We start from the raw sequence: 244168 nt of genomic DNA, 5'->3' as shown, positions 1-244168 counted from the left end.
AAACAGATTTGATAGATTGTCAGGCTAGAATTTGAATTAGAAGATAATTATTGAAAGATTTAAAGCCGATCTGTGTTAAAATCCCCAGGGTTCCCTTCAGCTCCTTCAAAACCAAATGTGGGCTTGTTTACTGGTTGATGCAGCTCGCACTTGACATGTGCATGTGACCTGAGCTTTCCTGCAAGTGTTGAGATTATACAAATATATCTTCTAAAAACACAGTAAATAGAAATTAATTTAAGATATTAAGAAGTGTAAACTCTGGGACATGTGGTTGGAAACTGCAAAGAAGCTGTATTAACACCTAGAAAGCTATATAATCTGTAACCATCTTAAACTCAATTGTGTGTGTGTGTGTGTGTGTGTGTGTGTGTGTGTGTGGGTTCAATTCATATTTTTTTCTAAGAAACTTTTTTTTAATTCTTTGTGACTAATTGCTCATTTGATTGCAAACCAAAAAAATCTCTTAAAGATTAAGACCATGACAACATAAACTCTAAATACACTAAAACTACACCAATATGGCATCTATAATCTTTAACGTGGAGAGGTGACTCTGATCCATCAACCCAGAACTGCCTTACCATTTGCTGAAGTCAGACTGAGTGCTGGCTCTCTGTGCTGAGTGCCTGTCTTGCCTCCAGCAAAGACGCACAACGAAGCCAGACCTTCACAAAGCACCAGTCTCCCTCTTCAGCTGTGGCCCAGTCACCCCTGAAACTAGATTCCCTTTTCCATCATGCTTGAAGGAGCAATTTAATTAAAGGCCAGCTCAGAGCAAAGGATACCCATCACCTTATTCTTAATGCGTCCACAGTCAACTACTACAGAAAACAAATAAATCTCATAGTGGACTATGTCGTGGCCACACCAACTGTAAATACACTCCATGAGAACAGATTGTAGTGTAATGACCACAATTTACTCAGTAAATGGGTTGGGTTAAATATTGTTTGGGCTTTATTTTCATGAGAATGGACCTGATGATTGACACTGTTTAATTGAGTCCAGCCTTGGAAATCTGTTTTCTAATTTACCCGCAGTCCAACATGAATGGACTTCATATTTTTGTCCCATCTGGTAATACAGTCCATTCATTTCCCCTCTTAATGGGCTGTCAGCTGTTGACATGTTAACAATGTGAGCCAACCCCACATTTCTGTGGAGACCAGTGAGGGCAAACTGTCAATGTGCATTTCAGTTTCAGCAAGAACAACTCAGAGGTAAAAGATCAAAGTCAAAGTCCTAAAATGAGAATGTGAACATAGTATTAATTTGTTAAATGCAAAACTTGGAACATCCTGATCAAAGCTATTCTACACTTTAAAAACAGACAGCCCCAGGTACATATTTTATTTCTTACACTCCACTTGCTATGAGTTTTGGATACAGAACTCAAATGAATGTTTTTCATATGTTTAACTTATAGTTGCAAATTATCTTGACTGTTGTTTAGGTTGTCATCGTTGATTGAACTAATGTCTAACAAGTAGACATCAGTGCTAAGTTTTACAAAGATAACAACAAGTTGAGCTTTTAATTATCATCGGAATTATCTTTAATTGAAAAACACATTGACTCTGGTCTGCCATGTCAAAGAAGTTTAATACTTACTAAATGTCTTCATTTCATTGCCTAAATTCCTTACATTTCCTAATTGTTTGACCTTTATTGATCCAATGTATTAAGATTGATGACTGTGTGTTCAATAGGAATATATGTGTGTTTAAAGAGACATAAACAAGAAAAATAAAACTTTGTTCCTATGAAAGCCACCTTTAGCCTTTAGCTAATTTGCTAGCTAAGGTGTTGCTGGTTAAGTCAATAAAGAAAATGAAAAAATGTTGTAAATTTACTGTTGTATGAAATATTCATCATTTACAATATTTTTTTTCACTTGGAAGTAACTTGTGACCAGTATCAGCTATTAAATAGGTGAGGGTGTTTGATACTGTTTTCTACTATGTGTAATTAGCCTGCAAAAAAAATATCTTTTCGACCTGAATGTTTTTAAATATTTAAGTAAATGCAAACTTTTCTAATGCCCAAACTTAGGACTCAATAGTAAGTTTTAAAATGTAATGAAATCATAGTGTTGCCTCAATTTATAAATGTATGGCCTGTTAAACTGAAGTGTAAAACTATTGTTACTTTGTAAGTTTTCATTATCTTTTAAAGTTGATAGTATTATTGTTAAAACATGAAAAAGTATCTCGTTATAACATTTTGTGGTGAAAACATGGACTATAAACCATATTTGATGTTGCATGGGGAAACTGTGCATGCTATGGCCAGAGAAATGCCAAATAGGATTAAGTTGTACTTCTTTGGAGAGATCTGGTGAAGCTTGGAGGACATTGATATTGTCAACGTTGCACTCTTAAACCAGACAGGACTATGTCTTTGTGTCTGCAACTTATTTCTTCCAGTCCCAGTGGTGCATAAAGCCTTTATCATTTTAATTTTTATTTTCAGAAGACAGCCATAGGCATAATCACTGTTATTAACTAAAAGCAGTGCACACACTCTGGCAACTCAGACACACACACACACACCGCATCTCACTGCGTGCAGGCAGGTGACGTACCGCGTTGCTCATAACTGTCCCACATTTCTGTGTGTACAACAGTAAACCAGAGTAGAACATTTAATCACTGACAAAACATAACTGAAATGTTTCTGCTTGACGAGAATATTTTCCATAAAAAGGAACAGCAGGTTCGACAGACATACTGTGTCCATTGAAAACAAGTTTAAGCACCATGACACAGTTTAATCTCATTAACAGCAAAGATCTGGGCGACATCTTTTGTCAGCTGAACTCCTCCTCTTGCTGCCTGGACATCCTGCCCACCGGTTTCTTTAAAAAGGTCTCAAAGACTCTAGAGCCAGATCTGTTACAGATAACTTGTCTTTAATTTCCGGCATCTTCCCAGAACTTCTAAAAACAGCTGCTAAAAAGGGACAATCTAAACAAGACACAAATGAGCAACTACAGGCAGATCTCAAATCTTCCTTTTGTAAGTAAGATAATCGAAAAAGCCCTTTTTCGTCAACTACACGACTTTTTACACAAAACAACTGCTACGATGTCTTCAAGTCAGGTTTTAGACAGCACCACAGCACTGAGACTGCTCTGACCAAAGTCATTATTGACATATGTTTGAATACAGATGATGGAAAAATGTCAGTCTTAGTCTTACTGGACCTCAGTGCTGCATTTGATACAGTTGACCACAATATATTGCTTAAACGACTTGAGAACTGGGTGGGCCTCTCTGGTACTGCGCTACACTGGTTAAAATCCTATTTAGAGAATAGAAAGTACTTTGTGTCTTTAGGTAATTTTACATCTGAGCAGACAAGAATTACATGTGGAGTTCCCCAGGGTTCCATCCTGGGGCTTCTTCTTTTTAACATCTACATGCTCCCACTGGCACAGGTCATGAGGAAAAACAAAATTAGTTACCATAGCTACACAGATGACACACAGATATATATTACAATGTCACCAGGAGACCGAGGCCCCGTACAGGCTCTTGGTAAATGCATTGAGGAGATTAATGACTGGATGTGTCTGAACTTTCTTCAGTTAAACAAAAACAAAACGGAGGTGATTGTATTTGGAGCCAAAGAGAAACGATTAAAGGTCACCACCGAGCTTCAGTCTATACACCTAAAACCAAGCAGGCCAGAAATCTGTGTGTATTGATGGACTCAGACCTTAACCTTAAGAAACACATTAAGGGAATTACAAAGTCAGTCTACTATCATTTTAAGAATATATCAAGGGTAAAAGATCTGATGTCTCAGCAGGACCTGGAAAAACTAGTCCATGCTTTCATCTTTAGTCAGCTTGATTACTGTAACAGTATTTTTACAGGTCTACCTAAAAAATCAATTAGACACCTGCAGCTTATTTAGAACTCTGCTGCTCGAGTCCTCACTAAGACCAAGAGAGTGGACCACATCAGCCCAGCTCTGAGGTCTTTACACTGGCTGCCTGTCCGTCAGAAAATAGACTTTAAAGTTCTGCTGCTGGTCTATAAAGTTCTGAATGGTTTAAGACCAAAATTCATCAATGACTTCTTGACCCAGAATGAACCTGCCAGAACCCTCAGGTCATCTGGTTCCAGTTTCTTATCAGTTCCCAGAGTCAGAACCAGACATGGAGAAGCTGCTTTCAGCTTCTATGTTCCACATGTCTGGAACAAACTCCCAGAAAGCCTCAGATCAGCTGAAACCCTCCATTTATTTAAATCCAGGTTAAAGACCCACCAGTTCTCTGCTGCATTTCAGTAGTCTTTTATTTAGAAGTCAAAATCTACATCTGGTTCTTTTAAGCTGGAATCATGTTTTAATATCGTCTTTCCCCACACTGGAATTTTATTTCTTGCATTTCATCTATTTTATTTTAGCATCTTCATTCTGTTTTTATTCCAATAATTGCATTTCTTTTAATCTTTGTTTTTTTTAATGCACTTGTATTGCTTTCTGCACCCTGCTGAAATGTTTTATGTAAAGCACTTTGAATTGTCTTGTACATGAAATGTGCTATACAAATAAATTTGCCTTGCCTTGCCTAAAATGTATTTTACTCCAATATAGGTCGCAACAACATCTGCATACAGTGCATGCTACTTTGATTAATGTTTTTACAATAAACTTATCACAATATAACGTGATACATTTCACGTTTTTAGTATTAACTATCACGTTATAACGTGATAAGGTCCCAACTTTTTTATTTGGAACGACAGCTCTACGCTTCCTTACATTTAGTCCTGATGTTGACACTTAAAATGTCTCTAATCCTGTTCCACTGGTAAGACTGTTTATTTTCACTCAGTTCATCAAAGACAAAAATTAGAGAAGAAATTAACTGGTGTCTTTAATGGTCTTTTTTTACTACTACTAGACATATCACATTTCTAGGTCCTTTTCCCTTCTCCTCCTCGATCAGTTCATTAAAAAAATAGGACATCTCTTTCCACTGTTATGCTGACGACACCCAGCTCTATCTTCCCCTCAAACCCAACGACCAATCCAAACTCACCAACATCCACAACTGCATCGATAAAATAAAGTCCTGGATGGCAGCTAACTTCCTTCAACTTAACAACAGTAAATCAGAAATCATTCTCTTCAGCCCCTCTGACAATATCAGATATCCAACGGTCTTGGCAACCTATCCAGTTCATTTAACCTCATCACTTAAGTTTGACAAAACTCAAGCCATTTCCCACCTTCAAGGACCTTGAAAAGTCATCCATGCTTTCATTTCTACCCGCTTAGAATACTGCAATTCACTATACACTGGCATTACTCAGTCTTCTCTCTACCTATACAAATCGTTTAGAACGCTGCAGCCAGAAACCCGCTAACAAGACAAAACCCCCATCCTGGCCTTTCTCCACTGGCTGCCCATTAAATTCAGAATAGATTTTAAACTGCTTTTGTTTGTTTATAAAGCACTGCATGGACTGGCACCCATTTACATCAAAGATCTTTGAACCCTCACTCCTCCTCCAGATCCCTCAGGTCAACTGACCTGGGGCTGCTAGTGATACCACGCTCAAACTTCAAACTCAGGAGTGACTGTGCCTTTGTGATTGCAGTCCCCAGACTCTGGAATAACGTCCACCCCTTTGTCAGATCTGCCTCTTCCATTGACTCTTTGAAATCCAGGCTCAAAATATAGATTTTTTTCACTTGCCTTTGAATCTTCCTGATTGGACCTCCTTTGTTGCTCCCTCTGTATTTGTTCCCTTGTTTTATGTTGCTGTCTTTGCTTTTAAGTGAAGTTGTTCAGGACTTTGGTCAACGTAAATTGTTTTTAAATATGCTTTATAGATAAACTTGATTGACTTGATTGATTGAATTTTGCACTACAAATTTTTTTAGCTTTGCTAATTTATACAGTATTTATGTTCCCTTTTGGAGCATTGTTCTTACTCTTCTGCTCTTTTCAGCCCAGTCATTACTTGTTTGTGTTCTTGTATGTCTGTTTCAGATAAATGAATAGTTGTTGTTGTGAACAACAAATGAAATTTCTTCTGTCCAATCATTTTTTTCTTCTTCTTCTTTTTCAAATAATGTCCCAATTCCAAACTTCTTCCTAATCTTCCGGATGATGTATAAATGTGAAAAAGTGTTTCCATTACACTTTTACATTACATTTCTATATCAACTCGTCTGAAAAACCACCTCATTAGAGCGCAAAAACTTTTTAGCAATATTTGAGAGTCTTTTTTCTAAATATAGGTGTTTCCATTACTACTTTTACATGTGATATTTAGGTTTGGTGCAGTTCTAGAGGTAATAGAAATGCAGCTAATGAAGTATCTGTTACTTGATGTCTTGGGGATGGGGGTGATGGTTGCTGTTTTAAGGCTGGTTAGGACAAAGGGTTGTGATATGGAGGGGTTGATAATGGTGGTAAGGAACCCTGATAGCTAGGTGGCACATGCAGCACAAGAACTTTTCCAGATTCTCCATCTGGTCCAGCAGCTTTCCTCTGTCACCTGGCACAGAATTCGTTGAACCTCATGTTGCTGAAGAGTGAGTGAGGTGCTGTTATGTACCAAAGGGGGGTGCTTCTCTGTTGGCCTTAAAGCAAGCAAAGAAGATCTTCAGTACCTCTGCCCACGAAGCATCTGCACTAGTGGTGGAGATGCTGGTGCCCTTGTAATTTGTTATATTTTGGATGCCTTGCCACACTTTCCATGAGTAGGAGTATTGTCTGTTTATAATGTGGTTTAAAAAGGCAGTTAACACTGATAGTAGAAGAGAGGGATTGGTTTGGAAGAACACACACACATAAAAAAAAAAAAAAAAAAAAAAAAAAAAGTTTGTACCATTGACTGTGAATGGCCTTCAGGTGTCAGGAACCTTGGATTCAAGTATTTGTTCCACTTCCCTTTTTCAACCATGTTGTTAGTTTTGCCTTTACTTCCTGTGTGAGTGTGTCTGTCTCTCCTCTCTGGCAGGTTCCTCAGGCACAGCTGTCATCCTTCAGCTCATCAGCGCCACCATATATCAACCCCAGTCTTATCACTCAATGCAAGATCATTGTGTTCACCAAACTGGCATATCCAGCCAGGATATATCTTGTACAATCAGTGTTTTACTTTGTTTTCTCTGTTATCTCCATGCTCCCTAAAAACCATGTAAGGGTTACGTTGATTTAGGTAGCATTAGATTATGGTGGAACTTAAATAAAAGAAACTATTCTGTAGTAACAGAAGTTTTTGCAGTTAAAGCAAGATGCAGATTTTCTTAAAAAGAACATGATTCCAGCTTATACAAGAGGAGGAGATTAATCGTGGTCTGAACTTGTACTGCAGTTAGTGACACAAGGAACGTTACAGTGGAAGAGGGAAGAATATTGTTTTTAAAATACCAGCAAATTCTGCAAACACAGTCACATACACACACAGTTCTGACTTGTGTGATAAAGGCTGAGTACTAAAACATTATTATTATTTACATATATATATATATTTTATTTTATCTTTATTTTTAATTTATTTTTTTTTTGTGTTGGTTCCTTCGTTGGATTTGTTAATCTTTCTCCTAGACAGTTGTTTCTAAAAACAGATGTGAGACATATCTCTTTTGCAAGCAAAGTTTCAGCATCTTAAAAAAAAAAAACAAGAAATGGGGGGAAAGTAGCTCATGCAGAACACTGGTGATAGTGATTCACTCTTCAAAATCCTCTATGAGCTATTATACTTGTGTAAGCTGAAAATTTTGCAAAAACCTTGTCCTTGAACCTGAACTTCACTGAAAATCTATAGATATAACTTAAGGAATAATGCTTGCAAAATGGCCCAAAAGTCTCTCATAATTAGAAACTTTTTACAGGAAAAACAGGTAGAAATCCCAATAACCCTTTCAAATTCCAACCTGAGAACAAAATGTTAAAATATATATATATATATATATATATATATATTCCTTTATTATTGTAAGATAATGCCAAAATTATTGTAGTGGAAAAAGTATCCACCAGGTGCAAAAGAGAAGTAACCGATTGTGTACAACTTGGTTTTGAGCTAAGTTTATATGCCATAAAGTGATGCAAAAGGTTTCAGAAACTGTGTTTCAAATATGATACATTCACCATTAAAGGGTAAAGGTGCAGTGTGTAACAAAATCAAATGTTAATGACAGAAAAATTTAATTAAAAAACTGGATCTCTATTGGTGTCTAATCACTTCACTAAAATAACTTATTTATGGCAGAATCATGGCCACCGTTGATTTGTAAATGTGCTGACATTTGAAGTCTTTATTGTGTCCATCTTTACCACTAGGTGTCAGTAATTCTTGCACACTGCACCTTTAAAGGAACTTTTCCTTCAGTCATGGTGAACATCTGTATTTGTTTTTTTTTTTGTTTTTGTATTTTTGATGTTATCACTGTTGGACTCTGATGTCTTATTTGAGCTGATTCAACTTGTGTGTGTGTGTTTTCTTTCTTTTTTTTTTTTGGCGTATAGGTGCCTACGAAAGAACTAAAAGATGAAGTGATTACAAGCTTTGTTAGCTGCCAAAACTAACTGTTAAAAAAACTGACCATGCCAAACTTATCAGGGACATATCACCCTGGCAACCAAGACAATGAAAGAGAAACGTGGTTTTCTGTGTTGCTGATATACATTGTATGGCTCCATTATGTAAAACTGTATTAAAAGTGGGTTACTTAAACTAGTTGTCTTAGTGAAGGAAACTACAAAATCCCTGATTATAACCATGTGCACTCCAGTGGGCTGAATAATGTTTCAGCATTTTAAATTTCATTTGAAGTTTCTGCAAAAGCCCCTCTAACTCCATCTTCCAAAGTGATTGCATGAATCAGCATCATAACCTTTACGAAGGTAGGGTTTATTGCAAGACTGTTTTTGTGAGGTGTCTGATGAACTGGCAGCTCAGTGAAAGTTATTTATAGTAAATGAGGCAAAACAGTCAGAATGACTGATGTGGTCCTCTAAAGCTTCTCTGTATGCTTCATTCCTCTGTTAAAACATGCAGCTACTTTCTGTGAGAGATGTCAGGAGAGAAATAGAATTCCCACTTAACATTTAGCGTGATGCAATAATTGAACTACCTTGTGAATGCACTTCCCATCTCTCATCCTCGTGTATGCACTGTTGCTCATTCACCCCAAACAGGACGGCCAAAGAGCTTGCATTAAACAGGCCTGCTCATCATTTGTCACTGGGCCCAGGGGTAATGAACTGGGTGAATTGGATGTACTCTCTAATTATGGAAAGGACAAAAAGCCAGTCAGGCTCCCTCGTCAAGGTCCCTCTCCTGCAGCACCGTGGAGAGCAGCTCTCACTCATAAATCAGAGGTGCAGTCTAGATCCATAGTGGATTACAGACAAAATAAATGGAGAAATAAAGGCTTGTGTAGACCTCAGAGAATTAACCATATAAAGGCCTACGACAGGTGATAAGTAACAGTGTTATCTTGTATGTAATAACACGCAAACACCTGCTGATCAGCATCCACCATCGTGAGCAACATCATCATCATCATCATCACCATCAAGCTGGCCCTGACAATCAGCCTGTGAGCAGCATAACCTTGGCACTACGAGGACCATTATGATCAATCAAAGTGCTCCTGCAGCTGTCCACATGCTAGGTTGCTTTGATGGCGATTACATTTTAAAATTGTATGACTGTTCACAACCTGATGGTTATGGTGAGCCTACAAAGAACTGAGCCGCCTACACAGCAATGATCTCCGCTGGCCCCTCATGTGCACTCAGTGAAACTTGCTTTCAAAATGGCTGAAGTTAAAGTTCACATAAAACTGGTTATTTTGAGTTTGAACACATTTTTAAGTGCCCCCGCCCCGAGTCAGCGGCTGTTTGAGGAGCAAGATTGCAGGAGCAGATTTTTTAATCAGCTCTCAGCTTGGTTGCTTTTTAACTTGAGCTACTGCATCTAGTGACTTCTCTGTTTCTGGTCCTAAAGCAGTACTTAGAGACTCTTAGAGATTTGATGCCTTCATTTCACATGGGCAGACTAATGTATTATTTATAAAGACCAGCATAACATTCAAACAGAAATAAAAGTATTCACAGAATTTCTAATATGATCCCACATTAAAATAAAAATCCTTCCATTTAAATCATTTTGAGGTACCACACTGTGAATATATTATATGGTAAATTTATTTAGTCCTGTCAAGAGACTGGACTACAAAACCAGCTCTTAGAGAATGAAAGAGCAGGTGTTACAAGTATCATTTTCTTTTAATTGTTTCTGTAGGCTTTTGTTGGCTTCCCAAGAGGCAGTGGTGGATCTAGAAAATGGGGCGGCAAAAGAGGGGCAAGAGGGTGGCATTTACTGGATATACATGGAACACTTTTGATCCGATCTGAGTCCAATCAGAATAAAATGCATCATATAAAAACCTCAGCCTATCCAGCTAGCCTCAATCGAATTTTCAGTCTGAACAAGAGGGGTGGTTTAAGACTTTCCACCATCCGATCATTAAAAAAAAATAACCATGTATACACTTATTCCAATCTTTTCTGTTGTGTATGTTCTTTCAGCACACATTGTGAATGTTAAAAGCATTTTGATTGTATTTAATCTTTCCATCATGTAAACACACAGCTGATCACTTTATCTGGAGTCCATGTAGACATATCAGCTGGAAGCTCTGATCAGATTTATTTCAATCGGTAAGAAGAAATACTTGTCCATGTTTTTCAGGGCCTCAGTTAAAGTTATTATTGTCATTTTGTAAATTCACTTTTTTTATTTTATTGCTATGAAAAGGCTTTTGGACTTACAGGTAATGTGTTTTTGCCCCCCTGTACAAGAGATATTGTAAGCATAAGAAAGGCTTTGAAAGTGGGACTGAATAGCCTGGACAATAGGGAGGTTTCTACTGTGGGAAGTTTTAAGCTGCCTGCATGTTTTTGACCTCAAGGACCTTCCCTGAATATATGACTGTATGTCTAAGAGAAAATAAGTATCTTATTTAGAGCTTTACTTGTTTTTGGTCTATTTTATTTCAGCTGTCACTAGGCATCTGAACATTTTATCCATTAGATAATGATATTTCCACTATAAGTTGATACAGAAATTCAATAAAAAGAAATCCTCAAAATACAGGAAATCCGACATTTAACACTCAAACTTGTGTGCAACCTGAAATGTTCAAGCATAACCTATGATAACGTTGTCATCAATATTGAATTTTATGTTTTAGAAGCTACAACAAGCAGCAACATCATCCTGGTTTCATCCTTTGTTTTCCCTGTTTTTGGTTGTCAGTTAGTTTTATGCTCTGGTTTGCATGAATGTCAGGTTGACTGATGATCCTAAATTGACCATAGGTATGACGGTGAGCATGCATGTTACTCTGTTTCTGTGTTGTGTTTCTGCCTGTGCTGGGTGCTACCTGCCTCACACACCATCGCTGCTTGGACAGATTCCAGCTTCCAGTGACCCTGCAAAGGAAGTGGAAGAATGATTCTGTTGGCTCGTCCTCCTCTTCCTCTTGGCTCCTTGTGTCTCAGTGCTTCCTCTCTTCTCCGTCCTCCTGTCTGTGACCTGGAAATCAATCTCAACAAACCATGCTGAATGACGACTCAGTTTCTAAAATGCAGCTGGAAGAGAGAAGAGTAAGGAGAGAGGAGGAGGAGAACTGGAGGGGCTGTATGCCAAAATGCAGAGGTGAATACCTCAGTTCCAGTCCTCCTTTGTTTCTTTTGTTTCTTAAGCTGTGGATGCCTCTCTTTGTGTATAAATGGGGTTTTTCTGGACTCCTGCAGCTGGAAAATGAGCACCTCTTTTTGTTTTTTTATCAGTTTCTGTGGATAATCTTCAGGTTATTCATCACACATACAGATCCACTAACACTAATCTCACTTACACCTGTCTGCCCACAGTCTCTGAGCTCCATCCCACACAAACTCTCCAAACCTCAACGCTTCTGCGATAAACCTTTTAATGATCTTTCCTCTTTCAGTAGTGTGGATTCTCTTGTCACTATTTGGTATCTGTAACAAATAAATGGGTGTGACACATTTTCCCACATAGTAAGTAATTAAAACTTTTACTACTAACACTATGTACATGTGACAGAAATCACAAGATAGAGCAGTAGGCTGGAACCAAACGCAACGGTCTCCCATCTTGCTTGTCACGGATGTCAGTTAACATGACAAAGCATATTCAAGGCTGTTTCATTTTGAAAAATCACTTTACTCCAGAGTTAACTCAGTTTTTTACCTTGAATTTCAATGATGTGTTTTAAAATATTCTTTACATGCATTCAATATTAAATAAATGACCAAACAAGTGATTGTGTCCCAGTCTGACATTTGTTCCTTCTAAGTATAGAGCTGTGTTTTTGTCCCTAAACATCTAAAACACATCAGTCAGATATTTTAGCCTTTAGCCAACACTGCAATGAACGTTGTAGTTTATGCACTGAACACAGCTTCAGTTTTGCATACAGTATCTCACATAAGTGAGTGCACCCCTCACATTTTCGCAAATACTTTAGTATATCTTTTCATGAGATAACACTATATAAATTAAACTTTGTTATAAAGAACATCAAACTATGGGAACTAAACTTTGATATTCTGTATGTCAAAGTTTAATTTTTATAGTGTTTCTCATATAAAGATATACTAAAATATTTGCAAAAATGTGAAGGGTGTACTCACTTATGTGAGATACTGTACATGTGCAATTTTACTAATTAATCCCAGAACACTTGCAGCCATAATCATGTCAGTGTGTGTTGCAATTCTTCCAGAAACAGTCTGGGATCAAGAGAATATAAACTAATAAATCTCTACATCATGTTACATGTTATTACGTCACATCTTTTGACTGATATTATTGTCATTTAATTCTATGTATAGTAACAAGATGTTACCCTGCCCTGTAGGTTTATCCATTTTTATACCAGAATAATCCAATTCTGGGTCACTGCTGTGGCTGGAGTCTATCCCAGCAGCTAGGAGGTAAACAGTGGGGTACACCCTGGATTGGTCAAAAGTCCATCACAGGGCCATTATAATCTTTTAACCGAAATCATTCAATCAAATGGTGGTAAAGAGGAAGGTATGAAGATTAGATTAAAAAAAAGCAAGAGCTGCAGCAGCCCTGCTGTTCTGAATTTATTCCACATAAATGGTGCATAAAACAAAAAAGCTTCTCCGTGTTTTCTTCTAACTCTAAGGACCAAAACCAAACTTGTTCTAGACAACCCAAGATGCCTTTTCAGTTCATAATGTACCAGAAAATCTGACATGATTTCTGGGTTGATCCATTTAAAGCTTTATAAACCAAGAGGAGCATTTTGAAGTGGACGGACAGGAAGCTGGTGCAGAGACCTCAGAATAACACAGAGGTCATCTACAACTTAAATATGTTTACGGCTGCGTGTTGTAGAATCATTTTTACCTCCTCACTGATTTCAGATTTCAAAGCTTGTGCTGAACCAGCCCACAGCAAATAACTCTGACCTGTTATTAATCAATGAGCACAAGATCCTTGGGTATTACAGGGTGCTGTTTTTAGATAATCCTAGACTCGATGCACAGATCCATGTAAAACTGAAAAGCATCATCATTATCATCACCGTCACCCTGTTCTGCTTCAGATCCCTTTATTATTAACATGATGTTATTTCATTTAGATTCTTCTCCCTGTTTTGGTCTGGCTGGCCCTTCATTCAATCAGTCTATATTTCTTCTTTTGTTAAATGGTTTCCATTTACAGTGTGAGGATGTTTAAATGCATTTATCATACTATATGTGCACATGTCTCTTTGTGTTAATAATATATATTAATTTAATCCTACTGTTTAGCCTAGACTCTGTTTCTGGAAATACGTAACTTCTACTGTGATTAAGAAAGTACCAGATTAGTCTTTTCTCGTGATTTCTACAAACAGAAGTGTAAACTAAACAACAGCCTTCCTCACATGATGTGTTTCATGCAGACCTACTACATGATTTAATGGCCTTTGACCTCAAAAACTGCTTTGGCTTGGTTGTATTTTTTTTCTCCCTGAAGCCATGAGAACTTTGCTTTGAAATATGTTTGGGACATAACTTTCATTATTATTTATGCAGAAATCCTGTTGCTGTTGCTTGAACATAGAGGGCATAAAATGTATCACATTCAAGAGGATTAAACGCAGAGATTAAAGCCGCATATTTTAATTTATAAGCTGTTAAGAGACTGTGTGGCAATAAATATCAACAACTGTCACTTTTTTATCGTGATGCTGTGTTGTGTTCTATTTATACTTGTTTAGGACGTCATACATCTCATACATATTATGCAGCATTTAAACAAGTATACAATCCCACCTGAATAAAAACAATGAAAATGGAGTCTCAATTTGATTTACAGCTTGTATAATTTCAAGTTAAGACTGATGGGGCTGCAACTAACTGTCAAACATAGGCATGAAAAGGCAGATCAAAGCAGTAAATGTAGTACTGTTTGTCATCATATGCATTAAAAAAATAGAAAAGATTAAATTGACTGTACAACGCATTGAATAAAAGACCAACTTGAACAATGGACCATATCAAGAGCTTAAAAGCTTAAACTGATGCTACATCAGAACTCTAGTGCAATAACAGCAGTGATGGAGGAGATAAGGATATCTTATTAAAGAACATGTAAAAATAACTATTTCAAAATATGTTGTGTAAAACAAGAGTATTTAAATGGCAGTGTTATGTAATATGGGACACTTGAAAGTACCATTGATGCTGACACATGGCAGCGCTCATTCTGCATCCTTTAAAGCAGTGTGGCTTCTTAGAGTTTGTGTGTTTGACTGACCTGCCTGCAGTCCAGATCTGTGACACATCATTCAGAGATTAATCAGACAACATCAAGCACACACTGCTGAGCAGCTGAAAACTTGTATTCAGCAGGAACAGAATCAGATTCCCCTTCAAATCTGTAACAATTAAAGGCAGGATGTAACATAGAAGCTCTTTCCCAGCATTTGTAAGTATGTTACTGACATCAAATTATAGCCTTGTTTTTCATTTCTGCTGATCCATGAAGACTTGAAGTGTAATTTTTTTCTCTGTTTTTTTGTTCAATAAATGAAATGAAGAAATTACAGATGTGAGAAGTTTGTGCTGTGTTATATAAAATTTAGAGACGTGATGAAAGTAAAATAATCTATTTGTCCCGAACAGAGAAAATGTGACATTGCCTGAAATGAGTCTTTAAGGGTAAAATAAATAAATAAAAAAATAAAAATGTGTTTAAATTTAGTGTAATTCTAAAGTCAGGGTGGACAAACTTCATTGATGTATCCACTTACCAGTGCCTTCATTTGCTAAAAGAACACGATGAGCTTCAACATTTATACACCAGAACGACTGCAGAGGGATTTTTTCCCTCTATTTTTTACAGTTAATTTCCAATGTTACTGTAACCATTGGTAACATCTACCCACGTGTGTTTCATTCGCTTTGAAAGTTTGCTAAATTTGACATCTTCTGGAACATCTGTGTCAACAAAACGACATTTCCGTATAAAGCAAGAAAACAAATTGATGCTGTTTTCACCACGTTTTGACTAAATATTGGATGTCTGTGTCTGAAAATGTACTTCTAATATCTGTGATAATTCCCAAATTAAAACTTTTGAAACTGATTTTATTTTTCTGTTTTGCTCATCTCCTAATAATTGTCCCTGGACAGTTAAACTGGATGAACATGAGAGCATTAAACAGAGTAGTTTGCTGAAAAGAGGCAGGCGTGTTTTCTACATCGTTAGAAAACATAAGAAAATATAATTACTTCATTAAGAATTCCCGATTTATATCCAGTATCGCTCCTCAGAAAAAAATCCAAAAACTTTTAAACTACATAGTCTTATCAGGTTTCCGCAGGTGGTGTGTTTAATTAAGGCGGCGCTGCCCCCAAAACCCTGAAACTCGGGAGGCATTAAGACCCAGCAGAAGTACAGTAGTGAACATCTGCCGCCGCGGTATCCTCTGTATGAATTGCGCCAGGACTCCAGTTTGAAGACACAGACAGCGGAGAGCAGACTGGCTCTGCGCGGAGAGACTGGATCCGGAATGCGGGAGGATGACTCTGGACCATGAGAGAAAGTGGAGTCAGACGCACTGAGCCGCAGCGATAACACAGCGCGCCGCAAAATGAAGACAGCTATGGTAAATGTCTCTGCTTTGTAGTCCCGTAGACAACTGTTTGTGTTTGCTTCTGGATCAGAAATTTGTTACCTGAAGTGCGCTCCAGTCGCTGCATAATACTGCTCAGGGTACAGTGTCGGATTTAAAAGATTAGGATCTGAACAATGGACATCCAGCTGTGCGCGCTGGTTGGCACTACAACGTGGATCCATTACGGCGCGCTGGCTGTCTGATTGTTCACTGTTCAATGGGAACACCACGATTTCAAATAAAATATATCTCACTGTTTTAGCACTGAGTAATTAGAAAGAAGAAGAAACAGAAACATATCTGTAATCTTACAAATTCAGTAAAAAGATTATTCTGATTTCTCTTTTTAACTTTTACTACTTTGTGCTCTCTGGCATGTGCTCCTGAACGCATCTGAGCATTAGAACGCATGCATACAAGTAAATGTCAATAACAGCCTAACATCTTGTTGCCCTTAAATATGTTAATAAGAGCAAAACCAGCTGAGAATGATGATGATGTCTGTGCCCATGTGGTGGCTTGTCATCCTCTACTAAGCCCTATAGGTGCAGCTAAAACTCGGTTCAGTGCAACAGGGCTAACTTGTCAGCATCTGCTTGTGTCTTTGTGTCAGCGCCATGGAGTAGCTGTGCTTCTCGTGCTCCTCCTGTGTGCCAGCTTGTTCCTTGTGTACAATGGGAGCTTCAACAGTCCTTCTAGGGACACTAATGACACACGCATCCGACAGCATGAACAGCTGCAGCGACCAACTGAAGCCTCCGTCAGTGTGACCAAGCCTCACTTGCCGGTCCTCCAGGGATACAGTGGCATCATTGACCATAAGGTAAGCAGATGTGGCTGTGTGTCTCCCCTATTATTCACTATTCAGGAAACAGACAGAAGAAAAGCTTCTAATGCGTATCTAATTCACTGTAAAGCAGCCACCAAAGCTTTAGAAAGTGCAGCCGCTTTAAAATTCTTTCATCTGAAACCCAGCTCTGCACCACATTCTAACTTTTTCCACCTGAAACACATGAACACACACACCTTTCTTCCTGTCCAGCAGTCTTGAGTTGGTACTGATCTTTAGAGGGAGAGAGAGGCTCCCTTTGTCATTTATCACAATTTTCTCCAGCCGTGTTGCGCCACACTCAGTACCCACCTGTCGTTACTAATAACAGCTTAGTTTACAAATGAAATCCTTGGCTGCAGACTTACACTCTAATTGATAAGCCCAGGAGATCTGTATCGGGTGAACCTTGACGTCATGGTAGGTATATTGACTTCCATCTGTTTACGAAGCCAGGAGAAAGCAATCAATGCGAGTACTAAGGCTCTGCTAGAAAAGCCGACCTAATCACCATGTTAGGGCTTTTTAAGGCAACACTCAGATGAACTGTTGGAAGGTTTGTGTAGATGTTTCCATTATCTCAAGATGATTCATGGAGCTTGCCTGAAATACTCTTGCATCCCTCAGTTATTTTTTTTACCTGTATGATTACCATTGTTGTCCTGTTTCTTTTGTTGTCCTTTCTTTTCTCTCAGTAGCCATTTTCCCTCTTCAGCTGTCATTTTACATCTGTTGGTTGTAATTTTGCATCTTTTTGTCATAATTTTGCCTCCTTTTGCTTTGAAACTTTTTGTATATCTTTGTAGTCATTTAACCCTCTTCAAAAGCCATTTTGGATTTCTCTCTAGTCATTTCTCCTCTTTTCATGGTGATTTAACACCTGTCTGGGGCCATTTTGCATGTTTTTGCTTCAATTTGGCCAGTTTTCATGTCAGTGGTCATTTTGAATGCCTCTGTAAATGTTTCTGCATTCTTTTCAACCTGTAGTCATTTTGCATCTGTATTTTTACATTTTACATCCTTTCTTTTTTTTCTTTTCCTTTCTTTCTCCTAGCTGTAATCAGTTGTCATCTCTCTCATTTGAGCGCCTCTGTAATAATTTTGCAAATCAATTTGTGCCTTTATATCCATTTTACTTCTATCCATTGTGGTTTTGCACAGTCATTTTGCTCCTCTGTGTAATTGTTTGTTTTAAGCCAGTCGTTTTGCATGTCTCTGCAATCATTTGCATTCATTTTGTGTCGTTGGATATCCTTTTTAATTAGTCTCAGTTGTCACCTCATATTGTTTTGTAGTCATCTTATGTCTGCACATTAAAGTTTGTATGTCTCATGTCTTTTTTCTTCTTTGTAGTTATTTAGTCTCTCCAAATATATTTCCTTAAAGTAATTTTTACTTCCCTTCATTACCATTTTGCATCTCTGTTATCATTTGATGGACTTATCAGCAACATCACTTCTCAAACCCCTAAGTTCCCGGGCCCCCGGCCTTGTTTCCAGTTGGCTCTTTCAGTAATCCATCTGTCACAGAGGTGTCAACACACTGTTCCTGAAAGTCAGAAAAAGGGAATTGACTGGTTAATGGCCTTCTTCTAAATTAAACTTCATGGGATCTGAAGAGTCGCTTTATCTTGTGACTAATTAACGGAGGCTGGGGATGGAAGGTAAAACTATTTTCCAGTAAAAGTAAATCTCATTGGTGCAGAAACAACTGTGGGAAGTTAGATGAAAAGTTCATCTGACAGTTTTCTCAGAAGAAACGTTGCTAATCTTTCCGAGTCACTCAGCTCTGCCAGGCATGTTGATAACCATTTCTCTGTGTTCACTTCATATATTACAAGTTGTACATGGGAAACAGGAGCTGTTTCATTAGTTAAAGCCCACTTTTTTCTTCTGTGGCTGTGGTTTATTCTGCATTACAGTGGTTCTGTTTTTATATGAATTGTTGCAGAAGGCAATACACGCAAAACTATTAACTCTGAGACATTGGCTTATTTTGTGTCAACAAGATGACTTTATATTATAGATTTTCTTCTATAGAGCAATAAAACTGGATGTTAATTATTTAAGTATTTGCTTTACTATATGTTCTTTATTGAATAGTCAAAAAAATCTGCAAATATTTAATAAAAAAAAAGCTAATTGGGAATATTTAGTCTGGAAATGTAGAAAAAAATGTACATATTTGTCTACCTATCATAGTGGTAGCTATTAATTAAATTTTTCACAAGTAAATAGCAAGTTTCCGTAAAGATTTGTGGAATTTTTCAATCTGTTTTTTTTTCCAAATGATTTTTCAGCCTCATACAGAAATCTTTACTTCAGTATTTCACACATTCAGCTCCAGCTTTAATCCTATCTATATTCTAGTGGTTTGATAGAGGGCTTTGTTCAAATATCATTCACAGACTCATTTATATTCCTAAGAGCGTGACAACTTATTTTCCGTCTGTTGCCAAACAACCAGTAACGAAAAGAGGAGTGTGCTTTCAGCTCATTTAGTTTCAACCACTGTAAAAGCATAAAACAGTTTTAGCCCAAATGCAGCAACACATCTACTACAGCTTCAAACTTGACACTGCTCATCCTCTGATCCACAGCAATACTTCCATTAAGAGTGAACACCGAACAGCTGTCATGTAATGGACATGGACAGACTTGGAGAGAGGCTATTTCTAAATTCACAACATCCAGATAACTTGGAAAAACCTGAATATTTGGATTGCTTTGGATGATAACTGTACACCTGGTTTTGTTAAATTTAGGTCTGAATCATTTACATCACTTTTTAAAATCTAAGATAATCCAATCTGAGTTTTACCACTAAGCTAAAAGGGCGATTTAAAACATTTTTCATGATATTTGTTGTATTTTAGGTCATTTAGTATCCATCTCTTGTTCTGTGAGCTTCTGCACTGTGAACACAGAAGCTTCTCAGTTCTTCAGAGTGCTGTATGACGGTTAAGAGCTCCAGATTTCAGTGTTTTTGGGCTCATTGTGTGCAGTCCATGCAGCTGTACACATGCCTCTTTTTAGGTTAATTTTCACACCACAACATCATGTGCTCTGCTGATCAATGTTCACATCTTTTCATTGAAACATATTTGTGGGGGGTCATCTCTTAGTGGGTTTTATGTATTACTTGATGTTTGGACTATAGACCTAGTTTGAATCTTTAACAGATCCAGTTGCTTTGTGCTCCAGTGGTCTGAGGGTGTTCAACTTTTTGTCTCTGAATCAGATTTTGTGTCACTGCTACACAGTTGCAGCTTTGTTCACAAATAAATATGAAATGAGTCACTGTTGTCATGTTTGAAGGCAGCACTTTCGACTCTCCCTGATAAGCCAGTATTCAGTGACCATGTGTGTTTTGATTTGATGAGAATTTGTCTGTGATGCATCAGTAAACCCAGCTTTGGATGAGAATTGATTTTCCCGGAGTGAACTGGAGCAGCGGAGTATCATAAGTAAACCACCACTTTATTTTATTTTTCTTCTTTTGGCAATGAGCTTATTGACGTTCGGCGACGGGGGATATCAGTTAGGGTCACGGCTCCACTGGACATCATTTGTGCCTCTTGAAATCTACTGTGTCACCCTTTAGATTCCCTTGCCACAAGCTGCAATCAATACTTTTATGATATGAATACATTCTGCTACTCGGGTACGTGTTAGTACATCATACAGTATGGCCATCAAACACTTCACACTACACTCAGTGCTGTACAAGTTGCAGCCTCCATCAAAGGTTTATTCCTCTGCAGTGCTGAATGATCAGTGTTTGAAAAAAAAATACTCTAGCTTCACCATTTGTCTTGCTCATTTTTGCTTGTTGACGTCTCCACCATATTGATCTTTCCAAAATATCTCCTGGCTGGCATGCAGGGCACAGTGCCAGTCATCCTTTGACCGCCTCACTTTATCTTCTCCGAGAGTATTAAACTCATCACACCCCGAGAAACCTTCTGAAAGCTGCATGTTTTTTGCAGACATTTGACCAGAATTTACCATAACACTTTAAAAATGTGTTTCTCTGTGATTCTTTCCACCATTTTCATCAGGTTATCAGTTTTTTTTTTTGTTTTGTTTTTTTGCATGTTTCAGACTGTACTTTTACTTCTGAATCTGTTAAAATCTTCATACTCTATTTTTAATACAGCATGTTTGATTTCGGTGAAAATGAAGGAAAACTTATTTCCAGTTATGCAGCAGCGCTGGTTAGCCAGGACTGCCGCTGTGGAGGAGAGCAAAGAAATAAGAAGGCAAACTTAGGTTTGAGATGAAAAGGGGAAGAAACTCTTGTAGAGAAAGGCCAAAGAGAATGTGAGAAGAGGACAAAACTGGGGAAGGGTAAGGAAGGAGAGGCTGATAAAAGAGAATACAGGAGCCATGAAAGGTTTAGCCTGAGAGAATGAGACAGGAGTGCGAAGGAGGAGGTAGAAACCGACACAAGAGTAAAAGATAGAGAGAGAAATCCCAAAGGGGCTTCCTTTCTTCCAGCGCTATCCTGCCTTTTATTTTCTCAGTGAGGAGGAGGAGGAGGAGGAGGACGCGAAACCGCTCTTGCATGTCTCTCAGTGGAGATGGGGAGACGAGACCATGCAGCTGCCTTCCTCTGATTGGCTTCATGACTCCGGAATCATGCAGATTCCCGAGTGATAAGTCAGGTGGAGTGGAAGTAATGGAGGAGTGTTGTCAAGCAGGAGGGGCACTTCAATGTGGTGCTGCAGACGAATGAACAAGGCTGACTCTTCCTGCCTCTTGATGATGTTTTCATGTGATTAAAAGCTAAATCTTAGACATGTTTGACTTACAATTTTTCTCTTTTTGTTCCTTTTGTTCCATGGAGAAAGATAAACCAAGGTCCCAAGTTTGTGGCCATTTCTATCAGTAAATTACGCTACAAGACACAACAATGGTCTTTAGAGTAAGTACCGTGGATGTTTTTATAAAGTTACAAAATCACCACACACAAAGGATACATACTTTTACCTTTAATAATCTTGAGGTAAAGGCAAATACTGTAAAAAAAAAAAAAACTATTTTGCTTATGGTGGCCTTTATTTAAAGTAGTTTTTCCAGGTATGTTAGGTTGGCTGGTGATTTCAATTTGATTGTGCGTGTAAGCACAAGTGTGCACTGTAGTTTTTTTTTATGTTTGCTCTGTGATGGACAAACAACCTGTGCATTATGCACCACACACTGGACATGCCCAGTTACAGCTATAGGCATGACCCTAAACAGGTTAAAGTGTGCATAGAGAATGTATAGATGAGAAAGTAGTCTATAATTATGGTTCCTAACCACAAAGGGATATTTTAGATGTTTTGAAGTGGGGTTGTGTTTATAAATATTCATTTAGCTTCAGTACACAACTGTAAGAACTCTCCCATAAATCAGAAATTAATCCTAGAGGGTAAGCCAAGCTAAAAGCTTGGAAGCCATTTAAACCTCAAAAACGTAAAAGTGGTGTAAGCAAAAGTTATATTGTGGATTTCAGGGTGTCACTTTTACATCAGTTGTCTTTATTTGTTACATGACCTTAATTGCAAAACATTCATGTTGTAACAGCCTGCAGCCAAGTGCGACACAATGTAGGCAAAACAGATGGACCCCAGTCCGTGACGCAGTGTAAAAAAATTCATAATATAACATTTGCTTGAACTGCTGTAATATTTTTTCTGTTTTTTTCTGAAAAATATCACAGCACCTGGTTCTCTAAATGCTTGGACCACTGTCTGCTAACAGTAGGACACCATGCTCATTAGTATTTTACATGAGCCCACTTAAAAAAGAAAAAGAAATATCCCATTAAAGACATTTACATATTTACAATGTTCGTTTTGTCACGAGTGGTGCAGTTCTTTCAAAGTTTTCAAAGCAAAGTGTTTTTACCTTTTTTCTCTGCTGGTTACAACTGGGAGGATAAAGCATACTTTTTTGGGACCATTCTTCTGTCTTTTATTCTTAGTGTGTGTCAAAATATGACACTTATATTGCCTATAATACAACTCAATTCCTGACAAGCTGGAGATGTATTTGTGTTTTTGGTATGCCATAGTGACCATTTTAGCTTTAAGCAGAACAGTAAAGGGTTACCTCTCTTACCCCACATCCCTTTTATAAACCATTTTTAAACGATAGCTGCACCCTGCAATGGACTAGCAGCTGTGATAGACTCCAATAACCCTCAACACCCCCACCATCCACCCCATCACCCTTTTGCAAAGCCAATTGGATAGAGCAGGTATAAAATCTGGTATAAAGAGTCTTTCTCCTTAGACAGACTTTCAGCAGTGACACCAAACTGTAAAGAGAGATTTTTTTTCATGCCTTCAAACTAATTGACAGTGAAAATGCAGACAACCCTGATGTGCAGGGACATTTATTTATTTGAAATAAAAAAAAATCTCTGGGTAAAAATGTAGTGGGTACATCTAGTTATAAATGCAGCATAACTTTTCAGCCTCCAGTTAGAAGTAGTACAGCTATCGTGGGGATCCACAAAAAAAAACGTTTATATAATTAGACACATCAAATTAGTAGGGTTCCTTTGAAAAAAATAGTTATTCTTCAGCATTGTAGCTAGTACATGTTCAAAAGCTTAGTATAGCATGTGAGCATTTGCTCGTTATGGAAAAGGCAAAATGTTGTTGAGATAGACAATAATATTGGCAGATTTGCAGCTAATTGGTCAAAATAGAAATATAGCTCTTGATATGAACAGTTTTTGTTTAACATGGAAGCATTTTGGTGTTTAGCTAGTACATCTTAAAAACCCTAGTTTAGATTGTTAGTGTGCTAGCATTTGCTGATCACATATAAAATGAAAAATATTGCTGAGATAGACAGGTATAATGGTAGGTTTGCATTTGATTGATGAAAAATCAAAATAGCTTGCTTTATATGTTGGGTCCTCTTTTTGAGAACCTGTGTTCCTCTTTTTGAGAACAAAAAAATGCATTCGGACAGACTTTCAAATCATCTGATTTTGCTGTACTTTAGCCTCAAATATGTTTATATTGGATTTGTGTGACATTTTACTGCCCGCACTTGCTTTTTATCTACTCACTCAAAGCTGGTGTCATGTTTAATGAAGCAACAGGAAAAAGAGGAGAAGGAAGAGGCAACCACAGCACAGAGAAGCCAGAGTAGGTGGGTGTTTGTGCAAAACTGCAGAAAAAGTGTGGGTGACTCTCATAGCCTCAGATGGGCTTTGCACCCATGGGGGTTGCAAAGCCCATCAAACCTTTCCGTGTGAGAGTGTTCAACATCCACACTTCCTACACAGTTTTGCACACAAGTGTATTAAGACAAAGTGAAGATGAGGAACATGTTTTGGACGGATGGCTTTGATGGCTTGGGGGAAGAAGCTGTTAAGGAGGCTTTCAGTTTTAGATCTGAGTGTCTCATATCTAGTAAATCTAGAAAATGTTGAAATGCGAATATAAATTTACAGACGAACTACAAAAAATACCCATGCTAGAAAATAGAAAATACCCATGTTTTCGTCTTGGTTGTGATGCATGGGAAAGATCTGGATACTCAAGACATAGGTTTCTTTGTGTGTGTGTGTGTGTGTGTGTGTGTGTGTGTGTAGAAGTGGGCTGAATGCCACATCTGTTTTTAGTCCTACACTTTATTTAATTTTTGGTTGGTTCTCCACCAACTCAAAACTGGGCTCCCTATTGATGCTAACATATTTTCTTCAACATGGTAGCATTTTGATGTTTTGCTAGTACATATTCAAAAGCCTAGTTTAGCTTATTAGCAAGGTAGCATATGCAAAAATGCAAAATATAGCTGAGATTTATTTGGTTTATTTGACAGGGACATTGTACATTAATAGATGTTACTGTAACTGTACCAGAGTTACCCAAACGGCTATTACATCTGCAGTCCTTGGACACGGAGAATAAAACAAAGAACAAATAGCAGAATAAAATTTCACACATACCTACAAAATACTGACAGTGACAAATATGACAGACCACAATGCTAAAAAGAAATAATAGAAAATAAATACTAACAGTTACTTAGAAGTATTACATTTTCAATATTATCAAAACACAAGAAAATGGTGATAAGGTCAACACAGGGCACACATACTCAAAATGTTAATGATGGCACTTCTGACTTTCAATAAACCAGTTTTTAATTTATTTTTTTTTTAACATATGATATGAGGCCAGTTCTGTGATGTTCATCGGCACTGAGCTCCAGTCCCGTGCAGCTATTACTAAAAAGGAACAAAGCAATCTCTTCTTGCTGCACCTCTCGTTAGTCAGTTCGAGTTATTTCTAATGTTTTCAAACTGGCTAAATGGAGGAGATGATAGACTGTTAATAATGTACATGTAAATTGTAAATGTTCATATTTTATGATGTTCTCCCAATTGAGGAGATTATGCTTTTGTAAAATTGTCCAGTTATGATATTGTAATGGTTTCTTATCCAATAATTTGATTGTTTGCTTATGCAGACTTCTAATGATTTAAGTGTAGTTATGTTTTCCTGAGATCAAGTTGTTATTCAACATATTCATTGCTGGTATGGGCTTTCTGTGTGGAGTTTGCATGCTCTCCTCGTGTATGTGTGGGCTATCTTCGGGTACTCCTGCTTCCTCCCACCCGTCAAAAGACATGCATGTTAGGTTAATTGGTCTCTGGTGACCTGTCCAGGGTGTACCCTGCCTCTCACCTGTTAAATGCTGGGTTAGGCTTCAGCTCCCTGCGACCCTTAATGGAAGAAGCGGTACAGATAATGAATCATTGCATGCATGTACATGTGGCTGCCTACATTGAAAAGTGTGATTTTATCAATATAGGCCAACAGAAATTTGATATATTGAATTTGACTCGACTGCACACCCTTTTTACCTCTGATTTAAAATATGGAAAAATATGCTCAAATGGTTAATTACAGGGGTTAATCAGCCTTTTAATACTTTTTTGATTGTCAAAACAAAGAAAATGCATATTACCACCACTGAAACAGGAGCAGCATTACTGTTATTAAGTTTCTGAAGATGTGTCTCCAAAGGAACCATAGTAATCTTTATTGTTTTGCTTTTGGGAAAAAAAAACAAGTGATCATCAAAGTTTGTATGTTTTATCCTTTGGGAACAGTGAACCAAATCTCATGTTAATCCATTTGTTAGAGACATACTTCTAGCCTGGCTTTAAAAAAAAAAAAAAAAAGCTGGAGATTTCTGTGCAGCTGCAGAAAATCCCACAGAGATGAAACCAGAAATTTCACAAAGCAGATTCTTCAGCATAAGCCCTGGCCAGAGTCGGTTTTAGACATATTGGGGCTACAAATTCTCTCTGACTTGGTACTTTGTGCTTGAAGGCGTAAGCACAAATCCATCTGTGTCAAGAAGACATGACAATCCTTCTGCCAACCACAGCTACAGTGACAGCTGGAGAACTAAAATGTTTAATATTTATCTCAGACACCCCTATCTAGATTTCTTCTGAGCCGTAGAGCCATTTTCACTCTTCATTAGGGTTTCACAATGCCTCCTTCCAACTGGATGTTAAGACCAAAAAAAAAAAACCCTCTATTAGGCTGTTATGGCTGAGGATACCATTATCTAATGTGAACTAACAGTGAAGTCTGCAGTGATATGTGTGTGTGTGGCAATGTGTGTGGATCTGTGTGTGGTCTGCTTTTCTGCTCTGAAGCATTTTTAAAATGCAGCACAAACTGAGCAAAATGTAAGTGACAGACAACTGCTATTTTTATGCTAAAGAGTCTCAGTTTTGGCTAAAAGGAGGAAAATAGTCATTTGGTTATGCCACACTGGTCACAATCAGAGCACAGTCTTGGACTTCCACTTATCCCTGGTCCATTCTGCTCCTGCCAAACACAACACAGCTTCAGGCTTTTTCCAGCGGAAGCCTGGAAAGCAATTATAGGTGATGGGTGGGAGAGGAGACACTGCCTCATGATAAGCATTCCCTTGATGGGGTAATCTTACACTCTGTGCCTTTTTTTTTTTTTTTTTGGGCATTCTATGATTGGGGAATCACCTGTGAAGTTATACAACATAAAGGGAATGTGGGGGGTCTCAAGGCTCGTATTATGAGCTGAATGGTGATTCAAGTTCCTTCATGTCTTAAGCTTTGGTGCTAATGCTGCAATCTGTGGATCATCCTCCTTATTTGAGGCATGAAGGTTATGAAAAGGTTAAGCTTTGATAAATTAAGTATACCTTTTGGCACATCGTTAAGTGATGGTGGGCTTCCGTTCTCACAACTGAGAGCAAACATAAAATAATGGCTAACGAGAAGCCTAACAAAAATAACCCAGACTCTTTGCTTTTCCATTCTCTGGTTCCGCAGACACACAAGGCCGACTACATTAGTCAGCTGTTTAGGTTTGATTAATGAGCATGCCCTCTACAGTGGGAGAAAGAATGATCAAACTGTTATTTGTATTTTGCTGTAATCTCCTTCTGTGCTCTGGGAGCATAAGTTTTACCGTAACAGTATGCTTTTTGGCAAAACGTAAAGGAGCAGAATTGTATTTTTTTGTGAAGCAAGAAATGACAAAGCAGAAAGCTTTAAATCTAAGTAGCTGCATTCTAGTGTGTGGTAGCGTTTTGCTGATGAGTCATTGCCTGCTTTCAGTCGAAACACTCCCAATTATGGAAACCACTTTGATCGCCGCTTCCCACTGAAGAAACAGCGCCATGGCTGTTTGTCGGAAGCTCTTTGGTCTTGATCTCATTGATGAGTTCACTTGTTACACTTCCAGAGGTGCTGAAGAGTAAGCATTTTTCTTGAGTACACAAAACCACTTCAGCCCTTCTTTTCTGTCCCTTCTAATGTAGGTACTCCACATTCATAGATCTTATGTCTGCATCTGTTATGAGAGCCCAAATCTTTGTTGTGCAACAAAGCTACTACAGACAGTTCAAAGCTGCAAAGGCTAAATTGTACACTTGGCAAAATACAGAAAAAATGTGAATAACGTAAAAGCAGTCTGAGTATGGACATAAGAGCTGAGTCCCTCCAGTCATTTTATGTACTGCAAGTAATTCAGTTAAATTTAGTTCATGATGGTGTGTGTCATTGTCTTCCCAGCACATCAAATACTGGCATTTTGTGAAAGCCTGAGGACAGGAGCAAAAAATCCTATTTCATTTTAGGGGGGACAATAAATTGTAAAATTTCAGAGTAGTTCCTGGAAGGTGTATGAAAACATTGCTCTCCGTCCCTCTCTTACTCCTTTGCACCTTGCCTATCAGTATGTTAAATAATGTTATTAAAACTAATGACAGTAGTTCTAGCATTGTTCTGTATTAGTCCATATTCTATATTTTGTAAACAGGTTTTTCTATGATCAACCAGCTATATCAACGGCATCCAAAGACATGCATGTTAGGTCTCTCTTGTAAATGAGACTATATGTCTCAGAGGGGCTGCCTGTATATATAAAGGTTCTTATTAAACAATAATAAATAATAAAGATACACCTTTATGACTACATCTAACATAATTTCTTTGCACACTGCTCTAATTTCCATAACTCTAAAGTAGCTTTACAAGAAATTAAAGCTCAAGATAAGTTCCAAAACTATAAAGGAAACACCTTCTAGAATAATCGAATAACATTAAATTGCTCTTTAAAAATATACATTTATTGTAGTTTTAAACTAAAGTTGGCTCCCTGTCTTCCTGTGTCCATCTCTGTCCCCAGTCACTGCTGCTATGGTACATACTGGTTTGAGCTTGTTAATGATCATAAGTCAGGCTATTTGCTTAACTTTAAACCAGACGCTATCACAGGTTACAGAAAATGACATCCATTCTTTGAAACACCGCAACTCTTCAACCATTTACACCATCAGCGTAATTCTAACTGCTTCTGAAAGCTGAGAAGCTCAGATTAGTGCTGATATATTGTACATTATGGTACTGAAACGTGCTGCTAGTATACGGCTAGTAAACTAATGTCTTGATGAAAAAACAGAAAGAAGCTGGTATTTGAACAAAAACAGGAGAAATGTCACTTTTCATGGTACAACCTTGTGTTTGTGGTGAGATAAATGACTTAATTGGTTTTACATATTGCTGTGTTTCGTCGTGTCGTGAGACTGTCATGGAGCTGAAACACGGAGCTGCTGGTAGCCCCGCCCGTAGGAAAACAGAATGTGGAACAAACCACTTTAAGGAAAAAGAGGGTCATAATCTTTCAACAATTAAAAAAAACACATTGTACGTTTATAATTTGCACTGCTTGTTTTGTGCTACATTGAAGAAATTATTTGTATAGACAATGATTTTTGGGGGGGACAACTTTATGAACGGGGGTTCACGTCCCCTGTGTCCCCCCCAGGATTTCCGCCTATGCATGCAACAATCCAGACTAGGCAAGTGTCTGGATTGTTGATCCAACAGCATGCGATTGAACATCATTCTGAAATTTTTAGGTCCACTGGGTGAAAATACCAGTATCTGGACATGACAATGAACCATGCTCTGGATGAGGGCCACCGCATGTTCAGCTCTGAGACTGAAAACTTCAGATCATTGTCACAATAATCTGATCTCAGCAGAGCTGAGCCTTCTGATCCCAGTAAGGGATATCCTGACAGTAAACAAGGTAATAAGCTGGTTAGGGTTAGGCTAAGAGAAGAAGACAGGCTGTAGCTGCTGATTCTTGTGGTTGGCTCTAGAGTACCACGTGTTCAAATGCAGGACAATGCCAGGATGTAGGAGGTGGTAAGACTCAGGAAGTCTGGCATTTCTTCTCAGGATGAATACTGGATCTTTAGCAGCTAAAAAGCCAACAGAAGACAATTTTCCTGTAGTGTTAGATGTGTGGTGCAGGTTTTTCTTCCTTTATGTAATAACACAATTGAATACATTTGTGTACATTTGTGTAATTCCTGTCAAATGGAAAGTTTGGCCCAGAAAGTAAATAAAGAACTAGCTGCACTTAATTGTTGTAAATAAGTAAAACTAGATTAGACCCATGAGAAGTTTTATAAGCAAAAGAAATGTGTTACCTTCTGGGACAGAAGGTAACAAGAGATGTACCGATTTTCTTTCTTTTAATTATTGCATGCATATTTAATAAAACTTCAAAAATGTTATTATGAAATACAAAATGAGCAAAGCAGGAGCTCTTTAATGCCTCTCAGGATTGTTTGTGTAGTTCTCTCTGAAAACAAACAGCTTGATGCTTTTTTTTCCCCCAACACGCTCTGTTCTTGTTAAAATGTTGGTTATATAATAACACACCATGTCTTCACATTGGAGGCTTATCAAGATCTGCTTCACAAGCTCAAGAAAATGTATTGTCATTGTACGGCAGTGCAGAAACAACCAAGTGATTTTGCAGGTTCATAAGAATTAAAACCAACAGACAAGATACACTAAAACAGTGTAAAAAATAGTAAAATAATGAATAAAAACAGGTTAAACGTTGACAGTGTTTAAAGTATTTTTGTTGACAGGGGACACGTCTATGGGGACTAAAATGTAATTTATAAAATGTTCTAACTAATGTGGGGTATAGCAATTTATTTTTTCCTTTACTTGACTGTGAGGAAATGAATAATAAACCCTTATAACAAGTCTGTGATTTTTACGTTTTTATATACCAGAGACCATTAAACTGGTTTCAGCATGAAATGGCTGAAAATTAAATCAGTTGTACATGGAGTGTTGTGGATGTGGAGGAACAGCTCATAGTGATTGGAAATCATCTTTTCTGTCATTTCACTGATAGCATGACGTCTCCATCACTGGCAAAGCTGTGGTGTGAGTGCAGCTCTGCAATGAACTTGGACAAGAAAGGAAGTGGTAACTTGAGGCGTGTGAAGCCTGTTTTCACACTCCTTGTCATTCACTGAGGAAAATGTGTGTGTCTGTCGGCTTGTTTGTTCCAGCAAAAGAAAACTTGAAGCATTTCTTTTCATACAGCTATGCAAACATCCGCTGTGAAGCACTGTAGCCTGTAGCCACAGCAACGGACCTCTTACCTGCTCAGCACTCAAGAGTCTGGGCAGATTTGAACTGTACAGAGATTTCAGATAAGCCTCAAAAGTGGCAGGTGGGTCACACTGAACTGACATGTGGGTCAACAGAGGGAGATTCCATCATTGTTGGTAGGACTAAATGATTTGAAAGAGGGTGTAGCTGATATGGCCTTAAAGTCACAGCATTAAGCAAGTCTCATAAAATAATAATGCAGCTGTAATGTCCTGCCTCAGGATATCATGAAAGATGTTAAGACATTTAAAACTAGCAAAATAAAGGTTGGACTGGAAATATTTCTTCTGAATACTTTATTGTATCAGAGGATACCACCCAAGCTGACCATCTTCAACAGGTATAGCTGCACATAGCAGGTAGATACAAATACATTCATTCGATTCTTCTGCATAAACTACATTTATAATAATACATATAATCCTTATGGCACCATGGCCCTCTGGAATAAATAGAGCATTTTCTTATTTAATTTCATGAAGATAACAAATTAAAAACAAAGAGAATCTGTGTTCACTGTGAACCAGCTGAAAGTTTACCTTTGTTAATATTAAATCAGTTAGAGACATTATTTGCTGGTAATATCAATACACACACTAACTGAACTGAAATTATTTTTTCATTAAACATGTGAAACGTCACTTTGAAACATGAACCTTGACTCACACTGCAGATTATTTGTAAAGGCAACAAATTGTGATGAACAAGGTTCAATCAAGTATTTAATTAAGCTGGGCTGACACAAGAGCAAAAGTGCTCCATAAATGCTCATATTTCCTTTGCAATCATGTTTTGGATGTCTTAAAAGGTTTAAACCATCATAGCTGAGCTCACAGGAAAGTTGAGGGACAAAGAAACATCTGATTTTAACATCTGATTATCATTCGGGACCTGAAAAACGACTGAAATAAAGCCAGCTGGCTGCAGCTCATAAAGTTAGCAGATGCAGAGGCTCATTTTGGTGAGGAAAAGAGTGTCTATTTATGAGCTGAAGATGACTCCATTTCCTCTGCTCGTAATCACTGTTAATTTCTCCTTCTATCATCATCTCATCAATAATGCAATCTGATGATGACAGCATCAGATGCTCAGCAAATAACCAAGACGAAAATTATCAACCAAAAGGGCATCAACATTGGTGATAATGTTTCTGCAACTACATTCAGAGATACCAAATTCAGCCACATAGCAGACAGGTGTTCAATTCTAGGCTGTTTTGAACACATTTAAAGTTAATATTGTAGTTTTAACTTCATTTATCTGAAAGCAATTAGTGGCTGTAGTTCTGTTTAAGATTTTACATGAAAACCTGGATTCATTTCAGACCCAATGAATTGTTTTTGGTTAAAAAGTTATTCCTAGCTTCTTTTTTTTTTTTTTTTTTTTTTTTTAGAATATGATGTCCAGTAAAGAAATTTTTTAAACCAATAGCTACAAATTAATTTATATATTTTAATAAATTTAATTTATTAAATTTTATTAAATTTTAATTTAATTTAATAAATTATATCATTTAATCAGCACGTGCCATTTCTTTGTAAAACAAGTACTTTGGAGTATTTTTGCATAGCTACATTGAGTAAAAGCTTTTGAACACACAATTCAGTGCTGCAGCTTTGTAACGCTCACCTCTGCCTCAGCAGCTGATCAGGGCTCATTAAGGGATGAAATGCCCCGGGAGCATCCTCCCATCTGAAATCTGTTAGCATGTGCCTTTGCATTGTTTGTGTCTTTATGAATTCCTGCTAAGCTGAATACACTCAGGATTAGACTAATGAGCTCGCTGTTTGTGGGGGGGATGCTCGTCACCCTGGTTAAGAAAGCAGGATAAAAAGAATAACAGCTTTTCACTGATGTGAATCTGTTCCAGAGTCGCTGCCAGGAATCATTACTTTCTTAGAGAAGATCAGCGATGAGTGAACATATCTCATTTCTAATCACCAGGTTGGCTATTATTGCATCTCAGATATGAATCCATTAAGTAAATGAAAAAGCATTACCTTGGTAATAAACAGTACCATCAAGATTCATTTCATTAGTGTTTCCCTATTAAAAGGGTGTCTATGGGAACTCAAACAAACTCTCCTTTGAGATCCATCTGGCCACACTGGATTATTAATATCACTAAAATATACAATTTTCTTATACAGTGTGAGTGGAAGAGAAGCCTCTTAAACTCCTTACTGTAAGAAAAATTGCATAAAAAAGCTCACTGTTTTTAATTTAAAAGCTAAGAAGTAAAAGTGCTTGTTCTGCAAAAAATAATAGTCTAGGTTACTCATATTAAATACGATACACTAATACATTGATGGATGATGCAAAGCAGCATTTCACTGTTTGGTTTAGTCCAAGGGTTCCCACACTGGAGATCATTCCCCATCCAAAGATTGCAAGGTTGTTTACTATTGATTGATTAGTTTAGAGAAATTCAACAGAAAGACTTGAGGAGCTTAGAGGGAATCCTTCTTTGCTCTGAAGTTTGTATCCACATAAGCAAACTGTGAACTCCAACACAACATCAAGAGAAAGAAATGAGAATAAAAAGTGTACTTACCACCACTGCTGTGATTTCCATATTATGTGCATCAACAGAAACAGATGGTGGTGCTAATTTAACACTGGGGTGCTATAAATGCTAAAACGCTGATGCTGAAAGAAAGATAAAATATGTCATTTTTGTTTGTGTCAACTAATTTTAGGGATGTTTTTTAATAACATGTTTATATTACAACTCACAATAAAGTATTAAAAGTAGTACAGTTGTACTCAGTTGGCAGCTGTAGTTGAGTGAAAGCATTAGACACATACGTGCAAAAGTAGACAGCACAGCTGTCAGACACAGCCCTGTAATGTGATGAAGTAATGCAGCACTGAAAGTGTACCTTCGAGTACCACAGAAGAACCTCCAGATTGCACTGAGAGAAAATGTAACAGACAAGCATGCACAGATACTCTGAAGAATACACTCACGTCTTCTTTCTGCCAGTATAAAATTAGTCGGCTCTTAGGAGATTTTTTCCTTATTGACAAGTGTCTTGACAAGCAGCTGCTGTTTTATAAACAGGCACAAACGTGCACACACACTCTTTTTGGTTTCCATTTCTCATTATCTTCTCTTGCAGCCCATAATAGACACACTCCAAAGAGAACATTTAACACTGAAAATGTTTTCAGAGGGAAGCAGAGCTTCTCCTAACGCAGCAGCTATAATGTAGTCAATGTATTATTGATATCTTCTTTTTGTTTTTCTTGAGCTTGTTGTTATATTGCAAGAATACTAATTGTTCCACTGGGATTAAGCTATTTCTTTTTCTTTTTTCTGTTGTCCAAGATTAACAGCTAGTCTCCAGAATGGTAGAAGCTGTTTTGAAATGTCGTGAAAATTGCCGGTTTGCCCAACAAACTTGTCATCTCAAGTTTCCTGGTTAACAGTTTGTTTGAGTGCCTCCCATCGTCCCTGCTCATGCATATATTCCCCTCCACAGTAAGATTGTGCACCTTTTATCTTTCAGTTTCATTTTCAACTCGCTGTATCTTTTGCAGCGGAGGGGTGGACGTGATGTGAAAATGGAATAGTGGCACACACCTTCCACGCAGATATCTTCAATTCATTCTCTGCAGACTTCTCTTAACAAGATCATTATCTCATTTTTGATTCAGCCCTTTGTTTATCACGCGGTGTGGGACAATTACCATGCCGATCCCTCCCCAACAAATAATCTGAGAGGATTATGGGAACAAAAATCGGCCCAGAGCATGAATAAAATGGTTATGTGTTGAAGGAACTCGTTTGCAAATGTGAAATCTACCCAAATGCAGAATTAACATCAGGTATGTGGATGCACTCAAGAAGGGAAGTCCTCCAGATGTTTTGATGATGTTTTTTGAGGCTTATGGTTTGCACTTGCATAATGACCTCATCAGATATTATCATTTCAAGGCTCCATGAAGTAAGTTAGTGTGCATTTCTAACTTTTCACTCATCAAAGAATGCCCCTGAAATCCCTCCGTGTCTCTGTTGCCCTACATTTCTCAGTCTCCAAAGTGCTTCTGTCTCTGACAGCCACTCCTTTTTCATGCTAGTCTTTTTCATCTATCAGATTGCCTTTCATTCTCCCCCCCTTCTCATCCCGCCTCCATCTGTAACGACTCCCTATTCTTTCTTTTTTTTCTTTCTTCAATCTTTAGCCTCTTTCTCCTCCTAATGTCCCTCTGTCTTTACCTCGTGGTTTTCTCTTCTTCTATCTTCTCTGCTTGTCACCTTCTGCTGCAATTTTAGGGGAAAAAAAGGGAGAGAGGAAGAGACTGTGACCTGGTAAATTACGCCTCATCTTTTCTATTCATGCCAAGGCAATCATTCCTTCAGGGGTGTGTCTGTGTGGTCTTCAGGGAAGCATCTCTCTCCTCTTCTATCTGGGTGGAGGATATAGGGACAATCTGTGGCTGCATCATTGTACAGTTTTCACTAGTGGTTAGTGGGCTGATATGGAGTCAATTAAGGTGGAGCAGTGTGTGTGTTGCAGCAAGGTGCAACCCTCCACACTCCATCTGCCTGCCTTGGTCCTTTTTTTTAGCAGTTCACAGTATTATAAATCCACGGCAGGAGGATGCATTTGTTTTCTTTCAGGGTCACCCTTATGGGAGTAAAAGTGGGGGGTTCATGTTTTATCTGTAAGAAAAAACAAAAAGACAGAACCAAGGTGTAGCCTTGCTCTTGTCACCCTCCTGTCAGGTGGTGAGGAGTTAGGTTTAATGACACAGTCCTGCCTTCAGGGCAGAGTCCAACCCCACGTGAGCTGCAGGACTGTTTCACATGCAAAGACATTTCTGAATAGGGAAGGGAATAGAGTGGGAGGAAAAAATAATAATGAAAATCTGTCCATCTGCTGCAACAAACATTTCAGAATTTACAAACCAACTTTGGATCAGTTTGGAGTTGTTTTTGTCTCCATCTACAACATTAGAATTAGAAGAGAGCATACTGCTGTTCAATCAATTAGGGGTCAGTGGTTTGATTATTGCTCTTAAACTGACAATTAACACATATACATTCATTAACTGTCTCCATTCTCTGCAACTAAATACAGTTTTGTTATTAAAAAGCTGCATTTGGTGTCCCTTCATCACATTTTGGTTTAAAGATAATAAGACGTGTCAGCTGGAAACAGACGAGTCTCCAGTGTTGTGTGCTGTTTTCCCTCATAAAGCAATGCCCACACAAAGTAAGTAGAGCATGAATGAAAGAAAAAAACCTTTCATCATTCATTTCTCAAAAAAAAAGAAAAAAAAACAGGGTTAAAATAAAGGGTTACAAAACAAAACAAAAAACCCCCAAAAAGCAAGCAAATAAAACCTTCAGTCTGGTGGCAAACATACAATTGTGTTATTCTGGAAAAACAACCAGTTACTTCCACTTTTTTGTTTTGTCTGCGAACATCAAGTTAGAGGACAAACAAACTTCAAACCATCAAAAGAACTTTGCAGCGTCGTGAAATCTGATAATCCTTCAAACTAATGGATCTATTTTTCTGCTCGAGTTGTGTTTCATTACACACCCTCAATGATGCAGTGTTTTTTTAGTAGGAAAACTGTCTGCAAGGCTTGATACTAGTTTCAAGTTTCATTGTCATATGCAAGTAACATTGAAACATCATTTCCAAAAATGAAATTCTTGGACTATGAACTTCCTCAGTACTGCATGTAGAAACAAACATTGCATATAAGTAGCACTTAAAAAAATATAAGATAAAGTAAAACTATGTAAAAAGGACAAACGATTATAAATTTAAAAAGTAGCATATAAAACTACATTCTAGTCATGCACTTGTGCATGTAAAATATCCTGAGCAAACTAATGGGCATTTTAGTACTTCAGTATCCTGATGGCTTGCGGGTAAAAGGTGTCCCTGATTCTGCTGGTGTGCGTTTGGATGCTCATGTACTGCCTGCCTGATGGCACGAACGTGAATAGAGTAAAACTGGGATGGCTGGGATCAGAGAGGATCTTTTAGGCCTTTCTCCTACATAGTTGCCTGTAAACATCCTAAATGGCTGACAGTTTAGACCTGCTGATGCTTCTTTGTATCAGTGAAATCCAATGAAACGTTCTTATCTTTTACCAGTGAAAAGCATAAAACATGTTCAAGCTGCAGTAACCAGTAGGTCACAGTATCAACAGTGGTAAAAATGACAGAAAGTTTTGAAGATGAGCTTTGTTGACCATCTTACAATAGCAGCTGATCAGAGATTAGTTCTATTTTATAGCTGACGTGGAGTTATGCAAATGTAGGAAGGAACAAGTCCGAGACCGTTATGTCCTTACACTAAAGGAAGATGAGAGGGAAAAGAAATGCAGACATTGCCGATGGAGTGATTTGTATGGTCCAAAACAAATTAATAAAACAGAGCTCTTACGTAAAGCAAACGTCTTGAACGCCGGAAGTGACGCTGCGATGATCTAATCTTGTAGTAGAAACAAATGATTTGTAGTCAGCTACACACGAGAAATCAGTGGTGGTTCTTTGAGGACAAAAGCTACGTGGATCGTGTTTCATGACGTTTTTGATGACTAAACAAAAGGGGCAAGACATTAGCGGTGTTTCCATTGCCAAAACCTAAATATTGCAATAAAACGCTGGTAATGGAATGACCTACATTTTGAAAAACCTCTTAAATATCTCAAATATCACTAGAAGTATATTGTGAAAATGTTATGGAAACACTTTTTTCGCATTTATACGTCACCAAACATGACGTAGATGGTCACATGACCAGTTCATTTCAAGTTAACATGAAATGAACTGTATGTATGTATGGATGGAGGGGAAAATGGAAATCTTTTTATAAATATTTAAAGAGAAAAATATAACCACCATCTTTGTTAGCAAACAACAGTGAAATGCAGAGTTTTACAAGGAATTAGAAATCTCCATCCTCTTCAAAGTGGAGTCTCTCAGGACAAGATTTTATAAGAATTACGGCTTATGCGTTAAACACCATTCAGTAGAAACACCTGAGAATAACAATTGTACTTTGTTGTCATTTTAGAAACTGTAATGGAAACACAGCTACTGTTCAGTTATCAAAAACTGAACAATGTCTTGCAACAATGTGTTTTGCACTTCTCAGCCACCATAGTTTTGTTCACCAGTCATCAGACGGTGGACATGAGTTGGCTCAGCAATTCTGTCAGCTGAAACTAATTTCCCATAAAGTTGTCTATTGCATTGTTTACACCCTACAGATTTGCCAGCTCTGTCCAGTTTGGGTTCTCTAATACGCCCCCTAGTGGAACCCTCCAGTATCAACCGTAGTACACAAGCAAGTATGTGAACCATAATGTTCACAATGGAGTTTGTTGCCTACTCGAATGCAAGGTTATAAGTTTATTTTCAGGCTATAACCTCAATAGTCATAACGTGCACCTTTTTCACCCAAACACCCAGAAATTTCATATACTCAACAAAGTTCTAGATAATGTTTCCAGGGAAAGGTGTAATATAGAGGTTAGGGTTTTCATTACTGTCTGCCAGTTTACCTACAGCAACAAGGACAAAACATTCACCTATCGAACAACTGGCAAAACTCTTCATCACTCAGCAATTTCAAAAGTCTAGTCTTTGAAGACTGTTGGACAAATAAGTTTAACTGAAACTTTACACACTGATATGCATGTACTTCTCATGCACTTTCAGTGGAATTTAGTTCTGTTTATAAAATTAGTTCTTGGTGCTCTACTAGTTTCCAGACAGTAAAAGTGACTCTTGTCACTATTTTCTGTTTCTTTTCCTGTCTTCCTTCAATAAAACCCTGTTTCTTTGCTGAATTATCCACGGTACGCATTCAAAATAGCGGGTGTGTTGATATCCATTTGCTAGCATGTTACGCAGTGCACAAAGCAAAACTCAGCTCATGCATTGTCCCAAAAAAACAAAGATGGGAAGTGCAGCTTCTCAGCCCTAGGAGGCTACTGAAGAGCGACAGTTCCAGAAATGTACATCATAAATGACACTGTTCCATTAAAAAAAAAAAAGCAAAGTTTTAAGGTTGGAAAGTTACGTAATTGCAATTTCAAATAATGCACCACATGTCAAATTTTTCAGCCACAGAAACCGTGAGCATCAGCTTAAATCAGGATCCAATTGTAGTTATAGCTAGTTTGGCAAAAGATAGTGTACAGAAACACCTTGAGCTCTGAATTGGGTAACAGAACAGAGAATCTGGCAAATAAAAAAAAAAAAAAAAAACTAAAGGCTTACCAGGAGAAATTAATCACATTGTCACAAGTGTGCTTATAAAAGCAATCAACAAAAATAAACACAACAGTGTCCACAAAAACCTAAATCCTTAGACAAACAGCTGTAGCAATGAGTTGCCATTGACTTGATATTACATTTGTGAACCCATGCTGTACAACAAATTGAGAATAAATCACAGCGACTTTTCCAAATCACTCATGTTCACTTAGAAAAAGTAAACTTGATGTGAAAGACATTTTTGTATCAGTGTTTTCTTCAGGATGAAATTCTAAACACTGCTGTTGCAGCATGCTGCTCACAAAACAACAGCTCCTAACAAACAGCATCAGCCTGTTCATTTGACCAAATCAGGTAACCTTCAGTTTGTCCATTGTGTTTATATGAGCTGTTGCTGAAAACTGCATCCCATCAAATCAATGTTTTTTCTCTCATTCATTCTACAGCCCTGCTTTGTTATCTGCCTTTTCACTAATTAAAAACAGCGAGAGATGCTGGTTTACACTTGTTGGACTACTGATCCGCTGCTTGTATTTGTGAGCTGTAAGATGTTAATGTGATTGCACAGCATAATTGTAAAAACGGGTTGCAGATGTGCGTTACATCTGTTTACATGTGACTCAGTTTGGGGTCCTATAAGCTGTTGCTTTCCTCTTCATTGTTAACTTTAATTGTGTACACAGGTGCACACTCATTTTTTTTCTTACTCTCCTAAGAGACGCACACTTGCACTAATGCACTCCCTTTACACTAGTGCATGCTTTGAAGATCAGACCAGTCTCCACTTCTATAAACACTTGGGATAAGCTTTTATATTAACCAGTGCCTCTAACAAGATCACCCGCCAAATCACTTATCCATAAACACTCTCAGCTTTCATCAGTGAGTTTTCGTTAGTCTCCTTTTGAGCCAGTTGTAGTTTTTTTTTTTTTTTTTTTTTCTGAAGTAGATAATTGCCCTTCATCAAAGACGTCTGCCTCTAGGATCCTCACAGAAAACTCTGGCCTAATTAAGACCAGACCATCAGAGCAGCAGGAGCTGTCAACTTGGAGTATGACTACTGACCACTGGATTCCCTAATTGCCTCTATTTCGATATTCACTCCCACCTCCTTTTTCCCCTCCTCTCTTCGTCTTCATTAGTTCTCAGCTTACTTCCCACCTCGGTTCTCCCTAATGACTGGTCAAACGTATATGCCAGACAAACAGCTCCAAACAACCCCTGCTCCATCGACTCTGCCCTGCAGCGCTCAACCTGCCGGAGTGTGTCAATGTGTGTGCGTGTTTGCCTCCGCATAGAAACAGGTTTTATTCTCCTCTAAATGCAGCACCTTTTTTTCTTCAGAAGTGGATTTTTCATTGTCTTTTCTGCTTTTGCCTGCAGATGTTGAAACTCACTCTAATTGGTGACTGCAGTTGAACCATCCTTCATGTCTGCTCGTTTTCTGCTGCTAATTTGCCTTTGGTTTCTACAATTGTTAATGCTCGATTTATTCACTCGCACTATTCCTATAAAATTCACCTCATTAGTCTTGCATTTATCCTTTGATATTGAATCTACCCTTCTAATAATTATTCCATATCATAAATTGTACCATCCTGGTCTCACAGTAAAAAGAGCTTTGACATTTACTTCTTTAGAGGGCATATTTGTTACCCATAACAATGTTTTTTAAATGGACTTTTAACTCAAGCAATGTTACTGATATATATATATATATATATATATATATATATATATATATATATATATATTGGAGGGGGGCTTTCTAATTTTGCTTGTAGTATTAATATATTAATGTAAGATCACTTTTTCTTTTTATGATCAAATATCTTTTATCAGCTTCGGCTGTGTTTCAGTCAGTTGCTGCTAATTAGTAATGCTAAAAGTGCTAATTAGCTAAACTAAGCTTATAAAAATTCTTTCATCAGAATGCTAGCATAGTCGGTATGAGCATTTAGTGGAGCTAGCTTTATCATATTTAAGTTTTTTAGTCTTTTCTAACAGCTCAAATCTTTTGTACATGTTTGTAATATAGAGAATGGCTCTCATTGTTTCATGTAAGAAACAATATATAATATATAATATCTTTTTTGTTGTTGTTTTTTACATAGCAGTCGTACGAGGCTAATTGTAACAATTTTTTCTGTTTAGTATTAGGGAATGTTATGGTGACCTAAACTATATAAATAATAAATAATAATAAATGGTCTGTAATTATATAGCACTTTTACTGTACCTGGAATGATACCCAAAGCACTTTACATCATACATCAAATTCACCCATTCACACACACATTCACACACTGATGGTGGAAGCTGCCATGCAAGGCACTAACCACGACCCATCAGGAGCAATTTGAGGTTCAGTGTCCTGCTCAGGGACACCTTGACATGAGCTTGACAGGCCGAGGATCAAACTGGCAACCCTCAGGCTATAAGACGACCACTCTACCCATTGAGCCACGCCCCCCCTCGCTGTTTCTTGTCTTCCAAGAAACAATCCACAGTCAGCCATCTTTGATGTTTACTGATGAATTTTCTCTGATATTAAAAACTGGGAAGGCTGTGGTTTTGTTGATTGAGTGGTTGTCTTCTAATCAGAAGATCAGTGGTTTGTTCCCAAGCCCCTGCTTGTGTCAAAGTGTCCCTGCAAAACAGTGAACCCATAATTGCCCCTAATATGCTCATGTACAGTAAAGTGGGGTAGCTTTAACAACTAGAAGTTTGCTATAAGTTATGGTGGTTAAAAAATGGAGGAATCTGAGTTTCTGATGCTCGAGATAAGACAGAAACTCAATGTTCAGAGGAAAGATTATGATCTTGATGATCTTGAGGAAATGATTGCATATGAATACAAATTATACAGGTTTTTGATCATCAGTGCAATGAAAGCAAAGGACAAAGACAGCCTGAGACAGCTGGCTTTGCATTTACTGACTTTGCAATGCCTTCCTGAACACCTCCAAAGTCTTAAGACTTTGTAACTTTTACAGAGGGTTTTGTTCTCTCCCATGTGATGCTATAAAATATGACCCATCAGTCTTTAATGAGCCATGGAGGACAAAAACTGCATTCACAACCTATATTAACAGAATGACATTGAATGAATAGAGCTACATGTAAATCAAGGTGAATATTTTCTCCTCTTTTATTCTTTTTAGAAGCTTTCATAAAGATTTTTGCCTCAAAGTGGCATTAAGGTCTGGGTATGGTAAAAGCTTTCTGCCTGAGGAGACTAAACAAAGGCATCAGTGACGAGCCAAAAGGTCAGTCCTGAGGAGGCTGAAAATATGCCTCTCTGTTCTTGCATCTTCGGGTGATACCAGACAGCTAGACAGCATCCTGCTGGGCTGGATGATTCCTGCCTCTAAATGCCTACATTTGCAGGCCATATCCTCTATCTTGCATCCTTGAAGACCCAGCATCTTCTCTCAGCCCCTGCTCGATCCCCCTTCGTGCAGCATTCACACACATAAAATCAATAACAAGACTTGAATGCTATTTCTCTGCTTCAAGGGGGTATGGCATATGTCAGCCATAATGTTTTGTTGCAGTCTAAGTATGTATTTTTCCTCAAGGGACCCAGCTGAGATGGGAAGGGGAGAAAGGGGAATCGGGTGAAGAATTAAGGTTGATTCTCTCTCTCTAAAGACCCATGTGAGTTTTAACCACCAATTATTTTCTGTGTTACCCATGGGCAGTGAATTCCGTGAGCCCTGACCACGAAGCCAATCAGAGCGGCTTTGCTGCGCACTCTTTTTATCCTCAATCACATAGTAATAATATGTGATTATACAAATCCTCTGTGGATTTTATGCCTCCCTGTTGTTAATAATAATAATAATTGCACACTCTTGTACACAGCCTCTAAATGTCACTCAATACAACCAGCCATCTTACTCACGATTAGCCCTGATATGTCTTAATCATTAAAAAAAACACATGTTTAATTGTTAGCTTCAGGTCTATTCTATTCTGTAATCAACAGCAGAATCGTGTGTCATCATTCACTCCCTCTGTTTGGTCTTGAAACATCCACCAGCTTGTGTTCCTTTGCTCTCAAGGATACCGTTTCCCCAGGTGGTCTGGGACTGAGTTTCACCTCCTTTTCATCCCCTCCACTGTCTCTCAAGGTTAATCCACCCAGCTCTAAGAGCCATGTTTTTCTCGGGTCAGAAAATCATGCAGGAAGTCAGGCAATGATGGGTCCTGCAGCTCCATGAAGGACGAGCTCAATGGAAGCAGATAAGGGCTCAGATGCCTACAGATTGAGAAAACGGAGGAAGACAGCCTTGGCTGTCTGGACTGTCACTCCAGCAAGCAGACAAGAGATGTTGGTCGTTGCATTTTGTTGTGTTTATTCATCCCTATAAGTTGAAAACTTTACAAAAAATTAAAAAGTTCATACTCTTAATATGCTGAATCCTCATTTTCAGTTGCTAAAACATTAATGATATATAATTCAGAAGCTGTTTCATATTTGGGTTATTCATTAGTTCATAATCAGTTATGGAGGTAAAATGCCTGAAGCTGATTCAGTGGCTGGATTTGCAAACTGTTTCAAAGCTGCTGCTCTTCATCTATAACACCAACAAGCAAGTGAAAGAGGTCATCACTGTAAAAACAAAGCAAATCAGTCATAAACAGCAGGAACACAAACCCAGTAGCCTACTAAATTTGCAGTTAGTAAGGACATGCTTGAAGTAACATCCTGTAGAACAACAAATGATCACGCGCCTTTCCATGTTAAAGGAAACTCCTTTGTGACACTCAGACAAGTGAAGAGCACTCGGCAGGAAGAGATGTTATTTTCTGAGTCAATCATAAAAGGATGACTCCACTAGAGCAGATACAGAGAGTTCACCATGCGGCACAAACCATTTATTAGCCTCAAGAACAAAAACAGTATTTTTTATTATTATTATTATTTTTTTTTATTATTTTTTTTTTTTGCATAAACAACTTAAAAGCATTTCTGGTAAAGCATTCTTTGGACATATTAAACTGCAATCCAACTCTACTTGGCTTCCAGTAATATCAGGCCATGTATGTTCACTGATGATATCACAGAGGACTGAAAGAGTTGGGTAAGTTTGGATTTGCATGGAAATATATTTCTGCTCTTACAAGCCAAATACAGAAAAGTCTGATTGGACAAAAGCTCCAAGTAAAGATGAATGCTGACCCAAAAACATAGCAAAAGCAGCCCAGGATTTTTTTTTTAAGGTAAACAAATTAAATATTCTGAAGTGGCCACCAACATCTGAGGACAGCAGCAGTAAAGGCCTGGGGAAGGATAAAAAAAAAAAAAAAACATTGTTTGGTGAAATCAACAGACTCCAGGCTGCCATGGCCTGCAAAGGACAGTCAACAAGCCAATAAAAATGCTTGTGCCAACTTGTACGAATACATTTAATAAAAAGAAAGTACTGCAATTTCTTACCATACCTCTGATTTAAATGTGAATCCCCTTAAATTAAAGCTAGGGCTTTACTTTAAGCCTTTATTCATAATATAACTGCAATTTAATTGTTGCAGCACACAAAAATAAAATAGCAAAAACTGTGTCAGTGGCTTAATTTTTTCTAACCTTACTATTTATGCTAGTTTCCTCTGTTCCTCTTCTCTCAGTAAAATAAATAGAAATTAGTCATTATTGTCCCTTGGGGGAAATTTCTTTCCAAAGCCTGCACATGTTCATGACTCATAAGAGATGCACAAATGCACTATTCATATCCTCAACACATAATGTCATATACAATGTTCATAAAATCCTGCCCCGGTGTAAAGTGTTGTTATTCTTTCCTCTTATTTTACTTTGTTTATTGCAAAAAGCCATGCCCATTGTAATCTCAATAGCTACCAAACTTTATTTATCAATTTTCTGGTGACCCTAAATTGTACAATATGATACAAATAAAAGAATATGGCTAATATATATATATATATATATGTATATATATATACACTACCGTTCAAAAGTTTGGAGTCACTTCCCTATTAAATCCCATGGCAAAGTGACCTCAAACTTTTGAACAGTAGTGTATATATATATATGAACCAGAAGTAAGAATAATTTAACATTATTAAAGCAGAAGATCAGTGAATAAACAGTACAGATGAGTATGAAGATTAAACAGAAAGCAATATCAACCCATATCAGGAAAAGGTCTAATGAGTTTTGCACTATAAGGAAGAAAAATAAATAAATATGAAAAGATTATCAGATAATGCAGCTGTCCTGTTTTCTTTTTTCCAAGGTTTAATGAAGAAAAAGTAATAGAACTTCAAAAAAATCTTCTCCCAAATACATACATAATGATGTGACATTATTAGACAAGACTGCACAGTGTAGCGTTACTCTAACTAGCTTCTGCAATTTGGTTCAATGGTTTTAATCAAGGTGGGCTATTTTTTAAAAGGTCACCAGAATTATCTAAAGTCATCGATCAATGAGAGAAGAAAGAAGAAAAAACTAAGTTTAAGCCAAAGAATTTCTACTCATTTTCTCTAATCTACTTAGTTTGTGAATTATTCTAGTAGTTTTCTCTTGTCATAAATAAAGTGCTGATTTAATTTTTAAGGTTTTACAGCACATAGTAAAAATCATCTGGACTGTAAGTGGTCTTAAAAGTGGTTTAATACAACCATAAATGAGCAACAGCACATGATAAATTGTGCTATGTTATTCATTTAACAACACACAGCCAAACTGCGTGAGCTTCGAAACTATATATCTTATCACACCTTTCATATGAACTAGGAAGTTAAGAAGCAGCTGGGTCCTGCTCATCAAATGCATCTGATAAACTGATCATCAGTTAGTGTGAGCACCTCTGTCTAAACAGATGTTTTGTTAGTTTGCCAGTCTGGTAGGTGGTAGGCATGTGAATCTCCACCACTGAGGCAGGTTTGATGCGTGTCTCGATTACCTACCAGCAATACTATACATTTATGATACAGAGAAACTACTTGCTGATACGATATGATTGGGGGAGGGGTAGCTTAGAGTGGGCTTGGGTCTGGAGGACCTGGGTTCAAGTCCCCCTTCTGGCAACTGAGGTAAACTACTGTGGGCCCTTGAGCAGGGCCCTTAACCCCCAACTGCACCCCAGGTGGCAGAATCTGGTCTGGCACTGCTTCTGGTTTAATTAGGATGGCCTCCAAAGCAAAAAAGGAATTTCCCAGCTGGTATTGATGAAGTATCATTTAAAAAAAGATAAAATTAACCTTGTTAACGATGTGATTCTTTGATAATTTGACTTCATACAACGTGATTAGGTTTGATGCAATTCATGGTGGGATTCAAACAGATTTAACACAATACAAAGAATACAAGCCCACATCTAGTTTTAAAATATCATCACAATTATTTTGTCCTCTCTTTTGCCCTGTGAAGGATGTATTTAATACTTGATTATTTTTATAAAGCAAACTAATAAATCCAACTTAGAAAAAAGATGGGATTCAATATGGTACAGAAAGAGATTTTTTTTTTATCCTAATAAACACAAAATCATGAACAAAAATTTTTTCTTTCTGTACATTTGTTTTTAATCTCAAGGCCAACTTAAATTGTAAGAGACAGAGGAAGAGAGAATAAGGTCTCTTATGTTTATAATACATTAATTTAGGCAATTACTTTTTGGCCTTTTAATAAAAATAAATAAATAACATGGACCAGTCACAAACAGTCCTTTTCTCAGGTCTTTTTTACTAATAGTTTTCTCTCTCTGTATAATTAGGATTTTTTCCTTAAAAATAATTAAAAATTTTCTAATTTGCTGCGAGGGATAAAAGGAAGCTTCCCTATAAACAATCTGTCTCTTACATCAACAATGGCTTTGTCAAGTTTTTCTCCTTCAAAATAAGAGTTCCGTGCCGGAATAACTTGGGTGCACTGTGTTGCTCTTTCCAACTTCCTGGTTCCTTAACCAATCATATGCGACTCCCCACGGTTGCCTAACAACAAGGCAGCGTTTGGTATTTTATGTCGGCAAAAGAGCAGCAGTGTGCAGATATGGAAGCCAGTAAAAGAAGCGGACCAGAAATAGTTTCAGAAAAACCTAAAAAGCCTCCGTCCTTGTTCTCCGTCCTTCATAGACTGTATAAAAGAAGCATCCTCTCACAAACCGGCAACCTACGCAAAACTCTCCGAGGGGGAGGGGGGAAGAACGCTCTCCGTGTTTTTCTCTTTCGACTACAGCTCTGATTTGAAACACGAGGTGTCAATGCTACTTATTTTGCCTTTAGCTTACAGAAGCAAACGAATGATGACTTATCATTCATCTGTTGTATAACCTAATTCTAAAACCTAAGGACTGATATGTAAAACCATCAAAATGTACTTTCTTTTTTACTTTACTGTCTTTCCATCCACAAATTATACCCTGGACAGGTCGAAAGCCCATCACAGAACCCCCACAGGGAGACAAGCAATCACTCATGCCAACATTCACTCCTGGGATGAATTTAGAATTTAGACTTAATCTATCATACATGTTTTTGGACTGTGGGAGGAAGTCAGTGTACCTAGTGAGAACCCATACATGCACACGGAGAACATGCAAACTCCACCCAGCTGAGGCTTGAACCAGGAAACTTTATGCTATGAAGAAAGTCAGAGCACAAACGTTTTACTCACTAATAAACGTCTCATAAACATAAAAAGTGTGTGTGTGTGTGTGTGTGTGTGTGTGTATGTAAGAAAAGCATTTAAAAATAGAAGAGATTTCCTATATTTTTTTCATCCCATGTCTGTTTTCACCTCCAGTAATACAAAAGAGCCCAACAGAATCAGAATCCATTATTCAAGCTAGGGTTTGCATTATTGATCACAGCTTTGATCAGGTATAACCAGACACTGATGGGGGGAAAGGGAAAAAATGGAGTTTAAATACTAAAAATCTTTTAATTATGATCAAAGCTATTTTGTTTAGTAAGGAGGAACAAAGTCAGCAATACTGAATATATAAATGATAGATGGGTCTTGAATTGTAAACCATTTATTGCATGAATCATTTAACAGCAACCAATTTTCACTGGGGCTTGTGATGATAAATTGAAATTGGATGAAATTTTAAGCTGAAAAGAATCAGTAAGCATTTTCCTCTAGTTCTGAGGTAAACCACAGTTTACCTCAACTCTATCACCTCAGCCCACACCACCATATTGGATGGGTATGTAATTCCAGTTGAAATGAAAAGCCTAGTCCCAGCCATCCAGTCTATTTATTACTAATAGCCTGGCCAAGCTCCATGACGAGGCTAACCCTAGCCAGCAAGGCCCACTTAAATTTTTAGAGACAGAGGAAGTGGGAATAAGGTCTGCAGAGCCACTTAAAATCTCTTGGGGGAAAAAAATGGGATTCCTGACCTGCTTTACTGGTGTCACAGCGCTACACCCAGATTGACTGTCAAGACACTGGCAGGTGGAAGAGGGAAGGGTAGGGGGAGGAATGGATGGCTTCTGCTGCTGCTGCCAATGTTGATGTAGACCACCAGGACCTCATTAGCTCAACATTTCATCAAACACTACAGCACCAGGGTAGCTTTCTCTGCCTCCATACATCTCTTTCTCTTCTGTCCTCCTTTCCATTCCCTTATTTTTATCACTTTCTTGCTCCTTTTGTGGTGTCCTTTTCTTTCCCACCCCCTTCCCTCTCAGACTCCCTCTCCTTCAGTACCTTCAGGTCTCATTAACCAAACGAGCGTGTACTGCTGCTAATCTGCCACTAAGTCAAAGTCAGAAGATGATAATGATAATGACACATCTCCCCTGCCACCACCACCCCCTCATACATCTACTGTAACTATAATAATTTATTTTTGTTAATGCCAAGAAAATGTAAATTTGTTATGGCAATAAGAATGTAAATAGCTGCCACATCTCTGCTGGGGTGATATTTCAGGGCACATTAAGGGGCTCTGCAGTACTGGTTTACATATCATTGATTTTCGGTGCAGAGGTCTGCGTGCAACCAGGGAAAATCTCAGACATATGCACGCATGCAATGCACATGTGCAGCAGCATCATGCATGGTAACTAAATGTAGAACAGCTCTTCATACATAAATAGGTCCATGATAATGATGTATGTTCACAGCGTGGAGAAAAAGAGGCCACACACTGAATAAACTTTATGTGTACAAACATCAGACTTTCACTGTGGTCTAGAATAAAATAAATAAATGGAACAGCAAAATAAGCTGATATATGAATAACGAATAACTGAATTATTTTAGAAACATGGTCAGAGTAATTATTTCAATGAAAATTAGAAAAAATATACTGTCAAAACACAGTTGCAGCAGTCATCAAGAAACTCTATAGAGCCATATGACCACTAATCAGTGCTGCAGTGGTTCAAACAGCATGAAATGTGCAGCTTGCACAATCTGTCTCAGAAAAACAGACTGGCAATCAGTAAAAATCTCCTGTGACACCACAGACAGTGTGAAGGACACTGCAGAACATCCGCTGCTCTGCACAAAACTTCTGCTGAAACTCTGTTAAGACCATGAACACGATACAGATTAATATCTTTATTTATGGATTCTTTGGCTCAATGAGACCACAATACATTTATCCAGCTCATTATGTTTAAATCTAGTCCTTAAACCTAGGACTAGCACAGTGGATGCAGTGTTAACTGTAAAACATGGAGGTGGGGGTGTGATGATATGGTGCTGCATAGCAACAAAACATGGAAAAACAATGAATTCTTATTCCTAGTGTGGAGCGATACAAAGCACACAGACTAGAGGGTGACATGATGTTCTAAGGAAGACTTAAGTGGAAACTATGACCTGGCAAATTATGACACCTTCCATTAATCCACCTTCAGGGTGTGTTGAAGAGAAATGGCTAGAACTCCAAATACATCCAGGAAAAATCAGCTCAAATAAGATAAATGTGATATAAAACCAAAAATAAATACTACTATGCTTGTTGAATATGAAAGACTACATTTAGACATTTGACTGGTATTATTAAAAAAACAAGGATGCACTGGTGCAACAAAATGTTATCTTGGTGGATTGTTATCGCCTCTTGATCATTTGTCATTACTTCCCTCGGTATACATTCCCTTTGGTTTTGTTTGTTCATTGCAAAATTCTTGTCATCATAATTTGATCTGTTCCTGTGGATGCTGTCTTTGTTGCCAGGTCTTTGCCTGTTTTGTCCTGCATTTAATTTTCATGTCTTTTGTATCTATGGTTTTGTCAGTGGACTCCTGCCTGTGCATGTTTTGCACAGTGTGATCCAGCATGTATTTACTTCCTGTGTTCTGCATTCAGTTCCTCATCCAGTCTTAACCATTTTGATAATTTTGTTATATGGTCTTATGCATAATTGTATATATTCATAAAAACCTTTGTAGAGCTATAAAAATACATTGTACATGTTTTAAAGTGTTGTTTAAAAAGGAACTGATATGCAGTGATCTGTACTTACAAAGGCATGTCTGGCTTTCTCTTTTTTGTAATAATACATTATTTTTTCCTAAACTATTAGTATAACTAATATATTATTGCAAAGTCGTGTTTTTTGTGTGTTGAATACTGAACGGATTCATATTTAAATAAGCATTAGATTGGAGTTTTATGCAACAGAATAATGGTTTAAGAGGTATAAACACACATTCCTCTGTTGTGTGTGAGTGGGAGTAAGATTTAAGGCGAATCCTTTGTAAGACCCTGGGGCTTCTACCACTCGCAAAGCAATATGACAAGTTACATATACCCTGGAGGCTCTGTCGCTACCTGTTTGTCAACAAAACATATTCTGCCTTAACCACACTGAGGAGCTTTTTGGCAAAGTTCCCTAAAAATGTGCTTTTCCATCTGCTTTACATATTACTGTTTAAACTTGGGCTAAACTTAAGAGCATTTTAAATATATATATATATGAAAAAGGTTTGTAGACTTTTAAACAAATATGGTCCAAAACCAAAAAGTAAAACTCTTCTGCTCTTTTGCAGATGCAAGAACAGAAGGATGATCATCATGAGCTCAGACATTTTGAATGACAGCTGTTTTTACCGCATTGCTGTTCTTCCTTTTTCCTCCAATTCAGCCCCTCCGGATGCACTGCCATACCTGTGCCCTGGTCACCAGCTCAGGTCACCTCATTGGAGGCGGTCGGGGTAAAGAGATCGACCAGGCTGAGTGTGTCATCCGTATGAACGATGCTCCCACAGCCAGGGGTTATGCCCATGATGTCGGCCGCCGCACCTCCCTGCGGGTCATAGCTCACTCCAGCATGCAGCGGGTCCTGCGCAGTCGCCACGAGCTGCTCAACGCCAGCCAGGACACAGTGTTCATCTTCTGGGGCCCCAGCAACTACATGAGGCGCGATGGGAAGGGACTGGTGTACAACAACCTGAGGCTGATGAACCAGGTGCTGCCCAAACTAAAAGTCTACATCATCTCCTGGCAGAAAATGCTGCAGTTTGACGAACTCTTCAAGAAGGAGACTGGCAAAGACAGGTGAGCTTGTATAACTATATATAGTCATACTTCATAGTGAAAAGTATGGAACGTACTATGACTGCCAACCTGTGATGCCACAATACAAAATTAGATGAGTAATTTTACTGCCATCATGTGTCCAAGCTGAGTTCTCCATCAGGGCAAATCCAGTGGCCATAAATGCTTAATGAACACCCAGCAGTACACACACACTGTTGAATGAGTCTTTGTTAGAGATGTCAGTGGAGACTGAATATGTTTTCAGCTTAAGACAGATGCCAGAGAAGGAAAATGCCAAGCAGAGGGTTTGGTGTGAACTCAGACAACCAACTCTGAGAATCTGTCCCTACAACTATGGGAAATATTTACAGTGAGCAGGCAGCTTCTGTTTTTCATGCTTTGTGTTATTTGGCATTTACATCTGTGAGGCGCATTTGAGGTCACTTCTGCTCTGTGAATTTTTAAACTAGAAAGAAATTAAGCCTCATAGTACTAATGTTGAAGCTTTTTAATCTGTGAGATAAGTTTAAAGGAATCTATTTGCATGCAAAATGCAATGTACTTTTAAAAAAGAACTATATTTAAACTAATTTAAAAAATGATTAATTTTCTCTGTGAAAGCAGCACTAATACAAGAGTTTCTGGGTAATCAGCTGTGCTGAACTGGCAATCCTGCAAGCCTGTAATTATAATTATGGGTTATGCCATTTCAGTAAAGGCAATTAGGATGGTGTGGGATGATGCTACATTCAACCATTTTATTAACACAGAGTGAGCTGAGCTGGAAAACAGGTGTCTCTGCCACCTTTGTGTTAAACTGACAAGCAACACTGAGCCTCAGCTGCTGATTAAAGGTAAATTAGCTTTTAAAATACATTTATTTTCCACTGTTTCTATTATGCTTTATTGTGATCACTTACAGTCCTACTTGGGTTGATTCAGAGAGAGCTGTGGTGTAATTTGCTGCAATAAAATGTCCAGCATAGTTAGTAATCATTTAGTTACTAAAATGATTGCAGGTTGAATTCCTTTAAGGGCAAATCCTAACCAAAGTACAGCATGAAAAGACATGTGCTGACTTTTTAATAAAAGGTCAAAAAAAGAAACATGGAAACACAGCAACGCAGTTCTGCACACATCTCAGAACTCCCCTCACCTAAAAAACACATATAACACATATAACGCATATACATGTGGTATTGAAACATTTACATGTGATCCACATGTGAAGAATATATGTAATTAAAATGTGCAGACATGTGGCCCACATGTGGTTCATGTGGTAAGCAAGTGATTTTGGAACATGCATTTTTTCATGCGGTCCACATGTGAAGAACATGTGATCCACATGTGCTCCACAGGTGCAAACGTGTCTTTGGAATATTTTCATGCAAACCACATGTAATGAACATGTGATTCACATGTAATGATCATGTAATCCACATGCTCATATGTGGTTCACATCTGGCCACATGTGACATTTATATGGATTTTCAGTAAGAACAGCAATACAGGAGAAACAGGCTTAAAACGATCCACACTCATACCAGGCCTCATCTCTGACATTCATGTTTCCAATACCTGCACAAGCATTTTAGTAAAATTGTACTGAGGAACACCTGAAAGATTCCAGGGCCAAAAGCAAAACTCCTTGATAAATGGGAATAATAGGACACACTTACCATGAAACTCACTCCTATTTAAAGCAGATAAGGAGTAACCTTTAAAGGCCACACATACACCCACACGTTTGAACCTTTTTTGTCTGATAAGGCTTCTGCTCAGGTTGACGATGAGCAAACCTATGCAGGCAACCATGAAATGTCAGCAGTTTCCTTAAACTATGATAAAAATGATAAAGGTGTCATTAGTAACAAACACAACTCGTGTTTCTCTTTACATGCACATCCTCAGGTTGCAGTCAAAAGAAAGTGAGACAGAGCAGCGAAAACAAAACTACTCTTTGCTATGTGGAAAAATAATGAAATGTGTTCTGCTGAAGATGAAAAATGGCAGCAAATGATAGAGACTGATGTTTTCAGATTACTGCATGAAACAAAGGTTTCCACTTTTTTTTAAGGACTGGTTTGACTTGAGCCCTTTTAATTACGCAATTGTTTACATCTTCACCTGCTCAGTTTTGTGGCACCTAACAAAGGAATCACTGCCACCAAACATTGATTTATACATTCCAAAAATGGATGGAAGCCTGCTTTCCTTTTATATTTTTTAGTTTAATATGAAATAAGACATTTGCATTTGAATGGAAAGTTAGCTAAGTGTTGCCACACACTTGAAACCTTTAGATCATAATGAAATTAGTCGCATATATAGGTTAACATTTGGTCAAATCAAAAAAGGCATGCACTATTTTTTTTTTTAAACTCCTCTGGTTCACTGTCCTCTTTCAGAGACTATGAGATTCAAGTTATTTGCAAGCCAAACAGTTTAACATGTATTTAATTTACTGGGGTACAAGATCATAATTCATGTAATTCAACTGTGATGAGATGAAAACACTCACTGAAATGAAAGCTACCTCAAACAGTGTTGGTTCCTCTACATTTCCATATATTTTATAACATATCCTCATTTTTAAGGCTTAAACACTGGTTTAATGCTAATGTCTATATTATTATGTAATATCTGTTCGACATGTTATAATTGTGCAATAGTTGTGTTGTGATTTATTTATTTATTTATTGTGTGTAATGTAGAGCTTGAGCATGTTACAGTTAGGAATGAAAAACACAGATGTGATGCTTTTGGAGAACTTTTGCACTGTGGATAACTGCAGCTATTTCACATTCTGGGTGGAGGATGCTTCATCACCATGAAATGGAGGGATTTTTCTTGAATTTTGTTGAAGCAATGATTGATGCTTGTAGAGTTGCAGCATCGAAAAAGTTGTGCAGTATAACGAACAAGACTTAGAAGAAAAACTGTGTTGAAAAGTTTTGTAATCTAAAGAAAATCTGAACTTTTCAGTGTTGCTATTTTTACCACTGTGGAGTATGAAACAGAGCTGCAACAGACATGCATCAGTCAGACAGTGCCGTGGAAGTCATGCAAAGATAGAGCTGGAAAAAAAAACTGAAGGAACTCGAATAAGTAATTAGAGCTGAAACACCCGCAATCATTGTACTTAGGTTGTACTCACTTTGTAATCATTGTAATCACCTTTAATTATTGTACTCACTCAGGTTGTACTTGTCGAGGATTAGCGTTGCACAATTGATGTTCTTCTGAGTGTGAGTGGGGGAGGGAATTCTGTGTTTTTTCACACAAAACTTACTGTAACACAGAGAGATGAATATTTATGTTTTTCTTGTCTAGTTTAAGCCATGTTCTTAAAAAAAATAATGTGAATGTGGAAAACTATGTAAACATGAGAATCAGCTCAGCTCTCCCTCACAGGGATAAATCTGACGTCCCACTCACTGCTTGCCGCCAGTCCTTTTTAAAAGACAGCCATTGAAGCTAAGAGCTTGACATTTCACACCACATTATTCATCAGCATGCTCATAAACAAGGAAATAAGGAAGACTTCTTAAGAGAGATTAGGGGCATGCCTCCCAACTAAGACACCCATGCATTCACAACAGATTGCTTTATGATGAAATACTGTGCTTTGAAGTTTCTAATTTGCAAAAGGAAAAAGTATGTGTGTGTGTGTGTGTGTGTTTGAGGGACAACGCTGTTGTTATATTAAAGCCTGGAAGCTGTGTTTACATATCACAGCAAATCCACACGTTCCAGACAACCTGGCTCTGGTCTTAATTAAATGAAAATGAGAATGCTGTGCTTCGGCTGCGATAGCATCACTTTGAGTCGACACTGTTGTTTGCTGCATGGACAGACCCCAATAAAGATAAAAGTTGGACAAAATTGCATTGTCACTAGTCATTATACTGTCACTCTGCCAGTCTAGGCTGGTTGATTCAGAGGATCTGGTTTATTTGTTCTGTCATGCAGTTAAGCAAGAGGAGATGACTATTTGTGGGCACATTTGCCCACAAATACAATGTTCGACAAAATAATTGTTTGGGGGAAACTAAACAAGCATGGAGGAGAGAAGAGATGATTTAGCCTGATTTGCAAGAATGGGACAGAAATTATTTGAAATTGTTTAATTAATTCATTCATTCATTCTCTGTACCGCTTCATCCATTAAGGGTCACAGGAAGCTGGAGTCTAACCCTGCTTTTTAACAGATGAGAGGCAGGGTACACCCTGGTCAGTTCACCAGTCCATCACAGGGCCATCACAGAGAGACAAACAACCATTCACACACTCACTCCTAGGGAGAATTTAGAGTGACCAGTTAACCTAACATGCATGTCTTTGGACGGTGGTAGGAGCCGGAGTACCCGGAGAGAACCCACGCATACACGGGGAGAACATGCAAACTCCACACAGAAAGGCCATCGTCCCCAAGCTAAGGCTCGAACCAGCAACCTTCTTGCTGTGAGGTCGAAATGAAATAATATTACTATTTTTAAAATTAATATTGCTTTAATAGTGAATGCGAAGTTGATACTGGGGGCCAAGGCTGTCTTTTGTACGCACAGACCGTGAATTCTAACAGAAGGATAGGGTTTCCATATGCTCAAAATGCAAGATGTAAAACTGTGTATTGTGAGCTTAAAACAAACAAAAAACTTCATTTATAATTAGTTTTAGGATCAAAACAAATCTTTTTTATTGATAAGTTAATTTATGGTAACTTAGATTTTGGTACAATGTAGGACTGCTAATTAGTATACCTTGCATTTTTTAGCATTATTGCAAACACTAAGCTCAAGCTTCTCTGTCCTTTTCTGTGGCTAATTCTCCATGAGATTTCCTCATTAGTCTAACAAAATTAAGCCAGGCAGCAGTGGTTGTAAATGGAAGTAAAGGGAGTACATGCAGTACTTTACAAGATGCCGTTCATCCAACATTTACAATCTCTATAAGCAACATGAAAAATTGGACTAAGTCATGTAAACAACATGTAAACAATTATGGCATAGCAATCAGATAAAGTGCAATACAATAACAATAGGTGGAATAATTTCAAGTTTATGAGTTTGTTAACTACATGGTAGCTTAGCTTGTTAGCAATATTGTGGCAGCTATTTGTTAGCACACTAAAACTACTGTACTTTAGACATGTTTATCACTCGGAAACAAAAAGAAGGCAGTTTAATACAAAGACCAAGTGATCTAATGTTGGTGTGTGATTTGTGTCATTTGCCCTAAACCTAAGTTTCTGCCTGTTTTAGTTTTGTGATATAAGAGTAACTGAGCTTGATAACAGCGGGGTGTTTATACCATGTAACATGTTCATTTCACAGTATTTATCTGTAATGTTAACCTGCTAGTTGGGTTAGGTAATGTATTAACTTTGATTAATTAGGCTGTTAGCATCACTAGCATTTTGTAGGTTAGTGTGTTATGTTAGCAATGCTTTTAAATAAAAAAAAATTGTTTAAAGATAAATCTTGTTATTTACATTTAGATGATGATGTGGTTTTGTCCCTTAACCGAACTTGACATTTTGTTTAAATTAGCTCTGAACATTCTGCAACAACTCTGTCAAGAAGTGTTAGTTGAACTAATAATGTAGTAATAACCTCCAGTTAGTAAATCATTTCTTCACATTTAGGAAATTGGCAGCTTTATAATTGCTAAATTTGAGGTTTCGAAGTTCATTGATATGGAAAATATAAATTAGTTTCTAAATTTTGCCATCAAGTCTGCTATTATTTGTGGTTGTAGACACTGCAGTCTGTTTTGCAAATCACCTTGGAAAACATAGACGATGACGGGCTTATCTGATGGTTTGGTACGTTGACATTGACACATTTTTATTTTTTCGCAGTTGTAGAAACAATGCTCTAAGTTTAGAAAATGCCTTATTGAGATGTTTTTAAAGGTTTGGAAACATTTCTTCCCTCCTTTACAGCTTCCCAGGAAAAACATATTCTACTCCACCATCCCCTAAAAGGAGAAATGTTATAAATGTAAGATCTAAACAGGTCTTGTATTTGAGGATTTTTGCCTAACGTTTATCTCCCCTCACTGCTCTTTCTGTGTGAGAGTGTGTCTGAACACATTTTCAAACAGCCATGCAAACCTTCTCTTTCAAAAGTGTCACCCTCATCAACAGCAGGTGAGCGGTGTTGAGATGCCTGACTGGTTGTTCCTGTCAAGCCTTTTCTTATCAGGGCCCAGATGTTGTTTCCTTGCCTTTCCATGTTTAAGTCTTACCTCCTGCAGAGACCAGTGTTTGTGGGAAAAGATGTAACAACCTTTGGGAAGCAGCTGGGTGATAACGCAGGCCGACAGATAAACAAAACACCTTGTCAAACTCCTCTTAAGCAACAGTTTAATCCTCTGCCTACTCACCTTTCTTTACTTTTAAAAATATAACTTGTAGTGGGAGGGAGGATTTAATTACAGTCTCATTAGCACAAATGGTCAGTGAACTGACAAGGGGCTCGGATTTATGATTCCCAGACTTTGTGTCCCAATCATGATCTTATGACATATTTACTTGCTTATCGAGTTTAGCTGTGTGATACTGAGTAAAATGCCTTCAAAGTTGTGGGACTTAAAGTTTAATAAACTTAAATGATCAGGGGAAATTTTTCTAACACAGCAGAATGAGTCAGCCTTGGCCGGACTCGTGGTTAGGTTATGAAACAACAGGTCCCTAGGCAGCCGGCACAGACATGTAACCCTCCCCCCGAATCTCATTCCTTCTCGAGGAACAAGACACCCACACTGAAATCTAAAATCAACCTCAGATCACACAGCACTCCTGTTTGTTGTTGTTTGTGTCTCTGTATCATTTGTACTTGTCACAGTGTATGTTGCAGGTGTTTGCATCACTGTAGTTATTTCTGTCTGTGGACATTTGTGTCTTTTTCTAGCAAGTTTATATATATTTGTGATTTGCCTGCCACTGCATTGCAAATGGGCTGTGTCTATTTGTATTGATGTACATCAGATTGTGGTGATTTTCTAACAATTCTTTTATTTCCTTAAATTTTGAGTGGTTCATTGGTGTCTTTGTAGATGATTTTTAAGTCACTTTGTAAATGGTAAATGGTCCTTATTTATATAGCGCTTTTACTGTACCTGGGATGTTACCCAAAGCGCTTTACATCATACGTCACATTCACCCATTCATACACACATTCACACACTGATGGCGGAAGCTGCCATGCAAGGCACTCAACCACGACCCATCAGGAGCAATTATATGAGGCCAGATCAGTCTCAATAAGAATGAACTCACGCCAGGTGTTTCACAAATGCACACGCTCTGGTTTGCATTCGTATTTCAGAATCGGAAATGCACACGCTCTGGTTTGCATTCGTATTTCAGAATCGGAAATGCACACAATCTGTTTCACAAATGCACACGCTCTGGTTTGCATTTGTATTTCAGAATCGGAAATGCACACAATCTGTTTCACAAATGCACACGCTCTGGTTTGCATTTGTATTTCAGAATCGGAAATGCACACGCTCTGGTTTGCATTCGTATTTCAGAATCGGAAATGCACACAATCTGTTTCACAAATGCACACGCTGTGGTTCACAAATATAATTTTGAGGCACACTTGTAAGATTATACGAATTGCTGAACGTGCATTTACGAACTGCTTCTCATTTGTGAACATCTCTGCATTCGTGAGAGAATTCTCTGCGGTGGATTTTGAGACTCCCCTGACGCCGCAGTGTAACGAATCTCACCATTGGTTGACTAATCTGTCAATCAAATTTCCGAGTGTGATTGACAGATTCATCAGTCAATCAGTTAATTCGATAACATTACATGATCTACAACGAGGGAATGTAAGATAAATGTGTTACTTACAGGTTGTGATTGTTGCGTCTCCTCCATGTCTGCCCGCTAGTTGGACTTTAACTACCATGCTCAAATAGCAGTATTAGCTCTGCGACAGGTCTAAAAGTGTGGAGAAAATGTAAGTAGCAGTATGATTGGCTGAATGCAAACACACCTGATTGACTGATGAATCTGTCAATCACACTCGGAAATTTGATTGACAGATTAGTTAACCAATGGTGAGATTCGTTACACTGCGGCGTCAGGGGAGTCTCAAAATCCACCGCAGAGAATTCTCTCACGAATGCAGAGATGTTCACAAATGAGAAGCAGTTCGTAAATGCACGTTCAGCAATTCGTATAATCTTACAAGTGTGCCTCAAAATTATATTTGTGAACCACAGCGTGTGCATTTGTGAAACAGATTGTGTGCATTTCCGATTCTGAAATACGAATGCAAACCAGAGCATGTGCATTTCCGATTCTGAAATACGAATGCAAACCAGAGCGTGTGCATTTGTGAAACACCTGGCGTGAGTTCATTCTTATTGAGACTGATCTGGCCTCATACAATTAGGGGTTCGGTGTCTTGCCCGAAGACACCTCGACATGAACTCGACTTGGCCGAGGATCGAGCCGGCAACCCTTGGGTTACAAGACGACTGCTCTACCTTGCTGAGCCACGCCGCCCCCTGTGTGCTCTATGTGGTCATTTTACAACTCATTTTGGACTTTTTGTTACTTGTTAAGTTAAACTGAACAAAAAAGAAAATACTTCCTAGGTTTTTTTTTGTGTATATATATATTGTTTGTTTGTTTGTTTTTTTTAGAGTTTTACATTTCTTTGAGGTTGCTTTATGTATCTTTATTAATTATATGTCACTTTGGAGTTTTGCTGGTAAATTATGTTTTCCATTGATGTCTGTTGTTTATTCATGTTTCCTGTATTGTCATTTTGTATACATTTGCATCTCACTGTGTAACATTTCTGAAATAATTAACCTTCACTTTTGGAGCTCTAACCTTGCACCTGGTTGGTCCATGTGTAATCCCAAAGCCCAAGCGGTCATCACTCACATAGAGAGAATTTAGTTGTCTTCATTCATTCATCATATTTAACCTGGCAATAAGCCAACCCCTGTCAGACAACTTTCAGACTTGCAGACTTTTACACACACACACACACACACACACACACACATATATATATATATATATATATGTCTACCTACAGAGACACCACATGACCACTTAAACGCATGCCAACACACACGTCCTACCTGTTATGATCTTAGTTCTATAAATAAACCTACTGATGGTGAAACACTACAGATGACACTGTTGAATATTTAATTACTAAATAAAGAAATCCATGAAAAGTCACTTCTTTGCATTAAGATTTTATTTCCTTTTTGCACTGAGCTCAGCATATTTTTTTCTCATGAATCTTTGCATGTGATGAGCAGCTTGATGTTGGTGAATAAAATCAAATAATCATTTATGACAGAATATTTTCTATGTATATTTTAGTCATGCATTCTTTTAGAAATATAAAAATACATCAGATACTGATGAATAAACACATCCTCGGGTCACCTGTAATAACCACTGTGAGGAGGAATATCAGCTGTTCAGTCGTGGAGGCAGATGAAACGTACAGCTGTGTTTGATGCAGCTGAAGGATCATTACTGTTTCATCTGCTCACAGCTGAATATTTTTACCCTGTAAACGTGCAAACAAGAACAGCCAGAATGCATTTGTTCACTGAAATATTTATAAACTGGTTTGAATTTCTGATTATTCCAGAAGTGTTTTGGATTACATCAACGAAACTCATCTGCATGACTGAGCTTTGCAGGGGGTACAGCTGTAGCTACAGTACAGACCAGTGGACCAAACAAACAGATACTATCCAGCTGTTTTTTAAGATTCCTTTAATTAGCACATTAAAACAACTGGATGGAAACTTGGAAATAATATTTAAAAAAGTCTGAACGTTTATGTTTTGGTGGAAAATTCAGGCACAGGATATGAATAAAAAGTGACTGCAAACAGGATCTCTGATTACAAGATGACATATGGACTTAGATCTGGATGGATGGATGGATGATGTATGAGCTTTTTAAACCCCACTTAAGTGCTGGTAACCAATGTTTTTTGCATAATGTGCTGTTGGTGTGTCACTTAGACAGCCAAAAAATGGTTTCCATTAAGATGGCAGTGATTTTTGTTTAAAAGTCATTTTCATTTCTTCGTTTTCAAGTTTTTGTCTGCCCAAAACCAACCAGAAAGTGACGTCACTGTTACTTCCAAACTGTTGTCAAACTAATGTCTGAATATAATCCAGACAAGGAAAAAAATAGCACATTATATTTTGCTATTTTATTCACATTTGGAAGGGAACCTAGTTTATTTAAGTCCAAACAGGAATTCTTAAATAATGCATGGAAGTTAGGCTGGGATGTCTTTTCATTTGACAGCAGTCCTGCACAAGAGCTCATATTGATGGGCATTTTCTAATGAAATGTAAATTCTGTTTCATATTTCTTTCATTACAGCACATTAAAAGAAACATTTGATATTTGGTAGAGTGTTTGTGCTAATGTAGAAAACCCTTGAGTTTTATTTCTCTCCTGTTGCTTGTAGGGGTGTTAGGTTAAAAGTATGCAGTTAAGTTAGGAACAAAGAGTTAGTGTCACCTACTGCCTGTCTGCCTTCAAACCAACAGCTAATCGCATAAGAAAGTGTAAAAAAAATGTGGATAAATTTTATTTGGATTGGAACCTAGTTTATAAGTGAGCCATGCTAACACCTCTCTTATGCTCCAGTGTACTTATGGACTGAGCTAAATACAAAAATGTTTAGTTGGACAATATTTCTATGCTGATGTTCAGCAGGAAAGGTTATTTCTAAACTGTTTGTGTCATTGAACTTTTCACTTTAAAATAATTCAGAAATTGCACCAGAGTAGTAAAGAAGGAGAGCCAAGAAAAAGTTTGTTGAATCAAGATAAATAAGTCAGGTGACTGAAGAAACAAAGGCATTTGCTCCAGTCAGCATATCCGTGATATTAAAAAGCCATAGAGACTAGATTCGGCTCTTTTTATTTTAACTTATAGATTTTTATGTACTTTTAGAAGCAGTGTGAGTTTAATGACTGCAGCCTATTTAATCTTTTCAAGTCCAACCAGGAATTCTTAAATAATGCATGGAAGTCAGGCTGGGATGCGTTTTCATTTGACAGCAGTCCTGCAAGAGAGCTCACATTGATGGGCATTTTCTAATGAAATGTAAATACTGTTTCATATTTTTTTCATTACAGCACATCTTTCAAAGTATAATTAATGCTGATTTCTTTGCAGTCTGGTTAAAGACAGAGCACTTTGCAACTGAAGCTTTGTCATTTCAACTATCGGCAGTGCATGCAGACCCAGGCTACTTTTTGATTAAGGGTTTGATTATTTGACAGGATTCATTTGTACCAGTCAATACGTTGGATGGATCTGTTTTTTAATGAAGCTGTGAAGAGTCTTAAATGATCTCTCAATCAGGAAAACTGCTGTGTGGATAAAGATAAATCTTTATTCTGTTGTAAAGTGCCAATGTGAGATTTTCTAATATCTATCCCTGTTCATCACATTCCAAACAAATCAAATAAGCTTCATGTTCTCCCATGTATGACACCTTTCTAAGTAGATTCTTTCCTCTGCAGGAGGATATCAAACTCCTGGCTGAGCACTGGTTGGTTCACTATGACCATCGCCCTGGAGCTTTGCGACAGGATCAATGTGTATGGGATGGTGGCCCCTGACTTCTGCAGGTGAGACTGTGGATGTGAATGTAAATCAGCCAAACCAAGCATGTCCTTTAAGATCATTTTAAGGTAGAGTCGTATATGCAGTCATTTCAAAATTCACGGCAGCATGGGCGGCTGATATATACAGGCAGCTGATAAATATTTCTGTGTAGCAGGAGATGTTTGTGGAATGAGGGTGATCTAGCTTACCTGACTAGTGCTCTGCTACTCAGCCTTCCTTTGTTTCCCACAGCTTTGTCAAACCATTTGTGCTGTTATATTCCACTTGTTTTCTGCTCCATTCATCATTCCCACAACAAGCTTAGCAATATTTCATTCACTGCAGTACAGAATCAACTGATCTAACTACTAAATTCATGCCACAAAGCAGATTATTAGCTGCTGAGGTCAGGCACTGCAAATTCCTGGAAAAGAAAGCAGCATTTCTGTGCAGTATTTAAAATACAGTGGTCCTTTTTTGTGTTTTATATAATCTGACTAACTTGGAATGGAAATGTAGATTTGTGAGCAGCCACCCATGAACTAGTACTAGAATGAAGAATAATACCACATGTATAGCCAAAGGGCAGAAAATGTTTTACTTGTGCAATTGCTCTTTTAAAATATACATTTATATATATATAAATATATGTAAGGGATAATGCCCGACGAGGTGGCCATTATCATAAATTAATGAATGGACAGACTGAGCTAAATTAACTTCTGTTTTATTTTCACTACTTTGCTCTTTTCTTTTTGCTCTGCCTGTTTTTCCTCGTTTTTTTTCTTTTTCTTCTTTTTTTGTCACAGACTTAAAACTTCTCTTGATTTTGATAAACTCGCTCTCTCCTGTTTGGTTACATAAGACACACCTACTTGCTACCTGCAGCAAGACCGAGGGATGGGGGCAGGGAGCATTTATGGGGTGCTGCTCCAGTCTACTGCTGTCATTGCGGGTCAAAGTTGTTGTGTCTTAATGTGATCGTCTGCCATAAACTGATTCAGCCTGTAAACGCTGTGTTGCTCAGTTCGTCTCGGTATTAAACTAACTTAGCATGCGACTGTCAGTATGTCCATATTAACAAAGAAAGTCTGCTTTTGTGAGTGATTTACTGGAATAAATACAGCTGCAGAGGAAGAGGTGCTGTGATTAGAAACGATATTCAGGCAGGTTGTTGCTTCACTATTTAGGCTTCATGTGTTTGACTTGTGCTTGTTTATTTTTAGAATGTAAAGTCCAATTAGTTTATAATTTATGTGTTGATTTACAAAGTTTTATTTCCACTGATGTTCACGACTTTATTTCCCCTTTTTAATTGATTACAATACATTTCAATAAAATGCTGAATCTGCATGAAAGATTTCATTCAAGAGTTATATCATACAAATTACTGGCCAGCTGTTACTGTCTAACCAGTTTCTGGCAAACGATCACTTTATGGCATAACACCGGCACTCGGTGGCGAAGTGTTTGCCTGGCACACCTGTAGGCAAGCGGTGCCTCTGATTTGTTGTTTGGTCGCCTCTGACAGCTGCCACTCTGAGGTGGATCTCTAACCGGCCAATCACCTGAAGACTGGATGTGTGTGCAGCTAAAGTGTCTGGAAGTGCAGTCGCAGCGCCGGAATACTTCCGCATGAAGAAATAAATGATGGCTGTGATGAGGTGCTTGGGGTGGCCAGTAGGATGGCCAGGATTCAGCAGCCACCCCGTCCCTCCGCCATTGTTTATGAAGAGATTCTGAATATTTTTAAAAGAGGCAGACTATCCAAAGACTTTCATGTTATGTCATCGGTTCCTAATTTTTGTGTTCATATGACCAAAACAAAGAAAAATGTTTATACTGGATAAAGACAAAAGAGCTGTCTGTGAGTATCACAAGTAATGTAGCCGAAAAAGACAACAGTCCCAAAAACTACATTTTAATCTCAAAAAATCTTTAAATACTTATTTAAAGCATTTAAATGTTTTTGAGAACATTCATAAAACTGTGACGATGTCTCCATGTCATTTGTTACAATGCAATATGATGACAAAACTCTGTGAAGGTCAGCACAGATTGTGGAAATAATGTCATCCATGACAGCTCAAGGGGAGGGGCGGGGCTAATTTGCATATTTATAGTTTGCAGAATCTGTTGGGAAGAAACAGTGTAGGGTTACTGTACTGTGCAAAAACCTTGATCCAGCCCTCATTTCTTTGCATATTGCCACAGAAAACAGGGAATAGGTTCAGCATATCATTGAAATGTGCAAACATAAATAATATTACAGTATATAAAACATAGTTTGTACATTTCTAACAAGTTTTTAAGTTAATATTTGATCTAAACAGCTTAATTCTTCAGCACATCCTGAAATTTTTTGCATAAGCTTTCATGTAATTTCTTTAAGAAGTCTTTAGGAATAGTTCTTCTTGAAGGACGTTTCAAGTATCTTCTTTGGATGTTGGCTGCCTTTTTTTCTGTTCTCTGTCAAGATGATCCACACTCCTTCAATAAAGTTGAGGTCCAGGCTCTGGGGAGGATTCATCACTCCATCAGATATGTTGCCACTGATTTTCAGTCCAGTTCATGCGTTTCATTTTACATACCTCAGCCTTATCTCCTTGTTTCTCTTCCTTAAAAACAGCTTCTTGACAGCAACTCTTCCATGGAGACCATTTATGATGAGGCTTCAGTAACCAGTAGATGGATCAAATAGAGTCAGAGGCATCTCTTGGGTTATGTGTCAGGTCTTTGTTGGATTATTTCCTGTTTCTTAGTAACATCCTTTTCAGTTAATGTTCATCCGCTGTAGACAGATTCTTGTCCAGTTTTCTCACTGCACACTGAATATGCTGAATGACAATGAGTGAAAAAGTAGCCAATGTGAAAAGCGATATTTGAGCAAAGTCCTTTAGAAATCACAGAGACCTATTACTCAAGACCACTTTAAAAGTTTATATTAAAATTTGGGTGTTTGAAAGCAAAATATAAATAAATTAAGGGTGGTTTAAGACTTTTGCACTGTATTGTAGCATTAATAAAAAAACAATAATGATCAGCAGAGCTGCAAATGAATAAAATAATCCTTCACAAATGCACGGAAAAGAAGCAGTTCCAGTATCACATTTAAAAAGTATGAAAGAAGTGTAGAGAATCATTTCTTTTTCTATCCAAGAATGCAATGTTCACATTTTTCTGGTGGCTTTGCAGCCCCGAGTTTCAGACCACTGTAATGAGAAACACAATGAATACAGCCGACCAAGACCAGGACGGCGGTCCCATGTGAGAGAAGCTCTGAGCGATTTCTGACTCCGTCCTGCTCCTGGCAACCAGCCTCGTTAGCAGAGTTTATTGGTTTGATTTACAGCTCACGTCTCACTTGTCTGAGCTAGCACTTTAATTGGGAGGTTTTATTGAACATGGGGCAAATCTTATTAGATTTTTCAATAAAAAAAAAAACAAACTGTATAATGTTTGTTATATCCTTGAGTCTGTCTCTGATCGATTAAAGAATCATTTTTTATTTGAGTGTAAGGGTAAATTCAGTCTTGACAGTGATTTAGAGTGAATGTCGGCTCATTTTTGTGAGAAATTAATGCGTGATTCTTAGGGATCCTTTTAGTTCTCATGACAACTGAAGTCTGTAGATTTTACTAGATCAAAGAACAAACTCTTCAAAATGTCATGTCAGATGTACTTTGCTGACATGAATCTGATATATGGGTAAAGACAGGACATTAATAACTAACCAGTAAATATAAATGATGCATCAATTGTAATACTAGAGACATCTTTGTATGCCCCTCAGTGCCCCTTCTTTCTCCTGCCCTTCATTTTCTGTTTTAAGATGCAAAGCAAATTGTTCTATTTGAGTTTGAACAGCTACATATGTTCATGTTGATTTTCTCTTTTTAACCCTTGGAACTTCACCAGATCGCTGGTGCCACGATATACATTATCAACAATTTCTCAGAAACAGTTGTGTGTAACTCTATGAAGGGAACTGTGATGGATAGCTTACCTTTTAGATGATCTACATTCCAGGTGACCTTCATTTCCAGGCATTTATATCTTATTCTATGGGTTTACAAAGTGTAGTGTTTATTCTGAGACTCTATGTGGAAAATCCACAGTGAGTGATCCAAGATAATGTAATCATTAATTACATTTTTGTAATAATAAAAAGGAAAAAGATCCCTAACACTGTTTTGTTGCTAAGAAACCTCTATTTTGACCTGGAAATTATGATGAAGCCACTTCCTGTCAAACTTTCAACCAATCGGGTAGCTTAAATTGATGGCAATTACCAACCAGAAGCAGCCAAATCAACAAGCGAGAGGAAAATTCAGTGTCTGTCTACAAAGAACAAAAATAATGGTGCTCTGTGGCTGGAATAAAGCCAAGATGTGGTGCTAAAAATGAGCTGATTGGTTCAATGGCAACATTTTTTTTTTCTCCCGAAAGCCAAGACTTGCAAGAATTATATGCAAATAAGAAAAAGCTTGGTCACTGGTGATCTGTGTGTTATTCCTATAAAGCAATGTTACTAATAAAATTCAGTTTTGTTGTTTTGGTTGGCCTTTATGGTGTTATATCTATTGATTCATTTATTTTACGTTTTAGCTTCATAATCTGACAACTGAAGGTGTCCTGAAAATAATAACTTCTGTATGTTGACTATGCTTAAATTCTGCATGAATTCTTACAAACGGGGGAAAAAAAAAACTAAATATGGTTTGGAATTTTAAGGTTTAAAGCACATTTCTGAATTAGAAAAAAAAAAAGACAAAAAAAGTATTTGGACCTTCAGTTTCCACCTAGATGTAGGAAAATGCTGCAACATCACTATAAGGTATATTTTTCCCTTCGGTTTGAACTTATTTTTACACACTTATCTGTGTGTGTGGCAAGATTTGGTAGTGTGGGAAAAGATGCTGGGAAATGACATAAAGACTCTCCATCAGACACTGTGTGTGGACTGAACAATTACAGCTCTGTGGCTTCGTACCGAAAGTTTCAAGACATTTGGATAAAAACAGCGGAACAAAAGGCCCATCAGTCACTTTCCAAAGAAAATAAAAAGCTGTGGAGAATAATTGCTTCCTGAATCTTTGAGAAAGTGTGATGTGGAGTGCATCGTGTGTTACAGCTGTCAGATAAATTTACATTTTGAACAAAGTACAAACTGAGTATAAACACAGCCAGCAACCATAAAAAAAACTATAAATGTGAAACACAATGCTGAGTATACACACACACACACAGACACAATAGTTTGCCTTCACTTGCTACAGAAGCATTTTTATGACATATGAATACAATTCTCTTGACAGCTTGATCATTTTACTTGCATTTAAAATGTTTTGCAGCCCAAAGTATGTATAATCTAAATTTTGAGGTATATGGATGGGCTGCACTTCCAGAAATGCCTGTAGGCTCATTTTAAGACATCTGTGGGGGAAAAAATATTTATATACAATGAGACAATGATTAGTTTAAGATGGTAAATGACTGTGGTCACAACTGCTGCTGATAAAAATGCTGATATTGAGCGAATGATGAAATGCCTCATGAATAATTCAGAAGAACGTGACATGTTATGACGGATGAGTCATTAAAAATGTTTTAAATTGTTTTAAAATACACAAACATTACATCTTGGTTCATCACTGTCCAATTCAAGTGAAAAGTGAGGAATTATGAGGAAAAGCTGGAACATTAACATTTTCCAGACTAAGAAACAAAGCAGGTTTGGAGTGTGTGCTGGTGTGAGGATGTTTTAATGTGTTTTCAAATGCAAGAAGCAGTATGTTTGACTTTTCCCTGTTTTCAAACTAACCATCCGCCTTGCATTAGGAAATATCTTCCCAGTTTGGTCATGTGCTCATTTGCATCCAACGCCTCAGTATTCATTTTGTGGAAAGTCTGAAACCTGAGTGAATAGAGTCAGATCCAGCATCACATCCAGGAAACAGTTTTTTCAGTCAGCTATTTCTGAATACTACTTTATATTTAATGTATATAAATATAATGCTATATTGAAGAGCTTTTTTAGGTGTATGTGTATGAAATGGTAATATAAAAACCCAACTCATTTAATTATTCAAGCTCAGCTGAAGCTGCTGCTTCCTAAGACAGTTTTCTTTTCTTTTCAATTTAGCTTTTTTATTTCATGCTAAGATACTATTGGCACTTAAAGTTATTAAACCAGCTTAATTGATCCACACAGACCTTGCAAATGACGGACAAGTATATGCAGATCAGCCTCTCTTCTTCACCTTGAAATGAAAAACATTTAATGGTGTCACATGAAACTCAAGTGACTCATTAAAGTGCTTTTAAATGTCAACTGTCTGTCCTCTCTTTGCATCTCTTTGCAGGGAGCCTCAGCACCAGTCAGTCCCTTACCACTACTACGAACCTCGCGGTCCAGATGAGTGCGCCATGTACATTTCACATGAGCGCGGGAGGCGAGGCAGCCACCATCGCTTTATCACAGAGAAGCGGGTGTTTGCCAAGTGGGCACGGACGTTTGACATCCACTTTTATCAGCCGGACTGGAGCCCGCCACCTCTCCCGGCCAACTGGACCCTGGAACGGACAACCCCTCTGGCTCCCCAGAAGACGTGACTGGTGTTGGGGTGAACTGAAGACTTTAGAAACTGAGGAATGGGAACATTTGCACTGAGGGTCAACTGAATCCAGAAAATAAACAATGAAATAAGACAAAAGAAGAAAAAACATTACAGATGTGGACTGAGTCTTGATCCTGCTGGACAGTGTTTAGTTCACTGAGGTGAACCAGTTCAGAGTTGTTTGAAAACCTTGTTAAGTGAGTTACACGTGAAGGCAAGGTTATCATACACTCTTGGTGCATGCATGCAGTGTTTAACTGTGGACTCTGCTAGTCTTTGTGCATATGTGAATGAGTACGCATTATTTCACTGGAGGGATCACAGTGAATACCAGCTTAAATTTGGTTTCACCGTACAAAGGATTCACCGCCAACAGCTCATAGAGATATAACATTAAAATCCCTGAATTTAACAGTGTAGCTCCGGAAGCAGAACAAGATGAATACAAATAACGGTGCACCTTGAGTTAGATTGTGTGAATTATCACTTCAGACACTAGATTTTTCTGTAGTTTTCAAAGATTGTGGGGGTCGAGTCGAATGAGATTCTGTAGACCCCTGTCTCATGCAACAAAGGCTCAATTCCTTTCAAAGCAGTTAAATAAATCACTTCCCCGACTTTCATTTATACCGCTTTTCACATGTTTGCATTGTGAGTTCATCCAAGTCAAACTCTGCAGCATCCAGATGATTGACAGGTGTGTAACAGCTACTGGTTGATTTCATCTTGTGTGTGCACTTCTTTCAGTCCCATACGTGTATGTCATAAGGCTTTGTTGCGCCTGTCAGCAGGTAATAGTGCGATTTATTTAACCACAAGCTGGATTTCCATGTAAAAGCTCAGGCATGTCACACAAGACAAGTAGAAGATGAAGATCGAGAGCAGGGGTGCAGCAGCAGCATTCATCCTACTATATTCATCAGCTTCTTCTGTGAACCTGAACCACCTCACAGGGGAATGACATCATTTCAAGGAATACTGCTTTTTTTTTCTTGTTTAACTGATGAGTATGTGATCTGACACTCTGGCTCTGGACTGTGTTTTATGGGCTACATGTGGACTCCCCCTCTTCTCCGTCCTCATGAATAAAAACCAGGTGTCAGTAAGGAAAGAGTGATAAGACACAAAGTTATCTTAATGATACATCCTGCTGCTATGTCTCTATTGATTTTGCCTGCATCCCTGTAACATTAGTAATGAGAAGACAGGTACTGTGGGTCAGATACATCACAACAGCATGTTTCATGCTACATGACTGCATCTCATACATCATAAATAGCCGCGGCTTGGCTCAGAGTGCTGCTGATGAAGAAATGGGTTTTTCTACTGATGATGACCCATTCTGTATTGAAGTGTTAATTTCTTGACTAAATTTAAACATGATAAGCTGTTCAGGACTGCAGCTGCTGGTATATGGTTGATTAAATGGAAAGAGGAGATCATTTCAGACTGCTTTCTTTTTAAAAGCAGCAATCCGGAAATAAACTGATGTGGTCAGTAATTGTACAGATCTGAGAAAAAAGACGAATCTTCACACCTATTAAAAAGTTGTGGTATTTTTTAGATTCTAGCTTTATAAATAACTTATGTTGTTCAACGTGTTAAAAGTAAAATCATTCTCTTGCTTGCTGAGTATAAGCTGAAAGGATTAATACTTTTCTCATGTCTGTAGCTGGTTAGCACAAACTCAAAGCTGAAATATGAGACCATTTGTACCACTGCCTCTAGACTCTGGGTCATTTTTTGAAAATGTCCAAGATATATTCCAGCACATAAATCTGACAAGATACCAAAATGTCAGACCAATAGAAAAAAAGGATAATTTGATAGCATCTGACACAGTTACAGAATAAATTTGAAAGATAATCTTCTCAGCACAATGTAAAAAGAAATTCAAAATGTCTTTAAACAATGGTTATGATTACATGCACAGCCATCTTCTGATGTTAGACTGGTTACAATCATGACACATTTATCATTTTGTAATTACCTTAATAAGGTTGTTAGTGGAGAAAGAAATTATTGAAATAAGCTATGACCAATACCCCATGTTGCCAGGTTTGATCATGATTAGCAACTTTAGGGCTTTTTTTCCCCTTATTCTTTTGTTTTCACAAATCTGGTTGCTTATTTCTTTCATAAGATCTGGAACTACCAGCTCTAGTAAAGGATTCAGTCCTGAAGAAGAACATGCACTTCTTCAGGTTTGGATAAAATTAAGACTTTGGATTAGTACTGTGATTGTTTTGGTGGATGTAAAGAGGGCATGAGTCTTTACTCTGACTATGCTCTGTAAAATGTAATATTGTCTTATTAATGTCAAATGTAATAATATTTATGTCCATGAACACCTAGGCAATGAGTCAGTTATTCTTCCTGATTAATTTTCTGTTGACGCCTCACTTCAGCTGACATTAGTCTGCACTGGGTCATTAACACGCCATTAAATAAAATGTTTTTTATCAGTGGTCTTGCATTCATTAGGCTCTGCATGTGGCATTAACAGAGAGGTAATAATGAGACGATTACCTCTGCGTTCACTCACAGCAGCAACCTGAAATGGTGTTGAAACAGGTTTGTAAGGAGGATGGGAAACCAGTGAACACCTTCACCCTCGACTCATGACAGCTGCCAATTTTTTACTTCTCAGTCCTGCTCTTTCCATTTGGCGGTGACATCAGGCTGTGTCATACTGAAATAATAATGAAAGACAGGAAGAGCTACAAGGCCCTCTCATTATTCCCAAGAGCTACAAATAGATCCTTCACTGTGTTCAGAACTGGAGCATTTTTTTGTGCTTTTTAATGGCACTGAAATGTCTTTCTGCCTGAAGGTGAGGAACATAGATCAAGGTAACAAAGGGAAATCATGTATAGCCAAGGGAAAGCTCCCCTCGGTTATTAGGCTGCAGATCCTTTACCTGATCAATAAAATGTCCTTCATTTGCATCAAGGATGATTAATGGCTAAATGAAATGGTGCAAATATGATTAAGGCTGAAAAACAGCTGCAAATTTCTCAGTAACTAATATAGTGAGACAAGGGCTGCAAATGAAATCTATTTCCATCTGTTATTTGACCTGAAACATTTTTTTTAAACACAGTTTACAAGCCGTACAAGTCTTAAATTCAAAAGAATACCTTTTAACACGGATTTCAAAATACATGAAAAGTATGACAGAAAGCCAGAAGAGAGGACACGACCTAGAAATATGTCACTATTATTTTCCACTACATCCCATTTTTTACATTTCCTAATTATATTAATTACCTAAATTAACACGACCCAGATAAGTGACACGAATTGTTAAATGGATTAACCAATTAAAAATAAATAATTGACTTAGGTTCATAGACATTTTTGTTACAATAGCTGTAGTTTTGTTAGAGTTTTCTGAATGCCAAGTCAGCATTTACAATTTATCTGATTGATATTAACTGAATGTACATTAACTATAGATGTAGCCTTGGCATTACCCAACAGATTAGCAGAGGTTTTTGAATATTCAGCATTTTTAGAGCAAGAAGTGATGTGAGAGTGGTGATCTAAATGAAAAGTTAAAGACACCAAGCTGGTTAAAGCCCTTGTCAATAACATCAGCCTTGCAAAGGATTAAGCTTTTTCAATGCAATACAATCAAGTAAGTTATAAAATAAAAACACTTTTAAGCTACATGCATACATATATTAAAGTGGCACCACTGGGCTTTAGCAGATTTTCTTGTTTTGCACCTCTTAATGAAGGCCATCTTGCATCCTGTGTTTTCTCTGAGTCCTTTTCAGCCAGTTAAAGTTGGGCCAATGTTGACTCTTGTCTTATCTCTTGCTCTGTCTCTTTGTCTCTTTCTTTTCCTCACTTCCTCCGATAATGCCTTCTTGATATTTAGTTGCTGGCATGTGACATGATGCTTTAAAGCAAAACAAAGATGACATGTGATGCCCTGGGCTGGAAAAAGTGAAGTAAGGTTTCTCAGCCCTGGGATGCTGCAGGGTGACAGTGGTTTCAGGAATGTGCATAATTAATGAGTCATAAGCGCAGTTTTAAGGTCAGAAACTTTCGTAGTGTTGCTTTAAAGCTCTAGATCGACACTGGAATGATGTTAATCATTTCCAAGTTGTGCTCTGAATTTTTTTTCTCAATTAATATACTGAGCTATAAACATGCTAAAGATTTTTGGAATTTACTTAACAGGTGACCTGTCCACAGTGTAACCTGGCTCCCTCTCCCACAGACGGACAGACGGACAGACAGACAGACAGACAGACAGACAGACAGACAGACAGATAGATAGATAGATAGATAGATAGATAGATAGATAGATAGATAGATAGATAGATAGATAGATAGATAGATAGATAGATAGATAGATAGATAGATAGATAGATAGATAGATAGATAGATAGATAGATAGATAGATAGATAGATAGATAGATATCACAAATGTTGTGGGTCAGAGGTGCTCACACCACAAGAGCATGTTTTAGGTTACCTTTCCTCATCTGAAATGAGAACCTGATTATCTTTCCTGCATCATAAACAGCTGAAGCCTGGATCACAGTGCTGCTGGCTTTGTAATGTTGCAAAGATTTGTTTTCATCTTCCAGATATGACCCAGCTGTGAAGGCCTGAGCCCAATTTGCCTGAAGTGGAATGTCAAGTCTTGAAAATATGTTTCAACCTGTGGCTTTTTTGTTGAAGTTGAACTGATGCTTTGCAGAACATCTGAGACCAAATCATTTAATTTGGTCTCAGAAAAATCTAAGAAACAGAAAACTGATTAAAAAAAAAATTTAATAAATAAATAAATAGAAAATTTGAAATTTTCTCCTTCAAATCTTCAAATGCCTTTTATTTGCCAGACTAGCAGTGTGAAATATTGAGACATATAGTCATGTAACAAGAACAAAACACAGGTGAAAAAACAGAAAATACACTGGAACTGGCAAATCTTTCCTTGATGTTCACTTTCCTTAAGATTACTGTGTAACAATAACAAAGATCCATAATTAAAAATTCTTTTGGTTTTAAATGAACCTCAGACTGATCCATTTATATTAATTTGCCATACAAGTACTCACAGGAGAGTCAAATTCCTGCCATGAAAGGAACACGGAGGAATGTTGGGAGGGCAACAAAGTGGAAGAAAGGAGGAAGCAGTAGCTGAGCATTTTGTTTTGTGAGATTTTTGAGGGTGCACATCTGAGAAGAGAAGAATTGTACTTATTGCAACTTTGTGAGGAAGTAAATCATCAAAGAAGCCAAAACATAAGGAGATGAAACTAACTCAGGATAGGTAAGGTAGGAAAAAAGTATAAAGATAATCTTATGGAAATTCCTGGTGATTGATGAACACAGTTCTGTTGGGTGGCACCTAAAGTTTAACCTAGTAATACAGTTGCTGTGTGTTGCTGGACTGTATTTAACAATCAGAGAGGGTTGCTATCTCCAACTTGAGCTCTAGATATAGGTTTTTAGGAACCAAATGTTAAAATTATTCTTTATCTCAGTAAAACAAAATATTTCCAAAGAATAAAAAAGAAAGAAAAGAGAAAAGCCAACACAGCTGGTCAAAAATAACACTAAAGAACCTTTTACATACTCCTTCTAACATTAATCATTAATCGCCATTTGTACATGTATATTTATTTTGTGATTACCAAACAGTATGAATGCGGTTTCGTCCAGGTTTTATGATAATATATGCACTGTTTGTACCGCTTCCATCAGGAAAGCAGTGCAGGAACATTAAAACCACCACAAAAAGACTCAGAGAGACACAGCGAGACAGCTTCTTCCCAAGCTGTGAAAGCAATAGTCCCCCTGTAGATCAATACTACACTACACTACAAAAAACTGTTGTACAGGCATCTAGTATCTTTACTACTGAGTATGGTTTCTTTGGGAGGTGGTGACACAGGTAATGTTTGCTTGCCAGGAGCTTCCGCCATTATTGTGTGCTTTTAAGGAACTTCTACTGGTTTCTATGGTCTGTTGCCAGATTGTTTGTATGCCACTGTAGGTGCCAGCCACAGCTTTGTCCTCTATTCTTTTGTTGGCTCCATGACAACTGAGTCATGGTACATATACTGGTACAAAGTGGTGCTACAGTAAAATGTGCTCCATCCAAAGGATCGGAGTTGTTTAGCTGAGCTGCACAGCACAAAGGTAACACCATAAGCATTTCTTTTTATAATTCTGTTCTGGCCTTTAAGCCACATACTCTGTTTGCTAGTTGCTTTGAAGGCAGAAACAAGCCTGTCAAAAGCATTGTGGTCATTGGAGGATTTACCTTTCTTAAGCTCTAACAGCCCATTTGGCCTCTTTTCTGAGAACTCTGGGGTTAAGGCTGAGATGTATTTGTAGTTATAGAAAAGATTATTTATATTAAAAAGATTATAAAAAGAGATAGATATATATACACACACACACACATACGTGTGTGTGTGTGTATACGTTTTTTTTCCTATGCATGATGTACATGCTTACCTCAGACTTAATAGCAATAGTAACCTAAATTTAACAGTTTGTCAATCAGATCTATGTCACCATCACAAATAGGTGAAGAATGAAAAATGTTAATATCATCAGCAGCCTATTTCAGTTAGATATTTTCATTCATTTCCAATACGTTGTCAGTATTAATGTGGTTTTCTAGTGTCATGTCTAATATTGACGTGATGAAATATTCCAGTCATCAGACAGCCGTGCACACATCTATGAAGATAGATCAGGTTCAGACATCTAGTGAGAGTGAAACAGCAAAGGAAGCAAGGGGACGTCTTTTCTTAATCATTGGTGCTGTTGGAGACACAGGTCTGATCATTTGGGGACCATTAGAAAGGTGAGAGAAATTAACAGGTTCTGAGATAAAAATCCAAACAGGACCAGGAACACAGTAGTTGACAGGTGGTAGACAGGATTTATACTTCGGTGTTACGGCCCCTGGCCTATTGGCCTGAAGATGACCATGAGAGGACTGTTAACCTGGTGCATCATGATTGGCTGGGGGACCGACGTTTGAAGCTCCCTCCTCCTTCGTCTGGATTGGTTGACAAGGGTTCCGGACCCACCTAGCGGACCATACAGATGAACTGCTCGCCCTTAAGTACCTGTGATCACTGTCATTGGAGGCAGCTGTGTGAGAGACATTTTACTGTACCCGATTTCTGCCGGTAGAGTTCTTTATTCCTGTTATAGGACACATTGTTGTGACTTTGTATTCCTTTACATACCCAGAGTGCGTAAATCCATTTTACTCTACTCTTGAGTCCGGCGCACTTTGTTAATAATCCTCCCGATCTAGATTAGAGGGAGGATAACAGTCGGCTATGCAGGCAGGTCTAGGAAAGTTTTGCTGTGGGACTAGGTAGGGGCACAGGCCAGGAAAAGGCATTACACAAATGCCCTTTTTTTTTTTTTTTTTAAGGGCTACATGTTCTGAAATATTGGATCATTACAGGTAAAGTGATCTACTGTAAAGTGAAGAAAAACAGCAAATATTTCTATATTATAATTTTTTATCAGTTTACTTTGGGTGATCCTGCATTGTAGGAATTGTATTACTGCTGCACATAGATTTACTTCTATTTAAAAAAGTGTTTAGCATGGTAATCACTTAAATTGTCTACATGTATGAAAACTAACTTCAATCACCACATCTGGTTGTTTTATGACACATTTCACCATGGAGACAGGTGGTGAGATAATGCTGGATAAATTCTGCATTATGAACTAGAACAATATGATGCAGAACATTTGTAACACCTGGTAAGGGGAAGCGAGGCGGGCAGTGCCCCCCCCCCCCCCCCCCCCCCCCCCCCCCTCGTGTTCACCTGAAAATACAACCTTTAGGCAGAACACCTAGCTAGGCAAGCCAGAGCAAGATGGGACAACTAAATGATCAAGAAAAAGTATTTGTCTCCTGCTTAACACCACGCAATGGCAACGGACTAACCTGCAATGAGTGTGACTAGCTTATACACTAAACTCTCACAAACCACAGCAATAAAAATCCTAACACATGCAATTAATACTAAAAACTAGTTCAGTTTAACAGTAATACAACCACCAGGTATACAGCCATAAACTGGTCCAGCAGGAGAGACACTATAAAAGAAGACAAGACAAGTTAAGACAATTTTCAGCAACAAGTTGTAAATGAAGGTACAGACATTAATGGGAGCATGCATGCATAAACAAACCTCACCAGTAGCGACCAGAGTGAGCGACAGGACTTACAGCAACCAGCCTCTTGGAATACACCAGGACTCTACTCCAGGTTTCCACTAAACGCACTCAGCACAACTATACACACAATAACTGTACATCTGGTTCATACTTTACCAGTTAGCCATCTTGCCACCTCTGCCCTGAGGGGTATTGCACGAAACCAAGATAAGCGATTAAGCCGGGATATGTTGGTTATCCTGGCTGAATTTAGCCCTAAGTCAGTTGCATGAAAGCAGCTCAAACTAATCCCGGCCAAGTTACTGTGGTGATTTATCCGCTGCAGCTAGCCTGCTCCAGACCAGGCTAACTGCTAAGGCTAAGATTAATCCTAGCGAGTCACCTGCATGTCCAACGTCAATTCTATGAGGAATTAATGTGTTTTACAGCATGTCCATGGTCTTCCTAAGTATTAAAATATTACATATACAGTCACTGTACATTTAATCGAAATCTGTTCGTAATTGCAACAGCCTTTTTATATGGATTCGAGTTGTAGTATTATTATTCTATTCTATTCTACAGTCATTTAGCAGATGCTTTTATCCAAAGCGACTTACATTTGAGAGTAAGAACAACACAAGCATGAATTCAAACAAGATGGGACGTCATAATTAAGTGTTAGTCAGACCGCTTTTGAGTCCAGTTGGACCCAGGTGCTGTCGTGTAGTGCTAGTGCAGTGCGTATAATTTTTTTTTTTTTTTTAGTCATTTTATTTAAATACAGGATCACGATTTCATCACACAATATCAACTTGGTCATAAGTGCATGATTTCATCAGGCCAAGTGTTATATTGCTATGCTCATGAGGACTGCTCGTCAAATTGCTGTCAGAGGTTTTATAAATATGTGTTTTATTGCATTAATTGAGATTACAAAACACAGCGGATGAGGTTACAAAGGTGTATTCAAAGAAATCCGTGACAATGTAGAATATTCATGTCCAACTCCCCTTCACCTGTTCCCTCTTCATAATGGCTTGCCTTTGTGCTGGACGAGGAAGCCCGCATCCTCAGAAGAGCATTCAGACGTGAACGAGTCTTCAGGGACAGCTCACATCCCCTGGCCTTTGGAGATGACTATGTCATTGAGAGATACAGATTTCGGTTACTGGATTTCCAGCAGTTTTCTGAGTGTCCGGCGTTTAATCTCAAGATCCAGCTCCATTCCTTGGAGCTTGCTCTTTTTGAGTCAGCTTTTAACATCTGCCAGCTCTATCTCTGTCTCCAGGTGCCCTGAATAAAGCGTTCTGACAGTTTGTGAAGTCTGTAAAGGAAATGTCAATTAGCACAGCAGGATTTGTGCATAACGTAGATGTACTTTAGCCAATACTCACAATGTTACCAGGCCGCTTAGGAGACTGTGCAGCATCCGGGTCCTGCTACACATTTTCTATTAGCACCACATCACTGACTTCATATCCTTCATGGAATAAATAAGCAGGCCAATCCCATAAAACTGACATGCCTCAAGCCTTCTGGACTCCACTGACACAGCCTCCTCATCTGCAGACGTGCATTCTGCAGCTGCAGATGTGCCTTCCTCCTGCCGTATACATGCAGCGAGAGGACTTGGATTAAGATTTCACAGAACATACCAAGCCTGTGATTTCTATACAATGTACTAACCGGATCATCTTCTGGTGGCTCCAAAAGTGTAATTGTGTTCCCAGACACTGCAAGGTTATCCAAAGTCAGACACTATATTATATTTGATTGTGTTCCATGTGCAGTAGAATTGCAGTACGTGATGTACCTTGTATGAAGCGGACAGTTTCTGTGGCTGGGACAGAGTCAGTTCTCCCTGGATCCCCTCCATCTCTGGCCTCCCTTTATTTAAATGGAGTGCCAGTTCCTCTGCTGGAGTCACATCCTGGCTTGGTGGGCCGACCCCTGTGCCAGTTCTATAGGCCTTTTTTTAACTGCTACAATCATACAGACATTGAACATGTCAGCAGACACCTCATCTATTCACCTCATTTGTTCATGGTTATCTACTTTGGAGTCACTTACCAGCCTGCAAAATGTTCTTATATTTAATTTTTTCTTGCTGCCAGGTCCTTTTATGGCCAGACAGGTTAGTCCTTTATGAAGGACAGAAAGATAAAATAGATAAAAACGTTACATGAGGAAAATAGATTAAATGGCACATTGTGGATAATTGTTTGAACCTAATCATACTCTACATTTCCTGAGTAACATGCACCTGCTTGTCACTCTTAAAGTATACAACAGTTAGTGGATTTGAAAAGTAACTCCTGTAATTGTAGCCTAATTATGACAGTTCCAGTGGAGCACTGTTTATTAATTGTACAGTTTTTGACCACTTACGCATTGAGCCGGTCGGCTATTGTCTGCAAGGCTCTCTCGCGTTCTTTACTTATGGCATTGGTATTGCCTCTTTTCCTTATAATATCCTTAACTTCGTCAGAGAACTCCGTCAGGAGCTGTTGTTCAGCGGCCGTGACGTAGGACGCGCGACTTTTATCCATTTCCCCATCAGTGATTCTGTGAGCGATCGCGAGGTCTGCTTCAGTATGCCGTGCACACGCACTTATCCCAACTATCTTCACCTGGCTTAACCTAGCCGCACCTTCTCATCCTGGCTCAGCAAACGTGCAACCAATTAAGCCAGGATAGGCCGCGCAAGCTAGGTCAAGCTGGGCTTGCTTAATTATCCTGGATTTCTTTATTCTGGTTTCGTGCAATACCCCTCTGGTCGTTCTTGGATTAGTTTTTGCTACAAACAAGTAGAGCAGGCTCTTATAGTGCCGGCAGTTGATGCACTGATCAGCAATTGTCCACAGCTGTTAGCTTGCATTTAGGGCCCAGTGGTAGGCCCAGGTAGTAGCCAGGAGAGAGAGAGGTGCTCAGTCCTTGTGCTTACACATACATGCTGCATTTACTGATCCTTACAAAAATATGGTATATAAAGAGTGCCTATGCTTGCAAACCAAGCTCAAATCATTACCCCTCCACCACTTTGCTTGACTACAGAAATGTAGAGCTGCCACCACAACTACAAAAAAAAAAAAAAGAAGAGAAATATGACTTTTTATTTTAAAATCGTGAAACTTATGTTATGATGTGATACATTTTATTGTTAAAAAAAGTGAACCATAAAACGATTAAGTTGTACTTCATGCTGGGGATGAGGAAAACATGAGGAAAAACTTGATGCTTGAATGGGTCTTTTTTTTTAATGAGGAATTATTAAACTATCTGAAGTAGGAACCAGGCAGAGGTAGGAAACAAAGGATGTATCTCAAAGTGCAAAAACATTTAAACATTATTTATCTTTTCATTAAGTCACTTTTCAATTTTTTGTGAACGTAATTTTTCTGAATTGTTTGTCCAAAAAAAAGTTCTAGAACTTGGATCATAAAGTGAATGCCCATATGAAGAAGTAAAAAACAGAACAAAAAAAGACATGCAAAACCATATGTCTTGCATTTGTCAAGTTTATGAAAGCTGAGGGTTCTTCTTTCCTCAACGGCTGCAGGTCTCCGACAACATACTGCAAAAGGTTTTCCAGCTGCGGCTGGAGATGAAGACAACAGAGCTGTTGCTACTGTACAGCATTGTTTAGTTTGGGGTGGTAGAAGATCTGCTTTAGCAACAGCGTGCTTATATATAAAAAGTCAAGTATGTGAGCAATGGTTAATATTTTTCAGAAAAGAAATCTAACAATATCATTCCTGGTTATACTAGACTTTTCATACTTGCTGACAGGAAAGCAGCTGGAAACTCTGCATTTCAGTGAACATTGGACAACTTGTCAGATAATGTCTATAAACAGTGTGTGTTTGTGTGTAAATCCTTAAATTTAGCAAGCTGCCACATAGGTCTAATGTTGCAGCTGCTTCATTTCTAAAGAAAAATCACAGGTCAGTGTTTATGGACTCAGTGGTAAATGAACACACTCCTCCTGGCTTAAACAACCTATGAGAGGTATTTAGATTACCCTGTCCAACTCTTAAGTCTGAAATCTCTCTGACTTTGGAGACAGATGTTCCAATATTGTACTGGTTTCTCTCCAATGAGTCAGGTGTGACAGAAGACAGACACAGATAGACAGAAGATATTTATTAGCATAGGGAAACCATAGCGACAGGAGAGTGGAGCGGCTCAGTGAGAGGCGGACTGTATTCAATTCCATCTGCAGGTACTGAAGTAGAAACAAGAAAAAATAAAGAACATGGAATCCATTTAGGAGTGGGTTTAAGATCAAACAATTCCATCCGAGATGCGGTGGCTTCAAGTTATATTGTCTCTGCTGCAAGCCTCCTGCACACTGACTGTATGTAGAGACTTAAACAGCTGCTCAATCTTTTGAAATACAAGAGTGGAAGAGAAAGGAAACTGCATTTAAAAGCCTCCATGGTCTGTTGGAAATGTTTCCAGTAGGAAAAAAAACTGCACTGAATAAAATGATGTCTTTGTGGAAGCAAAATACAAGCTGAGACTATTTTCAGCAAAGCACACCTTCAAGACTTGGAATAGCAAAAGTAGATCTGACACCTTGAAATAAAAACAGATCTAGTGTCTTTCCACACTGTAATTCTATTCAAGAGTAATTAAAACAAGTTCAAGAAACAAATCAGGCAGTTTAAGATGTAGATTTATTCTTTTGGGTGTTTTATGTTTAAATCAGGGCATCAAAATCCTCCAACTGAGGAAATAAAATTACAAAAGCAAGCAGGAAGAATAAGATTACAGGAAATAAGCAAGCTGGAGAGGAAATAAGTGTTGCATAAATAATGTATTAGAGAAGGTACACATTAGCTGACGCAGCAGCTGCCTTCCGATACATATGGTTTCATTTCCAAGTCCATCCATTTTCCATTTCAGCCGTGAGGAAGATTGGCAGCGGGCAGCGGATGGGCGGGCCCTTGCGCCAGGCAGAAAAGATAAACTACCATCGGTTCAATCCATATTCCTCGAGCATCACTCACCCACATCCCCCCCAAACAACAATGAGCCTAATGCAGAGTGGTTACACAAGGTGAGAAAGGCTATAAGTGGAGAGAAAATCAAATAAAATAAAATAAAAAAAAAAGGAAAACACCTCAAAGCTTAAAGGAGAATTATTTGTGAAGGCCGATGGCTGTCCAGGTTTTCACTTGCTTATTGCTACACTAGACGCAGAATGGCCAGGAGAAAGCTGTCCATCACCCACAATACAATCAGCAGTGAAAACGGCTGGGGAGCTAATGGATGTTTCCACAGGGAGAGCAATTTAGTGAATGGAAAAGTGGATGGGTCCATCACACGAGATGGGATTATGTACGATTGTTATCCTTCATAAGACTGATACGACGGTCAAAAGGTGTAACGTATACGGACAAGGGAGACATTAAATAGTAATCTCTCCACAGCCCACTCACAGGCAATCAGCCTACTCTCATTTTGCCTTCTTTTTCTGACCCAGCAGACATTCTGAGCAGCACTTAAACAAATAGGCTGCTGCTGCTAAAATATGCAGAGCAACATGCTCTCAAAATAAATTAAATTATCTGCAGGCTCAGTTCAGTGCATTTTAAACCAACACAACAACAAAGGAATGGTTTTCCAAAACAGAACATCGGACACAAATAAATATAGAAGTTAGAGTCCTTGCAAAACACATAAAATAGTTGAAAAATGGATGTAAGATGCACATTTGTAACTGAACACAAAATGTTTTCATCCAACAGCAGAGAGCAATCATCTCAACAGCAAAAAGGCACCAAATGTTTCATGTACTTTCCAAGAAACTGCAATAGTTGTTGTTGCAGGCCTCTCCATTAAGTTTGCCTCCCCCCCACCCCCACCCCACCAAAAAAAAAACTAAAATCCCCTCAGTAAAAACTGCAGCTTTCTGTCCTCGTATGTCCAGCAGGGTAAATGCTGAATCCTCAGAAGATGTGTTTGAGATGCTTGACACCGTACGTCTTGAAAAACACCAGCAGGATTAAAGTCCATAGACCCAGGATGAAGCCATCAGGAGGATGCCAGTCTTTCTGCTTTGGTTTCTGTGGGGGGTGAGTGAGTAGAGGTAAGGCGAGGGGAGGTGGGGGGGTGAGGAAGAGGGAAAACAGAAGGGGGGTTGAGGTGAGATTGCAGGTTAGTAATGGTGTGTATATTTCTCCTGTTGAGGCCACTGCTGATTGTTCTGTCATTCACACAGGCAGGCAGGCACAGAATCCCACATACACTCACTTTATCTCTTCAAACACTTTATGTGCACTATCTGCCGTCTCGTACACACAAACACAAAAGTTCACACAGGAAAGCGGGTGGTAGAGCTCATCAGTACACCTCCCCTGTCTTGTGTTTGTCCCATTCACTGCCACATCATCACTTTGTGTATGATTATACTTTTAAATCTCGCTTGTATTAAACATGCATCTCACAAGGAGCACATTTATATGCTAATGTGGCTGCAATATTCTGCAGAGAGATGAGATTTAACCTCTAAAAAAAATTCTAAACTCCACTTGCTGGCGACAAAGCCATAGATGGGCTGTGAGAGATTTCAGTTATCCCTCGCTATACAAGCTTCCAATCGGGAAATCACTAGTCGGCTCAGGCATCCCTCAAAGCCAGAACCTACTGTACACAGGAAACTGTAGGGTGGAACACTGCGCTCAAAAGAGTGCACAGTGCTACTAAGGCTCTTGTTGTGCATCTACAGCCATGATAAAAACTATCAAATATAAAAGATAGTCATCGGGTACAACCTCAGATGAACAGAAAACCCTGATATGATACTGTATCATAATTTAAAATTAAATAAAAAACCAGAAAAAATTAAGAAGTGAGTGAAAAAAAAAATGATTTAATACAGAAATATTTAAATAATAATTTCCTGTATGGCATTATCAGTTTTGTTTGAATTTTGTTGCTTTATTTTATTTAATTTTGTGACCATGCATGTATGCACATCTATCTTAAGATTTTTGGCATACAGATGAGTTCATGGTGACTTAATGACTGCAAGGTGTTCATGTCCTGTAGCTGCAGAACAAGCCCAAATACTTACCCTTCCACCACCATGCTTGACAGCTGGTATGATGTGTTAGTGCAGATATGCTATTTTTGTTTTTCTGTGGTGCTGTGGATTATAAACTAACATCTCTACTTTGGTCTCATCTGTCCAAACAACGCTATGCCAGAAATCTTGTGTGTTGCATAGTTGAAACTTTGCAACGCTAAGGAAGGCCGTCATTTTTTTTTCTTTTAGAGAAAAAATGTTTTTCACTGATAAACCTCTAATAGAAGCCATTCTTGTTCAGTCTTTTTCTAATTGTACCATCACGAACTGATCTTTTAGCATGGTAACTGACATACAGTTTTCAGGTTTTCTCCGATGCGTCCAGGTTGCATTGCATGGTCAGACTTTGAGATAAACTTTACTCTTGGGAAGATTAGCAACTGTTTTAATGTTTTCCATTTGACAGGAATCTTTTTTTTTTTACACATAATAGACACCAATCTGTTTGGAAATGGCCTTGTTGCTGATGACCAGTTAATCATTATGTGTTTGATAAGCATTTCTTGGCTGCTACTTACCTTATTAAATCCGATAGAATCAGTAAGGGTATAAGGGTTTTTCTTAAAAAAAATCGTGACAAGGTGCAACAGCTGCCATTCACCTGAATCTGTATTCATTTAATTTTAAGATTTTATGGACTTTAATTTTTTAATGTCCTAATATATAAAAACCTTATAATTAAAAGGGTTTGTCTTTTTCTTTTTACCATGACTACTTTTTCTGAAGAACATCCATGTCTGCTGCTGCGAAAGCTGACAGAATACTAGAAAAATAGACCCTGCTGTAAAGGTCAAGTCTATCCAGTAACACAGGCACATTACCACCACCACTCAGTTCAACAAAATCCAATAAGCAGAAGACGACTCAGCTAACCACTGGCCAGTAGCAAAACTTATGAGGTACTTAAAAAGAAAAAACAAAGAAAAAAATGGTGGCAAACCCCCACCTAAAAGGTAAAAATACTGTGCACCTAGCAACCAAATACCCAACACTCATGGGAAAGCCGGTGGAATTTTAAACAAACAAAAAACGAACAGAAAATGGGCCACCTGTTATGTCTGGCAACTCTTAAAGTTATTCTAAGTTTATTAAATGTTTTGTATTTAAATACATATATAAACTATAAATTTACTGTTTATTTATTTAATTTGAATCTTTTATTTTGAAAGCATTTTTATCACTGCATCATTTTATTGATCAAATTTCCATCTTTTTCAAGTTCCTTCATTTTTTACTTATTCACTTTTTTATTTGTTGTTAAGATCTAATATTTAGTAGATGTTGTGTTTAAAAGCCTGACTTGAGATTTTAATTTTGTATTTGCAGGCACCTCATTTTGTTCCATGAATTTTTATCCTTTTGGGCGTCTTGTTTTATGTGCAGTTTCACATACATGTGATATGTAAATGTCTGTGATTATCTTATGATTTCATGTCATTTTTTTTTTTTTTTTTTTTTTTTTTTTTTTATATCGTGATATTTTACAAGGTTTGTCAAACAACAAGCAGATTTGGTTTAGTTATTAAATACAAATTATACCAAGAGTGAAATTAATTAAACCAAAATAAATGTTCTGAAAGGGTCCCGGACCACTTTGTAGTGGAATAATTGGGCCCCGGTGTAAAAAAGGTTCAGAACCCCTGCTCTAGACAAGGTGATTAGTCCTACAGAGGAAATGAATATAGACCATATTAGGTAAATGATTTTTCATGTCAAAGATTTTAAGTATAAACTACAAAGATTTATTGATTTTGTTGTGTGTGCTGATGTCAGTAGCATTATAATCCAGTAAAATATCATCATTGTGCTTTACTTTAAATAATAGTAATTCATATGATAAAACTGAATTTTGAGATATTATGTTTAATATTTTAAATCCACCTTGGAAGTACCTCAGTTCAATGTAAAAATCTGATGAAGGGCCATTTGGCATCGTCTTACAAAGCCTTCCCTGGAAAACATGCCTTAGTAGTAGCATACGTTGCTCTTAAGTCTTTATATCACCATGCCATCACATGATTTTGAACAACATGCTGTGGCCAGGCCAGGTTAACACAGCACACTTGATTTTTATTATTATTATTATTTTAAATTATGAGACACACCAAGTGGAAAGACTGTTTTAAATAGATTTGTTAGAATGTCTTTTTTTTTTTGTTTTTGTTTTTTTTTTTTTGCATGGTAATTCCACTAATAAACAACATTATTTCAAATCTCTAAACATTTTGCAGATATGAGCATCACCAATAATCCCTGTATTATAATCAGTGCAGTGAATGAAGCTAATTAAATTATAATGCAGACAGAATATTTCCTTTAATCCTGATGACTCCCTGGTACTATTTAAGTTCTGAAAGAGTCCGGTTGCCTTGCAATTTTACTCAAATAAGTAGTCCCTGAATGTAGCTGAATTTCCTCTTTAAACATGAAGCAAAGACTGCTGAAGTGGCATATGCAGAATGGACTCTATATTTGTGAGTACATATAAATGAAACTGGCACATTCACTTCTCAAGTGTGTGCTGAATAAGTCCAGTGTCTAAAATTACCACCCACCAGGCACCAAATGCCAGTGAAATCTATCTCTGGCAGCTAAAACCACACAATGACTGAGACTGTAACATTTGAACACCTCTGTTATATTCAGTTTTAATTTCCCTGCTCACTACTGAGCAGACTGTCCATTAGCCAATCAAATCACAGCTAAACAATGGCTCTTTCTGAAATAGGCTTTTCAGTTCTCCTGCTACACAAAACAGCCTCATCTCTGCCTGGTGGATGATGAACTTGACCCACATGAATGATAAAGACTTTTCCAAAACTGTTGATGCCCCAATTTATAAAACATGTGGAGCAGGTATTATCATATATTCCTTTCTTGACCTGGTAAAATTAATGTAATTTCTTATTAGTTTAACAACGCTTGGTGAAAGGACAGTTAATTTCAGGAAGTGAACTCCAGTGTACTCATGCCTCTATGTGCAACCTCTGTGCCCTGTGCATCTTCTCAAGGCTGTCCCTTCAATCCCAACTCCATGTTGCGTGACGACATTGCCAATTTCCAATGTAGAGAGGCTGAGGACAGCAGGAAAATTGGATTACGTCTGACTCTAAATTTATTTAACAGCTCAATCAAGTCAAATCAATAGAGTTCCACAGCCATCCAGAATACTAAAAGCAGAAACAGAGGAGCATTGGCAGCTCATGTCAGACCTGAACTCTAAGGCAGGCATAGTGTTGGACAGACTTAGGGCTGCAAGTCCAAGGTTAAGAGCTGCTAATTCAAAAAGGCTTTCCCGTGATGGATGTTAGCTTAAATATTCTGCCTATATTCTCATAATATTTCTGACAATCAACTCAAAATGTCCACAGAATCTGATTAGAAAAGGAGACCGTAAGTTGATTCAGGCTAAGAGACAGGCACTGAGTCACTGAGTGTTTTACACGGATGTGAGAATCCATCTAATAAGGCCTTGGGTTTTGCCATTACGATAAGTGCATCTCTAAGTCAGTAGCAGGTCATTCTCTGACAAAGTGAAAAGCACATAAAGTGATAATAGGATGTTTTCTGAGCCTTTCAGATTTTCATCATCCCTAAGTGGTCCTCAAGCTGCTTTTACAACTTGACTAATAGCTTTGCCAAACTGACCTGGATAGCAAATATTTGTGATGGGACACTCCTGCTTAATAAAGTCTCACTAATGATGGTCATGAGGTTGAAATAACCATTTGTAGGCCTGTGACACTGGGTTTCATCAAGATCAGGGTGAGGATTCAAGAAAAGTTCAGCTTAATTTTAAGAACCCACAGCAGCCTCCATCTATCCATTCAGTCATTTATCTCAGACTTAAATGTTTTCAATAAAACCCCCGGACCAGGACATTTTCAGTGAGGTGGCCAGAACGGATCTGTGATCATTTTTAGGGTGGCATACATGTCTCACTAGAAAATACAGGGTTTAAGGCAACTAAAGCCCACGCCTCAATATTTGGAAAGCTGATAATGGTGGAGAAGGTTATATAATATTTAATGTATTAAAATTGTTCTTATTCATGCAGGAAAAAAAAAACAAAAAAGCTTAAATAATACAAATGTAGATCATTTTTCAGACAGTTGTACTAAGTATTACTACTTTGTTGAGAGGAAATACTCAGCTAAGCTTAAAGCGATCAGCAGCATTATGAGCTCATATCATCTTTAGGAATACGTAGACAGATACATAATGTATTTTTCTTATTATAGTCTGATCAAGTTACATGTACACACAAATATGATACACAAAATCTCCCCTCTGATATTATAGTTTTTCTGTAATTATCTGCAGAGGTGATTCCAGAGTCTGTTGGCACCATAGGGAACATTTCAGAGGGGGCTCCTCCGACCAGGGTTCATAACCCTTTTATTATATTTAATATAAATAACAATAATATGTTAATATTATCATCTTTAAAGATTTTGTTGCTAATGCGTTAAATTCCTTAAATTAAACTTTTGAATGTTCTTTGGCAACTTCCACTATTTCATAGTTTTCAATTTTCATTTAATTAAAACAGGGGCAATATAATTTAACATGGTCCTAAAAAAAGGATATTAAAAGTGCTGAGGCCTGTATTATGACTTTTAAGGATTATATTCACAGCTTAATACAGGAAATAAATAAATACATGCTGTTTTCAGAAGCATAAAGGCCTACTGGACACATATGGAAAACACAATATAAACACCACCTGTACAAACAATAACTTTCATCCATGAACATTAGTAGTGCATCATCTAAATTTCTTGCCTATGAATTCTAACATTATTAACTTGACAGTTTAGTTTAACTGTACATGGCTTTCATTTGATAACTAAAAAATTAGTCTTGTCCAAGTTATCTGTTTCTAATTTCTACCTCAGGAACTCAACAGGAGGACAGACTGAGCTGCTCTGAGCTAAATTTGCTTCTGTATAAGCTGCACTACACACCAGTGTTTTGTTCTCTTCCTGTTTTTCTTCTTTCTTTTGTCAGCTAACTTCTCTTCTTTTTGATAAAACCGCTCCCAGATGTTTATATAGTTAAGACGCAACGCTACTTGCGGCAAGAGCGAAAAGTGAGGGTGGGGTCATTGCTCCAGTTGACCACTGTCAATGCACTATCCACATTGTCGCTGCTCTGTAGGGATTCAAAGAGGGTCGGTCCTTGTGGGCCTAAGCATTTATCTGGCATGACTGTTGGCAAGTTGTGCCTCTGATTATCTGTTGTTTGCTTGCATCTGACAGCTGCCACTTTGAGGTGAACCATGCCAATTATCTGAAGACATGATGTGTGCACAGATAAAGTGCCTGGAAGCGGCATGGCAGCGAAAGAATGGTTCCAGCCACCTCCTCTAACTCTTCTGACAGATGCCAAATTTGCCATCATAAGGGGGTCCTTCAATGAGCCAATCTGCCAAAGTTCAATAGTGTTTTTTTAAGACCTTCCCTACAATCAAACATGGTGATAGCAGCATAATTATGTGGGGAAGTTATTCTGTGACAAAGGTGCTTTAAAACTGCATCTTCAGTAGTGTTTGACAGAAATAAAAAACTCAGAGCTTCAACACAAAAACTGACTTCAGCAAACAGCACAGATAATGAAGCTTAAACTATAAAGGGTTGCTTTTAGCATCTAAATCAGTGGTGTTTTGTGAGAGATTGACAGAAACTACAGTCAACAGCTTTTAGCCTCATTTGTCTGACATCAGAATAACAGACATCAAAGTGGGAGTTTAGTCCAAAAATAGCTCTCAATCAAAAGGTCCTGAAAACATATTATTTCACTCTAAGATGCAGAGTATTTTATGATGACTCACTTTCCTGACAGGGTAAGATTGTGAGGATGGATATGTGTGCACATGCTGCCAGGTCACTGTTCATTGCACGTGACCAAACCACATCCACAGTGTCAACCAAGAAGAGCAGCAGTGTATTATATCTTGATTAAAGATGACAGATTTAAGTTTTGTCCCAACTTTAAATCTGACTTGTTCATATTTAGTCATTACATCTGACACCTTGTTCCGTGTATTTTAACAAATAATGACAAGATAAAATGCAGTTCTGGAAGGCTAGTCTGAGTAGAACATTATTCATTTTCATAGCTTATTTAGGTTGTAAAAAAACTACACAGCAGAGTAAAACCCTAAAAAGCAAGGTTTCACAACTGTCTGCAGTATCTATGCAAAATAAAATAGCAAAATGATTGATTTTTACTGTAGTAAAATAAATAAAAATGTCACTTATGACAACTACAACATACTTTTAATTGGTTTTATTTCCCAAATGCAATCAGTACTGAGGCTTCAGGTTTAAAAGTTCACTAGTTCACAAAGATTCTACGATCCTGTTATAATAAACTTTGTTGGAACGGTCACTGATCACAGCTGACCGACAGTTTCATGCTACTTTCTCATTTAATATGAACTGATCACAGGGTATGGTGAACCAAGGTCTCAAACTATATTATTACAACTAATTCAGCTAATACCTGACACATTCAAATTGGTGTCTGGGCTTTTCTTTTTCTATTTTGTGTTTTTATTGCTCTCAAGTCTTCAAGCCCATAAAACTCTTGAAGATTTCAATCAAAGAAAGAGGGTAATGACTGCCCACAAAACATGTCCTTGCCTTAGCTCTAATCAATGTGGCTGTCTACTCAGATTGCAGATTGGCTGGCATCTAACTCCTATAAATTTAGGGTGCAATATTTTTTCACATCTACAATTCTATTCAGACCCGCATGTTTTGGCAGGTTTCCTAGGCAGGTGGGGCTTCTTAGAGTGTAGAAAAAGTATGAACTCATTATCACCCCCTTCTTTTCTCTTGCTACTGTGCATGAAATCTGCATATCCCTTATGACCTCCTCATGACACTTTTGACCATTTTTCCTCAATTTTCTTTTTTTAGTTTATGTTCATGTCACTCCTCCCTGAGCCGCCACCTTGTCGTGGTGGAGGAGTTTGTGGGTCCTGACAATCCTAGCGGCTATGTTGTCGGGGGCTCATGCCCCTGGTAGGGTCACCCATGGCAAACAGGTGTCTAGGGGAGGGACCAGACGAAGTGTGGCTCAAATCACCCCTATGATGAGGAAAAAACAAGGACTAAGGTTTCCCTTGCCCGGACGTGGGTCATCGGGGCCCCACTCTGGAGCCAGGCCTGGAGGTGGGGCACGGAGGCGAGCGCTTGGTGGCCGGGTCTATGCCCATGGGGCCAGGTTGGGAAAGGGTGACGTGGGCCTCCCCTCCCGTGGGCTCACCACCTGCAGGAGGGGCCATAGGGGTCGGGTGCAGTGTGAGCTGGGCGGCTGCCAGAGGCGGGGACCCTGGGGGTCTGATCCTCGGCTGAAAAAGCTAGCTCTAGGGACGTGGAATGTCACCTCTCTGGCGGGGAAGGAGCCTGAGCTGGTGCGTGAGGTTGATCCAGCTAGATATAGTTGGACTCACCTTGACGCACGACTTGGGCTCTGGAACCACTGTCCTTGAGAGGGGCTGGATCCTCTTCCATTCTGGAGTTGTTCCCGGTGAGAAGCACCGAGCAGGTGTGGGCATGCTCATTGCCCCTTGACTTGGCGCCGGTACGTTGGGGTTTACCCCGGTGGACAAAAGGGTAGCCTCCCTCCGCCTTCGGGTAGGGGGACGGGTCTTGACTGTTGTTTGTGCTTATGCACCAAAGAGCAGTTCAGAGGACGGTCCGTCGGATAGTGGAACCTCGGATTGAGGAGGAGCAGTGTGGTTTTCGTCCCGGTCGTGGAACAGTGGACCAGCTCTACACCCTCTTCAGGGTCTTTGAGGGGGCATGGGAGTTTGCCCAACCAATCTGCATGTGCTTTGTGGACTTGAAGAAGGCATTCAACCCTGTCCCCCAGGGACTCCTGTGGGGGGTACCCAGGGAGTATGGAGAGCCGGACCTGCTTGTACGAGCTGTCCGGTCCCTGTACGACCAGTGTCAGAGCTCGGTCCGCATTGCCAGCAGTAAATCAGAATCGTTTCCAGTGCGGGTTGGACTCCGCCAAGGCTGCCCTTTGTCTCTGATTTTGTTCATAACCTTTATGGACAGAATTTCTAGGTGCAGCCGAGGTGTTGAAGGGATCCGGTTCGGTGGCCTCAGGATTGGGTCTCTGCTCTTTGCGGATGATGTGGTTCTGTTGGCTTCATCGGGCCGTGATCTTCAGCTCTCACTGGCGCGATTTGAGGCCGAGTGTGAAGCGGCTGGGATGAGAATCAGCACCTCCAAGTCCAAGACCCAGCTTAATATGAATTTATTTGTCTTTATGTTCTTTTATGAAAAGCACATTGAATTTACTTTATGTGTAAAATGCATTATACAAATGAACTTGCCTTGACTTTAGAGCTTTCGCTAATTTCTCCATTGCCAGCACACCAGACAAACATATGAAAGCAGAGACTCTGATGATTATAAGCATGGTTGTCTCATCACTGTGGGACAAAAACTCTGAGCTAAAAGCCAAAGGGAAGCAAATAAAAATTGCATTGACTTACATGTCTATGAGTCTGCCTTTTGTTCATGCAAATGATGCATGAAGGTCCTGGTTGTTTCCATGAAGATTGAGGGGATTTTATAGAAAAGTATTCACTCTTCCTATGACATACTATCTTGAGGTTAACTTCTTTCTGCCTCCTCATTGTGTTTCTAAAGTAAATTTGGGGGCTGTCCCTTCATTCTCCAGGCTGACCATTGTAAACATCTGTAAACTGCTCAGGTTCACTATTTTAGCTTCTATTTTTGCACAGTTACACATCAGACATTACTTTACTAATAAAATTAGATGAATTGGGCTGCTATGCTCTGATTTTCACAGAATGCAAGGTGGTTTTCTTTTAGGAGATAAACATTTACATTTTCTACTGTATTCCAGGTGAATTTACTCTGACACAGTAATACATATCTTGGTTCTGATACCTTCTGATACCTCTGTAGTAATCTCACGTCTCAACTTTCTTTTGATTATTCATGCATCCCTTGTAGTTGTGAAAGCATACTTCATTTATTGTGAGTGTGTCATTTCAGACAGCAACCACAAAAAAGGGCCTCATGAAGAAAAGTTTAACTTTGCCTATGAAAAAAAAATGATAAAAGCTGTTATACTCTGTGTCTGTTAGTCAACTCCCTGATGGGGTTGACTTTGAAATTGAAATTTACTTTGAACTGATGCATGTGAGGCATGGTATAGTGGGGCTTTTGTGGTGTCTGGTCTTCCTTTCCCAATGTGGATTTTCTGCAGGTATTCCAACTTCCTCCTATAGTCCAAAATAAAAAATGTGGAGTTCATTGGTAACTCTAAACTGATGTATGTGTAAATGTTAGACTGATTTATGTTTTAAATATCACCTTAAGGATTAGCAAATAAATGTTTATTAAAGTCCTGTTATCCCTCCATTTCTGTGCTTTCTCTCTACTATGCCCATCACATCTTTCTTTTTACCTAAATAAAAAAAAAGAAAAAAATGGACTGACCATGAAAAGATGTCCTTGCAATCTGTCAGATTTGGACTGTGTTTAAAAGAAAGAGTTTGCAAATGTAGCCAAGTGAAAATGTGCCACAGTGATAGACTCCTACCCAAGAAGCCTGAATGCTGTGTTTAAATCAAAGTCATAGTTTCAGGCTGTGCAAACCCATATAAACAGCTCCCCTAAAGGATTTGCTTGTATTGTTTTATACAGCTGATAGGTCACATTAAAGGCTTGAAAAGTTTTTAAATAATTTATTATAATCTGCTGCACTTAACGTTATCTTTTTATTTTCTCATCTCTAAAACCTCCAACTGAAACCTGGTAAATGACAGCAATGGCAAGGGTAGCAAGAGGGACTTACTCCCATTCGCTCACAAGCTTTGAACACTGATAAATTTTGAATTGTTTGTTCTAGTTTAGTTATAACAGCAGCATTTCATCACAAGTATATTTGCCTGGAAGGCTTAAACTTTCTTCCACCCTGTTTTCCAGTCAAACAGACTCAGAGCTGTGACAACAGTGATCACCCACAGAGACTCTGGCAAAATCACATGAATACTGATTTGCCAGTTCAGACTGCCATCACAAGGTTCCTGACTTAAAACATGCAACAAAAATTTACAAATGCTGCAGTTCCTTCTCCTGTTTCACTACAAGAATTATACATAACATGTGAGTTGGGGCAATTTAACCTTCACTGAGGTGACAAAAGCGACAACATAAAAATAAGAAAGAAGCTGAGTGTTATAGGCCTGGAGGACGAGGCAGAGCCTGAACAGGGATGTTTATGAGAGATGACCGGGAGCATGTGGCCATTGGGGGCAGGTGACCTCTGTGACAATGGTAAGCAGAGGTCTGCGTGACTGAGACTCTTCGCAAGTGTTCATCTACTAAATAAATATATATATATATATATATATATATATACATGGGTGTGTGTATGTACTAAAGGCAGCCTCTGGAACCAAGAAGAGCAAAGGGAGATGGATTGAATGTGACAGGAAGCCACATCAGCAGAGGCAGCAGGGAGAGGAGCATATGTCAAGAGGAGAGTGAGGTGACTATGTGATAGAGGGAGGAGGAGATAATTACAGATGTTCACAGATTTAAAATAGTGTTCACATAATATTCACTGTTACAGTGGCACAGTACATAGCTGAAACAAGTTTTCTCAGCCCTTTTTGACAGTTTCATCCAACTGCCACCGTTATTACAGAGTTGCAATTAGTACTGACTGGAATTATTTATTCCATTAGGACTGAATCTATGTGTGTGCTTCTCCTTTTAAAACCTAAAGCAACATGAGCAGTTTCATGTTACATAATTCTGAAGACACACGGCGGATGATTTTAAAAAGAAAATATTCATAAACATTAGAATCAAAGCAAAGAATTTATAACAGAAGCATAATGTTTGAGCTCTCAAATGGTCTTTCATTTAAGTTTTTGATTTTTTAAGAGGCTAAGAAATGTAACGTTTTACTTGAAAAAACTGTCACTACCTCAATTCATACCTCATATCTTAATACATTACCTCATCAAATTTATGTGATTTGATGAGGTAATGATGACAGAACAAGCCAGCTTGTATATATTCACACATGTATTCACAATGAGAAACTTAAATGTCTGTTTCCCAAAAAACAGAAAGAGATTTTTTTTAATCTGAAATTATTAATCAATCTACTGTCAGTCCATTTATGATGAATAAAACTCCCCTTTGGTCCCATACAATGCTTAAGTGGATGTCTCAGTAAAATCGGTACTTGGATGAGCCAAAAACCTCTTCAGCTAAATAAAGATAAAAGTGAAATCACTGTCTTCTGAGACAAAGATGACAACCAAAGATTAGTTTTCAGTTTCAGTCAGTAATGTTAAAACAGTGGATCAAGCCAGAAATCCTGGTATCATTTTTAACTCTAAGCTAAAAAGAATATAGCTACAACAATGGTTCAGCATGATTCAGAAAAACTTGTTTAAGCATTAATTTTCGGTAGTCTTAATTATTCTAATGGAGTTTCTACAGGTCTTGCTAAAAAAAATAAATAAATTCACTAAGATGGCTGCATCTAATCCAGAACACGTCTGCTTGTGTCCTCACTACGACCAAGAAATAGTAACATTTTACTCTGGTTCTTAGATCTTTATACTGGTTTCCTGTGCGCCAAAGAGCTGATCTTATAAATTTTCCTGCTGACACGATATGATCCACCAAGAGCTAAAACTAAAAAACAGGGTTTAGTTTTTTATGCGACTAAAATCTGGACCAAACTACCTGAAAACCTGAAGTCTACTGCAAACTTTAGTTAATTAACTAATTAATTAACAGTCTTACAACTGTTTTATTTGCCACAGCTTTAAAATTAGGTCAGGACATGTTGACCTCTGAAGGGAATGGTAAAGGGACTGTACTTTTATGGCGCTTTTCTAGTCATGTTGACCACTCAAAGCACTTTACACTACATGTCACATTCACCTATTCACGCACATATTTTTACAGCACTTCTACTGTTACATACTAAGTGCTTTGCTCCATCACACACATTCATACTCCGATAGAAACCTCAGGAAGCAACATGGGTTTCAGTGTCTTGCCCAAGGACTCTTTGGCATGCAGTCAGGGGAAGTCTGGAATCAAACCGACTTTAAGGTTGGTAGACGACGGTTCTTCCTCCAGAGCTACATATTTTAGACTTTCTTTTAGAAGCCTAAAAGGAAAATAAGTGCACTTTCCAACAAAATGCACTACTGAGGTACCACCTCAGTATTTCTGTCCAAAATGACCCTCTCAAATCTCCAAATATTTTTGCTTTAGGGCTATATTAGCTTGTAAGGGTGCCTGGATAGTGCATTCACAGATAAAAGATGTCATTTAAATTGTGAAGAAAATTCTCTGTGCAAATTTTCAAGGGTCGAGATTTATGTTAAATTTGCCTGTTTTGTAAAAGCAATGTCCACAATAAAGAAAACCTCTAATTTTCTGAGTTATTTCACTGTTTAAGTTACTGACACAGCCCTTATCATCAGGTTAGAACTTTTAAACAAGCTGGGTTTTACTGCTTTTTCCTCAAACATTAATGCACATTTTCTGTCTACATAAAAGATGAAGAAAACACAGAAAAGTAAAAGTGAGTCAACGGATAAAATAAAAGAAGGTGGGGGGGGGGATCGCTGACCTTAACTGCCAGAACTATTCACATCCCACCATCAAGGACAGGGAGCAACAATCAAGTAGTCTGACACAACTGCACACAGTGTGGTGTATTTAATTCATCACTAAAATCAATTAACAGCTTCTCATCTGATTGATTGGAACTAATTAACATGGCAATGCATGATGCTAATGGTCACGGGGGAAGTTCAAAACACCTTGCCAAATGCTCACACTTCAAGGACAAAACAGCAGCAATTTTATGCTGTGCAGAGCCGGATGAAGGAACAACGGCCGCTGTGCGCCGCCGGAACACTCCACTGTACTGCCTTGACATTTACGCCCCCAGCAAATTCTGAGACAGTCAAAGAAGTGGGTGTATTCATCTCTGGAAGTATGCTTTCACTTTTCTTTTTTTAGACAATATTAATCAGCATCAAAGCAAACTCCAGATATTTTATTAAGCAGACAGATTGGGTTTGGCCTGTGATCCAAATAATCCACGTTTTGTATTGTGTCATTGTTGCAAGCTGAGGGTAGGAGGATTTGGTGAGCAATGGCAGGGAGGCAAAGCATTAATTTTCACTGCTTCCATTTTCAATTCTCTAGAGCCATATGGGGTGGTGTCAAGCTGGCAAAGGAACAAATAACAATTTGACGGCAGAGACCAGAGCTCACAGCAGCAATTCATGGGAGAGTTAAAAAAAAAAAAAAGAGGGTGGGCTTGAGTTATTTCCAGAATTGAACATATTGTGATTAGGTGCTGGCAACAAAATGAGATGTGTGAGGTTGGACAGAGAGGGTGGCAGGACAAAAAGGATTCACCCTGTCCTATCAAGTCATCACATACACACATCCATAAACAAAATAAGTTTTCACACAATGCAGCAAGTCTTATACATCCAATGTCTGTCAATTTGTTTCTTTTTTTGTAACATTAGACACAAAGATTTGCTTTCATTAGTGACAAAACTGCCATCAGCTATATGACACTTTAAGCTATCGGTTTTAAAGACATGAATCTGTCTGTTGTCTGAGGTTTAGTGTCCAAGTCCCTCAGATGAAAGCATCCGATCAACAACAGAAAGAGCGCAACAGCAGCATGAAAACAAATCTGAGAGTGCTACACTCTATATGACAGCTAATCAAATAAAGGGGCTGTCAATGGACTTGATGGGCATTGGTCATTCTGCTGCAGTGCAGATAGACTATGATGAAGGGGAGAAAGATGACTCAGTCTGTCAGAACTCCCATCTCCAACCCAGCAGGAGCACGAGCCGATAATCGAAATCTCTGCCAGGGGTCGCTGGGTTGCTGAGTGTGTCTGTGTGTTGTACGTGTGGGTGTATTTTAAAAAGAAAAAGGAAAAGAACAGAAAGATGAGAGAAAAAAAAAACATCTGAAAATGAAAGGGGAGGGGGGCAAAGAGGGAGTAAGCCAAGATATGAGGGCAGCAGAAGGAGAAAAGCTAATGGAGTGTGTGTGTGTGTGTGTGTGTGTGTGTGTGTGTGTGTGTGTGTGTGTGTGTGTGTGTGTGTGTGTGTGTGTGTGTGAGTGATTGTATGATCATAATTTTCAATCTACAGAAGCAAACAGTTGTTTATAAACTCTAGTATGAACAGCAGGCAGCAGATTCGATGCTACCTAGGGTTTGCTGTGATTGAGGAAGTTCTGACAAAATATCCCAGACAGGCTTCAGGTTTGCAAGAACTGACACGCCAAGTCACATAGCCCAATTTTCCTGCTTTCTGCGTAGTTGCTGGAGGTGATACCTCTTCAGGTCATTAAACAAAGTAGTCTTGTTTCCTGTTTTGGTGCTCGTCAACTAACTGGCATTTGCTGTTTATCTGCTATTCATCATTTTCAGTAATCCAAAACAATTTCCCATAACTTTCACAGTTAAGGAAAATATTGCAAGTTCAATTTCAGCCTCTTGGTGGTAAAACCTCTGGCTTTGTGGATTTATCAATTGAAATCCAGCCCAATTTGAAGCCATCATTTCTTGGAGACAAAACCTTACACATCTTTTAATAACAATGGCTTACTGTATGGAAAATATAAGTCTTCCATGTTAAAAGGACAAGGTGAAACCCATTCTATTTTAAAAACAACAAAAAAAAATATTAAAAAAAGCACAGCTAAAAGAAAAGATCATCAGGAGTGTAGAAATGAAACAGCCTTCTATTACGTCAAAGAAGCCCTACTGAACTTTGGCTAATTCTCTCAGTGAGAGAGCCACTAATGAAGGTTAATAAACCATCCATCTTGCATCCTACTTGTACTCTCAATTCTCTTCAGTAAGTCAGTCTGATGTTGACTCTTGTCGTATCTTGTGCTCTGTCCCTTTCTCTCTTTCTTTTCCTCTTTTGCTCAAATAATCTCCTCTTGTGTTTCTTTGCAGAGTCAGCCAGTGTGAACGGCCAGTGTGTTGATATCCAGTTGCTGGCATGTGATGTGTTGCGTAAATCAAAACTCAGCTGTAACGTGGTGCTCCAGGCTTGAACACAAAGTTTCAAAGAGCAGTTTCACAGCCTTGGGTCACTGCTGGGCAAAACCAGCAATGTACATAATAAATGGCACTGTGCCAGAAACACGTTTTTAAGGCCAGAAAGTTACATAGTACACCTTTAAAACTTTTAACTATCTGGTGGAGTTTTGGGATTTTTAAATCATCATACTTACACCTTCTACTGGTAACTACCACTATAAATACTATAAATAATGTAAACATTAGCATTTTTGTGTAGTCATGTTAGTGTCTACCAGAATGATCTCAGTGGATTTTGTTTTCCACCAGCTCCTGAGCTGTCCGACGGTATTCTTTACACCTGAATGCCCAACTAAGGTTCACATTTCCATGAGAATGTAACACGTGATCTAGTTAGGTTTGTCATTCCACAGCAGACTGCATGCCTCCAAATATTATAAGCACTCATCCAGGAACAGGCTGACTGTATATATGCATGGCTCAATCTCCATTCAGAAAAAGAAGAAAAAGAACACAGCGGAGAAAAGAATAACACAGATGCTAGTTTTGAGAAAAGAATGAAGGAGAATTGCTGCTATCCACGCCTATAAAATGTACTATGGCCCAATTACATGCCCATGCAATGGAAGCTTTACAACAGCTGAGCCAAAAGGCACATGTATAGGGTTGTGTGGGGCTTCTACAGAGTTTCCACACAAAGAAACAATGTACCTTACCGTAGGTGTGAAATCATGCCGAGCTATCCACAGCTTTAAATCTGACCTCTCTATCAGCCTGACTGATTTGTCAGCCATTGTGGCAGGAATTAAACATTTCAATGAGATGTAGAACTGTGTGACTTCTTTTTGGAAACAAAGCGTAAGATTACGGCCACAGTAAGTGAAAGTAGAGAATTTGATCTCTGAGACTGTGATCACCAACATTGGATCCCCCCCCAGGGAACAGTGTTATCCCCTTTTCTCCTAACCCTGTATACATTAGACTTTGCCTGCAGGTCTCCATCACGCCACTTGCAAGCATACTCGGATGATACGGCTGTGGTGGCTTGCGTGAAGGGAGGGGACAAGGGGGAATACAGGAGGGTCATGTCAGACTTTACACACTGGTGCAGGTGCAATGGACTAATACTCAATACATCTAAAATCAAGGAGATGATGGTGGATTTTGTGAGGCAGCAGGCACATCACCTACCTCTGGTAATTGAGGGGGAAGGCATTGAGGTGGTCCAGACTTTTAAATATCTGGGTCTCCACCTTGATCATAAGCTGGACTGGTCAGTACATGCAGATGCAGCATACAAAAAGGAAATCTGAAGGACTGAGAGGCTGAGGAGGTCGTTTATCCTGGCCGATATAACACTCAACGATAACTCATGTTAATGTGCACTTTATTACTATTAATAGTAACCTAACCCTAACCCTAACTTATTGTCTTTACTTCTGTCACGTTGCTTGTTTTGGTTTTGTATGGTAGTGAGAGTGCTTGATTAAGTATGGCAAACATTATATGCTGCTTGACATCTGAATTTCCCTGTTGGGGATGAATAAAGTATGTCTTATCTTACATGTGAACAAATGAAATCCAACACAACTAAGCCACAAAACTATAGCCTGAAGTAACAAACTACAGTGTGCATGTTGATATTAACATGACCTTTCTGCATTTTAAGCATGAGCTGCTGAGCCCCACATGTAAACACAGACACTGTTTCTGTTGACTTGCCTTTGGGAAAGATTAATGCTGCTTCTTTACATTTTTGAAGTGGAAGTATAACATTTTTTATTTTAATGGCCTCATAATGGAAAAACTTACTAAAGTGAGACAGGACCAAAAACCAGCTATTCTGAATGCAGGGTGTGTGTTCAAAAGGTGGATTGAGGAGGAGGAGGTGTTCATTTGTGAAGGTCGACCTGACTGAAAGCCACAATCCATTTGGGAATGAGGTGAATGCACAATTCGTCGCCACAGTCCTGCCCATCCATTCTGCTGGATTTCACGGTGGCCCCTCCACACTGAGACCAGGAGGCAGTTACATTTCACACTTAGATCTGTCACCATGGAAACGGCACAAAGACATCTGTTGGTGGATGTTGCGCCTAACTTTTTATTTTGTGGCTAAATTAAGGAAAAGCATGGACAACTTAAAAAAAAACAAAAACACTGCTGCTGGAACAAATGGCTGTCTATGCACAGGCATAAAAGATGGCCCACATTAAAACTCTGCACACCATTGGCACACAAAAAATCACATTCTTCATGTGGGATTGAGTGACCTGGCCAGGATGTTTGTATGGATCTGTTACCTGATGGATGATCTCAGACACTGGCAGCTGGTCCATGTATGAGTGCACTTTTCTGTGGACTTCTCCATTCACAGGACTACAAGGCAAAACAACAAAACACTGTCAGTATGTGTGATTAACATATAGTTTCATGGACAAACCGGTCAAATACAATCCGGTGCAAATACACAGTCTTTTACTCTACATGCACTAATATCCTACTACTTATCTTGTAATCTGAATGACTTATAGCATCCTAACTAAATTCTGAAAGCAAAGACAAAAGAACAAAAGTCATCATAAAAGTCTTATTTGTTACATAACATGGTTTATAAAATCAATCCGTTCAACATACTCACCACATTTCTATTATGGCAAACACAGAAGTGCTGAAAGTGCATCAAACTCAGCCCCTTGTACTACTAATAAAGTACATTTAGAATAACCTAAAAAGATAACTTCTATAAAACTTCTGTCCTGTTAACCCATGACTAACTCCATACTTTTTCAATGCTTTGACGGAAGGCAAATATTTTTTGCTTCATATAAATACAAATAAATGTCAGTCTAAGAGTAAAGTCAGTGCAACTCATAGAGTCTACCACTGGTTGACCTTACACTATGTGCTGATAAGCAAGTTAAAGTCAGGATGCTATTGAGTTAAATATCGGAATTATTTAAAGATTAAAAAGAGAAAAAACAAACTGGATTTTTTGCGTGTGACAAGACCTATGTTTAGAATTTCACTAAATATAAAAAGTTTAAATAATAATGAAAAGGAAAAATTACTGAATAATTTCCACTGTGTAAAACCTGATTGTGATTCTGGGGAAAAGGAAAAAAGTCACAGGAATCCAAAATCTGGTTCCCTGTGAGGGTTATGATCAGCACTTAGTACTAAAATATACTAAAAATATCACTATTTATGAAGAGTATCCATAGTATGACAAAGTAAGGTCAATGATACGGGGAGGCTCACATAGAGAAACTGTAAACCAATCAGGACGAGGTAGGGCACTTTCAACTCGTGATTCATGCACACTTCAGAAGCCAGGGCCCTCTGACACTATGTGTGGATGGATGTGCTGCATTTAAGATGGTTTAAGATGTCCCAAACCAGGGCTTGGGATTTGTATGTGCTGTTGTTGCTTAATGGGGCCCCATGTGTTTCGTGTTCTGTGTGTTATGTGGTGTTAATATTTTTGGGTTCTTAAAGTATTTCTTGTAGCAAAAGGGTGTTTGTGTTTGTATGAATTAAAGTTTTCTGAATTCTATGTGTTGGTTGTTTAATGTTTTGTCTATCTGTTGTGTTTGTGGTCTACTAGACATGTTTGTGTTCTTTGTTTTCTGGTGGTAGGGTTTTGGTGGGTTGAATTATGTGATCTTGGGGAATGATTAGGGTTAGAGTAAGAATATTGGGTTAGGGGCTGTACGACTGCATTTCACTCCCATCTTGCACGAGCAGCTCAGCTGAAAAACAGGGACCGAACGGAACATGATCTCTTCAAGTCTAATACTAAGAGACTGTGGGAGTCTGCAGCATGACCACCATGGACACAAAAAGAAACCAGGATCAGGAAAGCCAATGAATTAAATGCCTTATCTGTGTTTTGACTATGATAATCAGGAAGAATGCAAGAAAATTCTAGAGGAGGTTAATTGTAATGGGATGGAGGACAGAATTTTAATTGACCTGCAATCAGTTACACTTGTTTTTAAATCAATGCAGGCTAATAACACGACAGGGCCAAACAACATGTCTACTTTTCTGCTAAAAGCATTTGCAGAGGAACTATCTACTGTGTGGCATCAGCTCTTCCAGCTCTCTGTTGACACACACTTAGTACCAGAGCTGTGGAAATGTCAGTTATCATCCCAGTCCCAGGTGAACAATGATTATAGGCCAGTGTCTCTCACGTCCAATGTTATGAAAGCTCTGGAGAAGCTGTTAATTCAGGCGCTTTGTACTGAGATGGAACCATGCCTGGATTAGTTTGCATACAAAAAGGTAAAAAATGTACAAGTGATGCCATTTTAACTATAATGCATCTTATTTTAAAACACCTGGACAGTCCTTCTACATATGCAATACTGTTTTTTTGTTTGTTTGTTTGTTTTATTGATTTTAGCTTAGCTTTTAATTCTATTCAGCCACACACCTTCTTAAAAATATTCAGTTAGATGTCAAGTGGTATCACTCTTTATCCACTCTTTTATTCTTATCCAACAGGCCACAGCAGATGAAATTGAACTCTGTTTTATCTTACATGGCATTAAATGGTACTGGAGTCCCTCAGGGCTGTGCTGACTCACTGTTTGAATTTACATTGTACAAACTGACTGTGTCAGCTCCCTGTTGGGCTAATATGTGGTGAAGTTTTTAGACAACAGTAATTCTGAGTCTGCTAAAAAGTAGTGGCAACTTGAGCAGCCATGGGTCTGGGGTAGATGAGTTTGTGGACTGGTGTGATGCCTACTAGCTTCAAATAAACAAACACAGAGAAGACAGTGAAGATGCTAGTGGACCTTAGGTCAGTGGGAGATCACAGCTTTGTGGCTATACATGGACGTAACGTCAAGCAGGTCAACCCATACAAACACTTTGGGGGTTTACATAGGCACACACGTAGAGATGGTCTGTGCCTGAATCCACAGACTAAAGAGTCTTTGGTGTATGTAAAAATATTATTTAGATTTTTTTACAGAGCAAAAGCTCAGATACTGAGCCTGAAAAAACAGCAGGTAAAATCAATGGTACAGCAGTCCCACTAACTCCACAGGATCTGTTCAAACAAACCACCTTTAGGCAGCCCAAGAGTATTTTATCCAACACCTCACATGTACTACATTCTGAATACCACCTACTGAACTCAAATAAAAGGTACAGGGTCCCTCTTTGTAAATATAATTGGTAAAAAAAAAAAAAGTCATTCACCCCTCTGTCAGTACGGCTCATTAATGAGCGGATAGGTCTGGAAGAACAGGTGAACTGGAAATGCTTGAGGCTAGGTAGATAACTCAAAGCCTAACTACTCAGCCAGCTCTGAAGTGGTCTTCTTTTAATCAGTTTTACTTATTATTTATTTATTTATAACATAAACCAGGGCTACTCAGTTCATTCCCTATCAATGTTGGTTGCACCCCAACTTCACCAGAGATGATTCTCAACATAAAGTGTTGGTCAATCTGACTTTTGTGAAAGTGCAAATATCCACCTGCATGTTGCTTGCATGTGATTTCTATGACACATGAATTAAAAACGGAGTAGTGAGGGCAGTTCTCTGTCAAAGTGACCAAATTAGGTAGTTTTTAATAAGCTGAGTTTCTCACCTTCCTGACTATGTTTTACATCTAGAGACTTTTTTTTTTTAATCTGAATCTTCACAAACTGTTCTGACCTTTTACTGTAAAAACCAGCCATATATGAAAATATCCACACCTCACCACCAGGGTATTTCCATTTTAATTTTCTTTGCAGTCAGAATTCCAAACGTTTATACACAGAACACAACACATTATGTCTTTAACATATGAGTTTATTTTTCTCACATCTTGCAGTGTTTACGTGGCAGCCATACATTAACACGGCAAGGTCAAATTATGCTCATGTTGTAGTAATATTTGTCCTTTTCCTTTTAAGTAACCTAGGGTTTGGTCTCCTCCAAAAGGCTCGGCCATGGGCTGATCACTGATATTCTGATCCTTATTGGACTGCACCACATGCTGCAATGTCATAGGGGTGTTTGGAGCTTGTTTTGTTTTGGTTGGTTTTAAATGTAGCAGCCATATTGTTTCCCCTTTTTGTGTTACTTATGGTTTTGCAAAACAGAGTGAGCTTAATAGGAACAGCATTTTAGAGCTTTTCAACACCAATTCAAACTAATATAACATCCTCATCAGACCCTACAAGTGCAAGCTATGTTCTACTTGAATCTGACAAGCTTCTACTCACATCTGCTCATCAGGCCCAGTCTAAGCTAACAACAGCTGATCCCAGTCCAGCTATTCCACCTGCATTTCACCCTCCTCCACAAATACAAACCAAGATGGAAAAACACTTTTTCATCATATTTGAATATATGGCTATAGTATACCATTGCAGAAAACCATTGGTAACTCGGAAAGCTAGAAGTGCATATGTACACATGAACATTGTTGACTCTTACGTCAAAGCTAAACTGCCACTAATATAATGTTAACCCATAGACCTACAGGCAAAGATTCAGATCCCTGGAAGTCAAACTTAAGAAAAGTCCACAAGAACTATGCCCCGGGTTAAAGAAGCTCTGTGGGAACTGGATCCAGTCAAAAGGTAAAACCTTTCAAGCCATAGGCAAAGTCATTAATTTGGAGAATTATTTGAGAATGTGTCACCTGGAGGCTGCTAAGCTAGCTGATGATTTTGTGGCAGACCTCCAAAAGCCTCTGGTAAGAAGCTAATTAGTTACCTTTGTGGAATGGAAGGTCATACAATGCCTCGGTGTCCCAAAAATTCTGCAAATATGCTACAAATATGTTTTGTGCCTCGTCCTAACGTTGAACCTAAACCGAAGAGTGACATTTCTTCTAAAATGAGCCAGATCGAAGGTTAATGGAGTTGTACTCCAGACCCTTCTTGCCTCTGGGTGATCTGCTCTTGGTTATTTTTTTTTCACCTAATATCATTCGAACCACTGACACCGTCTATCTGCTGTGTTCAGGGAATGGAGAAAAGATTCCCAACAGCTGAAATGTACATAAAAGTCCAGGATCGAAGTTATCTTCTGAAAGTTGGTGTTATGGACAGTCTTCTTTATCCTGCTGTGCTTCATGTGCTTTTTGACTTTCTAAAGTCAGATCAAATCCAGGAGTGTTATGTTGCTCTTACCAGGGCATAGTGCCCTTGGCATTTTTAAGTTTGGATTTTACTCTTTTTTTTTTTTTAACAAAAAGTTTTGAACTAAAACTCCTGTGTCCTTGCTGCCTTACTGCTGCGACCCAAGCATTTACTATGAATGCATGTTTTCCTTCTTTTTCAATGGCAGCATCTGTGAATGCAAGATTTTTTTTTTTTTTTTTTTTAAATGTAGGATGGCCTTCTCTGAATTCCTTTCAGAAAGATAACGACATTTGTGAATTACATGTGAATTATTTGTGCATTACATAAAGCAAGCAGAGTTTCAGCATCAGGTTAAAGGATAGTGAAGAAAATCCTTACATATTTGGTAATGAGCAGTTAAAATAAATAAATAAACTTTCTATATGGAAGTGGTTATCCAGTCACTGGGCTTTCCTGATTCAGCAAAAAAAAAAAAAAAAAAAAAAAAAACTCTTTTTTTTTTTTTTTTAACCATAAACGTATTCAGGCAGTGAGCCCCATTGTTGCAGTGAGTGGCACATTTCCTAAAAAGAGTGAAATACATATATATATATATATATACATATATATATATATATATATATATATATATACATAAATGATGTGTGACCTGTTTTTCCCCCCTCATTCTTCGATAGGAATGAGCTTAGAAATAACAAGAGATTGAAAACAGGATTTGAGAACAAAGATTGCTTTTTATCCCCATAGGATTTGCTAACCAGAACGAAACCATAGTGTACTATCAGCCTTTTGAACAAATCTACTGGGCTCCTTTCACTGGTTACCAGTATAGAACAGAACTGATTAGTCTGTAAATAATGGCTCAGACTGGACCCCCACCACCACCACCCCTAACTATACTTACTAATTCATCCATTGTGTCAGTCAAACAGCACTTTGCCATGTTTTTTTATGTTCACATATTTTATATTAATCTGGCTGCTATTAGCTGATTTACAGTGCTTCACCACCACATTACATCTTGGTTTTTATACAGCCTCATTTCTACTCCTCAATGATGAATGAAACCTGAAATGCAGTTTTAATAAAATAAACCATCTGACAGAATAAGTCTTTAAGTGGCTATTCTTTATTTTTATTCATTTTTTTGTCACCACTTTGTGTTTTATTATGTTTTCATTTAGCTTAATTGCAATAGCCTGTACCCTGTAAAACAGATATTTACAGACAACAGAAACACACAACTTTGTCCATTATGCTGACTTAAATATGAAGCTCCAATACGAATTTATATGAGAAAAAAATAAATGAAATAAATGATCTGTTAAATGGTAAATGGTCTGTGTTTATATACATGCTTTACTGTACCTGGAATGATACCCAAAGCGCTTTAAATTATACACTATCCACTGAGCCACGCCGCCCCTTAAAGGGAAAATGTGTAATTTCCAAGAATTCTGCAAAAGTATGACTAATAATAGATGCATAAAAAGTATTTATAAAAGTAAATTTCAGTTAATTTGCCACTATACCGAACACCTAAACCCCCTTACATTAATTTACTTGCACCAACTCGAATATACTGCCATAAAAAGTTCTATTCATCCATTTTTTTTTTTTTTTTTATTAACATTTTGAAGCCTCTAACATCTCATACAGAGTCAAACACAGCAGTCGCGGCTAAATGTCACAGCTGAGTGGAGGTTGAAGTGAGTCGCTGTCTCCCTATGAAAGACAAACTGAAAGTGAGCTACATCCCCTGTTAAATCCCAACTATTCTCCAACCACTTACTGAGTGAATCAACCTGTTTGCCTTCTTTTTTTTTTATTTTACTTCACTCTTGAACTGCATTTCTCTTTCAGGATTTTGCTCTCTCACCACCCTCCTTTATTCTTTTCTATATGATTCCACTGCGCCGAAGCTCCCCCACTTAGCAAGTGCGGTAGGGCAGATGTTTCTCTGACAGATGGGAGAAAACAGGGTAAGTCAGCAAGAAGGAAGACGTTATCCTGCTGAGCTCTCCATGAGCTTCAAGTGCTTTCTGCCACTAGAAACATGTCACTGAAAGCACTGATGCCTCACGGCTGCATTGCCTCTCCCCACTCCTTTAACTTAGCACAAGAGATGAGCTCTAATTCAATTCAACCACTTTCCACTTTATTCTCCATGAAGAGATTTCTGGAGAGGATTTTTCAATCCACTTAACTGATTCTAATGGATGTGGATGCCCCTGATTCCCTACCTCCAGCTTTGATATCACTGCTGTTTCCAGCAGCCATCTTTAGGTCAGACAATTTTCCTTTTAACATCTGCCCCGTTAAAAGCCCAGCAGCTTTTGCAGATCCGGTTCAGCGCTGCAGGTCACAAATTACATTAAGCTTACTTTATAATTCAATGGGGTATGAATTTAGCTTTAATTCAATAGTAATTATTCTGGGAACCACGTAACCCGCAGGAGGATGTGTTACAGTTAACAACCACCTATGGCTTCAAGTGTGTAACTACATAGCACGATAACAGTGTTAAGCCTGTGTTCATAAAAAAAAAAAACTCTCCATCAAGTGCCACTTTCTTAATGGAGCATGCTCTGAGGAAAAAGACAAAGGATGTTTAGAAATGCATGTCAGCTATAGAATGAGTTAGCAGGTATGTTTCCATCTTCTCAAATTATCCTTCCCCACTTGTCCGAGTGGCTGAACGGGCTGACAAAAGTGGATTAAAGCAGCACTACATTTAATAACAGCTTGTTCCGAGGGAATAACTGTGGGGACACCAAGGGCTCTCCAAAACCCATTTATAGGTCTTATGAAACACTGTTATTTAACCTTAGCATCTGGACAAAAGTCTCATAAAAAATCCTGATCTGTGTTCTCTTTGTGATTGCTTTCTGAGATCATCCTGAATGCTGGCAAAAGTTACAACCCAGCGGATACAATATTTTTTAAAACAAATGCCAAATTGTTAGAATAGTTTCTCCTGATGTTACTCTTGACATGATTACTGTAAAATGCAAGGACTGATTTTTACTGGTAATAATTTGCTGGTTCAGTTTATTCGTTTCAATGACTAACTGGAAGCTGATTTGTTTTTTGACAGTTAACCAGTTTACTACTTTAACTATTAATGCCGTTTCCCAATTAAGCTCACACCAGAAGGCAAACAAAGGATTCGGTTATCAAAAACGTGTTGCCAAATTATTTAAAAGTGTGGCTCTATTTACTGACTAAACTTAACTTTCCAACGGTACAAGCAAGTGGTTGAAATTCAGTAGAGTGCACAGGTGTTTTTTTCAAACAATAGAGCCTAAATTAAGTTTTAAAAATGTCTTTTTTTTATTTTTTTTAAGCCGAGCCTTTTTTTCCCCTTGAGCGTTTACTATTTATATGCTCACCAATCTTTGCAGTTGAACCCATATTGAGCAAGGGCACCATGACTGACCACTGCTTAACAGCTGCAAGAATAAGCGCTTGTGTTTCTGACTGAGAAGTTTGTATAAAATACAAGTACCATTCTGAGACACTGTAATTGCCCATAGTTGGTCTTATGGGCAACTGCCCGCCCCAAAAAAGGGATATCTATTGTTTTTATTAACCTCTTCTTGACAAGTCCCATACCTTTCTGCCTTCTATCTGAAATAACATACCCAAAATTAATAAGGTGTATCTTCACAACTACAAGGTCTCTGTGTATAATCTTTGTCTCAAAAGAAAGCTGAGACATGCAAGACTAATACAGAAATGTCAGAATTGGGATATGTGTTACTGTGCCAAAGTAAGATCATCTGGAACACAGTAGAAAATGTAAATGTTATCTCTTCCCAAAAGAAACCCACATTACTTTCTGTAAAAAACCAAGAAAGGTTGAATACTTTACCTTAAAAATCTCCATGGAAACTACCAGGACCTTCATGATTCATTTCAAACATTTGCAAAATCATAGCAGAATACAGCAGAGTAAAACATGAGACATGCTTTCCGATTTATTTATTTTTGTTTGTTACTCTTTAGCTGCCAGCTCATAGAGTTTTTGCCCACAGTGGAGAGACAGACATCTTTGTAATCAGCAGTCTCTGCTTTCATATCTCTCAATTTCTCCCCATGACTTTGGCATGTTTCATGTTGAGATTGGTGCTCCCTAGTGTGTGCAAATATATTCTGTGCTGCATGCATCCCATGCTGCCCCCTTCACAAGTTATTTTTTTCTACATATCATGGCTTAAAGCTGAGCTGATTTTCCACTATTTGGATGGGGCAATTTAATTTGATGTTTATCACCTTATCTGAGTTACAGGTTTAGGAGACACACCAACAGCTGGCAAAAGGTGAAGCCAATTGAAATACTTCCACATACTCTGAAGCAGGTTCCTGTGCTTGTGCAACAGCATTCTTCTTCAGAAAAGGTACTCTAGTTAATCATTTCTTCTCCTATTTATTGCCAGTAGTCATCCAAGTTAATTTACTTTCTGCAAACAGAACAGTCTGTGAGGTGCAGTATACTGACTGATACTGTTTACATTCATCTTCAAAACTTACTACAAGTGTCCCTGACCCCTTAGGGTAGGCTGTATTATCACAGTTTAGAGGAGCAAATAGAATTTCTCCAACAACTTATATTTCAAGTGGTTTTAGTGGAGGACTTTTTATTCTGCAAAACTTCAACTGAGATGTTTTTTGTAATGCCGTCAGACAAATAATCTTAGCTTGTTAGTTGCGAAGCATTTTTACTCTGCTGTGTACTATTTCCTTGCATTTCTCACTTCTGTTTAACTTTTACCAGCCATGGTATTCTTCCTGAAAAAGGGTCTAATAGCAAAGACTTTTGAGCCCATCAATATTTTATACCCAAACACAAGAGGAAATGTGGGCTTACAGTGAAAAATCCCCACACAATCCTTTGACATCTGCTTTCCTAGAACTGTTCAGCTGGCCTGACTAGCAAGCTAATGACCAACTTATCTCTATTTATCGTCCTTGCTATAACCAAATTAAGGAGAGGTCATGTAAAAAGTGCTGTTTGAAATTTCCTCACAGCACAGAAAACACCCCTCTACGTTGTCAACCAATTGAATGAGGCCACAGAACACTCTGATGTGACATAAAACATGGCAGGAAGCCTTGATAGGCTTCCAAAGATCTTTGAACTTTCACAAAAGTGTTTTTTATATATATATATAATTCTTAGAGGTAAGAGAGATGCTCCCGGTGCTTTGGTGCTTCAGTAAACTTTGCTCCGTTAAACATCAAATGAATCAGGGAATTGCTGGATTCTTGCATCAGAAATGGAGATGAAACATCTCTCTAGGCCTGAATTAATGCTGCAGTTAGCTCAATAACAACTGTGCTGTGTTTTTACATTGTAGCAGACCTAATGTGTTGGCCTAAATCAATAACAAAGCAATAGAGGAAGCTTTGTGCAATGGCTAACCAGCCTGGGGTGAAAACAGCCAATGACTAAAATTTGTATTGTATTTGCCTCTAATTAGTAATTAGTAGCCAGTCACATTGAATTCTTTAATGCCCCCCAGTGGTTTAATTAAACCTAACTTAATAAAATTAATTACAGTTAGTGTTGAATGGGAGTGGGGGTGTGGGGATTTAGCTTGAGTAAAGTTTTAATTTACTTTCAGTGGAGCATGGGAAACTAGATCCTAACCACAGCCCAGTTACTCAGTTTATGAAGAGCTGCCATATATATGCATTCATTTATTAGTGTATGCATTAGCTGTGTGTTTAGAATGGGATTAGTGTTTCATAGTGGGAGAGCAAACATTTAAGTCACCAGCAACAGAGAATTTAGACAGCTCAACATAGCCATCTAGTGGCTAAGTCTATTCATCACAGCAATAGGAGACTGGATCTGGATACATGCATTTCACCACAGGGGCGCACCAGAAACAATCAAGAGCAAATGCAACTGCTGATAGAACAGAACCAAAAGCCACACCAAAAAAAGTCTAATTATAACCTTTGCTCTGCTCTTTACTGATTATAAAAAGCTGTAAACAGAATCTAAAAGACCCGTATAATTACCTCAGACAATCATGTCTTCGATGAGCCTTACAATTAGCTCTTGAATTAGCCACACAATAGTCATAATGACATCCAATGAGTGGCTTACTCTCCCAGAAACAGGCCACTCAACACATCATTAGTGGAGAATCAATATACCGATGAGAAACGTTCTAAACTGAAATCAAAGCCTTGTTAGTTGGGAGTTAAACATAAAACGAATTGAGCCTGTGGCACTTCAGTTAAACACACAGAAGCTGACCTTAATTAAGGTTTTTTTTTAATCCAGGTTTTTCTTAAACCACTCCAAACACTGAAAGTCTGAGCTTGTGAGAACTTGATGTAAAAAATGTTCTCCACACACTTGCAGGTGCTATTTCTTTGTATTGTGATGCTGCAACCTTGTAGCTTCTTTAAGATACGGCTGTGTTCTGCACAGTTATAATATGAAGTTCATTTCTTAACTAAAAGATATGATATGCAAGGAGAAATCCAGTAAAAGTACACTTCAAATAGTTTTTTAAAAGCAATTTGAATGGGAGATTGTTGCAGATGTTGCACGGCTAAATTGGTTTACTTTTGTTTATAAACTTATTCCTCAAAAGTCACCATATTGTCATTAGAGTGGGATAAATTTACCTCTCCTCCACTTGCTTTATAGGGTCGGTCAAGTTTATGGCTTCCATGGTGATCTCCACTTTTCGGACACTTCCAAAAAAGTCTGTGATGAGAACACTTCCTGGATCCCTCAGGAACAGGTCAGTACGGTGGCCCGGAGTGGACACACACTGACTTTTGGGACAGACTTTGAACTGAGCAAACAGGGAAAGAAAAACAAAACAAAACTTAATAGGAATACACACATTTATTTATAGCTAGCTGTGCCAAACAAGACTAAGTTCCTTACTGTGTTTCTTGTTATTTTCATCTTTCAGTTCTTGGTGTTTTACTGTTTATTTAATCTTAGCTACAACTCTGCTAAAAAGCATGTTGTCTTTGTTTGAAAAGAAACCTTAAATAATAAATCCAAGGTGAACATAAATCTCTGTAATCCAAGTGATCGCGAAAGCAGTTTCACCAAAGGGTGAACCCTTTCAGAGTGGATTTTAAAAAAGAAAATCAATTAGCATTGATCCCTAATTCCACAAAACAGGACTAGAACAAAGATTGCATCCATTAAAACTGAAAAAACTGAACAAATAATTAGCACTAATAAAAGTGCATTGGCTGAATAATGAAGTGAGGTGTTTTAAGTATAACTCCTGCAGCTACAGACGAAGAGCGGCCCCCGGGCCCAGTGGATCTCTGCAGGAGAGTAACGGATGAAAGGGGAGATGCTGCTGAAACTGAGTCATGGCCCAGAGCAACCTGTACTCACCATCTCCACCGTCATGTGTCAAAGGCAAACAACTGTGACCAGTATCAGACATTCTGTTTCTAGTGTGCACGAGTCCAGTGTGACTTTCATCTGACTCCCTCAGGACCACGAGTTTATGACACCTGATGGATCCGGCAGATTAACTTGCCTGCATGAACTGGTGCAAGTAGCAATTAATTTTACAATAACTCTTGTCTGTAAAATATACAGAAATCAGTTGAACAAACTGAAATATGTAAATTGAAAACTAACTCCTTAACATTTTTTTCTTCCTCTAACACTGAACAAACAAGTTATCCATTTTTCAATTTTTATTGGAAACTATTTGCTTGTTAGGCAATTTTTTTTAAGCTATTATAATCACACCTTCGTTCCTTGAGAAAACTTTAAATAAAATCTTCAAAAAAAAAGTGTGATGAGGTCATCAGCGTGCAAGGGCAGATCATGGCCCTATTCAGTATCTCGGTGTGTACATAAAACTGATTTCTGAATGTGGGCCATTGTATCATCATCATTAAGATAATAGCATATTCTGTCACTTTGGATGCAAGACGTGTGGTGTACAAAAGGATATCTGGAGGAAAGGAAAAAAAGATAAAGAGCAAGTTGTTGCACATTATAACGTGGATAAAAAACTGTTTCCCACAGGTACCAGAGAAGAACATGTATACAGAATAACAGCTGATAGAATACAGGCTGCTTGACATGTGCAGTAAGGAATGAAAATCTACATACAACCTGTGATTCTGGCTGTTAGAGAAAGGCCAAAGTAACTGGTATGCCCAAAAAGAAAGGAGCGCACCTTTTAAAAGAATGATTTATTGATAGGGGTCCTGAACTCTTCTGATTTATTTCAGAATAAGTAACTTCACAGAAGCTGTGAAAAAAATGCACACACATCCTCACCAGATCATTCATGTTGGCTTTGCTTGCAGGGTGGATGTCCTCCAGGAACTCCAGCAGGTAGAAGGTGTAACGGTCCATCAAATGGACTCCTATCCCCAAATCTGGCTGGTGCTATAGCAGAGAAAACACAACCAGAAGATGAGATTATTAAGTGCCTACAATTAGTTTGATGTTACGATTGCTTCATGTATGTTTTTAAGGAAAGCTGTCTGTATAAATGTGGAGATCTCAACAAGATAACTGATGTGATATGACATTTAAAGGACAGTATTTTGATAAATCTGCTTTAAACGACTCCCTTCTTGCCCCAGTCCTTAAACATCCCACATGAGAGAAGGCAGAGTGTGTGATCTTGCATCATGTGGATAAGAAACAGATGTCAAATGCAGATCAGGTTTCACTGTGAGTGTGTGGGGTCTGAGCAGAGTGAAGTAAATATTTACAGACATCTGTATTTCAAGTATTTATAAGTTAAAGGTAAGTTAAACCCCAGTTTGTTTACTTTTCCAATTAATCTAAGATTGGTTATTTAGCAAATGAAGGTGTGTCACACCTCTAAAAGTCCTTGCTGGAGCATCAGGAGTGTCATGCTGATCAGAACTGCCTAAACACAAAACTTAAACCAAGTCGTTTGTTTTAACTCAAAATCTGTTCAAGCTAGTTTTTTTTTGTTTGTTTTTTTACAAGTTTCAGGTGTTGTTATTTGTATCTTAGAACTTATCAGCTGTAAAATGATCAGTTTCATGTTTTATTTGTATTAAATCACACCGTTGTTGTGCCAGCTGCTCCTGCCTCTGTTATTTGATGTGGAGGCAGTTTGAGCCTCAGCTACACAAACCAAAACATAACCATTACCAAACAATAAGAACTGATCACAATCCGAATTCTCTCTCCTCATTTGCGCTGGACTTTGCTGAGCCACCGCGCCTCTCGATGTGCTCCGTCTCACCGGCTGATTGGCTGCTGGACATACTTCACAAGTTTTTGTGGATATCAAAGTTGAGAAGACTGAGACAGAAAGGACTAAATAGTATGCTTGCAATTTAGTAGGCTTTACTTCCACACTCACTCTTGACTCAGCCCTGGTTCCTCCAGCTGAAATAGAGCCGAGGAAAGGACCCCTGAAAAACCCTGCGGTCGACATCCAACTTCAAAACTGATCACGCTGACCTAATATACTATGTCTAGTTTCTGAAGATTGTTTAAACTAAATTTTGGAAAGATTATTTTCTGTATTAAAACAAACAAAAAAAAACTAAACTTCAAGTAGTACCAACCAGTGGTATACCAGGCTCTTTGACATCTTGTTTTAACATACAGTCTAACCTCCTCATTCAATGAAAATATGGCAACCTGATGGATGGCTTAAATTAAACCTTGCATAAATTCTGACAGGAAGTAACTTACCGACAGGGAGTCTTCTCCAACCTGACTGCTGGCCAGAGCCATGAGGTTCGGAGAGTAAAATCTCTCATACATGGAGGCGCCTTGACAGGTGTCAATGATGAAGAGCAGCTCGTTGTACCTGGATGCACACACAGTCATTTTTTTTAATCAAATCAGACAACACACAACTGGCATAACACTTGTCCATTTGCTCCCATAAACTGTTATCACACCAACCTCCTAACCATCTTTCATGCTGCAGTTACCATGGCAACCAAGTAAAACCAGCTCCATTCAGTCTCTTAACACTCCCACACAGCATCTTATCCACTCCCTTCCGTCTATCCTCCTGTTTCTCCTCTATAGAGACAAATTTCACAACAGTGTCTTTCCCTTGTTTAAAAAAATAAATAAATAAATCCAGCTGCCTGAATGGAGAAGGTCTGGGGACAATGGAGGGATGTGGCTGTAATTTGGCAGTTCAAGCCTACAATTATCACATCAGCCTCAAAGCTGTCTTCACTAAGCTTTAATCCAGTAGCCTGTGGCCTGACTGTAACACAGACACACTCTTGTTGATGATGATTGGTTTGGAGGACAATAGAGGCACTGGCCTCAGAAAGGTGCCAGCTCATTTAGTGACTTGTGATTTACTGATCCCAGTTCCACAGCAGCACTTTAAGAAGCACCACAGCCTATTTACAGCCAGTAGAAAGCCTCTTTAAGATTTCATACTAGAATATGCCGAATACTTCTTTGCTGTTATAGTGATATTAGATGTGTAACATGAGTAGAGGAGTTTAAGCAGCTATTTAACAATGTGAATATGTTAAAACGTGATTATCAATATTAATATTTTTGTAGTATTCTTCAAACAACACTGGATAAAGTTTGTGAGCTGGATCATGCTCATACCTGCCAAGATATGACCGTTAAAACCAGAGGGGAAAGTTAAACCTAATTACCCGTCTCAGTAATATCAGTTCTCCAAGATAATACAAGACAATTTCAGCAGAAATAATGTATGGATTGATTTATAAGTTAATCTTTCTTGCATGGTTTGAGATTTGCTGCTTTTTCCTTTTTATCAAATTCTAGCACTTAAAAAAATCTGCGTATTATTTGGACAGCTAAAAAAAAAGAAAAAAAAACTACAAATGCATCAGCTTGCGTTACAAGCAGCTGTGATGCTGAAAATCAGATAATAACTGCTGCTGCAGCCCGAACAAAAATAAATTATAATTCCATTAAAGCATCATTTAATATAACTTGAATAAGAAAAAGAGAATCAATTATCCAATTAGTCTGCCAGGTATTCACCCAATTTGTTTCAATTTTCTAAAAGGTCACAATTTCCAGAATAACTGAACAGGTGATTTTCTAGCCCGGTTGTTCTGAAAATATAAACGGAACAAAAACAAATTTATAGTAATTATCTTTGTCTGCAAAAAGCATTAACATGTCCAGTGTGTGTGCAGCAATAAATGCTATCTACTGACAGAAATACAACCTAATATAACTCTTTTCATTGAAAACAGAATCTCAAAATAACTCTAAAATTTTAAATATCTATATAAATATATATATAAATTTTTTTATCACTTTTTATCGCTCTTTTATTACGACAGATGTCACAGGTCCTTATCCTCATTAATCATTCCTCATTCCTTATGCAACTTAACTAAAGTTACTCTTTAACAACTTTAAAATACCTATAATGTGTCATTTGTACTGAGGCAGGGTTATTCAATTCAGTCCCACGAGGCCACAGTCCTGCAGGTTTTTCAGTTTTTCTCTGCTCCAACACACATGACACAGATTAATGAGTAATTGTGCAGAACTTCATAGGCTGTTGGATCCATTTAACTGGAGTCAGTGGTGTTGGAGCAGGGAAACACTGAAAACCTGCAGGACTGCGGCCCTCATAGGACCAAACTGATTTTGCCTGGGTGTGACCAGGGATGGCAAAATCTTAGATCTGTTCTTGGGGATGCTTAGCGTGCAGCGTAGTAGATCTTACATATGTTTCATTTAAGAATTAGTACAGTTATTTAACAGAAATGACACTTTGCAACGATCCTACTTTTTCCAATCAGCAGGATTTACCAAAATAGACACAAAAGAGTTCATATGACGAGAGGAATAAAAAATTCCAAATGGACTTGTAGATCAGATTTACTGAAGAGCTTCATGGCATAATCCCACGAGATCCTCCACCAAAAGATCCACCTGACCATAGGTTGCTAGGTTTAATGCTGCTACACAGCTAACACACCCTCACGGAAAAGAAAGGTGAAATAAAGTGGACATGCAGCAGGAGAATAACAACTTCTTAAAGTAAAGCACCTTAGCGTTTGATCACTGCTTTCAAGTTTATTCACCTTCTTTTCTGCCACATCTGTTCGAAAGCATCAGCCAGCTCCACGTTACTGATCTCCTCCGAGTCCTGGAACTTCAGAAAACCATTCCCGCCATGGCCTGTTAATAAAACACACAGTTAATACTTCATTTATCTTTGATTTATAACACAAATTATATCATACAAAATACAAATAAAACTAGTTGACAATGGGTGGCAGAGAAACAACTGAAAATATGAAGGTGAAAATAAATAGATGGCTGGATAAAAATTAAGCTCTCAATTTTATTTCTTTTGGGTTTTTACATAAAAAAAGCAGAGGTGTTGACTACAAAGTGTCTTTTCAGCAAAGCATGGATGTTTTTTTTCCATCTACAGTCCCATGTGGGACGAAGAACACCTCTTTCAGTTTTAAAGTTATACTCATTAAGACACACAAATAACTTTAAATAAAATTATAATTACTTTACGTGTGTGTATGCTTTTTAACAAAAACTGTGTGTGGAAAAACAAAATAGTTTTAATTAGCTTGTATAACAACCTTCAGGAGATGTTTACTGTTTCACTATTCTTTGCTGTGCTGCTTTAATTTGTTAATGTTTGGGGGTTTTGCTTTTCCACGGCTCTTTTAAAGGTCCCTCCACAGCATTTCAATCAGGTTGGGGTTTGAACTTTTTGTAGCACCTTGATTCTTTACTTTTGCCGCCATTCTGTTGTAGATGCCCTGCTGTGTTTGGATCACTGCTCTGTTATATGACCAAGTTTCAGGGGAACTTAGCAGTCAGACAGATGGTCCCACATTTGACTCTAGAATATTTTAGAATTCGGAGGAGTCCATGGATGACTCACTGACTGCAAGGTGTGCAGGTCCTGTGACCAAACAAACCCAAATCATCAGATGCCTCATGTGCGAAGGACTGCATAGCTTTCATACTGAAAGATAGCGTAAAGTAAGCACATCTAAGAATATTAAGATGTTTGAATCTGTGTGTACGCTTATTCCTTTGCATCTTTTCTTAATATATCACAACTGACTTGAAACTGAGCGCAGCTTGGACCACCTCATCTCTTCCCATTAATAAATTTGCAAATGAAAATAAATCCATGTCATATTTTAACCTTTAGTCCAAATAATGAGAAATTCATCAGAAACATAAAAAAGGAAGAAGAATTTAACAAGATATGAAACTGATGTGGCTGAATCTAGATGGAGGAAAAACTGATTATTATTCAGAAGGTAACTAGAGTTAGGCTGTCTTTACTCCTCCACTGAGTGCTTACCAAGCAATGGGCTGTGAAAACCAATCAAAGAACTAACACCTTGCATCGGACCACTAGCATGTCTAGACTTTAAGATGTGATTTTATTATATTTGATTATTTATCTTATGTTGATAATGCTGCAGTCTCCATACAAGGAGCAGTAAAGCTTGATCCAGTGTCATTTATGATTTATTAAAAAGACATGCAGACTGCTGTGAGTTGTAACAAACTGTAATAAAAAATTTTAAAAAACTGACAAAACTCCTGCAATAAGCTGCCAAGTCTGATCCCTTACTGACCAATACTGAGCTGAAACCCCAGAAAGTCACTGGCAATGTGATGAGGGAGATATGAAATGAGATGAAATGAACGACTCAGACAAACCATACATTTAGGAAAAAATTTTTTTTTTGTTGTTTAGGTGTAAATCATCAGAGCTCAAATGCATGGAGATTTTTTTTCAACTCCATTTTTCTCATTAGGAAATTTACAGGAACATATTCCAGTGTGTAAAGGAGAGTCTCTACTTTGTAGTTTGTTACTGTCAGGTGACAAGACTTTGCGTGGAGTAAGCACATTCTCCCAGCAGATCGAAAATCTGCGTGGCAGTGCACACAGATCCACTCAGAGTTGCTTTTTGAACATCCCGACGTTTGCGTGGATCATGGCCAACGGAACATTGTGATGTGTATGCAGCATTCATACATGAGGCCCCAGGCCTCCACCACCATACTTAACAATTTGATGAGATGTTTGAGCTGACATGTTGTGTTTGATATGTTTGGTTTTCTCCAAATGTGGTGCTAAAGGACAATGTTCTACAAGTCTTGTGATTTTCACAGATCAAACTCTGCAACCTAAGCTGTGTTGCCATTGTTTTTAATATGCGTTTTTCTTAAGAACCCTCCCAAACAAGCCATACTTGTTTAATTGCACTGCAATAAACTTTTATATTTAACATGCCTGTAGTAGTGAGGCCTGTAGAGTCTAAGATGTAGGGTTGTTTTTTAGAGTTTTTGCAGTTTCTCTGAGCATTGCATTGTCAGACTTTGGGGTGAACTTTGCCACTCCCTGCAACGCAGACAACTGATATGAATTTTTTCCACTTGTGAATAATCTTTCTCACTGTAGACTGATGGAGTTAAGTGTTCATATATGGTTGTATAACGCTTCCCATGTTTTATAAATAAACAATTACATGGTGTAAGATAATCTGAGGTTGCATTCACACTGAAAAGTACTTGTTTTGTCCTGATATGTAGAACTTTGGCAAAAAAATATATAATTTTTGACTGGAAAACATTCGTATTCTAGCAATGTGTTTGTCAAATGATTTTCCTTTAAAACCCTTTCAATGATGCTCTCTTTATTTACATTATAACTAAAGCTAATTAAGATAATGCTAGCATCCTTCCTCTGTTGTTGGTCTGAAGAATCTAATGCACATTAAACAGGAAAATGGCATACACAAAGATGAAATTACAGTTCTTCGATCACAGAGAATTGCATGCAAAGGTTAAGGAGAAATTTCTAGGGTACATCTTTCCTTTAAATACCTGTCAGGTATATGAGGATATTGCTCCGGTCATCAGAGAGGAGGCGTTTGGAGCGTGGAGTGCTGGCGGGAAGCCGCCCAGTCAAGACTCGCAAAAAGTTCTCCACTGTCACCTGAAATCCATAAGATACTGGTTTGTGTTCAGTTTTAATCTATTGCTCTGAGTGGACACTGTAAATGACCTGATTAAACTGTTAGCACATTGAAAAAAAAACACCAGTCAAGAACTTTAAAATCTGGAAACTCAGAATACTGTATGTTACAGAGTAAACTTTACAGGTCGTTGAAAGGATGTGGTAACCTAAAGTTATTATAGAGAAAAATAAGTTATTATTATTATATATTAAGAGAAATAAGTTAAAACTTAGTGACAAAGAAACTAGTTTAGTCCTTTCGGTGCTAGTTGCTACCACATGAATTTGTCATTCTTAGTCAGATCCTTCTATTGTTTGAAAACGCAAGATGCCAACAGCCAAATAACAAACCTACAGCTTCATCTGTAGTCCATAAACCAGCTGGCGATGTCTTTGAGGATATTTTTAATTTTTTTTTTATATCCATCTGATGGTCACTGGGGTCAGTATAAGATAACAGGCAAATGTGTCTTTTAATCAAACTCTAAAATAATTCACAGCATTTTTTTTTTTCCTTTTTGGGATCAGTGTCTAAATAAGTTGCATTATTAAGCACTCAATCAACGAGCTGCTCACATTGGATGAATATGAATAAGCTGTATTATGAATCTTAGTTAAAATTAATTGGTTTGATAAAAACTATGCATGAAAAGCAGCCGTTGTGAATGTGCAGGACTGCAAAGTGAACTGACCTCATATCCTCGGTAGTCTACCTCAACATCGTCACCATACACGTTGAGCTCCATGTTCTTGTGGCTAAATACTGTAGCAGGTTTGGGGTTTCTGTGGTTGCAAGCCATGTCATCAGCCAGCATCAGGACTATGTGGCTGCAGGAAAGAAAAAGAAACAGATGAGCTGTATTAATGCTTACAATTTGACATGTGGAAAACATAATTAAAATTAAAACATAAACTAATTAAGAGAAATACTGAATAGAGAGGGGAACCGATCAGACCTTCATTTTCAATTTCTTCTATGTTACAATTAGCTGCTGCACTCTAAATGAAACAAGTAGGTGGAGCAGCTAAAGAAAGTTGTTTAGGGAATATCTTGGCAGGTTTAGCAGCTCTGAAAGCTTAACTAGACAAGTTGTATAACTACCATTTTGCTAAAAATTTGACAGATTAAGTAGTATAATTTACCTGTCAGGAATGCCCAGTCTCTTGACACTTCTGTACACAGACAAAGTATTGGCGACATGTCGGTAATTGAACCAGAATCTTGAGGTGCACACCTGTTTATAGATAAGGTCAGACAACCCAGTTTGAATGAGTTTCGGCTGCTCCCATCATTAAAACAGATCAATTAACCGTGTCCACACTGATAATTACACACCAGAACAGCCCAATTGTTTGTATGACCGCTGCTGAAGAACTGCCCCGCACTAGCCTGGTAATCAAATGAGAAAAAAACAGATTCATTTATGTTATTTGCTTCTCTCGGAATCAAAAAAGCTATCAGACTCAGCACTCTAGCAGGTACCATGATAGCACAAAAAGCTAACAAGAGAACCATGTCTCTGGTTAAATTCAACAGAAGGAAAGCTAACACGACTGTACGATTAAAATGACATAAAAACGACAAGCTCACCTCAATGTTAATGCTGTTAGCTATCAAATATGACGCAAATAAGGTTATTATAGTGAGTATTTTCATCATGCAGCACTGCCAACGCTGGACATCAAGGAAGTAAAAACCCCTGACTCCACCCACCTAGAACTTCCGGTGCGGTGCAGTTCAAAATAAAAGCTTAGAAAAAAAGATCAGATAGATAGATAGATAGATAGATAGATAGATAGATAGATAGATAGATAGATAGATAGATAGATAGATAGATAGATAGATAGATAGATAGATAGATAGATAGATAGATAGATAGATAGATAGATAGATAGATAGATAGATCATTTAAAAAGTATAAATAAAAAATTAAATATACACAAGATTAAGAAAATTTCCAAATAAATGTTCACAAAGAAGCTTTAATCAATTTGCTGATTTGTTCTGCTGTACAACTTCTATGAGCTCTGCTGGTCTCTAAGCCATTGTTTAAACTACCAACTGATTCAGATCAAAAGGAAATCCTTAAATTTAGTTTATAAGCTTGTTAAATTTTTGAGCTCTGTGTCCCCCACCTGAGGGCTATGAGCTTAAAAATTATATGAATCTGTAATCGGCATAATAAAAGAAAGATAGAGACAGATAAATGTGATTATTTATTTTAACCCATTGATACCAGACGTCCCGTGGTAATGACATGACAAATAAATATGTATTTTACTCAGTCTCTCTTCCAAATACCTACATGTTATACACCATTGGTAAGGTAATATTCTTGAGATTTGAATGATCTATACTATATGCTGCTACAATCATAACTGTAAATTCAGTAAACACTTATTTCTGACCAGTCGGAAATTAAATTTATCTTTGAACCATACTGTACTGCAGTAGGAGTTGATACAGCAACAAAATTGGTCCACAATTCCTGGGCCACTTATACAAAAAGAAGAAAAAAAGGATTAAATGAGTGTTCCATATAGAACTTGAAACACACACAAGAAGAATTCATTTTAGTTTTGGGTATTAAAAGATTTAAATCGATGATCGCAAGTCTTGTGCTGTGAAAAGACTATTATTATGCTTGCAGCACATGAAAACAAAACTACTTTATGCATACAACTTTATTGAAAGTTAAAGAAAACCATGAGGAAAAATATAATATAATATAATATAATATAATATAATATAATATAATATAATATAATATAATATAATATAATATAATATAATAAAATATAATATAACATAATATAATATAATATAATATAATATAATATAATATAATATAATATAATATAATATAATATTAAAACAAAAACTATATCATGATGGCTGTTTAGTGAACTGAAATGTGCTAGCTCAGCTAGAACAAGCTATAGAAAACTATGACAGATTGAATTTTAATAGTTTGATTTCAGTGGAACAGTGTAATGGTATGTTTACTGACAGTCTGGAAGTGGCTATATGTGTTTATCAGATAATACAGAGGGGCTTATCGCTGCATGAACAGACACAGAATTCATCCCAAGGTGAACAAATCAGTCTAAAAGCCAGCATAAACAATAATTATCATTGACTACACCAAATGAAATTTGTACTTTTAAAGACACACAGCTAGACTGATAGTTACTCAAGTCATTTGATATTAACTGCAGGAAGAGGGTCTTGTTGTCATGTTTTCTGTTTTAAATTACATTTTTTTTTTCCATTTCATTAATACATAATACAAATACTACCAGCTAATACTTCTTTCACTGTGTTTTATTTGCATCTTGTGACAAGCTGTATTAACTTACAGCTGACTGTAAGTTAATTCAGCTAATCATTATTTAGTTTGACATGGCATATGATGAGAGGTGGCAAATGCAGACTTGACGTCAAATGACTTAGACACCTTTATATTCTAACGCCCTCTTCAGGAAATTGGTAAGAAGCTCTGTAATGAGAAGTGACATATCACAGGTAACAGAGATCCAAATTATTATGTTACTGCTTAGGTATCATCTAATCCCAGTCATGAGATGAAGCTATATATATATATATTAAAATAAATCAACCCACGCTGTTGTAATGTAGCTAACATAACTGCACAGCAAGCAGGGGGCCAGATAGGAAAGCAGCATATGTTGACATACAACAGGACGCCTTTACAGGGCTGCAAGCCACAGTAATCCCCATCACCTATTTCTGCTGCTTTTTGACCTGCTGCATCACTGCCTGCACAGAACTCATCACAGTAGCTAATGTCCTCTGTCGACTACATCACAGTAGAATATAAAAAGCAAAGCTATGAACACGTAACAATTATTTAATTTTCAGTCTATAAATGAGCATTTTACTTCTATTCTAGTTTAACCTCAGCAGTGACTTACTCTCAGTCGTGCATAACATATGTTGAGATGGTATGGCCACTTTCTAAATGAACTAATCTCAGTTATTGTGTGATATAACAAGGGTGACTTAAAGTCAGCAGTCCAATTGTCAAGCAGATTAGAGACCTTTAAGAAACAAATCCTATGGGACCAAATAAGACATTAACTGGGCTTATTCCTGTTCCTGGGTTGCCTATAAAAAGCCAGATTGGCTGGTGATCGGGATGATTGCCATGTTTTGGTTATGTTACAGTGAGGACCTCCTTAGGACAGGTTGCTAAATGTAGAGTTGAGCCTCATTCCATGTTGGGGAAAAACAACTTGATATAACAGTGACAAGTTAAAACAAACCAATGTTTTAATTGTCAGTTTTTTTAATAGACAAAAAGAAAAAAACACAGAAATAATTTTCTGTGAATCACACTTTATCACTGATTAATTAATAAACATGAAGTTTCAAGACTAACCCCAAACGCCACGTGGAGGCGGTGCGTGCGTATTTTGGCACACAAAGCGCGCAGCTTATTCAAGACAGACAGACACACGCACACACACAAACACGGTGGTGCGTACTGAGCGAAGCGCTGTGGGAGGAAAGACGGACGAGCCTCACATCCGCACCGCTGAGGAGGAGGGTGGCGCGGAGGAATCCACTTGTAAAGTCCGCGTAGTAGGGGAATAAAATAAAAATGCGCTGAGAAGAGATCTGTCAATAGCTCAGTTATTAACCAAAGATTACCTAACGGCACTGAGACATCTGGGCCACAGAAGGGAAGGGAAAAAACCGCTCAGGACAAGTTGTGTTTTCAGAGGAAACCCTGTTGGAGATGAATACCAACGATGCCAAGGAGTATCTCGCGCGGCGGGAGATACCTCAACTGTTTGAGGTGAGAGATGGTGCGCGCTTTGATGGGCTGAGACTGCTCTACACGCTGAGCTGACTGTGATATTAGGTTTATTTTATTTTATTTTATTTCTTTATTCATTTATTTTGTACAGCCAGATATTGCAATATATGCATTATAGAGGCGGGGTAAATATATGTTTCGTCATGTTATCTGTCATGTTTTTGGTTAATGAAAATGCGAATGTCATTTCTTAGTGAAGTGTGGTCCAGGGGCCAGACTGCTTCATAATTCTGCAAAATGCTTTCATTCTTCTTACTTCAAAGCAGCTACATTCAAGCCAAATGAAAATGAACAAAGACTGAGAAAATTTTGGAATTATTTTTGTTACAAAGAATACAATCATAAGACAGGCTTGAAGTGTTATGTTGGCAGAGAGACATAAACTTAGAAAGCAACCAAAATGAACAGTTTCTCCATCTTGCAGATGAAGTTGCAATTATAAGTCTTCACCTTTTTTCTAAATATTGCAGGCAGAAAAAAAGAGCTTAAAGTAATGATGGAAGACAATATTCCTTTGTCTGAGAGGACGTAAATTAGCTCCTCTACTTAATTACACTCAATCCCCAGTGCGTTGCAGCTTATTAATGGAAGTCGTCCCTGCTGTTTACTTGCTGTCAGTTGAAATTACACTGAGCACTGAAGTGGCACACCATCATCAACAGCAACTGTATTTTTTACTGCTTACAATTGTTGCTCAATGTCAGCATATTCATTATCCAGCTAATTAAATAAGTACAACACTTTCTTTCCAAGAAACTATATTCTATTCTACTCTATTCTACAGTCATTTAGCAGACACTTTTATCCAAAGCGACTTACCTTTGACAAAAGCGTTTTGTGCCACTGGTGCAAGGAGTGTTGAGGGTGATGAGGGTGGAGGCAAAAAGAAAGTCTAAGAAGAAAGACTTGTGGTTTTCACATTAATCAATCAATTTTCCTCCTCAACAGTAATGACAAAAAGAGGGGGTCATCAGGGTCCTGTACTGATTTACCAAGCTGAGTACAATTGTCTGACAAAATGAGATGTTTTGTTCCTGTTGTGGAGCCACACCAGCGGCAGTGAGCCCTACACTTCAAAACTTCACCTCATTAAGGCGGGCTCCTCGGCTCCACTGCTCTGTCACAGGGCAACACATCATAACAAAGATGTAACGCTGCCTGAGCTAACATTACCTCCCTCACCCTCCAACCTCATCAAGTCAACCTTAATTTTTTTTATCCAGAGCCTGCTGACAGGTTTGATGTACTACCGGCCTGATGACCCCATTGAATACTTGGAAGGCTGTCTGAAGAAAGCTAGAGAGCTTGGAGGGCCGGAAAAAGTGCGGTGGGATACGTTCGTAGGCCAGGAGAAGAAGCCCCTACCCCCACTCAATGGAGGCCAGTCACGCAGGTCCCTCTTCAGAAATGGTGAGAATGCAGTACACGCCACAGCTGAAAGATTTGATAATCAGAAAGTAAAACAAGGTTTCCTTGTATTTGCAGTTTTCTTGGAACAAAGATGACGATAACAGACTGAGGTTGAAATGAATCTTGATTCCCTCATATTTACTGATGAAAATAATTGTTAGCTGCTGCCCTAAAATCCACAAAAGTCCACACCTTGGTGCTGTTTTTCCTAATAAAATTATTGGTAAACAGAGAAAGTGTGAAGCCTCTAGCAGCCAGGTTTCAATTAAAAAAAAAAAAAAAAAAACAATCTGGCTGTAGTAGACATCACATCCCTCTCCCACACAATCACAACAAAACTGGCTCAGCGTTTGAACAGGAAAGGGTGCTGACATTTGGACTGGACCTTCAGGAGCTCCGTTGTAGATTGCTCAAACTTTTGTGCTTCTCTTTGAAATACAGGCAGGAGAAGACTTTTAAACTATAATGAGATCCAATGTTGTATTTTTCTCTAGCTGTAGTTTGAAGCATTTGTGCGCATCATTGCTTTTGTTCCCCCCAAGAAAGTGGAACATCATAGCTCCCACTAAAACTGCGTGAGATAAGCCCTGCTGTGTCCTGTTCAGACAGAATTCAGGGCACAGATCACAGCTTTTTAACATGCCTGTGCTGCCTTTACTGACCAGTTCAAAGGCAAATGAGCAGACATTGGACTGTTAATGATTAATCCCAGTGAAAATATATATACATAAAAAAAGCTCTCCATTCATTAGTCACTGATTCCTGCAAATGAGAAAACTTGGTAAGAATTTGCAAAGCAAAGTCGACTTCAAACATGCCAACAACAAGCTAATAAGATTCCCATTTGATTTTTCTCACCAGGTTTATTTTTGCTTCAGACAGTACCTTCTTTATTTGTGGTGCATGTGAAGCTGGGCAACAGTGACAGATGCTCAGTGTGAGAGTAAAACATTCAAAATCATGTTTGAACAATTAGATATGAAGTTGAACTCACACTGATCATCCCATGAAATTGTGCAGGTGTGTAAAGATCATGCAAATGAAAGAGAAGCAGTCACAGCCAGACAGATGAAAAAATAGGACTTTTCTTCGCTCGAATTTCTAGATTTATTCTCCTCTTTCTGTGATAATGGGTTAAAGATATCTGAAAGCTTTACCAGGTGCACTTTTGAGCTAATGGAAACTGGAAGTTGTTGAGGAAAAGTAGCAAATGCACCTTGTAGCTGAAATCCTGCCAAGTTTAAAAAGCATGATGAAAGATTATTTTGTGTCCTAAATGTGTTCCTGTCAAGCCTGAATGTCTGATTTATGCATTAAAATGTTATAAAACAGCCAATGTAAGCTTGGGACAAAGGCGGGTGGAGCAACATAAGTTAAAGTTTCCTGTTTGCTTTGCTGAGCTATTTGCATAAAATTGCCCTTTACTGTCATTGCTGCAGCTGTATCGCTGCAGCTCTATCCTGTGTAAAGAAATAATACTGACTTTACATGTAAATTATAGCAGCTCTCACTTCCCCTGAAGTAGCTTGCAGTAATGATTTCTATCTCTAGTAGCTGTTAACGTTGTTAAAGCTTTGTAATCAATGCTTTCATTGCTAGAGACAGCAGGATAATTACCAAACTGAATGAAGCAACCCTGTTTGAATTCATCACATTGATGACTTTACATCTAATTTACAGATTGTTTAAACACACATCACTCTTGTTGTTGCCGTGTAGTAGATTCTGAAATCAAAACATGGTACATGTATCCATAGAATGACTGATGGCACAAATTTGTTGTACTCTTTTCCTGACAAGAACAGAAAGTAAAGTCATTAATCATTTCACGAACAAAAGCCAACCTAGTATGCTTATTCACGTTTTCTTCTGTGTGTGTGTGTGTTTCTGTGACAGTGTTGCCCGACAGCCCCAATTTTCCCTACAGACGGTACGACCGCCTCCCTCCCATCAGCCAGTTCTCCATTGAGAGTGACTCGGACCTGTCGGAGACAGCGGAGCTCATAGAGGAGTATGAAGTGTTTGATCCCTCCAGACCGCGACCCAAAGTCATCCTTGTCATCGGTAAAGGACCAGTGCACCAGAAAAAAAAAAAGAACACACACAGTGACACAACTGGCCTGAATGGGAGTTGATGACTAGTGGAGGAAGAGTGTGTGTGTGTGTGCATGATTATGTGTTGTTCCTGGTATTTTAAACATAGCCCCACCTCCCTGTGTTGGTATCAGCAGAATAGATCGAGCTGCATGTCACTCACTGTGTTAGACGCTTACACTCTCCTAATCTAATTTCCTTGACGTGCATGCATCAACTTGTCAAATACATTCATTAATCTTATAAATTAAGTGTGGCAGCTGCACAGTAAGAGTAATGAAACTCGTTTACGTTAAGAGAAATGTTCTCCTTTTTAATGAACTGTTTACAAATTGTGAATAAGTAAGAAAGGGACTGTGGTGCCTGTTGGAAGTCTTTTAAAAAGCTTCTGTAACAGCATGGTTACTTTTCTGTGGGATTTTCACACTCTGTGAAGTGGATGACAGATATTTGTCCTCGCAGCACAAAGCCAGTTCCTATCTCTACCTTACGAGCACATTGTGCCCTATTTTAGAGTGAAAAGCAGGATGGCAGCAGCTGTCATCTCTGTGGAGGATCATGGCGGATGTTTCGTCTGTCAGGTTTGCAGAGACGGACCAACAAGAGCACGTGTGGTCAGGAGGAAGCTGGGAGGAGACTGGGTCAAGAGCTACAAAATACTGCAAAGCATAAAATTGGTTAATGTATCATGAGGAGGCACAGAGGTCTGACAGCTTTTCTCTAAAGCAGCATTTCTAATACACTATATCATTAATGTTTTATTTCATCTGTAGGCAGGGGTCAAATTAACACCGTGAACGATGAGTGCATGCTGTTTCTGTTATTCAGTTTGATGCACAACATTTGCGAAGAAGGTAGATTCTTGCAACATTTACAAGATAAAAATCATGAAGCAATCCATTTTAACAGCTGCTAATCTATGTATGTATTTTTGTGGCCAATAAAAAGTGCTTCATCTCACTCAGTGTTTTAGGTATGACGAAACTGAACAACAGCTTCTCCTAAAGAAGTCTGCTTACATCATACAAGAAAAAAATACAACAGCCCTATTTTAACTGGCTTTAAATTAACTAAACGACTCTTCTGCTTCATTTAAGTGGTTTATTGAACTTCTCCAGAGATAAGGCATTTAACTAAACTGCGACACATCATAGCTAGATCGGCTTTTATGTTATTGTAACATGCCACATGTACAATGAAAATTAAGTGTTGATCAGTTATAGTGCACAGTCATACATACAGAAAACCTAATAATTCTATATATAAAAGATCATAGAATTACTAAGCGATAGCTAAAATATGTTAGCAAGTTAAAACGACCTGACCCACTCATATATATTTCCCACCTGTTGCACATTCCCATTATAAGCAGAGTTTTATTGAGTGTAGTTATGGTTATTACTGTAAGTATAGTTATAGTTGTAGGATAAAAACTGATTTTTAGTCTCTTGTGGGAAATATGTAGTTCTTCCAGGGTTGAGAGAGGGCAGCCGACGATCTTCTGAGCTAATGACCCGTCTGGAGCACTTTTTTAGGCCACTGTGCAGCTGTTGAACCATACTCTGATGCAGTAGGTCAGGAAACTCTCTATGCAGCGCCGGTACAAGGACAGCAGGCGTCTCTGTGTGATGTAATTCTTCCTCAGCACCCTGAGGAAATAGAGTCTCTGCTGGGCATTTTTCAGCAGTCTAGAGGCATTTGTGCTCCAGGTCAGGGCCTCCTCTATCTGGACTCCCAGGAACATGAAGTCAGCTACTCTCTCTACACAGTCCCCTCTGATGGGGAGTGGAGATATGTCCATTTTCTTCTTTCTGTAGTTGATAATCAGCAGTCAAGACTAGAGTTTTAAGAGTGTCATCAGACAATCTGCTTTAACTTCATTTTACTTACATCCACTATATATATGTGTAGAATGAAAGTAGGCCATAGGAAATTATTCTGTCACATATCTGAAATGAAACAGTCTGGAAAATCAACTTCCTCACTGCCTGAGAAATGATTAACAGTGATAGCATTCTCATGCTGTTATGTTACAGGAAGGAAAGCATAACTTAGATGAGCATAGAGATTGTAAATCGAGGGGAAAAGCTAACTAATATCTGTCTGATGGCAGTAGAATCTGGTCACTAGATGCTGACCTTTGGTATGTGGACCGAAGAATCCATAAATCAACATGAGTGCTACAAATCTGATGATGTCCTACATTTCTTCACCATCACAGGATCTAGATCAAAGTGGGTCTTGAGTACCGTTATTTGTCATCTGTCTATATGTCTCTGGAAAGATTTTTTGTAGTAGCTTAAAAACCATGTACTGTAATGTACTGGTAGAAATAATATGTATGTTTTAAATAGAATGAGACCCTTATAGTTTATTCAACTTAAAAACATCTTTGCAATAAATTTGATACATGTACAGTGATCTCCCACAGAAAAAATTAGAAGCTGCACAAATGTCTTGAACATATCCATACAGTCGACAATTTGTGTCGTTGAACTGAAACTTTGGTGAATTACCAAAATCCCCCCTTGTACACAAACTAAAACAAAGACGGTGGCCAGTTAAACGGGCTGGTTGAACTGTGACTGTGACACAGCTGTGTGTGTTACTGAGCTGACTTGACTGTCACAATAGTTTTGTCAACACCCAAAAAATGTGAGATTATATTTGTTGCAGTTTGTAGCTTTACAGCTAGATTTTCTCTAAATTCTGCTCCTGCTTTAGTGATCGTGTTGCTGCTGCAGCTCTTTAAATCTCAACCGTGTCAGAAACTGTTTGAGATAATAATGAAGGTTGAGTTTGAAGTGTTTTGTGGAATGAATTTAATTCATTTTCTATATCACTTATTCCAATTCAGTGTTGCAGGGAAGCGGGCAAGAGGCAGGGTAGACCCTGGATAGGTCACCGGTCTGTCGCAGATGGAATGAATTTGAGTTTTATAAATAAAACCTGGCTTTACTGAAATGCATTAATTTACAGTAAGCCCAAACATAAAATGTTAAAATCATTTTCTTTTTGAAAATGCACAAAATTGCACAAACTGCCAATAAATGCCACTTGTTCTCTTGACTAATTACTTTTTTCTGATCTGGCCTTCAACCAAGAGAAATTTTGAAGAATTTGATATTTCTATGGTAACTGCAGCAACTCTGCAACCCTGCAATGAAACACAATTATCAAAAGCACAGCAGCTTTCAAGTTGTCAGAAGGCTTTTACAGGCACTTAACCTGGTTTTTATTTCTTTTTTTTTTCTTTTTCTCAACAAATACTCAACAATATTTTTTTTTCTACAATAAGGTAAAATTGCCAGTGACTAGATTCCAGATGGGCAAAGTTTCTCCTTTACATGGTTCTGAGATTTGCACATTTTTAAAATTCGGATAATTTCATGTTTAAATTTTAGTTTCACAGATGATAAAATGCCAATTCCCTGCAGAGCATGTCTCATTGCAATGCAGTGAAAAAAGATGATTTGTTATAAAATGTAGGAGGTTCACACATACCTGTTTCTTCCCCCCCTCCACACACACACACCCTTTCTCCAACTAGGCACAAGCACCCTCTTAATCATGTTCAAACACAAACAGATTCATCCACAAATACACACCTCCTCACATAGCCTTGGATTCTCTCACTCACACACACGCGCCTACGCTTGTACACCCACACACATAATGTTTCACACTCACATGACAAAATCTCTCCCAAAACATCACCAGCTCTCCCTCTCTGCCTAGGTGGCCCTGGCAGCGGTAAAGGAACACAGAGCCTGAAGATTGCGGAGCGCTACGGCTTCCAGTACATGTCTGTGGGCGAGCTGCTGAGGAAGAAGATGATCCACAACGCCACCAGCAACAGAAAGTGGAGCCTGATCGCTAAAATCATCACCAATGGAGAGCTGGCACCACAGGTAGCAGAGGAGTAGAGAAGGAGGGGTGGGGGGTGGTAGACTGAGGATGATGAGTTTCTAGCATGTCTGGTCACTGTCAGGCCATTATCACAGTCTGCATGTTACAAGGGTCTAATTGGCAGCACCCACATCACGAGCATGCTGGAGTGAAGAATGCTTATCCTTCTTATTAGCATCCATCTGGGTAAGATAATGACTCTGCCAAGGAAGAAGATCAACCACGGCCACCCCCCCCCCCCCCGTGCTTGCTTACGTTCCACTCCTTAAACACCTTAAAGAAATAAAAAACCCCGACACATCCATAGCTCAATGTGTGTACAGCATTAACCGTATCAATCATGGATGTCATCGAGGCAGGAAGAACAAGGGACTGAACAAAAACCAACAAAAAAAAAAACCTGACAAGAAATTAAAATGGTCTGGACTGGCCGACTCAAGCTAGCATGACAACTGGACAGAAGCAACTCAGTGATGATCTGGCTATGCAGGGGTTCAGTTCTCGAGAGCCACAATCCTGCAAGTTTTAGAAGTTTCACACACAGCTGATTTATATGAAATGAGTCACTGAGCAGAACTTAATAAAATATTGGATCCATTCAGTTTGAATCAGGTGTGTTTGAGCAGGGAAACATCTAAAAACTGCAGGACTGCAGCTCTTTAGGACTGAATTTGCTTATCCCTGGTCTAAGAAATAGTGTTTGACGAGGATAGAACCATCGTTATCTTTATGTCTTCTTTACACCAGTACAGTGGTATCATTGTTATCAGCCAGCAGAGATGATACAATGAATTCAAGTTTTATTTGTTAGTGCAGATCTGAAGGGACAAAGGTTGTTAAAGAAGGTAGAAAAAAACCGTATAAGTTTATGATGTGTTGACTGCAAATAAATTGATATTCTTTTAATAACATTTATTTTTCTGTGTATTTTGATCTACAAGTTTAATTTCCTGAGTATAGGCAGATCATGACCATTTTATTTGTAAATGTATATACACAATTTCTGGATATATTAAAATTATTTGCAGAGCAAAAGCTAATTTTAACTCCTCAGTGTTTAATTTTAACATCATCTCTTTGAAAAGAAGCCAACCAGGAAATACTACAGTAGACTATAAAAGCATCAAAAATACATTTGACAATGTAACACAACAACACTCTAGTTCATTACAAAATCCTAATTAAGATCCACAGAGTACGTGAATGTAGCTACTGTGACGTGCCATAGTGGTTTATCAGAAAACCCTTTTTGACTCGTGTTGATAGAGGAATCGAAGTTGATCGCAGACTTTTCTAGACTTTAGCTCTTTAGCAGCATGTACATACTCTCCTCTGCTTATATAAGTTTAAGCTAAAACAACAAGTAAAAAAAATGGATCGGGTTTGTTTGCTTTGCCCTGCAAGCTGTCATCTTATAAAATAATACACAATTCTTGCAGGTGCACATTTGCAATTTCTTTATTGACCTCAAACTTGCACAGAAAGCAGCCAAAGAACACATCAGGTCTGGACCGAGAGCATGCTTGCTGTTTTCTTTAGCGTGCGTTGAGTTGTGCAGCTTCAGCCTGACTCAGACATCACTGATCTTGCTTTTCACTCACTTTCAATGGAATGATGTCAAGTTTTCCCTGAATAATAAATAGGAATTGTGTGAGTCAGTTGCGCATGCTTTGTTTGTATATTTTTCTGTGGAAGAATAGTCAGACTTATTGTGTCTATATGCATCATCTAAAGACCAATGCAAAGGTTACTGAGCAACCTTTTCCTGGATGATGTAGGTTCCCAGCGGTTTGACATGTTCCTCTTTTAGAAATGCAGCTACATTTTGGGGCATTGCTGAGTGCTAAGAGATCAAGCCACTGTGTTTGCACTTCTTGGACCACCTTTAACTTTGATTGCACCATTCAAATTTTTTATAAGATAATGCAATGTCACTGCATTTATTTGCATCCATTAAAGTTTATGTTCTTTTTTTTTTTTTAGATCTTAACATTTATTAACTTAAAGCTATGATCCACTGCCTTCTGTTGTCTGTCAAATTCTGCCACCAACTATTATTTTCAGGGTACAAACAGCATCTATAAATGTAAGTTTCAGGCTTCAGTGGTCTTTTGTCTCATTAACTTTGGTTGACATCATGCATCCACTCATCGCGAAGCCTTAATGCATCATGTCCATGTGAATCCTGCCTCCCAGCAGACTGATGTTGTCACATTGTCACACAGAAATAAATGCCCACCTCAAATAATTAAATTGACTTTGTCCATTCGAGTTAAAGAAAAGCGCAATTTGAAGTTCACAGGCTAAGAAATTACAAAACCAATAAATTGTCCATTGTAATCTCATGTATTTAGTCTCGAGACGAACCTTTGTTACCTCTTCAGGCTTATTACTATCATTTTATGCAGCTGCCTATAAACTATAGCATCTCATGAATTTTACCTTCTTTGGGGTGAGGGGTCCTTGGATGAGAGCATCTATCTAAAGTGTATCATATATATAAAAAGACACAAAAAAAGCCCAAGTGATTAGTTATCTGCATATATTTTGTTATTAGTTATCTACAAAAATAAAAACACCTAAAAGGGCAGTGTTTACTGTCAATACTGACACTATGAAGAACCGCTGATGCTGCAAGGCCGTAGCGCAGGCACAAGCCCCCGCTTGCGTCATGATAAGCTTCTTTTAGCTCATGTCCTCTCATGAATTATCTTCACTTACTGCCTCGCTCACCATTCATCATCTTTTCCTTGCAAGTCTGAGACATCACTTCTCCCTTGTAGCAATTCAGTCCAGATGTCAGTCCAGAAACCAGAAAAACAAACAGCAAAGTAGGTCAAGCAGCAAACATTGGATTTGATAAAGTCACTTGTGGCATCTTATCAGCCATTTAATTTTATATCAGTAGTTTTGTAAATAAATTTAGGATTTTGTTTCTTAATGATTCTGTGGAAAGTTCAGCAGCGTTTTAAACAGCAGAACCACAGACTGCTTTTTCTCTGAGCTCCAATTTTAGTGAGTCACAGCTGGTCTTCAGTGATGTCTTATGTGCATCTTCCTCTTGTTTTATCCTGCTTGACTCAAAGATATTTTTCAATCGTCACTCTAAAAGTTGCCTAAAATAATTACTGGCATCAGTTCCTGCATGTCAATAACAGTCTTCTGTAACTTTGATCATTCGTGAGAACCGCTGTCATTCCGCTGTGTTTAGTAAGAAGCTGCAGAATTGTTTAGATTTATAGCGGCATATCTCAATTTTACTATACTAATGAATGCATAAAATTCCTTAAATGTCCATAGGATCATGCATTTCTCTCAAAAGGCTGGACATTTTTTTATATATATATATTTTTGGAAGCTGGAATTATTCTGCGCTCAGTGCATATGTTCTAATAATGGCAAACACACACATACACAAAGCACCACTTCACTCACGACCTGGTCGTCTCACTGCTGGGTCATGTGATTCAGTATATTTATGAACCTATATTCTCCAGAAATCCCACCAGTCTTCTCATGAGAGGCTCTTGGATGTTTGACAGTCTGCTCTAAAATACAGACTAAAAGCACTTTTGCTTTGATATTCTTAGACTGTGAAGAAACTTCAGGACCTCAGCAGAACCCAGAGCCATTTTTGAACTCACTGCTGTGTTACCCTGTAGAGCAGTTTGGGTTGCTTTTCAGTTTCTTTGATAACTTTTAGTATCTTTTTTCATTTCTTCTTAGGTACTCGTGTAATTAGCAGTGTATCATATTTTCTTCAACTCGAATACTGTTTGGTTTAAAGTATAATGTAGATGGTAAGCAGAAGTATAATGTTTATTATGTCATTAATTGTTTACAGAATAAGGATCCACGGATTTAAAGAACAAACATCATCAATCACTTGTTGGTTAACGCACAAACAATAATGCACCATAATAAACAAATTCACAGACAATATTCATGATTTAAAACTGCATTGTCATTTCTGATCAAGGCAGCGTAAATTGACCAATCAATTTTTGTGTTAACTCCTCCTACCAATGGTTGCTCCAGCCATGAGTATTTATACTGATTTCACTATAACTGATAACAGCATTCAACCTTATGCAGACAAGCCTTCATTTACTCATGACCCTGGTTGCCTTGGTGTTAAATATTTTAGATGTTTTTCTTTTCCTGACTTTTATTTGCACATCACTGACAGATGTAGGACAGCATTTTAAAAAGCAAAAGTACTATGCAGGAGAATCTAGAGCCTACATATGTTTTTAAATTGCTGTTAAATACACTAGTGTGTTAAGGCCTTTTTAATTTTGTTGTTAATATGCATATTTTGGTTTTTATTATTGAAAGCTTTGTGTGTTGTGTTGCTTTGTGCATGAAAAGCGCTTTATTAATAAAATTTGATTTATATAAAAACAGAAAATTGTTTGAAAGGTAATATAATAAATAACAATTTGGCAACAAAAATGAATAAAACAACAAAGGAGAGAATATTTGACAAAAGGACAGAAAGGAACTGCAGAAGTCTACATATATTTCAAGAAATTACTTATTACAAAAATCATTTACGGTCCATCTTGGATAAAGACAACATAGTTTAGGCCACTGAGCAATGAGCAAAAAGGCTATTCTTTTATAACTGAGGAGACCATACATCTGGAGAATCTATAATAAAAAAATAGGAACAAAAACAGATGTTAAATACCATATTTATAAATCTAATAGCACAAATTAAAGAGCACATCAGCACAATTACATTCAAGAATTAAGGAGGCTGTTAAAACAGTTGATGAGTGTATTTTTTATACTTTTGGTCAGGAAATATAATGATGGCTTTAACTCCACCAGGGAGAGTTTGAAACTTTGCTTTGTAGTCATAGAGATGAAAAGTGCAAAAGATAATGGCACCATCATCATCAGCTGACACAATGTTCAAACAAACCCAAAATTCAGCATCATAAAAGGGTTTTAACTCTTTATTACTTTATTTCATCACAGTGCTCAGGAAAAGCGAACCTGTTATCACGGTCTATCTCCCACATGGTTTACTGTGAATATTTGCACTAAGGATGTGCATACATATCTGCAAAACATTTTTATTGGCTGATATTCAGCTTGTTTCCTGCAGCCAGCCTATGAGTAAACAGGATAACATCAACCAGTGGAAGTGGTTCATGTTTATCTGGTGTTAACTTTGTCTGGCAATATTAATTTGTTTGATTTAATTGGTTGGTCAAATTTGTTTTTCATGTAAGCATTGGCCTAGTATCTGTTTAACAGGCTATAAAGCCCTATCATTTTTTTATATGTTTAAAATTTGTATATTTCTTTTGATGACACCTTTTTGATAGAAAGACTTTGTTTTCATTCAAAGACAATATGATGAGAGGCTGAAATGCTTCAAATCAGCTCAGTTATTATTGTATAATACATGTTTCATTATTTTCACAGTATTAAACGGAAATTGGAAAATAAAAGCAAATTAATATTAACTATCCTCTAAACTATAATCTTTAACATTGCTATTGGTATCACCCCAGAAATTCCCTAATTTACCAATATTATGCTCTTAAAAATAGAACAGAAAGGACATGTATCATGTACATGATATGAAATATGTTGAACATTTGATAGATGCAAAAATTACAGTCATGCAACCCTACACCTGTTAGGGATGACGCAAAGCAGCTGTCTGAGCTCACAGTCTCCTGCTCTGTGCAGAAAAAGGCTTCAAGCGCTTGTTGTGTACAGTGAATGAGTGAGCCGGAGTGATGTTGGACCATGTATCTGTGATGACTCTTTAAATCTGCTTGTCTGCTGCATAGTGCTGGAGGTGGACTGCCTCTACAAGAATCACAAATGATCATTTGGTTCCCTTTCACTCCTGTGAAAACCTCCAATCCACGCAGAGAATCAGGAGGCTTTTCTTAGATTAGCTTTTCTGATTTTATGCATTAATCTCTTTTGTGGAATCTAGATTAGGTTTAATCTCTGCATTGTCTGCTGTGTCGCTGCTCACATTCTGATGTCAAAGGAAAATTAAATGTCTGCATTATCCGTGTTATTTTTAGTTCAGAGCTTTGCTCGTGTATCGCTGCCATATTGCAACATGCATTTTGCCTGGAGAAATGTGCTGTAACATGGTGACCTCCTCCAGCCATGAAGAAGTAAGTGATGCTAAGACATGTTGGCACTCTGGCTTCGGGAGCCCTTCACTCTGCTGCAGACACAAAAAATGTTAAACAATCATCAGATAAACAGGCTGATTTTATTGTTGAATGGTCCAATGTACTGCCTTTGCTGAACTGAAGTTGTAATTGCTCTTCTATCATTTGTTGTTGGGTCTCTTTCCTGAAGAACTCCCACCCTTCCGCTATTTTATTTGTATTGATCAAAAATTCAAAGGTCTTCCTTCAGATATGGCAGTTGTTTGTCTTGAGAGTAGAAATCTCAGTTATTGCTGTTTTGACATTTACAGCGGAGGGTCGGAATGATGGTAATAATGAATCATGTTGCTTTTGCTGTTTTCCAGGAGACCACAATAACTGAAATAAAGCAGAAGATTATGAAGATCCCCGATGCCAACGGTATTGTCATAGACGGGTTCCCTCGTGACGTTGGACAGGCCCTGTCCTTTGAGGACCAGGTGAGTCTCTATTATCACACTTATTCATCCATCCATGACATTTCCATTCATGGGTCAGATGCTATATTCAAGTTTATATCTTCCATAACTTAATAGGATGGGCTACTCATGGAGGGTTGTCTGGAAACCTCTTTTGCTGCACCATTCTCCATCTCAGGGTGTTGAATAATACCAATAATAACCACATGGCATCTCTTGGTGTTGTGACTTTGATTTGTCACCAAGAGCAAACCTTTTTAATACATAAAGTCCACATTAAGAGCTGGACAGATCGCAATGGAATCACTCAAATTACTTGTTTAGGAGACTTAAACTAAGATAAGGTCGTTGTTTCTTGCATGACCTTGCCTTTCACACTGCAATTCAAGTGCAGTATGAGTCACATCTTACATTTTTTTTGGTTCTTGCTGGATTCGCTCTCTCAATAACTGCTTAAACAAAGGGGTCTATGGAGTTCACCCTTGAATCCTGACAAGCTTTATGTGACACACTGGAAATCATACTAGTTTTGCTGAAATTATATGTGACTTTGATAGGGCTGGGCGATTAATCGATAAAATCGATAAATCAAATTTTCTATTTAAGTAGATTTATTTTTATGAAAATCAGGATTTTTTTTTACAGTAAGTTAGCAGCAGACTTAGCCCTCACTCCACACCAGAACGGTGTTTGTCTGACAGATTTTCAGTGAAGTGACCCTTCACTCATGCCTGGGATTTAGCTGTGCCTATAACTGCAGTGAGAAATGCTGCTCTCTATGAGATGCAAAGTGAACTTAACTCACAAACCCTAGTTAAGACAACCTTCATCAGGGGAATTATTTCTGCAGTGGATCCTGTACGATAAGGATCCAGATGGAAAGAGATCACGGATACATTGTGTCTCATATTTCAGTGTAAGTTGTTTATATGGTGGAAAAGCTATGACATTATATGCTTTATTTTTGCTGGCATTCATCTGTATAAACAAATAAATGTTTTTAATAAGTCTATTTATGTTTTGTAAAAGAAAAGAAAAAAAATCGATTAAAATCGGAAATCGGATTTGGTTATAAAAAATCGGAGATTTTATTTTTAGGCCATATCTCCCAGCCCTAGACTTTGATTTCTTTTCATATATTTTCTTGAGGCCAAATTTAAAGTCAGCACTTTGTTTTATCTGCGGACCACAGGGTGATTTGCACAGCTCCGTAAAGTAGTAGTAGTAGTAGTAGTATTTTTATTCAGTCATCACACACAATACAATAAATATAAACATTCTGGACAATATAAACTAGTCAACAATCTTTGTATTAGGTAGTGACTGTAAAGGCACAGGCTGAAGCATAATGCTTATATATGCCTATCCTTTCTTTTTAGTTTAAGCTACCCTTCAAAAATAAACATAATAGCAAAATAAAAAAAATCATTCACAATTGTAACCCTCAAAAATGGCTTTATAAACCATTCTTTTGAAAACCAAAAGCGATTTGCGCCTTCTAACATTTTTATTAACATTATTCCATAATTTAACCCCAACAATAGAAATACATCTCCTTTTAATCCCTTTTTTAGCTTTTTGTACAGTAAACTTACAAACATCTCTCAAATCATATTTGTACTCCTGTGTTGAAAAAAAAAACCTTTGTACACCGTCTGGGAGTGACTTTGTTTTAGCTCTAAACATGATTTGCATTATTTTATAATATACCAAATCCTTAAATTTCAGAACATGGGATTTTATAAACATTGGATTAGTGTGATCATAGTAACCAGCCCTATTAATAATACGTATACCTCGTTTTTGTAGTATGACTATTGAATTTATAGTCGTTTTAAAAGTCGACCCCCACAACTCCACATAGTAAGATATATAAGGAAGTATAAGTGAACAATATATTATATACAAGGCCTTATAGCTTAATAATATTCTGCCCTCAATAGAAATAGAATACTCCTCCATTAAGCAGATTAATTACCACAACACGGGTAACTGTCGGGCCTGAGTTGTTGCTCAACCACTTGTCACAAAACCTTTAGCTGATGTTTATCTTAAGCAAACTCCTAGATGTTGTTTACCAGTTGAAAGTGTGAGTAATAATGGTGCTTGAATCAAAAAAATTTAAATAAGTTGTGATTCGGGATGGGCATTTAAGTGGCATTTACTTATGCATGGCTCTTTTTCAAAACATGACAATGTTTGCACCGCAGTATACTATACACCAGTGCTCTCATACAGAACACTGAAATCATTCACACACTATTGTGAAATTTCTGAAATCACATTTCACTAGTTTGTATGAAAGAAATTCTACTAGTGTGTGTGAGAGAGAAAATTTCATTTATAAAGGAAGTCATTTCAAGCTGTCGGAGGTGGTCGTCCCGAAGTATTCCAGTAACAAATTATAAGTATTTATACTATGATTGCTACAAAAATAATGCTCTTTTTGGACTGTTTCCTGTTTTCATGCTGTTAAATTGGTCTGAAATGAATGAATGGATGAATTAAATTATTTATTTCAAACAAATAAAAGAGAAAACTAGATTAAAAAAGAAAAATTTAAAAAAGAAAAAAAAAGAATAATAATAATATTGCATCATCAAATCATAAAATAAAGAAGGCTGAAAAATTGGGAATATTATGCACTTTTTTAGAATTCCCACACCTTTTTCCTCATTATGGTTTATATATTTATTTACAACATAATATGCATATACTACATAAATATCCAAATTAATATATGTACAACCTAATAAACATATATACGACATCCATAAAAATGGATGTCGTATATATCTTGTCTGAAGTGTGAACGTCGGCTGTAGCGTGCTTTTATAAATGTTTCCCCAAATCTCCACACAGGATAGATAAAAACAGGATATGTAATCATTTGGATCCAGAATATGACTTATTTTTCCAAGACTTACAGTGCATTTTGCCAGCTTTGTTCTTCCAGCAAATTTTTTGGTCCAAGATTACACCAAGAAATTTTATTTGATTTCCTCTTTCTGTTTGTGTATTATCATTTTTCAGTTCTACGTGATCCTGTTGAGCCTTTGTTCAGATTTAATGATAATTTATTTCTATCAACCCACAGTTTTAGTTTGTTTCTGTTGTAATCATCTCCAAAATCTGCTGCAAATGCTCCCCAGAACAGAAAATATTTGTTTCGTCTGCAAATAAAACAAATTTCTGTTAATTTGATACTAGGCAACTGTCATTGGTATATATTATATATAATTTTGGACTTTAATACTGACCCCTGTGATTTCCATATTCTCTGATTTATATTCACCCATTTGCACAAACTGTTACCTGTTTCATAAATAATTTTTAATCAGCTCAAACCAACCCCCCTTATTCAGTATCTTTAAAGTTTAGTTAATCCTGTGTTGTGATCAATAGTATTGGAGGCTTTTTTTAAGATCCAAGAATGCTCCAACTGCTATTTTTTTGCTGTTTATACAATCTGTGATTTCTTCCATTCAGTCGATTAATGCCAGAGATGTTGGTCTGTCTGTTCTGAATCCATACCGCCTTTCTGAAAGTAAATTGTGTTTTTCAATGAATTTGTTTAATCTATCTGCAAATAATTTTCAAGTATTTTGGAGAATCGTGAGCGTAAAGGAACAGGCCTGTAGTTTGTGAGATGGTGTCTATTCTCCTCCGTTTTAAACAGTGGTATCACTTTTGCTATTTTCATTTTGTCTGGAAATGTATCCAATTACAGAGACAAGTTGTAGATGTGGGTCAGTGGTTTTGTGATTTCTTCAGTAACGTCTGTAGAGTTTTTTGTTTGTTTTGTTTTGTTTTTTTTACAGTTTCTTACTAACTCCTTGATTTCTTTTTTACCAACTGCTTTTAGAAAAAATTTACTTGGGTTTCTGTCAACCAAATCTCCTACACCTCCTTATTCTGTTGTCTCTGGTTCCTTTATTTTTGTTGCTAATTCAGGTCCCACATTTATGAAGAATCTGTTAAAACCATTCACCACATCTTCCATATTATTATTATTGGTTATGTCATTTTCAGTGAAGTATTTTGGGTAATTAGTGCTTTTGGACTCTTTTCTCACATTGCAAATTATAACATTAAATATACCTTTTTTACAGTAATTTATTCTAATATTCTTTCTTACATGTCCTCATAATATAAGTTAGGTTATTTTTATATTTCTTATATTTTCCTACACTTTGCTTCTTTTGTTCTTTATTTATTTATTTATTTTTAGAACTTCCTTATGCTTTTCACTATCTATTTCCTTGTAAATGATGTCCCACTTCTGCATCATTAGGTTATTTTTTGGTGCAGTCATGGCTTCCTCTGTTTTCATTCATATATACAGTATCTATAATTATTTGTATCATTTTTCTTTCTATAATTACATTTATATAAAGCAGAAATAGGTAAGTGGTCACTGATGTCTATTAGTAAGAGTCCGCTTCCCATGTTGTTTTTAAAAACGTTTTTGTAAAAATATTGTTTGTTGGAGTTGCAGAGTGGGATGTGAGCCTGCTTGGTTTGGTGATTGTTGAATATAAGTTCTGAACAATGAGTTTATTAAGGTCTTTATTTTTCTTTGGATTCAATAGGTCGATGTTAAAATCACCACAAATGTACACAACCTTTTGTGTTGTTGACATGTTTTTGATTCTAGAGATCTATACAACCATCACCATCATCAAAAAATAAATAAATAAAAGTCTCAGGTTGGGTTAAAGGCCAATGAGTAAAAGTGAGATTTAAGACAGGTTTTAAAGTGGAGAGTGAGGGAGCCTGGCGAATAGGGAAAGGTAGGTTATTCCATAATTTAAGTGCACAGATTAGGAAGGCCCTATCCTGTCTGAGCTTCCGTTTAGAGCTGGGGACGACCAGGATCAGCTGACCTGAGGGACTGAGAAGGAGTAGAGCTGTGGAGAAGCTCAGATAAATAAGGCAAAACAAGACCATTTAAAACTAAATTTACAACTAATCATTATGTCCTTGATCTTGTCTAAGCAAATGTCCATTGTGAATCACTCAAGTAAGCTATCCACAGCTGCAGTAGTTTTTTAAATAGTTTTAAATTTTAAACAATTTTCCATATTTTCATTCCATTTTTGGTTGTCCTGTTGATATAATTAAATTCATAACCATCGAGTTCAAAATCTTCTTCCTTCTCATTGTTAATCCAAGTTTCTGAAATTGTGCTAAATGCAGTAGCAAACTAACCCAGATATTCTTAGATTCTGTGGACGTTGTAAATTGTCTTCAGCTGCTGAAGTGAATAATTGATCTCATGCTCAAATTAAATTTTTGCATTGTAGTTATTTTCTGTGTAACAGCTGCAGGTGTTGATGATACTGCTGAGCAGCTTATTCTGTCCGGATCAATATTATTTTTTATATCCAGTCCAGTTCTCTTGTTAAATATTTTGGTTTATTGAAAGAGAAATCTGCTAGGAAAAAAAAAATTTTTTTTTTTTTTTTTTTTTTTTTTTTGTCTGTTATGATTTTCTATTAGACTTATTGCAGTATTTTTTTTTTTTCTTTAATTCAGACTCCTCAGTTGTAAGAGGAGCCTTTTTCCATTACACTGTCTAGTCAGTGTATGCCACTAAAGCTTGCTTAAAGCTGACGCTGAACTTTCATGGCAGACTAACCATACCACCGTTTTCCGGACTGCCGCTTGGTTAGATCACCCCGCTCTTATTTCCAGATAATGACTGATGCCATGCAAATTCAAGTCTAAGGAAAATGCAAATAAGCATAACATAGAGCTGAATTTAACCAGACTGGATAATATTAACTGTCAGCTACACTGAACTACTGTTTATGTGTTAAATTAGTTTATCATGTCACCAGCATATGACTCAACCATGTCTGTGTTTTACAACTAGAAAGGTCACTGTGTGTGTTTTATTTTGATGATGGAAACACAGTATTTGTTGTTATCAGTATGGCAAACACACACAGAGGGACATTGTAATAGATATGTACAAGGCTGAAAGTATGCAAATGTTCAGCTCTCATGCTACCAGTAGCATGAGAGCTGAGGATGACAACAACAGCTGCTCTGGGGTTTCAGTAAGATCCCCAGAGATAGATGTGTTTGATATTAGGAGCTGCGCTGCGTTTAGGGGTCACTGACAAAACATTCAGACTCTTTCATGACTAATGTAAAACAAGCATATTGTGCAAGGATGTCTGTTTTGTTTTTTGTTTGTTTTTTGTTTGTTTGTTTGTTTGTGTTTTTGTTCATGTTGTTGGTTTTAGGTCCAGTAAGAAAAAAGTGGAAACTAACATTTTTGTTTTTTTTTTTTTTCTTTTTAATCAAAAAATTGCATTTGACATCAAACAAAACTGAAATTCTCTTCACATTTTCAAACTAATAAGAGCTGTGGATACTTCATCCTTTAAAAAGGATGAACATGTGGGAACTGTGTTTACTTCTACTACAAAGGATAGTGACGCCTTTTTTGCAGCAAATTTTGGTTTGATGTTTGAAACTGTTGTAAAATCTGAACTTCTTATTTGATTTACTGGGGTTGGAGACAAAATGCCCTTGATTGGAGCTAATAGATCTAAATCGTGCATTGTAGCACTGATTTGGTATAAGACCAACTCAATGCTCCAGGCTACTGTTTGACTGCGTTCACCGACTTAACCATACATTTTTATTTTGGGTCTACAAAGCATGATGAGATGAAAAATAAGATTTTTTTTCCCCCACTGATAATTTTTTTAAATAGTAACTAACAATGGCAAAATTATCCCTATCTCCCCATAGTAAAGAATCTTTTAAAACATTTTGGGCTCCAAGCAGTGATCTGGATCACCCCAAAGTCTAATCACTTTTTCCTTATTCCATTTCTGAGATTTCCTGAAAATGTAATTAAAATCCATCCATAACTATTTGAGTGTTGTTGCTAACAGAAAGACAAACGCTGCCAAATACATGACCTCTGCCTTGGCGGAGGTATCTCTATAAATACTAAGTCCTTAGCTACTGGATGGACGTGTCTTAAGGCAGCAAGTGGGTGACATTTTCTTGTTGTTGTTAAGAGACTACACTAATAATTGGAGGACAGCATGACTGCATAGTGTATACAAGATTTTTTTTTTTTTTTTGACAAGCTCAGAGCTGATTATGTAACACTTGAAATTTTGGCCATCTGTCCCTTTACAGCACACAACACTTGTGAGGACGCATCATGCTGTTAAGTTTGCAATCCTTTAGAAAGCAGCAGTTATCTTGCCATGCTATTTCAGTTCAACCAACAACTTTTGCATTCATATTTTGTCATTTGCGTTTTGGAAATGTGTATACTAGTAAGTATTTTATGGTTTTTTTTTTTTTTTTTTTTGTTTAAATAACATAAAATGAGCAAATAACCAATATTATTCAATACCAAAATAACTGTGGCTGATTGCTGGCAACCTGGTGTGCATGTGAAGCAGAATGTGAGGGTTTCTCATTTAGGAGAAGAGATCAGTGTATCTACAACAGCTGAGTGTGATGTGTGTCTCAGCCGCCACTTGAGCCATGTGGAGTGGTGGTACTGACATTAAAAATACATCTTACCTATTATGATTATCATAATGACTGATTTTTAGTTAATTTTGTCATCTGAACTGGACTCTTCAGAAGCTCTAGCAGGTTTACTTTTAAAATCGTTTTAACCAGGATTTACAAAACACTATACTGTATATACGTGGTCATTACCAGAGGCATGGTTTGTTTAATACAACTGAGCAGGCACAACTGCAGCAAAAGGTCAGTATGAAACAACTGCAGCCATGAGGCAGAAGTTTGGCCAAGAACACAAGTCACGACAAAGACAACCATACATTTCATGCACTCATTGCTATTCAGTCATTTAATCCTGTGTTGACCTGCACATCGAACAAAAACATTGTAAATCTAGGAAATAAAAAGTAAAAATGTCATTTAAATTAATATTTTCAACTTCGATGCTAAAACCATATTTCAAAAAAGATACCACAGGGGCTTATTTACCGCTCTTACCTTACCTCTGCCTTTTATCAACTTTCAGCTTGGGAGCTAAGAAATATTTTCATGTCCTCTTACTTAGTCATGGCTTCCCAATACGTTTCATATGTATCAAATGTTTTCAGTGTGTGAAATATCTGAACTGTAGGCATCTCAATTTAACACACAAACTCTTTTACTGAAGAACCATGTTGTGGTAATGCTTGCAGGTTGTGGTTTGGCATTGTCTTGCTGAAACAAGCAAAGTTTTCCCTGAAAAATACAGTTTTTTACGGCAAAAAGTGGGTTATCTAAACAAGTTTACCAAAGGCTCAAACGCCAACTCAGACAAGCAAAGTAAAGCCTTTTCTATTTCTTGGATGTAGTAAGAGGTATAGATAGATGGTACCTCAATCTTGCCAGAGAGAAGGCGAGTCAAAGAATAACATGGAGGGATGGGAATACACTACAGGCTGTGTTTCTGATATTTATGTTAATGTACTACTTTTGCATGGACTGCAGACAACAGCCACACTCAGTGGGGCAGAGAAAAAGCAGCATCTGCCTCAACACAATGTACAAAAAAATAAATAAATAACAATCTCATCTCTTTTTGTCCAGAAGCATTGCTTGCAGTTTCATGTCCTCTGTGTGAGACATTATAGTCAGTAAACATGTGTCTGTGAAGAAAAAGAGAGTTTGTGTTACCCTGACTGCAACATCTCCAGTGAGATTAAATGTGTGCACCCACGGTGTTCTGTCATCGTTGATACCAAGCCGATTAACGGCAGAGTTATTCAAAGCCGGACTGAATGTTGTTTCTGTCCTGTACGCTTACGTTGCATTTCGCTGGATGTTAGCAGGTGTTAGTGGGTTGTTTTGACCGGTGTAAAGCATATGTTGTTTGTTTCTTGCTTATTGTTATGTGCCATAGATGGTGACAGCATTTGTATAACTTGTTATTTAAAAATATTCTTATTTAAAGGTGTAATCTAAACCCCTCCTCATCTTTACTTCCGCTTTGTTTATTTGCTGCAACATTGCAAGCTGTGTTGAATATTTAAGAGGATCCCTTTTTAAAGACAATGATGGATGGCATTTGGTTAATATTTTATTTTCTTCTTCATTTTAAGACAACATATTTTATCTACATCTGATAAGGAAGTGATAAACAAGTCAGTGTGGCCTTAACATCAGGTTGTTTTTTTATTTTCTGCCAGTGTGATATATCATATCAGCACTAGCCTGAGTTCACAATAATGCCAAACATAACTCTTAAAGTCAGCATGTTTCAGCAGCTGCTTCTGATCGACTCTTTTCCATTTCGTCATCCAGTCGATGCTCAGTGTCCCTGAAATGGACAGGTCACTCCAGACTGAGAGGAGACTCTGCCCTTTTGACTGGCAGTTTGGTTCATAGTCCGGCATTATCAAGCATCTGACCTAGTAAATTGTCCTTGAGCATGCCTCACAAATACCTGTCAATTGTCTCTGTGGATGTTTTGCTCATTTCCTAAGAATCAATAAGCCATTACCTACCAGAGGGAGCTGCATTTTAAGCAGGCCTATTTATGAATAGTCACGAAATTCATTGAAAACATCAGTAAATTAGCAATGCAAAGATTATAGATGATTAAATGTAGAACAAATGTTTTCTGGCAGCCTAGAAGGTATAAAAGCATAATATAATGGTTTTGACGCCTAATGGAAAGTTGAGCATTACAAATTGGTTCACCGAGTGACATAAAATGGTTGATTGCTTTTAGAAGGATTGATGCTCTTTAGCACATTTAAGCTCACTTAATGTTGATCAACTTTTCAATGAGCACTTAGTGGTCAGAGTGTATTTGGGTCACTGTGAGGACAGTCTGACTTTATAATCTGGTCATTAAAGCTGAATTAAAGGGAACAAGAGGAGAGGAAATTAAAGTATCAAGTCCCATTTGGAAAGAATAAATATTAAAAGGAGGGACAGTTTTTTTCCTCCCACAGCAGCTGATCTCACTGTTCCAGATATTATTTCAGCTGCTCCCCAAGTATAAGAAGTGGTTATCAACATTTTATAGAAAAGCATGAAAGACATTTTATCTACTTGATCAAAGTGTTGGTTTCATTTTATTTTTCTCTGATTTATATAATTTCTGTTCCAGATTTCTGTACATCATTACTTGCATTTTATTTGTCATTTTGATATTTTTTGTTGTTGTTTGATGGATTTCCAGGGTTTTATAATACAATTTTTTTTTTTTTATGAACAAATCAAAACTATTTTTAAAAAAAAAACTTAAATACAACAGAGTATTGTGTGTACAAATACCTCATCATGTACAACCAGAATGAATGAATAAATGAATGAATGAATGAATGAAGTGTGAGGAAAAAACTAAATTTCTTACCTTAAAGTCTTGAACCAGTAAATGTTATTTTTAAAGAAAAACTTAAATAATTAAATTATTTAGGAAATAGTGTGGTTATCTAGAGTAGATAGATAGATAGATGGATGGATGGACGGACGGATGGATAGATAGCTAGATAGATAGATAGATAGATAGATAGATAGATAGATAGATAGATAGATAGATAGATAGATAGATAGATAGATAGATAGATAGATAGATAGATAGATTATATTATGTGACAGTTTTATTGTACAAACGTGAAATGTATCACGTTATGACATGATAGTTTAGTGTAAAAATGTTAATCGTATCACGTGATCCGTTTTTGATATTCTAAGAACACGAAAAAAAAAAAACATTTTTGCATAAAGCAGAAACATTTCAGCTCTTTTTGTCATGGATTAATTGTTCTGATTTATTGGTATGAGCAACAACGTACGTCACCCGCCTGCACGTAGTGAGAGGTGGTCGTGTGTCTGGGTGTGTGTGATTCTTTTATTGTTAACATGGTTAAGGAAATTGCTAAAAAATATTATGAATTAAAGTAAAAAAGAAAAAAAAATGAAAAAAAAGTAAACTGTTTCAGTGGTGAGACATAAAAAACTTTCATCAAATACCGCCTTCTTGATTTTGGCTGATTTATTGGCTCGTATTTTCTTTTAATCTTGACTTTATTTTAGTTTTCAATTTGAAACCTCAGTTATTTCTGTATATGTATTTTCTTAAAAAAAAGATGTTGAATAATTCTTGAATTATTTTGGTGGATTGTTTGTTCCACTCAGTTTTAAGCAACTGTGCCAGGGTCATTTCATCAGCCTATTTCGGTCACTGCTGCAGCAAGTGCATCAATCAGGGACAATGTGCTTTGTCATTGTGTCAATTAAAGACGTTCTGATGCGAATGCAAATATTGAACAGCATTGCAATGGGACTAAATACCGTTTGTGGGCTGCTGCAACAGAGACAGTATGATTTTTCTAGTGGGATCTTGTATCAAAGGATGATTTGTTGTTTAAGCCATCTTAGCAAGTTTTAAGTTAATTGTTATTATACGCACCCATAACCAGTCAGCTGGATGAACAGTCTGTTTCAGTCAGTTAACAAATAGTGCAAAAAAGTAATTTCAATCTCAGGCATGACATCTCTTATTCCCTATTTAACGCCAATTACCATGCAAGTATGCACATGCAAATGAACACACATGGAAATACGAACACATTCATTGACAAGTGCTTTTGCATGCATATTAAGATGCTTACTGTTCTGCTTGCAGCTCTAAATATATCAGTTCAGCCAGTTAAGTTTCAGTTTCATTGTTGTTGCATACAGTAAGTCACTTCTTTTGCATTCATTTACATTTGTACATGGTGGGTTTCCAACTTCATAAAGTGGGCATTGTAGTACATAATGACATTTAGTACCACACACTTTATAGCTCTTCTTGTTGGGTTTCAAATCTTTGTTCATCAGTTCTGCCCACAATTTTAGCATTTTAGACAAACCGCATGGCTCCCTTTTCAACAAACACACTTTTATATCATCAGGAGTCGCTGGTACACTTGATAAAAAATAAGGCAACTTAATTTTTTCCCTTTGGCAGAAGCATGGTTACACTAAGTGTGCCAACACTACACATTAAAGCCACCGTTAACTTGGTTGAACTATCAGACTACCACAACATGACATTTGGCTGTACTATAGGCAGTAATTTTGATGAGTATCTTAGAAAAATGACTTTTGCTTTGGACTGGGCTAAAGGAGTAAACCCTCAGCAGGACTGAGGCTGAGTTGCCAATTGCCTTGCCCACTGGTAAAACAAATGCATTTCTTTTATTTGTATTTGTGGATTTGTTTCCCATCAGAGCCTCTATGTGCAACATTCTTGTCAGGCTGTGTTTACCCAAGTCTACAGTTTGAGTCATTTCACCCATAGCCTGAGTAAATGGAAGTTGCTGGTCTTTTTTTTTTTTTTTTCTGTGGAAAAGGCAACATGATCTCATGGCACTGTGTAAAAATAGCATTCCACTTCAACCACATTTTGTGTGTCATTTAATCTTTTTGCATGCTTTTTTTTTTTTTTTCTTGTTACGCTGTTAAAATGTGTCATCCCTTCATAGCACTTACCACACAGTGATACACAAACTAGTGAGGATCAGTGGGCAAGAAGATGTAGAGAATTGAAATAAAATAAGGAAAATGTGTCACCACTCCTTTTCTGTCATAAGCGAACAACATTAGCAGACACTGACAAATTGTGGCACTTGACCGTCAGTAAGTAGCTGTACTGTTTAAAAGCTGAACATACAACATATGTCATCGTGTCAGCTGTATTTCTATAAAGACAAAGAATGCATTAAAGATTTGAAAAATACTGCTGAGAAATGTCAGGTTAGGAAGAATTTGGAAAAATGCCTTAGTTTGAACAAATGTTAGACTTTTCCCACAATTTTGCATTTCTTATTAGAAAAATAGCTTCTCTCCTTCAGATGCCTCATCTATAGCAGAGAAAACTGTCTCAGGCTTCAGGCATTGTGTGTCCATTTGTAGACGACCAACCCTCTCTAATGTTTTTGTCACATCGTTTTGTCTCTGTGGTAATTGTACCTCCTATTTATCATATTGTGAAGAAGCCAAGTGTTGGCTTAATGAGAGCTCATAGTATGGATGCTGCTGTCTCCTTGGTCCAGATCATCTGGCTTCAGATTCCACTCATTACAAGCTCCCTGTCGAGAAGCTGCCGGAGGAAGCAAAACAAAGGACCTGAAAGATGTAGCATGTGGCTAGTACATGTGCAACAGGAGGAAATTCTAACCAGACCGTACCTCTGCATTCAGCCACCCTCGCCTCTTTAATAGAGCTCACAAATGAGCTCCTGCTGTGGTTCAAATCAGCAACTCCATCTAATTCATGTTTCGAACATGAATTAAATTAGGTGTGAGTAAACATATTTTTCCTCTGGATCTCCACATCTGCTGAGGTTGTAAACAAGGAAAATAAATACATAGTTTTCAACTTAACCTGCTTATGCTGTTGCATACTTCAGCAAGCTTTTCCACATTCAAGTAACTTAAAAGTCACATAATTAATCCATCCCCTTAAATTAGCAAAATCCCACCTCAAGATCAAGAGTTTCATTATTTTATTACCTATGAATATAGATATGATTTTTTTTTTTCTGGAGTTACCAGTCTTGACCCTGGAGTTACATAATAACCATCGGAAGTTCAGTGAAAACATGCATGTAACTCATACATGCAGCTGTGTCCAGGCAAAGTGAGCTAATGACCACTCAGCCAGTAATGCACAGAAGCAGCCCTCCTGGGATATGCAATCAGAAGTAACATCTGGTTATTCAAGGGCGTCCTGTGCAGCTAAGAATCAGAGAAAAGAATAAACTTCATTTTTCTCTTTGAGACTAATGTGATGCTTAAACCTTCTGATGTCATGGTGGAGGCCAGATGTGGCAGTGAATGTAAAATTTATAGAAAAAAAGTCACTTAACCACTGATAAACTGTAATACATTGAATAATGGAAGAATATTTTGAACGCTTCAAAGGAACAGTTTGGCCTTGTGGGAAATATTACTATGGGCTTTCTTGTCATGAAGAGTATTATAAATGCTCTCTTGTCTGCATTTACCATTGAACAGCTACAGTAGGTGTTTATCTCATGAAACAAAAGAGGGGAACAGTAAAAAACATTCACTTCTGTTCATATGTACATTCAAGCAGTTTGTTTGTCAAACATCCCATTATAGATGTTGTCCTTACATGCATGACTGATCACACAGTTCTACAGAGTGCCTATTAATTATAAAGGAGATAAATACTATTTAAAGAACTCTGAAAATTCACACCAAAAAAGTCAGTCATCTGCTGGACCAAGAAACAATCCAGACAGGTGGTAGCACTGATGTACAGCTTATGACAGCGGCTGGAATTTAGATTGACTCCAGCCAAACCTAGCTTTGAATAAGCATGGAAGAGAACATCATGTTCAGCATATCATGCCCAGAATTACAAAAGATAAATATGTGGTCAAAGTCAGCTTATAAAGCTCGTGTTATGGAAATTCTTATGAAACCAGCAAATCTAGAAATTCACAGGAGACATGAGGATAAATTATCAGGAAGAAGCTTTAAATATGCAGTATGTGCTTATCTGAGGATTTTTTTTTTTTATTAATGTCACACTCATCATGACATTAAGAGTCATGGGCATCCAAAAGAATTCGTCCATCGACTGTGTTGGTAAAACGCTGCTTTAGTTACCTGAGCTGTTGCTGCTGTTGCTCCTTCTTCTACCATTCCACATGTTATTGCTGAGCAGAGCTCCCTGTGTATCTCACAGACAAGAGAGTATCTAAAAAGCATCATGTAATTATCTAGTCTTAGCGAGGATTTTTTTTTTCCCACAGTTTCTGCATTACCTTGAAAAAAAGCTTTTTTAAAATGTTGTTTTTCTACACTGTGTAAAACAAAGAAAAACGTTTTCCTGTTTACCTTTACAAAACCAAAGCTCTCAGTTGCTTAGAAACATCTTTGTGTCTGTTCAGAATTCAGGTTCATATTTAGTACATTCATACCCCACACTCGTTAAACATCCTGCAAACACATGTTTTCTACAAGTCAAACGTAAACGCTTTGTGGGTGACAGAAAATATAGATAAGCATAAAGAGATGGGGTGACAAATGAGGGAATATGTCCTTATATGTTCACACTATAATCAAACCATGGCCAGTATCAGAGGTTGTGTCATTTTATATAGGCTGGATAGAAGGATTGAACACAGTAAAAATATTGCAGATGTGAAAGAACAGCTGAGGAGTGTTTTTTTTTTAATAAATGACAGCTTTATTAATAAATTAGTAGTATAAGAAATTTAAAAACATTTTAGCTCAATGTCCATTTAAAGTGCAAAGACAGTATCTATTTCCTATAATTTCAAGTATTGTTGGAGTTTCCCATTTTGAAGGCTACAACCAGCATTTTTTTTTCTACTTGACAGAAAGTTAGGATAACTAAGTTAGAGTGTGGAAACTATATGTGAAACCACAGAATATGACAGGTAATGAATAATTTAATGGATGTGTATCTCTCAGATCACTTTCAGGATATGACTTATTATATGGTTTACTTGTAGTGTTGAATCAAGATGAGACTGACAGTGTTCTAGAAGAATACAACCATGTGCAGGTTAAAAATGAGGGGTACAAGAATTTATCCTTGTGGTACTCCACAAGCCATGGTAGCTCTCTAGAATCATCAATACTGGTGCTATCTTATAGATATGATCTAAGCCACATAAAGGCTAAGAGTCCAATTCAGTTAAGTCTGTCTAAAAGCAAATAATTCACATTTAACTTTTGTTCTAAGTTCTCAATATACTTGGACTGATAGACTGTGAACCCTTGTCAAAGAAAAACTAAAAACCTTCACAACAGTATTTGAATGCTGTACAACCTGAACAACATTTTCAGTTCAGAAAAAAGCAAAAAGAGAAGAGAAAATAAGAGAAGAGAAGAGAAAACAGAGATGACCAAAGGGTTATAATACTGTATGATTTACTGATTTTAAGCATCATATGTTTTATCTTGAAAGGTTTAGTAGTTTATTTCAGATCCCACATTCTCCTGCTTTGGGACCACCAAGTGGTTCTCTTAGGGCCCACAGCATCCATTTTTATTACTCACCACATACTGCCTCTTTGCCCTTTACAGCATCACCGTAGCCATTTATGAGCCTCCACAGCAGTGATGCTCCCTTTATAGCTGCCCGGAGAGATGGTCCACCCCTTAATCCTACCTTCAAGCCTATTCACAAGTAGACCTGGAGGTGGCAAGTCTATCTTTTTGTCCCTGTTAACTTGATTGTGAGGGTGCTTCGATCCATTCACACACACAAAAAAAAACAACTTCAATCAAATTTTCACACTGCCATTTACTAAGAGACAAACATGTAATTTACATTCAAATATGAGGCTTTTCTGGTTTTATTACACGGTATAAAACAAAGAAAAAAGGTTCTAGTTTTCCTTTCACAAAGAAGTAAATAAAGCCCTCAGTTCCTTAGAAACATCTTTGTTTCTGTTCAGAATTAAGGTTCAACAACACATGTTGTCTACTAGTCAAGCCATTTGCTAAGACACAAACATGTAATTTACATTCAAACATGAGGCTTTTCTGGTTTTCAATGATTTACAGTTGACGTATGTTAAAACCATAGACTAAAAGATGGACGGAGCCTCTGTGATGTCCGCCGTATGGTTTCTGAAGAGCTGAATTGAAGCTCATTGGGTGGTTCCCACCGTCGCCATCTTGGCAGCGTCATGTGTGTTGTCATTCCCGGAAAATCCAAAAATGGGCAAAGAGGTGGAAACTGAGAGGGTGGACTGTGAAGGTGGGGGTGGATGACTGACACCCATCAAACTCCGAGCTGCCTGTAGCTAAGAGCTGACCGAGCTAACCTGGAGCTAATGGTAATGGTAGCTAATCAGCTAACGAAGGTAGGCGGGCTAAAGCTAAGGCGCGCTGTTAGCCGGCTAAAAACCACGGTTGTGCTGCTCTCTCATTTCTTGCTGCGAATATTGGATACCCGTCAATCAAAAGGACATGCCCCTAATTATGCCGAATTTCAAGAATAAATAACATCCAAACAGATGAGTTAGAAAAAAATTCACCCCCCTCACAGTTGTCATGAACGTAAACTTGCCCTGTTAATCCTAAAATAATTTTTGTACCAGGCTTTAAACATGTTTATTTCTGCTGTGAAGTTGGTCTTTTGGATTAGCTTCTGGATTGCAGTAACTTATGTGTGGATTTTGCAACTTGGCTGAACAGCCTTCTCAAACATCAAAGAGAAATGAATCATGAGACTTTGAGAAGAACTAATTATGGCATATTGTAAAAAGCACATTTCATTATTTACCTCCTCCCAAGAAAATAAGACTTTTCCATGCTTTAAGGGTTCAGATTAAAAAAAACAAGAAGGTAATGTAATGGCTTTTTTTTGCAAGTCTATAAACTAGAGGGGGAAAAAAAATCTGTCCATTGTTCTCTGCAAGTTCCTGAATCTCAGACCAGTCAGATTTTGTTGAATAATTTCAATGATGTTGATAAAACTGGGTTTTGTGGTAGATATTATCTTTTACTTCAAAGTACATCACTTTAGTCAGTAGAATGGAAGGTGCTCGATATTGTATTTTATAAAGTGACATTATAACTTGAGCTGCTCTTATAATCAACTGGTTACTTTTTAAGTACAAATGCTCTTTTTCCTTGTATTTCCTGATCTTAGGTTGTGCTCTGATTGGCTGATTGGTACAATGTGAAGTAGACAGGGTAGGCAATGTAAAGTAAAATTTTTTTAAAAAGTAAAAAGCAACACTACATAAGTCTCTGACCTTAAAACTTTGTGCCTCCGACTCATTTTGATGGCACACTGACATTAAATATGTACATTCCTGAGGGTGTCATGGCCTTGCAACGTTCCAAGGCTGAGAAGCAGCACTTCACTTTTTGTTTTCAAGCCCAGAGCTTCATGTGGCAGCTGAGTTTTGCTCATCAACAGCCCATTACATGCCAGCAACTGAATATCAACACACTGGCTGTTTTGAACAGGTACCATGGCTGATTCAGCAAAAAAAAAGACAAAAAAAAACAAGTGAACACTATCAGAGGAAGCGAGGAAAAGAGCTAATTTGACAGAGCAAGTTATAAGACAAAAGTCAGCATTGGACAAGCTTTTAGAGAGAGCTCAGAGAAGAGCAGGATGCAAAAGGGGTACCAGATTAATTAACTTTCATTAGGTGGCGCCAAATTGTGGAAATCTGCCTAAATGCAATAGCACAATTTTAAAAAAATTACTGCAACACAATACTGTTCGACACTCGAAAGATTCTGTAAAATCTTTTGGAGAAGAAGCTATTGTTGACATTAAAACTAGCCTGTTAGCAACTAAAGTAACTTTGGTTTGGCTAGCTTAGCTGTGTAACTATTATTGTTGGTTTTTGATGCTAAAAAAACAGCACTTTGTTTCTGCTGTGGTTGTTTTAAAGTGCTTAATGAATAAAGTTGGTATGGTATGGTATGGTATGGTATGGTATGGTATGGTTTGGTATGGTATGGTATGGTATGGTATGGTATGGTATGGTATGGTATGGTTTGGTATGGTATGGTATGGTATGGTATAAAATTACAAAAGGAAAGGGGGGTATGGTCTTCTTTAGAAAGAAAACACAATTAATTGTAAAAACTTGTTTTAGCTATACTCTTTATCCTTGTCCACAGGATTCACAATTACAGGGCATGTTGACTTCAACTTTTCTATTCTATTGTTTTCAATCTATGCATAGCAAGAATAAAATATTTGACTAAGACTTTTATAATCTGTTTCTATTATTGTATAACTTTTAGAAAATAAATGGTTAAAGAAAGCATTCTTACATATAGATACTTATCTGCAGGCTCCATGCATGTATGTATGAGCATAGTTATCATGTGCCCTGGTTCTGTTTGGGCAAGTTATACTTTGTCCATTCAAAGCTCCCTGAGGTGCCTGAGATTACAGATCTGTAACTCTCCCTACCAACTACTGGATGGTGAATGGTGGATGAAGGGTTGGAGTATAGAAATAGCAAAAACAAAGCACAACAAAATTAGATAAAGGCAAACGATTCTGGACTGATGCCCTCATTCATTTACTGTTTTATGTGATGGATAAAATTTTACACACAATTTTGTGAAAAGGAAATAATGCTCAAAACTGTATAAATATATCACGTATTTAAAAAATATTCCACTTACTAGTTTCTGCTTCAACAAACATAGTTGTTTAATGCAGCTTAAGCTGCTTGAATTTTTACCCCACCTTATTATTATTATCTTTTTTTTTTTTACTTTCAGGGGGTACATTTAGCTGAACAGCCTTAAAAGGGTATTTAGCTGATGTAGTTGGCAAAGGGTTCAGGTCAACATCTGCTCCCTGTTGCACCTTCTTTAAATCTGTGTGTGTGTGTGTGTGTGTGGGTGTGTGTGTGTGTGTGTGTGTGTGTGTGTGTGTGTTTGTGTGTGTGTGTGTGTGCTTGAAAGGAAGGCATTTCAGCCTTTAAACAAAACAGATAGCATCACTGACTAAACAGTTGGTATAAAAATAACCCAACATGCAGCTGATCTTTTTGTCCTCCCATGTGACATGAAGACAGCTGTTTTAATGAATAATAAATCTAACTCTCTGTGACAAATGACTGCAGCGTCCGACGGTCGCTCAATATCAGCTAGGCAACCTGGAAAAAAACATGTGTGGTCGCTATGGAAACTAAAACTTTGATTTGCAAGATTCAAAACAAAGTCCCGCTGCTGGAGTGACATGCACCTCGGTAGATGCCATTCAAGCTATTTTTAGCTCTGGCAGCACGCCAGATGAAATTTAGACTCTGGGGAGTTCATTATGTACGTTTCATGTACAAGCAGGAGAAAATCAAGCAAAGTATGAACAGCAATAAACTGCTCTACATGCTTTTTATAGGGAAACTTTCCAGTGTTGGTGAGCTTGATGAACAGTTGCCAGGTATGAGGTGAGGGTAATGTTCAACATTCTGTGAGTGTAGAGCCATGAAAAAATGACTTCCTTTTATTGCTGCTTGGCATTATCCTCCGCTGACCTCTCTTTACACTGAACACACATATGTATGTGCTCATTTGTTCCTTAAAAAAATGCTCATATGTGCTCCTCGTTTTGTCAGAGTAATGCATTTCCTAGCCACTTCTTTTAAAATTGAATAGTGTTTATATTTGCTTACTGTTATATCCTGGCAACAGATTACTTGTGTTGTAGATAATCACCATAGGTGCTATCAGCAAGTTACACATACTCCATCAAATCTGCCAATTTTGTTGCTGTTATTCAAATTGAAATGTTAGTTCTGCTCAACACTTTAATGCGTATGCAGCAGTTGCATTCTTTTTTAGTTAGTCAGTGGTTCACAGATGCAATCTGTTCCAGCTGATTGGTATTAAGGGAATTTGGAGGTCTGGCTTTATTTGTTTTTTGTTTTTTTTAAGAGCTCCCTTCTGCGCTGCAGGGGGAGGATGTTGCTGTAGGGGGGAGTGCTCTTGTCATATGAAAGGTGGGTGTGACTGATCTGCAGAAATGTGTAGGTAGGTGACAAATAAGAGAAGTAACAAAATGAGGTCGCTGTAAATGCTAAGAGGGAGATTTTCCCAGCAGAAAATTGTATTCTAAGATGATGAGCACTGTTGCTTGTTAGACCTGTTTAGGTTTTTAATGTTGTGTAAAAAAAAGTGTAATGTGTTCATGCACTGTGTTTCACTTACATATGATAGTAAACTATGTTTAAAGCCAACAGTTCCATGAACATCATAATTATTGTAAGTTTGAACAAAACGACTTAATATTTGTTGTAGGTCTGTTGTTTTGAACAGGATTACTTACATTACAGCTACCTACACATATAGAAGGTAATGCCTGTACATGCTGCTGCTTGCTAATATTAAATGCTATAACACTGTCTTCCACTTTATGTTTTATAGTTGTACCTTCCACCAAGATCAACATTTCTGTGGAAGCAGTGCAGGATTTTTTTTTTTTTTATGGATTTGACAATTCACACAAGATATGAAGATTTGATCAAAGTGAGCCACAAAAAGCATTCACAAACCACACTTTAATGTTGAGAGAAAGAAAATGTAAATGTAGGCTACCTTTTGTGGCTGTGTCTTTGGATTTTGGTTTCCTGTTTGAGGAACAAGGGAGCACAGGAACTTTTTTTAGCTAACTTTATCTCAAATAGCTTACACAAAATGTGTGCAAAGAATGTTGTTGGTGATTTAAAAAATGCCCTCATAGTTTCAGGGCACAGTTTGAGTATTGTTCCCATGGTTACATTATCATGTGACACTTAATTTCTAAGACTCAGGACAATCTGTTTTTGTTTTTCACATGATAGGCGAGGTGAGAGGGTTTGGGAACCAGAGCTAGGATTGCTTCCCATCTTAAAGCTCCCTAATGAACTATAAAATTATCTTGCTTTTCTTTGGTCAGTCATTGTGTTTGGCTGCTTTGCTGACCTAATGAAGCAACATCTAAACAATCTTTTTTTCTGAGCTCTGCCAGGACATATCATTGAAATCTTTTATTCTCAGTTTTTTAAACTCAAGCTAATTTATTCTTGCAAAACATAGACAGTCATCTATGCTGTCGTTTCACTGCATTTTCATTATTGCCCAGTACTTAACCTTGCTCCAGTCATCAATATTGCTTGCTGATGGTCCAAAAAGCAGCTGCAGAGCTGCAGACTGGTACATGACTCTAATCATTGCCTTTCTGTACTGTTTCCCACTTCACTTTAGAATTCATTTAAAACTTTGCTGTTCACTTTCAAGGCTCCCAGGAGACAGGTCCCGTCTTAAATCACAATATTTACAGGCCTCTTCGATCTGACCACAAATCATTCTCTAAACTAAAATGTGCTAGAGCTTTAGAGTTACAGCTCCAAGGCCATGAAACCAAATCATATTAGATCAGCTCTTTGTGGTTTAAATGACGTTTAGTATTTTATACTCTAACATTTTAGATCAACCCACCTTTAATTGCTATGAAGTGTGTAATCCTGTATTTTTTCCCCTTATTTGTGAGCTTCACTTTTATTTCAAATATGCATATTTTATTTAAGCATTGGTATTTTTTGCTGTTTTTTTTTTTTGTTTGTTTTTGTTTTTTGTTTTTGTTTTTTTGTTTGTTTTTTGTTTTTTGTTTTGTTTTGTTTTGTTCCTTAAAGGGAAAAATAAAACATCTGGAGTGAAATAGGCCTAGTGAGATTTTGTCAGAATTGGTTTAGAATGGGTCAATGCCAAAAAGGTTTCAGTCACAATACAAACCAACAAACTATACCACCCAGCTCTGCAGTTCCTCTCAACTCCACTGACCATTTCTCTCTTTCAGTTCACTGTTTTAGTGTTTTGAACCACAGTTTCCCTGTTTTGTTCACTCTGGGCAACAAGGTGGTAAGCATGGCATTTGGTATGAGGACAATATTTGACTATGTACATGGACAAGCATTGGCTGAAAGAGAGCAAATAATTTGTCCTTATACTCATTCAGAAGTTTAACAAGCAATAATGATTTTTTTGCTGGCAAGAAATAGTCAGTGGTTTGTTCACATTTTTACCATATCAGCTTTGACTAGTGGTGTTGATGTTGCGGTTACAATGTGCTCATGTTACCAGCACAGGAAACCCTTTGTTCCAAGAAGTGAAACTTTTGGTGAATCCAACACAATGGGCTCCTGACCAAGTGTTCATATGTGATGGGTTGGGAGTGAGAACAGGTTAGCTGTGCTACCACCAGCTGGTCCAAACCATTAAAGAGGTCGAATTAGTAAAATAACAGGGTTTTTTTTTAATATTGTAAAACTAACCCAACATATAAAATGTTGATTATGTTGAGGGTATGTCCTCCTTAACTTGCTTGAAATATCAGTAATTATACACTTTAAATTCAAAAACAATTCATGTTTAAAACAACAATGAGCAACAGTGATATTTACACACGTGATGAGGTCATTTTAAGTTTTACCTTCATTTTTACAAGACTTTTCGGATTTGTAAACACAAACTGCATCACCATTTGCATTTTTCTGTTTCTATCAGCACAATGAAGAAACTTTAAATTACTTCCCTGTCAGCATCTACAATCTCATTTCTCTCTATTTAGCAATGATTATTGAAAATAATTATTTCTGGCAGGTTATGTTCTCATCTCCTTCTAGGAGAGTGCAGTATCAGATTCCCTGGCTGCATCGTTGTTGCAGGAGCTGCAATATGTTTTCAAGGCTGCAAGCTTTAATTTTCAAGGCCCTGATTCACTTTAATGAAATTCAAGAGGTGCAATTGACACCCAAATCTGACACCAAGATTTCTTCTCTTCAGGCCTCTCTGAGATGAGGCCTTTACTTTTGTATGGGCTGCCACCTTAACATCTTAACATCTGCACTGGATTTTAAAATGAGAAAGGTGCTGATCTCACCACTTTGCTTTACCAAATTGTTAAGCCCAGGGTCAGGCTATAACAATGTTAAATGAATGAATGTTTATCCCAGTGATGCAAGAAAAACTTTAACGGCTCCACACCTCCACTCTTTACCTGCAGATCTGCACTCCGGACCTGGTGGTCTTTCTCGCCTGCACAAACCACCGTTTGAAGGAGAGGCTGCAGAAGAGGGCTGAGCAGCAGGGACGACCTGACGACAACCCCAAGGCCATCGACCGCCGCCTGACCAACTTCAAACAAAACACTATTCCGCTGGTCAAGTACTTTCAGGAGAGGGGCCTCATTGTTATGGTAAGGCTGGTGGAAAAGTTCTGTGCATGTACAAGGCAAGAAAAAGAAAATATGTGATTAGACTTCATGTCTCTTCTTTTTTCTTTGTCATTATGTTTATATATCCTGCCACTTCAAGGACAAGCAGTGTGTCCTTTATGCAGCAGGAAGTGAGACTGTGCAAAATGGTTAATGATGATGGTTAATGCCTTAATTGTTTCCTGCTTTCATGTCAGGACAGAAGGTTCACATCCTATCACAGATCAATAGTTATTGTAGTTAAATCCCTGTGGCGTGGGACATGAAGTAGTAGTGGGAACCATTTTAATTACTTTTGAAGCACCACTTAGAAAAAACAGCAAACATAGTACTTAGGAACTGTTGCTAACGTTTCTTTCTTTCTTTCTTTCTTTCTTTCTTTCTTTCTTTTTTAAAGTCCTGAAATGTTCGTGTAGTATCAGTTAAGCCACCTTCAGCAGCAACTTCAGCCTCAAGTCTTTTTGAAAATGATCCTGCAGCTAGACACACCCTTGCTTTGGGGTTTGTGTCGTTGTTCTTGGCAGAAATGTTTGAAATCAGACAGGTTGGATGGAGAATGTCAGTCCACAGCCATTTTGAGGTATCTATAGTGATGCTCTCTTAGGTTTGACTCAGAGTTTAGCTCTGTTTGGGTCCCTCCAGGACTTTAAGAGTTATATAAAGGCTTCTCATGTGTTTTCTTGGCAGTATGCTTCAAATTATTGCCTTGTTAACATGGAAACTTTTGCTCCTATGTAAAAAAAAATCAGGTAATTGATTTAAAGATATATCATCAGAACATACAATAAATGTCAATATTAAGTCTTTCGGCAAATTCTGTCCCCATTTGAGGTTAAACAGATCCCAATTTGATGAAAATGTTGGCATTAGTGGAAAAGTCAAAGCATACATGTTAGCAGTCATTTCAAAATCCAGAGTTGTTTAAATATTATGTGATTATCAGTTTTACAGAAAATTTCAATCTTATTATCCCTGCTGAGCTTAAGAGTTGTTTGGATGCACACTTGCATGTGCACATTTTGGGGACATAATCTAAAACATTAATCATCATTCCTAACACACACACACACACAGCAGAATGGAAAAGCAGACTGTGGCCTCTGTGTTTACCAGAGACCTCTGGGATCTCCATCAGACTGCGTGGTTTGGTGAAGAGGAGCATCGACTTACCCTCAATATGTGCGAGTCGAGTGCTAATAAGAGATGCTGGCTTCTGCAACCAACAGCCCACTCCTCTTATTGATCTGTCTGAGTCCTAGCCCAGCCTGGCTTCCTCACAGCAGAGGGATTTCTGACTAACTCCCTTAACTGTAAGACGCTGAGCAAGATACTTTACATGGGTATAAATTCTTGCATTGGAAGGCTGGGGGGTAAGCGGTGGTGGTGGGGCCATGAAAATCTCCGATGGATCTCACTCTAACATCAAGAACTCTGCAGATTATGTATCAGCAGTTAAGCTTCTGTGGTTGAAGCTTAAAAGATCTTAACACATCTGACTTTGACTTAATTTTTTTGTTTTTCTTTCTTTTCTACCTTTCCAGTGTTCAAGTCAGATGGGCTCTGTTTTTCCTTCCTGCTCTCATTTCTTAAGGTCTTGAATCTCATTTCAGCAGCCGGTGTTTTCCTGATGTCAATCTATTCCTCCATCCAGCAGTTTTCTGATATGACTCATTATGTTTCCGGAGCCTTACACCAGAATGTGTCAACGCTTACTTTATGTCAGGCAATTTTGATTTCTTTTTGTTTTTCTTTTTGTTTCAAATTCACCTCGACATCATTTCTCTGAACTGTGGAAGGAAAGCTGAGCGGCTTCCAGTATTCATTTTTGGGGGGGTATATGAACTGAAAACTAATTCATAAAAAACTAACGAGCAAATAACTTAAATTTAGACAAGCAAATTCTGGTTTAAGTCTTCCCAGTAACATGGTGCAAGCTGGTTTCGATAACACAGCTACGTTTACACATTTACAGTTTTTATAATGTTAGCTTGATTTCAGCACAAATTAACACTGAAACCTTGTTCACACATGGATTTGCCTTGTTGGTGCAAAAAACACTGTCTTGATTAACCTGCCGCTCTTCTTTTATGGTAATTAACACAATAAGCATTAGCGGAGCTAAGCTGCAGTGTTAACACAACAAGCTTTTTACCGACCAGTCAAGAAGAAAAGTTGCAAGTTCTACATCAGATTTCAGTCCTTTATTCCCAAAAGCTGTTCTTAGCAAAAAAAAAAAAAAATCAATATTCAATTTTAACCTTTTATAGTATGGAAATGATTGGTTTTCTGGGTGTTTTGCTTTCCAAACTTTAAAACAATAAATGAAAGAGTAACCAACTTGCACATTTTAGCTCCACTGATAAATTATTTTAAAATATGTGGGTTTTTTAAAATCAAACAGATGGCAATAACCCCGTTAGAAAAAAGGAAAGAAAAGCAGCAACACTTGTTTTTATCAAGGATTTTACTTTAATGTTGGCATGAAGATACAAAACACAAGATTTTTGTTTTCTGGTTGTCTTATTTTATTATATTGGCATTTTTTAAAGTTATTAAAGTTACGTCATTCTTTACTGGTTATTGGTAGAGGCTTTTTTCCTCAGCCTTCCTGACTGGTATATTACCACACATACTTTATAGATGTATTTTATACTACAAGTAATCAAAGGGGCAGTGGAAAAGCTCTGCTCAGTCAGAAAACTTTACACAAACATACATAATGCTTTACTGGAGAAAAAGTTACTTCACAGACAAGGGAGATATAAAAAGGAAAGAATGAGAAATAGAAGAAAAGTCCATTAAAGACATTTACAAATGTGTTCTAACAAAAACATGCAGGCAGTAAGAAATTTCAGGTTTTTAAGTTCAAATATAGTCAATAAACCTGAAAACAGCAGAATACAGCTGTTATAAAAACACATTATATGTGTTTTTATCCAAGCGCCTGCACATGCATGTAGAGAGCAGGAGTCTGGGTAGTTTTCTTCCATCGAATAAACTTTATCTTTTGTCAAACAAAGAGAAGACCTGAATGAACCTTGCATTGTTTTTCCAAAATAGAGAATATGAAGTTGATGTCACACACTGGTGTATTTAAAGGCCATATTGTACAGTCGCTAGTTCTAAGGCTGCTTTTGTCATACACAGATGCTGAATGCAAATCTCGGGGTGTTTCAAACTGTAGCATTAGCTTTTTAAACTAAGTCACAGTCTATTTCTATCCACAAAAATATATTAAAGACATCTTTCCACTGCATGCAAGCTACAAGTTTAAGTTTCACTTATGGCTTTTTTTGGACTGAAGTTCTGCTTCTTTAGTTTGACACCCAGAAGTTTTCTACATGTGCAGTTTTCGGCTCTTATGCATTGAAAATGAGGCTCACGCAATCCAGCTCTGTTCATGTTCCCATGCTGCACATCTATATTGTAGATGTAGATTCACATAGTGAAAAGAGACACTCTGGCATTGCACAGTCAGATAAAACAAAGCACAAAAGTGCAGCAGCAGCAGGGTTTTCAGAAAAATCAGGAGGAAAGTGGAACCTCAACTGGCTGCGGGTCCATTTATTTACTGTCTGGAATCAGATTTACAGAAGCTGTGTACACAGAACCTCCATGGCTGGTTTGGCCTCTCAGATTATGCAACACAAATTTAAGCCATTTGACAGGAAATTAATTGAAAGATTATTAGATAGTGTTAAAATGTTTTCCATTTTCCCAACAATAACAGTTTCTTTCTTGAAGTGTGTTATTTTGGATCACTGTAAAATTCATAAGCAGATGCTCAGGTTTTATAGCATTTACACTCCGCTGTTTAAGAACATTTTAATTTGTACATCAGGGAATGGCCAAAAAATTACCTCCAAAGCATTTAAGCTTTAAAAGAAATGCATATTATGCAGTTTGGGATTAACACCCAGTGCTTTCTCATGCTTTGAATTGTCTCTGTACTTAAAGTTTAGCACATATAGTTCTAATGTGACTAGTATTGTCTTGAGGTTTAGTCAGAAATGGATTTTCTGCTTCCTCCTACTTTCTGTAAGTGTTTCCACAACCTCCCTGTATTTCCCAGCAGAGCCAGCTTAATTAAGACGCACTGTCTTGATTAAAACACAGTGTAGGATGTTTTTTATGGGATACTGTGTCTCTATTAAGAAATTCATACAATGTTCCATTTCCTATGAAATGGTCTAAAGAAAAAACAGCTTCATCTCTAGGTTGTCATTATGTCAATCCTAATGCAGTTATTCAAGCATCAACAGCACATCATCCCTTTGAAGTGCACAAAGATGTGTGCTTTACTGTATCCTGGGGATTTGCAGTTACACTCCCATTATCTATTTGAGGTTGAGACGAAACATCTAAATGGCTTTAAAAATAAATAATTTTGTTTTTAATGAAAAACCTCCTGGCAAGGGGGCAGCGAAGTCATGTAGTCACAGGAGAAGCAGAGAAGTTGGGCTGCTGATGAGATGACAAATTCTGACAAAATGTTTCTAATCTAAACCAAAAACAAATGTCTGTTTTACTTGACCAGACCCTTAACAATATTATTATCATTGCATTGTAACAATGCTGAGGAAAGGACCTTTAGGTTTGGGGAAAGATATGGTATAGGTTATATTAACCAAGTTGTTTATGTGCCTAAGAAATATAATGATGGTCCTATGGGGGACAGATCTGGACTGCAAGCAGGCCAATCAACAATCACTCTGTCTAGGAAGCCACACTGTGCAGAATGAAGCCAGGCTGCTACAGACCTCAGTCCACAGAGTTCCACTATATACCTCTGCATCAGTGATTTCTTCATACGTGTAAGTCATGTTCATGCCTGACACTGATGCTTTTGCACCTTTCACTGAATAAACTGAAGTTCTCATCTTTGGCATGAAGAACCAGACTGACAGCAGAACACGAGTCCACTGTCTCGTCTGAGATGAGCTTGTGTCCAGAGAAGTCAGTTGTGTTTTTTTACAGTTCTGATAAATGGCTTGTTACTTGTGCGATACAGATTCAGGTCACATTTCTGGATTCAGCAGCACAGGATGTTGGGTTAAAATGACTTTCAGCGCTGCTCTTGAGTTTGCATGGCTACATTGACAACAGTGGTTTGACAGTTTCTTACACAGTTCTGCCTGGAGGCTGCAGCGAACTCTATTAGTTACTATGAGTATGTTAAATGCCCTAAATTCTTTACAACTTTACATTAAATTTTTTTTTCTTTAATCTAAATGGCTCACTGAGTAAGTTGGTGAACCACAACCCATCCGTGCTTCACTCTTTGGTGTTGCTCTTTTTATAATCAATTTTGACACCCAAATCTAACACCAATTAATTTGATTCTACCAGAATATGCAAGATGCATATTCTATTACCTTGTATGCTTTTTTTTTCTCCCAACATTTTATTGGTTGTCTTGCATTAAATTAAGTTAGTCAGTGAACACTACATTAAAAATATAATTTTTGGCATGTGTTTGTTAAATAAATGATAGAGTGTAAAGAAATTATAGATGCATGTTTTTATTGCATTTTAGAAAGTTTTCCAACACTTCTGAAAAAGCAGAGTTGTACTTCCTAAAGAATGGACTTGTATAAATTGTAGAATAAGCCTCATAAGATTGAGTTAACATAAATGCTACAACATCAGTCATTTTTTTTACTTAGACTGTTTGTCTAAGCCATTATGGCAACTCACAATAACAGTCAGTCTCATTTTGATAGATTGAGCTCAGCAGAACCAGGTTAACCTACTAAAACCAGTTTATTTATTTATCTATTTATTTAAGTTTTTAATTCATAAGACATTAGAACAATGTACATAGCCACCTGGTTCTGACAGTTTTTTTATGTTATGAACACACCAAAGAGAGAAAGGGGGGGGGGAACAAAACAATACAATAAAAAAATGTAACAAAAGTGACTAAATTAAACTGAGTAAATCAGAAACTAGAAAACAAAGAAATGGGACTCATTACTTTTAGCCATTTTTGTCCATGCTCTAATACAATACTGCTGAATTAACATGCAAGACCAAAATATGTGGAAACGATTTACAATTTGTTCACAACAAGATCTCTAAAGCAGCATTTGAAAACATTAGGACAATGTGGGACTAAGCTTAATTACTGAGTAATAATAAAAAAAAAAATCAGACTATCAGCTAATATGAACAGTGTTTTGTAAACTGCTGATGTATTGATGTGTTATAGTTGGTTCAGGAGTCTACTGTACTGAAATATATTTCCCAGTTAATACTCTAAATCACAAGCATGCAATGTGTGAAAGATTTCTGACAATCGAGGTCTCCCACATGCAGTGTGACAGGTTGAGTTTTTGTGCAAATACCTCATGCAAGCAATTTCCTGTTCGATTATACCTGAATAAAAGACGTCTGCTGCCCCTCCTTGTATGATTTGAACATTTTGAGAGCTTATCCAGGGTTTGTCCCTCCTGTGAGTTGATGTTGCATTTGCTTTTCATGCAGTCACAGCCAGAGTCGAACAAACAGCATCACTCCTTCACTCTCTCAGCGTGGTTCTGGCCTGTCAAATCTTCACTGCAATCACACACGTCTGACAACACTGAAATCAAAAGGCTGTCAGAGTCTCAAAGACTTAAAAAAGCATTTTCAGATTGAGGACATATTTGTGGGACTTTCGTTGTACTGATGCTTCTGTTGGAAGAAAAAAAAGCCTGTCTCTGTACTTGTAGCTCTTCAGCTCCTGAGCTGCAATCAAAGATGGCACGACTTCTTTTAAATCCAAGATTGTACTGGACAGGACATTTTAAAGATAAAAAGTCATTTTTTTTAACAAGTTGATAAACACCACAAGGCATGTTACACTGTCTCTTTTATTTATTCAGTAATAACTAAACCAAACTATTATACAAACGCAGTATGTGAAGGAGGAAGGTAGGGAGGAAAATAATTCAGAAATGGATGAGATTTGATGCTTTTCAGCTTTCCTAGGAGTAGCAAGTTCAACCCAAAGTCAGATTATTACTAAGAATGGCTTATTTGTAAGTGTTGTCATGAGAAATCCTTTTCTGTAGCAGCACGACTTGGTTTGCAACACATCTAATCAATCCACAAGACTTCTGGAGCAATGTCTTTTGGACAGAAAAGACCAAAGTGGAAAAGTTTATTCATTGGTTTGGTTGAAACCAAACAGCATATCAGCACAAACACACCCTAACAGCTGTCATGTGACAATGGAGAGGTTACGATTTAGCCTTGTTTTTTGCAGTTTTGTGTGTTTTTTTGTTTGTTTTTTTTTTTGCCTTTTGCAGTCATTGAGTAGAGTAAGAAGTCCACTGTATATCAATGATCCAAAAGTAGAAGTTTGGAAAACAAGAGGTCATAAAAACTAATAAAATTATTCCAAGAACAGCAGCAAATCCAGTGCCAGTGCCAGGACAGAGTATATTATACATATATATATTACACAAAACAACACAAACGCTCAGTACAACACCGATGTTTCCATCATGCTCTAGCCACTTAGCAAACTTTCACATCCCAGCCAAAGAGGAACTGTAGTGGAGCACCCAGTAAGCTGCTAACCTGCTCAAGTTTACATAAGTTTGTATAAGAGAAAGGCAACTAGAGCTCAACCAAACTGATCCTGTTTCATTTTGTTCAACTACAACTCAGTAAAACATCAGAAAACATCTGCCGCAGACAAAAACCAGACATAGTAAACATGTAATTGCGACTTACTACACTTAGTAAGTATGAGTCGGACTGAGTTTCATCCAGCTGCAGACGATGAAGAGGAAGAAGAGAAGATAGACACATGCACCTGTGGTTGCTATGGTTACTATCTTGCTAGGTCTAGTCACATCGCTGGAATCACCCAAACTGCTGGAAGTGGTTGATTCTTGCTGTGTGACACCTGATACATCACTGAACCACTTTCAAATGTCCTTTGTCCAAGTCTGCTACTACTTCACTAAAGCAAGTTAAGTTCTTTAAGTCATCACAGGATTTGATGATCACACGCACACATAAATTAAATATTCAAACACACACACACACACACACACACACAACTTTCAAATAACTCCAGAGATCAGTTTTCTCAATGCAAAAAAGCACATATGGGAACTGACACTATAAAAAAAACATGTTAAACAATTATAAAGGAAAATTATATTGAAAGGTAAATAAATTATAATGAAAAGGCTGGATGGGAGGGCCTGGCTTGTGAATGGGCGGGCCTTGCCCACTGGGGCCCGCCTGTTGCGCCAGGTCTGGACAAATCTACAGAATGGCTGAAAGAGACTTTGAATTGATTGAAATGCTAAGGAAGGCCCTTAAGAAAGATATTCACAAACAAATGCTGGAAAATGAAGCAACTGTTCCACAATGCTGTGAGAGACAGATAACATCATAAAAAACAGTGAATCTACCTTGAAATGGATCAGACTCCTATCAGGTTTTACACTGAAATTCGTCATATGACAAACAGTCCCACGATTGCTTTGTTTTATAGATGTGCTGCACAGAGGACAGAGGATACTGCAGCTTATTAAAGATTAAAACCTTGACTGCTTTATTTTGGATTGTTTACTGCAAAAATCAGTTCAACTTTCCATTTTTTAGTTAGTAAACCGGATTTGTCCATTTATGTTTGGACCTTTAAGATATAATTGATCTTTTTTCAGATTCTTTCCTTTCTTTAAATTTAATGTTTATCTCCCCTCAGCTTTATAAATTTCAGCCGTTCTGCTTGGAACTTTTGTTTTGCCCTGACAGTCTTGTTTTCGACCACAGCAGGCAGCCGTTTTCAGATAAACATGGTTAGAGACGAGTTGGTGAACAGATGCAGCTCTCAGCAGGTGATGGACACCAAACACACAGCTAAACAAGAATGAATAATAGACTTCAATCCACCAGGTGAATACAAACAGGATTTTATATAATAGATCATCAGTGGCTCAAGCCAGACTTGTCTGATGTTCAATCTGGTGTAGAATACAAGCACTTTTATGCAACGTATGTGATTCATTTCACCCACTACATGCACACAGAGGACGACATACACAGACTCCCTGCATCGCCAAACATGGAAAGAAAACCAAAAGTGAGCTAGTGAAAGAAACAGATATTCATGATTCCCTGAAGTTCTTTCAGTTGATCCGACAAGTCAGTACTCTGGCTGCAGCATCTTGGGAGGGAGATCACATTTCTACCCAATTACACTTCCAGTTAAGTTTAGAGTAGACTTTAAAATCCTCATCAATGCAAAAGCCTTGATGGCCAGACTCTGACCTATCTGGAAGATCTTTTTGCTTTGTTGTACAGTTTGCTTTCTGTAGGCAGTTTGAGTGTGGGACAAAATAAGGAGGCAGAATCTTGAGTTTTCACATTCCTCTTCTGTTTGGCTGCATTTTTATTTATTTATTTATTTTAACATACTTTGTTTTAACAAATTTTAGGGAGAATAAAGAAAGATTTAATGAAACATAAAAAGCAACATTGTCTTTGAAAGGAAGTGTAAGAAGAAAGTGCAAAAAAATAAATGTCAAACTGATAGTTACAGCAAAAATAAACTTATTTAAGATCACTTGATACAAATGTTCCTCTTCTATTTTTGAGTTATGCTTTCTTGTCAGTTAAACTCAGATTTATTTATATAGCACATTAAAACAACATCAGTTGACCAAATGCTTGACAATACCATCTGTAGTCAATAAATACATAAAACACAAATAAAATTAATGAACATAATGAAATAAAATCATAATATTAAACTCCAGTTTTTCTAGCATTTGAAAACCAGGGAGAAGAGGTGGGTTTTCAGTCTAGACTTAAGCTGACCTACAGAATGAGAGGACCTGACAAACTGAGGGAGGCTGTTCCACAGTCTGGCAGCTGCCATGGAGAAGGCTCTATCACCGCTGGTTTTTAGCCTGTTTTAGAGACAGCCAGCAGGAACTGGTCAGCTGACATCAAGTCTCTAGGCGAAGTGTAGGGCTGCAACAACTCATTCAAATAAAATGAGCCCATAGTGTGCAAACACTTAAAAACAATCAATTAAATCTTAAACTTGACACGAAAACAAACAGAAAGCCAATGTAAGGAGCGCAGAACATGGGAGACATGTTCATGCCTCGTGTCGTCTTCTCTAGACTGTCTTCTTATGGTTAAAAAAAGATTTGTGTTTATAAGATGCAAAACAAAATATACTTTTTATTCACAATAAAATTGCTTCATCTGCTCTGCATCTATTATTCAAGGTAAAGGACTCACCTTTCCTGGCATATGATGCAACAACATCTGAAGCTTAGTTGCCTTTTCCAAGCAGAAGCCTTTAGAGTTGAAGTAATCTGTTCATTTTAAGTGTCAGCTGAAATGTAGGATGCCATAACTCCACACATAAATAAAAACGCAGTGTTACAACCCAACTTGGCTAGGGAAAGAGAAAGTAACATAAAATAAAGATACTCATATGTAAAGAGGAGTAACAGGGAGTTTATTGTCCCAGGTGGCAGGTGGAATTCTAAGAAAAAATGGATGAGTGCACTGAGCACAAACATAACTGAAAGCAACACCATTAACTAACCTAACAAAGGTTTATATGTTTTCAGCAATACAAAATAGCCTTTTAATATCACAGCTAAGCAGAGGATCTAAGAAGTTGGCGAGCTGCCTAACAAACAAACAGATCTGCCACTGAACGGGGGAATTCGCCACCCTTTTTTTCCTGGACTGCGGCAGCTGCAGCGATGATTGGTCCAGAGGGCAGCGAACCAGAAGGCAGGTGAAGGTGTGACTGTGTGGAGCCAATCACAGCCAAACAAAATGAGAGGAAACAATTAGACAAACGGATGACCGTCGTAAGAGGCACTGAGTCATCGCCCCTCATCATCAACTCTGAGCTGAATTGACTGCATTGTCATCACACAAATCTACAAGCCTTCTGATTCTTGGTGTTTCTTTGTATTAACGCTAATTCTGATATTGTGAAGCAGCCCTGGCTCCTCTGACGCACACTTTACTCTTTGAAATATGAGATGTTCTCAGTCTTGATTAAGTTTTCTATCTTAAGCATGACATTTATCTTTTAGCAAGTGAATAAGTGTCTTTTTTCTATTTATTTATTTATTTATTTGGCAGGTAACTCAACTTATCAAAACCCATATGCACAATCAGCTCCACGTTAAAGCCAAGAACCGGAAGTTGCAATAAGGAGGGATAATTGTTGAAGCCACCACTGAAACCGGCATCTCTTTCTAAGAAAATAGGTTGCTCTAATTAGATATTCTTTGAGCGATTTCAGCTCCAGCTCCCTGCCACTATGTTGTTTGATGCCATGCAGATATATACAAACAAAAAGACAGCTCGCTCCATCTTCCTGGGTCTCTCCAGAGACAGCTGCAGAATATTGTTTCATTATGAGATTCTGGGAAAAAGTGACACTGTCCTGAATATCAACATATTTCCTGCAGTGCAGGAACAGTACGATTAAGCTGAAAATAATATTCAATACTTATATTTCTTAATGTTGCCTGTTTCTAGCAATAAAGACCACTTTAACCTGTGTGTAACCATTAGGAATATTAGTTGTTGGGATGTTCAGCTTAAATTTTTCAAGATCACACAGATTTGTTTTGATGATCAAACAGATTGAACTGGAAGCAGCAGCATGTGGAAAGAGCTGCTTCTTTAAAGTGAGTTTCAAAGATTTACGTAAGTCCTCCTTTTCCTTTAATCTAGTTCTCCCTCTGAGATCTTAGAGATTATAGATTACAACTTTTACTTCCCTACACTTTGATCAAAAAAGAAAAAAGACCCATCAATTCTTTATGGTACATTTGTCCCACATAGGTCACATTCTCATTATGATAACAGTAAATGATGTCAGGTGGCATAGTGAAGACGTGGTGGCTAAATGCTGCTGGCCCTTTTTAGTTTAAAATTACATAACTTACACTACCGTTCAAAAGTTTGGGGTCACTTCCCTAATGAATCCCATGGCAAAGTGACCCCAAACTTTTGAACGGTAGTGTACCTTTCTGTGTTTTTATGCTAATTCCATAAAAGAGTGTGTGTTCTGCAATGGAGTGCATTCATTTTAAAATGAATGTTGTGAGCTTGCAGAGTATAAACATAACTTTTCATAATCTTTAATCATCTGCAGAAACTCTAAGCTTTGAATTTTCAACTCAGAAATTCACAGAAATGAGACAACTTCTCTAGAATTTTATCTAAATGGCTGAGGCAGGAGGACATCAGGATGGTTAATGGCCTTACAAGCTTTATAGTTTTAAAGAAACACCATCTACATAGATGTGCCTTTGGCCTCCTTTATTTGCCTGTGTTGGCTAGTATTTTTAGCTTTTCCTCCTCATGTAGTTCACACTCCACATCTTTCTGCCCGATCATCCTCTAATTAGAGCATACATTTTTTGCCCAATAAAAAGCTTGTAAAATACAAGGTGCAAGGTGATTCCAAAAAGTCCAAAACTGGGTTCTCTAACCACAGTAAATTGTCCTTTACCTTTGATTTGTAGGTATTTCCAAAAGTTGTCTTTACTGCCTAAAGCATATTTTTGCACAATTAATCTTCCATATGAATTCCTTTAAAATGCTAGTTTTTTTATTGGTCCACAGATTTTTTCACAATATATATCTCAGGGTTTTGCCATAATGAAGCATCCAGATTTTGTTTTTGTATGCCTTTGCTTTGCATTGTATATTTTTTATTCAACTGAGTTCAATAATATTTAATTAATTTCAAAAGGTACATCATATTGTTACAATCTAAACCATAATTAGATGATAATAATATGGAAAATGCATCAGTAAAAAGAGTGTAAGAATAATACCTCCTGTATAAGTCTTCATTGCATCAGATCTGAAGAAGCCTCTGACTGAACACCCTCAATATGCTGTAAAGAGGATGAACAATGTCGGCCATCCTTTTTAGCACATTCTCCAAAAACTTTCACTGTAAAATAGTTACATGTAAAACCGCATCTCAGACTTGCTGCAAGCATTTTAATGTTATAGGTTTCCTTTAAGAAGTAGAGTCAGAGCTGTTTTAGCTTTCTGCCATTTTTCATTTAATGATATACTATAGACGATGAGGAATTCCTTAAATTTTTACTCCAGAGATGTTTTCCCCAAATATATTAAATTTTCACCCACACACTCTTTCCCAGAAAAGGTGAAAAATCCCACACCTGAATTTTTTCACCGTCTTGTTATTCATCTCCCTGCTTTTTTGCATTTTTGTTTAAGAAACATTCATGTGTATTTCTGTTCATTGAGTTATCAAACGCCAGTTTTCTAACCCGAAAGCTTAAGGCAGGTAACCTGTCCTTAAAGATTAAAATCTTCTTTGAAAGTTCAGGAGTTTCTTGTAAAAATAAATTATTTATACGGAACCTCTATCCCTGTGTCTGAACAGTGAGAAAGCAGCTACTCTGTGAAACAGACATGGAGAAGTGTGAGCTCCGCAAAGGCTTTATGAATACCACACTCATCAGGGAATACTCAGTCTGATCCCCTCTGCTCCTCTTCTGCAGGTAGACTCGGGGGAGTCTCCCACGCAGTAGACATTAGGCATAGGCTTCTTTTTTTAGGTTGTTACCATGGTAACCTCAGGAGCCAGCTGGTCGTAGGCTATCCTTATCATTCATGTCTCCTGACCTCCACTCCCACTGGTGACATTCAGTCATTTCTGTATTTAGTTTGGATTTAGTAATCCTGCTGAGAGTCAAACTTTAAGTAGATGCAGCATGAAACACATGGGAGGCATACACTCATACGGTTTCCTTGCACATGAGGTTGAATTTAGCCTTTTAGTGGGTTGTCATCTTATTTGATGAGAGCAAAGGAACAACCAAGATGGAGAACAGGGGAGAAAGAAAAGTCTGCATCAATAATCCCCCAGTTCACTCACAAACCAAATTTGTCACAGTCCATTTGCAAGTGCTGCATGTGTAAAAGAAGTCAGCCTGTTTCTGATCTCAGAGACACCAAGTGGCACAGAGGGTAAGCTAATTAATGTAGTGTTATTATCAGGCTTCCGGTGTGCACTGAATACAAAATGACCCGAGTGTGCAGCTCTAAGCATCAGAGCTCGCTTCAGTCATTTCATCTTATTTTGAGTCTCGTTCCTGATGTCACAGTGGATTAAAAAGATGGTGCACGGTCACAGTGTTTGTGTCATCATCTCTCACGTTGAGGTCATGACTTTCGTGCACCTGTCAAGCCATTCTTCCGAGCAAGATGAGATGTGGTAAAGTCAATGACAAGACAGCGTTAACTCAGGGCTAAAGATTATTTTTGTTTTTACTCCTTTTAGCTGGATGCTGACCGAGATGAGGAGGAGGTCTTCTGTGACATCAGCATGACTTTGGACAACAAGCTGTTTCCCTCAAAAGAGCCTGCAGCTGGTAAGACAACCTTTTATTTTAGAAAGAGTGATGTGCTTCAAAAGATACAATTATTTAAAATTATATTAGCTTCTGTAAGATTATCTTGTACATTGTTTAAAGTTTAGAAGAATTTGGTTCAATGAATTAGTTTTAAAATTATTAAATGAATTCTTTTGAGTTGGAAATACGAGACAGCCAGTACTCATTATACACTTTTTGTTTAAATCTTAAGTTTATTTTTTTCCTCTGTGGCAGTGAGATAGCTCTAAGCTGAAGACTAATACTGTGACTAAACCAAACCAAAAGTCACTGAAAAGAGTGCTACATATCTCTCTGCAGAGGAGTACATTGTTTCTGTCGTGCATACGGTTTGGGATCTGCATAACAAGTGTTGATTGCTTTGACGCAGCTTTTGCAAACTTGTATGGGAAAGTAATTCTGCTTAACAAGCTAACGATTGGCAGATCCAGATTTGTTTTTCCAGTTTCTTGGTGCTGTAACAGTTTGTTGGAGTCTTACATAAAGGCTTAATGCCTTCTAAAAACCACCTTGAAATGTTCAAAACATCAATATGCTTTCATTCAGCTTCTTAGATAAAAACATTTAACTTGAAATTTAAATGGTGGTAAACTGGTGCTGTGCTGAGCATGAAATAGAACAGCGTCACAGCTTTTTTCCTTCAGATGCCCTTTTCCATCATTCTTTGGAATCTGGTATCTTTAGTTGTTTTCATGTGAAACAGGAAGGGAACAAAGTAGTATGCACAGAGCACGTTGGCCAGTTTCCAAACCACATTTTCTAGACACATTAGTTTAATTTGGACTAATCTAGTTAAACTGTAAAATTTAATCTGGAGTAACACATATAAAATAAAAATTATATAATGTTCTGTTAAAGAGAATAAAGCCTATCTTCAATTATGAGTTCTGCTTTAGTTTTTCATGGTCCCCTTTTTTCTTTATAAACATCATGTCTTTATTTTAGCATTAATCTGATAAGTTTACCAATACTGTGGCTGATTCACCTGAATATCACTGCATTATCAACATCTTACATAATTTTACAATTAAACATTAACAGTCAACCTAAATCAATAATTGTAATCCATTAATGTTACGTCATTCTTCATAATGAGCCTTTTTAATGTTGATGCTGTAGGGCCATTTTCATGCTGTATTTTCTTTTGTTTTTTAGTATTTCTGCATAGCTGTTCTGCTACTTTCACTTAGACAAGGACTTATGAGTAGTGTAAATGACCTAACTTCTAAAGACAGCAAATATAGATAGGTTCCCAGACAGTTGTTATTTTAAGGTAGCATTTCCCATTTCTGTTCCAGCACACATTATTTTAATTAATGAGTCATTATCAAGTACATATAAAGCTTGATTTAGAAATTGTTAAAAGTGAGGTCATAATTAAGATACCTTATATTGCACCTATGTGCATGTTTGCTCACATACATCTTGACCACAACAGCTTTTCATCTGAAGATTTTATATAGCAGCTGCCATCACGTCTGCAGTCACAATAACATCTTCTAACATGTTTACATGCTACAAATACATGTGCACATTATTAAAGAGCTTTTCAAACACAGTCCAAATCCACCAGAAATGAGAACAAGTAAAAACCAAAACATCACCCACCAGCTGCCTGGTTACCACATAAGTTGGCATAGCAACCAGTGACAGAGGGTTATCTGTGCTTTGTGAGAAATACAGACTCAACAAGGCTAGACTGTCACACCATGTAGGCTGTTATGTAAGATCTGATAATCAACTATTTACAGATTACAGAACACCTCCGTTGGTGTCAGCTGTCAGGTGTTTCTACACTGATTTCATGAGTGATGGGTTTCATAACAACTTTGGTTAAAGGAAGATATTATGCCTTTGACAATTAAATTAGCTGATATAAACATGCAGGATTTTGGTTAAATATCACTCAGTAGTTTACAACTTCATAAAGTGCAGGTAAATGTAAATGTGCCTAAATGACACTTTTGTTGCAGGACAAAGTCATCACTAAACCATCCCATTCTTTCTTAACTCATGACAAAAAAGTAAGAAGTAGTTTAAAATCCCTTTGTTGTTCAATTATTTAATAGTTTTTGTAGATGTAAAAAGTAGGGATGTGTATTTAATGTGAAAAAAATTAGTCAAAGTCACTTATTTTAAAATAATATTCCCCTTTTACAAACAGATGCAAACATGCTTGCACGCAAGAGTGAGTGACAGCCATTCCTGCTTTTCAGAATCCTTCCTTACTTTTTACGTTGGGTAAACAGGTACATCAGTTTCAAACATCACTGCTCTCATACTTGCATACGTGTTGTTTTATATATGTACGCATCAGGGTACGTATCCACAAGGGCCCAAAAAAACTGACCAAATTACACATGTAAATGATGCAGAAGATAAACTAAATGCTCAGTATCTGTCTCTAGTGTAGGGCATAAATTGACTTCAAGATTTGACTGAGAGAGATTACATGAAGTTATTTGTGTTTAGCAAAATCCTGCTCAGTATCTTTTTCAAATGGGACTTAATTTAAATTGTTGTGGAGCAAATATTTAACGAATGCTACAGGTTCCTGGATGTTCTGCTTGTGTTGGTAGGATCCAGCTGAATAGGACGGGGTACCTACTGAGCATGAATAAAACTGCATTTGACTTGTATCACATTATTTTGCAGCTGGTTTTTGCAGGATATTGTAGCCACAGTTTCTGCATCTGCATCTTCACGCCAAAAAGCGATTTGCAAAATTTTCTGTTTCAGTGCCTGAAAACAGCTTTTTGCAACCGGATGATGAGCATAAATGATAAAATATTTGCAATTATCTAAATACCTGTGCTCAAGTGTACAGAGCGTTTTTTGTTGATTTTGTTTTGTTTTGTTTTGTTTTGTTTTGGGGGTTTTTTTGGGGGGGGGGGTGAACATGTATATGTGATGTAAATAAATTTCCCTGTATTTAAAGACCACTGCATAAAATATAAAACCCTCAAATAACATCTTGTGAATGTTGCCTTTATAAATAAAGTGAAGTAAAACATTACTTCTGTAATGCCAAAAAGCTTTGGCACGGCAGGAAGCTGAGGAAGAATGGGAGGAAGTGATTGGACACTAAGAAATCAAGCCGTCTGCTCTTCCTCATTTTAAAAGCTGTGCAGTCTATACTGAGCACCTTTTGTCATTTTTTAAAACAGTTTGCAACAACAGATTTGCTCTGAAGGACACTGGGGCTCATGAAGGGCTCCTTAAAAAAGTTCCATAGATGAAAATACAGTGTGTTTTAATACAAGGTTGTTCTGATGAGAGGAAAGCTGCTGCTTTAAAAGAATAGTCGGACACAGTTGTTTAAAAATATGTATGGTTGAGAATAAAAACTGCACTTTTAGAGCTTTGAGGAGTTTATTGACCTTCAAAACACCAACCTATCTACTTCTTTCTGAAATGTGTAAATCAAATGTTTAAAGCTAAGCACATAATAGGACTCGGGCAGATTCCCAGCAATCTTTGGCAATATTGTGCTACTTGACATGAGTTTGACTCGCTTTTGCAGCACCTCGATCCACAGAGCGCTCTCTCATGAAACCACTAAATGGATGCAGAGAGGGAGCAACTCAAAAGACGTTGCACCTCAGTGTCAGAAGATCTCAAAAACAGGTTCTTACATTAAATGAAAATCATTTAACACGTCATAAATGGAGAAATTATGCTGTGCCAGTGAAAGACTGGTGAAACCTCTTAAGCTCTCTGGTCTCCTATTTCCTGCTCATGACCTCTGTTGTCAACTCTGACTGCCTCTGCATGAACATAGAAACCATTTTTGTAATGAAGGAAATTCTAGACTTTCTTCTACTAACTGATGCCCCTTGAGATTGATATTAGTCTAATTTGTGTTGTTTAATAAGGACAGACAGATTAAGGATCTGCTTAAAAATCTGTGGATTACAGAAGTTTTTACTTTTAGTTTTTTGGAGATGTTTTTGACTGCTCAGAGGAGTTTTTAGAGATTGTGTAGTACCCTTTTAAGGTCCCTACAGACAGAGACTTCAGCAATTTGCGGTTCATGAAACTGTCACGAAAGGTGATGTATCGATCTGTGTTCTGCAACATGATTTTTTTCCTTTTTTGTGTGACTGAAAGAAAAATAAAACCTCAGTGTTTTTTTTTTTTTTTTTTGTGAAACTGTCACCTGTGACCTGAGTGAGTCACCTGTGCAATGTCTGTACTTAAGAGGCTGTAGAGTGTGAAGGCACATTTAAACTGACATTCAGGGAACCTCAGTTGGTTTTTTGGTTCTTTCTAGTTTTTACAGTTTTGATTTTCAGTCAGTTACTTTTACTTTTACTCGCTGTCTGGTTAAGTTTGGGTGTTTAAAACTATTGGCTAAGGCTGGGTAAAGACAACATGTCCTAATGGGAAACAGACTTTCCAATCACATCTATCCACACGATGTAATTTAGCTGAAGAGTCCTGTCCCTCCCCCCACTGAAACAAACACATTTGAAAATTGTGATAGGTTTCATTAAAAGAAAAGAAATTAGTTAGCTCTTTCACCAGTCCAACATTTTGCTGTGATACAAGGAAGAGGTTGATCGGTTATGATTTACTGATGCACTGCCTGCTTTATAGGTGCACAGAGGATGCCAATCATCGCTGACATAACAAAATAGAGGCTTCTGAGGGACACGCACATTTCTTGCTATAATTCCTAGTACTTGGTTCATAAACAGCAATGTCACTCTGAATTTCCTACATGCAAGTTCTGTCCGAGGCTATGATATTCTCTAACAATGCATCAGAGGACAAAAGTTTTTGTGCTGGTTATCTCTTTTGTTTGAGATAGCCTGTAGGCACATCCAGTTGCACTGAATAATAATGCAGGAAACTCTTAAGGTTTTCTTAACACAGCAGGTTGCTGTTTAAGATGTAAAAGCCTTTTGGAAAATTGATTTTTAGCCTCCTGGAAGGCATAATTATCTGCTCATTAGCAGACTCCACTTAGTTAAAGTCATTGTGCCAGGTACATTTTGAGGTTATTTCTTTTTTTCATGGATTTTCTTTGTAGGAGGCTCAAAATTGCTGTGGAATAAAAAGTAAAACAAGGATTTTTTGCGACATGAAACTCTTAAATTCAAACAGTATCTTTGTGATGTCTGAAGCTTTGTTGTTTGCTTCATAGATCGGCTGATGTGTTTAATCTGCTGTTGCACTAAAGTATGAGGAAAAGCTGCAGGAGACAAAAAGATTAGTTGAAATCTAAAAATAGATTCTTGGAAGAGAGACTGGCCCTAGCTTCACCAGTGAGAGGAAGTTGCTGCCACTGTCCTCCATTCTCCCCGTCCTCTGTGATTATTGCAACAGCAGGCATCCTGGACTGAAGTGCTGCTGACGAGTCTGGCCTCTGCCACCTGACATTACTGGTCTCAACACAGCAAAACAAAGAAGCCTCCACACTGTCATACCTCAGGCCCTCACTTTGCAGGAATGAAATGCACTCCGACACGCTGCTGACTCTTTGAGTTGAGAACTGCTGTGAGCATACAGGACTTTTTTTTTTCTCTCCAGAGCATTCTGAAGCTTTTTATGATAATACATCTAAGAAATTCATTTTTCCCTGGAATCTGTCTGAATGCCTAAGCTGCATCATTGCATAATCTAACACAGATTCGGGTCAGAAGGCAATGGCATGCAGGGGGGGAAAAAATATGCCAAGGGGATGTGTTATTCACAACCCATTTCCACTTCGGAAGGAGATGAAAATGCACTATGTTAGAATTTTTCTCATCACCTTCTACCACAGCTTCTTAATAGTTCAGGTTTGCTTTAGATGTTCCAGATGCTAAAATCTACTTAGATTAGTGAATGTTGCTTTGCATACATGAGGTAGCATGTACCTACATATGGAAAATTTTGTGTACAAGTATACTATACATATGATACATGTAATATACTGTGTGAAACGGCTATCAGATCAAACAACACTAGAGTTGAGAGTAGATAGAACATTAATTTTAAACAGTTCAACTCATAGTTAATTAGCAGCAACACAAAAGAGCCATATTCTTGCCCATGAAATCGAACATTTACTCTTTATTCATCTTTTCAATGGAGAAAAATACCCAGCTAGTCTATTTTAGAGGTACAAATACCATCCTCACATCTTTACATATGTTAAGAAACTCCTAGCCAGTTAGCTTAGCAACAAGACTAACCCAGAGCAAATGAGTTGGTTACTCATCTTTAAACTGCAAAAATATCTCTTAAACTTTCTCAGTAGTTTCATTTCATTCAGACTGATCAAAAAGCAAATTTTTTTGATCAAATTTATTTCAAATTTGGGACACTCTGTCAATAGACGTTGTAGTGTCTTGATTGAATTTGTCCAACCACATATCACTAATCTATCTGCATGTGTTGCTGTGGTAACCATGAAGGCATCACTTACTAGCCACAACCTCCTGCAGACTGTTTTTCTCTATGTTTTCCCAATAGTGCTCTACTCAGAGCAGCAAGGACATAGCTTAGACTTGCTGTCAATCTGGATTTCATGTGGTTGTTGACAACCATGATGCAATTACAGCAAAAATGACTTTTAAATGAAGTTGGAACAGCCAGAACATATGTTTGTTGCTGTTGTTGCAGCCAATAAAATGAAGTTCCAAGGGATGGATCTGAAACACAAGACCTCTATCCATGTCCAGTGTCCCCCGACCCATTATTATACATAATAATATTCTAATTTATATTGTGGATGCTGCAAAGTTTTACCTCACCACTGTACAAAATATGCAGTAGAGAACAAAACTGTTTCAGGTTGTAAAAATGTTTTGCATGTTATGATGGGAGTCTGTGGGGGTTGACTCACTAACAGAGCCAGCCTCAAGTGGCCATTCAGGGACCTGCTGTTTTTGTAGTTGTGCATTGACTTTATTTTTCAGTCATTTAAGCTGCCCCTTACAAAAAAAAATCTATAGGGTAGTTAATGCATATCACGCATAATGTACTTCAACTTTAACAGTACAGTATTGCATTCCAGTAGAGTGTAAGCCTAACAATAACACACCATGTTTTTACTCAAAGCCTAATAATGTGACATGTTAGGGACTGATGGTGGATTCTGTTCTGTTCACAGGTCCAAGTGAGTTGGATCTCAGTCTACTGAGTGAAACAAGCAACCTGGCAGATATGGCCTGCAAGAATGATGAGGTGAGATTATGATGCCCAATCATCTACTGGATCAGGGTTTATTGTCAACGCCGAGTGTTGATTTTAAAAATTCAGATGTCATTTAAAATTCAAAACCCATAATTTATTTATTTATTTTGCTTTTCTGTAAAGCTTTTGGCTTCAACTAGCAGAGGAAGGCTGAAAGCAACAATAGCCTCACAAATTCCTGAGGAAATGTACAAAGTTGTCTGCTTTAAAGTGTTGTTGTGTTTACAGTGTTCAACTAACCAACTGTACAGTTTAGTCAAGTCAAAGTCAGCTTTATTGTCAATTCTGCAGCATGTACAGGACAAACAGAATTGAAATTACAGTTCTCTCAAGCCTTGGTGCAGGAAATACAAGAGCTTGATGTAAATTGACATCTACATTTAACTATAAAAATATTTATCTCAGGTTTTCTGGTTTATTTCTTAATTTAGTCAAGCATCATAAACATCTGCAGCAGCTTGATTATATTATCTTTTCACTGTGCTGTTTTATTCCATTGCACAAAACCCATTTTGATTCAAGATCACTATCAAACAAATGCATCCTCAGCTCCCACATTCTCCCTCCTTTCTACTTGCAACATAATAGAAATGGCAACTGCAAATTACCTTTTCAAGAAAGGCAAACAGAGAACTCATCATATTGAACGCTGTAAATGTCCTGAGATAGCGAAGGCTGTTGTGTAATGCTCAGTGACGTTTCAGACGAGCTCCATTCCTCCACACAATCTGAGCTGGAGTCAGTGAAGCAATAAAACTGACCTCCGTCTTATTTTACATCCTGTCTGGGAACAACTTGACGTCTCCCTGCGCTTCGTCCACCTCATTCTTTAAACTCACAAGGGTTTTTTTTGTTTGGTTGTTCTTTTTATTTGGAAGGGTTAATTTACTGCTGTTTTCCAACCAGTGAGTATTTCACGTGTACTTGCAGTTTTACATCCAGTCTGTTGAAAACAGTATCAGAGCTGTTCATTTTTAAACCTTTTTATCTGCTCAGTAGTGGGGAAGTTTGGAAATTTGTGAATTTCATTGCTTAATTAATTTAACTTAATTCTAAGATTTTGTTCTAACTTTGTTGTTTTTTATTGTACTCTACTGTAAATTAATTAAAATTGCCATTTATGACAAAGTTAAAATGTATTTTTGCAAATTTAGGGGAAAAAAAAAAAAAATCTCATTTCTGAAAGTCTTCTGACCAGCCTGCTTTCATTATCATTGAAATTTGTCTGCAGCTTGTTTTGTGCTCATAGACATCTTGTCTAATGAGACAAAAAGTCTTTCAGAAGAACTGCATGCACAACATCACCTTGCCTACTTCTAAAACCCACACTGAAGCATGGGGGTGGTAGCATCATGCTGTGAGATTTCATCTCAGCAGCATGAAGAACTTCCAACTATCCTAATTAAAAGGATGAATGCAGCCAAATGCAGAAAAGTCTTTGAGGAAAAGTAGATGAAAAGGCTCCAAGGTGAAGCAACTGGAGTTTACTTTTTAGCACATCAATGACCTGAATCAAGCAACCAAACACAGACTTAAATCCCAGAGAACACCTGTGGGGAGACTTGAGGCAGAAACTCACTAACAGTGCTAATCCGGGTAGATGAGGCATGACAGAATCTGTCTGGAAAAATATGTCCAAGTCCAGGTGTACAGACTTAACAAGAGCCTTTAATCTGAAACTTCTGCCAAAGATGCCTCTGCAGTTTACTAAACATAAATGCTTTGTTAAAAACATACATAAATTTCTAAAAATATTATCTATTTGTCATTTCGAGTTGTGATAAACAAGCTCATGTGTGTTCCGTGCTCACAGATTGAATTACTTTCACAGCCAGGTGTTTTGTTACCTGAGAGCCAGCATCATGCCTGCTGTCTCCAGTGTCTCATGGCAGCCTGTGATTCCCTAATAAAACACTGTCATGGCAGATTAAGGTGACCTTTAAATGAGTCTGATAGATAATTGAATGATGTCATCTACTCATTATTCAGACACATTCAAAGCCTGGATAAAGGCTCCTCCATCCACACAATAAGGTGGTAATCCCTGCAGAGGAACTACAGAGCGGCTCAAAGGAAAGATGTACAAAACAAAACCAGGCAGAACAGCTAACTGAAGATGGCAATGTCCCTGTGCAACCCCTTCTGTGGCGAGCTGTGAAGTAAAATTAAGCCATTCTGCTGCCTTGTCGACCCGTATTTGTGGCGTCTGATATGAGACGTGCAGGAGTGTTGATCAAAGAGGATGTAGTAAGCAAGTCAGAGAGGCTTTTTTTTTTTTTTTTTTTTTGATCTGTGGTGTGAAATCTGCAGGACAATTTCCTGCAACTATTCCTCACTGTTCACCAGCTCTGATTTACTCAAATTAAAAGATTTTCTATACAGCTGAGCTACTCCTCACTTCTAGGCTGAATTTGTATTTTATTGAACGTCACTTGCAGAGAAAGCACATGTTGATTTTTAGTTTTGTTTGTGAGTTTTTACTGCAGAAACATTTATCTGTCGTCACTTTCTTTGTTGCAGCAAACAATGACAAGAAAAAGAAGATGTTTTTGTTATATTCTGACCTCCTTTTACTTTGTCTTTTTGCATTAAATAGATGAAAAGCTAGGGAACAGCCATGGTTGTACTTTGGCTGATTTGAAGGCTGTGACACATAATTTGCTATGTGTGTAACACCAGCTTCATACAATTATTGTGTGTGAGCAGAGAATTGACATGGTTGTTTAGCTGAGCATCATTTTGAAGCCACACTCTGCTCCTTAACTCCTTTCTGTCATATGCAGTTAAAGTACCGTTAGTTTGAATGCCATGTGGCTTCACAATACATTCTTGGCTATGAAAGAATAGTCACTGTGCCGCTTCTGTTGCCATATCCATAACACCAAAGATTTATTTACAAATGAAGCCAATGTCTGAGCAATGAATCCATCCACAACTACAATTTCTGTCCACACAGCCGGACTAAGCATCTGCAGCTGAGCTCACAGCCACTGGCTGTATGCTGTCACAGCTCAACCTCATGAGAAGAGAAAAAAGCAATAAATGCATCTTTTAAAGAGTCACATCTCCTTTTTCTGCAAGATCTGTACAGCATACCCCTAAGCTGGCAATGAAGTTTAATAGGCAGGTGAATTACACTCACTTTCCATTTAAGAGATTTTTAATGAGTTATTGCAAAGGAATGCAAAAGTAGCAAGAATTGCAATTCTTCAGGCAAAAAGAAGAAGAAGAAAATTCTTATGACCACTTTCTTTTGTGACATTGGCCCCTTAAACCTTGCTGTAGTCTAGTTTTTTATTTTCCATCAGAAAACAACCATACATATCAATAAAATGAATGTCCATTCAAATACTGAGCAGCCAATTCAAAGAACCTGCAACATGTGGCAGCCTTCAAAAACATCCCATCGGCTATGTGGTATTAACAGATGCAGCCTGGTTCCAGTGAAAGTAGAAGGACATCAGAAATTGAAAGATGGCCCTGAAAAAGTTTTCAGCTTACTGAGTCAGGTACAGGTACAGCTGATTTCCAACCCAATGCTCCACTAGGCTACTTCTGGGAAAATATTCAATGGAAACTGGTACAATGAAAAAGAAAAAAATAACAGGTAATTTGGCAAACTATATTCTACTACCAGCAGAATGAGATGATAAAATAAATTCTTACTGTGGTGAAAACCACCTTTTAAATGGAAACTGTCTTCAGGGTCAATCTTTGCTCTTATTTTGAGGAAAGCCCTTTTTTAACTTGTGCTATGAAGAACATGCTACTGTTGAGTGTTATCACACCTAAAATATGCCCGCTGCTTTTAATAGCTGAATATGCCAAAACATTCAAGAAACTTATTAGTGAAATTTAGAATGTGACATAAGGAAAGGGACATTACCCGGATTAACATTGGGCTTGTATTTCCAAAGTGGAGAGCACTGAAAGATCTAAAGAGGCCACAATTTGAGTCGCAACTAGCTCTTTTTCTGGACAGTAAGTAATAACATAAACATTATAAGATGCTTCAACATGTTCCATAAAATAGTCGTCTTGTTTTGCTCAGTGTGTTTGTACCTTGCTCATTTGTTTGCAGACAAGGCAAGTTGGGGGTGGGTAAAGAAGTAGGAGGAGGTGTGGCTCATGACACACTTTTGTTTTGGTTCATCTTTAGTTGAGTAATTTAAGTCATGTTAACATTAATTAATAAGGACATTTCATTCATGAGGCAACAAGTGTTTTAAACAAAAGATAACGTGTAAGATAACCGCATTTATGAATATGAAAGAGTTTCATTATTCTAATTTTAACATTACAAAAACTAAATAAATAAATGCTGCAAGGGGGAAGGGAGAGACTCAATGATTTAGGATCAGAGAGGAGATTTTTATCAGAAAACAAACAAAACAAGAAGTGAATGAACTCATGAATAAATCACAACACACTGACAAGAAATATTTGCAATGTCAGTCTTAGTCTTACTGGATCTCAGTGCTGCATTTGATACAGTTGACCACAATATATTGCTTAAACGACTGGAGAACTGGGTGGGCCTCTCTGGTACTGCGCTACACTGGTTTAAATCTTATTAAGAGAATAGAAAGTACTTTGTGTCTATAGGTAACTTTACATCTGAGCAGACAAAAATTACACGTGGAGTTCCCCAAGGTTCCATTCTGGGGCCTCTTCTGTTTAACATCTACATGCTCCCACTGGCACAGGTCATGAGGAAAAACAAAATTAGTTACCATAGCTACGCAGATGACACACAGATATATATTACAGTGTCACCAGGAGACCGAGGCCCCGTACAGGCTCTTGGTAAATGCATTGAGGAGATTAATGACTGGATGTGTCTGAACTTTCTTCAGTTAAACAAAAACAAAACAGAGGTGATTGTCTTTGGTGCGAAAGAGAAACGATTAAAGGTCACCACAGAGCTTCAGTCTATACACCTAAAAACCACCAACCAGGCCAAAAATCTGGGTGTACTGTTGGACTCAGACCTTAACTTTGAAAAACACATTAAGGGAATTACAAAATCAGCCTACTATCACCTTAAGAATATGTCAAGGGTAAAAGATCTGATGTCTCAGCAGGACCTGGACAAACTAGTCCATGCATTCATCTTTAGTCGACTTGATTATTGTAACAGTATTTTTACAGGTCTACCTAAAAAATCAATTAGACACCTGCAGCTGATTCAGAACTCTGCTGCTCGAGTCCTCACTAAGACCAAGAAAGTGGACCACATCAGTCCAGCTCTGAGGTCTTTACACTGGCTGCCTGTTTGTCAGAGAATAGATTTTAAAGTTCTATATAAAAATAAATATATAAAGCTCTGAATGGTTTAGGACCAACATACATCAGTGACCTCTTGACCCATTTTGAACCTGCCAGAACCCTCAGGTCATCTGGTTCCAGTTTCTTATCAGTTCCCAGAGTCAGAACCAGACATGGAGAAGCTGCATTCAGCTTCTATGCTCCACATGTCTGGAACAAACTCCCAGAAAGCCTCAGATCAGTTGAAACACTCAGTTTATTTAAATCAAGGTTAAAGACCCACCCGTTTTTTGCTGTATTTCACTAACTTTTATTTAGAAGTCAAAATCTACATCTGGTTCTTTTAAACTGGAATCATGTTTTAATATTGTCTTTAACTTTATTTCTTGCATTTTATCTGTTTTATTTTAGCATATTCCTTCTGCTTTTGTTTCATTAATTGCATTTCTTTTATTCTTTATTTATTTATTTTTATTATTATTTTTTTAATGCACTTGTCTGCACCCTGCTGTAATGATTTATGTAAAGCACTTTGAATTGTCTTGTACATGAAATGTGCTATACAAATAAATTTGCTTTTGCCTTTGCAATTAGAGGATAACTGAGGCCCTGTTTACACAACACTGTTTCCACGTAAAATGCAAACATTTTTCCTTTGCGTTTTTGAAAAAAAAATGCATTTACATAACAGTGGAATGAAAACTATGTCCGTACAGGAGAAAACCCTAAGAGAACCAGAAACAATGCGCTGTGTGTTCCAGGCCTCTAGTGGGCAGTAAACCTGAAACCCAACACACAGGACAAACAGCAGCGACGGTGGCAGTCTTGCGCATCACGCTCTGATTGCTTGTCTCCAAGAAATTTGATTGGTTATGAAATTGGAGGGAATTTTGACATTTTCAAAGCAGTCCTGTGACAGGCAAGGCATGAAGGATGAAGAGTCAGAAGATTTTGATTGAATTGACAGAAATCTTTATTCTATGTTGACTCAACTGTAAAAAGAAAAAGACAACACTTGGTTCATCCTATTTTACATTAGGGCTGCAAATAATGACTATTCTGATAGTCGATTAGTCATCGACTTTTAAAATGACTAGTCGACTAATCGGATTATGTATCTCATAATTATTAAATGGCTCTTATTTCACTTTCAGCTTTTAAATCTTACGTTAATCGTTGCAGCCCTATTTTACAAACAAGGAAACAGCATGGTGGATATCATCATTTGATGGCAGACCTTAAGGCTGATACAGATAAATCCAGGACCTACGTTTGGACAAATTCACCCTAGTGCCTTTCTGTTTACATCTATATAATCTTTGCGTGGAGTATTGTAAATTATGGGAAAGTCAGACACAGCTAAAATGATCTGATCCTTCATGTTGAAAGTGTTTGCAGACTGCGCTGTATATCCTGCTTTCAGCTCATTGGTCAGTCAATGAAACCCCTCACTGGTTGGATGTCACTTGTCGCTTGGCTGGAGGAGGGCAGCGATTTTCGCCTCATTGAGCAAGTTCCATAGGAAATTAATGGAGAAGGAGCAATGTCGCCTCCTGTGTGTCAAGTCTATAAGACCGCAATACACAACACAACAACAGCGGCGGTACATGTCAACCGCCAGTTATCTGGCACATGTAATCTATGCGTATTTGCTGACGGCATAAATACTCTACCAGAAACAGGTTTTACTTCAACAGACCAAATAAAATAAAAAGGTGTAGCTGCAAAAATATGACACAGAGGTCCGCCATTATTGTTGTGCTTTTTGAAGGTTAAGCAGGGTCTGGGTGTGCAAGTGCAAGATGACGTTAAATACGTCATAGTTGCCAAAAGATTCCACTTCCAGTTTACACTTAGTGACTCATCTTTGCAATTTTATTGACCCAAAACTCTGTGTTACCGTATAAGCAAGAGGCCAGAAGGCAACAAAGCTTTTGTGTTTTACTGTCTCAGCATTGCGGCGTAAATGGGGCCTGAACCTACACCTTTAGACACACTTTGCCAGCATTGGTGGTGATGCACTTCTTTCACCATTTGATTTCAGTTTGGTGTTGATCCATTCCGGGGAGCGGAATATATTATGGAACAAAAGAAATGCTAGTATCCAACACAGATGGCTCAGTGATAGTTAGGAAATGCCCAATCTGTCTCCTGTTCACATTGGTGACTATAAGCCCACTTGGATATGCACCAGACAAGCTTATATGCAGTTAGATCTAAGCCATGTGTTGTAGAGACACCAAGTGGATCTCTTTTGGGGAGTTGTATCTGCTCAGATGTCATCGCAATCTCATTAAGCAGATCAGCTCTCTGAAGGCACACTCTTTGTGGAGTTTGCAAAGTCTTCTAATAATGCCATTTTGAAAAAAAAAAAGACAACTCCTTACTCCTGATACTGTCCCCATTACTTGACAGTAACATCTAAACCAAAATGAAACACTAACATAGCTAGAGTTATCACAGCAAATGAAGCAATGACTCAAACACTGTTGATTTTAATAAAGGTAAATTGGTTCAACTTGTTGCCCCTCTGAGTGATAAATGTGCAGGATGCTTTCTGTGTGCAGAGCATTTTCCTATTGACCTCAAGGCTCATTTTAATGGCAGTTCAATATTGCGTCCCAAGATTTGGAAAGAATGAGCTGAGAGCAACAGCCACAATTTATTTAAATTGATCACACAGGTGACTCACCAGGAAATTTTAATGTGAAGGAATCATTTCCAGAACGAAAGACTTAGAGGCATCTTGTGCTGCCTACTACTAAGAAAGTCATCATACTGCTTCAAATCTGTTGGTAGTTTTAGAGTTTTTGCCTCTCAGACAGAAATTACACCAACTAAAAGGTTTTGGTTTTTTGTTTTGTATTTGTTTCACAATGATTTTGGGAACCACCCCAGGTCCGCCACTTTTTTTTCAACTAAATTACGTTTATTAAAGTTTTTAAAGGATAAGGATAAACAAAAAAAAAACTATTCCTATTGTCTGCTTTCAACCACAGACCATAAACAAGACCTAGAAAGAATCTCTGTGTTGTGCTGAGCAGAAACAGCAGCTACATTTGTATTTTAAGGAGCATGACAACATGGTTTCATTATGGGAAAGGTTGCCCCATTTTCATGCCATTTTTAAATAATTCGTAACAAATGGGAGATATGTATTTACAGTTTAACCTACTTAAATTAAAGAATTTGACCTCCTGTTGTTATTTTAACCACTTTCCAAGTTACGGATTGTTTACACTGCATTTAATACTGCTGAGATACTTTATTGTAAGAGCCAAGCACAGTTCCTTTCCATTTTCTTCTAAATTTTTTTTCCAAGAGAAGGATTTCCATTGTGTTTCTAATTAAAAAGTGTAATAGAAAGGTGTTAACTATTAACTTTCATGACGCACTTGCTTGTTGTAGTTGTAAGCATAAACAAGGATATAAACTTAACACAAAAAACAAGTATTTCTGTTTGGTTGATTTCTTCTCTCCTTTAATAAAACCAACTGGTGTTATTTTCTACAGTTGGAAAGCCTGTTTAGTCACCTTTTAGACAAGGCTTAACTTGTAAGGATCATGCTTCTGTGCAATGAGCAAAGAAGCTAAACATGTGGCTCATGATGCCCAAAAATGTGCCAAAATCCCCTGCTGTTTTCCTGTTGGTGATTACTCTTGTTTTGAGATTCTGCCAGATGTGCTCCAGTCACAGATGTATGACTAGCAACTGATTGGAACATAGCTGATAGACAGACATACTGATATCAGATTCTGGGACCAGTGATGATGCCATATCTCCAGAACATTTTCTTCCACAGAGCCAAGATCATCACAGAGTCCCTCCAGAATTTGGGAGTGGAGAGGATAATGACCTGATGTGACTACTACAGACCTAGTTCAACCTTGGGATCAGATTGCCGTGCTGTATATGCTAGAGTGACCAATACAACCATGATGGTTGAACTTCGACAACTCCTGGTTGAGTAATGGGATGCTATCCCACAGCAAAATGTGACTAATCTGGTGACCAGTATGAGGAGGTGCCAAAGGATACAATGAATAAAGTGTAAAACTGGTCAATATTTTTTCTTATTACTGTGGCAGAGTGCAATCATCTTATCTACCAAGCAACTCAAAACAAGGGTGAACACCAAGAGGAAAATATTGCAGGGAACATTTTTGGGAGGTATTTCCCACATATTTAGCCGTGTTGCTCATTCAACAGAAGCACAATCCTTACAAGTTATTGCTTGTTGTAAAGTGACTAATCAGGCTTTCCATCAATGTGTAACAAAACACCAATTGGTATTATTAAAGGGGAGAAATAATTAACCAAACACAAATTTCCTCACTTTTATGGTAAGTTTATGAAAAATGCTGAAGTCTACTACTGCAAAAACCACATGAAAATGGATTTTAAAAATATATGAGAAAGTGTCACAAAGTGCAGCTTCATTTGCGTTCCATTTTATTGATCGTTTGGGCTCCAAGGGCTTCCTCATGATCAAGGCTTTTCTCTTATGTGATTCCCTAGTTTGTTGGTTTCTGTTTCTTTTGATCTATAAATATAATCACCAGTTAATTAGCTAATATCTCCAGGAAACCTGTCTAGAATTAAAGGGGCAGTGGAATAAAGTTACCTTAGATTTCTCCATATTAATTCAGCTCCCATTTTAGATACTAAATTAACTGTTAAGCTTTGATTTTCCCACGTGGAGCAACAAATTTTTTCCTTCACTGTTATCTGTAAGGCCAAAAAGCAAAGATGAGTAGATAATGCTTACCAAAGGAAAAATCCTTTTGTATTTTGTAAATGTAACCAAACAGGCTCAGATGAATGTTTTGCATCTTTTGCCTCATTAGTGAAATTCTCAGAAATGTGTCAGCATCCTCCAGCACTCGTTTGCTGGAGTTTAATAAGCATCACAGCTTCACAGGGCTCCTCTAAACAGACACGTAAGGTGTTGTTTATGATGTTTGCGTAAGCGTGTGGGCTTGTGATTATAATCGTGTTGTCTGCATCCCACACTGACGCTCATCTTGAACACACTTTATCAACTTCCCAGAAATTAATGTGTTTCTTATCAGGTGTATTTGGGTTTTTATTCATATTTTTTCTCCATCACGTGAAAGCAACGCATGCTGTGCATGTGTTTCTGCCTCTGAGTCATCAGACCAGTTGGTGTACCCACATTGCCAAGCTGGTCTGTCGCTGGCACCCAGCACTCCTCCACACCGACAGCATCTATTTAACACTTTTGGTGCTCTGCTTCTCCTTACCACGTGTCTCCGCTGTTCTGCAGCCACAGCCGTACCCAGACCTCACACTGACCTCTTGGAAAGCGGCCAAATGTCGAAAGTATAATCTTTACAGTCAGAGCAATGTGAGGTCAAGAGCCGGCAGTGGATGGAAATGTCAGAGAAGGTTGTTTTTCTTTAGGCATCTGTCGGGAGATGATGTTTGTTTTCTGTTTTCTGGCAGTCAGCTGGATCTCTGGATGACTGGAAATTAAACCAGAAAATTTCACCATCTGAGCACGAGTTCAGATCAACACTTACAGTGTTGATAAACCACCAAGAGCTGCAATTCATGGAAGAAAATGACCATTAATGTGGCTTCTTAGAGAGTGAGAAATGCTTTTTACACTGAGTTATCGTAATACAGTAGTAGCGGTTTAAAAGTTCCCATCCAAGCTGAAAGCCAGCCGAATACCTGCCGGCTTCCAGCCCAGTTCCATTCCAGTTCCAGCCAGCTGCCTTCCAACTTCCAGCCGCCAGAGAGGCCCCCTCCTTCTCCTGGGAGTGTCGATGTTTTAATCAAACTCCACCCATTCCTTGTAATATAGGGTAGACCCAGAAGATGGCGCTTCTCTCACAGACTTCTCATCGCCCGTAGTCTGTCAGATTTTATCTGAATTTACACTGACCGGCAGAGGCGCCACTCAAAGCACCTCTGATGGCCAGTCACAATTCATAAAAATGCATAAAACTTAATACATACTCATCGTTTGACGTGGAATGTGAAATTGTAACATGCGCGCTGCCAATTGTTTTATTCAGAAATGAATGCTAGTAGGTTAATAAAACCTTTCAAATACTGGATCACAGCCCCTAGCTCTATTCTCAATAGGATGTATTTATCATACTGATTAATCTTTTAATATTAGCATTATTAACATAGACAAATCAGATTTGGATCAAGCAACACAGAATCTCTTTGAGGTAGCTAGGAAGGGTTATTTTATTCTCATATTATTTATTTCACCTCCATAAGAAGACAGGGCGACAGATAAAAGCCCCACGCAGGATCGGAGATAATTTCTTCCACTTCAATGTGTCTAATCGCGGGGGGACATCCAACACTCGCTGTGCTGCGACTTCCTGCTCGCCGGGAATCCCGATTACGTCACCCCTCCAGGTGGGCTATTCCCCGACACGCTCTGATTACCATTCCAAAAGGTACTGTATGCAGCCCCCAACTTGAACATGCGCCTTCTTCAACATTCGCACTTGCTCCAGAAAATTACCATCTCTTAGGCTCCTCCACCACCACTTTGACTGTGGATTGATACGTAAATGAGCCGCAATGAGGCAGCTGAACAAGTGACCCAGTTTTGTGATTGTTGCACATTGGGTAAGAGTGGTCAAACGAGTCCAGTTTGTGTTGTCATGCTACCAGAAATTCAGTAGGCTAGTCGGTCCTAATGCAGTGAATTTCCATGTTAATGTTGCCAAATTCAATAGCATAGCAAGAGATGAAAAAAGAAACAACGATATTTCTTCAACATGTTAACCAAAATATTTACCTCTTAAAGCATAAACCAAGTATTTACAACAAGCAGTGTGCTTTTTAACGTTAACGTGTGCCATAGCCTACTGCACAGCTGTTCCTCCTTCCAAGTCTTCTTTTTTATTATATTGTTGTTTTATCATCTGAATATACTACAACAACACAGAGAAAATATATGAAAGTTTATTTTACGCTGGTATTTGCGCAGCAGAGTTTTCTGCCGCCGGATTTGTAGTCCAGGAACGGAGAACACAGCTGCTGCCAGGAAAGGTGGATTACATTTTGTTAAAGCACAGCAATCTCCGAGTAGCCTATTATAAATACCCTCTCAGTGGCAAAATAAAACACACTGGTCTGGTTTAGTCTTCACTCTGAAATGGTTCAGTCAGAGGAATATAAAGCTGTTTTAAAAATGTTGAACAAGCTTAAAATAAACATTCATAGGCTATCTATGTGTTTTAGATTAACACAATGATAAAACAACAATAGGCTATAATGGAAAAGAAGCGGTGCAGCATGGCAATGATGCGTTAATGGCTCGGGTCGCGGGTTAAACATCAGTCTGGTTCGGATTTAAATGGAATAAATACATTGGTGACGAGTCGGGTTCGGGAGTCATTCTAACGGGTTAGAGCAGGTATGCGTAGCAAAACAGAACCGTGCAGGACTCTGCTCTAAGCAGTTCGGACTTGGTTGACCTGGAACCATTTGACAATAAAATCTGGAGCCATCCTGCAACGCGCTCGCTTAGGCGTCCAGTTAAACCGTGTTTATTCAACCAGTCCCTACTTCATTGCATTCATTCTTTCCTCATAGCCTACGTGCACATTTTTTTCAAGATTGTTTATGTCAGTTTTGTTTTGGAAAATGAAAAAGGAGTCTTTGCGCAGAACTTATAACATTATTCTAATCTTACCACTTGCCTATTTTATTATTGTGTATTTTTGTAATAACATGTAAATTCACTGCATAGGAACCAACTAGTCTACTGAATTTTGTGTGACAACACTAACAGAACTGTTTTGACAATGCAACAATTACAAAACTGCGGCTCATTTACTTATCAATCCATAGTCAAAGTGGTGGTGGAGGAGCCTTGGAGATGGTAATTTTATGGAGCAAGTGCGAATGTTGAGGAATTTAGCCTTTGTTCAAGTTGTGGGCTGCATATATGCAGCCCACAACTTGGTATACCTTTCAGAATGATAATAAACAGAACAAGACACACCAAACCAGGAGCTAAGACCACGAAGTTCAGCATCATGCTTATCTATCTTTGGCGTTTTTACACCAACATTTTTATACACTGGATAATGATAATAATTATCGATTAAAGTCACGGATAAAACTGCTGTTGTTAAAACACACCCATCTCTTACAAAATCTAAAATGTAAAACAAAAAAAACAACAAACAAAAAATCTGGATCACTGTAGAAATATCTTTATTCATTGCTGATCATCTGGCCATTGAAGCGTTTTTATTTGGAATTGGGAACAAATATTTTCCACCCTGTTATATTCTGTTCCACTCTGTTATGTTCCATTCCACCCTGTTAGTAAGGTGTTATTTAAATTTTTTTTTTACTAAAAACATTGAGGACTGTGAATCTTGTTGCACCATATTAGGAAGTGAGGAACATTAAATTGATTTTGCTTTTCTGTTCCCAGGTCAAAAGGAATGTAATTATCTCTCATTTGAAATACTTGATTATGCTTTCCTTCTTGCCTTTGTGGAAACAGAAACGTGATAATCTCTCACTTGAAAGCAAGCTGGGCGTACAATAGTGTGATGACGATGAAAACTCACATGACCAATGCTCAATAAAGGGTACATGAAAATGTGAGAAATGGTCAAAAGCACAAATACCGTTTGTGGTGAGTAAAACTATACAGCACAGTCCACAAGGCTCTTTTCAAGCACACTCCTCCCCCCAAGGAGTATGCTTGAACAGCTAACGGCAGGTAATGGCTGTGTTTACAAATGTAAAGGTGCTAATTGTTGGCCATTGAATTGTTAATTTCAAACCGGGCAGCCTTTTGGTTGTACTCTGGGCATGGTAGAGGGGTAAGAAATCTCTGGGTTTTCTAGTGTTAAACACTGGAAGCGTCGCCAGCGGTCTTTTGATGACCGCCAGTCATGCTATCATGCTTATAGTGTATTAAAAACTAAACGGCTGAACCTGGTATTTTAGGACTTTTATTATATAGTTGTTGACTATAGTTTTACCTGCTTACTTGTTTGGAAAAGTAAACACATCAATATTTCCGAGCAGTTTAGCAGGTCTATACTTCCACAGAGCCGCTCAGGGAGACTCTTTCTCAGCCAAACTGTCGTATATCACGGCTATGGAGTTGTAATAAATGGCCGCCCTACTCTGCTTCTGATTGGCTGTAAGATCACAAACCCTGTGTGATGATAGGCTGCTGGTTCCTGTCATTCCTACCAGCCTTTGCGCATGTGCCTGCTTCAGACAGCGGGCAGGCGGCTGTCCCACCACTGAGACACAGCTGTATGACGTTTTATCACGTTTTATCACTAGATCGCTATGAATAAAATCCAGGGACACTTCATTTCACAGTATAAACCATTTATTTACTTATCTACTTAGGATAATAGCACTTTGAGGCCTAATTCAGAATATAGGTTGGGCTGGGTCCGGACTTTTGTGATCCCTGCTTTACACATTATCAGTATTATGTTATTTTTACCGGCCGATATTACGTTATGATTTTGTCAATATTCAGTTATGCAGCAGCTGTATCAACCCCCACTGTGAATAACTTACGTTGCAGTCAAATGACCGCTGGCAGCGCTCCTCGGGATGTTTAGAAAGCTCGCTGCTAGTGACATTCACCACTTAGCCGACTTGAGGAGGTTGTGCTTTGCCTCATAACACCATTAGCTACACATGTCGGCTTTTTTGATACATTTATTTGACGCCATTTTCAAATCAAATCATTTTTTAAATGTTGGCAAAAATGCAACAAATGAGCGACACAGCTCATTATAAACTGTTTAGAGAGCAGCAAGATCAAATCACTGCTCCTCCCTCCCCGTGGACAAAAGAGGGATTGCAGCTGTTTTTTTACTTGGGCTGCTTAGGGGCAGAGCCTCGCTGACGACGTCATTGCGGGGGATTACATTACCCCCACAGACCTGTGAAGGATCGGCCAAGGATCAGTCAAGGACCAGTCAAGGACCAGTCAAGAACCAGTCAAGGACCCATCATGGAAACAGGGGAACTTTTAAACCGCTACTACTGTAATTATCATAATGTTGTCTGCAGTCTTTGTGATAGCTTTGATTCATGACTGCTTATTTCCTGCACAGGGTTGCTCATCTTTAAATGTTTTTTTTTTTTACTGTTGCTGCCCTCCATAACTTAACATATATTGTAAGGTTAAATCATGCAATTTATTGCAACTAATATTTAGAATATCTTGCCTTGGGTCAGCAAAATTAAATGACCAAATACAGTGTATCCACCCTGGAGGGACTATTTGCTGAATCATGTTGTTCATCACCAATTTTCAAATTTGTTAAAGATGTTGCAAAATAATTATATTTTATATATAACAAGCTGGCACAGACTAGAGTTGGTGCTGGGTGAAGCCCTCATGGGAGGAAAATGATGGCAATATTAGGAAAGGAAACGTGAGAAACTGGAGAAACACATAGGACTCAAGGAAGACCTGGAGAAAGCCTGGAAGGTGAAGGCAACAGTAGTACCAGTGGTCATCAGAGCACTGGGGATCGTGTCTACCGTGATGGAGAAGTGGCTCCAACAGACACCTGGAGATTTCCATACAGAAGGATGCAGTCCCAGGAACAGCTAAGATACTGCGTAGGACCCTTAAGTTCCCAGGCCTCTGGTAGAGAAACCCAAGGTGAACAGCCATCCAGCCTATCCAGGGGAGATGGGGGAGAAAAGGAAAACCAAATGTCTTTATACCAAGGGAGCAAATGACAAACCAAAGGCAGGTGCAGTAATTAGTAAACAGAATCCAGGTGAAAAGAAAGATCAAACTATAATCCTGAGACCTAATAAAGAAGAAACTGAGGAAATAAAACAAGAAAACAAGTAATAAAACAATAGAAAAACCAACTTAAACCTTACCAAACCTGACAGAAAATGTGGAAATCAGAACAGCAGACTAAAACTTACACTGACCAAAAACACAAAAAAAGACAAATTAGTTGGTTAAATTTTTTCACACTGGTAAAAATTTCACAAGTATCCTACAATAAATAAACACCCCCTCTCTTTCTCTCATCTTAGTTGAACGTAAACTCTTCACATGATGGTGTACTTTAGGAAACTTATGTTGGGAGGGCAGTTTGATGAAATACTGCAGCTTATCCTTGAAACTTTATGTTGTAAAAATTCATTATAGTTACATTTACAGCTGAGTTAAGCTGCTGTAGATCAAGCTGGCCATTCAGTTGGACCGCTTTTCCTGTATATATGGATAGAGGGTAACAGAGTAATTGTCTCCTATTAAATTCGCTGTACCGACTTTGTCTTTCTGTAACCTGGATCGTCATGTTGTCAGATGATGCTGTGGTTAAAAAAATCATAATTTTACTGCAGTAAAGTGATGGCCTGGAAATGCTTTCAGTGACTGAGTTGATAATGGGCAGCTTCTTTTTCCATATGATGCAAAAATGTGCAACTTTGGAGCATGTGAAGAATACATGGGCTCATATGCACATTTATATCTAACCATACTTCATGCGTCTGTTAGTCTGGTTTATAGAGCTTCAGTTGTGTGTAATTTTTTGTCTGACTGACACAGCTGTATCCAATTTTTTTTCTCAAGTGTCATGTAAACTCTGATAGACATGCCTTTATCTAAATGACTATCTTGGCTATGAATTCAGGTTGAATCAGCTTTTAAAAGAAATCTATGAAGCAACTTGGTTCAGGCAGAATATAATACGTAATGAAAATGTGTCAAAAAGAAAAACAAAAAGACTCATAGTTGTATTCTACTTTTTTTCTTTCTGCACAAAGCTGCCTGGCAGTCACCTCACTAGTCATTTAGCACGTTTTTTTGTCTTCACACATATTTTCTTTTTGGTATAAAGTGAAAGAAAAGAGACTCATAATGTTTTATTTGGGCTGGGAACAAATGTGTGTGTTCCAGATTTTTGTAAATGTGTTGCACGACTTGAGTCTTCTGAGGGGTTTGATTATTTAAATAGATATTAGGAAGCAAATACCTGATGAGTCGGTCATCATGGCCTGAAAATTTTGTCCCTTTGAGATATAATCATTCGCACTATGCAATAATTATCAAGGTGTTTCTTATATTTTGTTGTTCAATCTGTAATTTATGTTAAACTTACTTACTAAAATACTTTCATTCCATTCTTGTTGCTGCATGTGTGAAATATGTCCTCAAGGCTTTATCTCGGTATCCAGGATTCAGACAATCAAGAGGAAAAATAAGCAAATAGCATGAATTGGGGGTAGATTATAGAATATATGTAATAAGAAGGAAGTTTCACTGTCCAGTATTCTGTATTACTAATAGGTCAGAAATGTGCAAAATGAATGCTGTTTCCTATACCTCATGTTAAAGTTTCATTAATGGTGTTAAACGTCACAGCAAAGATGCTGTTATGTAATAATCAAACAGCCTCTTTAATTATTTACATTGAAAGAGCCACATCATCACATCACAGTAATGTCTTTTGCAATATATAGTTTGACTCTCCTGAATAGAACAGACTAGAAACTAAACTGATTGTGTTTTTAAGCAGGGTGGTCTCAGAGTTGTAGTTCTCCTGCTTGGTCTTTATAGCCCTGCTCTCCAGGACTTAGAGGTGCTCTGAACAGAGCGCTGCAGCAGCTTTGGGCACAAAGGGGGAATGTTGAAGCAGTTTTTTCAGCTAAAGATGCAACATTTTCTAAGGTGCTAATGGAGACTGTTGTGTGAATTCTACAAAATACGGAGGTCTAAAGCATCATACGATACATAGATTTTACATGTTTCATTCCTTGCGAGGATTTCTTTCCATTAACTGTTTTAAAACATTTTTCTTTTCCTAGTATGGTACATTGCCCTAGAACCTCTTAACACTTTCAGTCTGTTTTGGCTCCTGAAAGGCCTACTGTTGCCTGATTTATAAAAACTGGCAGAGTGCGAGGCAGCAGCTTTCTCTTTGAGGTGTGCAAATGAACAAATGTGTTACATGGTGATGTCATTAAATAGAAGAAGAAAAGGCCGGACCTCAAATGAGCCATCAGTTCAGGAGCAGAGTCTTGTGTTGGAAAAAATGACTTCCTTTGGTGGAGATTTCAGGCATTGTAACTTTGCAGACCTTTCACATGCACAAAAAGCTGTGCAACACATTGAAATAAGGGGCTAAAAAGAAGGCCCTTATATGATGTCTTTTATGTGTGAAACATCATATTAAGGAGACAGCCCCTGCTCTTGTTATGATAGGATCCTTGACAATAGTCTTACTTGAAAAAATTAACAGGGATCTTAAAGCTATCATTAATATCATCTTTTAACATCAGTTGTGTAGGCATCTACGTGTCAGCTTTATTCCGAGTATTACAACATTTTAGGAGTATAAAATCTAATTCTTGATTCATTAGTTGTTCATTTGTGCTAAAAGGATGGCCAAAGCTGATGATGATGCCGCCATCAAACTATGGAGAAGTCATTTCTAAAAATGGTCTGAAATATCTGAAACCTTTTACTGGTGATTGACAGGGAAAACATTTTATCCAGCTTTAGTGGCCAGTTTGTTTTGAGTTTATATGAGCGTTAGTTCTCCTCCATATCAAGTACCACAGAGACTGAGGTTGTACACAATTCCCAGTCTCATTCGTCTATGGTTTTGTTTGTTTTAACTTTCTTTGTTTCTGAGGTACAGTTTCTCTGAATACTGCAGAAACAATTCCGCAGCAAATAACTCTGTCACTAAGTGATTTGAGTACTTACATATTTTAGGTGAAAGGTCAATAAGATATCTGTATTATTGCAAATGAGAATATCCACTACTTTTTTTTTTTTTTTTTTTTTTTAGTTTCTTATTCAAAAAGCTGAAATTGGTCTGTGAGCTTGTTACGGCCCCTGGCCTTTAGGATTGGCCTCCGGCCTGTCACTCCAGACATGGATATGCAAATGCTGCTGGCCAGTGCTGCCTCGGGATTGGCTGTGGACCAGACGCTGCAGTTCCTCCCCTCCGCCTCACCGATTGGTCGCTACTGCTCCCGCTCATCCCAGCTGGAAATCATTGAGTGATGCATCGCCCTTAAATAGGGGGACCTGTCATTATTCATGGCAGCTGTGTCACTAGGACACAGTTCGCCTCGTGTTGGGTTCTCTGAGTGGTTTGTGAAGAGTTTAACAATTGAGTGGTTCTTTGAGCTGTTTGTATAGTTTGTGTGTCTGAGGACACTTGGTTGCTCTTTGAACTTTAGGTATTCTGTCAGGGAGTTTTCTCATTAGGAGAAACTCCCCACCCTTTGTTATTTAGGATTGTTTGTTTAGTTATATTGAATTTTGTTTGACTCTATAGTTTCTTGTTTGGTTAAGTTTCCTTTGTGTATTTGTGTAAGCGAGTTATAATTTGCCGCCGGTTAGCGTGCGTTTTCCTTCTATAGGACACCTTTTGTTATTGTTATATTTCACCTGAAAAGGACATTTTAAGTTTTGTACATATTGAACATTGTGTAAATAAATTGTTATTTTTGAATCTAAACCGGCTTGTTGTGTTACTCAACCCCTTCCACCCCTAGACCAGAAGGGGTCCGTAACAGAGCTGGATAGGCATTTTCTATGTCCTTTTTCCAGGACCAACAGAATATTGACATCCCATGTTTCTGGACACAAAATTCTGTCTTCTACATCAGTGGTTCCCAACCTATTTTCTTCAGGGACCACTCATATAAAGAGTAAAATGCCATGGACTCTCTGCCCCAACCTGTGCTGAAGCCATGCTTGGTTTTATGATTTCAAAAGGGGGAGTCTCACCATAAATAATATATTCTGGCTGAGTCTTGTCCTACATGAAGCCAAAGTTAAAGTACTGTAACAACATATAGTCTTACTTTATTTTGCATAAAACAGGGACAATGTGTAAACATTAAACGCAGTGGCTCTGAATGTTCAAGGCCTCTGGGACCCCTTGTGCTCTTTGGGGGACCCCCTTTGGGGGTCCCGGACCCCAGGTTGGGAACCCCTGTTCTACATGACAATTCCCTTGTCCACAAAGTTAGGTCCATTAAAAAGTTGTTTTGTTTGAGCTCGGTATTTGGCCTGCTCAGACTTCTGAGGGGTATTGCACGAAACCAAGATAAGGGATTAAGCCGGGATATGTTGGTTATCCTGGCTGAATTTAGCCCTAAGTCGGTTGCATGAAAGCAGCTCAAACTAATCCCGGCCAAGTTACTGTGGTGATTTATCCACTGCAGCTAGCCTGCTCCAGACCAGGCTAACTGCTCAGGCTAAGATTAATCCTAGCGAGTCACCTGCATGTCCAACGTCAATTCTATGAGGAATTAATGTGTTTTACAGCATGTCCATGGTCTTCCTAAGTATGGCGCGTCATTTTTATCATCCAGTATTAAAATATTACATATACAGTCACTGTACATTTAATCGAAATCTGTTCGTAATCGCAACAGCCTTTTTATATGGATTCGAGTTGTAGTATTATTATTCTATTCTACAGTCATTTAGCAGACGCTTTTATCCAAAGCGACTTACATTTGAGAGTAAGAACAACACAAGCATGAATTCAAACAAGATGGGACGTCATAATTAAGTGTTAGTCAGACCGCTTTTGAGTCCAGTTGGACCCAGGTGCTGTCGTGTAGTGCTAGTGCAGTGCGTATAATTTTTTTTTTTTTTTAGTCATTTTATTTAAATACAGGATCACGATTTCATCACACAATATCAACTTGGTCATAAGTGCATGATTTCATCAGGCCAAGTGTTATATTGCTATGCTAATGAAGACTGTTCGTCAAATTGCTGTCAGAGGTTTTATAAATATGTGTTTTATTGCATTAATTGAGATTACAAAACACAGCGGATGAGGTTACAAAGGTGTATTCAAAGAAATCCGTGACGAGGGCAATGTAGAATATTCAGGTCCAACTCCCCTTCACCTGGTCCCTCTTCATAATGGCTTGCCCTTTTTCGGAGGATGTGCTGGAGGAGGAAGCCCACATCCTCAGAAGAGCATTCAGACGTGAACGAGTCTTCGGGGACAGCTCACATCCCCTGGCCTTTGGAGATGACTATGTCATTGAGAGATACAGATTTTCGGTTACTGGATTTCCAGGTCCAGTTTTCTGAGTGTCCGGCATTTAATCTCAAGATCCAGCTCCATTCCTTGGAGCTTGCTCTTTTTGAGTCAGCTTTTAACATCTGCCAGCTCTCTCTCTCTCTCCAGGTGCCCTGAATAAAGCGTTATGACAGTTTGTGAGGTCTGTAAAGGAAATGTCATGTGCAGTAGAATTGCAGTACGTGATGTACCTTGTATGAAGCGGACAGTTTCTGTGGCTGGGACAGAGGCAGTTATTGTCCCTCCCTGGATCCCCTCCATCACTGGCCTCCCTTTATTTAAATGGAGGCCAGTTCCTCTGCTGGAGTCACATCCTGGCTTGGTGGGCCGCCCCCTGTGCCAGTTCTATAGGCCTTTTTTTTAACTGCTACAATCATACAGACATTGAACATGTCAGCTCATCTATTCACCTCATTTGTTCACGGTTATCTACTTTGGAGTCACTTACCAGCCTGCAAAATGTTCTTATATTTATTTTTTTCTTGCTGCCAGGTCCTTTTATGGCCACACAGGTTTGTCCTTTATGAAGGACAGAAAGATAAAATAGATAAAAACGTTACATGAGGAAAATAGATTAAATGACACATTGTGGATAATTGTTTGCACTTAATCATACTCTACATTTCCTGAGTAACATGCACCTGCTTGTCACTCTTAAAGTATACAACAGTTAGTGGATTTGAAAAGTAACTCCTGTAATTGTAGCCTAATTATGACAGTTCCAGTGGAGCACTGTTTATTAATTGTACAGTTTTTGACTACTTACGCATTGAGCCGGTCGGCTATTGTCTGCCAGGCTCTCTCGCGTTCTTTACTTATGGCATTGGTATTGCCTTTTTTCCTTATAATATCCTTAACTCCGTCAGAGAACTCCGTCAGGAGCTGTTGTTCAGCGGCCGTGACGTAGGACGCGCGACTTTTATCCATTTCCCCATCAGTGATTCTGTGAGCGATCGCGAGGTCTGCTTCAGTATGCCGTGCACACGCACTTATCCCAACTATCTTCACCTGGCTTAACCTAGCCGCACCTTCTCATCCTGGCTCAGCAAACGTGCAACCAATTAAGCCAGGATAGGCCGCGCAAGCTAGGTCAAGCTGGGCTTGCTTAATTATCCTGGATTTCTTTATTCTGGTTTCGTGCAATACCCCTCTGAGCTCAATGTGGGATTAATGATTCAAGCATCATTAGTGAAAATGTACACAACCAGGGTACAAGGTCTGGTGTAAACCTTAATGTAGAACAGGGGAGGCTTTTTAGCAGCAAAAATAAAATAAAACCAAGCATTGAGTCCGACAAAGATGATGATGTGTTACTTTATGAAAATTCAATAAAGACAAATGCTCAGTGTGTTACGGTCCTTTTGCAAAGTACTCCACTTTAACTGCAGGAAGCAAACATGACTCAGCAACCTGCTTTTCATACCTCATCTCCTCTTTTTCATATTGTGTTTGACATAAGTGTTTTTCTGTCTGATGCTGTTCGAAACCCTGGATAGCATTTAATGCTGCTCGCCCTGCCTGAGGCACCTCCTGATCGCACAAACAGGAAGATCCAAGATACAACCGTTCCTCAAAACCTAAAGCGCTTAATTTCTGCTGTACTTTACATTTTTTTACTCTATTGATCCTAACCGAACAATTATTCTAAATCTTGACAATTCACTTTCTATAGGTCTGTTGCTTCTTTAATGTCTCAGAGTCTTGACTCTTTATTGTGGAAATTCAGAATCTTAATGATTACCTTTTAAAATCTTACCATAACTGTTTGTATGCTGTCAGTCTAACATTTATATTTCGAGTTTCATTAACCTTTTATTCTTTGTTTTGGCCACAGATTTGTGGCCAACTGTAAAACTGTGAAGCACAATATAGCAGATTATTGGTGCAGATGATGCACAGTTATATAAAGCACTAAGTTTTAATGTAAAGACCCAAGAAAGTACAGTATTTCGAAGGGGCCAAATGTGGAAAATTTAAAGTAAGAACACACATTTAACTAAAAAATCTTTTTTTTTTTTTTTTTTTTGTCCAGGCCGAAGAAGAGGAGGATGTTGGGTTTGCAGAAGGAACCACAGAAAGTAAGTATATGAAAAAACTGTTTTTTGAAGAGACAAACACTATCCACACCTTAATCTGCGAGGAAAAACACACCTCCATATCTCCTCCTGCCTTCTGTCATAAACTAGCTACGACTCCATTCAGCGTTTCATCACGAACACACAAACCCTTCTCTGTAAATGCCACAAGTGTCATGTAGCTTTAATGTTGTTGACTAGACACCTGAATGAACCTCCCCCTGCAGTCCTGTATGAGCATGTGTGTATGTGTGTCACTCTGCTTCAACAGAATTGATTGGATAATTTCGGGGAAGGCTCATCTTTTGATTCACTGTCGACAGTCAGACCTGATGTCTATCTCATCAACGGGACTAACACTGTCAGGAGAACAAGCCTGCATTTGTTTTGCATGTTGGCTGCTGGATTTGCATGAGCTGCATCTTTAACATAAAACTAATGTCGACTCCCAATTGAAGACATTTTGTGTTAAAAAACAAAAACAGAAATATATAAAAATATGTGACAAAAATAGCAAACGTGTTGACACTTTCATGGAAATTTTCATTTTAACCTGCTGAGTCCTAGTGTCCTTGTACAAGGACATCACATATTTGGTTTTCTGCACCATAATATTTAATTCTGTGGAACTGGAACCTGTTGAACCTTACACTGTCATTTGGTGGTGTCAGAAGAGACTTTGTTTTTCAATTTAAAATTATATTTATATTTACATTATATATCATAAAATATGTATAATCACAAAAATGTTTATAATCACAAATCTTACATTTCTATTTATTGATTTTTCCTAACCCCAAAGTCATCTCCCAGTCAAAATCTCTAAGTCAAACTAAAGCTCACATAATGAAGTCCCAAAAAGCCCAGTCTGCTGTGATTGGTCAGTTAAACCGGCTGCGCACGCCATTTTCAGCTCTGTTGGAATTAGAAATAAAAATTAAAAAAAGACTGATTCAAGGAAATTTTAAACAGACCTTTAAGTTAAGACAGAAATTTTGAAAATGTTTTCCAGGAAACAAGAAATTACAAACAAACACTAAGAATTCCCACTAAATATCTTTTTTTGTCATTTTTGGACAAAATATTTGTGCACACATTGTACAGAAGCATATCTGGCTACATGCTAGCTATTCACACCTGTTACCACTTGTTTTATCTATTCACACAGTAGTTCCAGCATTTTTCTAACCTCCAGCAGAGCAAATTAAGAGTTGTACCTGGCTTTACTCTTGTACTATAAAATCTATCTGTGATTTTCCTCTTAAATTCATTTCTTTACTCCGTCATTGTGGTCAAAGCAAGCCAAGCACCGGAACCAATGTCAAACGGTGTGCTGTAGTTTATTGTTGACCCTCTGTAATTTTTTTTAAAATTGCCCACTCTGGTATGATTTGCACAATTCATCTCTGTGCATTTAAGGAAAAATTCTATTTTAAGTAGACTTTAACAGTTAGTTGGTATGCTTGGTTTTCTAGGATTTGTTTTTTTCTTGTTTTTACTGTGCAATACTGTGCAGAAAACAGACTGGCTTAAAATTCTAACAATTTTTGCTTTAATTTTTTTGTGTGAGCAGAAAGAATTTTCATCAAATATTGCAAGTTGGCATTCAGGATAATGCAGGTGAAAATGTAGAATTTATTATTTATTTAAGAAGAAGAAGATTATTATTACTGAGGCTCTGCAGCAACTAAATAAATACCTGTGAGCTCAACTGTTGAAAATAAGTAGGTTTTTTCTCTTAAATAATATATAAACATGTGTTTAATAAAAAAAATGTGTTTATTTCATGCGACTCTATTTTCAGAAGTAAGTTTGGATAATGACTATTTTAACAAGGAAAACATGCATAAAATGATCTTTGAATCTATCTAAACTCTCTATTTTAACTAAAAATAATACAAAAAAACATAAAAAAAAAAAAAAAAAATCATTGACAAACACAGAATCTGTACTTTAATTCGATCCCACCCCACACCAGAGGACTGTATGGCTTCTTTGTGAAGTAAAAATTTTACCTGCAGCTATAAACTGTATTTATAGACAGTGCAGTGAGTGCAGCCAACAGGATGTTTTTGCTGAAAAGTCACCTGACAGCCTGAGGACACCATTTCATTAGGTTTCCAGACACACCTCTTATATGCAGAGATTTATCTAGATTTTCTGAACCTCTCAGAATAATAAACCCCTCCATATCTATATTTCAGAAAGACTGGTTATTTGCGATGCTGTTTTTAAACCTAATGTTTAACTGCAACGTTATACTGTTGTTGTGAAAAGTCTTTTTAAAACCATAATCCTACCATTATCAGCTAAACATAAAAAAGAGTTATATGTCAGTGTATACAGTTGGATCTTGCCAGGCAAATTATTTGTATGTGTGTGTGTGCATATCTCTGCAAAATATTTGAGTTTTTGCTTTTCTGCTTGAAGTGTGAGGACATTCTGGTAGGGTCCTCTCTTCGGTTGGACCTTAGTGAGCTGTTTGGTTTGGTTGGTTTGGTTTGGTTGCATTCAGGTTAGAAAGGTTTAGAGGAAGACTTCTTGATTATGAATATTTGGTAAGGAGTTCAGAGAGTAAACTGTGTCCTCACAGAGATAGAAGTACAAAGATGTGTGAACTGATCTGCACCACATGTATAACTGTGATATTCTTCCTTCCGACAGATTACTGCACAGAACAGAAGAAAACAAAGGTCATTTTCATGATAGGTATGTAAACCCCCACCTATCCCACCCAAACACAGCCTCTTTACAAACACACACACACAGGTTTCAGCACTGGTGGAGTCCACCTCATTTAGAAGGATAAGATCACAATGAGCAGCTGGTGTCTGCTCCACCAGCTGTTCGTTAAACTTGTTTCATTCATGCTTCACAAACTCAGATGAAAAGGTTGCGCTCAGGATAGTATGATGAGAAAATGGTGAACGATTGTTGTGAGAAAACAAAACAAGAAGAGGAAAAGAGCAGTGGTGGTAAATGTGACTGTAATTAGCAAAAACAATATGCAACGCCCGATTAAAACAAGTTCTGCTGCAGAAACTAAATGTAGAACATCAGGTTAGAGGTGTTGAAAAATACCAAGATTTACAATAACTGTGAAATTTAAATGGATGTTTATTTGTGTTTATAATTTATGACAATATTATGATTTGACTTCAGCTGATACTGACTGCAAATTGGTTTTGCACAAGGTTCAATTGTAAAAATCACAAAATAGACAAAAACTAAAAACAAATATTTGATTAATATAACTTATATTAATAGCCTGACTGGGCTGTCCAGGGTGTACCCAGCCTCTGCCTGCTAATTGCTGGGATAGGCTCCAGCTTGCCAGCAGCCCTGAACTGGACTAAGTGGTATAGAAAATGGCAATTTTATTTATACAGCACACTTCATTACATGTAAACACAATGTGCTTGACATAAAAAAAACAAGAAATATAAATATACAAGTAAAGTGTGTACTTATTCATTGATGTACATTTACACACACATTCACACAAGCACATGTGAATGAATTGTTATTATGATTGTATTTTTATTATGAATGCTTTTGGTCATCATAACTGCATGTTATGAGATCATAACCAGAATATTTTTATTTTTTTCATCAGCACACACACTGTTTATGCATAATTTATTTGTACAACTAGCTTTCTTTCATTTTTTAACATAATATACAGGGTGTCCATAAAGTCTCTTTACACTTTATACCTATATAGGGATTTTTTTCTCTTATGCTTTATGTCACTAAATTTTGAGGCACAGTGGACAACAGCTCAGACCAAACAAACTTAACAAAACATGTCAAACATCTGAAATTGGACATGGATGAAAAAAGACAAAGATTTGCTCTTTTTGCTATATATAAAACCTAGACAAGAAATTAAGTAAAATGTCCCCAGTGCTGCTTGAGGAAGTGATATTTTCAGGTTTTTTGGGATCATTTTGTATACAGAAACAACATGGTGAGACAGTCGTTTAGCCTGCTAACTTTAAAGATTAATGAGAAATCACACCAAGTTTCCATTAACCATCTTTTGCAGCAATGAAAAACATTAAGATCTGGTCATTAACATGTTTTTTAATCAGTGCTTCTTGTGTGTTTTGGGTCACACCTTCAGTATGAGAGTTGTGCATGTAAAAATCCCTTTTCATGAAGCTAACATGAATAATCCCGGCTCATCTTAATTAACACCAGTTTGTCTGAATATTTCAGAAACAGACACTGAGCCAGACAAAGAGCTTTTTCTCAGCAGGAACAGATAATTGGAGGAAAATGTCACCTGCATAAAAGCAACTGTCATCCAGACCGTCTCCTGAGCGTCTCCTGAGCAGATTTTAAACCACATAATAAGAGGGTGGCTACGCCAGCTAACATTTTGATTCTTTAAAAGCAATTAGCGAGAGCAGGATTCTGAGTCCAGATCCCGTTTGCTCTGTCATCATCTTTGTCTTGTCCTAGCAAAGCAGAACATCTGTCTTTCCTGCTGCGGCTGCGATATTTCAGCTGAAGTCACTCACTTTACGTTTCAAGAGATTTAAACCAGCACTGTCTCTCAGCACCTGTCCCACCTTCATCTCAGACTCATGTTACCGTGACAGACTCAAAAAAATAGATATAGCCAGGCACATGAAGCCAGGGTATTTGAGGTCCTCCCAATTACATTTTTAACTCTTTAAGCTTTATTTCCAGCAGTTTTTCACTGATTTGTAATGAAACGATCTTTCTTTAAAGGAAACCAGAAAAGTTTCCTTTAACAAAAGTTCCACATAAAAAATATAAAGTAGAATATTATACACTTACAAGCATGCTATGTTACTTTAAAATGCTTAGTTTAAGAAATATTTTAAATGTTGTTTAAATATTTATTTAAATAAGTATTTAAAAGCAAAGTTCAGCTAAACCTAGAGTAAGATTAAGGTCAGGGATGTCCAGTTCCAGCCCCCAAGGTCTGGTGTCCTGCAGATGTTTCCTGCTTCAACACACTTGACTCACAATGAGTAATTAACAGGCTTGAGCAGAACTTGACGATAAGCTGTTGAGAGGATCCATTTCATTTTAACAAGGTGTGTAAGCGAAACATCTAAAACTTGCAGGACAGCTGCCATCAAAGACCAAAAGTGGACATCCCTGCTTTAGATAAACCTCACTCATTCAATAATAACTCTCTTTGCCAGAAGAATTATAGATATTATGCTCATATGTCTTTTTTGTTTGTTTATTGCTAATAATTTAGGCTAATTATTTATAAACCCCTGAATATTAACAGCTAATTAGTAGGATATCAGCTTGTGTTCAAAACTTTCAGCCCATTCAAAACAGGACATTTTGGGTTGATTTCGATAAGTTGCGTATATTTCAATTTACAATATGTTGTTATAGCTAATCTCTAACAAAAATATGACATTTACAGGCTGCGGCAATCATATAGACCCGAGAGACTCAACGCCACTGATAAATGAAGGAACTTTTGATCCACATACTGTATATTCAGGGCTTATTTACCTAGTTTAGCTTCTTTTCTCTATGCATTCACTTTTCCTAAAGAAACGCTGACATATGGCTTAGCAGATAATAAACAAGTAAAAACGTATGACATCTATATCAATATATTGCAGTGTTGTCTGGAAAACTTGTTTCGTATGTTTCTAGATGACATTACATTTATAAAATCACTGACTGCTGGTTAACATTTTATTCACTGTCAGACTCGTGGTGTTTGATAAAAGATAGAGAATGTAAATGAAAATGAATAATTTATCAGGAACTTGGTTTTATTATAGCATACAGATTAAGTCCTGGAATTAGCTTACATTAATAATCTTAAGCTACATCAATATTATTTTTGGTATAAACGACCAGGTCTGGGAGTCTTTCCAAGTGGTTTAAATGCTTTTCCTGTGCATGTATGGGATTCATCTTTATCCATCTTCCTCCCACAGTCCAACGTGCAGTTTGGGCTAATTGGTGATTCTAATTCGACCCTTGGAGTTAGCTTGAGAGTGCATGATTGTATCATTTGTCACTGTGATGGACTAGCAACCTGTCAAAGGTGCGCGCTGCTTCTCACCAGGTGGTCACTGGGATAGGCTCCAGTCTGGATTTAAAAAGGATGAAAACTTAAATAATGAATGACCAGGCCCTCGTCTGCAAAGTGAACCTGTATGAGAACCTCCAGCAAATTTAAGTTGTGAACATCTGAAAAAAAACATGTAAAAAAATGTAGAGTGTGACACAGAGATAAATAATACCTTCTTACTAAAAAAAAAAAAAAAAAGAAAAAGAAAATGTAACTGGTGACCCTGAGTCTCATTCATCCATATTCGCATATCCTTGAATCAAAGATTTAGTAAAATGTATTTTTAAGCTTTTCATTTTGCTTCATTTTCAGTCCTTTTAGATTCTGAACACATAAATTTCACTGAGCTTACCAACAAGGGAGAAAGTTCAAGGACTTATCTGTTCAGTACTGCAACTCAGTGTGACACAGCATGATGACTCAGCACTTCTTACGAAACGTTCAAGTCTCATCTTGCTAGCCCTGTCCCTTCCTGTTATACTGATGATGCTACTCCTTAACAGACTGGTCTCAGTTCTAATGATAAAGAGCTCCATGTAAATCACCAACAATCATGAATTTATGACAGCCAGCATCACCTGCGTCTCATGGCTTGTATCTCCTGTAAAGTGGATCTTTACAGAGGCACATTAAGCGCCACTGCTTCAGTTAAAACTTAAAGACATTTTTTACTTATTTGATTTTCATTTATATATTATTGCAAAAAGTGAAGGAAAAGTTTGCGAGCTGTTCTGCAGCCATGATCAGCATATATGAGATGATCCCTGAGGGAAATAGTTTTTAAGTCATTTTTCTCTTTTTTTTTTCTATCTCTGCTAATTTGTTCTTCTAGTCCTTCAATTTTTATTTCCTCGCTTTGTGGAAAATGACTATTTTATCCTCATAATCATACTTTTATTAATAAGTAGAAAACCTGCTGCTGGCGTGAGAGGCAACAATGACAAACTTGAGCCTTGTGGATCAGGATGAAAACTGATGGTTTTTCAACAGCGATGCCATTAAACATGGAGAACCATCATACTGTGATGCAGTTTTTTCACAGTGACTTACAGACCTAATTAGTGCTTAAAGGATTAGATGATTTAATCAGTTTGTCACATTAAATTAACTGATAGCTCTGATTAGTATTTGCACAATGTATGTATGCCATCAATTAAAAAATGCAAATAAGCCTTCCACTGCTGGCTTGGAGGTTTTATTTTAAAATGATGACAATTAAGCATAATAATGAATTTTTGTGTTTTTAAACTGTAGTTCAGACATGGTTGTATTAAGGAAAAAATTTCACAAAGTAAACAGCTCTGTGTGTCACAAGAGAGTTTAGCATCAAGGGGCCAAGTTAATTAACTTCAACCTTGACTTTATTTACTTTTCTTAATTTTGTTCTGACTCCCGGTTTGGTTTGGATCAGAATTATCACCGCACCCAAACTAGTTGAAAATGACTGTACTTTAGATCATTTATTAATGGCTGGGGTTTGACTAAAATTTTATACAACCCAATTCCAATATGTTGCAGCACTGTGTAAAATGTAAATAATACAAAATGCAGATATTTCTAAATTTCATAAACCCATATTTTATTCACAGTCAAATATAAGCAACATATCAGATATTGAAACTGAAATGTTTTATCATTTCATGGAAAATATTGGCTCATTTTTAAATTGATGGCAGCAACACATCTCAAAGAAGGTGAAACAGCTTGATGTTTACATTGTGTAGCGTCCTCTCTTTTAACAACTGTCCATAAACATCTGGGAAATGAGGAGACCAGTTGCCAGAGTTAAAGGAGAAGAATATTGTCCCACTTTGGTCTGATGTGGGATTCTTGACAGTTCTGGGCCTTCTGGATTTGCTGGATTTTTCATTTCATGATGATTTGCTAAGTGAAGCTATGCTGCTGTTTTGGATGCAGTGTGTAGTTTATCATTGTCTTGCTGAAATCTGCAAGGCCTTCCCTGAAAGAGACGTCTGGATGGGAGCAACAGAGAAAAACTTCTCTGAACTTTTAAGCATTGATGGAGCCTTCACAGATGTGGAAGCTGCCCCACAAAGACATCAATGCAACCCCAAACCACTACGCAGGCTTGTGAGTATGCTGTTGTGTGCACATATGATTGGCACTTAGATGGTGGGTGTGTCACTTTGGGTGTGTATGTTGTGGTTACAAATAGCTGCACTAACCTGGGTACATCACCTGTTTTGGAGGATGTAGGGATGGGGGGAAAACAGCTAGCAGCGTAAAACATGCGTTATGTCTTCTGTGTATTATTTGATTCCTGAATAATATTTAAGGGAATATGCTACATTGTGACATAGAGAATAAACAAATGTGAGACCAAGAAGTTACATCCTATTGCAAATCATCAGTTATCTCTTGTGTTCAGCCTATCACTTTTGTCCAGAGAAGACAGCATGGTCTCTCGATTGTGCTCACATATGGCTCTTTCTACATGATAGAGCTTTAATCTGAATTTGTGGATTTCAGGATGTTCACCGCCAGTGATTTCTGGAAGTCTTCTTGAGCCTGTGCAGTGATTTCCAGTTGAGAATCATGTCTGTTTTTGAAGCAGTGTCACCTGAGGGCTCCGGAGATCACATGCATCCAATTTTGACTTTTGGTTTTGTCCCATGCGCACAGGGATTCCTCTGGATTCTCTGAATAATTTGATGATATTTAACACTAGATAAAAGGTAATCTTTAAAGTCTTAACAATTTTATGTTGAATAACATTTTTCTGAAATTGCTCGATAACTTTTAGACACATTGTGTTTCAGATTAGTGAACCTCTGTTCTTCTTTACATCCGAGAGGTTCTGCCTCTGAAATGCTCCTTTTATACCCAGTCGTGTTACTGACTTGTTGCCAGCTAGACTTATTAGTTGTCAAATGCCCTTATAGTTGTTTTGTGATTTATACCAATTATTTTTCCACCTTTTTGTTGGCTCTATTTCGACTTCTTTGAGATGTGTGCTGCCATAAAATTCAAAATAAGCTAAGATTTTCCATGAAATGGTAAAATGTTTCAACTTTTAATATGTTGTTTATGTTCAACTGTAAATAAAATATGGGTTTTTAAAATTTATAAATAAATGGATTCTGTTTTCAGTTGTGTTTACACAGCATCTAATTTTTTCAAATTAGGGTTGTAGATTACTTGATCAAAGAATAATTTTGGATTCATGTTCCTTTCTTAATTTTTTTTACTTTTCTAAAGGTGAGGACTGAATAGTGGCATGGAAATTTTTCATTTCTCTTCAAAAAAGCATTCATCATATAGTCTCTTTGTCTTTGGAGACTCTTTTTATTGAAGTAGAAATCAAAACATGTATTACATTTTAATCACTACATTTGAACCAGTAAAATTTAAATAAATAGATAACTAAATAAATAATTAAAGCCTACTTAAAGTTAATGTGGAGCATGCATATGTGACATAAAAGTTCATGGCTTTGCCCTGTTCTCTGGGGTCTGTCCTGGCTGTCAGTGTGGGGTTGTGCCTGATGTCAGCTGTCAACGTTCCTGTCTGCAGTAACTTGCTGCCATCTCCTTAACAAGCAGCAGAAGTCGCAGCAGTAACTAAATTAGTGTTTGCAATTTTGAGGCACTTTTATTCACCTGCCTCAAGCACCTTCTGCTGTTTTTTTTCTCTCCAACTGTCAATATCACTTTCACATTTATTATTTTTTTTTTTTTTTTTTCTAATCTACTCTTCATCTGTGCTTGGGTGACTGACGGCAAGGATGCTGGAAAAGACCTGGGACAAAACCCCTGAAAATCCTAATGGGCAGTCTACCTTGCTTCTCCTTTTTTTTAGTTTTTCCGGAGGCTTTCTTCTGAGGTTATAAAGCCTTAAAGCCATGCATGTTTGGAGCTAGTTATTTATCTTGTGATTGACAGCTCTCCCCATTAGTTTGTCTCCCCAAAGCTCCAGTGTGCAACATTTGGTGAAATATGCAGCTAAACCCCCAAAAACATCAGAAACCACAATACAAACCACTGGCTGACATCCCACCATCGAGTCAACATTTGTACAATCAACAACATTCAAAATAATTAAATGCACCTCCCTTAAACTCTCTTAAGCTTGGTGAATGATTGTATTCAAAAGTGAAAAAAACTCCTTCAGCAGTTTTTAGGGATATTGTTCAGTTTTAAGTTTTGATTTGATACTTTCCTTTGAGAGTCCTCACAGCCAGTACTCACCACCACTTATGTGGATGACTAAGATGTGTCAATTAGTGAAAGCGAGAGACTTGTCTCAGCTGCAGTCCATTTTTCTATTAGACTTATTTACATTACCCACTGGGACTTTGAATAAATAAGCATAAAGCAGGGCAGACTCCACAAATTATATTAATTTGGATTTTTCTTTTTTTTCTCTCTCTCTCTCTCTACAAATGGCTCTCTGCCTTCTTCGCCTTGTGTAACATCTCTCATCTCTGGGTAGCGCGCCATCTCCAATTTATTCCATCTGTCATTTTGGCTCCTATCATGGACAGTGCTGTTCATACATTGTGGGATGACCAGAGCTTCTCAATTCTGAGTCTTGCCCAAACTGAATGAAACTAGCAGCAGGGTACAGACGCCTGCTGAAACTCAACAAATTGTCTTTCTTGCAAGGCTTCGCTCTTCCCCTCATTGTGTTTATCTCTCTGCTTGATTTTTATCTTTTAAAAACTCATCAGGGGTTTGCACATATATGCACAAAAATTTTCTGCACAAAAACTAGTTTCAAAAGGAGGATGATCGAGGAAAAAAGCAGTAATCATGATATCGCAATATCACATCAAAACTTTGTTGAAATGCACCGCAATAGACCAATAAACATAGCTTTTCTTCTTTTTTTCTTTTTTTGTCTTGGTTATGAAATTACTCTGGGGGACAAAAGGAGGTAAGGAATAATTAAAAATATGGGTGGGGAAAGGGAGGGCTCAGTTTGCATTCACTAATGCTTGGATTTTATCAGCTGAGATGAAGTCATGATATTAAGTGCCTCGTGTCAACTTAATCTAAATTATTTCAGTTTAATGCTGCAATCATTGTCACAGATATACTGAGACACTCCCTCAACCTACAGTGAGTTTGATATGGTAAATTTGAAGTGGAAATTAATGAAATTAGATAAAATAGAAAAAAAAAACTTCATAGCTACCCTCTTTATTATAGTAATTTGGCTGCAAATAGGATGTTAAGAGCAGGCAAAATATACATCATTCCAATTTTCCAGCATAAAATGATGTCCACTTTTAATTTTAATTGTGCCGTTATTCTTGAGCTGGGTGAATAATGACTCCAATGATGATGGTTTTGCATCAGCTGATGCATTCATTTGCCTCCAGTTTGCAATCTAACCATTTGTTTCTAACCTTCACAGTCTTCCTTGCTCTGAACTCAGAGGTCATCATTTCTTTTCATGCAGCAGTTTATATTTCTTTCTCTGAATTCATAACTGAGATAAAACTGACTAAATAAAACTGACTTCATTTTCTCTTTGACACTGATGATTGTCTCAGTTTGACATTTAGTAGAACTGTGCTTCCTTTTTTTTGTTGCTTTCACTGTCATCGGAATTTAGTTTTGATATGGAAATGATAAATTAGGAGTGTTGACACTCATTTATGTTAAAAATAGGGCTAAAACTCAGACTTGAGCACATGCACGCAGTATTTGAAAATGTATTTATTCCTAATAAAAGACTATTTTTGCTAGGAGGCTGCTGGATGGTATTAATCCATGGACTTATAAGGCTCTGCAAAACACAGCAGTTGCATCAGTCCTTTCATTAAAATGCCTGTTTTAAATAATAAGATTTAGGGAACTGGAAAAAGTCAACACAAGAAACACTAAGATCATACATATCTGTAATTTCCTCTGAAACAAAATCTAAAACTGATACTAAACATGTCAGTGGTTTTAAGACTGGGTTTGTTAAACCTGTTAAATTCACACCCTTACATAAGTCTAATTCCCTGCAGCTGCAGCAGTTTGGAGGTAAAAAAATTATTTAGAGATTGTGCAAAAAAGGAAAAAAAAACATTGGTATATTACACACCACAAAATAATAAGAGGTGGTTATTAAGATTATTTAAATTGAGATTAATGACTCACTCATTAAATAAACCGAAGGGTTACATTCCCCATAAACCAATGGTTTCCAAAATTTTTCTGCAGGCCTCCCTTTTTATTGATAATGCCACAGCCCCAGTCCCACCACCACATGCACCCCAATGCTTACAATGAAATGTACGAAGAAATGTGCCACGAAATAAGATGTTTTAAACCAAGATATTCTGTAAACTACTTCAGGTGAGTTGAGCTTTCAGTGAGATGGATGCTGCTTTAATTAAAACTCTGCGATGTACGACTGTTGAATTGTTTAATTGTAAAGTAATCAACAGGCTTTTCTTTGTGTTCAGGATGAGACGTCCCCAAGCAGCGTTGTAACTTATTTAGCTTCATACTAGATGCTGATGTTTTGGGACACAGTCTCTCTTCATTACCCACCATTGACCATTGACCACTACTTGACCACTACCTAGTCAAGCCTAAAACCAATGGCAAGATATTTCTCATCACTTTCTTCTTTTTTTTATTTTTTTTAGGTAGTTAAAATAATTGTTGTTGATTCATCATCATTTTTCCCATTGTACTTTCACATATTTGTCAAAAGCTGCATTTCCATTACAGGTCTTTGCAAAATAATTTTTAAAATTTTGACAGTTTTAGCAAAAGTGTAATTGCAGTTTGCAGGTGTTTCCATTGGAGGGTGTTTAGCGCATTAGCTGTTATTCTCGTAAACGTCCTCGTCCTCTGGGACGAGTAAATGCAAAAGAAGTGTATCCATTACACTTTTGTGATATACTTCTATATCGACACAGTTCATGAGAGCGTAAAAACTTTTTAGCGATATTTGAGAGGTTTTTAAAAATTTAAGAGTTTCCATTTTTTTATTGCAATATTTAGGTTTTGTGCAATTCTTGGAGTAATGGAAGCGCAGCTAATGTTTTGCTAGCAGTGCAAAAACAATAAGTTTTATTTAGCCTTGCTGGCTCTGCCATAATCCTTGGCTCCTCCTAGGGTCCCGCCCCCCAGTTTTGGAACCACTGTCATAAACCAACCTGATCTCTGTGTAACATCTCAAAACTGGCCAGTTTAAACATTTATGTCTTTCTGCACTATTTTAAGCTCCTTTGAATAAGTTTAAATGGCTGGTGACCTGTTGGCTTTTTAAAATGGCTTTGTGTTAAATTTGCAATAGATGAATCTATAATTTCCCCGTTCCTGATTTTTTTATAGACGTTTCTGAGTTTAAGGTCATCCCTGACTGAACTGAGCCCAGTTCATTTCTGTCTTTGCTCTTTGAGGAAATGGAGATGAGGGCATTTGTTTCTACTTTCGAGCAGAGGGCAGTAACTCTCAAACTCCAAGAGAATATTGATGAATACGAAGCACATCCTGGGTTTTATTACTTGGCTCAAGGCTGCTTTTGATAAATCTCTGCTTCACTCAGCTCCATGGCCAGTCAGCTGTCTCTCTTTCTCTGCCCATGTTTCATGTCTTTTTGTAGCGAAAACATTGCCTTGATACACAAATGTCATATTAGTGATGAGTAAAAACTGCTATAAAACTATCATTTATATACTATAAAACTGCTGATGAAAATTTCTTGCAAAGCAAAAACAAAGATAAACAGTTTGAGCTTCCCACGGAGGTGCAGTGAATGCAGCACGATTTAAGCTTTCAGTTTAAAGATAAATAGGAGGAGGATGGATAATCCTTTTCTGGGTTGGGAGTGTGACCAGGAATACACCTCAAGTTTGAACAGCTTACTGAATGACATATAATACCTGAGGGGGTCCAAACAAAGATATGGTTGTGGGGGTGTTTTTATTTTTTTTATTTTATTTATTTTTATTTTAGGTGGTTGTAAGTTCAGAAACTGAAACATATTTTAATGCACAGAAATACATTTTTTTCAGCTCTGTATTTATTGGTCTTTAATCATTTGTAAAAACAAAAAGCAGAACATTTTAATAACAAAACGTTCCCTCTCCTTTTTAATAACTTTCTTGGAAAAAGAAATAAATAAAGAAGTAAATTAATTAATGAAAAATGAATAAATAAATAACAAAAAACAGGACAGATAGAGATTAAATCAGTAATGGATTATTTTGCACAAATATGAAATCATACAGGGAAGTATATGTGTACACACATATACACACATATATTCAGCAAGTATACAACAGCAATTCATCCTTAAATTTTCCTTTTACTATATACATTTTTCTAGTGCCAGACTATTAGACATCTCCCTTTATCTACAGTTGGGTTTCTGAGTTTCCTTCTAGTTTGAAGCGATTACACGCTTGACTTGCAATGAACAAAAATTGATTAGTTTGTGTTTTCTTACATTTGCTGGAAAATCTCCAGGGTATATGTATAATAGACATATTTCACCTCCATGGGGAGCTCTATGACCTCGTTCCAGAAGAGAAATACTTTTTTAGAGAAAGACTTTAGACTAAATTATGAGATAAAAATAAGTGTGCATCATTTATAATAAAGTTGCTGCAGACAATCTTGATCATGATAATAATGATTATTTATCATCAATCTGACACTTTTGTTTAAAGAAACCATTAAATTGCAGTTTATTTAATCCAAGCAGACCAAAGCTGTGTTCTGAAAGCTAATATTTTGGCCTATAGACACACAAAGAAATTTGTGCATATAAATCTGTATATCTGTGTGTGTGTGTGTTTGTGACTTGCACTGTTGTAGTAAAGCAGCAGGGCAAGCAGATTCAGTTAGAGGAATGATAATTATCTGTGATAATAACCAGGCTCTATGTCTCTGGCAATAAATTAGACATGGCAAATAATTAGAGCACACACACACATAGTTCATCCACTCGCCTGTTATTTGTTTTCTCTTCTATTTCTCTCTTAAACACTCGCTCTTAGTTTCCTTTAGTCTACCTCCTTCAGTCTTTTCTCTGTTTCCTTCCTACCTTCCTCCTACTTTATCTTTACTCTTGGTCTTGAGGACTCTGACTGATGTGTGTCTGTATGTGCAGGTGGTCCAGCCTCAGGTAAGACCCTCCAGTGTGAGCGAATGGAGGAGAGGTTCGGCCTGCGTCCCCTCACCCTGGGTGACCTGTTGTGTAGCGAGCTGCAGTGTCACAGTGAAAGAGGACGCCACCTGCGGGATGTTCTGGAGAGAGAAGAGAAGCTGCCTGAGGTCAGTGTGGGACTCCTCACACATCTTTAAGTTTCACTTCATTTGTTTTGTAATGGAAAAATGTCTTTTGAAAAAAATGATAGTTTATGTTACTGTCTGTTGTGCAAGTTTACCCTTCATAAGAACTAAACACGTGTTAAACCTGAACTCACGTTTATTAGCAACTCCTCTGAAATATTGTCCTTATACGAATGGAGTACTAAAACTTTACATTTATGTTTTAAAAAAAAGTATTGATTTTAAAATACTTACAAGGACAACCCATAGTTTTTGTCAAATAACTTAATCTGTGGGAGGATTTATACAAAATCCTGACAGATATGAACAGAAAAGTCAACAAAACCAGATCTGAAACATTATAGTTTTATAAAAAAAAAAATAGAAATGATAGAGTAATGAATCACAAGTGAAGAGACTTTTTTTCACAGAGTGAATACAGTCTAATACAGTGTAACAGGTTTCCTGTCAAAAGACTACTTCAGTACACAGAAAAGACGAGAGAGGCAGCAGTACTCCACAGTCAACAGCACTAAAAACTGCATTTCACACGGTTTGCACATATATACACATTGTGAGCTGGCATGGTTGTCTCGGCTTATGTATGAGAGCTAGATAAATTATCCACATCTCCAGTGATGTGAACATGTATATGATGTCAGAATCAACTTCATTCATCAGCCAAATGCATCCTACTTCCTACAGACACTGGACAATCTATTTGTAGTTCATGGAAGATATTAAGCCTGCAGGCTGTCTTTAAATGTCACTGTAGTGTTATTTATAAGCTCACTATCGCATGAAAACTTGTGTTACCTTGAAGAGGACAGCAGTAGATTCCTCACAGTTTGTACAGCAGGTCAAACTAAGGCTATTGGATATGTGATTCCATTTCTGAGGTAAGCAGTAACTTACTTAACAACAGGAAGTAAACATGACAAAAACACACCAGGGGACAAACTAAACAGGAAAACAGGAAACAAGGTAGCTAGAGTGCAAGAAACAACCTGATGGCAACAGTAAACTAGAACAAGACATTAGAAAGTAAAAGAAACAGTCAAAATCTGAAAATCTAATCACAAAAAGTCGCCAATCCATGAAACAAAAATACAAATCAGCTCAGATACTGTAAAATGTAAAAAGAAAAAAAAAAAAACAATGATTTCTAAATCTCATAATTAATTTATTCAAAACAAAACATATCAAATGTTAAAAGAAAAACTCTTTAATATTTAATTTAAAATATCAGCTCATCTCAAGTTAGATGACAGCATCAATTCTTTAAAAGGTTGGGGCAACAAAAGGCTAGAAAAGCAAGTGGCACTTAGATTATTTACAGAAGATTAAGTGATTAAAATCCCCATGAGACAGGTTAAAGGATATGTGAAAATAATCCTTTGTGTCAGGTTCGGCTTCACTACAAGCAACAAGTTCATTAAAATGATGTATGATTTTCTTGTTTCCTGTGTAATTTAATGTCTGGCAGAGTTTGAAAGCCTGTACTTTACGGTATATCAATACATTATATAGCTGTACACACACACACACCAGAGGCTCAGACTTTGGTTTACGGGTGTAAACAAAATAAAAAAGCAACAAAGACAAAGGTCAGCTAGCACCACCACCTCCGATTTTCTAATGTGAACTAGCTTGTTGGATAAGACTGCAAACACTGGTGTCATTAAGAGAAATGGAAATTACACGCATATGTTGTTTCAAGAAACATTTTCTGGTGAGTTGATTGGGATAAATCAGGGTTGTCCCAACCTAGCTCTTAATAGCAACCGGTTTTAGATGTTTCTCTGCTTTTACTCCCTTGGCTCAGGATGTTAGGCCATTAACAGAGTTGTGAAGAACATGACAACAAGCTGTCGAGGATCCTGGTATAAATGTTTCAAGATAAAAGTGAAAAGCATCAGTGATAAATTAAGTCTCTGTTGACTCTTCCTGACTCTCGCTCTGCTGGAGGTTTTTCTTCTTGAAAGGGAGCCTCTCCGTCGTCACCCACCGCTCTGTGCATGCTAAGGATGGTGGATTGAATCAAAGAGAAAATTTGTTGCAATCCATTAGTTTTAATTTTAGCTAGCAATCCCCCCAACAACTAAAAACAAATTTCGTCTCCGGCTCATTTACCTTGACACGTCCGCTTCTCCCTGTAACTGATGAAGGAGCAGAGCAAATATTTTAATGCCCACCTTCTCTTTACATATTAACATCATCCAAACATTTTAGATGTGACAAATAGCTTTGCTTCCTCGCCTCATTTTCAGCATCCCCATGTTGTTCTTGAGCAGCAGAAACTAAAGCTGTGATTCATTCTGCTGCTGGTTGGTAACACAGCAGTGATGGTCAGGAAGCTTTATAACTGAACTGTGACATTTCACATCAAAGCCCATCACTCACAAACACACACATGTTCAAAGCTGGCTATATGTGAATGTCTGAGTATTGAACCTAAATGAGTTACAAATATTGATTGAACTTCACACATAACAGTTAATAAAGGAGATTTTGTATGTTTTCTGTCCACCAGTGTCTCCTCGCAGTTTGTCCCAACACACACAAGAGGAATTTTGTCAGTCATGAATTTATTAAGCCAAAGTAACAGCTGCAGGTCATTTAAATAAAATCTGCTAAAAAAAAAATCAGGTGTCTTATTTTCAATAAATTAGATAAAAGGTAGTGCAGAATATTCAGCTGAGACTTGGAGCTGCATAACAGTCACGAACTGTTAAAAACACCATCCTGAGTCAGACAGTCACACTGCATGACTTGTTTCTTTATCATAAGGAAAACAGCAGCCATGGGTTATTTTGAGGCTAATCTCACATTCACCATCCTGCTTACAAAAAATACACCTAAACAATAAATGAGTGTTACTCCATCACTGAAAATAGTCCACAACAAATACAATGTTTACTCAAATAACAGTTTCTAAAAATCCAGCAAAATCCAGCTGTATGGGTACATTGCTGAGCCGTCCCGATAAATAAATTGGTTTTTACCACTATGCAACTTTTTCATCCGGGACTCTGTGTAACGTTGCAGCTGAGTTTTGCTTTGCAGACACATCGCATGCTAGCAAGCAGATGTAAACAAACTAGCTGATATGAATGCGTACCATGGCTGATTCCGCAAAAAAAAAAGCTTAGAAGACATTATCGGAGCGAGAATGGAAACAAAAGAGAGCCAAAGCAAGAAATAAGATTTTGTCACTTTGACGCCCCCTAATAAAAGCTAATTCAGTATTAGTCTTACATCCTGTCTCTTCTCTGAGTTCTCTCTATCAGTAAAGTGACTCTGATGTTGACTCTTCTTTTATCTCTTACTCTGTCACTTCATTTCTTTTTCCCACTTCCTTCTGTAATGTTTTAAAAAGAAGGCACACTGACATCGCCGTGGCTTTCACCGCCATTTTGGGGGCACCTGACTACTGTTCAAATCTACACTTTCAGGTTTCTCATTAGTAAACTGTGTCGAAAACATGTCTAAAACACGCTGAAAATTACCATTTTAACACAATACATTCATTAGAGAAGTAAAGAGTTTTTATGATGCAGAAACAATTATCACAATCTGCTGAACAATGAATGAAGTTCGGGTTTAAATGCGTTGCCACTTGTTTATCTTGTGTTTGGCAAAAGAAAAGGGGAAAAAATGTTTATCTTGTATTTCCCACTGCTGGTGCATTATTAAAAGTAGTTTGTCAGTCCTGAGATGCTGGCAAGCAAAGATGGCTGCACAGAGTTTTAAGGTCGAGAAGTTATGTAGAGCTGCTTTAATCTAATTAATACAATATTCTGATTATGTTGTTTTCAATAGTTGTTTACATGTTACTGAACATGTACCTGAACTCATATCTTTATTAAATGAATAGCCTTCAAAATATGAAGCAAAAGCCAGCTCAGGTTTTTCCCTTTCTTTTCTTTTTTTTTTTTTTTTTTTTTTTTGCCACCTTTTTGTTATGCATTGTGTAGAGTTGCCAGATCTTGTGACATATTTGCCCATATGTGTTCATAATAATCAAATCTGGCAACTTTGGAGTATAACATCAATGTTCTAAAGTAGGAATGTGTTTCACAAAATATAATACAACCTCTAACAGACTGTAGTAATATGATTAAGATGTATACTTCTTCCCGACGTCACATATCTTTATGTGATTATTGCTTATTCTGCTTGGCTTATCCCAGTTAAGGTAACCAAAACATGGCAGTTCCTCATTCACAGTAAAGTCAAAATCAGGTAAACTACACATCAACACATGCAATGCTGCTTTTGCTGGTTTTAATGGATATTTAATCCGAACAGAAAATCCTAATTTTACTCTTTGCAATACTCATGCATTAAAATGGCAAATTAATAACTTTGTGTTAAGGAAGATAAAGCAGGTCATTTTGCAAGATGTTTTTCTTTTTTTTTCTTTTTCTTTTTCTTTTCTTTTCTATTTTTTTTTTTTTTTTTCAGTGTATACCCAAACATTTAAGTATTTGGTCAGAAAAGTAGAGTTATTAATAAGCAGCTATTAAGCTAAGTCAGTATTCTCATCATTACAAGATTAGAGAAGTGATGTGCTGATATTAAAAGCTGAATAAAAAAAAAAAAAAAAAAAAAAAAACTCCCACGTACAGATTTACTTTATCTTTGTTGACTCAGGGAGAAACTCAACTGCTTTCAAGCAAAGCTTAACTGTCTAAGCTTCTTACTGCACATTAGCATCATGTCCCATGTGTTCTCCAACATGAGAACTGCATTTATTTTCAATGACTGAGACAGTTATATGTAGAGAGAAAGAAGAAGACAGCAGTTTAAAGGAGGATGAATAATCCCACAGAGGGATTATTAAAGTGCAGGTTTAAAACAGAATCACCCACATCAGAGTTAAGGGGTTTTATCTCACAATGAGATAAAAACCTGTGGTTCACTGGTGAGTGCAAAACTCTAATAACGATACACAGACAGTTTGACTTGTTTCCACTCTGTTGCCTGGCAACACAGACGGTGCAATTTAATATTCTCTGTGAATCATGTCCTGTCTATCCACATGTGTGCTATTCGTCTGCACACCAACTATCACAAAGGAACACCTGTCAGATTTCCCTGATGTGAGATAACCTTAATATTTAATCTGTCACACCCTCAAAAGTACAAGTGCTTGTTTTCTTGTGCACGTGTGTTGCTCATGGTTTGATGCACCTCTGTTTGTGGAGTTGATTGCTTAACTGGAACAATACTTTGTTGCTCACATCATGTCATGTTGAAAGAGAATCTTCTGCAACCAGATCTTCTCTACCCCATCCTGCAAGTTTTCCTTGTCAGGTTCATAATGTCACCAAACATGGCAGCTGGCAGTCTTCTCATCAACATTTGAGTTCTGCTGTCAAGGACAAGAGAATCCAGTCGCTGGACTTTTAGAAAAGGTTGTTTTTTGTTTTGTTTTTTTTTTGGGGGGGGGGGGGGGGGGGGTAGGGTTTTTTTTTTAGTTTTTTTGTTTTTTGGGGTATTTTTTATTAATTAATTTTTTTAGTTTGTTTGTTTTTTGGGTTTGTTTGTTTTTGTTTAGTTTTGTTTTTTTATTTGTTTTTTTTTTTGTTTTGTTTTTTGGGGTTTTTTTTTGTTTGTTTGTTTGTTTATTTTTGGGTTTGTTTGTTTTTGTTTAGTTTTGTTTTTTTGTACAGACATAAACAGAACAGACGAACAGAAACCACTAGTATACAGGCTTTATTTATTCTTTGTTAAATATGAGCAAAGAATAAATAAAAGAACTGGGATCCACAGTTTCTACAAAAACCTGATGATCCAGTATGATGGGATGTCTGGACAGGTGTAATAAAGTATCTAACAAGGCAGTTTTAGCCAAATGTCCTAAATGAATTTAAACATATTTTCCACTGAAATGAGCAAAGCTCTGACCAAAGTTCTGTGGGTATTTGGCTGTTAGTTTCCTTTTCCCTTTTTTGTTTGATATATAAATAGTGTTTCTTAATTTAATTTCCTGTAGCCCTTTATAGCGTGTTGAGATCCCTTTAAGCTCAGCATCTACCTTATGTGACTGACAAGTACTTTGAGCAAATTATTTTCAAATATGTTGTACTCTGTTAATTTAAGAATATAATGGAGAATCTGAAGGAACCTAAAAAAAAAAAAAGAGGCCCTTGTTGGCCTAATTTTTGTGATTTGAGTGTAATTTATTTAGAATAAAGTCAGTTTCAAAGCAGCTTTATTTCTTTAGGCAAATTTTTTTGTAATTAATCTCTACTATTATTTTTATCAATCATCATCAATTTTATCAATCAATCATCAATTATCATCTTTTTTATCATATATTTCCCAAGCTCACTAGGATGGGAACCGTCCCTGATATATTTTCCTCAATTTCCTTATATGTAGCCTTGTATTCAGAATGGCACCAACAAAATAGACCCCCACTGAGTGGATATAAAATAATCCTTTAGGCATGGGACTGCATGTCCTCCTTTGTTTTTCATCAACTGAGGAGTTTAAAATAATATTCTTGGCTTTCATTTCTGCCAAATATATCATGACATTAATTTGTCCCGTTATTTAAAATTTTCTCATTAATTAGGATTGAGAGACTTTGGAACAAATACATGGCTCTTGTTAATATGTTCATTTTCATTGACTCACGTCATGATTCAAAGTTTAGTATTGGAATTAGGTTCCATCTACCGATGTCCTCCTTTAATAGTTTTTTTTATTCAAAAGGTTAAAGTTTAAGTCGTATAGATCTGCCCATTTTGGGGGGATATTGATTTTATATGGTCCACATCCCAATTCTGTTGGACGTAGGATTTTAATGTTTGGTTAGGTTTATAATAAAAACTTAACATTTGTGTCTGTGAAATATTTACTTTGTAACCTGAAACTAAGCTGAATAAATCTAAGACAGACAAAAATTTTATGATGGAAATATCAGGGTTGGAAAAATAAATCAGTACGTCATCAGCAAATAAGAAATTTTGTTCTAGCCCATACATTCTTATACCAATACCTTTTTTTCTGTCTGATCCCCAGACTCAGAGCTTCAATGAATAAAACAAATAATAAAGGGATGATAGGGCAGCCTTGTCTGGTTCCCCATCCTAAGCTAAATGAGTTTGACATGGCTCCATTTACTTTCACTCTTGCTTTTTGGCTGTCATATAATGATTTAATAATAGCTATGAGGGATTGGTGAAACCCATATTCTGCTAGCATTCTATACAAAAATTTCCAATTCACTAAATATAAAGCTTTTTAAGCATCAAGACTCATGCTGTAAGTACTGCTTGATTTTGATTTGTCTCTAAATAATCAATCACATGTAATGTACATCTTATTTTGTCTTGGGTTTACCTCCAGCTGATCCATGCTGATTATTTGGGGAACAATTATTTCAAGTCCTTTGGATAAAATATGAGTAAATATCTTGTAATCTTGATTTAAAACACTCTCTTTGCCTTCTTTTGGTATTAAACTGATGGCGGCTTCTTTCCAGTCCTGAGCACTTCGTTAAATAGAACTCTCATTTTTTGGATCAAAAGGTCTTTCATCTCTTTGCACCACTCCCCCAGGAAACCACCCAGACCGGCCATTTTATTAGGTTTTAGATTTGATATTGCCTTTTTATTTCTTCAAAATTTCAGAAATATATTCTTCACTCACTGTAGGTATTTCTATCTGGTTTAAAAAAGCTTCAAATTTAGTTTTATCTGTTTTGGTCTGACTGTACAGATTCTTATAGTATTTTTCAGATATCTGTTGTATTTCATTTATCTTTTTTTATTGTAAATTGTGTTGGGGTCTCTTATTTTAAATTTGCAAATTAAATTTACAAAATAAAAAAAAAAGTTTTACAAAATAGAAAAGTTTTTTTTAATCAGCATTTTGTTTTTGTTTTTTGTTTTTTTAGTATCCAAAATGTGGTAGTGTCATATCTCTTAGTTAATGGTTGCATAGCCCCTGCTGTTTTCTGTTTGGCTTGAAACCTCCTGAATGAAGACTCAGGGATTAGATTTTTCTGCTATCCAATCTATCCTGCTTAATTCAACAGATAAGATCTGGAAAGTCTCATCATGACAAAGACTCACATCTGACGATGTAGGATGAGAACGTACGGACAAATCAAAAACTTAATCTGTATTTGTGTTGGGAACAGAGAAAAGCAATCATAGAAACGGCACATTGTTTTACCCTTTAGACCGAGTGTATACCTGCTTTTTAACCTTCCACTCATGAGGGCAACAAACTCTATTATTGGCATAAATGTTCAAATATTTGCTGTACAGTACACTTGTTAGTAGAGGATTCTACTTGGAGGCAGACCAGCAACTTATAGATTTCCAGGAAGTGTAGCCTGAATATGGAGACAATAAAGAAGGTCAGGTTTTGGTTGATAAAATCCCACCTCTCACTTCTCTATTTTTTATTCCAAGAAGCCAGACTTTTAAAGTGGTCATGAGGAATAGTTCTTCATGTTTTCACAATGTTTGGCTGCGTTTTTACTCATTTACAGTCCAGTCCTTGTACCTGACCATTTGTCAGAGGAAAGCGTTTTTCTGTTTGTTTGTTTTTTTCTTAAACAGTATGTAAGCCATTTAAGGCTAAGCTATGAATCAGTCAAGCATAAAAAAAAAAAGTTTCTAGCACAATTAAATGAACTAGTATTGTGTCCTTAGCAACTTACAACCTAGCAAAGAACCCATTGTAAATAGTATCTTTGGGCACTTGCTTATTAGCAGCCTGTTGCAAAAATGCATATTTTTCCCTTTTTCTGTTGCCTGTTATTAGTATTTTCACACCAACAAAGTGATTTCCAAAAGGCTTTTAGCTGAAAACATGGTACATCTCAGCATAGTGTGAAACAGGTCCTTAAAGGTTTAAGAAAACTGGACAAGCAGACGAGAAAAAAAGAAGTGGCATGACAAAAAAATAAATAAATAAATATCTACAGGGTTAACAGTATCCAGAGGTGATGTCTTAAAGAATAGAAACGATCCAGAAAAGGCCTGACACAAGACCGGAGGGATGGATTTAGTAATTATGTAGTTGATCTCTTGCTGTTCTCTGGAGCCCTGTATGCTGTATTTCTCCTTATGTTTGCACATATTGGAACAAATTCCTGAGATCAGGTTTGTGAATGTTCCCCATCCATCTCCGTTGCAGTCTCTAAAATAAACAGAAATCCTGAAACACTGTATAAAAAAATTAAAACATGGAGAACTGGAAAACTGTATTAAACTTTTACTGACTACTGCATCTGTCAGGCCGCTGACATGAAGCTCAGCAGCCCCATAAAAACACGATGAAAGACATTTATTGTAGTCACAAAATATTCAGTTTGCCATTTTATTAGTTAGTTAAATCTTACATGGCTTAGAACTGATTTCCATAAAGGCTGTAATATTCTGCTGACAAGAATTAAACATTTGATTGAGCTTTATGGTAATTTGGGAGGCTGTTTGTAGTGCTACTGGATGGATGATTGAAAGCAATTATAGCGTCATGATTTAAACTTTAATTTTTTTAAAAACATACTGTCTATTGAGTTTGCTCTCTAGTGAGGTAGCACTAAGCTGAGCAGTTCTCTTGAAACTATTCAATATCCCCCCCTTATGCTGCAATTCAAGACACTCAGACAAACATTTACTTGGGATGAAAGCAGCTAAATTCTGTAGAAGTATAAACAGGAGTTCAGCAGCTTGATAATGCTGTTACATAGAAGTTGTTTCTTAACCCGATCTTGAGTTACATCTCTATTGCTGAAAATATGTTTTGCCACAAAGCAACTCTGTCCAAGATGCTCATAAATATCAGCAGCAATTAAATTGTCATAACGCATTTCCCAAACATGCAGGAGATAAATAAAGTTTGTAATTGCAGCAGCAGTACAAGCATTTGAAGCATAATTAGCAGACAGAAAACATCAAGAGAGCATTAACTAGCACACAATGGAGAGCAATAATCCACCTAATCAGCTACTGAACAAAGCCAAGACAGCGCCACCTCAGATCTCTGAAGCCTCTCTTAGTGTAATTTAGCTCCAAGCTAAAAGTTAAAATAAAAGATGACTCTCCGGTGAAAGACGCAGCGACCCCAACATGACAAGTCATCCTCCCTCTTATAAAAATATAATCACTTATGGCTCAGAAAAACACTTAAAGATGCAAAACGTAAAAAAAATCATAGGTCAAAGACAGAAAAACTTATTTTATTTCATTAAAACTTGTGTTTAAATTGGTATCTAATGTCTTGATATATTTCACTAAAATAGCTGTTATGTTTTGATTCTCAATCATTTATTTATTTTATGCAATTAGGAACACCTTAGTCCAGTCATTGCTGCACTGGAGGGCACTGGATCCTCCTGCAGACAAAAACATGTTTACGTCAGAAAAAAAGTTTGGCCACTGACAGCCACCGTCCATTTACAGCCATGTTTTGCATTTGTCATTGACATTCCCATTTTTACCACTAGATGTCAGTAATGCTCACTCACTTCAGCCAAGCGTTAAACTGGAAGCTTCAAACAGTTCACATATTAATTGTTTTATGGTCTTTTACATGATTTACTGGGTGCATTTATTTGTAATCTTTGAGCAAACTAGAAAACTAACTCTAAATCTTAAAAACTCAGGGGCTCTGAGAAATTTGTGCCTTAATATTCAAGTATGAGTTGTGTGGCACCCGAAGGGACCATAGCTGCAAGATGTAACTGATTTTAAACAAACTTTTTTTACAGGATTGTCTTTGGAGTCTTTCTAATGGCACATACCATACATGTAGCTGTGCAGAAACAAAACCGTCACTGAGACAAGTTTTTCTGTTTGTCTTCTAGTTTGTAATAAAAGTGAATGAACAGTCTGTTGTCACCAGTCATTTATGTTACATGCTAATTTTGGCGTCTTTACTTTTAAAAATGGATGGTTTTCTTTTTATTGAAACCTTTTTGGTTTCAAACAAAAAACACAATGTGATGATAAAATTTGGTGCTTTTGGAATTTATTATGTTATTTACATTTCAAATGATCAATTTATCAATTAATCATTTTTAAAACAATGCATTACACAAGACAGGATCCAGAACAATTAAACAGTCAAAGGTTAAAGGTTTAATAAAAACAAACTGACAGTGTAAACCTGCAGAGCCTGCAGTAGTTTCCATCTTTACCTTAGTTAACAATCCACTGTGCCCTACTTTATATTGGTTGTTATTTTAACATTACAAAGGAAGACATTTTTAATGTATTTTTCAGTCATACATCAAGCCTTAATTAGGACATAGGAGGTAAATAATTAGTCGTTTTTTATCTGCAGGACACACTGCTGGAACTGCTGTGTGATGCTGTGGCATTGTCTGGACGGCAGGGAAAAGGTGTGGTGGTTAGCGGCTTCCCCAGAGACCTGAGACAGGCGGAGGAGTACAAAGCCAAGGCAAGTGCACCAGACTGATCGGATAGACAGCAGAAATGAGGCTTATCCACAAAAAGAGAGCAAGATGAAGGAGTCGGGGAAGTCATGCAGCACTAGCAGTATGATTAATAGGAATGAAATGGGAACAGAGTGTAAATGCATGACTAAAAGAGAAGTAGAGGCACTCAGCAAAAAGAAATGAGGTGTTCAGAATGATGATTTGCACCTCAGAAAGATGGAGAGAGCGGGATAATGTTAAACAGATACAAAGAGGTTCACCGTTGTAAATAATGGCTTTCCTCTCCCTGTGTTGTATCAGATCGGGGAACCCAGTGCAGTTATCCTGCTGAACTGCTCTCCAGACACCATGTCCAGTCGGCTGAAGTGTCGCGGGAGGCCCTCCTCCAGCTTCCACCCCGCCTCAGACAAAGAAGGCGTCCTGCAGAGGAGGGCTGAGCGCTTTTGCAGCGACACCCAGGAGTTTGCTGCTTACTATGAACGCAAGAGGCTTCTGCACACAGTAAGATTCAGATGAACTTTCTCAGTGGTTTTAATGCACTACTGTTACATCAACCTAGACCTTCATACTAAATAATTAAATGGTTATGACATAAAATTCATAACATTTACTCAGTGTATGGAAATGTTTCCATTTCATGTGCACTTCCTTATTAAGCTTTCTGCACAAAGATAATTAAAGGAAAGTCCTACATTATTTTGTGTCAAGCCATGGTACAATCTTAATTTGTGTTGCATTTAAGTATTTTTGCTTAAATGCTTATTGTAATTTTATTCTATTTTTATGGGAGTTGGGACAAATGTTAAATCCTTGTTCTTTGCAAAGAAACAAGCACAGAAGCCGGTATAAAGCTTCAGCATGTCTTAGTCACATCAAGGAAAAACATGTCCCCAGTTATCATCCCTCCACTTAGCGCTCAAACCAGGCATCTGGGATGAATGAAACAAATCACATTTGTGTGTTTGTCTGCTGATGCCAGTCTCCCCTCTATTGTGATTACAAGTATGGCAACAGCATCATCTAGACAAACTACTGTGAATGCGAAGATTTCGTCCTAGGACTGCTGCATCACTGAAAGCCAAAAGAACAACAGCAAGAAATAGAGATGCAGCAGTTACTAGGAGAAAAGAGCACACATTTATTCACAAATTACATGTTTTGAATTACATGTTTTGTTAAGAATTGAAGTGAGATATATATATATATATATATATATATATATAGAGAGAGAGAGAGAGAGAGAGAGAGAGAGAGAGAGAGAGAGAGAGAGAGAGAGAGATGAAGCACTGAGTAAGTGTCTCAGGCAATGGAACCAGGAATAGAATGAAATGGAGGAACCATCATGGGAGGACAAGCCCTTGTACAGGATGTACCACCGACAGATAGCTGAAGTGGCGGATATGAACAAGTCCTACCAATGGCTAGAGAGGGCTGGACTGAAGGACAGCACAGGGTGTTAATCATGGCAGCACAGGAGCAAGCCTTGAGTACCAGGGCAATCAAGGCCCAGATCTACCACACTAGGCAGGGTCCCAGGTGCAGGCTGTGCAAAGAGGCCCCTGAAACAATCCAGCAACTCACAGCAGGGTGCAAGATACTGGCAGGCAAAGAATACATGGAACACTATAACCAAGTAGCCAGCGTAGTGTACAGAAACATATGTGCAGAATATGGACTGGAGACTCCTAGGTCACAATGGGAAACACGTCCCAAGGTGGTGGAGACTGAGAGGATTAAAATTCGGTGGGACTTCCAGATACAGACCGACAAAATGGTGGTGGCCAATCAACCGGACATTGTGATCATGGCTAAACAGCAAAGGAAAGCCCAAGTAATTGATGTAGCCATCCCAAACAATGGAAATATCAGGAAAACGGAGACGAGAAACTGAAGAAATACCAAGGACTCTAGGAAGAGCTGGAGAAAGCCTGGACAGTGAAGCCAACAGTAGAACCAGTGTTCATCAAGCACTGGGGCCCGTGTCTACCATGCTCCAACAGATACCTGAAGAACCATCAGACATCTCCATTCAGAAGGGCACAGTCCTAGGAACAGCTAATATACTGCGTAGGACCCTCAAGCTCACAGGACTCTGGTAGAGGACCTGAGCTTGAGATGAACAGCCTCCCAGCCTACCCAGGGGAGATGGGAGAGTGAGTGAGGGAAGATTTTATATATATACACACACACACATATATATATATATATATATATATGTGTGTGTGTATATATTAGTATATTAGTGTATGTATGTATGTATGTATGTATGTATGTGCTTCCCTACTTCCCTAACACAAAGTGACAAGGTGATAAACAACCAATCACATTCATTCCTATACAGAATAGAAAAGAATAGAATACCACTGAGAAGGTCTCTAAAAACATAAACTCTATACAAGAATAAATGAAAATCTATAAAATAAATAAATAAATAAAATCTATAAAAACAAGATAACATAAAATCTATATAAAATATAATAAAAGTACGGAAGCAAATAAAAAAAACTGGGACCTTATCAAATTATATCTTGATAAGTTTATTGTAAAAACTTGAAACCACTATAAACCACATTTGCAGTTGTATGGGGAAACTGTGTGTGCTACGTCCAGAGAAATGCCTAATTTATCAAATGGGATTAAGTTTTACTTCATTGGAGAGATTTGATGAAGCTTGGAGGAAACTGTGATATTGTTGACGTTGCACCCTTAAAGCAGACAGGACCACGCCTTTGTGTCAGCAACTTATTTCTCCCAGTCCCAGCGGTGCATATAGCCTTTATAATTTTAATTTTTTATTTCAGGAGACATGTTATTAACTAAAAGCAGAGCGCACAGTCTATTGCAACTCAGACACATGCACGCACCATCTCACTTCACGCAGGCAGGTGACACACCGTGTTGCTCATAACTGTCTTGTGTACAATAATAAACCAGGTCTGCACCAGCCTCTTAACGACCCATTATTTGAGTCAAGTGTGCTGCAGTATGGACATATTGAAAACCTGCAGGACACTGGCTCAAGAGGTCCCAAGAAGGGGAAGGCTGCTCTATGGCAATTCAGACACACACACACGCACGCACGCACCGTCTCACTGTGCGCAGGCAGGTGACCTACCATGTTTCTCATAACTGTCCCACATTTCTGTGTGTACAACAATAAACCAGAGTAGAACAATTAATCATTGTCAAAAAGAACTGAAATGTTTCTGCTTAATGAGTATATTTTCCATAAAATGTATTTTGCTCCAATATAGGTCGCAACATCATCTGCATACAGTACAGGCTATGTTCTTATAATAAACGTATCACATTATAACGTGATATGTTTCACATTTTTACAATAATCTTATCACGTTAAAACTTGAAAAGGTCCCAGTTTTTTATTTTTTTGGGTGACAGCTCCACGCTTCCGTATAAAAGTGACACAAAACAAATAAAATAGTAAATAAAAATCCATCAGTAAATAAAATTAGGATTTTGTAATTGTTGCACATGTTTCAGCCAGTAAATATGATGCATTGTGGCAATGTCACAGTGTTCATCGTAAGGAGTTCAGGGTTCTAACAGCCCATGGATAAAAGCTGTTCTTTAGTATGTTTGTTCTGCACTTCAGGGACCTGTAACACTTCCCTGATGGCAGCTTTTTAAACAGACTCTGTCCAGGGTGGGATGTGTCTGCTGAGATCCTCAGAGCTCTGCCCAGGAGCTAGCGATGTTCTCCAGGGACGACAGAGGGCATTCAATTATCTTTCCAGCAGTTCTCATCACCCTCTGCAAAACCCTTCTGTCAGCAACCGAGCAGGCAGCAAACCTCACAGCATACATAAGCAAACAACTTAAATGAGGTCCAGTAGAAGGACACCAGCAGTTTCTTCTTCTCCAGGTGGTGCGTTTGCAGCATTTGCAGAAGGTGGAGCCTCTGATGAGCCTTTTTAGTCAGTGCTGAGGTATTTGCCGTCCACTTTAGGTCTGTCTGGATGAGTGTCTCAGGAACTTGAAGGAATCCACTCACTCCACACATGGTGGAGTTGACCATTGATGGTCAATGGGGCATGATTTTCTCTCCACTTCTTGTAGACAATGACCTTTTCTTTTGTCTTGGTGGTGTTTAGTGTTTGATTGTTCTTAATACACCACTCCGACAGCTTCTGTATTTCCTTTCTGCAAGATGATTCATCATCAGCAAATTAGCTTACAGATTGCTGAAGAGTGTCATCAGCGAACTTGGATGATGGAGTTGGAGGGGTGGATGGGGGCGCAGTCAGAGGCGAGGGGGGAGCTGGTGCTGATAGTGGGTGTGGGTGAGTAAAGATGGCCCACCTTGACCACTTTTGGGCAGTTGGATCCAGCTCAGCCAGATTTTCCACCAGGATGTCAGGAATGATGGCGTTGGATGCTGAACTGTAATCAACAACCTGACATAGGTGTCCAGGAGCTCCAGATGATTCAGGGCTGTGTGAAGAACTGTTGTATGACATTGGGATGAAGCTGGAGTACCTGGAGAGAACCCACAAATACACAGGTAGAACATGCAAACTTCACGCAGAAAGGCCAAAGTTCGAACCCCTCCCAACCAAGGTTGGAACCAGTGACGATCTTCAGGACATTGTGTTTTCACCAATTAAGACAGACGGCAAAAATCAACCATTGCAAAATCATCTATACTAGTGGAGGTTCAGTTTCATTCTCCTTGTTGTCATGACCACTTTTCATTTGTTGTTTTCTAAGCAGAGTATTATTTTACAAATAAACTGGATGATATCCACTTCACCAGAACTTGACAGCAAGCCGCTGAGGATATCCATTTAATTTGAATCAGATGTGTTGTAGCAGGTAAACAGCTGAAATTTTGGCTTTTGTGGACAGTGGATTGGACTGTGAAAATAATTAAGATAATTTATAACTAATAAAAAGTTAACTTTTCTCTCTTTTTAACAGTTTATACTGAGAATGAAAGGATCCACACCAATATAGTTAAAAAACATGTCAGTCTGTATCATTCTTTATTGTAAAATATGCTAATCTAAATAATGTAACCATGACTAAAATATTTACTGGGCTAATAAATTAAATAAGAGGTGTTTGTTTTTGTTTGTTTTGTTTTGTTTCTTCGCAATCAGACTTCTATTTGTGCAGCCACTGGAGTTTTCCCCTACTAGCCAACAGAAATAGCTCAGATTTAAGGCTCTCCTGAACTAGCTTCACTTTTCAGACATGAAGACTGCAGCGTTTCCTCATTTAGTCTCCCTAACTGGCATAGTTTACTCTGATATTATTGCTTCACCAGTAATTTTTCTCAGTTATGACAAGTCAATGTCTGCAATTTGTCTTAACATATTCTAAAGATTCAAATAACCACTAAGGTACTGTTTTGAAGACAACAACAACATTGGCTTTGGTCTCCTATCACTGGAAGAAAGCTCTAACCCTAACTAAAGAAGACAGTATTATTCTTAAAATGAGCACCTTTGAGAATTTGGATTACATCTACAGTAGGATTGGATATTTTAGAATATATTGGTGCTGAAAGATGTTGCCCTAAAGGTCAGCTCTGACCTTAGAAGTGACATCTAACTCAGTGGGGGTTCACTCACTTCACTGATGTGTCCACTAACATGAGGGCAGGGAGAAAAATCATATACTTTGTGTTTGGAGGTGAGCCATCCTTTTAAAAATGAGTTGTTTGAAGGTTTAAATGCCACACCACGTGTGTGTATGAGTGTGTGTGCGTTCTAAATGCCACAACAGGTATTGAGGTCATCAGTCGGTTGTGAGCTGCAGCACACCGCTGTCCTCCACTCAGTATGAAGACGTTGATAGTTTCTGAAAGGCTTCCGTTTGTCTCTGTCTGCAGATTGATGCCGAGAGGTCGCCAGATGAAGTGTTCGCCCAGATCTGCCAGGCGATGGAGTCCTGCTCTCTCTTCTGATTTCTACCATTTACACCACCTCACTCTGCTTTCCAGCAGGCCTACTTATAAAGACCCTGCCTTTTTCTCCCATCTCATGGACGTCCCTCCACATAACCTCACACCTGCATCAGCTCATTAAACCACAGTGGTATGCATGTCTCACCTGCAAACAGTTAAAGCTTCTAACTCTGACACAATGCCTGGTTGTCACTTTCTGCTACCTACATGCATCACCCTTCCTCCCCTCTCACTTCAACCTCAATATATGCTGCCAACTGCCGGACCGAGGCTCATAACTGTACAGAGAAAACAGCATTCCTGCTGTGACTGAGAGCATGCTGAATGTTCCGCCAGAGGAATGGAGCAGGGTTTTTCTGCCTGCTGGAAAGTGGAAATCTCAGTGTGTGTTCTTGCTCTCATGCACAGCACCATGCTTTATATTATAACAAGCATGCAAGACTTACAGATAAGCTTAAACTGCCTTTTGTGCATTGAATAAAAAACAGTGGCATATTAAGAGTATTAGGATTACTGCATTTGTATGTTTACAAGTTCATCGTACAGGTTCTTGTTTGAGTCTGGTATTTAACATTCAATAAAGCCAGTGCATTTGCTAAACTTAGTATTTCTCAGTGTCTGTTTTGGTTTGGAGGGTCGAACGTGGTGTCATGGCTGATCTGATAGCCCCACCTGCTGGTAAGAAGATCTCAGCAACAATAGCACCAAAAGGTTTGGGATCCTGATCAAAGGCCTCAGAGAAGTTTGTCATTTCTACATTGCATGTAAAGTACACTGCTGTGTCCAGATTAAACAAAACTATAACTATAAATGTTTTTTTTTATTATTATGTTTGTTACCATTACTTCTTCAGTTGTTACAGTACTTCTTTGTTTTGCTTTCTAGTAGCCAGACATTTATGCAGTTTTTTTTAAAGTGATCTTGAACAATAGTTTCCCAGTTCTTCTGAAGGGTCTTCCTTTTTTTCCCTTGGGACATTAGCTACTTGTTGACTCATTGTCAGTTCAGTCCTTTTATTTAATCATTTAGTGAAGGAAAGATTGGCTAAGTTAAATAAAAAAAAAATAATATAAAAAAAAACTTTGCTATGAAGCCCATATATAAGCTTTGGTGCTACCACTTACCTGAAGTAGCATGATTAGTTTAATAAGGTTGGAAAATGCAGTTGAAATGTCAGTGATGTCAGTTTTGAAAAGCCTCAAGAATCTGCAGCATAACTTATACAAGTAGCACCATCAAGACGAAGGCGCTTTCCAAATGTTGTAGAAAAGTTGAAATCAGAGATAGGTTAAAGAAT

At 37.7% G+C, this 244168-nt stretch overlaps 3 protein-coding genes across 3 annotated transcripts; 2 read left to right on the top strand and 1 right to left on the bottom strand.

Annotated features, from left to right (window-relative positions):
- Positions 1–16071: 16071 nt before the first annotated feature.
- Positions 16072–72501, top strand: st6galnac5a (ST6 (alpha-N-acetyl-neuraminyl-2,3-beta-galactosyl-1,3)-N-acetylgalactosaminide alpha-2,6-sialyltransferase 5a). The gene is made up of 5 exons (XM_041992640.1): positions 16072–16203; positions 16826–17035; positions 51381–51793; positions 63332–63439; positions 69782–72501. Exons 1-5 carry the CDS (start codon positions 16189–16191, stop codon positions 70029–70031), a joined length of 996 nt encoding a protein of 331 aa, XP_041848574.1. The 5' UTR covers positions 16072–16188; the 3' UTR covers positions 70032–72501.
- Positions 72502–82866: 10365 nt separating this feature from the next.
- On the bottom strand, positions 82867–124217 carry pigk (phosphatidylinositol glycan anchor biosynthesis, class K). Its single transcript, XM_041992639.1, has 11 exons — positions 124109–124217; positions 123854–123907; positions 123661–123752; positions 123210–123345; positions 122385–122496; positions 119589–119685; positions 117229–117346; positions 115822–115932; positions 114177–114349; positions 102731–102806; positions 82867–84276 (listed from the first exon to the last, which is right to left on the bottom strand). Exons 1-11 carry the CDS (start codon positions 124175–124177, stop codon positions 84160–84162), a joined length of 1155 nt encoding a protein of 384 aa, XP_041848573.1. The 5' UTR covers positions 124178–124217; the 3' UTR covers positions 82867–84159.
- Positions 124218–127031: 2814 nt separating this feature from the next.
- Positions 127032–243475, top strand: ak5 (adenylate kinase 5). The gene is made up of 14 exons (XM_041992747.1): positions 127032–127340; positions 128585–128771; positions 130668–130835; positions 134604–134776; positions 141295–141408; positions 164923–165114; positions 179453–179543; positions 186667–186740; positions 210139–210184; positions 212846–212890; positions 225351–225514; positions 236828–236944; positions 237243–237443; positions 242797–243475. The coding sequence occupies exons 1-14, from the start codon at positions 127281–127283 to the stop codon at positions 242869–242871; spliced, it is 1707 nt and encodes a 568-aa protein (XP_041848681.1). The 5' UTR covers positions 127032–127280; the 3' UTR covers positions 242872–243475.
- Positions 243476–244168: the final 693 nt, after the last annotated feature.

Source organism: Melanotaenia boesemani, chromosome 8, assembly GCF_017639745.1.
Source record: "Melanotaenia boesemani isolate fMelBoe1 chromosome 8, fMelBoe1.pri, whole genome shotgun sequence".
Taxonomy (NCBI): domain Eukaryota; kingdom Metazoa; phylum Chordata; class Actinopteri; order Atheriniformes; family Melanotaeniidae; genus Melanotaenia; species Melanotaenia boesemani.
This window is presented reverse-complemented; position numbering and strand designations above follow the sequence as displayed.

What these genes read in the sequence shown, in the direction of transcription:
- pigk (XM_041992639.1), bottom strand. Translation starts at nt 124,177, where the DNA reads ATGATGAAAATACTCACTATAATAACCTTATTTGCGTCATATTTGATA. An exon ending in CAAACAATTGGGCTGTTCTG is followed by an intron (nt 123,753 to 123,853) that starts GTGTGTAATTAT and finishes ATCTATAAACAG; the next exon opens with GTGTGCACCTCAAGATTCTG. An exon ending in TGTCTGAGATCATCCATCAG is followed by an intron (nt 84,277 to 102,730) that starts GTAACAGATCCA and finishes CACCCCCCACAG; the next exon opens with AAACCAAAGCAGAAAGACTG.
- ak5 (XM_041992747.1), top strand. Translation starts at nt 127,281, where the DNA reads ATGAATACCAACGATGCCAAGGAGTATCTCGCGCGGCGGGAGATACCT. An exon ending in CTCAAAAGAGCCTGCAGCTG is followed by an intron (nt 179,544 to 186,666) that starts GTAAGACAACCT and finishes TTCTGTTCACAG; the next exon opens with GTCCAAGTGAGTTGGATCTC. An exon ending in TGGCCTGCAAGAATGATGAG is followed by an intron (nt 186,741 to 210,138) that starts GTGAGATTATGA and finishes TTTTTTGTCCAG; the next exon opens with GCCGAAGAAGAGGAGGATGT.
- st6galnac5a (XM_041992640.1), top strand. An exon ending in AAGGAGACTGGCAAAGACAG is followed by an intron (nt 51,794 to 63,331) that starts GTGAGCTTGTAT and finishes TTTCCTCTGCAG; the next exon opens with GAGGATATCAAACTCCTGGC. An exon ending in GTGGCCCCTGACTTCTGCAG is followed by an intron (nt 63,440 to 69,781) that starts GTGAGACTGTGG and finishes ATCTCTTTGCAG; the next exon opens with GGAGCCTCAGCACCAGTCAG.